The 243,793-nt window shown below is 48.1% G+C and overlaps 10 protein-coding genes, 1 non-coding gene and 1 pseudogene across 22 annotated transcripts; 4 read left to right on the forward strand and 8 right to left on the reverse strand.

The window, feature by feature from the left end:
* Window positions 1-16,941: 16,941 nt before the first annotated feature.
* On the reverse strand, window positions 16,942-38,396 carry LOC111175416 (fatty-acid amide hydrolase 1-like; annotated as a pseudogene).
* Window positions 38,397-45,224: 6,828 nt separating this feature from the next.
* On the reverse strand, window positions 45,225-61,505 carry LOC111175768 (fatty-acid amide hydrolase 1). Of its 5 annotated transcripts, XM_022575612.3 has the most exons (15): window positions 61,185-61,505; window positions 55,615-55,728; window positions 53,169-53,303; window positions 52,839-52,972; window positions 52,553-52,759; window positions 52,261-52,301; window positions 51,908-52,032; window positions 50,132-50,257; window positions 49,499-49,596; window positions 48,248-48,347; window positions 47,931-47,971; window positions 47,168-47,207; window positions 46,577-46,685; window positions 45,884-46,029; window positions 45,225-45,410 (listed from the first exon to the last, which is right to left on the reverse strand). In XM_022575612.3, exons 1-15 carry the CDS (start codon window positions 61,377-61,379, stop codon window positions 45,282-45,284), a joined length of 1,740 nt encoding a protein of 579 aa, XP_022431320.1. In that variant the 5' UTR covers window positions 61,380-61,505; the 3' UTR covers window positions 45,225-45,281. The 5 variants fall into 5 exon arrangements, 3 of the variants coding, with proteins under 3 accessions (XP_022431320.1, XP_022431318.1, XP_022431319.1); XR_002644808.3 differs by having other exon boundaries at window positions 45,884-46,124; window positions 51,908-52,301; XR_016395474.1 differs by having other exon boundaries at window positions 45,884-46,166; window positions 51,908-52,301.
* Window positions 61,506-61,718: 213 nt separating this feature from the next.
* NSUN4 (NOP2/Sun RNA methyltransferase 4) lies at window positions 61,719-106,551 on the reverse strand. Its single transcript, XM_022575608.2, has 6 exons — window positions 106,367-106,551; window positions 102,005-102,348; window positions 97,601-97,755; window positions 94,216-94,376; window positions 79,978-80,102; window positions 61,719-73,135 (listed from the first exon to the last, which is right to left on the reverse strand). Exons 1-6 carry the CDS (start codon window positions 106,457-106,459, stop codon window positions 72,859-72,861), a joined length of 1,155 nt encoding a protein of 384 aa, XP_022431316.2. The 5' UTR covers window positions 106,460-106,551; the 3' UTR covers window positions 61,719-72,858.
* On the reverse strand, window positions 102,359-105,894 carry LOC149750762 (sperm head and tail associated protein-like). The gene is given in 4 exon segments (XM_089923291.1): window positions 102,359-103,471; window positions 103,545-103,561; window positions 104,636-105,594; window positions 105,596-105,894. Coding segments are annotated over 4 exon segments (1,521 nt in total). The 5' UTR covers window positions 105,662-105,894; the 3' UTR covers window positions 102,359-102,992.
* Window positions 106,552-116,922: 10,371 nt separating the features above from the next.
* UQCRH (ubiquinol-cytochrome c reductase hinge protein) lies at window positions 116,923-124,143 on the reverse strand. 2 transcript variants are annotated; one of them, XM_022575606.2, is made up of 4 exons: window positions 123,988-124,143; window positions 120,742-120,768; window positions 119,845-120,003; window positions 116,923-117,144 (listed from the first exon to the last, which is right to left on the reverse strand). In XM_022575606.2, exons 1-4 carry the CDS (start codon window positions 124,039-124,041, stop codon window positions 117,112-117,114), a joined length of 273 nt encoding a protein of 90 aa, XP_022431314.1. In that variant the 5' UTR covers window positions 124,042-124,143; the 3' UTR covers window positions 116,923-117,111. The 2 variants fall into 2 exon arrangements, with proteins under 2 accessions (XP_022431314.1, XP_089779461.1); XM_089923335.1 differs by lacking the exons at window positions 120,742-120,768; window positions 123,988-124,143 and adding an exon at window positions 120,118-120,486.
* Window positions 124,144-124,469: 326 nt separating this feature from the next.
* Window positions 124,470-143,608, forward strand: LRRC41 (leucine rich repeat containing 41). 2 transcript variants are annotated; one of them, XM_022575601.2, is made up of 10 exons: window positions 124,473-124,686; window positions 128,286-128,372; window positions 130,127-130,197; window positions 136,352-137,495; window positions 140,670-140,930; window positions 141,478-141,642; window positions 141,735-141,833; window positions 142,376-142,498; window positions 142,723-142,798; window positions 142,914-143,608. In XM_022575601.2, exons 1-10 carry the CDS (start codon window positions 124,488-124,490, stop codon window positions 143,131-143,133), a joined length of 2,445 nt encoding a protein of 814 aa, XP_022431309.1. In that variant the 5' UTR covers window positions 124,473-124,487; the 3' UTR covers window positions 143,134-143,608. The 2 variants fall into 2 exon arrangements, with proteins under 2 accessions (XP_022431310.1, XP_022431309.1); XM_022575602.2 differs by lacking the exon at window positions 140,670-140,930 and having other exon boundaries at window positions 124,470-124,686.
* RAD54L (RAD54 like) lies at window positions 129,852-169,264 on the reverse strand. Of its 4 annotated transcripts, none has more exons than XM_089923325.1 (18): window positions 168,352-169,264; window positions 166,842-166,961; window positions 162,053-162,113; window positions 161,184-161,319; window positions 160,670-160,739; window positions 160,262-160,550; window positions 159,908-160,032; window positions 154,473-154,623; window positions 151,129-151,255; window positions 150,016-150,090; window positions 149,739-149,869; window positions 149,122-149,232; window positions 148,838-148,961; window positions 148,412-148,490; window positions 147,918-148,097; window positions 144,033-144,196; window positions 143,713-143,937; window positions 129,852-142,512 (listed from the first exon to the last, which is right to left on the reverse strand). In XM_089923325.1, exons 1-17 carry the CDS (start codon window positions 168,466-168,468, stop codon window positions 143,727-143,729), a joined length of 2,271 nt encoding a protein of 756 aa, XP_089779451.1. In that variant the 5' UTR covers window positions 168,469-169,264; the 3' UTR covers window positions 129,852-142,512; window positions 143,713-143,726. The 4 variants fall into 4 exon arrangements, with proteins under 4 accessions (XP_089779451.1, XP_089779447.1, XP_022431313.1 ...); XM_089923321.1 differs by having other exon boundaries at window positions 129,853-140,505; XM_022575605.2 differs by lacking the exon at window positions 129,852-142,512 and having other exon boundaries at window positions 143,280-143,937; window positions 168,352-168,438; window positions 168,518-169,263.
* A 21,968-nt stretch (window positions 169,265-191,232) lies between these two features.
* On the forward strand, window positions 191,233-191,339 carry LOC115801875 (U6 spliceosomal RNA). The gene has a single exon (XR_004022233.1). It is a non-coding gene; the product is annotated as a U6 spliceosomal RNA (small nuclear RNA).
* A 726-nt stretch (window positions 191,340-192,065) lies between these two features.
* LURAP1 (leucine rich adaptor protein 1) lies at window positions 192,066-207,492 on the reverse strand. Its single transcript, XM_022575600.3, has 2 exons — window positions 207,107-207,492; window positions 192,066-198,070 (listed from the first exon to the last, which is right to left on the reverse strand). The coding sequence occupies exons 1-2, from the start codon at window positions 207,302-207,304 to the stop codon at window positions 197,549-197,551; spliced, it is 720 nt and encodes a 239-aa protein (XP_022431308.2). The 5' UTR covers window positions 207,305-207,492; the 3' UTR covers window positions 192,066-197,548.
* A 3,106-nt stretch (window positions 207,493-210,598) lies between these two features.
* Window positions 210,599-219,776, forward strand: POMGNT1 (protein O-linked mannose N-acetylglucosaminyltransferase 1 (beta 1,2-)). Of its 3 annotated transcripts, XM_022575599.2 has the most exons (22): window positions 210,599-210,718; window positions 211,189-211,358; window positions 211,965-212,079; window positions 212,215-212,333; window positions 213,017-213,082; window positions 213,173-213,286; window positions 214,057-214,174; window positions 214,368-214,466; window positions 214,623-214,750; window positions 215,095-215,165; window positions 215,395-215,470; window positions 215,666-215,749; window positions 215,839-215,880; window positions 216,090-216,148; window positions 216,465-216,537; window positions 216,620-216,748; window positions 216,833-216,958; window positions 217,884-217,948; window positions 218,124-218,168; window positions 218,535-218,670; window positions 218,896-219,005; window positions 219,105-219,776. In XM_022575599.2, exons 2-22 carry the CDS (start codon window positions 211,239-211,241, stop codon window positions 219,190-219,192), a joined length of 1,983 nt encoding a protein of 660 aa, XP_022431307.1. In that variant the 5' UTR covers window positions 210,599-210,718; window positions 211,189-211,238; the 3' UTR covers window positions 219,193-219,776. The 3 variants fall into 3 exon arrangements, with proteins under 3 accessions (XP_022431307.1, XP_030615756.1, XP_089779473.1); XM_030759896.2 differs by lacking the exon at window positions 215,666-215,749; XM_089923347.1 differs by lacking the exon at window positions 214,368-214,466.
* A 2,362-nt stretch (window positions 219,777-222,138) lies between these two features.
* On the reverse strand, window positions 222,139-226,568 carry TSPAN1 (tetraspanin 1). Its single transcript, XM_089923367.1, has 6 exons — window positions 226,114-226,568; window positions 223,540-223,746; window positions 223,252-223,326; window positions 223,054-223,152; window positions 222,822-222,977; window positions 222,139-222,722 (listed from the first exon to the last, which is right to left on the reverse strand). Exons 1-6 carry the CDS (start codon window positions 226,255-226,257, stop codon window positions 222,573-222,575), a joined length of 831 nt encoding a protein of 276 aa, XP_089779493.1. The 5' UTR covers window positions 226,258-226,568; the 3' UTR covers window positions 222,139-222,572.
* A 997-nt stretch (window positions 226,569-227,565) lies between these two features.
* P3R3URF (PIK3R3 upstream open reading frame) lies at window positions 227,566-230,429 on the forward strand. The gene is given in 3 exon segments (XM_089912643.1): window positions 227,566-227,630; window positions 229,712-230,019; window positions 230,305-230,429. Coding segments are annotated over 3 exon segments (417 nt in total). The 3' UTR covers window positions 230,349-230,429.
* Window positions 230,430-243,793: the final 13,364 nt, after the last annotated feature.

Genomic DNA, 243,793 nt, shown 5'->3' on the forward strand with positions numbered 1-243,793 from the left:
CACTTTGCATTCTTTTGCATTACGCTTTTACAATAAGGTTTTTTCAAACCTTGTGTTAGTTATGTACTAATAATATTTAAGAATACTGCTTTTTTTTTAAGAGGGATGTGGAAGGAAGGGAGGGCAAGAGAGAAGAGTGCGAGGGAAGGAGGGAAGGAAGGAAGGAAGGAGGGAGCGGCGGCAGGGAGCAGACTGGCCCGGACAGGAGTAGCGGTGCCTGGGGGGGGAGGAATGGAGGGGAGCTACCATCAGGCAGGCCCAAGCACATTCCTTACCTCTGTCCCCATCACGGAAAATCTGGCGGAGGCCTGAGTAATTGAAGGCTAATTGGGTTTTAGGCCTGTTAATGCTCCTGTGAATGTTTGCACTGAGGAGAGCCAGTCTATCCGGATAAATGACTCCCTGTGGGACTCTAGGGTGGGAAGAAACGCCGAGGAGGAAGGGCCTTACGGATGCTGAGCCGGAGCGCAGAGCTTGGTAGCCCACGCTGAGGGGGGTGGGGCGTGCACGGGAAAGTAGAAGAGTCCTTGCACTTCTGTGGGGTGGGGGAAGTGGAAGGGAGAGGCTGGTTCTGGGAGGTTCTGGGCCAAGCCCTCGTGGGAGCAGGATCTGGGCAGGCAGCAGAGAGGGCACCAGGAGAGAGGCCAGGACTGGTGACCCCAGCCCAAACCCTTCAGACTGCAGGGTGGGGGTCTGGTCTCCAAAGGGAGTGAGGAGATAAGTCTGGCCACCAGGGATAGGCAATGGGGGTGCCACCAGGGCCTCGGCCCACATCCACGAGCAGGTTATTTGGCTCACAAAGGGATGGGGTCCCTTTTAGAACTATTTCCTGGGCTGGGCTGAAGTGGGCCCTTCATACCCACCGGAGCATCCTGCACCTCCAGGCCCACGTCACAGCGCTCCCTCCCAGATTCCCCACCACTGAGTCCAGCTCAGGAGCCGTCCAGCAAAGAGGCAGCTGGCTCACTGGGCTGAAGGGTCTCTGAGGCTCCCCATTCTCTAACCAGTGGGCATTGTTGGCTTCTGACTGTGGAAGCTTAGGGAGGCTCCATGACTCTGGCGTAAACGTATTGCCAGCAGGGAAGAGGCCAGAGGAAGGATGGCACCTCTAGTTCTCCCTAAAGAGACCAGCTGATGCCAGTGGAGGCACCGTGAAGGGGAGTCAGGCCCAGGCAGCTAAGGAAGAGAGAGGGAGACCCTTAGCATAGAAAGGTTTTGTTTTGCAGAATAGCTGCCTGGGGGAGCTCTGTGTGCCACAGGAACTGGAAATCCCAACTCTTGACTCCAGAGGAACCCACGGTGAGGCCCTTCCGTGGGTAATCCCCACCTCAATAATCCCTCTTCTCCAGGGGTCAGGAATACAGGATGTGCTTTTAAAGGATCAGCTGCACAGTTGTTTCCTTCTCCTCCTCCTCCTCCTCAGGCCTGACTCGGGGACTTGGGCCCCCGTGACAAGGCAGGGAAACATTTAATGAGTTTGTATCCCCGGAGAGCACGGTGACTGACAGCCGCCCCGGGGGTCACCACTCTTCTTGTCCTGGAAGAGGATGCAGCAGCTGTTGGGCTCTGTGTGTGCGTGTGTGTGCACGCCTGTGCCCCGTGTATGCACACCTGGGGCTGGGCTGGAGAGGGACTGGCCAGGAACACCCTTCCCACGAACAGAGGCCACTGGGAGGGTCTGGGAAAGGGGAAGGATGTTGGGACTGCTGTCCCTCCTGGGGGTACCTCTAGCCACACAGCCCAACCCTCCACCTGGTCTCCTCAGGTCACCCTCCACACTCAGCCCGGGCCAGCTTGGTGGGAGGGAAGCCTGAGGCTGCCCGCAGTGGGGTTTGAAGGAATTGGCGTGGTGGTGGGGGGGCATGGTCGATGTGGAAGCCTGCGTCTGCATGGGTAATGAGGCCAGGGACTGGCTTGTCAATAGCATTTAAGTACTTTTCTCCCATTTTCAAGCCAGACTGAATTATTTATTTGTTTCTGGTCAATCGCTGGTAATGTCATTAGCATTTGTCCATCAAAGGTAGGGAACAGAGGGGAGTGGTCCCCCTCAACTGACCCCCACCTCCCAAACTGACTCTCGAAGGTCAATCCGTCCAGTCCCCTAGCCCTGCTCTCAAGTTACTGGAGGACCAGAATTTCTCAGAGACCTTGCTTACATCCAGGACGATCTCTGTCCCCATGTGCCGCAGCTTCCTGCCTAATGGAACAAGGACCCATAGTGGATGTCCCTCCTATTCTTCTCACACACACCCCGTCATTAACTTAGAAACACAGTCCTCCCACGTTCAGGCATCACAGTGACTGTCTGACCCTTGGGAGAGCAAGCCAAGCCTGGCAGTGGAGGACCTGGACAGACGGTGGTGGGGTGGAGGGTCCTGGGGCAGACAGTCCGGGTAGGGTCTGCCTTTTCTCTTGGTCCAGAGCCTGGTCTGCTTCCTCACACTCAGGTCCTAAGGAGCGTCCTTTCTTGCCCCACAGACTAGGCTTCCCAAGCAGAATTCTGCTGCTCCTCTCAGACCGGGTTCATAGAAAGTGACCTGCCTCCTCCCTCAGATTAAGCTCTCAGACCAGGTGCTTTCTCCTCAATCAGCTCCCTGGACAGAATCTGGCTCCTCTTTCAGGCCAGGATCCCAGACTGGGTCTCCAGGGCAGGACCTCTCTCCCCACTCAGTCCACAGGATGCCTACAGCATTGAAACCAAAGGGGCCAAGGATTAATCCCCAGGGAAAGGACTGCCGGCCCTCACCCGGCTGGGCTGCAGGCATCTAGGTCAGGAGCTCCGGAATCTAGGCCCTTCAGTGATCAACCTAATCTTCTCTCCCTGACCTTGAGACTTAAAAAGGAAAGTGAAGGGTAAGACTTCTCACAGAGATGGGGGCTTACGGGGAGTGCTCTGGGGAGCAATGCCTCCAAAGCAGTGAGGGACAGGACTGGGCAGAGGGAGAGGTTGAACTGTGATGAAGCTGCAGCGGCGGCCTCAGCCAACCCCACAGAAAACTCTGGTGCTGGGATGGCCTTTCAGAGTCGCCGCAAATGGAGGTAAAGGGGCCAGAGCTTTGTACTCCTGCATTGACCAGTCATCCTGTGGACTGTGCCCAGGGAGAGGGCATAAACTTGGGGGAGGCAGCTGAGAGCAATACCCCGGGGAGGAACTTGACCATGAGCCCTCAACAGCCAACACTCCAGCGGCTGCAGGAATGAGTGCCTCGGCCCTCAAGGAGGATCTGGGCAGCATGGATCGATGGGGCACCAGGAGTCTCAGTGGGATGGCTCAGTTCATGGACATGTGGGTAGCTATGAAAATCGGGCACCGTGGCTAGCCAGGGCAGTTCGGGATGAGAAGGATGAGAAGGTTTGGGGTCACATGAAGGGCCAGGGCAGTGTTGGAGACAAGGCAGAGATGGTTGGGGGACCCCAGTGGACCAAAAGTTTGGAGGACGGGCGGGGGTCTTCTGTATGCTGCTCTGGCCTGGGCCCAGGCTGGGCCTGGTGGGCCGGGCAGGTCTGAGCACCCCGGGTGGATGGGAAGAAGCCCCCCTACCCTCAGAACTGCCGGCTCCTCAGTCACTAAGCAGGATTAGCCTCCTCTTCCTCAGGAGGAGGGGTTCTGCTCCTGCATCAGCCACCAGCTCTGGCCCTAATCCGCCTCGCTTTCTAATCCACCCACGACTTTCTCAGGCATTAACGTTGGGCTCTCAGCTCCCTAAGCACCACCCTGAAGATGGGAGCCAGGCTCTGGAGGGAATTAGGCCAGCCTCAGAGGACAGCTCTGCAGACAACTGGGGGGAGGCTGAGAACCCACCCCGCCTCTCCTCCTCTGCAGCCCACCCCACGTAGACAGGGCCCAGGGTCTCATAGGGGTCTCTTCCAGCTAGAGCCAGGTGAGGAGGGGTGCAGAGAGGGGCTGAAGAGGATCCCCTAGGAGAGGTGCGGAGTCTGGAGGTGGTGTGGACAAGGATATGAGGGTAATCACGACCCGGCAGCGACAGAGGGACAGGAGAGTTCAGGACCCTCTGTGTCATGTGAGAGACTGGAAGGCCAAACGGAGGCCAGATTGCGTAGGGCCTTGAATTCCACCAGCTGAGGAATTTGGGCTTTACCTTGGGAAGACTAAGGAGTCACGATGGGGAAGTGGTAGTATTCAGAGCAACTGCTCTGGTGCCTGTGAAGGACTCGGGGAGAGGGGTAGAGACTGGGGGTGAGAAGGCTCTTGCAATGCCAGTGACAGGCAATGAGACCCAAAGAGGCGCACTGCCCAAGGTCACCCAGCACCGGCTCCCACTGCGGCGGGACAGCACAGCGCCCCGTGTGGTGGCAGGGGCAGGTGCAGCCCGAGCCCGGTTCAGGGGCTCCGCGTGCACCTTTAAAGGAATAGCTGGGGGTGCCCTGGGGAGGCGAGATGGAGTGACAGCCCATCTGCTGTTGGCAGCTGCCCAACCAGGGCTCTTAACTGTCCGTTATTCCAGTTATTCGAATCAGGTAGCAGCAGCCTGACTGCAACACAGGACGGAAGGAGTGGCTGAGTGAGCAGGACCTTCACCTGCCCCAGGACACCTCCCTCTAGGGGGTGGGAGACCTGTCAAACCCACTCCAGGCTTGTGAGGGCGACCACACACAGGCTTCTTTCCTCTGAGAGGGGCCCAGGCAGGGAGCTGGGAAGGCAGGAGAGGGTGTGAGTCCAGGGGCGCCCAGGTCCTGGAAGCCAGGAGGGGCCCATGTCTGCTCATGAGCTACTTCCTGGGAAAGCCCAGTTTCCCTCTCTCCCCTTCACACCCCCTTCCCCACCCCATCCCAGGCTCAGTTGTCTGCAGATATTTCTTGGATGGTTATTAGTATTCATTAAACCAGGTACTTACTAAAATTCTCCCTACCGTATCCCTTGGGCTGGGAGGCTGTCGTTTGCCCATTTTTTACAGATGAGAAAAATGAGGCTCAAAGCGAAGTCCCTTTTCCTAGACCCACACAGCCAGTGACAGCGCAGAAACCAGGGAAGCAGAGAGGAGAGGACCGCCATCTACAATCCAGGAAAGCAAAGCGCTGCAGTGGTTACAAGTGTAACTATTGCCGTCCGACGGGTCGGGGTTCACATCCAAGCTCTGCCCGCTGATTTCGAGCTGGGTCCCAAGCTTCTCATTCGTAAATGAGTTAATAATGCCAGCTCACAGGCCCCCTTCAGCAAATAGACACACAGTGTCCCAGTGGGAGCCCCGGTGCGGGCTGGGGAGACACAATTGCTGTTGTCGCCACCCAAGGCCACTGAGTGGGCAGGCAGAGGGCAGAGGCTGGTTCTCAGCTCTGTCTGCTTCCACAGCTCTCAGATGCACCTGCCCGAAGGTGGTGGCAGGCAGCTGGGGTCCCCAGGCTCCTTGAGGGGCGTGGGCAGTAGGGCCAGTGAGTATCGAGCGGGTGGTGGGATGTTAAAAGGCTGGGAGGTTCATCACGGCAGGCCCTCTCATTGGGCCCTGCTAATGAGCTTCCACTGGATTATCCGCTCCCACCTCCGCTCAGTTTACTCTGTCAAATCGAGTTTGCATTTTAAATGGGAATTTGACAAGACGGGCAATTTGTCTGCTGACGAGGTTAATGGGTGCTAGCCCTGCGGACTGAGGAGGGAGAACCCCTGCCCCGGCACAGCCTGGCCTCTGCCCGGATCAATGACCCCGGCTGCTGCTCCTCCCTCCACTGCAGCCACTCTGGGCCTCCCACTGGCCAGAGGCTGTCCCTGTGTCTGGCTCACCACCTCCAGGCAGTCTTCCCAAAAGTACCCTGCCCTGGGCCACCGGCTACTGCTCAGGCTGGGTGACATTCCTTCCGCCTGGACTCAGGGCTCCTGAGGGCTGGGCCATGTCACCTTTCTAAGACTAATGGCCTCCCCTCTCAGGCCCAGGTTCCCAGGGCAGGACCAACTTTTCCCTCACTGTTGGGCTTCCAAGGGCTGCACGGTGTCCCCTCCCTCCCGCCTCCCTTCCACTTCCCTCTCCCATATGGGACTTGAAATGGAGCCAGGAGGGCTGGCATTGCCACATCTTAAGTTTCGGTGCTGAGATATGGCTGGAATGGTTTGAAAGCCATCACCTCCGAGCTTGGGGCCCCATCTAGACTAAGCCCCAATGTTGGGGCTCACAGGGGAGCTGGGGAACCCGTCTGAGACTTCCTGATGGGGCCTGGCTTCTTCGAGCCACCCCCTCCAAGGCTGAGCAAGAACCCAGGTTTCTGGGACCCCAGCATGAGCCCAGGAGTGGCACCAGGCCAGGGTGGACTCGGGCTATGGAAGAAGACGCTTCAGCCTCCCCTCCTCCCTGGGACCCGGCGCCCTTGCCCGCCCTGGCTAATGTGCCACAATTACCTCCTAAGTGCCCAAACAAATGTGGCTGCTGGGGAAAGTGACACGGGCTCCAGGTGATGGATTCGTGCCATCGGGGAGCCGGGCAGAGTGCGCCCCGAGCGGGGGGGCAACACTAATATTGTATCAGCGTCGGCGCCGGCGCCACGAGCCGGTGATGAATATGTGTCACTTTACACGGCGCACACTCGGGGGCCTGGCTGCGCAGGCATGGAAAATAGAGTGTCTGGGATTAATGATATTGAAAATGATAGAGAGCAGATTGGAAATGGCTTCGCCCGCCCGACCCGCGGAGATGGAAACGTACCTCACAGCTATCTGCCTGGCCGGGCCCCCCTCCCCCCTCTCCACCAGCCGCAGAGGCCCACGCACGGTAAGGACCCTGCGTCTCTTTCCCACCAGCAGCTCCTTGGGATGGCACACATGCAGGTAAACCTGTGTGCAGAGACACAGGCATCAAGGAAATCTCAGCCCCTGACTGACCTTTGACCTTGGTCCCAGATGAGCCTGACCCCAGTCACCCAGTGAACCTTGACCTTGGCCACAGACCAAGCCCTGACCCTGGTTCTAGCTGAGCCCTGTCTCTGGCCCCTGATTGAGTCTGCTGGAGCCTGAGCCTCTCACGAGACCATGAGGGCTGGGGCAGTGGAGCAGGGGGAGGTGCAGGGATGAGACAGGAGAGTGTGGATCACTCAGCATAGTGCATCCCCTGCTGGAGGGCAGCTCAGAGCCCAGTTAGTCGCTCCATGGTGCGGACTCCTGAGTCAGTAAGCAAGGGAACAGGTGTCTTGTCCATTGATGTCATTTTTAATGTTTAATTATGTTGTTTTATGACTGTGTCTGCACACATAAGTACTTGTAGTATTTGTACATGTGTGTGTATATGTGTACACCTGTCCATGAATATGCCCGTGAGGTTGTCTGGCATGTGTAGGAATATGGGTACTGGGCTTGTCCCTGTGTGTGCCTTGGTGTGTACAGGCATCTATGGGGATTCTGTGTATGCATGAGTGTGCCTTAACTTAGGCCACTCTGTGCAGGGCTCTGAGTAAGCCTGTGGTAAGAGTGTGTGTGCGTGTGTGTGCATGTGTGTGTGCGTGTGCGTGTGCCTGTGTATATATGCTTACCCACAGGTGGAGGGACTCCTGTATGTGGGCTTCAGTCAAGGAAAACTCTCTTATGAGGCCTGATCCTAATCCCAGGCTAAATTCCCAACGTCAGGGCAAGATGCCTTTCCCTGTTGGAATGAAATCTATCCCACTGGGATTCCAAATTTGCCAGATGGACAGCAACCCTGAGATCATCAGTCCAGCCTCAACATCCATTCCAACATCAGTCCCAACACACCAGGGTAAGGAGGATTCACCTACATCAACATCATTCATTCATTCATTCATTCATTCAATAAGTACTTCTTGAGGATTTGTGATACGGCAGTTGCTATCTTTGAGGAACAGGACAAACATGGTTCTGACTTCGTGGAAGGTACAATCCATCAGAAGAGATAGACACTAAACAAGCAAAGAGATAAGTCAACGAATAATGACAGAGTGTAAAAAGGGCCACAAAATAAATATTCAGAAGGCCACAATAGAGTTAACAGGGTGATCAACCCATCATTAGATGGAGTGGTCAGGATTGGCTCCTCCGTGCAGGTGACATTCGAGGTGCGGGATGAGGAGCCAGCCGGGTGGAAAGAGAACAGTGAGTGCAAAGACCCTGGGCACATTCTAGCCCCTGTCAGGAGAGAGAAGCCAGGGGAGACGCAGGAGGGGAGGATGGGGTCAGAAGAGACTAGGCCTAGGAAGCCAGGGTGAGGAGTTTAAGTTTTCTTTTCAGTGGGATGTGGAGTCATTGGAGGGGTGAACCAAGAGAGTGGTATGATAATATCTGCATTTTAAAAGAAATTGGAGGTGTTGAGAGTAAAAGCAGGAACCTTCCAGGAGGTTCTGGTATCAGCACCAGGTCCAGGAACCATGTCCTCCCGGCACCGCCAGCATCTCCCACATGCACCATCATTAATACCACCAGCTGGTGCTTCACTGAGGCCCTCCCGGCCGCATCTGAGGAACTAGGGTCCCCATACTCTCCCCGGTCCTGCCACTATACCACTGCCTGGACCCCCTCTGCTTCACTCTTCATCCTATGGGGTCTCCTGGAAATGGTCTCTCCCCCAAACCACCTGAGTCTTCCTGGCCCTTCTCTCTTCCAAAGACCAGGACTGGGAAATCTAAAAGCTGCTCTGAAGATAGCAGGAGGGGAGGAGGGGGTCTCACACTGGCAGTGAGAAGCCCAGATCTAGGAGAGCCTCCAATTCTGAAGGTCGAGGCACGACTCCCACGCAGACCACTCTGAGCTGTGGGAGCTCTGAACACCACCACCCCCATCCGCAAGTGTCCCCACAGGGTTCTAGCAGATTTGTACCACCCAGGGAACTGCCCCCAGTCTCTCTGCCCCCTAGGCTGTGAGCTGCTGGAGGGAGGAATACCAGGTGTCTGATTCCCCACTAGCACAGCGCTGGCATGTGGAGGCCCACGGGAAACCTGAGTGGAGGGGAAGGACTTGCAGCAAGTCCCAGGGGGTGGGGCGGGGAGCAGAGCTAGGTGACCTGACTCCACCTCCAGAGCCAGCACCACGCCTCCTGCCCCGGTGCCGAGATGGGCACCCCCCTCCCCGCCACAGGCTTCCTGTTGGTGGCAACTTTTTTGGGAGGGGGCATTAAAAGGGGGCTGAGGTCTCTCGTGGCTGCTTCTCTCCCCCTCTCTGCTTCAGTCTCTTGTCTTCTGCTCACTCGCTTTCTCTCTCAAGCTCTCAATCTCTCCTGGTGTCTCTCCGCTCCTTTCTCTCCCTCCTTCCCTGCCTCTCTCTCCCTGAGTCATTTGCAGAGCGGAGATGGCCTAGCCCATCTGGGAGCGAGAGCGCGGCCGGTGACGGAGGCGCAGGTAATAGCCGAGTGGAGGAGAGAGACGTGGAAATTTATGACATTGAAAATGACTGAGAGAGAGAGTGTGTGTGTGAGTGTGGGAGAAGGAGAGCGTAGGGGGGTGGGAAGGGAGAGAGAGGGAGCGCTTGCGCTCTCTCAAACACACACACACACATGCACACACGCACACTCCTGCCCTACCCCTCCCTCCAACCTTGCAGAGAGGAGAGGACATGGGGGAGAGAGCTGCCAGCCCAGAGACAGACAGACAGACAGTGGGTAGGGGTAGGACAGGGAAGGCAAAGGGAAGGAGGGGGAAGAAGAGGGAGGGAGACCAGGAGACAGCAAGGCTGAGGACCTCTTGGGGAGAGACAACCAGAGTATCTGGCTGTGGTGCCTGCTTCTCTCTGGCCTGGTCCCCACTTCAGAAGCTTGCATCTGAGGGTGTCCCCATGGCATATGGCAGCAAGGAGTCTGGAGTCCAAGCTGGAGATTATCTAGGGTTGAGGCTCAGAAAGGGCCAGAACGTGCTCCAGCAGGTCTCCCTCCTCCTAGCACGGCTGTTTCCCCCACTCGGGTGCTGGGGTGAGGGGAGCCAGGAAGTGGATGGACTAGCTCTTGTGAACACCCACAACATCTCCTCCCCGTGGACCATGGGAGGCAGGAGAACGGCCAGAATGACCTGCCCACAGGGACTTCCCCGGTCCAGTGGTTAAGACTCCACGCTCTGGGGCTTCCCTGGTGGCGCAGTGGTTGAGAGTCCGCCTGCCGATGCAGGGGACACGGGTTCGTGCCCCAGTCCAGGAAGATCCCACATGCTGCAGAGCGGCTGGGCCCGTGAGCCATGGCTGCTGAGCCTGCGCGTCCGGAGCCTGTGCTCTGCAACAGGAGAGGCCACAACAGTGAGAGGCCCACGTACCGCACGGGTTCGATACCTCCTGATCGGGGAAGTAAGAGCCTACATGCCACTCGGCCAAAAGAAAAAGAAAAAAGAAAGACCTGCCCACATCCTCTTGAAGTCAGAGGAGAATCTGTTTCCTTGGGGTGTTAAGCCCCTAATCCCCTCTGCCCTAGCCACACCTAGACCACCCAGGATGGCACTGCTGGAGACAGGAGTAATTAGACAGCCTTCATAGAACTGCACCCCCATCCCATGGCCACCCAGACCCAGCAGGCTACACTCCAGTCCCATCCTCAGCTCCATTCTGCTACCTCCTGGCTCTGATGCTGCTGAGTCCCCTCCCAGTCACCAGCCCTTAACCCTGGGCTCAGCTCTTTGCTCAGATTCCTTCCTTCTCTGGGCTGAAGTTTCCTCATCCATAAAATGCCTATGCCCATCCTCCTTGGGCCAGAGAAGCAGTGCCAAGGCTCAGGGTGGACTTTGGTCTACCTAAGTCTAGAGATTCTTCTCCATTGGAGATTGTGGGTCATCTTAGCTCTAGAGATGCTCTCAGCAGTTCTGGCTGACTTTGTGGGGGAAGGTGGAGGAGACAGGACTCCCAGGCAGCCCCCCACCACAAAAACCCAGCCATCTCCCAAGGCAGCCGACATATCAGGTACTCCAAGGGCAGAACCCTCCATGCCCAGGTATAGACAGAAGGCTGAGGTCACACAGCTGAGAAGGTCTAAGCCAAGCCCTAGTCTACTAGCCCAGGCCGTGTACCAGGCCCCTTGCCCTGCCGGATGTGGGCAGGACAGGTGCCTTAGGGCTCTGAAAGACCTTGCCCCCATTCCCAGCAGCTTGGGGCCTAACTCTGAACAGGGGTCCAGGTTTCCCCAAAGTGAGGATCACTCCCCACTCCACGGCCCTGCCCCCTTCTCCCTGCCAGCCTTACACTGAGGCCCCTTTCCCTCCCCTCTCTTCTCCTTCCTCCCCTGCTCTGTAGCCCTCTCTGCTGGAAAACTTTCTTGGATTAATCCCTCCTAGACCAGGGCATCTAAAGAGATGGTAGAGTGCAGTAGTTGAAACCATAAGCTTTAGGGCCAGAAAGTCCCCTAATCACCACTCTGCCCTCTGGCTGGGTGACCTTGGGCTCTTCCTTTAATGTCTCTGAGCCTTACTTCCTCATCTGGCAAATGGAGATATAAATGTCTGGCCCCAGGATTGTGATGACGATCACATGAAATCATGAATGTAAAGTGACTGGCACAGAGGAGGTGCTTGGCAAATACCAGCTGGCATCTGGCCCCCAGCACCGCATCTCACTGTGTCTTAGCTTTCTGCTGCACTTAGAGGGATGAGGGTGAGAGCTGAGGGTGGGGAGAGGAGGAAGAGCAGCCAGAGCTACAGTGGGAGGGAATCAGGGCAGCCCCAAGAGGGACCTCCCCATTCTAAGACCCTGGAGGAGGCCACATTTCAACAGACCCGCCTGGTCCAGTCTGTTCTGAGGCCCGTGCCCTCATCCTAGAGGCAGCTCCAAGGCAGCAGCGGTCGCTCTGTCTGGGGAGCCGTGGGGGAGGTGAAGAGTTCACTAGGCCCAAGGGCTGCAGGCCGAGGGCCTCCCACCCAGCCCCCCATGCCCTGGCCCAGCCCATTGTGGCCGCATAAAAGGTGACGGATGGTTAATGGGGGAGATAACAGGATTCATAAGGGAAATTTATCGGTCACTCTGGTGGTATAAATATGTTTATAGCGGACCAAGGGGAAATGAAGAAGGCCTAATAAATCACTGGGAAGCCACCAGCCAGTAATAGGCGAGCAGCCGCAGGAACCCCAGCGTTGGCGCTTGTGGACACCCCCTCTGGCTGCCAGCTAATGGCATGGCGGGGCTGCAGACCCATCAGGCCGGAAGCCGGCCCGTGCACACTGTGGTGGGAACAAGACCCCACAAGCCGCCTCTGCTGGACCTGAGCTATCCTGCCCAACTTGCTGTGGCCCCCTCAGTAGACCTGGGCTCAGTCAGACTGGAAGGGCTGAAGGAACAGGACAGGGGTGCACGGGCCAAGTCTGGGAGGCCCCATGGCATGGGGGTTAAGGAGGCTCTGGAGTCAGACCTGACTTCAAAACGACGCTACCACTTCCCAAACCCTGTCCTTCTTTGAATTTCCTTGTCTGCAAAGTGACTTCACAACCTCAGAAAGCTTTTGAGAAGAAGAGAAAGATAACCCACTAGTCAGAGCACTTGGCACCTGTAAGCCTCAATAGATGGTAGCTATTCTCACTTTAGGCAGGGTCTTTTCCTCTGAGGGAAAGTGCTGTGCAGATGTGAGAACACTCATTTTGCACTCAGTGTAAAAGTGATTGCACTGTCCCCATGTTATAGGTAAGGAACCTGAGGCTCAGAAGTTAAGAGGCTATCAGAGGCCACACAGCTAGAAGAAAAAGGCTCTGCTTGATTTCTAAGCTTAGACTTTTCCCTCTGCCGTTTAGACCCTGCTCCTTCCTCCTTCCTCCTTCCTGGGGGTTCCCTGGCCCCACCCACTGCGGAAGAAGAGGCCCTGAAGCACTAAAGGCAGAGCCCTGGGGGCTCTGGCAGCAATCTGCTGGTGCTGGTGAGCCAGGCCTCAGGTCTCCTGCCGCCAACCCCTCCCCTCCCTGCCACTGCTCCTGCCCTCCTCTCACTCACCCTCTGCACAGCAAGGGCTGGACTCAGTTACTGTGAACTCACCCTAGCACCAAGGTTGCTTGAAGCCTTCCATGTGATCAGAACAGAGTGCTTTACACTTGGCCTTTCCCATCCAAACTCTGGTCCTTGGTCACATCCTCAGGCCAGACCAAGGTCCCCTCTAGCCCAGCTCACTCCTTGATCCATTCATTTAGCAAATACTTACGTCTCTCCCTTCACAGGGCACAATACTAACCAAGGCCCTGCCCTTACGGTACTTACTGATCACATGGAAAAGTCACACCTGGATCATGGAACATGGGGTGTGTGCTGAGGCTAAGGCAGGCAGAGCAGCTGGGGAGGCCTGGAGTCAAAGAATGAGTAGGAGCCCAGTAGGAAAAGCATTTCCAGAGAGGGAACCACTTGGGAGAGAACCTGGGAGGCAGACAAGACTTCCTGAGTCCACTGGGGTTGGTTTCACCTCTTCTCTTTCAATGCTGAGAGGCCGCACAGACACCCGCGCATCAGGCTCTGTCCTCACTTTGTCCCTGCTCTTCACCCACTCCTCCTGGTGACCTGACAACACAGTGTCCTGCCAGGACAGGCCCCTCTGCAAACTGTGCTCCTCACCCTATCACACTCTGAGCCCCAGATCCACCCCCAGGGCCCCAGGAGTCCAGCCTCCCCCAGCACAGGAGAATTGGACCCTGGGGGAGAGGGAATGGGCCTCTGCGGTCCTGGGGCTTCACCTCTCCCGCCCCCGCTCAGGGGAAGAGGAACCAAACTGCCTTTGCCTGTCTGATTCTCCGCGCGTTTCTCTAGATCTCAGGCTTTCGGTCTCGCCCTCCCGTCCCAGTTTCTCTCTCCCTGTCTCTACGGGTCTCTGGATCTCTTTCTCCCAGCCTCTCTCCCCGTCGTCACTCTCTCCCTCCCGGTCTCGGGCCCCGTCTCTCCAGTCTCCCTCCCGAGGCCGGGCGGGGGAAATCGCTCCGTAAATAGGCGGATGGCCCCGGGCGCTCCGGGCGCAGACACTCGTTTTTAGAGCCGGTAATTGACTCCTTTCAGTTGATAATTCATGGCTTGCATATGCGCTTTAATGCGGGCGCCCGGGGAGGGCGGCGGGCGGGGCGGCCGGTGCGCGGAGCTGCGAGCGACGGAGCGGCCAGGGAGCCAGCCTGTCTCAGGGCGGGTTGCGTCCGGCCGTCTGTCCGTCAGTGTGCGGGCGGGGAGGGCCGCCTCCGCCGGGTCTGTCTGTCCGGCCTACGGGAGACCTGGCGCGGGGATATACCCGATCGCGGTGGGTGGGGCACAGAGTCCCGGACAGCCGCTGGGCAGCGAAGCGAGGCTGACCGTCAGAGCCTTGGAACTGAATGGGGAGGGGACGGACACCCCTTCCCCTTGCAGCCAAAGGGGAAACTGAGGCCCAGAAAGGAGATAGGTCTTATCTGCATACCACAGTGCAGAAACTGGACCAGAACTCAAAGGGTCCTAGTCAGGGGCCTCAGTCCCAGCCTTTGTAGAACCAACCACCCCCTCCCCCCCCCCGGGAAATTTCCTGTTACTGAGCTAAACTCCTCCCCATGAGCGAACCAACCTCAGGCTCTCAGACTGGCTTCCCCAGGAGGAGCTGGCTCTTCCCTGGGAATTCTGGACACAGACTCCTAGACCTGAACCAGCCTCTATCCCCATTGTGACTCCCAGGCTGAGGAGGGGCAGCCCATGTCCTCTTCCACCTGGCCGTCACCTTCTGTGGATGTCTCATCCTGAGGCCGTGTCATATGTAATCATTATTTCCATCTTACAGAAGAAACTGAGGCTCAGAGAAGCTGGGAGACTTGCCCAAGGCCTCGGAGGAGGCAGAGCCGGAACCTGGACATGTGGACACTCAGATGAAGCCCTCCACGATGAAGTATTGATGGAGTGGGAAGGGGAGAGGGATGCGTTGCCCTGTCCCTGGAGGTCCCATATGCACCCACGCAGCCCTCACAGAAGCCCCTATGAAGAAAGGCTCTGAGGAAGCCAATGACCTGCCCACAGTCACACAGACCAGGGAGTGATTTCAGCTGAAGATGGTGCTGGCAGGAAGTGAGAGATTAGAGGTCAGCACAGGAGATGGAGCTGGGACTGGGGAGAAAGGCAATTGTTGACCCCAAACGTAAGCTCAAGAGAAATGAGAGAAGCCCAGCCTGTAGGGAAGTCTTGCCCAGAATGAGGTTTCCCACTTTGCCCCTTGGGCTGGTATCTGCCACTCCCTTTCCCCAGGCTGATTTCAGCCAAAAATAGGATTCTGCCCCCATCTCCTAAAATCTGCAAATGCACCTGGCTTATTCCTGGTCCTCCAATCTCATCTCCACCCGCTAGTTTCCTGATCTTCGATCTGCGCAATGGAGTTAAGTCTGGGAAAGACCTGATGACGGGAGGCGGCCAGGTAATGTCTGGACTGTGTGAAGCTCAATGCTGCCCCCTGGTGCCCAGACTGGTGCAGCCAGCGGGACGCAGGGAAAGGAGGCAGGAGGCACTTGAGATAGAAAACCTCTCTGCCCCCCACATCTCTGAGCCTCTTAGACCTCCCTTTTATGGGGGAGGAAGGACAGAGTAGGAGCCAGCCCTACGAACCCTGACTGAGGGGGAACCATGAGGAACCTTCTCCAGCAGAGATCTCAGACTCTGCAGTAGAGCCTGGAGAGAGAAGGAGGCCATGGTGAGGTCAGCAATAGCCCTGTCCAGCCTACACCTGAACAACCCAAATGATTCCTTCTATTGTAAGTAGAGTCAGGGCTGCCTTTCTGGTGTGATTCCTGGGGTCTCCATCTTAGTTAAACTCAGGCCTTTTTCTGCCTAAAATCCCATCATTTGTGTTCAGAGGAGGTACTCAGCAAATGTAGGACAGATGGATGGATGGATGGATAGATGAATTCCATTCATCTGCATTAAGATATTATCTCCTGGGCTTCCCTGGTTGCGCAGTGGTTAAGAATCCGCCTGACAATGCAGGGGGACACAGGTTCGAGCCCTGGTCCGGGAAGATCCCACATGCCGCGGAGCAACTGAGTCTGTGCGCCACAACTACTGAGCCTGCGTGCCACAACTAGAAGCCACCGCAGTGAGAAGCCCGCACACCACGCAGCAACGGAGACCCAATGCAACCAAAAAATATATATATTATCTCCAGGAAATCTGGGCTATCAAACACAGGGAGGAATGAGTTCATTAGTTTGCCAGATTGATTGGAACTAGGGCTACAAAGAGGAACGGGATAGAGGAAGGGGAAGTTTTGATGGGGGAGAACCTCAAGAGAGTTCAGGTGGAGGGAAGATCATGGGGAAGTTGGAGGGCTCAAATAAGGCTTCCTGGAGGAAGTGGCATTTGAAACAGGGCTTGAAGGGCAGAGAAAACCGTGGTGATGTTTATGTAAAGAGAACAGTATGAACAGAGGCAGAAGCACCCTTTGTGCTGGCAAGAAGGCTCCCATTTGAGGGAATGGGGAGAGGCTGTGCTATGGTGGAGCCATGCCATAGGAGGCTGTGGAGGCCCTCAGGAGGTGCTGGGTGTCAGGCCAAAAAAATCAGCAGCTGGGGGACTTCCCTGGTGGTGCAGTCGCTAAGAATCTGCCTGCCGATGCAAGGGACACAGGTTCGAGCCCTCATCTGGGAAGATCCCACACGCCGCGGAGCACCTAAGCCCGTGTGCCACAACTACTGAGCCCATGTGCCACAACTACTGGAGCCCACGTGCCTAGAGCCTGTGCTCCACAGCAAGAGAAGCCACCACAATGAGAAGCCCCCGCAACACAACTAAGAGTAGCCCCTGCTCCCCGCAACTAGAGAAAGCCCATGCACAGCAACGAAGACCCAATGCAGCCAAAAAAAATAAATAAAATAAATAATTTTTTTTTTTTTTTAATTAGCAGCTGGACTGTGAGCAGGGTTTAAGTCCCAACACAGGGTCTGTTCTGACTCTGCTTCACTCCCTTGGCCTTGCTCTATGTAACTTTCTCTAGAAAGCAGTGGGAGCCATGGCAAGTTCTTGATCAAAGAAGTGCCTAGGAATCACAGCTCACTAATAGTCAAGTAGTGGCAGGTACCATGTACCTCATCAAATCTAACCCCCTCAATCTGTAGATGAGAAAACTGAGGTCCAGAGAGGGGAAGTAACTTGCCTAGCATTGCACAGCAAGCCAGTAGCAGAGCCAAGACTTGGACCCAGGTCTCCAACCCCTCAGTTTGGGGCTCCTTCCCCTCTGCTGCAATGTGGGACAGCATCTTGGGGACTGAGCTGGAGGAGAGCAGCTGGAGGCAGAAGAGAACCCGGAGGCTACAGCCCCACCTCCCCACCTAGACCAGAGATCACGAGGCTGGCCAGTCAAAACGTTTATTAAGCACTTCATCCTGCTCCCTATCTTGGGATAATCTGGGGTGTCTGTATTGAGCAGACACACAGAGGGATAACAAAGAAAAACTCTGGTGGGCTTCCAGGAGGAGGAGAAATGAGGCAGATCTGGTATTCATGAGAAGGAAGGGACATCGAGAGCAGACTTAAGTGAGGATGTAGAAAGGCCTCCAGGAGAAGGAGTGTCTTGTCACTTGGATTCCCTGTGCTTCTTGACCAAGGCCTCCACCTCCTTCATGAACTGGAGACACAGTTCCTCTTCTCGTGGCAAAGCGGTGCCCTGCACAGCCACCGAAAGCCCCACAGATCCTCTCACCACCTGCATAGAGAGAGGGTCTGTGTACTCAGAGCCTGCTTCCTGCTCACAGACCCCTTGTCCAGCCTTCCTCACCACCTTCAGGTGTGCATTAATCCAAATATCTCACCCCCAGTCTATATTAAGGTAGAGATGTCCTGGATCTTAGATTTCCAGGCTTCCTCAGCTCTCAGCAGAACCTGGGAAAACAGTTCTGCTTTGGCTACAATTCTCCAGGGTTAAGATATAAAACTTGCTCCCTATGTAGAGAGCTGACTATAAGGATGAAATATAAAATATATATAAAATATAAAATCCACCCCAGTGTTCTCAGCAAAGGAAAGAAGAATGTGCAAACCCCTGACCCAGAGTCTCATTACACTTCTGCAATGAAAGGGGTGCCTTGACCCCAAACACAGGCCCAGGAACATAGGGGCTGAGCCTGAGTCCCTGCCATGAAATCCAAGCATAGTCGCAGGCATTCAAACATGTTTTCATTGCTTTATGACAATATCATATAAGCCCTTATTTGCCTTTGTCTCTGGAGCCAGGTCACACGGCTTCAAGTCCTGGCTCCTTCACTTCAGCTGGGTGTGTGGCTTTGGTCAAGTCCCTTAACTTGTCTGTGCTTCCATTTCCTCATTTGCAAAACCTCACAGGACAGTTATGGGATTTAATGATTTAATATATATACAGCACTTTTAAACAGCTCTTGGAACAGAGTAAGAGCTCAAAACACATTAGATAGTATCATTATTGTTATCTTCTCAGAATTCAGGTCAGCAGTTCCACTGGGTAACTCTAGCACTAAAATCAATTTCCAGAAAAAATAAGTTACTTAATGTCTGACTCAGACACATGCATACTTTTCAGAGCCAGTCTCTCTCTTTCCCTCTCTCTCTTCCTCTCTCTCACCCAAGTCAGGGTTGTTATTTTAAACCATGAATTAAATAGGTCCATAGAAATATTTCCTTTGTGAAGCCCTCTCTGAATTAGTAATAGTAGCATTTATTGAACACTTCCTACATACAAGGCATTATGTTAATTGCTTCACTCTTTTTCCATTTAAACTTTAGCACAATCCCGCAAGGTAGATGTTTTAAATCCCGTTTCCCTGGGGAAGAAACTGAGGCCCAGAGAGGGTCAGTGTCCAGTTCAGTTACAGAGTAAGCTCCTAACCAGGGACCTTCGCCCTGCTCCGCCTACCCTGCCTCTGGGATCGACTTTCCCTACAGAAGTGTTAAGGAAACCACTGCTTTTGCAAAGTATTCTCCCCTGACAAGGACAGAGGTTGACTTGGAGGTCAAATAGTGTGTCAGGGATGGAGCGAAACTGCATCCGAAGTCATAAAGGTTAAACACCAGGAATGAACGGCCCCACCCCAACAGGGAGAGAGGCAGAGAGGGAAACTGACCTCTTGGAAATCTTTTTCGGAACGATCTCTGTAGTAGCCCCTGTAGAAGGCCAGTTCCTCCTCATCCTGTAGCATCACGGTGGTGACGGGCACCACACCGGCAGGGAAATTCAGGATGTTGTACAGGGCCAGGTAGGAAGATCTACCTGTAGGAAGATCCAGGTAAGCCCAAAAAATTATCTGCTCAGAAAAGACTCAGGGGGAAAGTATGTGGGTGAGCACTCCCTCAGGGTCCTTCTTGGAACTGCAGCCCTCTGCTTGTAATAGCCAGTTCAGTGCAGGGGGTCAGCCTGACCGCTATCTCCTGCTCCCCACAGTGGAGGGAAGGAGAAAATCAGAATCCACTCTGCACACATGGCCAAAACGCACATGAAAAGATGCCCAACATCACTAATTATTAGAGAAATACAAATCAAAACTACAATGAGGTAGCACCTCACACCAGTCCGAAGAGCCATCATCAAAAAATCTACAAACAGTAAATGCTGGAGAGGGTGTGGAGAAAAGGGAACCCTCTTGCACTGTTGGTGAGAATGTAAATTGATACAGCCACTGTGGAGAACAGTATGGAGGTTCCTTAAAAAACTAAAAATAGAATTACCATACGACCCAGCAATCCCACTACTGGGCATATACCCTGAGAAAACCATAATTCAAAAAGATACACGCACCCCATTGTTCATTGCAGCACTATTTACAATAGCCAGGACATGGAAGCAACCTAAGTGTCCATCAACAGGGGAATGGATAAAGAAGATGTGGTACATATATACAATGGAATATTACTCAGCCATAAAAAGAATGAAATAATGCCATTTGTAGCAACATGGATGGACCTAGAGACTTTCATACTGAGTGAGGTAAGTCAGATACAGAAAGACATCATATGATATCATTTATATGTGGAATCTTAAAAAAAAAAAGGATACAAATGAACTTATCTACAAAACAGAAGTACAGTCACAAATGTAGAAAACAAACTTATAGTCACCAGGGGATGGGGGGTCAGGGATAAACTGGGAGATCGAGATTGACATATACACACTACTATATATAAAATAGATAACTAATAAGAACCTGCTGTATAGCACAGAGAACTCTATTCAATACTCTGTAATAGCCTATATGGGAAAAGAATCTAAGAGTGGATATATATATAACTGATTGTTATTATATATAACTGATTCACTTTGCTGTACACCTGAAACTAACACAACATTGAAATCAACTGTACTCCAATAAAAATTTTTAAAAAAAGAATCCGCTCTGCAAAGCCTTACTCAAGTGCCAGGCACTGTGCTCCCCTCTCTGTTGCTGAGTCCTTGACTCCTCTCCACCCCGTGAGATGCGGATTACTATCCCGCATGTACAAATGGGAAACCGAGGTGGCAGGCAGGTACACAGGTACACAGCTAGTGGGCGGCAGAGGATTCAGCCATGCCCTCAAGTACATGGGGCTCCAAGAGGGCTGGAGTGCGCAGTGCAATCCTGAGTTGAAAAGGCAGCTCCTCCCAGCAGCCACCTGTGTGCAGGGAGTGAGCATCAAAGCAGCAGTGAGGTGGACAGAGGGCACTAGAGCAGAGCCAGATGTGGGGTGTGCCTTTGGGCAGCCACGTGGGGGAACCCAGAGGAGAGGACTCCAGGCTTGAGGTGGGTTTGCATTCTGCATGGTATCACCTCTGAGACCTGCACCTGCGCTGGGGATGGGTTGCTGCCCTGTGCTGAGGCTTGCATTTGCAGGTGGCCTGGGCTGAGGCCGCCTTTGTAAGTGAGGCAGCAGAAAGCATGTTAAGAGTGAATGGGGGGGACTTCCCTGGCAGTCCAGTGGTTAAGACTCTGCGCTTCCACTGCAAGGGGCGCGGGTTCAATCCCTGGTCAGGAAACTAAGATCCCAAATGCCATGGGGCCAAAAAATAAATAAAAACGTAACATTTGAGGATTTCCCTGGTGGTCCAGTGGGTGAGACTCTGCGTTCCCAATGCAGGGGGCCCGGGTTCGATCCCTGGTCGGGGAACTAGATCCCACATGCATGCCGCAACTAAGAAGTCTGCATGCTGCAACTAAAAGATCCCGCATGCCGCAACTAAAGATCCCGCATGCCGCAACTAAAGATCCCGCATGCCGCAAGGAAGATCCCACCCATGTGCTTCAACTAAGACCCAGCACAGCCTAAATATATAAATATTTTAAATGTAATATTTTTTTAGAAAAAGAGTGAATGGATATGCTAAGAGAAAGAAGTCAGACCCCCAAGCCTCATACCTCATGATTCCATTTATATGAAGTCCTAGAAGAGGCAAAACCGTAGTGACAGAAGGCAGACCAGTGGTTGCTGGAGGTAGGGGTGGGGTGAATTGCAACAGGACATGAGGGAAATTTGGAGGATGATGGAAATAGTCTATATTTTGATTATGGTGGTGGTTATACATGTGTATGTACATTTGTTAAAATTCATCAAGTTACTCAAAATTGGTGAATTTTATTGCATGTAAATTATACTCCAATAAAGTTCATTTAAAAAGTGAATGGAGGGAATTCCCTGGTGGTCCAGTGGTTAGGACTCCACGCTTCCACTGCAGAGGCCACGGGTTCGATCCCTGGTCTGGGAATCAAGACCCCACAAGCTGCAGGACGCGGCCAAAAGAAAACAGAAAAAAAAAAGTGAATGGAAATTGGGAGTGAGTGCTAACAGGTACAGGGTTTCTTTTCAGGACGATGAAAATGTTCTGGAACTAGATAGTGGTGGTGGTTGCATGACATTCTGAATATACTAAAACCCACTGAGTTGTACGCTTTAAATGGTGAATTTATGTAATCTGAATTTTTTCTCAACTTAAGAAAAATTTTAAAATAGTGAATAGCATCAGAGGTCAAGGCCACAGAGGCTGTGGCAGGACTCAAAGGTCCTGGACTCCTAGTCTCACCCACCCCACCCCCGCCAAGACTCAGTGCCCTCTCACTTGATGCCATGGCAGGATAGCCGATATAGTAGGCAGGGTCTCCAGAGCTGGTGCCAGCAACATGTCCAGGTCCAGGGACATCCACTTGGCTATGAACTCTTGCTGATATTCCTGCAGGGATAGTGGTGGGCAGGAGGGTAAGACTGGCAGAGGTCAGTGTTTTCAGGACAAGGTCAGGTGTTGCCAGGCCGAGTCAGCTTAAACACCAGGAAGAATTTCCAGGCTGTGAGATGCAGACTGAGATGGGGGCAGGACGGGGGGATGTCAGGGTCTTCCCAGGGGCCAAGGCGAAGGGATGGGAAGGGGAGACTGAAGCTACAGTGATTTGGGGACAATGCATCAACCTGGCCCCAGGGAGGCAGACTACATTAACCTCCTAGGTCACCATCCTAGTGCAGCTGGGCATGCCCTGCCGGCCAAGACAGAGATCTACCTCCTGTTGGGCTACTCCTGTCATCACTCAGGTGCCTGCTGCCCCTGTTCCGGCAGTCCCTCAAGGCCTCCCCAGGCATGCATCACCTCCACCGCTGTGTGCTGCTCTCACAGTTTCTTGGGTGTCCTTGGGTGTCCTTGGGGAATGGGGAAGACTGAGAAGTCCAAAGGTCAGCATGGGAGGACTCCTTTTCATACAAATGGGGACAAGACACCCAGGAGGCAGGGTCTGGCCTCAATGCCGGCTGCGTATCAGCTGGCAGCCGCTACAGGGAATCACCCTGTATCTTGTCCCCTGGCCAAGACACCTTGCCTGTCCAATGTTCCCAAGAGTACACATCCCCTGATCAGAGCCCTACCACCACCACCGGCCAAAGGGACCCACAGTCCCCCTCAAAACCACAGGTTCCCTCCCCTAAACTGCGAGGCCCCAGGTCAGCCCTCAGGCTGCTCCAGCCCCGATTCCAAACAGCACCTCAACTCCAAGCGCACCAGGCCAAGCCCAACAGCAAGGCCAAGCCCAAACCAGCCTCCTCTCCCAGCCACATCCCCACCACAGTTCCAACCTTAACCCCAACCCAAACCCAAACCTAACCTCAACTCAGGCCCAGCCTTTATCCCAGCTTAACCCAATTCTAGCACGCACTCAGAGCTCAACTCCAAATCTAACCCCAGCCCCGGTCCCAGCCACACTCAAAAGTCTAAATCTAACCCCATGTCAGGCATGACTCTAAAACCCTAATTAGATCCCAAAGTCTAAACAGCCCTGTCCCCAGCAGACAAGCCCCCCCACCAGCCACGTGACCCTCATCCAATCCCCATGGAAAACCCTTGTGAGCTGGACCTGAGGAGACTCGACTACTCACCCCACTCCACGAATCTCTTCCAAATTCTGGCCAGTCCGGGGCTCCCAGAGGTGGGGAGAGAGGGGGAGACGGACTTCAGAAACCACAGGGCAACACCAGCCTGCCCGGGACGGGGGTCCAGGAAGAGCAACTCTGCTCTGCTCGTCCCTAAGCCCCTGACCACCGCACCAAGCCCTGGGCCCCCTCTAGGTCCCACCCGCTCTAAATCCCCTTCCCTCTCACTGACACTCCCCCTCGCTGAGCCTCTCTGAAGCCCCTCCCCTCTCTGAGAGCACTCCTCTCTTTTGGCCCCATCCCCCCTCTTTCAGTTCCTCTCCTGTTGAGCCCTTCTCTGAACCACCATATTATCCGGGCCTCCTCTTCCTCTCTGACCCGACCTCATCCCCCTGGGAGCCCCTCCCCTTTCTGAGCCCCTGTCCTCTCTGGGCCCCTTCCCCCCTGAGTCCCTCCCGCTCTGGGCCCACACTCACTGTGTACTTCAGGATCCAGGCCAAGAAACACTTGAGTGGGTCTGGCAGGCAGAGCTGGCTGACCATGTCCTTCATGTTGGGGTCCACAATGTCCCCCTTACTGAGGAACCACAGACACAGAGCTGGTCAGTTACAGCCTTCAGCCACCAGCTGGCTCCCACCGCCCAGCTTCCCCTCGGTAGATAAGCCACGGAAGGAGGTCAGACCCAAAGAAACACTCTGCTCCCACCAGCACCACCCCTGGAATGTGTGCATCCTGAAGACGGGGCCTGAGTGGGTGACTCGCTGCATAAGGTCACACAATTAGCCAGAGGCATCCCACCAGCCCAGGCCCGCAGCTCCCCTCCTAGGGCTCAAGCTGCCACCAGCCCCCTCCCCATTTCCACCCTGCCGCATATCTGAGCCCCAGCAGATGTACACCTTCTCCAGAAGAGTGGCCCCTCCCTCAGCAAACGGACCCCCGCCCTACAGGTGTAAGAAGGCATACACGGCACGGCGGTAGCGAAGGGGATGGCCTGGGGAGACACAGGCCGAGTCAGGGCCTGGAGCTCGTCCTGCTCTGCCCTGTGTTCTCTCTGTATCCCTCAGGATTTAGAGAGAGGGTACCACCTCACCCCTCACCTCCATCCACCTCAGCCCCGCAGCAGGGCGTGAGAAGCCTCGTGCCATGCCCATTCCCTCAGCCCACACAGAGATGAGACAGAATTCGAGATGCCTATTTAGCTGTGACCCTGCCCCTTGCCAAGTGCTTTACTGTGAGCTCACTTAACCTGCACAGCCACCCGGTGTGGTAGAAACCTGAGGCTCACGGGGGTGAAGAGACTGGCCGGGCAATTCTCAAAGGGGAGGCAGGGCAGGGAGGAGCCACCGGGTGTGGGAGGTGGGGGAGGGGGGATTTTGAGGACACAGCGCTCCTTACAGCCATTTGATGGAGGCAACAGAAACCCCTGGCTATGGGAATCATAGGCGTGAGCCCCAGAGTCCCCACCACCGAAGGGGGATGCCTTCCTCACAGGGTGGGGCCCACCCTGCTCCCACCTCCACCCCATCAGTCTTCTGGTCCAACCTCTTCATTATACCAGTGTGGAGACTGAGGCCTAGAGAAGAGACGTGACTTGGCCAGGGTTACCTAGAGGCCTAAAGGCCCAGCTTCACTCGATACCAGGCTCTCTAAACCACACTTGCTGAGTACGCTGTGTGTGTGTTGGGTATATGATGCTGGAGTCCCTCCCTCTCTGGGGGTGATATCTTCTACGGCTCAGGGCGGCAGAGAAGCCAAAGCAGCGGGCATCCAGCAGACTGACTGAGCATGTGGGCTTCCTGCTCACTGCACCCTGGGCTGAGAAAGGAGGGCTTCACAGGGGATGGTCAGACAGAAGACCCGCCAATGAGGAATGAGGGGCGGGGGGAGGGAGCCCTCCAGGCCTGCCCCCCACCTGGCTCACCTCCTCCCTGAAGGGCAGGGGGGGCACGGTGGGGTGCAGCGGGTGCACGTCTTCAATCAGCAGCGCTCGCAGGCACAGCACCAGGCTCTTCACGTCCCGGGCCACGGGGCCAGCCGCTGTGGTCACTGCACAGAGGGGACGGAGGGAGGCAGATACACCGCATCCTTTCTGCTCTGGGGACCCCCACTGCCTGGCCTCGGAGGGTGGGACCCAGGGCCATGATCAGGGCAAAAGGAAGAGGCCCTGGGGCCAACCTGGGTCAGGGGTTGAGGACGGGTGGAGTCGGCAGACTGGCTAAAGCGACTCTAGTGCCTGAAAGGAGACCCTCATCTGGGGCAGAACATGAAGAGACTGCTAGGAGAGGTTAAAGCACCTCTCAGTGGGGCAAGAGTCACTGGACTAGGGAGCCACGCAGAACCTTCTCCCAGATTCCTTGATCACCAGTGGGGCCAGTCTGTCTGAGATACAGGACAAGTGAAATGTCCTTGGAGAAAGGCAGGCAGGTTTGTCTTTGAATGGATGTGGCCAGAGGCGGACAAGACCTCACCTGATTTCCTCCCCTCGACAGCAGAGGCAACTCCGGAGTACCTGCAAAACCCCACCCACCCAGAGCCCAGCTCAGCACCTGAAGGGAAGGACTTGGGTGCCAAAGAGGCTTGAGCACCCAGCCAGTGCACTCCCCCGGGACCCAGCACACAAGAATGGGAGCTATTTCAAACCCTCCCATGACTTTCTACTGCCCGCAGCATAAATCTGAGCTCTTTGACTGCCCTTCAAGGCTCTAAACTATCAACTCCTTCCATAACTTCCCCTTCTAGTCTTTCCACACACCCATATTGCTCCAGGCAAAATAGGCTGCTTACAGAATTACAGCCTTCTAGATGCCTCTCCAGCTCTGCATGTCCATCCTTCAAAACCAAGCTCAAGCGACTTCCCTGGTGGCTCAGTGGTTAAGAATCCGCCTGCCAATGCAGTGGACATGGGTTCAATCCCTGGTCCAGGAGGATCCCACGTGCTGCGGAGCAACTAAGCCCGTGCACCACAGCTGCTGAGCCTGTGCTCTGGACTCCATGAGCCACAGCTACTGAGCCCATGTGCCACAACTACTGAAGCCCATGCACCACAACTACTGAAGCCCATGCGCCTAGGGCCTGTGCTCCGCAACGGGAGAGGCCACTGCCATGAGGAGCCTGCGCCCAGCAACAAAGAATGGCCCACGCTCTTCGCAGCTGGGGAAAGCCCGCGTGCAGCAACGAAGACCCAATGCAGCCAAAAATAAATAAATTAATTAATTAATTTTAAAAATCCAAGCTCAAACACTGCCTCCTCCAGGAAGCCTTCCCTGCCTTTGACCTGCCTCTGAAAGTTTAAAATCTAGACTTTTAATAAATCTCTGTCGAAGAAAACGTCAGCTTCATCCTGGATTTGAGGCTCTCTCAGAGCCTCGATCAGTTGCTGACTAAGCCATCCGGACGTCTGAGAGCACAACAGGGGCTATAGGTCTGAGAGTGTCCTGGGTCCCCATTACAGGGCCCGCACAATGTAGGTACTCAGAGTGGGGTTGAAGGATAGGCGGAGGGGTGGCTAGATGTACGGATGAATGCACGATAGATGGAAAGATTAATGGAAATACGTATGGAGAGGTGGGTGGGTGGATGGATGAATGGAGGCACATATGGATTGATTGATGACCAGTTGAGTGGATGGATGGAGAGATAAATGGGTGAATGGATGAATGAATGAATGAATGAATGAATGGAAGGAAGGATGTGTGTAAGTTCTTCAAGGGCTGGGATATTTGTCCATTTTGTTCACTGATGCATCCCAAGTACCTAGTACAGTGTCTGTCTTTGCCCAATAAATTAAATGGCAGATGAATGGTGAAATTGCTTGATGGATAGAGACTGGGATGATGACTGCATGGGTGGATGAATGGATGAGGAATTGTTATAGATGGATAAATGGATGGGTTGATGTATGAGTAAGGGGAAGGGTAGGTAGATGGATGCATATACAGACGAATGAATTAATGAAGTAATGAATGAGTGGACAGTCTATTCCACTGCCACCCATATACCAAACACGGTGTGTTTAGCTGTGGCTGAGGCAGGAGTTATTTGAAGCCCTCCTACCTTGACCCACTTCCCCTAGTACTGAGCTAATGAGAGTTGATGTGCGGACCAGACCCCTAGTTCCTCCAGGCTGGGCTGGAGGAACCCACCACCGAGTACCTGAGGCAGTATCCTGTGGTTCGGAGGCAGGCACCTCTGAACAGACACCACTAAAGCTGGCTGGAGGGCAGACACTGCCACCAGTGTTGGTACCCATGCCCAGGATGGAACTCCCTCCTGCCAGGAGAGCTCCCTCACCCCCTGAGGAGCCCCCAGGTGTCTTCTTTAAGTTCAAAGTGTTGAATCTGTGCATGGATGGGGTTGCTGCAATCAAAGCTGAGGGAAGCAGAAGAAAAGGGGCTGGGAGGGGAAGGTTTAACTGGAGAAGACTGGCCCGCCCACAGAGAGGCCGGCCTCCCTCAGAGTCACCCCCAGGGCTGGTGAGCTCCACCCGGGGTGCTGGAAACCTCCTGGTGTCCCTTCAGCTGAGGTGAGGGGCTGCTGCTGCAAGAGTCACCAACCACGACTCCTCAAATAAGGATCAAGGAGCCCACAGCTCTGCTATCAGAACTGGGAACAGGTTCCAAAAACAGGTAGAAATAGATACACCAACAGCTGAGTGGGGTGCAGGGGAGGGGAGGAGAATAGAGAATAAGAACAATTAGAGAGAAGCTGGAATAGAAACAGAGATGTAACTTTCCAGAACCTTTGTACCTGAGGGCCCTTAGGGAGCATGGAGTCCACCCACACGTTGTCAGATGAGGAAGTTGAGGCTCAGAGGGCAGAGAAGACTTACCCAAGAACCTTGGTCCCAAGGTCTGCGTGACCGGCCCTCACCTCACCCTCAGCCCTGAGTCTGGGCTCTCAGCTGCTTCTTCGTCCTGGGCCCAGCCCCGGCCCCGGCCTGCCTGTTGCAGAGAACTGAGCAGTGTCTGGGGGATGTTGGTCTTAACGAAGGGAATAGCTGCCCGGGCCTTGAGCCCTTTCACAATGACCCCACCCTTGGCCACCGGCTTCTCCAGGAACTGGACCAGGCCACACGTCGAGTCATGGCCCTGCAGGGAAGTGACATGAGCTCCAGCCCCTGGGGGTCAGGGTGGAATCAGCCAGCGGACAGACTCTCATCCCCACTCCGCTCGCACTCACATGCATTCTCTTGCCCTCTGAGACTCAAGTGCTGCACGCTTAGAAGGATTCACAGGTGGTAGAAGAGCACAGCATGGTGGTTAAGAGATGGGGTTTGGGAGCCCGACCACTGGTTCGGTTTCCCAGTTGGCCACTTTCTAACTGTACAGCCTCGATTAAGTAACTTGCCCAATGTCACACACTCAGATGCTCATGTGTATACATGCACGTGTACCCCCAGGGCTCACCACGCAGTCATAGGTAGCCTTGAGGCTGGTGGGACCCCGCAGAGAAGGCCTCGCTGTCTCTTCTTTACCTTCTTCAATGCCTGCCGTTGTTCCTTACATTCCCCCAGGACATCTGTCAGGCAGTTCACCTCCTGGTGCACTTTCAGTGCCTGAGCAGCGCTGAGGGAGACCAGAGGGGGGCTCAGGGGGCGGCCAGGCACAGGGCACTGAGTCACCCCATCCCCTCTGCCCACCCTGACTCAGAGCAGAAGTGACAGATGACTGTGGCACGAGTCACCTCCCAAGCTGGCTGCAGCGCCACAGGGTCACACCTGTCCCACAACTTCTCTAAGCAGAACAACGACGGGTGACATCCCCCACTCCACCCAGAGCCCCGGGGTTGGGCCCTGACCCCGACCTCCCCCCCCCGCGCCCCCCCCGCCCCCCAAGTAGCTACAGAGGATGCTCTCCAGACTCAGCTTGTCAGCCCGCAGCTTCTGGGCCAGCTTCTCCTGGGGAAGCTCCAAGAATGGGCTTGGGGTCGAGCTCTGGCTCCCATGGAGTTGGGGGGTGGGCAGATGTCGTACTGCTCCACTCAGGGCCCCCCACACTCAACATCACGCCCACGTGCTCCAGTGGACACAGTGCGCTCACCACGTGTCCCTGTGCCCATCCTTAGCATTAAAGGCATCTCCTGGTCTGCCTCCCGGCTGTCACGAAAGCCCTACAGGGACACAGGTGTCCTCTTCTGTGCCTGCCTCCCCAGAGTCCAGCCCAGGGCCCGGCACAGAGAAGGCCTGCCTCCCTCCTCGTACCGCTATCCAGCAGAGACACCAGGGGAGTGGGAGTGACTCTACAGGCACATCTTGGGACACAGGGGTTACGGAAAGTGAGGCTCAGCTCTGTGAGGTTTGCCTTCAGGACTCAGCCTGGCATCCCTCCTTTCCTTCTTCTCCAGTCCTCCCACCCCTGCTGGTCTGACCCTGGGGAAGGGCAAGGTCCAGCGTGGGTGGCAGGAGAGCTGGGAGCCATCCTTGACCACAGCACTGTTCAGCTCCCCTCCCGTGGCCTAGGTCTCCTCAGAGAGGAAAGGACCGGAAGTCAATGAGGAGTCAGCCATGCAGGTGAGCACAGACAAGCTCCCCAGCCGCTCTAAACTCAGCCCTTCAGGGTGTGAGGGAGGGCCTGAATCAGCCCTCAGGACTCCGGTCAGGGGCAAGGGTGACGTGACAAGGACCTAGCACATAGCGGGCACTCAAGAAGGCGAAGCTGTCTCCCTTTGCCCTCCACGGTCCCAGCTGAGACCCTGCCGCTGGCAAGCTGGAGTGTTGGTTGGGTGGAGCTTTCTTGGTCCTGGAAGGGAGCAGGGGAGACAAAGGGGTTTTCTTGGGAGGTTGGGGGCTCCCAGGCTTCTTGGATTCTTCCTATCCTCACCTTACTCTCCTCTGCAGCGTCTGACTCTGAGACACCTTCCTTCTGGAAACTCTCCCTGCCCTCAACTCCCCTGACTTTCCCCTGTTCTCCAGCAATTCCCGCTCAGTCTCCTCTGGCCCTCCTCTCTCCTTACGTGTCCACCTTCCCTGGGCAACCTCAGTGGCCACATGGGCCCCACAGTGCCCAGATCTCCCCATTTCTCCAGTCCAGGCCCACCTCCCACCAGGCCTCAGACCCATTTACCCACCCACGGACCCACAGTCATCCAGGACTCATCATTCTTCTGTCAAACCTGTTCTTCATGAGATTCCCAACTGATGCTACTTGTGTCACCAATGCAGTGAACCTCAAGATCACCCTGGATCCTCAGACCCAAGTTCTTTTTTCTTTTTTTCTTTTCACACACACACACACACACTGTATTTTATTTCTACAAGACACCAAGCATTGTAAATGGATGACCACAACAAAAGCAGCAATGATTGCAGTTACCAAACACGAAACACACTCACACTATGTCATAATAGTGACAGACCCCAGTTCTGACCATGGATTGACAAATGCTAACACAATCACACGTAAGATAGATGTGTTACAACACTTCATACGTGCCAGGCCCCATTCCAAGCGTTTTACATATAATAGCTCATATTACTCCTCACAGCAACCCTAGGAGGTAGGTCATGGTATTTTCTCATTTTACAGCAGAAGACACTGAAGCACAGAGAGCTGTTTACCCAAGGACCTGGATTCACGCCGGCCTGTGCAGCCCCAGTGACCATTCTCTTATCCACACACAATGCCAATAGGTGGTCCTGCCTCCTTCAAATCTCCCACCTCGGACTCCTTCCTGCCTAGAACCTTCTCTGTCTCTCAGTTTTCTTACAGCCTCCTCACTGGCCTCCCTGCCTCAAGACTCTACCCCTCCAGCTCAGCCTCTTCACTACAGCCTGGGTGATCCTTTCCAGACCTTATAAAACCCAAATCTGACTACAGGTCCCAGTTGCCCTCAGAATAAAGTTGCAGCACCATTCTCTTCAGGATGGTTTAAAGACTTTCACCATAAACATATAACGTGTTCACACATAGATACACCAATATTCGCAATTACCCAGTACTTACCCAGCACTAGGAACACGTCAAGCACTCTGCCTGTTAAATCTTCACCAAAACCCTTAAATGGGTGCTTTTATTATCATTTCCGTTTCACCAATGAAGGCAACTGGGACACAGAGGTTAACTTTCTTGCCCCAGGTCGTAAAGGTGGGGACACTTAAGCCCAAGTCATCTGTAGCTTCACCGCTACCCTCTAATGGCTCTCGGGAGGGGAGCTTTTCTGATGAAGCACTTCCTGGGTGCCAGGCACTGCCCTAGGCCCTTTCTCTGCCTGGGTCCTGGTGGGCCCATCTCACCAGCCTCTTCTTGCCTATTCCCCTCCCGTATACTGCTGCCCAATCCTTCTACTCACTGTGCCATGTTGCCATCTCCGTGCCTCAGCTCAGAGCTCCCCAGCCTGTTTGCCACAAGTGAGACAGGCTGGGACCTGGGCCCCTTTGCTGCTGCGCTGCAGTGCTTGCACCTGGACACACCTCTCCTCCAGCAACAAAATACAAAGAAACTGTATGGGACTAAAAATGACTGCATACATGCATAGTTGGGGCAAAATTTGGACCCAAAAGATACAAAGAGACCAAAAACCCAACTGCCACTTTTGCAGAACCTGGAGCAAAAGCAGGGTGCCGGGAGCAAAAGCAGGGCACTGCGCATGCCCCCTGCACACGGCACCACCTAAGGGGTGGGCAAAACACCTAAGCCACCCCTCTGGCCTGACCCCTGGACACACCCCTACCCTCACCCCATATTAGAAAAAGCTTGCCCCCCTTCAGGGAGCGAGAAAGCAAGGGAACCTGTTGTTTGTTCTCTCTCCCCCACTGCAGCAGGGGCCCCAATAAAGCCTTGCCTGCATTTCTTGTCTGGCCTCTAGTCGATTTCTATTGACTGGGGAAGGCCAAGAACCCTAGTCAGTAACACAAGGACTTTCAGGAGGGCCCAGATATGCATCACCCTGGACAGAGCGAGCATTTGGCTAGAATGCACCTCAACAGCTGCACCCTCCGTGCCTAAAAAATATTGAAATCCTTCTGAGTCACCTAGCAAAGAGCCACTGCCCTGAGCATTGCACTGTCCCAACTGCCCTAGCCCCTCCCCTGGGATTGCATCCTCTCTTCACAGCCCAGCAAGTAAAGGGCTCCTCTAGGCACAGCCTCTGACTCCCTCAGGGGCCATGGAGGGCCAGCCTGTGCTCATCCCTTGCCTTTCTCTCCCCAGTCCTGAGGAGCCCCACCAGCCCCACCAGGGACCACCCAGCACTCGCCGGTCCACGGGCACTCCATCAAGACTGAACGCCAACCCCGATTCCCACATAGCTACCTGGGGAGGTGGCACCCCTGGTGACACCCTGAGGGCAAGTGCCCGGCGTCCATCCGGACCCCTGAGGCTAGTGTTCCCCTGCAGCTGTCCTTGCGTGGCCACTGGTGAAAATGGCAGCCTCTCCGGAAGCTGGGGAGAGGTGGGGAGAGCAGGCCAGGAGACACAAATGGGGGCCCTGCAGGCCTCTGCTGGGACTGCTCCTCTGCCAGTGCTGGGGTGGGGGGCTTTCAAGGGCCCGAGGAAGCTTTTCACCAGCCCTGATGAATGGAACAAATCTATTAGAATAAATTCACTGAAACTCACTAAAAGCCCACTCAGCAAGGACATTAGTTTTATTGCTAAAATGAGAACTATCACTTAGATAGTGCTTGCTGTATACCCACTGTAAACATTTATTAACTTACTTGTGTACTATAATTATAATCATCACCCCATTGTAGAGATGAGGAGGTTAAGGCACAGAGAAATGATTTTAAATGTAAGCATCAGAGTCAGGATTCGAACACAGGCAGCCCAGCACTCTCTTAACTACCACACTCTTAACCACCGTGTTACACAGGTTCTCCCAAGGCCTGTAAGATCAGGTTCGATGTAATTTATATGACATTCTAATAACAGTTTTATGACTTAGTTGACAACAGAGATGCGTGAATATATTAAAATCTCGGAGGGCATTAGAAGACCTAGGAATTGTGAGTGTCACTGCTACTGTTTCAGCAGAAGCTGAGCTAGACTCAGCCCGAGAATGGATGCATTGGTGTTGAGAGAAAGTCTCTACTTAATGAGACTGCAAGTCACCTAATGACTCAGTTTATTGAGAGAGCTTTGAAAGATAGGGACATCTTCAAAAGATGACAACCACATCAGACAATCCCCACAAATTTTCTAAACATCAACAAATTATTTGGAAATTATTAGAATAATCTGATGAAAGAATTGAGCCTCAACTTATATTGCTTTTAAGCCATTTTAGCATATACTGGGTGGGCCAAATTGTTCGTTCGTTTTTTTCCGTAAGATGGCTCTGGTAGCACTTAGTTGTCTTTAACTTCATTTGAAACAATTTTGTTAGATTGTATGTGACAGCTGTCATATCACCCTGCATTTAAAAAAAGATCTACCAAAATTGGTGAATTTTTATGTAGCCATTTTTTTTTTTTTGCGGTACGCGGGCCTCTCACTGTTGTGGCCTCTCCCGTTGCGGAGCACAGGCTCCGGATGCGCAGGCTCAGCGGCCATGGCTCACGGGCCTAGCCGCTCCGCGGCATGCGGGATCTTCCCAGACCGGGGCACGAACCCGCGTCCCCTGCATCGGCAGGCGGACTCTCAACCACTGCGCCACCAGGGAAGCCCTGTGTAGCCATTTTAATATTGAAGACGGAAGAAAAAAAGCAACATTTTCCACAATATTATGTTTTATTTTTTCAAGAAAGGTAAAAACGCACAAAAAGATTTGTGCAGTGTATGGAGAAGGTGCTGTGACTGATCGAACGTGTCAAAGTGGTTTGCAAAGTCTAGTACTGGAGATTCCTCGCTGGACGATGCTCCATAGTCGGGCAGACCAGTTGAAGTTGATAGTGATCAAATCAAAACAATAATTGAGAACAATCAACGTTATACCACGTGAGAGATAGCTGACATACTCAAAATATCCAAATCAAGAGTTGAAAGTCATTTGCACCAGCTTGGTTATGTTCATTGCTTTGATGTTTGGGTTGACATAAGTTAAGCGAAAAAACCTTTCTTGACCATATTTCCACATGCAAGTCTCTATTGAAACGTCATGAAAGTGTTCCGTTTTTAAAACGAATTGTGACGGGCAATGAAAAGTGTATACTGTACAATAATGTGGAACAGAAGAGATCATGGGGCAAGCAAAGTGAACCATCAACAATTACACCAAAGGCCAGTCTTCAGCCAAAGAAGGTGATGTTGTGTATATGGTGGGATTGGAAGGGTGTCCTCTATTGTGAGCTCCTTCCGGAAAACCAAACGGTTAATTCCACCAAGTACCGCTCCCAATTAGACCAACTGAAAGCAGCACTCGACGAAAAGCATCCAGAATTAGTCAACAGAAAACGCATAATCTTCCATCAGGATAACGCAAGACCGCATGTTTCTTTTTTTGTTTTTTGTTTGTTTTTTGTTTTTTTCCTTTTTTGCATTACGCGGGCCTCTCACTGTTGTGGCCTCTCCCACTGTGGAGCACAGGCTCCAGACGCGCAGGCTCAGCGGCCATGGCTCATGGGCCCAGCCGCTCCGCGGCATGTGGGATCTTCCCGGACCGGGGCACGAACCCATGTCCCCTGCATCGGCAGGCGGACTCTCAACCACTGCGCCACCAGGGAAGCCCCGCATGTTTCTTTTTTTAAAACATAAATTTATTATTTTATTTATTTATTTTTGGCTGCGTTGGGTCTTCGTTGCTGTGTGCAGACTTTCTCTAGTTGTGGTGAGTGGGGGCTCCTCTTTGTTGCGGTGCGTGGGCTTCTCACTGTGGCTTCTCTTGCTGCGGAGCACGGGCTCTAGGCACATGGGCTTCAGGAGTTGTGGCACGCAGGCTCAGTAGTTGTGGCGCTCGGGCTTAGTTGCTCCACGGCAACGTGGGATCTTCCCAGACCAGGGCTCGAACCCGTGTCCCCTGCTTTGGCCGGCGGATTCTTAACCACTGCGCCATCAGGGAAGCCCAAGACCGCATGTTTCTTTGATGACCAGGCAAAAACTGTTACAACTTGGCTGGGAAGTTCTGATTCATCCGCCATATTCACCAGACATTGCACCTTCGGATTTCCATTTATTTTGGTCTTCACAAAATTCTCTTAGTGGAAGAAATTTCAATTCCCTGGAAGACTGTAAAAGGCACCTGGAACAGTTCTTTGCTCAAAAAGATAAAAAGTTTTGGGAAGATGGAATTATGAAGTTGCCTGAAAAATGGCAGAAGGTAGTGGAACAAAAGGGTGAATACGTCGTTCAATAAAGTTCCTGGTGAAAATGAAAAATGTGGCTTTTATTTTTACTTAAAAAACTGAAGGCACTTTTTGGCCCGCCCAGTAGTGTAGAAGAGATCACCCCGTCCTGCCAAGCCCCACAGGTCCAGGGACGTCGGGCCTTCTCCACGCTCAGTTGGTCCTGCCTCCACGTGTGGTTTGAAAATCAAAGAAAATATATTTTGAAGTTTTTAGTAGATTGATTTATTATTCATATTTCCAAAGTGGTTGTTAAATATGTTTAATGTCATAAAACCCCTCAACCTGAGGTGACCAGAGCCTCCTAGGCAGCAACCTTCAGCCAGTGGACCCTACAAATATTATTTTCTAAGTATTCTATAGAAACACTGCCTTATCTCAGGCTTTTCTCTCTCTGGTACTGCCTTTCCTGTTCCTTCCTCATTTTGGAAAACTCCTACACGTCCTGCAAGGCTTAGTTCCAACACCACCTCTCTGTGAAGCCTTCCCCACCAGCCCTCTCCAGACAGAAGAAATCACCCCTCCTGCTGAACCCCACAGCTCCCTGGGCATCTGGCTTTCTCCACCCTCAGCTGAGCTGCCTCCCCTCGTGGTCTGCACAGCTCTGTTTCCATCACACCCCACCCAGACCAGGAGCCTCTTTAAGGCAAACCTGGGTCAGATGTTAGATTCATCTGTATAATGAATCTGTCCCCAGGGTCCAGCAGAGGCAAGACCCAGGGGAATCCTTTGTGAAATATTCCTAAATGGCAATGAATTGGATTTGTTTGAATCCTGTGAGGGTTTGACCTGTGTTTCAACCTCCCACCTGCCTGGGTCAGAAAGCTGGTCATCTGAGGCCTTGAGGGTAACCCTGGCAGAGGAGTGGCCTGATTGGGAAGGTGCCCAGGACAGACATGTGTAGCTATGTTGGGAAGAGAATAAGGTGCTGAGAGCCAAGAGGCCTTGAGGGAAGGCTGGAGACACCATGGGTAACCTCACCCCAAACCCTTTACACTCCTCCAGCCAATCAGACAAGCCCCTCCAGGTACCCAGCCAATAACTACCTATCCCAGACACCCACACATACGCCAACCAGATGCCCAGACACACCCAGACTCAGACTTCCTCACACATCAGACACACGACACCATGTGTACACACTCAGCCAAACATGCAGACCCAAGCCAGCCGTACATACCTAGATGAATACACGCCAATCAGTAACACGTACACACCCAGCCAGGCACATACACCAAGGCCCGTAACCAAACCCAAGCAGCGTACAGCCAGACACACACCCATCCAGCACACAGTAAAACGCCAGCAGGAGGCACACACAAGCAGACCCTGGTGTTTGCAGTAAAGGAACCTAAACTCACCAATGCACACAGATGCGACCTCCCCACGCACACAGGAATCTTCTCCATCACACGGATTCGCCGCAGCAACCCCATTAGCCCAGGTTTCCTCCTCATCAACCAGGGAGGGGCAGCTGCTCTCTGGGGGCAGATTGATTTATCCAACTAATTAGCCCCAATTAATATTAATACACATTCTCAGGAACTGCAGCAGCTCGGGCAGAGAAGCTGCCTGGGCCATCAATCACCGTCCAGGGGACAGCAGAGGACACTCAGGAACTCCAGAGCACAGGGACAGCACCTCAGGCACTACCCCAACCCCCGCTCCCCGGGCTCCCCGAGGGAGTCCGCCACTGTCACCCAAGACATCACCAGCCCACCCCTCCTGGGTCAGCTGAGGAGCCCAAGGCCCAGAAAGGGACTGTCACATCCTGCAGGCCACACGGCAAACCGCAGGCATGGTGTAGAGTTGTCTCCGTGCCTCTCCTTTCCCCACTCCCTCTGCCGCTCCGGGAAGGCTTTGCTGACTTACCCGCAGCTAAACCGCTTCACTGCGAGGCCCAGCCCAGCCACAGCGACTTGCCTCAGTGCCTTGCACTATCCCCAGCCAAGCTGTCCAAGCCCCCTTTTAAGAAACATAGCTTCCTGGGAGGACCCCATCTCCAGTGACCCCATGTGCTTTGCACCTGTCATGTGCTCAGCAAACATTTGCAGAGCCCTGTGCTGGCGGTGGGGAGGGGGAGTGAGAGGCAGAATGTGTAGAGCAGGGTCCTGTGCCAGTGGGGTCTGGGGGTGCTCAGGGGCTGAAAGGGCCCTGGCCTCCTACCTCCAATCACCTCCATAAGTTTATTTTATTTCAACAAATAGCCCACGTAAACACCCACAATGCTGGTGAGCCCTGTGCTCGGCACTGGGAGAAAGAGAAAATACACCGCCCCTGACCTCAAGGGGCTCAAAGGACACAGATGGAGGAGGAACTGACAGGGACACAAGGAGCCAGGATGGGGAGCTGAGTGGGGGGTTGCTCCCTGTCTTCTGAAGAAGATGGGGCAACAGGAGGGGCCCTGTCCTGAGGTGGGACCCACTACTGGGACTGAGTGCTGGGGACCTCAGGGGTCAATGTCCGCTCACCTGCTGCCAGAGACGTTGTGCCAGGGCTGCCATCTGCTGCAGCGCCCCCTCTCCGCGCTTCTGCGCCCTGGGATCATTGCTCAGGGCTGGAGCCTGCTGCACCACCAGCGAGTAAGACAGCCAAGCCGCCACAGGCGTCGTGTGGATGCACCATCTGCTTCCTCAGGAGTGCTGCCTACTTATTTGTCAGCTACACAGCCAGAGCACACTCCCACGCCTGTTCTCCAACGGGGCAGGAGCCACGGTCCCAGGTGTTGACAGAACCCAACCTCCTCCCAGCCAGTTCTTACTGCCATCTGGACCTATCCCCTATCTGGACAAAGTCCCCTGTTCCTCAGGCCCTGCAGAAGAAGGGGCTTTGGCAGAAACTAGCCTGAAAAGGAGCCCAAGACTGCAGGTGGGCAGGTGACCAGGCTCTGATCGCACCTCCTTCACGTCCTCCTCCCCCATCCCACCCATCAGACACCCCACCAGCACCCTAATCTGACCCGCACCAGTTCTGGATGGGGTTGCCTGTGGCTTGAGGGATAATCGCCAACGCCCTTAACATGGCTCATAGGTCACAGGGAGAAGGACTGAACAGCCCACGGCCGCCCAGAGTTAGCAGCTCACTCTGCGGGTGTCTGGGGCTCAGGCAGAGAAGAAAGGAAGGGACACCGGGGGGAGGGGGCAGGCAGAGCTCAGAAGGCATCCGTCCCAGGGGACATGATGTAAGGAAGTGAGGACTGAGGCAGGCAGGCATAGCACTCACCCCTGCCCCCACCAGCCCACCTAGACTTTCATTCCTGATTCCCAAAGCAAGGCCGCACTGCTGCCCCTGGGATTCCAGCCCCCCCAGTCTACTGGTCTCCCTTCCAGACTCATTTCTCATTTCCTCATTGGACTAGGAGCTCCCTACCAGCAGGGTATCTCGTGTGCAGAGAAGGAATCTGTGGGGTGGGGTGGGGTGAGGGGATGGAGGTAAACTCCTGGAGGAGGGGCAGGAAAGACGGGGAAGATGTGCAGCAGTAGAGCCGGAGGTACTTGATTTGGGAGCCCTTCTACTCTTGTCTGTTTGGGCCCAGTCCTCTGTATCAGAGGAGGAGAGGGGAGCAGTCTGTCACATCTCAGGCTGCCAGTCACCAATGAACAGGAGACTGGTGGCCGCACCCTCAAGACTGGGAAGTCAGAAGCAGATTTGGTGGGAAGGAGATGGGTCTGTGGTTCGTAATGTTGAGTCTGAGCACCCAGGGTCACCCAGGGCTGGATGTGGAGTCACAACCTACAGAGTAACCCCAAGGTCATCCGCCCTCTAACACTCTTCACCGTCTCCCAGGGGCCTCTGGAACTAGCCCTCCTCATCAGCAAACTCCCCGCGTCCTTCCCCCTTTTCCCCCGCCGTTCCCTTCCCCACACCGCCCCCCTCACTGAACCCTGGCTTCCCCTGCCGGCTCAGCTCCCCCAGGCCATCCGGCAGCTGCACCACCCCTGCAGCACCCGGGGCCTTGTTACATCACCCTTTCCTGATTGCACCCCTCCATTACATCACCCCATTTTATCTCCTCATCACGCTTACCATTCGCTGAAATTATCTTATTTACTTATGTCTTGCCTTCCTCCCTAAAAAAAAATAAGTTCCGTAAAAGCAAGTACCTTGTCAGCCTTTTTCAAAGTGCCTGGCACACGACAGCTGCTCAGTAACATTTCTTAAGTGGAGGAATGATAGGTAGGTCGAACCCTCCCTTCCCGCCTTTATCTTGATGTATCTCCTCTATTACCTCTATGGCTCCTTTCTAGCAGCATGTAACACGCTTAAGTCTCTCCCATCTTAAAAAAATAATTTAACCTTTTTTCCAAGATTCTCTCAGATCTACATCCTTCATAGCTACCACCCTGACATCTTTCCTCCACTCCCAGCCAACTTTCTCAAGTTATCTACACTTGCTGCCTTTACTTCCTCATCTTTCGCTCACTCCTGCACCCAATCCAGTCTGGTTTATGCCAATTCACCTCAACAACCTCCCTGAAGTTAATCCAGCAGCGTGTGAAGCCATTGCCACCACCCTTCTTGAAATACACTCACTCCTTGGCTTTTGTGACAATGCAGCTCTTGGCTTAAATGTCACTTCCTTCAGGAAGCATTCCCTCACACACACACACACACACACACACACACACCCAGGATGAACCAGGTACCACTTAGTTTACTCTGATAAAGTAGTGCTTCTGCTTTACTGCACTTCTAACAAGTGTTTTTATGTGATTGTGCACTTGGTGTCTGTTTGCTAGAAGAATGAAAGCTCCATTCAGGCAGGGACTATTTCTGATTGGTTACCCTGAAGTAATTCCTGTGGGAGGAGTTCAATACGTTTATTGGATGGATGGAGATGAAGGGGGTATAGAGGTGGGGAACTGGATGGATGAGGACTTGCAGACGAGGAGAAAGTCACAGGTTGAATATATACTGGGAGCTATTTGTCCTTATGGGCACAAATCAAGGTCAGAGCAGTAGTTAAGATAAATGTGAAAAGGGCTGAGGACAGGGGCTGACCAGGACATTCCTGTTTAGGATGAGAAGGAAGTAACAGGTGGGGCCAAAAGGGTTCACTAATAACAAATCACCCACTCCTCCATTCAACAAGCCTTCACTGGGTACCCACTGAGTACCAGGCGCCATGCTGGGTGCCGGACATGCAAGGGCAAACCCCACACGGCCCTGACCCTAGGTGACTTCATCTGCCTCAGGTGCAGAGGGCCGCCGCTCCCAATCTATGTGTAGGAAACCTGGGAGGTCTCGCCAAGGATGGCTGGGACGCTCAAGACTTGATGAGACTTAATTATGTGGCAATCTCTTACGCCCAGGTTGTCTGAGCAGGTGGTCTGGGGTGACACACCCCACGGCTCTTTCCATGGCTCTGATCTGATTGTTTATTGGTGACTTGGATGAGGTTGGAGAGGTCCAGTGCTCAGATCTGTGGATGGACAAAGCTGGGAGGCAGAGCAGAAAGAGTGGACAGCAGAGCCAGGATCCCAAAGGCTCTCAACAAGCTGGAGCTCTGGGATGACCCTAAAAGATGGTGCTTTTTAGGGACAAGTGGCAGGTCCTCTGTGTGTCCTAAACTCCAATATCACAACGCTTCTGTGAACAGACACCAGTGGAGGAGCACAGCGCCTGGACGTGGCTTCTGTCTCCAGTGTCGTGGTCACTTAGCACAGAACCTGGCACCCAGAGGGTGTTTACTGCCTGTCCGCGGGATGATTGTGCAGACAAGGAAAGTACACTAAGTCTGGAGTCGGGCATGTGGATTCAACTCGTCTCTGTTCAAGTCTTTGTCCTTGGACAAATCAGCAACGCCTTTCTAAACTTCAGTTCCCTCATCTATAAAATGGAAGTAATAATGCCTACTTTTTCCAATGAGATAATGGATTATCAACTCCACAACCTAATCAATATTGGATTCTATTATTAAGACACAGCCCCTGCTTTCAAGCATGGACAGAAGCACCAAGAAGCCCTTTCAACACAGCCTGACAGTTGTAAGAGGAGGACCACCCTTACCTTGGAATAGTGGGATGTGGGGGGCGGGGATCTTCAGGTGGAGACATGAGGAAGAGCATTCCAGGCAGAGCAAGCACAGTGAGCAAAGGGCATGGAGGTGGGAGGTGTGCAGTGCCCTGAGCACCATCTCAGGGCCCCAAGGAAGGGGAGGAATCAGAGTGGTCAGTTGCATGGCCAAGTGAAGCGTGGCCTTGTGGGTCAGAGCCAGGAGTCTGGACTGAGCACAAGGTTTTAGGCGTGATGAGATTTGTTTTTAGAAATGTCACTCATCTGCCATATGAAAGACAGTTGGAGAAGACCAGTCTGAAGAGGGAGGCCAGGCAAGAAGCTATGGCAGTGGACCGGGGAGTTGGGGAAAGGCTGAGACCAGGAAGAAGCCACGTGACTTAGAGGGTATTGAGGCGGCTGGACTGGTCAGACAGGAAGAGGCAGCGGCTGGCTTATGCCGTCACTCCTCTGTGCCTCAGCATCATGGGACACCAGGCAGAGGCTCTGACATCGAATGAATCAGATATCGATTCTAACTCCCCTGCTTCTAGCTGTGGGACCTTTCTGTAAAATGGGGACACAAACACCCACAACAGGGTGAATAGGATAAAATGACATGATCACTATAAAGTGCCCAGAAGGTAGACGGCTCATATTCAGAATGTCCTTCCCCCCTTGTCCTGATTAAAAGTCACCTTATCACTTCATTCATTAAATACGTACATCTTTACTATCACACCTGCCTGCCTCCCTGCCTCCTTTCAGTCAACGAATATCCTCCAGAATGAATGCAGCTCCGAGAGGACAAGACCCCAGTCTGCCGCATTCATCACTGCAGTCCCAGCATCCAATACAGCACCTGGTCCCTAGTAGATGCTCAGTTAATGTTCACTAAATTAACTAAGCACCTTCTAGGCACTATTCCACATGCTGAGTATCAGGCTGAGCACGACAAAGTGCAGCTCTCAGGAAGCTTGCCTGAGTGGAGACAAAAAAAAAAAAGTATGATTCCAGATAGTGATAATGCTATAAAGTACAAAGGGTGGCATGTTAGAAGGTGTCAAGGGGGACTGTTTGCCAAGTGGGTGATCAGGGAAGGTGACATTGGCGCCAAGTGTTCCAAACAGAGGGACAGCTAACACAGAAGCTCTGGAGCAGGGACCAGCTTGAGACGATCGAGAGACCAAAGGGTGTTCATGTGGCTGGAGCACGCACGATGAACGAGAGGAAGAGACATCCAGGAGGAGGCAGGGGCGTGGGCAAGGGCCACGTCACGTGGGGCCTCGCAGGACTCGAGGAGGAGACTGGATTTTATTCGCGGGTGATTGGGAAGCCATTGCAAAGTCTTAAGGAGAGAGGTGGCTCAATCTGGTATACACATTTTTTTTTTTTTTTTTTTTGCGGTACACGGGCCTCTCACTGTTGTGGCCTCTCCCGTTGCGGTGCACAGGCTCTGGACGCGCAGGCTCAGCGGCCATGGCTCACGGGCCTAGCCGCTCTGCGGCATGTGGGATCTTCCCGGACCGGGGCACGAACCCGTGTCCCCTGCATCGGCAGACGGACTCTCAACCACTGCGCCACCAGGGAAGCCCTGATATACACTTTTAAATGATCACTCTGGCTGCTGTATGGAGAATGGATTGGCGGACAGGTGAGGAAGGAAGCAGGGAGCCCAGTTTGGTTATTAGTGTCCAGGTGAGAGGCAGGTGGCTTGCACCACAGTGTAGAGGTGGAGGTGGAACGCAGGGGGTACTCGCTTCCTCGCTGACCACCTCCGCCGCCCTCAGCAGCATTTGGCCCCATCGTCTACCCTTTCCCCCCCGCCCTGATCACAAGAGAGCCAACGTGCTTGCATCCTCCACACACACAGGCCCAGGAGCGTCTCAGGGATGGGAGCCAGGCTTGGCGGAACTCCGGCACCACTAAGCACGGGGCTGGGCACGGCCCTGCTGGGGTCCAAGGGTGACATCAATAAACCAGGGAAGGAATGGAGGAGAGGTGGCCCCCCATGGCAGCCTCGTGTCTAAAAGCACGAGGCTATCATTAACCAAAGAGAGAAATGGGGCAGGAAGCTGGGGCAGATGGCACGTGGCTTTATGGAAGGATATGAGGCAAAGTGACGGAGCAGTTAAGAGAAATCAGGGCAAAGTGCAGCAGCCGCCTGGTCACCCCAGTCTAGGCATCCATGTGGGTCGGGCCTTCTAGTCAGCCCCAAGGTAGGGCCTCACGTCTGCCCTGAGACTTGCCCCACTGAGGCAGGGACGCCACTGGCAGAAAGTACAGGTGCCACCGGGCACGTGACTTGGAGGGGAAAGCACCACTGGAGAAGCAGGAAAATCTCGGTGGAGAAGGGAGCCTTGGGAAAGCAGCTTGCCCTGAAAAGAATACGAAGGAGGTCAGGTGGGAGCCAGGGGCCCACCCTGCCCGAGGGCTCAGGCCAGAAACATGTCCGACAGCAAGCGGGCGAGTTAGGGCTGGAGCCAGGGAGGAGCGAGGCAGCTGTGCTGGTGGACCCGAGAAGCCCCCCAGGCATCCAGACGAGCTAACCCTCCACCCACCAGGCAAAGCAGTCCAGTAAGAGGTGAGCTGGCAAACTGGGCAGAGCTGAGCCTGAGCTGAGACAGCTCACTTCCACCCCTCAACTGTCAAGTCCCAAATCACCCCTCTCTCTACCTGGGCCACGGCCCTAGCTCAGGCCCCAGGCCCCCTTCCCCACATTAGGATCATGGAGCAGCCTCGTTACCCTCTCCAGGCTCTGCCCCTCCAGTCTACTCTCCTCGCCACACCTGTCTGATCCTTCAAGAGTGCCCCATTGCCCTTGAGGCTGGATTCAAGTTCCTGAACTGGCCCTCCAAGTCCACCTTGATCTGACCCCCACCTACATCTCTGCTGCTCCTCCTGTGCCCATTCTGGCTGTAGTACTGTTCCTTCTCCCTGGGATGTCCTCGTCCCCTATCTCAGCCCTGGGGACCTTCTATACTCAACACAGGCACTCCTCCTTCAGGGAGCCTTCCCAGAACACTCCAGTGCTGGGCTGGCCCTGCGAGCACTCTCTGCTAGATCACCTTGTCTTGTGCTCGCCTCAGTCCTGCGGGTTCCTCTCCCCAGCAGCATCCCAGACTCCCCGCTGCCCTGTGCCCGGCCCTGTGCTGGCCACTGAGGACAAAGACGTAGAAATAGTATCCCTGCCGTCAAGGAGAGCCAGTGTGCTAAGGGCGGTGACCCACCCGCGGACGCCCTCCACACAGCGCAGACTGGGAGGAAACAGCCCACCTACTCCAGGGCTCAGAAGGAGAAAGAGGGATCTGAGCTGGGCCTCAGAGGATTTAATGGTAGGGGAGCAGAAAGGGCATTCCCAGCAGAGGCAAGGAGAAGAGAAAAGACAATGTCTAACAAAGTAGGGCTTAGTCTAAGGCGGGTGGGAGGGGTGGGTGTGAAGTGCTGGGGCCGCATCGCCTATCCTGAGAAGCTTGTGTCCATCCTGTGAGTGACAGGAACCAGAGGAGGTTTTGGAGCAGGAGACTGACGTGGCTGGAGTCAGGTTCTAGAAGGTCGGGTCTCCAACCCCCAGTGCCCTAACGATGACTTCCAGAAAGGACACAGACCAGGAACCGATTCTTTTTTTTGTTTCTTTGTTTTTTTTGTGGTATAGGAACCGATTCTTGACTGTTAGCGGGCCTTCGCCCATGTCATGCCCACCGGCTGCCACGTTGGGGGTGTCAGGGAAGGGAACAGGGGAGGGAGCGAGGTCCAGACTCAGTGGGTTTGGGCTTCTTGCAGGGGCGAGGGGGAGGGACTTGGAAGCCTCTGCCCCAGGCTGAACACTTCCTCCAGGGTGGCAGCTGTGCCCTGACTACGCTGGGCGTGGCTCCAGTGGGTCTCAGGTCCTCTAGGGCCAGGCGGCGGCAGTCAGCATGGCTGCCTCTCAGGGGTCATCAGTCGCTCCACCTCCCGCATGAACCGCAGACACAGCTCTTCCTGCCACGGCAGAGCCACGCACTGCACAGCCACAGGCAGGCCCACGCTCTTCTTCACGGCCTGCAGGGGACACAGGCGTCAGGACGGGAGGTGTCGAGGCAGGACCCCACCCTGGGCCCAGGAAGCACCCCAGCTGGAGAGGAGGGCAGCACGGCAGGGCCAGCCCGCAGTCTTTAGGGGTCTTGAGTTAAGAAAGACAGACGAGAGGACATGAGGGCGATCTGGCTGTGACACCTGTCACCCCATTGATCGCCAGGGTTGACTGGGCTGATCTGGCTGGCTAGGCGGGTGTCCCCTTCCTCCCTCACCACTCCATGTGCGTCCCTCCCAAAGCTGCGTGCTCGGTCGAAGAGGACGACCTTCCCCGATAGAGGAGGTCCGTTCTTCGGTCAAGGGTATACGAGCAGCTGTGCTCCCCTGCTAGAACCTCCAAACAAGCTCTCAAGACAGACAGACAAGGATACTCGTGTTTATACTGTCTCCTCCACTAGAGGAAGGGGAGCAGGTGTGAGTCCAGGGGAAAAGGGACTTACCTTCTGCAGCGCCTTGTCCCAGATATCCCCAAAGCAGCCCTTGTAATGCTCCAACTGGGCCTCGTCCTCGGCGGTCACCGTGGTGACAGGCACTACCCCCGCAGGGAAGTCCAGGCAGTTGTAGAGCAGAGTGTAGCTGATGGCCCCTGAGACACAGCACATGTGGCTGGAGCAGGTTGGGTGACCTTCCATGACAACTGTCCTCTCTGAGCCCCAGTCTTCCACCCTGTGAAATGGCACCCTGCATCCACAGACAGGGAGAGGTTCTCTCCTAGGGCTGAGACTTGAGTGAGGGTGACAGAGCCCGGGAATCCAGATTCAGGGCGGGCTGGAGAGCGCGCTGACGAGCTTGCCCTGTGCCTCTTCCCTGCAGCTTCCCCCCGCCTGGACTGTTGCTGCTGTCTTCCTGGTTTATCTAAATCCCACCTGGGCTTCAAACACCACCTCCCAAAACCACAGACTCTGTAACATGATCTCCAGCTTGAACAGTGCTGAGGACAGGGTCCCACATGACTCCCATCTCTCCAGCCAACCAGACTGTGAGCCTCTCAAGGGTGGAGTCCTCCCCCAGGTGGGCAACCCACCCGCAGGGTTCCTCTTCTTCTACCTCCCAGCAGCCCCACCAGGCAAAGGGCTGAACTCATAGAAGAGAAGAGACAGGTGACAGGGCTGTGACGGGGCTGCAAGCCTCACCTGTGGCCTTGCCTGGGCCATTCAAGTCTAGAGCAGGGCCCAGCATGGGGGTGAGCAGCACATCCAGCTCCACTGCTCTCCACTGGGCAATCACAGAGTGACGGTACACCTGGGGAGGATACCCGTACACCAGGGGAAGCACTCAGACACAGCCCGTTACATGGACTCTCCAACGCAGGCACTGTGGCTGGGGTGACTCTAGCCCTGGACCTGCCCCAGACGTGAACTGAACCACAGTGGGATGGAGGACCTCAGGGGTATTCAGACAGGGCTGCTCTCAGGGGGCATCACCTGCTCCACAGAACCACAGACACCACTCTTCCTACCAGGGCAGGGCCATGGAGTGCTGGCTACAGGCAGCATCAGAGTGGCAAAAGAGGTATCCAGGACAGGAGCCCCAGGCTGACCCAGGCCCCTAGGACGGGTCTCCGGGCAAGTGAGGGTCTGACAGCAGTCCTCAAGCTGTCAGGGAGTGGAAGGGAGAACGATGGGCCACTCCAGGGGACCAGTGGCCGAGAGACCCCAACGCAGGTGCCCTGTCCAACTCCACCCCCCACCCGCCCTACTCTAGTCGAGAGGCTCTGGCCTCACCTCAATCTCGTGGTGCAGTTCCCAGAGTTTTCCAGCTGACCTGGACAGAGGGAATGAGGTCACTGACCATGATGATCCCAGCCATGGGGATTAACAACATCAGACCCCTACTCTCAACACCTCCCAGATCTCATTCCTCCTTGGACCCTTCTCAATTCCAGGGCACTCTGAGAGGAAAGTAAAGCAGGGCAGAAGTTCTAATCCCTAAGTTCATGTCCCACTGAGTCCCCAGGAGGGACCTAGGCCTGACTCCTTGCTACCCTCAGGACACAGGAGAGGCCAGAGCCACCCAAGGTCCTAAATGCCTGGTGGTAACAGAAGGAGCAAGTCCACAAGATGTCAGGGCCTGAGAATGGGACAACTTATTCCCAGCTTTTCCGGCATGAGCCACTGAGGGGCAGGCAAGAGAGGGCGCGATGCAGTCTGATCGCTAAGAGTAGTACCCTCATGGGTTCCCAGCACCCCCGCTCCTGCCTCCCGCCAGCTCCTTCCCGGGCCTTTCCACCCGTGCCCAGCCAGGGCAATCTTCTCCTCTCCACCCCCTCCTATCCTGTGCTCTCCCTCAGGTCCTTGCTCTCCAGGCTTTCCTGGACCTTGCTAAGACATCTTCAAGATCCTCCTCGAAAGCCACAGAAGTTGCCACCCTGCCTGCGCCCTTTCCAGCCTCAGAAGCTACTTCTCTCATCTTTTCCTGTTGGAAAGCACTTGGACCCAGGTCAGGGGAAAAGGGGGGCAAGCATCTGGGCATGGGAAACATTCTTACCGAGACTTCATGCTGTTGAGAAAGGCTGACAACCTTGGGAGCTGCAGAAGGACAGACACAGTCAGTGACTCAGCTTTGGGCCAGGTGTGGCAATAATCTTCAGGCCAAGCTGCCTGTGCTTCCTCCCTCTGTCTCTCCCCCCATGTCCCGGGTCAGCACCCCTTTCAGCATGCATGTTAGGTGAAGATCAAAGGGCATGGGGGGAGGAGAAGAGACTAGGTGAGGGCTGAGAAGAAGAGGAGGCTAAGGGGAGGGGGGAAGAGCCCCAGAGGCTCCCGCCCGGCCCAGCCCACCCCTTCTATTCCTTATGCCCTCACCAGAGGCCTTAGCATGAAAGCCAGCAGTCCTTTAAGCCAGCTGGGCAGCCTCAGAGCTGAGATCAGGTTTCCCAAGCAGGGGTCCACGAAATCACCTTTGCTGGGAGACAAAGGGTCCAGTCCAGACACATCCACCCCAGGCATCCCTCCTGGCTCACCCCCACCTACTGCATCCCCCGGTCTCTACTCAGTGGCTCTGCCTACCTCCCTCCTCACCAGACTCTGGCAGTCACGCTCTCCAGCCCCTTCATCTCAGCCTCTCCTTCCCAACATGTGGCTTGTGTCTGCAGACCCTTTGGGATGCCTGGGCTCCACCCACACCCATGGAGCTCCCCAAGGCAGGACTCCCCGTCTCCCTCCCTGGCAAACTCAGCTTAAAGCAATAAGAACTACAGGCGGCATCTCCCTGGCCAGGGCGTGATACTGAGGGCATTCCCCCCGTGGAGGCGGATATTGGCCTGGAGGCACGAGTGGCGCAGTCTTGAGTGGGCACCGTGATCCTTGTCTCTGAGGCTGTCTCTGCTCTAGATCTCAGGGAAAGGTCTCAGGCGGCTGATCCTGGAGCCTCATTCCCAGGGCCAGAGTGAGGGGTAGCCCCTTCCGCTAAAGCCTGAACCATACTTAGCTACTGCGGGAAGTCCAGTCAGTCTGGGCATGTCCCCAGGAGGCACCTTCACAGGCCTGTCCTCTGCCCGTGTCAACCTTTAAGGACTGAAAACACCCAAGTGGAACCAGCTTCTCTAAACGTGAGCTCTGCGAAGTCCCTTAAAGCGGGTCTGGTCCAACCTACTGACTTTACAGACAAGAAAACTGAGGTCCTACTCAAAAGAGAAAGACGTGGCTCAAGTGAGAAGAGCCCGGAGTCACAGAATGACGTCTACACCCCTGCCCTCCTATTTGACCCTACCCTTGTCTCTCAATCTTTCCCAAACAGATAGGCAACTCCCTGCTTACCTCCTACCTCCCAGCCAGCTCAGCTCAGGATGAGGCCATGGATGCTCAATCCAGCCTCCCCCTGTGCTGGCACCTTTCCAAAGACTCCCTGGCAAGGTAGTGCCAGGCTCAGCCTGCAGTCAGAGGGGTGGCAAGGTCCCTACCCAGAATGCTCAGACCTTCTTCACATTCAGCTGAGGCCTGTCCTCCATCTTCCCCCAGCCTGGCCTGTCCCTGGGGTTACAGCACCCAGCTGCTCTTCCTGGGTCTCCCCATGTCCTGATCCCACCACAGACCTCCAAACCCAACATCACTCACAAGTTCTGTAGGAAGCTCTTGCCACCGTCACTGAACAGCCCACCCGTCGACAGGGTCTCCAGAGCATGGGGTATGTTGCTTGGCAGGAAGGGAACCAGCTGCAGGGACTGAGGAGTGTAAGACTCCCAGACCTAGAAACCCTTGGGTCCCACCACCCCCATGCTACCCAGGCAGCCCCGAGCATGGACTGGACCAACCCTGCCTTCACGGTACCCTCACTGGAGCCGCAACGGTGGCCTTGTTGGCCCGTGATAACTCCCTGTAAGATGCACATCAGGAGAGAAGTCTGGAGCCACACATAAGCCTGTCTCAGATGAACATCCCCAAACCTGCCATCTCAGAGCCCCAGGAACCTCTGGACAGCTGTGCACCCCTGTCTGTGGTCGACGAGGCCCTCCCAATGCAGCTCGCAGCTCACACATCCCCAGCACAGGGGTGAGCTCACCATCAATCATGTACCCCAATACTTCTGATCAGCCCCTTTTTACTGGTCCCCCAGGGACCAAATTCCCATCCCCAACCACAAAACAATCAGGGTGGAAGGATGCCAGGGATGGGTGGCAGCCATGGGTACCAGGAAGGCTTCCCTGAAAGAGGGGCGATGCCAGGACTTGTGGGCTCCCACCTCCATACCGTGTGGCCAGCAGCTTCGAGTCTCTTCTTGGTCTCCAGCAGGGCCCGTGTCATGGCCGGGGTGGGCATGGTATAGTTGTCAGTCTCATAATACCCCACACGCAGGGGCTGAGAGCTTGTGTAGACCTGGGGGCAACACACAGGAGTCAGAGTCAGGTCAGGACAGGGTGGCCCCAAGCAGGGCTCCCAGAGCTCAGAGCAGCTACTCAACCCCAGACGCAGCTTTGAGGCTGCACCCTAGATCCCCCGAAAACTGCCTGCCAGTGAGGCCAGCCCCTTCTGCATATGACCCCTTCACAAAACACCTTCACAATGACTTTGCAGGTGGGCAGAGCAAGAATGAGGATTCCCACTGGTCCTACGAGGAAACTGAAGCTTCAGGTCTAGATAGGGAGATAGGCCCAGAGTGGAGCGGGGACTCAGCCAAGGCCACTTGTCAGGGCAGAGCTACAAGACTAGGTCAGGAAGCCAGGTATCCCGCGTCCTGAGCCGAGGCTCTCCACAGCCTGTTTCCAGAATGCTAGTCCTGGCTCCTGTAATAGATCGTTCCAGACCTCAGGACAGGAGCCTCACCTCCTCCCCACCTCTCAGGAAGGGGCTCTTGAACGACTGGTTTCACTTAGAACATCTCCTCTGCTGAGGAAGGGTAGCTCACCCCATCCCCAGCCCCGATCTCCTGCCTGCCCCAGCGCCTTCAGCCCTTCCAAGGCAACCTGGGCTGGGTGAGGGCAAGAGGTCTGTAGGGAGAAATGCCAGACCGCTGAGAAATGGCGCTTACACCACACAGGCAGCTTACTGTCTACATTAACATGGCTTTACTATTCCACTGCCCACATCGATCTAACTTGACTACTCCTGAAAGTGTTGTACATAAAGTACAGATAACTTTATCAGTCATTCTTAAAAGACCCGTCAATTCTTCAATAGAAGCACCAAATGACAGCTTATCCCCTAAGACTCCTTGAACCCCTCTCCTCAGAATCCTCACCTTGCTGTATCCACCAGTCCTAACCTATTACATCATGATCTGTACCCAATCCTAACCAATGCCCCACACTGAAATATCCACCTGAAACCAACTTCAACATCCTAACTTCGCACCCCTCCCCCACACTGCTAAGGCTCTGTGGAGGCAGCACTCCCCCTCACCACAGAAAGCATTAAACTCAGCCTTATCTGATCAACAGGCTGTTTTGATGATATTTTGGGGAGCCAGCATCTGACACTGCCCACAGATCCCAGCCTTCTCTGGGAGGGAGACAGCTCCGCTTTTAACTGTCCTTAACTCACTCAGCCTACACGCCAAGCATCCCTCTGGAGGCTGGCGATAGGGACATGAATACTATAGGAAAGGCTCCTAATTACTGGGGATCAAACACAGATAAGGTACAGGAGTGCTCTCTCAAGCTGTTCTTAGCCTCGAGGCCACTCCTGTTCTGCAGTGACAGCCCCCAGGCTGGGCCGGAAGGTGGGCCTTTCCTCAGCTCTGGCTCCCAGCCCACCAATTTGAAAGCCTCAAGGTTTCCAAATGCAGGCAAGGGCGCCATCTGGTGGCTGTCTGAAGAGGCGCTGCTGCTGGCCTCAGACACACACCCACCCCGCCCCCCCCCCCCCCCCACGCTCACCCCCCTCACCCCACCCCACCCCCGGCCCTGCCGGGGTGGTTTTCAGGAGACAGGGCCTCCAAGTCCTGCTGCAATGCGGGGAGTGCTCTCTGGGCTCAGGAGCACCAGTGAAACCTGAATCCACCCCATGCCCACCCCCACCCCGGCTCACCTCCTCCCTGAAGGGCAGGGGGGGAACGGAGGGGTCCAGGTGGAACATGTCCTCACACAGCAGCGCTCGCAGGCACAGCGCCAGGCTCTCCACGTCCCGGGCCATGGGGCCGACCGAGAGCTGTACTGTGGGGCAGGGAGGGGAGGAGAGAGAGATCACCCAGCCCCAAGGAGCTCTGGGGCCAGGTCCAAGCAAGGACTGGGCCGTGGCCCGTAGTGTGAACAGGGACAAGGCGCAGGAACTCAGACCTAGAGTGGCCTGGGGGCCCAACACTGCCCCAAGGAGAGGCAGGGGCAGAGGCAGATCAGGCAGACCCCCCTCCTCCAGGGCATAGAGGGAACCACAGACCTCACCTGCTACCTGTCCATAGACACAGCCCTTCAGGCCACTCTTGCTGGATAAGAAACACAAGATGTTGGCAATGGGAAATGGCCATCCTCTCCCCAACCCCACATCCATACAGCAGCTCCCAACTCTCTCACCACTTTGGAAACTAGGAACCAAGGACTGTGGTGCTGCGACACTACCTCCCAGCAAAACCCCAGTCAGGGAATCCCTGCCTGGAGCCCAGAGAGGTGGGAAGCTAGGCCAAGGTCACACAGCGAGAGACTCAGAAGCTCCCTCCCCCGACCACCTACACCATACCTGATGCGGTTCCCTGTGGGTTTGAGGCCGCAGATGCCACAGAAGGCAGAGGGAAAGCGAATGCTTCCTCCGATGTCGGTGCCTAAGCCCAGTGGGGAGCCCCCAGCCGCAATGAGGGCCCCCTCACCCCCTGAGGAGCCACCTGGGCTCTTGGAAGACTTCCATGGGTTCACGGTCTGGCCAAAGAGGGGGTTACCACAGTCATAGCTGGAGGAAGCAGAAAGGGGTCAGCCCATGTCACGCTGGCACCGGTGCCCCTGCCCCCACCCCGCACCCGAGACACAACCTGAACATGGACTGGGGGACATTGGTGTACACGAAGGGCAAGGCCCCCTGCCGCTTCAGCACCTGCACCACCACGCTGTCGCGCTCTGCTGGCGCCCCCTCGTGCAGGCTCAAGCCCAGTGTCGAGTCCTGGCCCTAGAAGGAGGGATGGGCGAGAGGGACGTGGCTGACGAGCCGGGGGCGCCTCGGCAGCACAGGGGCTGTTCCCACCACCACCCCACAGGCCGTACCCATGGTGCCCTCTCAAGGCCTTTGGACCTGGTACTTCCTCTGAGGGCCCAGGGTGACCCAGGACGCAGAGCTGGCTGGCAGGGACTGGGGCAGGGCACACCTTGTAGCTGAAGCACTCCTTGAGGCTCACTGGGACGCCGTAGAGCAGGCCCTGCCTCGGGGCCTGGCACAGCTGAGCCTCACAGTCTGCCAGGTAGGCAGTCACACAGTTAGTCCCTTTGTTCACTTCCCAGGCCTTGGGGAGAGAGAAATGGGTACAAGAACAAAGCGAGGCTGGCTTTTCTTTTTTTGTTTCAGTTGTGTTAAAATTCCCTTACCACCCAGGGAAAGGGTAACCAGAAACATGACCCAGGGGCACAGAGGATAACCTAGGCCCAGCACTCGCCTCACTAGGGACATGTGGCTCCAGCCTCGCCCTGGCCGTCTCTGGCCTTCAACTCCAAAACGGACAGAGTGAGAGTACTCCCAGGGCCGGGACACAACCAGGGCACTCAAAGGGGCAAGATACTGACCTCAGATGCCCCCCAGAGGCCGAGCTGGGAGGAGGTTGACCCTTGGCCACCCCAACCCCTGTCCTCCTCCAAGCCACACCCTCTGCCCAGTGAGGCTGGCAGATCCCCGTGTCAGGTCACACTGGGAGTCAGTGCAGGGCAAGGCTTAGACCCAGGCTACAGCCTCCCAGCAGCGCAGGGAGCCTCCCAACTCCTCTGCCCCAGGCGGGCCCAGGTGAAGCCTCCTCTCCCCCAGGAACCCTTGAAGCTGATAATCAAGTCTGGTGGACGCATGGCTGACTGATAGCAACTGACAGGAACATGGGTGTGGCCCTGTTGCCACACTCAGGTACAGGAAATCTGTCTCCTGCCCCAGGGCAGAAAGAGAAGAGGCCAATCTGTAGCCAGAATGCTCTCTGTGGATGATTAAGGGGGGCAGGAGCTTCTTCAGGGACATGGATTCATTAGAAACAACCCCGGCTGTTGAGACTGTGTGTCCTCTCAGTGCACCCGGCCCAGGGGTGTCCAGTCCTTTCTCTACAGTCCCTCTCTGCCCCGCTCTCAGCTGCAGTCACTCACACCACCCTCATACACACCCGTCAGTCCCCCTGGCACTCATGTCCACCTGCTTAGGGGTCCCACTCACTACCACATGCTCTCTTCCAAGAAATCATATCAGATACAAGTCACACTCATAGAAGTAAGTCAGAAAAAGAAAAACAAATACCATATGCTAACACATATATACAGAATCTTAAAAAAGAAAATGGTTCTGAAGAACCTAGGGGCAGGACAGGAACAAAGACGCAGTTGAGAATGGACTTGAGGACATGGGGAGGGGGAAGGGTAAGCTGGGACGAAGTGAGAGAGTGGCATGGACATATATACACTACCAAATGTAAAACAGCTAGCTAGTGGGAAGCAGCTGCATCTCACAGGGAGATCAGCTCGGTGCTTTGTGACCACCTAGAGGGGTGGGATAGGGAGGGTGGGAGGGAGACGTAAGAGGGAGGGGATATGGGGATATATGTATACATATAGCTGATTCACTTTGTTATACAGCAGAAACTAACACAAAATTGTAAAGCAATTATACTCCAATGAAGATGTTTAAAAAAAATGCTATGGCATATATAGACAAGTCACACTCACAAAGCACATTTCCTTCTTTCATTTTGTTTCAAACACACTTCTTGAGCACTTACTATATAAAAGACATAGCGTTCAGCAATAAGGTGCAAAGACAAATAAGACTGTCCACCAAAAGCCCACATTTGCCTTGGGAAAGAGAAAGACAAGGCAAGCCCTACAATGCGATGAGAAACGTGCTGTTAGAAAGTGAACACTGAAGAGGAAACCCTAACTCAGGCTGGGAAGGGAGGAGGGTCCTGGGAGGCTTCCTGGAAGACTCCAGAGACTCCTCTCTGAGCCCTGAAAGCTCTTCCGGGGGAGCCTGTTGCACTGAGCAGGGCAAGGAGGAGAAGAGCCTCGCAGGTAAAAGGAACCCCAGTGCAGGCGCTGGGTGCCAGGGAACTGCCAGCAGCTGAGCCGCTGATGCCCCAAGCTACAGAAGGCCTTGGCCAGAGAGGACGCTGAAGAGCTGAGGGGGCACCTGGCCAGGAGGCTGGCGCTTGGTCCCAGAGGGAGATGGTGGTGGAGGACCAGGGTGGCTGAAGAGGGGGAGACAAGGGGATGGACTAGAGACAGCTATAGGAAGGGACCAGACCAGACTTGGTGACTGATGGGGTGGGGGCAGAAGGGAGAGGGAAGTCTGGGCTAAAAGCCAGGTTTCTAGCTAAGACAACATGCTCAGTATCCACCCCCCCGCCCCTCCCCCCCTCCCCAAATACACACACAGAGCCATTTTCTCTCTTCTCTCTCTCTCTCTCTCTCTCTCTCACACACACACACACACACACACACACACACACACACAGTACCTCCCTGGCACTGTGATCCCACCAGGGTCCTCAGTGGGACAAAGTCCAGGCCAGGTTTTCCCCCCAGCCTTGCAGAGAAAGTGGAGGAAGGAGCAGGGTCACTCCCAGGCTTTACCTTTCCCAAGTAGGTGAAGAGCACAGCCTCCGGAGACAGCTCCCCACTGTGCAGCTTCTGTACCAGTTGAGGCAGAGGCAGGGCCAGCAGTGCCTCTGAGTCCAGGTCAGGGTTCTGGGGAGACACCTCGGGTCAGTCCCCTACTCCCCCGCAGTATCCATGTGCCTGCAGCTGACACGAGCGGCCCATGCCCCCAAATCCCCACACCTACCAAGCACGTGCTGTCACCTGCCAACCCGTGACAGATGTGCCCACCCACAGCTCTGACACCACAAATGTGGTCCAGCCTGGGCAGGCCCTTGCCACCTGTAGAAAATACAGATCTATCTCTTCAAGAAGCTTACCTGAGAGGGGTCCAGGGAGAGGCCATGCCCAGGCTGATCATTAGACCATTACTAACAGGGACCACCAATGACTACCTACTGCGTGCCAGGCACCATGCCAATGTGCTCCATGTTTGGATGAAATCTTACTACCATTCCCATTGCACAGCTAAAGAAACTGAGGCTCAGCAAGGGGAAGTGCCTTGCCTAGGACTTACAGATAAACTATAGTTCTCTGCCCATTCAGCATGGGCTGACCACTGGCTGTCCACCTGCACCTAACTACTCAACACCTTGTCAGGGGAGGGCAGAAATAAGAAAACCCCGTCCTGCGTGGTTAGGGTTGGAGCTGGAGCCACATCCAAATGAGAGGGTTTTTTTGTTCAGTCCATAGATATTCATTAGGCACCTATTCCGTAGCAGGCACCATGCTAGGCAAGGGGATACAGCAGTGAACAAAAAAGTCACATCCAGGCTTTGGGGGAGCTTACACAAGGTGCGGAGTTGGGGATGAGCAGATAATTCATAAGTAAATAAGAATTTTAGATAGCAAGAAATAAAGAAAATAAAATGGATACAGTGAGTGGGCGGCACACAGGTAGAGGGTGGTCAGGGAAGAGCTCTCTGAAGGAGAAGGGATGTTTGATCAGACACCTACTGCCAGGCCTCGAAGGCCCCCGGAGTCTCTGGAGTCAGCCCCTGCCTGCAAACATCCGCTGGCTTCCCCCTCGAGGGTATTGGGCTAATTAGTAAATAGGGCTAGGAGGACATCTGAGTTGCAGGCACCACATCTCATCTCTACCCTCCTCTGCTCCTGCCAAAGTCACCAGGGACTTCCTTGTTGCCGAATACAACAAACATTTGACTCTGTTCATTCTGCTCCAAGTCTCATGGAGGCATTCAGAGGGCTCGCTTCAGTTTCCTCTGGGCACAGACATACCCCGCTCCCCGGGGCTCCCTCCCACCTCTCCACTCCTTCTGTCATCCGCTCATTCAGTCAACACACAGGTTCTGAGCATCTACTATGTGCTGAGGACTAGCTAGGGCTGTGAATTTAGAGATAACCAAGACAGACAAGTCTCTGCTTTCAGAGCTTACCTTCAAGAAAACAAACAAGTTAATTGGGAAAATAATTTGAAAAAGAATAAAAGAAAAAAAATATTTTTTAAAGAAAGAAAATAAGTTAACAAAGAATGGACAGATCATGGCAAGTGTGAGAAAGGATAAACGGAGCCTGTGACAGAAAGAACAGAGGAATGACTCAGATGGGCTGGGTAGGTGGTGGTGACATTTCAGATGTGATCTGAAGCATGAGAAGGAGCCAGACGCGGGGAGAGACAGAGGCTCCTGGAGGTTCCTCTGGCACCTCTTCTTCCCTCTCTGATGCTGGGAGAAGTCACTCCTTCTCATGGCTTCCACTGCAGGCCCTCTGCCTATCTCACAGCCTCCAGATCATCGTCCTTCGACTGACCCAGCTGAGCTCAGACCTACTCGCTGGGCTACTCCCTTTCCTCCCTCTGTCCCTGTGTCATTCCCCTGAGCTCTGTGCCTCCCCACCCCTCTCCACTGGCTCCTCTTCCCTCAGGGAAGGACGCTGCCCTCCGTCTTCCACTCCCCCCCCCCCACCCATATCCAATCACCAAGCCCCCTAAGTAGCTCTGGCAAATGGCCACCTCTCTGTCCCCTCTACCAAGACCCTTGCCAGTGCACATCCTTTCTCTCCTGGGTCAGACAGGGGCCACCCAACCGGCTGCCCCGCCCAAGCTTTGTGGCCAGGCCAGACAGTGCAATGTCCAAGCCCACCTTGCCTCTCCCCTTAAAGTCCCCTTCACACCACAAGCTCCAGGAGATGCTTCCAGGCCGTGGTCCTGTCAGACTCCCTTGAACCCCCTCAGTGCAACATGGCCCCCTCACACCCACCACACGCCCAGAGCTGAACGCCCACCACACACACCCACCACACAGCCTTTGAAGCCTGGCCTCAATATCAGGAACATTCCACCTCTTCCCTGAATTTGTTAAATGGATTCAACACTCACTTGGGATTTTTTTTTTTTTTTAAATAATACAGGCAGCTACAGGGAAGGAAAAAAAGAAAAATGGATCCATGATCTCCCCACCAACACACGAGACAACCCCTAGTGACGTACTTTTTTAAAGGTATACAGAATGAAAAGTGAACATTTCCCCCCACCTCTAGGGCCACCCTGCCCGGACGTCCCTCTTCTGAAAAGGAAACCATAGTTAACAGTTTCTGATGAAACCTCACAGGAAAAAAAAAAATGTCTGTGAAAAACCCACAATGTGGGGCTTCCCTGGTGGCGCAGTGGTTGAGAATCCACCTGCCAATGCAGGGGACACGGGTTTGAGCCCTGGTCTGGGAAGATCCCACATGCCACAGAGCAGCGAAGCCCGTGCGCCACAACTACTGAGCCCACATGCCGCAACTACTGAAGCCCGCGCGCCTAGAGCCTGTGCTCCACAGCAAGAGAAGCCACCGCAGTGAGAAGCCCGCGCACCGCAACAAAGAGTAGGCCCCACTCGCCGCAACTAGAGAAAGCCCGCGCACAGCAAGGAAGACCCAACGCAGCCAAAAATAAATAAATTAATTTTAAAAAAATTAGTATGGAGAATGCAGGGAAGTGTACAAATAACGTCTCACCAAGCATGTGGCCATCTGTATGCCTACTTTTTCAAGCAAAAGATACTATAGCTATCATTGAATCACTGCCCCTCCTCCATCTGTTTTTCTCCTTCTGAACCACCTACTGTCCTAATTTCAGGTATCCTCGATTGTCCTCCAAGTCTTTTTTATTTTCACTCATGGGGTTTTTTTTTTTATCGCTTTTGTCCTATTTCAAGATATCTCTTCCATTTGATCATGTAGGCTACTGATACTGATCGAAACAAAAACCATACTGTTCTTTGCGTTATTCATTGAATTGTTTTGTTTTAAAATCAGCTTCAGGTTGGTCTTGGAGACGCCAGGAGATGGAACTACAGGTCAGATCCAGTTGAAGGAAGTGGCATTTGTAATCCAGTGGAATTTTGACAAAAGGGCTTGTAAGGGATGTGTGGGAAGGGCATTCAGGATAAAACTACAGGTGCGGAGGCTCAGAGGGATAAGCAGGTGTTCTGGGATGGCTCTCCCAGCCATAATATTCTGTCAATGGTGGTCTCTCTCTTCAGTCCAGAAAGGATATTGAAACTCATTCAGGGGGCAAGGTGGAAACAAATGCAACAAATGGGCATGTTACAGGTTAAGCTTCATGCGGTCAACAGAAAATACAAGAAATACGCCTCACTCTAAAGTTGCTCTAGAGTCCAGAGAAAGATGAACCATCTTGCAATGTTCAGGAGGTGCTTAGTACTCCTCCTCCTCCAGCAACGCCTCGGGACACAGGAAGTATCTGGGTCCCAACTAGCTTTCCTGCTGTCTATCAGGCAGGAGCTGTACTATAAGCTGCTGTATTCTTCCAGGGCCCTACTAACCCTGGGCCCCTTCCCAAGGCCCTGGATGAGCTCAGCTAAACTGCCCACCTCCTACCCATTCCCAAAGCTATTGTCATGAAGACAATATCTTTGTCTTCTTTGCTGATTGCTCAACACATTGAGGCTCCTAAGATAGTTCTCCCTCTCTTCTCCCAGTCACTGGAAAACCAAAAGGTGATTTCCCTGCTTTCCCATCTGCAAGAGCCAAGTTTTGGTGTTCCGAGGCCAGGCTCTGCCCCGTGGAGGCTGTTTCAACAGCTTTTGGTATTTCAGGGCCAAAGTTTCTACCCTTGAAGAGTCAGTTCTTAAAAATAATGAAAGGCTGTTGCTCCAGAAGGAAACTGTGTAGATGCTGATGCTTGGAGTTGAAGTGAGGGAAGACCCACCCTTCTACCACCCCACACCCCTACCAGCTGGTGGGTTCCTTGCAACCAGGACGGGAGTCCTGTAGGCACAAACTGTGGACAGATTCTTACAGCTGCCTCCACACAGCCCTCGGCGCTGGCAGAACTCAGCTAGCCAGCTGCACAGGACCTGGAGCCTCGGGAGCAGCCGAGGGTCTCCAGGCTGAGCCTGGCATCACTGCAAGGATCCCTGAGCGGGGCACCAAGGAGGTCAGCCAGAGAAGGAGGATCAGACAGTGATAAACCTGTGCCCAAGTAGGGAAAGTGACCAGTTTGGATGGAATACCTAAAAACTGACTGATTGTGTACTTTTCAGCCAGCTTGATGAGTGAAGGCTGGAACCAGATACATTTTTATTTCAATAAATAAACAAATATGACATTTCCTGGTCCAGGAATGGTGTGGAGTGAATCCATACCATTACATCCAGCTAAAACCTCACGGACATCAAGGCCATACCCAGGGCCTGGCATTCAAGGCCAGGGTCTCTCTTCCTAATCTTTCTCCCCTGCTCCTCTCCAGCGGAATGAGGCTGGATGGTCCCACCAGGCATCTGGGTTCTAGTTCCAGCTCCTGCCTCGTGCTGTCCCATTATCCGGAATGCCTTCCCACCTGTCAGATCCAAATCCTATCAAACACTCGGGGCAAGTCTTCCCTCCCTCAGCACATAAGACCTGAGTTCAGCATTTTGACTTGGAACTGGGTCCAGTGTGTCACACATCTGGAGGGAAAGAAAGCCTCCCCTTCTAGGCCTCTCCCTCGCCCCCATACACACACTGAGCTGATCCAGAGGAGAAAATCTTGTTGACAGATCACCCACCTAAACCTATTCATGCAAAGGGTTATAACCCATCAGACTCGACAGCCTAGGTGGCAGGGGTCCAGCTCCGCCAGTAACTCTCTGTGGACTTGGGCAAGTCCCTCCCCAGCTCCCTCTTAGCATCCCCAAGCACATATCAATGAGTTTGAACTGTAAGCTCTCCAGATGCCCTTGGCCATCACTTTATGATTCCAAAGTCCTCAACCCGAGCATCCTATTGGTTCTCACACTTGCGTTTTAGAGTCCTAATAGTGATCTTGAGATTCTTTGGCACCAGAGCAAAGCTCCTCTTTGACCCAGTGCGCGACAGCCTTCGACAGCCTGCCCAGTTCCTTTCGTTTCCCTTCCTCCCCTAGGCCCCATCTGGCTCAGAAAGAGTACGGAATGCATTACGGCGAGAGGAGTTTCGGGGAGTTACGAACCTGCGCTGCCCGCTGCCCGCCGCTCGCCCCTCCGCGCGGCCGGGCGGCTAAAAGTGCTGCCGCCACCCCAGGCCCTCCCCCTGACCCCGATTCCAACCCCGGCCATCACCTGGAGACGGAAGCGCTGCGCCGCCTTGTCCATGGTCTCCAGGGCCGCTTGCTGCCTCTGTCGTGCCCGGGCCGCCGCGCCCCGCGCCGTCCGGTGACTGGACCAGCGCAGGGCCAAGGCCGCCGCCACCAAGCAGCAAGCCAGGGTAGCCCCGGAGGAGCCGGAGAGCGCGGCCCACAGTTCCTCCAGCACCATGGTCTCCCGCCGCCGACCGCTGCCGAGGGCAACCGAAGAGGAATCAGCACGCGCGGACTCCGCCGCAAAACCCGGCCTGGATCAACCTAGGATCCAGCGCCCGCCTCCGCTGGAGGGAGGGAGGGGCGGTGCCGCAGCCGCAGACCCGCGGGGCGGGGCGCTGTTGCCTGGCAGCCGGCCAGAGGCCGGTAAAGCGCAGCCGTCAAGGTCAAGCGCGGCAGCTCGGCTAGGACTGCTCCGCAAGTCCTCACGCATTGGGCCAGGCGGAGCGGGAGGAGCACCCGATTCCCTTGGGCGCCCTCGGAAGCTCGAGCGTAGCAGCGGTTCGCCGCCCCCGTCTGGCCCGACCTCTGCCCTGCGCACCCGAGAGCCCCAACTCCCGGAAGATGCAGTCCAGCCGGAGCCCCTGCGGGTAATAGGACGGAGAGCAGCGATAGGCTGAGCTCCCGGACCTGTTTAATCCCCGCAAACAGTTTAGCAGCATCTTCCTTGGAGAACCTTGGGTTGGGCGGTGCATCACAGGGCACCCACCTCTCCCCTGCGTGGGGCTTTGAGGTGCCAGGCAGAGATGGGCACAGGATGTTCCTCTCAGGGAGCCCACCTGGTGCCCCCTCTCCTCCCCCACCGTGGGACCCGGTGTCTCCCTCCCTGGACTCTTCTTCATGGCCAGAATACCCGTCACTTGTCCTTTTGCTCAGCCACCTCCCACAGACTGACCTTCCCAGGGTCACTCATTTCCAGTCCTGGGCCCTCCTGGATTTCACACTCAGGAAACAGAAAGAACTGCTTCTGTCTGGGGACCTGACACTCTTCATTAGTGGGGTGGATGGATTATATATACACACACATAATATTTCTCCCATCTAGGCCTTTCTCACAGGACTTTATGTGCTTTATTTCATTTGTCCTCCCAACAGACCTATGAGGAAAGCATTTTTATTATCCTCATTTACAGATAAGGTAACTGAGGACAAGAGGGGTTAAATGACTTCTGTGGGTCACAGAGGTGGCTGAGTGGGGATTCAAACTCAGGTCCGATCCTAAACCATTGCTCTTAACCATCAAGCAGTACTACCATTACTGCCCCTGGAAGTGAGGCTTTGTGGGATGGGATGTGGGAAAGTGCTCTGTGGCTGGAAAACTCTGTCTGCTGAAACACTGCTGTCCATCCAGTTCTGTCTTTACCTCTTTGAATCCATGCCTTTTCCCGTAAAAGGATGAATGCCTACCTCGCAAGATTGTTAGGAGGAGTCTGTGAGATCCTTGCTGTGAGCTGGGGAAACTGAAGGAGGTACCAGATCTTCAATCAGGCCTTATGGAGCTCAAGGTCTGGTTGAGAAGGAAAAAACATGCATAGACCAAGAAACAAAAGACATGCTTTGGTGGAAATGCAGAGATCATGTGGCATGAATCCAAAAAGCCTTGGATGCTGGGCCCTTAGGCTGAATAGCCCTTGGGAAAGCCAGATAGCACAGTGGTTTAAAGTTTGCCTCTGGAGCTGGAGTGTCTGGTAACCCATCCTTGTTGTGTGACTGTGCCCCAGTTTCCTTACCTGTAAAATGAGGATAATAGTACCCCCGCCCCCGGGCCAATTCTCTAGTACTATTGTAAGAACCAAATGAGCTAACACATGAAATGCAGCCAGAACTGGGACTAGCCTATAGAAAGCAATCCATGCATGTTAGTCAGTATATTATTGTTGTTGTTATTATTAGAGACCTACAGAGAGGGGTTTTCTGACCTGAGAAGCCCAAGCTCAGGAACCAGACTCCCTGAGTTCAAATCCTAACTTTGCCACTTACTGTGTAACCTTCAGTAAATCACTTTAACCTCTTGTGCCTCAGTTTCCTTATCTGCAAAATAGGAGATAATCATAGTGACTGCTTCATAGAACTGTGAAGATTACATGAGTTAATTCAAGGGAAGTTAATTCAAAAGAGTCAATTCAGCTAATTAAATGAGGTTAGAACAGCACCTGGTCCATTGTAAGAGCTCAATAAACATTGACTCATTATTTTAAACAGAGATGTGACACAAATGTTTTGGAAAGGCAATGTGGAGGAGGACGGGGAGAGGAAAGCTGGAGGCAGAGACCGTGGAATGGAAGAGCAGGCGGATGTGGGGTTCCAGTGGGGCTGGGGTTTCCAGGGCTCCACCTGTGTTACCAGAAAAGCATCTGTAATTCAACACCACACCATTCCTCGAGACAAAACAGCACTTGCCTGCCCTCAGGTGGTGTGTGTAAACTAGAGTTACTTGTATTTGCAGTCGCTCAAGCAGGCCCTGGTGGGTTTCCTGAGCAGTATCAGGGTTCTCCCCCACTAGCTGGTGACCTTGAGCAAGTCATCCTTATGTATCCTCAGCTGTCAAGTGGGAAGACAGGTAAATACCTTGCCAAGTTCAGTTGGAGGTGGGGGCAGGGCAGAAGGGATGAGGGGTAGAGCTTGCAGAAGGGGAGGAAGCTTCTCAGATTCCAGAGGGTTTGAACCCTGTCTTTGTTCTGGGGGTGAGAAGAGGGAGTGTGCCCCTGTTCTCAGTAACTGCCCTGCTTTGTTTTCTTTCACTTCTGTGAGCCTTTCCTCAACACAGAAGGGGAGGGCAGGAGCAGGGCACAGCCTGGCTCCAAGGAACTCACAGTTCCACAAGTGACATAGGATACCACACTCAGAAGCACTACCTGTGGGGCATTTTATAATTTCAAAGCACTGACAGGTCTTTGACCTCAGCTGACTGAGCTCCCCAACCACCTCAGAGGCCCCCTACTCTTACACTCTCCCCAGAGGGAGGGGAGAGTTTGTCTCCTATGGCAAACGATTCCAATACCACAGCTTTCTATGTCTCCGCTCTTTGCAAAGAGCTCCTCCCTTCAGAAGGGAGCTATTTCCCCACCCCCTGTAAATCTGGGCTGAACTTTGACTTACTTTAACGATCAGAATGCAGTGCACGGGATGTTGTGTTAGTTTTGAGCCTAAGCTGCAAGAGAATTGTTTTCTTTCTCTCTCCTGGAACCCTGCCACTGCCATGAGAAGAAGTCCAAGCTAGCCTTCCTGAGGATGAGGCCATGTGGAGTAGAACCTCAGCCAGTTGTCCCCGCTCAGGCCCTTACACAGGTGAGAGCCCAGCCAAGATGAGCAGAGCCACTTGAATGCAGATACATGAGTGAACCTAGCCAACCAACAGACTCAGAATAATAAATGGTTGTTTAAATCACTAATTTGGGGGTTGGTTTATTACAAAGCAATAGCTAATTGACATACCTCCCAATCCCCATGGCCCAGATGAATAACTGAGGCCCCCAGACAACCAGGGACTTGCTTAATACTCCATAGTGAGTGGGGGCCCACTGTGAGTCAGACCTGGATCTTTGAGACTCACTGCTACCTCTGTAACAGGGATACACACACCTAGACTTTAGAACTGTTATTAAAAGTTCCTGGGCTTCCCTAGTGGCGCAGTGGTTAAGAATCCGCCTGCCAATGCAGGGGACACGGGTTCGAGCCCTAGCCTGGGAAGATCCTGCATGCCGTGGAGCAACTAAGCCCGAGCGCCACAACTACTGAACCCACGTGCCACAACTAGTGAAGCCTGTGCACCTAGAGCCCGTGCTCCGCAGCAAGAGAAGCCACAACAATGAGAAGCCCGCACACCGCAACGAAGAGTAGCCCCCGCTCGCCGCAACTAGAGAAAGCCTGGGCGCAGCAAGGAAGACCCAACACAGCCAAAAATTTTTAAAAACAAATTAAAAAAAGAATTAAAAAAAAATTTCTTGTATTAAAAAAAAAGAAAGAAAAAAAAAAAAAGAAAGTTCCTAGTCGTTAGCCTGGAAACACACCAACCACATCTCACCCTTAATCTGTTTTCCTCAACCTGTTTTAACCCATGTCATCCTTTGGATATACACAAAATGTTTTATTTGAAACTGTGGGGTAAGTTTCTTCACCATTCTGCCCCTGAGTTTCCTCATCTGTTAAATGGAGGTATTGTACTACCTCACTGGTTATTGAGAATTAAATGAGTTAATTTTAGTAACGTATTTAGAACAGTGCCTGACATATAGCAAGGGCTATATAAAATAATAAAATAATGTGACTAAAAATGAGCCATAGCAATAGCAATTTTATTAGGGAAACATTTTTATTTTGATCCTGAGAGCTACATATTTTTCACTTGGCTCTGGTGACATCAATATGAGTATTGAGTCAGCTTGTATGCCATAACCTTTGTATCCCAGACGGTGAGGAAGAAAACATCTCGTGGGTGGCAAACCAGTTTTTGAAAACCAGACATGCAGAAAATCACATGCCCCCCTTCTCAAGAAGCATCAGTAGGAAATCATTATATATTTACCTCGTACTTCACAGAGGGTATATTCTTGGTAGGTTGTGTATAAATCAAATCTTAACATAAATCTATCTTATTTAAAGAACTCATCTGGGGAACCATTCTGCAAAGTGAGGATGGCTTTTGTAAAATCAGTATACCTTTGAGGGACATTCAGAATTTTGACTAGAAGTAGACAGAACTTCTTCGTGTCTAAAACAAATCTACCCTCCCAAGGTTCCCTCAGGTGACTCTGGTCCTTCTCTCTTGGGCTGCCTGCTACTGAATTCTGATACATCCCAAAGAGGCCTCTTGCCCTTGGCTCTCTAGGACTGGAATTTTTGCAATTCCTGACTCTACCAAGGTGAATCCCTTTGAAACCAGAAGGTGTGGAGCCATTGTCCTCGGTGACTCTGATGTCACTATGCTGACAGTCTAGATATTCAGCTACCAAGCTCTCTGGCTTCTGCTCAAGCTGGCGACAACCTGCTTACAACTTCCTTCACAAACAGGGGCATCTAAGAGAGACAGAGCCCACAGTTCTAGCGGATGCCCTCATGTGGTTCTGTAAGTTGGGTGAACACACGGGTAGGGTTCAAACTCAGTATCTAACGACTCTGGCAGACTGTCAGAATGAGCACATGTACAAAGCAAGGTCCTAACTAATTTCTTGGCCTTCCTCAAACACTTTAGGTCCCCGTATTATTCTGTGCCTTTGAACACACTTCCCTTGGCCTCTAATGTCCGATGTTCCTCCAAAATCTTCACCCCAACCCTGCAACACACACTGCCTGGTAAACTTCTATTGATCCTTCAAGACCCAATTCAGAGGCCTCAGGTTCCAGATGGCAGATGATGCACATGTATTTTGCAGATAAAGCATTTACCTTCTTCATTAAAATAACAGAAGAACATATTTTTAAAAGAATAACAACAACAAAAAGAATAACAGAGGCATTATTGGTAAACAAACCAACCCCCCAAAAAGTAAGATTCTTAGAAGATAGAAAGCAGGTGATATCAAATTGAAGGAAAAGGAGAAGCAGTCTAAGACACCAGAGGGAGCCAGGGTCTTCCCCAAGAAAGGCCTGGGGAAGGTCCAAGCAGGAATGGGCAGTGAGGACAGTCTTGGGAATATACAGAGTACTGTTTTGGGACTGCTGTGACTTCGGGGCTGTTCCCTGCCGCCTTCAATAAATAAAATAACAGTCCAGGTTCGAGTCTGATGAAATACTCTCTAAATGAAGTGCCCCAGTTTGGGAAGGGCAACCACTAAGGGAATCAGGGCTTGCGAGGAACAGAACAAAGAGGAACTGTATGACTCTGGTCCCCTAGAACAGACAAGGAAGGGAAAAAAGAGAAAGGGACAGCAACATTGTAGGAGTCCCAGCCTACCTGCCCACTTCTTGGTCACATTCCATCTCCTGACCAGTCAACACTCTTGAGTCAGGGGAAAAGCCTCCTGGGAGGTAAGACCAACACAACTCAAGAAGGCATACCACCAGCCACCTTTCTTGACTAATAGTTTGTTCATTCATCCATTTATCCCATCAGGTGCAGAGGGATTGAATTCATCATACCCCTCAGTTCACAGGACATTATCATCATTAATCCATCCAAGCCCCTCTCATATATTATCTGGGGTTTTTTTGTTTGTTTTTGTTTTTTTTTTTTTGCAGTGAGAGGTACGCGGGCCTCTCACTGTTGTGGCCTCTCCTGTTGCGAAGCACAGGCTCCGGACGCGCAGGCTCAGCGGCCATGGCTCACGGGCCCAGCCGCTCCGCGGTATGTGGGATCTTCCCGGACCGGGGCACGAACCCGTGTCCCCTGCATCGGCAGGCGGACTCTCAACCACTGCACCACCAGGGAAGCTCTATCTGTTTATTTTTTATCTTTGCTCCCCAATCTTATCCTCCCTCCACCCATAAGCAACTCATAATTTGTTTAATGCCTATCTTTTTGTTTGTATATGATCTTTTAAAATGTGTTGTTTTCTATGCATATATCTTATAGCTTTGAGATATAACTGGTGCACAATAAACTGCACATATTTAAAGTATACAGTACCATGAGTTTTATTACATATGTATATACATGTAAAATCATTACCACCATCAAGACATCTATCATCCCCAAAAGTTTCCTCATGGTCCTGTGTAATCTAGCCTTCCCTAGGCAACCACTGATCTGCTGTCACTATAGATTGGTTTGCATCTGATATTTTCTATTCTATTCTCTTTTGTTAAAAATATACATAAAATAGATAAGCAACAAGGATTTACTGTATAGTACAGGAAACTATATTCAATATCTTGTAATAACCTATAATGAAAAATAATCAAAAAAAGTATTATGTACATATATGTGTGTATATATATATATCTGAATCACTTTGCTGTATACGTGAAACTAACACAAGATCGTAAATCAACTATACTTTGATTTAAGAAAAAAAATAAGGAGCTGATCCATGCCCGCTGGATAGGTCAAAAGAGACCAAGGTAGGGACTTCCCTGGCGGTCCAGTAGTTAGGACTCCATGGTTTCACTGCTGAGGGCCCGGGTTCAATCCCTGGTGGGGGAACTAAGTTCCCGCAAGCCTCGCAGCCAAAAAAAAAAAAAAAGGAGAAAAGAGAGAGAGACCAAGTTATACTTCAGTAACAACACAAACTCTCAGAGGCTGAACATGGCAGTTATTTTTCACTCTCGCCCCATGTCTAATGCAGGTCCACAGGGGGTTCTGCTCAACAAAGTCACTTGGGCACTCAGGCTGATGTAAGTTCCATCTCAACATATGTTTCCATGGTCACTGTAGTGGGAATGACATGGCAAACCTGATGTTCACTCTCAATGCTTCCATCCAGGAATGTGGAAGAAAGACACCACTTCTAATATTTCATAAAGCAAGTCACATAGCCATGCCCAACTACAGAGGCAGTGGGGAAGGCAACTCTTCTGAGGAAGAGGAGTAACCTTTCCTTCAGGAAGAGAAGTAACTAACTAGCTATCTCTGAAAAATCCTAAAGCCTACCATACGCACAAAATTGATTCCATGACCACGAATGAATTATGGTTGTGAACCACAGTCCAGAAAGCACTAGTTTAAAGGTTTTCTATTGATCTGCAATCTGGCTCACTACAACTTTCTTCTACTGACCCCAGCTCTACTGACTCTGGAGACACTCAAAACACACCTGCACCCCCTGCCTCAGAACAGTCCTATTTAGATACAGGCATCTCTCATTCTCTCTCTCTCTTCTCTCTCTCTCTCTCTCTCTTTCAGCAACAGAGACATCAGCGGTTTAATGGATAGAGGGAGCTTACATGTCTGTGCAAGGTCCTGGAGCGAAACCCCTCTGCAGCGGGGCTGGACTTGGCGGGGCCAGACTTGGTGGCAGTCTTCACTCCCAGGGGTAGGTGTAGGTTACCAGTTATAGGGGGAATTGATGTTAGGTTGGCTTATTGGTTACCAGGGAAACCAGCAGAAGGGCACACCTCTCACTACCCCTATGATAAGCTATCACCGTGGCTAAAGTTAGAACAATCATTAGCTAGGGCCTGGGGCAAGCATGTAGGAAGGTCAGTCAGATGAGTAGGGTGCAGGTGAAGCAGGCACTGGTTGAGCAGGGAATGTATAGAGAGCAAGAGAACAGCTGTCTCCTGCCTTAATGCTCCCAGTTCTTCTTCCCAGGATGGAACTTTCAGTTTCCTCTCCATCCTGGGCACCCTCCCAGGTACACCTGACTTTGCCAGTGTGCCTCCTAGTGGGTCACCTCAAACTTCAGTCTGAACAGCAGGGAATTCAACAGCTCCCTTTACTCAGACAGGGGAGGGCTGAGGAAGCTTAAGTATTGGACTGACCTTCAGTAGCATTTTATGTTGAATCAGTTATTTAACTTCCTCATTCAGCAAATACTATTGATAACCATACTCCCAGCGGGAGGCCCATGGAAATCTGATCAGGTCACTTTCCAGCTTAAAACTCCTGCATTGGCTTCCAATTACTCCAAGTACTCACTCCTTCAGAGCCTGCCAGCCCTGGTGCTGTTGACTTCCGCCTGTTCTCTGACCTCATATTTCACAAGCGTCCCCTTCTCTCTGTATTGCAACATACTAGACCTCTTTCAGGTCCCGGAGTCTATCTCTCCAGCCTCAGGAGCTTCAGTCACACAGTCTGTTATCTCTGCTGGAGGACAGCCCTCACACACACACAACCTCCTCCTCTGCCTCACTAATCTACCGCCTCCTCATCCCCAGGTCTGTTTGAACGTGTCTTCCTCCAGGCTACGTTAGGTCTCCCAGGTATACGCACTGTACACTTCTCTCAGTACTTTGCTCACTTGTAATTTAGTTGTAATTCATCTGTAATTTCTTATCTTTCTTGCCCACTAGATTGTACATCCCTTGAGAACAAAGACCTTGTCCATTCTGATCACCCCTCTCTCTAGTATCTTGGATGAGGCCTAGCACATATGAGATACTCAGTCTCTACTCATGCCTTTTATGTACCAAACACATTGGTGCTGGGGGGTTAGAGATGCAAGATACTAGCTTCCTGCCCCGAATAATTCTCAGTTTGGGGATGGGGTGAGGAGAGGAAGCACACAAGGGAAGTGTTATATTCATAATATATACAGAGGGCTGGGGAAGCACAGAAAAGGGAACAACGCAGTCTGCTTTAGAAAATCAGAGAAAGCTTCCTGGAGGGGGTGGAAATCTGGGCTAGCACGAACAGAGAGAAAAGGGCATTTAGACAGAGAAGACAATGTGTCATGATACAGAGGCACCAGGGGACAGGTTATGCTTGGGATACACAAAGAACTTGTGAGAGAAGGGAGCATTGGGGGATAGCAGAGATAGAATCAACAACCAGGGGCCAGGGCAGAGTTTGGACTTGATCCTGCAGGCAATGCAGAGAGAACAAAGGATTGTAAGCAGGTAAATGACAGTCAGATTTGGGTTTTCCACACATGTCAATTATTTGTTGCTGTGTAACAAACCACCCCCAAAACTCAGCGGTTTAAAAACAACCATTTTATTTACTCATGATTCTGGGAATCAGCAAGCTAAGCTAGTCTTGACTGGAGTCACTCATGCAGTTTGGGTCATTTAACCACTTAATTGAGGTTAGAAGGTCTTAGCTTGGTGTCCATCACATGTCTCCAGCAGCTAGCCTAGGCTTCTTCACATGGCAGTAGAAAAGTTCCAAGGTGAGAGTGAAAGCTGCAAGGCCTCTTGAGGTCTAAGCTTAGAATTTACACAACATTCATTCCACCAAATTTAACTGGTCAAAGCAAATCATACAGTCAGCCCAGATTCAAGGGGTGAGGAAAGAGACACTGTGTCTTGGTGAAGGAAGTAGCAAAGCCATAATGCATTGGGACAGGATGTGAAGTTTAAAATTTATAATACCAAGTATTAGCAAGGATGTGAAGCAAAGTACTCTATCTTTGGATTGAATCTCCACGATCTGTGTGGAGAATCTTGGCTGTGGGAGAGCTCAGATCTTTTTATGCTACTCTGGCCATGTAGTCAGGCCACACACATGTATTAGTTAGGCCAGCTGTAAACCATCAGCAAAGAAAGTGACCTTGGGAGTCAGGGGAGCTTCAGAGTTAAATAGCACATTAGAAATACCAATGCCCTTACCTCGGCCAAGAGTGAAAAAACAGACATCCAGATAAAGACACAGCCTTTGCAAGCCAGCTGTAAATCAACTCTCTCTTCCATAATGTGAAATTCTAGAATAGGCAAAACTGTAGTGACAGAAAGCAGATTAGTGATTACCTGGGACCAGGAGTGGGAGAAGGGGATTAAGTGCAAAGGAGCACAAGGAAACTTTTTAGAAGATGGAATTATTTTCTATATTTTGATGGTGATGATGGCTATACTACTATAATAAATTATCAAAATTCATTTAAATGGTACATTTAAAATGATAAATTATATCGTATGTAAACAACAACAAAAAAGAATAAAGTTTTATTTTTAAAGGGCATCATGCTACATCTAATCTTTGGGACTAAACTTTTCATTTAATATATTTTTGCTAAGAATCATTCATATTGTTATGTGTTATTGTAGCTCATTTTTTGACACCTGTATAGTATTCCATTGTGTGAATATTCCATTTTATTTGTCCACTCTCATGGGCATTTGGGTTTGCTTTTGTGACCAGGGCTACTATGAACATTCTTTTTTTTTTAATTTTTTTTTTAGTTTTTTAAAATTTATTTTTGGCTGTGTTGGGTCTTTGCTGCTGCGCACGGGCTTTCTCTAGTTGCAGCAAGTGGTACCCACTCTTCATTGCAGTGCGCGGGCTTCTCATTGCGGTGGCTTCTCTTGTTGCAGAGCATGGGCTCTAGGCACGTGGGCTTCAGTAGTTGTAGCACGTGGGCTCAGTAGCCGTGGCTCACAGGCTCTAGAGCACAGGAGCCACTGGAGCCACTAGACCTCTTCCCAGCCACATTTGGGAAGCAGTGCTGTTGACAGCAGGAGGAATGGCTGGAATTATTCAGCTCAAGAGAGCTTTCTCAAAGTAAGTAAGCAGATTATTATGCACTGGCTTAACATTTTAGTTACTTGTTCCTTAAATTAGATCATGGGACATATGGAGAAACTTGGTAGGCTTGTTTAAGCCCTTTGGCTGCTCAAGACTTATCATGCAGAACTCACCTCAAGTGTGAGATGGGCTCTGTAACCAGAGGCCTGTAACCAGGCTGAGGTCTTGTGCTTTGGGTACCTGGGTACAAAAGGAACTAACACTACTTGGACTGACATGAGGCCCCCCAACTACAGTCCCAGCTCCATGTAGCTTCAACAATTTTATTGGCTAAATGCTTCTTCCCAAGTTTACAGCTTAAAGAGTGGCCCTGCTCACTGGTTCCTCCTCCTAAGCCCCTAATGGGGCAGGAAACTTTAGCACAGGCTCAGAGATGGGGAGTAGGGGTTGGAAGTGGGGTGTAATAAGTGAGTTAGAAACGTGCTGATGCTCCACAATTGGACAGCAGGACAGAAAAACTCTTACTTCCTATTGCTGAAAACTGTCTACAGAAAGACATGAATGGGATGGAGATAGGCCAGAGTGCATCTCTGCCACTGGTCTCCACAAGAGTACACCCTTTGTCTTCTTACAACAGGACTTCAGGAACAGGGTGATGCTACGTCATTCTACACATTTTGCAAAAGTACATAGGCCCAAAATTGGCCATGAGGTTTGGGATTACCAGCTCCCCAACTTGGCAGGATGGGAAGAAAGAAAATGTGTCCATGAAAAGCTTTCGGAAGTGAGTCAGGTCTTCCACATGAACCTTGATGTCGTATTGATTGGCCAGGAGCTCGATGGTGCCTTGCACCACATACTCATTCTGTAAGTGTGAGAGTGAGCAGGTGGAATAGACAACGTGGCCTCCTGGTTTGGTGGCAAGGAGTCCAGCCCTGTAACCAGAAAGAGAAAGTACCAGTGACTAGTGAGCTTCCCAGAAGTAGAAGCGCATCAGAAGAAGCTGGAAGGATAGGGGAGTGTATTGTGGGATGGGTAGCTGTGTTAGCCTCTGAAGTGCCTTCCACACTGACACCACCTGAAAGTTGTTCTCAAAGCTGAGAGCAACCCAACCTTACTCCATGGGCTCTCCTCCAAAAGTCCTTTTGAAATGGTCCCCTGATCTTTGACTGTGGTTGTAAACCAAACCCTGATGCTGCCCATGGACTGAGTCCCCACCCCAGCTCTACAGAGCCTTAACCTCAGTAATTATTTTCCAAAATTGTGCTACTCACTGACATGGGGACTAGCATAGAGGTAAAAGTCAATCTGTGCAGCCCATCCTGCTATGCATGTCCTACCACACAGTCTTTTCTTTTTTTTTTGAATTTTATTTATTTCTTTTTTATACAGAAGGTTCTTATTAGTTATCTATTTTATACATATTAGCGTATACATGTCAATCCCAGTCTCCCAATTCATCCCATCACCACCACCACCCTCCCCGTCGCTTTCCCCACTTGGTGTCCATACGTTTGTTCTCTACATCTGTGTCTCTATTTCTGCCTTGCAAACCAGTTCACCTGTGCCATTTTTCTAGATTCCACACATATGAGTTAATATACGCATATATTGTTTTTCTCTTTCTGACTTACTTCACTCTGTATGACAGTCTCTAGGTCCATCTATGTCTCTACAAATGACCCAATTTCGATCCTTTTTATGGCTAATACTCCATTGTATATATATGTATCACATCTTCTTTATCCATTCATCTGTCAGCATTTAGGTTGCTTCCATGACCTGGCTATTGTAAATAGTGCTGCAGTGAACACTGGGGTGCATGTGTCTTTTTGAATTATGGTTTTCTCTGGGTATATGCCCAGAAGTGGGATTGCTGGGGCATACGGTAATTCTATTTTTAGTTTTTTAATGAACGTCCATACTGTTCTCCATAGTGGCTGTATCAGTTTACATTCCCACCAGCAGTGCAAGAGGGTTCCCTTTTCTCCACATCCTCTCTAGCATTTGCTGTTTGTAGATTTTCTAACGATGCCCATTCTGACCGGTGTGAGGTGATACCTCACTGTAGTTTTGATTTGCATTTCTCTAATAATTAGTGATGTGGAGCAGCTTTTCATGTGTCTCTTGGCCATCTGTATGTCTTCTTTGAAGAAATTTCTATTTAGGTCTTCTGCCCATTTTTTGATTAGGTTTTTTTTTAACATTGAACTGCATGAGCTGTTTATATATTTTGGAGATTAATCCTTTGTCTCTTGATTCATTTGCAAATATTTTCTCCCATTCTGAGGGCTGTCTTTTCGTTTTGTTTATAGTTTCCTTTGCTGTGCAAAAGCTTTTAAGTTTCATTAGGTCCCATTTGTTTATTTTTGGTTTTATTTTCATTACTCTAGGAGGTGGGTCAAAAAAGATCTTGCTGTGATTTATGTCAAAGAGTGTTCTTCCTGTGTTTCCCTCTAAGAGTTTTATAGTGTCTGGCCTTACACTTAAGTCTTTAATTGATTTTGAGTTTATTTTTGTGTATGGTATTAGGGAGTGTTCCAATTTCATTTTTTTACATGTAGCTGTCCAGTTTTCCCAGCACCACTTATTGAAGACACTGTCTTTTCTCCATTATATATCCTTGCCTCCTTTGTCATAGATTAGTTGACCACAGGTGCGTGGGTTTATCTCTGGGCTTTCTATACTATTCCATTGATCTATATTTCTGCTTTTATGCCAGTACCATATTCTCTTGATTACTGTAGCTTTGTAGTATAGTCTGGAGTCAGGGAGTCTGGCTCCTCCAGCTTCGCTTTTTTCCCTCAAGAAAAAAGATTGCTTTGGGTATTCAGGGTCTTTTGTGTCTCCATACAAATTTTAAGATTTTTTTGTTCTAGTTCTGTAAAAAATGCCATTGGTAATTTGATAGGGATTGCATTGAATCTGTAGATTGCTTTCGGTAGTATAGTCATTTTCACAATATTGACTCTTCCAATCCAAGAACATGGTGTATCTCTCCCTGTGTCATCTTTGGTTTCTTTCATCAGTGTCTTATAGTTTTCTGAGTACAGGTCTTTTACCTCCTTAGGTAGGTTTATTCCTAGGTATTTTATTCTTTTTGTTGCAATGGTGAATGGGATTGTCTCCTTAATTTCTCCTTCTGATCTTTCGTTGTTAGCGTATAGGAATGCAAGAGATTTCTGTGCATTAATTTTGTATCCTGCAACTTTACCAAATTCATTGATTAGCTCTAGTAGTTTTCTGGTGACATCTTTAGGATGATCTATATATAGTATCATGTCATCTGCAAACAGTGACAGTTTTACTTCTTCTTTTCCAATTTGTATTCCTTTATTTCTTTTTCTTCTCTGATTGCTGTGGCTAGGACTTCCAAAACTATGTTGAATAATAGTGGTGAGAGTGGACATCCTTGTCTTGTTCCTGATCTTAGTGGAAAGGCTTTCAGTTTTTCACCATTGAGAATGATGTTTGCTGTGGGTTTGTGGTACATGGCCTTTATTATGTTGAAGAAGGTTCCCTCTATGCCCACTTTCTGGACAGTTTTTATCACAAATGGGTGTTGAATTTTGTCAAAAGCTTTATCTGCATCTATGGAGATGATCATATGGTTTTACTTCTTCAATTTGTTAATATGGTGTATCACATTGATCTATTTGCATATATTGAAGAATCCTTGCATCCCTGGGATAAATCCCACTTGATCATGGTGTACGATCCTTTTAATGTGTTGTTGGATTCTGTTTGCTAGTATTTTGTTGAGGATTTTTGCATCTATATTCATCAGTGATATTGGTCTGTAATTTTTTTTTGTAGTATCTTTGTCTGGTTTTGGTATCAGGGTAATTGTGGCCTTGTAGAATGAGTTTGGGAAGGTTCCTTCCTCTGCAATTTTTTGGAAGACTTTGAGAAGGATAGCTGTTAGCTCTTCTCTAAATGTTTGATAGAATTCACCTGTGAAGCCATCTGGTCCTGGACTTTTGTTTTTTGTTTTTTTTAAATTTATTTATTTTATTTTATTTATTTTTTTGGCTGCATTGGGTCTTCGTTGCTGTGCATGGGCTTTCTCTAGTTGCGGCAAGTGGGGGCTACTCTTCATTGCAGTTCACAGGCTTCTCATTATGGTGGCTTCTCTTGTTGGAGAGCACAGGCTTTAGGCGCGCAGGCTTCAGTAGTTGTGGCACACAGGCTCAGTAGCTGTGGCTTGTGGGCTCTAGAGCGCAGGCTCAGTAGTTACGGTGCATGGGCTTAGTTGCTCCACAGCATGTGGGATCTTCCCAGACCAGGGCTCAAACTCATGTCCCCTGCATTGGCAGGCAGATTCTTTTTTTTTTTTTTTTTTTTTTGGCAGGCAGATTCTTAACCACTGCACCACCAGGGAAGTCCCTGTTGGAGGATTTTTAAGCACAGTTTCAATTTCATTACTTGTGATTGGTCTGTTCATGTTTTTCTATTCCTTCCTGGTTCAGTCTTGGAAGGTTATACCTTTCTAAGGATTTGTCCATTTCTTCCAGGTTGTCCATTTTATTGGCATAGAGTTGCCTGTAGTAGTCTCTTAGGATGCTTTGTATTTCTGCAGTGTCTGTTGTAACTTCTCCTTTTTCATTTCTAATTTTATTGATTTGAGTCCTCTCCCTCTTTTTCTTGATAAGTCTGGCTAATGGTTTATCAATTTTGTTTATCTTCTCAAAAAACCAGCTTTTAGTTTTATTGATCTTTGCTATTGTTTTGCTTCTATTTCATTTATTTCTGCTCTGATCTTCATGATTTCTTTCCTTCTACTAACCTTGGGTTTTGTTTGTTCTTCTTTCTCTAGTTCCTTTAGGTGTAAGGTTAGATTGTTTATTTGAGACTTTTCTTGTTTCTTGAGGTAGGATTGTGCTGCTATAAACTTCCTTCTCAGAACTGCTTCTGCTGCATCCCACAGGTTTGGATCATCATGTTTTCATTGTCATTTGTCTCTAGGTATTTTTTGATTTCCTCTTTGATTTCTTCAGTGATCTCTTGGTTATTTAGTAACATATTGTTTAGCCTCCATGTGTTTGTGTTTTTTACGTTTTTTTTCCCTGTAATTTATTTCTAATCTCATAGCGCTGTGGTTGGAAAAGATGCTTGATTCAATTTTCTTAAATTTACCAAGGCTTGATTTGTGACCCAAGATGTCATCCATCATGGAGAATGTTCCGTGTGCACTTGAGAAGAAAGTGTAATCTGCTGTTTATGGATGGAGTGTCCTATAAATATCAATTAAATCTATCTGGTCTATTGTGTCATTTAAAGCTTGTGTTTCCTTATTAATTTTCTGTCTGGATGATCTGTCCATTGGTGTAAGTGAGGTGTTAAAGTCCCCCACTACTATTGTGTTACTGTTGATTTCATCTTTTATAGCTGTTAGCACTTGCCTTATGTATTGAGGTGCTCCTAGGTTGGGTGCATATATATTTATAATTGTTATATCATCTTCTTGGATTGATCCCTTGATCATTATGTAGTGTCATTCCTTGTATCTTATAACATTCTTTATTTTAAAGTCTATTTTATCTCATATGAGTATTGCTACTCCAGCTTTCTTTTGATTTCCATTTGCATGGAATATCTTTTTCCATCCCCTCACTTTCAATCTGTATGTGTCCCTAGGTCTGAAGTGGGTCTCTTTAGACAGCATATATGTGGGTCTTGTCTTTGTATCCATTCAGTGAGCCTGTGTCTTTTGGTTGGAGCATTTAATCCATTCACATTTAAGGTAATTATTGATATGTATGTTCCTATTACCATTTTCTTTATTATTCTGGGTTTGTTCTTGTAGGTCCTTTACTTCTCCTGTATCTCCCACTTAGAGAAGTTTCTTTAGCATTTGTTGTAGAGCTGGTTTGGTGGTGCTGAATTCTCTTAGCTTTTGCTTGTCTGTAAAGCGTTTGATTTCTCCATCGAATCTGAATGAGATCCTTGCCAGGTAGAGTAATCTTGGTTGTAGGTTCTTCCCTTTCATCACTTTAAATATATCATGCCACTCCCTTCAGGCTTGTAGAGTTTCTCCTTAGAAATTAGCTGTTAACCTTATGGGAGTTCCCTTGTATGTTATTTGTCATTTTTCCCTTGTTGCTTTCAATAATTTTTCTTTGTCTTTAATTTTTGTCAATTTGATTACTATGTATCTCGGCATGTTTCCCCTTGGGTTTATCCTGCCTGGGACTCTCTGCTCTACCTGCACTTGGGTGGCTATTTCCTTTCCCATGTTAGGGAATTTTTCAACTATAATCTCTTCAAATATTTTCTCAGGTCCTTTGTCTCTCTCTACTCCTTCTGGGACCCCTATAATGCGAACGTTGGTGCATTTAATGTTGTCCCAGAGGTCTCTTAGGCTGTCTTCATTTCTTACCATTCTTTTTTCTTTATCATGTTCTGTGGTAGTGAATTCCACCATTCTGTCTTCCAGATCACTTATCTGTTCTTCTGCCTCAGTTATTCTGCTATTGATTTCTTCTAGTGTATTTTTCATTTCAGTTATTGTATTGTTCACCTCTGTTTGTTTGTTCTTTAATTCTTCTAGGTCTTTATTAAACATTTCTTGCATCTTCTCAATCTTTGCCTCTATTCTTTTTCTGAGGTCCTGGATTATCTTCACTATCATTATTCTGAATTCTTTTTCTGGAAGGTTGTTTATCTCTACTTCATTTAGTTGTTTTTCTGGGATTTTATCTTGTTCCTTCATCTGGTACATAGTCCTCTACCTTTTCATTTTGTCTATGTTTCTGTGAATGTGGTTTTCGTTCCACAGGCTGCAGGACTGTAGTTCTTGCTTCTGCTGTCTGCCCTCTGGCAGATGAGGCTATCTAAGAGGCTTGTGCAAGCTTTCTGATGGGAAGGATTGGTGGTGGGTAGAGCTGGGTGTTGCTCTGGTGGGCAGAGCTCAGTAAAACTTTAATCGGCTTGCCTGCTGATGGGTGGGGCTGAGCTCCCTCCCTGTTTCTTGTTTGGCCTGAGGTGACCAGCACTGGAGCCTAGAGGCTCTTTGGTGGGGCTAATGGCGGGCTCCGGGAGGGCTCATGCCAAGGAGTACGTCCCAGAACCTCTGCTGCCAGTGTCCTTGTCCCTGCCGCTTCTGCAGGAGACCCTCCAACACTAGCAGGTAGGTCTGGTTCAGTCTCCTATGGGGTCACTGCTCCTTCTCCCTGGGTCCTGATATGCACAATACTTTGTGTGTGTCTTCCAAGAGTGTAGTCTGTTTCCCCCAGTCCTGTCAAAGTCCTGCAATCAAATCCCACTAGCCTTCAAAGTCTGATTCTCTGGGAATTCCTCCTCCCACTGCCAGATCCGCTGGTTGGGAAGCCTGACGTAGGGCTCAGAACCTTCACTCCAGTTTGTGAGTCACTCACCCAGCAGTTATGGGATTTGATGTTATTGTGATTGCGCCCCTCCTACCATCTCATTGTGGCTTCTCTTTTGTCTTTGGATGTGGTGTATCTCTTTTGTTGAGTTCCAGTGTCTTCCTGTTGATGACTGTTCATCAGTTAGCTGTGATTCCAGTGCTCTCACAAGAGGGAGTGAGCGCACATCCTTCTACACCATCTTGAACCAATCTCCACATAGAGTCTTTATGTCCCAGAGAAAGACCATCCAATGATGATTGTCTCCTCCAGGCAGATTCCCAGCCAGAAGACCCTTCTACGGGTAATGGTCTTGGCAAGAGCTTCTAGCCCCCAAGCCCCCCAGGTGACCAGACCCCCCCACAGCACTCTGGCCCAAAGTCCTGAGTTTCTGTAAATCCATTACTCACGCAAGAAGCTGCACCTGCAACATAGGCAACATCTGCCGCTCCTTCTTCCTTGAACGCTGAAAGATGTTGTTCTCCTCCTCATGAAGGGAGCGGCGGTCTGTTGTACAGGGCACATCCACCAGCACCTGCCCAGGAGTGTTAAAGGGTAAAGTATTAGGGCTCCTTACAGGCTCCTCTTCCTCAGGCCAGGGGTGTTTTAGGACCCTAACCTGGAGGGTTCTGCAGAGCGCTCCCCTAGCCCATCCCCCCACTGCAGAGCATCTGACAAAGCTTCTCACTTTAACCTGGTGGACAATTGTGAAACAATCAGTGGGAAAATAGTACATCTAAGTATACTCATGGCTAGGCAAAAAACCAAAACCAACATATAAAAAACTGAATTAAGTAATTGATATCAACCTAAAAAGAAGTCTTCAGTGCTTCAGGGCTCTGTCCTTGACTCTGTCCCTAGCTATTTGAATGAAAACATCCAATTTACAGATGATATAACACCCAAAGGGTAGCTAATATATTGAATAACAGGATCAGGATTCAAAATTATCTTATGCTAAAACAATGTCATATCCAATATGGAAAAGTTTTAAAGTGAGAGATGGAAAGTCATTCATTCATTGAGGAATTCCTCAGTGGTCCAGTGGTTAGGACTCCACGCTTTCACTGCTGAGGGCCTGGGTTCAATGCCTGATCAGGGAACAAAGATCCCACAAGCTGCGCAATGTGGCCAAAAATAAATAAATAAATAAAGTTATTTATTTATTTACTAAGAGCCTACTCTGCGATGGGCACTAAAGACCAAAAAACAAAAAACCTACCCATCCCCCCAAAAAAACAGTCCTGTATTTACATTTCAAAAAGTAAAATCAGGACTTCCCTAGTGGTGCAGTAGATAAGAATCCACCTGCCAGTGCAGGGGACATGCATTCCAGCCCTGGTCTGGGAAGATCCCACATGCCACAGAGCAACTAAGCCTGTGCACCACAACTACTGAGCCTGCGCTCTAGAGCCTGTGAGCCACAACTACTGAAGCCCGCATGCCTAGAGCACGTGCTCTACAACAAGAGAAGACACCGCAATAAGAAGCATGTGCATCGCAATGAAGAGTAGCCCCCGCTTGCCGCAACTAGAGAAAGCCCGCGTGCAGCAATGAAGACCCAATGCAGCTAAAAAATAAATTAAATAAAATTTATTTAAAAGAAGAAGTAAAATCATCTGTGGAAAAGATCTATAAATTTTCAGTCAAGCAGAAATTCCGAGTAAATTAGTAATGACCCAGTGTTCAATATCCTGCTGTACTCCTAGGCTGAATGAATTGATACAGTGTATACAGAGTAAGAGAAATAATGACTACCTTGCATTCTAGTCAGGTCGTATCTCAAGAAATGTGATGCGGCTAGCGTCCACAGGAAAAATAGACATTAACTAAATAGGAATGCTCAGAGAAGGGCATAGGAATGCTCAGAGAAGGGCCACTGGAATGTTTAGAAACCACACAATAGAAGAAATTAATACCTTCTGTTTCCAGGAACGTAGTAAACTAGATATCTTGAAACCCTTGTGATACAAAATATCTAAACATAAAATATATTTTTAAGGGCTTCCCTGGTGGCTCAGTGGTTGAGAGTCCGCCTGCCGATGCAGGGGACGTGGGTTCGTGACCCAGTCCGGGAAGATCCCACATGCCGCGGAGCGGCTGGGCCCGTGAGCCATGGATGCTGAGCCTGCGTGTCCGGAGCCTGTGCTCCGCAACGGGAAAGGCCACAACAGTGAGAGGCCCGCGTACCGCAAAAAAAAAAAAAAAAAAATATATATATATATATATATATATATATTTATTTATTATTTTTTTAATACTTTTAAATGCATAGCTCATAGAAAATTAGAGAAATCCTCAGAAGCCAAAGAAAAACCAGGAGCACAAATCCAGGGAGGGATTCCGAGCTGAAGTCAATGCCTTCTATTTTTTTTATCTTTATTAATTGAAGTATAGTTGACTTACAATGTTGTATTAGTTTCCAGTATACAGTGAAGTGATTCAGTAAATATATATATTTACACGTATATATTATATATATTATTTTTCAGATACTTTTCTTTGTAGTTTATTACAAGATACTGAATACAGTTCCCTGTGCTATAGGGAACTATATTCCCAGGGAACTCCCAGGACCTTGTTGTTTATCTGTTTTATATACAGTAGTTTGTACCTGCTAATCCTAAAACTCCTAATTTATCCCTGCCGCCTTCCCCTCTGGTAACCATAAGTTTGTCTTCTATGTCTGTGAGTCTGTTTCTGTTTTGTAAATAAGTTCATTCGTATATTTTTTTTAGGTTCCACATGTAAGTGATCTGTGATATTTGTCTGTCTCTGTCTGACTTACTTTATTTAGTATGATAATCTCTAGGTCCATCCATGTTGCTGCAAAAGGCATTATTTCATTCTTTTTTGTGGCTGAGTAGTATTCCACTGTATATATGTACTGCATCTTCTTTATCCATTCATCTGTCAATAGACATTTAGATTGCTTCCAAGTCTTGGCCCTTGTAAATAATACTGCTATGAACATGGAGGTGCATGTATCTCTTTGAATTATAGTTTTATCTGGACATATGTCAAGGAGTGGGATAGCTGCATCATATGGCAACTCTATTTTTAGTTTTCTGAGAAACCTCCATACCATTTTCCATAGTGGCTGCACCAATTTACATTCCCACCAACCGTGTAGGAGGGTTCTCTTTTCTCCACACCCTCTCCAGTGTTTATTATTTATAGACTTTTTGATGAATGCCATTCTGACTGATGTGAGGTGATACCACATTGTAGTATTTTTTTTTATTTTTTATTTTTGGCTGCATTGGGTCTTCACTGCTGCACGTGGGCTTTCTCTAGCTGCAGCAAGTGGGGGCTGCTCTTCATTGCAGTGCACGGGCTTCTCATTGTGGTGGCTTCTTTGTTGCGGAGCACAGGTGCTAGGCGTGCAGGCTTCAGTAGTTGTGGCACACAGGCTCAGTAGTTGTGACTCACAGGCTCTAGAGCGCAGGCTCAGTAGTTGTGGCACACAGGCTCAGTAGTTGTGACTCGCAGGCTCTAGAGCGCAGGCTCAGTAGTTGTGGCACACAGGCTTAGTTGCTCCATGGCATGTGGGATCTTCCTGGACCAGGGATTGAACCCATGTCCCCTGCATTGGCAGGCGGATTCTTTTTATTTATTTATTTATTTATCTATCTATCTTTGGCTGCGTTGGGTCTTCATTGCTGCACGCAGGCTTTCTCTAGTTGCAGTGAGTGGGGGCTACTCTTCATTGAGGTGTGTGGGCTTCTCACTGCTGTGGCTTCTCTTGTTGCAGAGCACGGGCTCTAGGCGCACAGGTTTCAGTAGTTGTGGCACACAGGCTCAGTAGTTGTGGCTCGCAGGCTCTAGAGAACAGGCTCAGTAGTTGTGGTGCACGGGCTTAGTTGCTCCACGGCATGTGGGATCTTCCTGGACCAGGGCTTGAACCCGTGTCCCCTGCATTGGCAGGTGGATTCTTAACCACTGCACCACCAGGGAAGTCCCAGCAGGCAGATTCTTAACCACTGTGCCACAAGGGAAGTCCCCACGTTGTAGTTTTCATTTGCATTTCTCCAATAATTAGCAATGTTGATCATCTTTTCATGTGCCCATTGGAGGTGCCTTCTATCTTTTATCAATCCCTAGTAACCCAAAGCCTTGGAGGGCAGAAAACTGGGCACTTGAGGTACAGAATTGGAATGGAAATCCACAGAAAAGTCAAAATCCTTAAAGGGCTACATGCTCAATCAAAGTATGAACTAGGGGGGAAAAAATCAGCCACAATGGGACTTCCCTGGCAGTCCAGTGGTTAAGACTCTGTGCGTCCAATGCAGGGGGCACAGGTTCAATCCCTGGATGGGGAACTAAGCTCCGACATGCCACGTGGCACAGCCAAAAAAAGAAAAATCAGACACAAAGGAAGACAAGAGAACTTGTCTGTTTTGGCTTTAACTCCAGGCAAAAAGAAAAAAAAGTCTCCCTGAGAATTTGTAACCACTCAGATAGGAGGTTCAAACTCATGATGCCTGCATGATCCAGAAAATCCCCTGTAGAGCAATAAATGGTCCTGGATTGAGCAATCCCCCAAACACCTAGCAAAGCAAATGCAGGTTCCTTTCTGGAGGAATGAAAATCAACGATTAAACCAGGGCTCTTTTAATTAACTAGGCAATGATCATAAGCTGACAATAAACAAAATCAGGCTTTACGCTTCTAGTAAAAGCAGAATAGCTTGTAAACCAACACTCCTGGTGGAACAATTAGAAATGCTTGACAAAATATTTAAAATATCTATCTGAAATCATTAGAGATCTACTAAAGAACCAAGAACTGAGGGGCTAAGATCCTAGAGAGGATAAAGTACAGGTAGGTAAGCCAGACACATTCAGCTCTACTGTGACAAATAAGGGGTTGAGAAGATGAACAGAACTTTCAGCAGTCTTATAGAACTGTGGGGACAAAAACTGGAGTTCAGAGTCCACACCAAGGAGTAGAGGGTCCTAGTAAAGAAACACCTCATGCCTTGAGCTAGAGCGCTGAAATTAAATACCCTACATATAAAGGTAAACTGGAAAAAGAACAGCCCTCACAAACTCCAGCTTTGAATCAGCCTAATTTCTGGCTGAATTAAGATGATCTGCTCTGATGTTAACTGTCAGCCTTAGGAAAATCAAATCCTTTCTAGAGGAAGATATCTAGAGCCTCAGATTATCCCTGCAATTTTTCACACAAAATGTCTGGCATTCTAACAAAAAAATCACTAATACCAGGAGATAAAACCAAATGACCAAAAACCAAGAGAAAAAACAGATCATAGAAGCTGCCATGAGATCCAAATACTAGAATTATCATAGTATTTGAAAAAATCATGCGTATGTTCAAGAAGTTAGATGAAAAGACATAAAATTTTATCATTTCTAATTTCTACAGAACTAGAATTTTTTTAAATAATCAGCTGGAAATTCTAAAACTGGAAAATATAATAACTGAAATCAAGAACTCAATAGATGCAGTGAGAATATAAGTTACCGCATCCACTATGGACAACAGTATGGTGGTTCCTCAAAAAATTAAAAATAGAACTATCATATCATCCAGAAATTCTACTTCTAGGTATTTACCTGAAGATAACAAAAACTTTACTTTGAAAAGATATCTGCACCCCCACGATCACTGCAGCATTATTTACAATAGCCAAGACATGGAAACAACCTAAGTGCCCATCAACAGATGAATAAATAAAGAAAATGCAGAATATGTATACAACTGAATATTACTGAGCCATAAAAGAGAAGGAAATTCTTCCATTTGAGACAATATGGATGGACCTTGAGGGCATTATGCTAAGTGAAATAAGTCAGACAGAGAAAGACAAATACTGTATGATCTCACTTATATGCAAAATGTAAAAAAAAAAAAAAAAGAAAGAAAGAGCTAGTAGATACAGAGAACAGAGTAGTGGTTACGTGGAAGGTGGGCGCAATGGGTGAAGGTGATTAAAAGGTACAAACTTCCAGTTATAAAACAAATAAGTCCTGGGGATATAATGTACAACATGATGACTATAGTTAGCAATACTGTATTATATATTTGAAAGTTGCTAAGAGAGTAGATTTTAAAAGTTCTCAGAAGTTCCCTGGTGGCCTATTGGTTAGGATTCCGGGCTTTCACGCTGTAGCCCAGGTTCAGTCCCTGGTCAGGGAACTGAGATCCCACAAGTTGTGTGGTGCAGCCAAAAAAAAAGGTTCTCATGATAAGAAAAAAATCTGTGGGACTTCCCTGGTGGTCCAGTGGTTAAGACTGCGTGCTTCCATTGCAGGGGGCACGGGTTCAATCCCTGGTCAGGGAACTAAGATCCCACAGGCCGCATGTTAACTATGTGTGGTGATAAATGTTAATTAACTAAACTTATTGTGATAATCATCTCACAATATATACATATATCAAATCATTATGTTGTACACCTAAAACTAATACAATATTAATATGTATGTCAATTATTTCTCAATTTTTAAAAAGACCTCAACAGATGTATTTAACAGCTTATTAGACACAGGTAAGAAAGGACTGGTGAATCAGGTCAAACACGACATCCAGATTGAATCATGATGGAAAAAAGGAGAGAAATATAGGAAAGAATATAAAATTTATATGGGACATGGTGAAAAAGCCTAACATACATGTAATTAAAGTCCCAAAATTATGAGAAAAAAATGAAACAAAAAATTATATGAAGAGATAATGACTGAGAATTTTCTAAAACTGATGAGAAAATCAAACCACAGATTCAGGAAGCACTATGAACCCCAGGCAGGAGATATACACACCACCTTTAAAGGAGGTTTTTTTTTTTTGGTGGGGGGCATGCCTCATGGCTTGTGGGATTTTATTTCTCTGACCAAGGACTGAACCCAGGCCCCGGCAGTGAAAGCACTGAGTTCTAACCACTGGACTGCCAGGAAATTCCCCTCAAGAAGTTTTAATAAGACTTATAGTTGACTTCTCAACAGAAACAATGAATAGCAAAATAAATAAGATCTTCAGGGACTTCCCTGGTGGTCCAGCGGCTAAGACTCCATGCTCCCAATGCAGGGGGCCCAGGTTCAGTCCCTGGTCAGGGAACTAGATCCCATATGCTGCAACTAAAGATCCCGCACACCACAACAAATATCCCACGTGCCTCAACTAAGACCCAGCGCAGCCAAATAAATAAATAAATATTTTAAAAAATAAAAAAACAAGACCTTCAAAATGTTAAAAGGAAACAATTACCAATATAGAATTCTATGTCCAGTGAAATTATCTTTCAAATATGGTTTTTAGACTCAATGTAATTCCTGGCAAAAGCCCTGAAAGTCTTGTTGTGTAAATTGACAAAATTTATGAAAATACAAAAGAACCAAGAAGAGCCAAGAGAAATTCAAAGATAAAGTTAGAGGATTTAGCATACCAGATATTAAAGACTTATTATAAAGCCACAGCAATGAAGACAGTATAGTTTCTTGAAAAGAAAGATAAATAGGCCAATAGAACAGAACAGAGTCCAGAAACAAACCCACATATATATGGATACTTGATTTATGACAAAGGTGACAAGGCAGAGCTGTGGAAAATGAATAATCTCTTCAATAATTGATACTGGGTCAACTAAATACCATTTTTAGTATCCTAACTTTGTTCACTACACATAAAAATCAGTTCCAACTGGACTGTAAATCTAAGTGACAAAGGTAAAAGAAAAATGTTTCTAGGGCTCCCTGGTGGCGCAGTGGTTGAGAGTCCGCCTGCCAATGCAGGAGACATGGGTTCGTGCCCCGGTCCGGGAAGATCCCACATGCCGTGGAGCAGCTGGGCCCGTGAGCCATGGCTGCTGAGCCTGCATATCCGGAGCCTGTGCTCCGCAACGGGAGAGGCCACAACAGTGAGAGGCCCGTGTACCGCAAAAAAAAAAAAAAAAGTTTCTAGAAGGTAATACTAGAATATCTTTATTACCTTAGGGTAGGCAAAGGTATCTTAAATAAGACCTAATGTGAAGAAAAGGGAACCCTCCTACACTGTTGGTGGGAATGTAAATTGGTGCAGCCATTACAGAAAACAGTACAGAGGTTCCTCAAAAAACTAAAAATAGAGTTGCCGTATGATCCAGCTATCCACTCCTGGGCATATATCCAGACAAAACTATAATTCAAAGAGATACATGCACCCGTATGTTCCTAGCAGCACTATTCACAATAGCCAAGACAAGGAAACAACTTAAATGTCCACTGACACATGAATGGATAAAGAAGATATGGTACACATATATAATGGTATACTGTTCAGCCACAAAAAAGAATGAAATAATGCCATTTGCAGCAACATGGATGGACCTAAAGATTATCATACTAAGTGAAGTAAGTCAGAAAGAGAAAGACAAATACCATATGATATCACTTATATGTGGAATCTAAAATATGACACAAATGAACTTATATACAAAATAGAAACAGACTCACAGACATAGAGAACAGACTTGTGGTTGCCAAAGGGGAGAGGGGTTGGGGGAGGGATGGATTGGGAGTTTGGGATTAGCAGGCGCAAACTATTATATATAGAATGTATAAACAGGGTCCTACTGTGTAACCCAGGAAACTATATTCAATATCCTGTGATAAACTATAATGGAAAAGAATGTGAAAAAGACTGTATATATATTTGTATAACTGAATCACTGTGCTGTACAGCAGAAATTAACACAACATTGTAAATCAACTATACTTCAATAAAATAAATTAAAAAAAAATAAGACCCCAAAGCATTAACCATTGTGATAAATTAGACTACATTAAGAACTTCTGTTTCATCCTAAGAGGGTGAAAAGATAAGTTACAGAGCGGAAGAAGATATTTATAATACATATATATTCAATAAAGGACTCATATCCAGAATACATAAAGGAACACTCACACATTAAAAAGAGACAAACAAGGGGACTTCCCTGGTAGTCCAGTGGTTAAGAGTCCACCTTCCAATGCAGGCAACACAGGTTCAATCCCTGGTCAGGGAACTAAGATCCCACATGCCATGGAGCAACTAAGCCCGTGCACCACAACTAGAGCCCGTGTGCTGCAACTATAGGGACCACACGCTCTGGAGCCCACACCACAACTACTGAGCCCACGAGCTCTGGAGCCCACGTGCAACAACTAGAGAGAAGCCTGCATGCCTCAACGAAGAGCCCATGTGCCACAATGAAGGATCCCGCGTGCTGCAACTGAGACCTGACGCAACCAAAAATAAATAAATAAATAAGAAGTAAATCCTTAAAGACAGACAGGGAATTCCCTGGTGGTCCGGTGGTTAGGACTCCACACTTTCACTGCTGAGGGAATGTGAGGGAATGGGTTCAAACCCTGGTCAGGGAACTAAGATCCCACAAGCCCCGTGGTATGGCCAAATAAATAAATAAAATAAAAAGTAAATAAAATTTAAAAATAAATAAATAAAAATAGACACATTAAAAAGAGACAGATAATAGGAAAAACAGGCAAAAGACGTGAATTCTCGCTTCAAAAAAAAATAGCCAATCAACACATGAAAACGTGTCCGAACTCATTAGTCATCAGTGAAACAAAAATTAACATCACAATGCAAATACCATTACACGCCCATCAAAATGGCTAAAATGAGGAAAAAATAGTGTATATATATATATATACACACACACACACACACACACATATATTTTTTTTTGGCCGCATCACACAGCATGCGGGACACAGGATATTAGTTTCCCGACCAGAGATCAAACCCGTGCCCCCTGCAGTGGAAGGACAGAGTCTTAACCACTGGACCACCAGGGAAGTCCCAAAATAGTATAAGTTGATAAGGTTGTGGAACACCAGGAATTTTCATGCACTGTAGGGAGGAATGTAAACTCGCACAATCACTTGGAAAACTCTGACAGCAGTGACTAAAACTGAACATATACATACTCTATGACTCAGAAATTCAACAGAAATGTGTACATAGTGCAACAAAACACATTTACAGGAATGATCACAGCAATGTTGTTTGTAATAGCCCCAAACTGGAAGTGACCCAAATGTCTCTTACGAATAGAATAGACTATAAATTCTGTATATACACCATAGTATATAATACAGCAACAACAATGAATAAACCACTGCCAGGGGCAACAACATGGATGAATCTCACAAACATAATGAGAGAAAAAAGTCAGACAAGAGTACATACTATATGATTACATTTATATGAAGTATCCATGGTTTTAGAAGTCAGAATAGTGATCACCTATAGGAAGACAGAAAGGGGCATAAGAGAGTTTCTGGGATGCTGGTAGTATCATACTTCTTGAAAGGGTAGTAATAATATATTTCACTATAAGATAATTCTTTAAGCAGTATATTGATGATTTGATCACTTCTGTTATACTCCAACAGAAAAATTATTAGAAAATTATGAAAGGTGATAAAAATGACCACAAAATTTAAAGGGAGGGCTTCCCTGGTGGCGCAGTGGTTGAGAGTCCGCCTGCCAATGCAGGGGACACGGGTTCGTGCCCTGGTCTGGGAAGATCCCACATGTCGCGGAGCAGCTGGGCCTGTGAGCCATGGTCGCTGAGCCTGCAAATCCGGAGCCTGTGCTCTGCAACGCAATGGGAGAGGCCACAACAGTGAGAGGCCCGCATACCGCAAAAAACAAAAAAAAAAAATTAAAGGGAAACAAGCCTCCTTAAGCAAGTGTTAGCAGAAACAACCACCAGTAGAATTAAACCCCCAAAGAGTTTTCATATTGAAATTATCTAATGTAGAATTAAAATATAAACCTTCCTGGGACTTCCCTGGTGGCACAGTGGTTAAGAATCCACCTGCCAATGCAGGGGACATGGGTTCGAACCCTAATCTGGGAAGATCCTACATGCCACGGAGCAACTAAGCCCATGTGCCACAGCTACTGAGCCTGCGCTCTAGAGCTCGTGAGCCACAACTACTGAAGCCCATGTGCCTAGAGCCCGTGCTCTGCAAAAAGAGAAGCCACCGCAATGAGAGGTCTGCGCACCGCAACCAAGGGTAGCCCCCACTCGCACCAACTAGAGAAAGCTTGTGCACAGCAACGAAGACCCAATGCAGTCAAAAATAATTAACTAAATAATTTTTTTAAAAAATATATATATATAAACCTTCCTAAATAAAGTAAAACAAACACAGTAAATAATTTGACAGAGCCAAAACCAAATATATCGTGACAATTGTTTTAAAAGAATAAAATTTACAGATTTGTTCACAAAGCAAACCCCAACTCTATGCAGTATATAAGAGACACATCTAAAAGGAAGTGATTTAACAAGGCTAAATATAAAGAGATGGGTAAAGGTATAACTGCAACACCTATAAAAAGAAAGCTGTGAGTGGGGAGGCAGGTAGGTATCTTGCCATGAAAATGCAGAGCTCTGGCACTCCAGCTGATGGCCAGGTAGAGTTGGGGGAGAGATAGAGTTACCAAGAGTGTGTGGAGCCCTGAGATAGTATTCTTCTTTGCATCTAAAGTGCTTCACCCTTGCCTAACACGTAGTATGTGTTACTATGTTATAGTGTGCAAAACTATTTGTTCAACAAATAAATTAACAAAGACATCTTCAGGACATTAAAGCTGTTTTCAAATGTCTGAAGCACTTTGATGTGAAATGGGAGGCAGCGCACTGTTCTAAAAGGCATAGCTAGAACCGATGAATGGAAATAATATAATAAGGATTGTGATGATGACAATATTATTAAATGCTTTCTGTATACCAGGAGCTATGCTAAATGCATTCTTATTTAATCTTCACCTATGTGATAGGCACTACTATTATCCTTATTTTACAGATGAAGAAACTAAAGCTTAAACTGAAAGGTTAACTTGCCCAAACTTCTCTGGCTGATAAGTGATAGAGCCAGGACTCCGATCCAAGCAGTATGACTCTAGAATCCCTGTACCCAACCATATACCATAAAATCTACACATCTTAATTCAATAAGAGGAAGAATTTTCTAACAGCAGAGGTATTCAACCACCAAACCTCAGTGAGCCCCTGTCAATGAAAGTGTGAAAGCACAGGCTGAATAACGATGATAGCTACTACCTGCCTAATCTTCACGGCCAGTTGATGTACTAAGCACTTTCCCTGGATATGCTCATTATGAATCCTCATAATAACCTTACATAGCAGTGTTTCCTGTTTTACAGATGAAGAGGCTGAAGTTCAGCGAGATCAAGCAGCCTTCCCAAAGTAGGTAAGTGGCAACCTTGTGATACAGAAACAAGTTAGGCCGACAGCAGAGGTCATGCTCTCTCCACTCTGCTGCCCCCATACCAAAAAAGCTGAATGGGGGATTTCTACACAGGTGGGAAGCAGGTCTCTCAAGATAGCCAAGATTCTATAAGCCTTGGTCTTTCAATTTCTTAGAGTGGCTGAGGCAAGATGGTAAGAACTGGACATATTGGACAAATGTGTCAGATGACAACACAGAGACAATAGCAATATGACAATATGACAATATGACAACAATAGAGACAATATTTTTTACATTTTTAGAAGTATATGTTTTAAGTAAGTGTTTTTAGAATGTGCCAATTAAAAGAAAATACAAATAACTTAAAAATATGAAATGAGGGGCTTCCGTGGTGGCGCAGTGGTTAAGAATCCACCTGCCAATGCAGGGGGCATGGGTTCGAGCCCTGATCCGGGAAGATCCCACATGCCGCAGAGCAACTAAGCCTGTGTGCTACAACTACTGAGCCTGCGCTCTACAGCTCACGAGCCACAACTACTGAAGCCCATGTGCCTATAGCCCGTGCTCCGCAATAAGAGAAACCACCGTAATGAGAGGTCCGCGCACCGCAACCAAGAGTAGCCCCCACTCGCCGCAACTAGAGAAAAAACCTGCACACAGCAACAAAGACCCAATGCAGCCAAAAATAAATAAAATAAAATAAATAAATTTTTAAAATTAAAAAAAATATATGAAATGACCTTCAACTTCATTCATAACAAAATGCAAATTAGATGCTTCAGTTTGGCAAAAAACAAAAAGTTGGACAACATCAATGGTGGCAGGATATGGGGAAACAGTACTCTTATTCATTACCAGTAGAAATGAAACTGATTTGGCCTCCATAGGGAGTGATTTAGTAACCTCTGTCAATATCCTAAGTACATATAAACTGTTATCCAGCAATTATACTCCAAAAACAAAAACAAAAGCTTGAACTTCAAGGCACATTATTAAATTTAAATAAATACAAAGTTCAGAAGAGTAAACATAATATACTACCATTCCTTTTTTTTAAAAAAAATCTTTATTGGAGTATAATTGCTTTACAATGTTGTCTTAGTTTCTGCTATATAACAAAGTGAATCAGCTATATGTATACATATATCCCCATATCCCCTCCCTCTTGTGTCTCCCTCCCACCCCTCCATGTGGTCACAAAGCACGGAGCTGATCTCCCTGTGCGATGCAACTGCTTCCCACTAGCTATCTATTTTACATTTGGTGGTGTATATATGCCAATGCTACTCTCTCACTTTGTCTCAGCTTACCCTTGCCCCTCCCCGTGTCCTCAAGTCCATTCTCTGTGTCTGCGTCTTTATTCCTGTCTTGCCCCTAGGTTCATCAGAACCATTTTTTAATTTTCAGATTTCATATATATGAGTTAGCATACGTATTTGTTTTTCTCTAGCAAAAGGTATTTGTTTTTCTCTTTCTGACTTACTTCACGCTGTAATGACAGACTCTAGGTCCATCCACCTCACTACAAATAACTCAATTTCGCTTCTTTTTATGACTGAGTAATATTCCATTGTATGTATGTGCCACATCTTCTTTATCCATTCATCTGTCAATGGACACTTAGGTTGCTTCCATGTCCTGGCTATTGTAAATAGTGCTGCAATGAACATTGTGGTACATGACTCTTTCTGAATTATGGTTTTCTCAGGGTATATGCCCAGCAGTGGGATTGCTGGGTCGTATGGTAGTTCTACTTTTAGTTTTTTAAGGAACCTGAATACTGTTCTCCATAGTGGCTGCACCAATTTACAGTCCCACCAACAGTGTGGGAGGGTTCCCTTTTCTCCACACCCTCTCCAGCATTTACTGTTTGTAGATTTAAAATATACATTTATATTTGTATATACACAAAGAAAATATTTTAAGAGGATACAGTAGAAAATATAGACAATAGTCATCTGGAGGGAGAGGAAGTAGATGGCTGTGAGACAGGAGTAAGAGGGAAACATACTTTTCCCTGGATACCATGCTGTGCCTTCTACATTTTGTACCATGTACTGTATTAATATTCAAAAATAAATAAAATGAGCTTATTCATATTAATTTAATGAGGGTTACTGTGCAACCAAGTGAGTTGCAAAATAAAATAAGCCTAATAATTTTTTTTCCAGTCAGACAGGTTCAAACTCTTTTTGCTAATTGCCTCTAATGAAGATAGTAGCCAGTTATCTAAACTGAGCTAACAATTCTACAGATGGCTGTTTTCACCAAATCACCCATGGAGAGTTGGCCAGGTCCACAGTCAGCCATACATCCTCAAATATATATGGCTAGATCTTACCCCCTCAGGGTCTAGAGCCAGGATGGGGATGCCAGATTTGGCTAGCTGAATGTCCCAGGTTAGGAATCACTCACCCGGTCATAGATGTCCCCCTCCAGTTCTCCCCACTTCCTTCCATCCCATGATGTGACTCGAACTCGATTCCTATCCCTGACATCTTGAGGCACATAGCTGTGAAGGACCTTCTGTAGTCTGCCTGCTCGTGAAGTGGAGAGATCATTGGCAGCGAGATTGCCTGTGGGAGCATAAATTTTAGGATTGTTTTTTCTACTTCTGTAAAAAATGCCATTGGAATCTTGACAGGGATTGCACTGAATCTATAGAGGTTTTGGGTAGTATGAACATCTTATGCCCGCAGGAATAAAGCAACTTCAGAGGCCACAGAAAAAGAAAACATCCCACCAGCAATGGTGCTAATGTAGAGTCAGACCAATTCTCAGGCATAGCCAATCAATGCAGACACCAGGGGCAGGGGCAGGTGGAGGGGAAACGTTTATCACATGCATAGCACAGTACTAGACACTCCAGAGTGGGGGTTGCAAAGGCAAACACTGACATAGGCCAGAAAGGTTATGTAAATAAATAAAGCAGACCAGGTTAAAACATTTATTTCTAAAGAAATACGTTCTCTCCCACTTTTCTTGAAATATGTGTCTCTCTTCATCTTTGGTAGATACTACACATTATTTACCCAAAATTTACTCTCCTCTTATTCCTTAGTAATGGAACTCCAATTTTATTTGAGGGAGGGGGAAGCAATATTCCCCAAAACACTACATTTCCCAGCCTCTTTTGACAACCAAGTAAGACTATATGACTAAGTTCTGGTCAATGAGTTGTAGGCAGAATTATTGTGTGGGACTTCTGGGAAAATGTTTAAAAGGAGCTGATACAATCAGGAGATGTGCCCCTTTTGTTCAGTCTTTTCTTCCTGCCTGGAATTTGAATGTGATGACTGAAGTTCCAGCAGTCATGAGGACCATGAGGCAATCCTGGGGATGGAAGCCAGCAATAAAATAGGTTACAAAAAGAAAGAAGTCCAAGTCCCCTAATAATTGTGGAGGCTCCATACCAGCCCTGGACTGCCTATATCCCAGCTCTCTTATGTAAGAGAGAAATAAACATTTCTTCTTTAAGCCGGTTAGTTGAGTTTTCTATTGTATATAACCAAACCTAATCCTAAATGATTCATCATCTTTCTTTCAATTTCCCTTTTGTGATAGACACGAGTTCAAGAAATATCTCACTTTGCTCTTGGCTCTACTATAAGAAATAATATTACTGCAAGCTTAATGATAAATGGCAACTGATACGTGGCCTCAGAGTCAAGGAGTGAAAGGGAGCAGTGGGCACTGTGGCACTGTGGTGAAGAACTAGAGAATACATACCTTATCCAATGGTGAACCAGCTTAGTCTTCCCACAAAGAAATATGTCCCAATTTTTGAGGGCACTCAAAGAAGTCAAAATTGGATTCTCTGCTCAAGAGGAATTTGCAGCAGGATATCAACTGAGAAAAGAAAAGCTGGGCTCCAGTTCTGGCTCTACCTCCAACTCATGTAAAAGATTCAAGTTATTGGGCTTCCCTGGTGGCGCAGTGGTTGAGAGCCCGCCTGCGCAGGGGACATGGGTTCGTGCCCCGGTTCAGGAAGATCCCACATGCCGTGAGCGGCTGGGCCCGTGAGCCATGGCCGCTGAGCCTGCGCGTCCGGAGCCTGTGCTCCGCAACAGGAGAGGCCACAACAGTGAGAGGCCCGCGTACCGCAAAAAAAAAAAGATTCAAATTATTTAATCTCTCTAGAGCTCAATTTCCCCCTCCATAAAATATGAGGGCTGGTCCCTTCTTACCCTGTAATTCCTATCTCCTTGGGATCACAGAGTCATTTGAGTGAGGAGCTGGGATAAGGGTGAGGTGTTGGTAATTCAGCATACCTTAGAAAAGCAACTCTCAGTTACTTCTCCTTGGCCCTTGTTCCTCTTCTGAGTTCCAGTCCCTCCTCATCCAAGTAACCCTACCTTATCCATTCCCCCTTCTGATGGATTCTCACAGCACTCAGTCAGATTAGCACAGCCCAGTACACAGGCTGGGCTCCCTTGAATTGGACCCATTAAACCATATCAACATTTCTTCTCCATTCTCTCTGGACTTCCAGAGCTGGTGATCAAATGTGGTACCTCTCTGAATCACCTGTAGGACCTACCTTAAGGCTGGAAGCTGACTCAAACTGTGCAAGTTGGCTAATGAGAACTGGAAAAGAAGGATCCAGGCCCAACAAAAAGGCTAGGGCATATGGCAAGTTAAGCTTGGCTGAGCTCCAGGATCAGTGTGAAAAATACAGCCCCCTTGTGGATATTTCTCAAGATAAAAATACTGCCTATTTAGGGCAGGATGCCGGCCAACGGAAGGTTGAAGTGAATACTTACAATGTACAAGGCCCAGCCTGGGCTATACGATTGAGTAAGACTTGGGCCTGTCCTCAAGGAATTTATAATCTTGAGGAGGAAGAAGATGCATACCCAGTAAAGCTCTGATGCAAGGCTAATGTGCTAACAGTTGCAAAGGTGATGCCCATGGTGTGGGAGCACAGGAGACAGAGGCAGCACTTCTCAACTGGCCAGCAGGGATCATGAGGGAAGACTTCCAGGAGGTGGTACACTTGAGCTGAGGCTGGAAAGCTTAAACGGCATTGACAGGCCAGCTGTGATAAGGTGGGGGTATTCCAGAGAGAATCCATAACATGGCAAAGTTGGAGGCTTATTCAGGCAACAGAGAATAGCAGGTTTTGGCAGAAGCACATAAAGCCTGGGGCAGAATGACACAGTAAAGCTATAACGGGGGACTTCCCTGGTGGTGCAGTGGTTAAGAATCCACCTGCCAATGCAGGGGACATGGGTTCGAGCCCTGGTCCAGGAAGATCCCACATGCCTGGAGCAACTAAGCCTGTGCATCACAACTACTGAAGCCCGCGCGCCTAGAGCCTGTGCTCCACAACAAGAGAAGCCACTGCAGTGAGAAGCCCACTCACCGCAACTAGAGAAAGCCCGTGTGCAGCAACGAAGACCCAACGCAGCCAAAAATAAACAAATTTATTAAAAAATGAAAATAAAGCTATAACAGGCTGCTGCAGCCAGATCTTATCACTTTAGCTGGCAGGCTAAGGAAATGGAACTTAATCTTAGACACAAAGTAAACAGATGCAGAGGGATGAAAGTGTCATGTGGTAGATTAATCAGGGCTCTGTTTTAATCTGCCTTCAGAGACCTTGCTCTGATCACCAGTCTTCCCTGGCCAACTAACAGAGAAAGAGAGAAAATCATTGCAAACAGAAAAAACACACCAGCTTAGCAAGCAAGCACTATTCTACCTGTGACCCAGACCAGAAAGCCCATCATATTTAGTGTGCCCTTGACTGGGTGAGGTCGGGAGCCCTCCCTGCCAAGACACCAGCCCTCTGACTTACGGCAACAGCCAGTCTGAAGCAATGCTAGTGTCTTTCCCCCAGGGGCGGCACACAGGTCAAGCACAGTGTCACCAGGCTGCAGGCCGAGGGCCAGGACAGGCAGCAAGGAGGCAGCATCCATCAGGTAGTAATCCATGACACCCAGGCTGCCAAGCCTAGAAGAGAGGAGACCACCTTAGAGTCAAATACCAAGTCAGGAGACCCACTGGAAGTCAAGGTCACAAGTCCATGCCCTCAGGGGCTACTGAGCTCTACTCAGCAAAAACTAATTTCTCAGACCCACACTCAGTTGTGTACTTACTCACTCATTCATCTACATAGCAGCCAGAGTAGCCTTTTAAAACATAGATCAACTCACTCTATTTCAGCCACACCAGCCATCTTGCTATTCCTTAATTAAGCCACGCATACTCCTGTCTCAGGCTTTTGTAGTTGTGCTTTTTGCCTACAACACTCTTCCTCCAAATATCCCTCATTTGCTTCCTCACTTCTTTCAGGTCCTCCTCAAAAGTTACCTCATCAAAGAGGCACTGGCATACCCTGACTACTCCATCTAAAAATAGCAGCCCCCTACTCCCATCTATCTATCTTGCATTCTTTTTCTTTAAAGTATTTATTATTCACTTTATATGTATAAGTTTGTGTGTATTTTACCCCTTCTCTCTCTCCCTATTAGAATGAAGGTAGGGACTTTGTCTTGCTTTGTTCATTATAACATCCCCAACACCTGAAACAGTGAATGGCATGCAGTAGGAACTCAGTTTTATTAGGTTACATATTGAGATACAAAGTGCTTTGTGGGTTCAGGAAAGAGTGCCATCCACTGTGCCTGTCAGAGTCAGAGTTACCTGAGTCAGATCTGATGAAGGAATGGGCCTTCATTCAGTTAAAAAAAAAAAGGGAAGAGGAGCATTCCAAGCAGAAGAAAAAAGAAAAAGAAAAGGCACAGATGCATGCAAACTCATAACTTCTTTCAGACACAGTGAGAAATCTGGTGTGTTAGAAATACAAGGTACATTAGATTGAAGTTGGAAAGCAGATAGAGGCCAAGGTGGTAAAAGGTCTTAAACCCTACGCTAAGGAGTTTGGACTATAACCTGTAGGCAGTTACCAAAAGTTTTTAAAGAAAATGACATGGGGGCTTCCCTGGTGGCGCAGTGGTTGAGAGTCCGCCTGCCGATGCAGGGGACACGGGTTCATGCCCCGGTCCGGGAAGATCCCACATGCCGTGGAACGGCTGGGCCCGTGAGCCATGGCCGCTGAGCCTGCGCGTCCGGAGCCTGTGCTCTGCAAGGGGAGAGGCCACAACAGTGAGAGGCCCGCGTACCACAAAAAAAAAAAAAAAAAAAAAAAAAAAGAAAATGACATGATTGGCTAGTTAGAGTTTTAGAAAGCTAGGTGGGTTACAAAGAACAAATTAGAAACAGACACACCAGGGAAAGCTGTTACAAGAGTCCAAATGAGAGCTAATAAGGCATGGAGATAGGCAGCACCCATGTGGGTAGAGAGAGAGGGACAACAGACAGGTTGTTGTCACAGAAGGCCTTCTCACTCCCAATCCACTTGTCATAAGGGCAACTGTGGTGCAGCCATTCAGCCTGAGACACGGTTCAGCACGGACAGCCTTTGGCGACAGCCTCAAGGAGGCAGAAACTTGGTCCTTGCTGACCTGACAGGAAGGCTCTGAAAGAAAGATGTGACAAGATATAAGACAGAGCACCACTGAGAATCAGCTACAAGACCTACAATCCCCAGTCTCGAGGTCATAACACCTCTGGCGTTCACAAATGGGCTCAGGCCATGATAGGATATTTTCAAAGTCAAATCACACTTTGTGCCGCAACTACTGAGCCTGCACACCACAACTACTGAAGCCTGCGCGCCTAGAGCCTGTGCTCCACGACAAGAGAAGCCACCGCAATAAGCCTGCGCACCACAAAGAAGAGTAGCCCCCGCTCGCCGCAACTAGAGAAAGCCTGCGCGCAGCAACGAAGACCCAACACAGCCAAAAATAAATAAACTTAAAAAAAAAAAAGCAGCACAACAATTTCTCAATTTCAGGAGGTTCCTGGACTCCCTAAATACATCCTTGAACTCCCAAGAGATTAAGATCCCCTTGATTTACAGGGAGCCCATCAAGACAAGAAGGAAAAAAAACTCAAACATAGAGGCTGCTTCCCCCACTACTCTCCAGATATCCTCAGGCAACTTAGGAAACCAAATGGGTCTGACTCCATTGATCTGCCTAAAGCCAGTGCCTCCAAATTGGTCTCTAATCCTGCTCCCATCTATGCCCTCCTCACAGTGACTAAAATGATCTTCCTGAAGCACAACCTTGATGGGAATAACATCGATATTGCAGGTACTATACTAGGTGTTTAATATGCATCATTTCCTTTAATCCTCACCACAACCCTGTGAGGCAGGAGAATCCAGATTCTAGAGCCTGACTGCCTGGATCTCAAATCCAGCCCAGTTGCTCATCAGTTGTGTGACCTTCTGCAAATTACTCAACTTCCCTGTGCCTCAGTTTCCTCATCTGTAATAAGAGTACCTATCAGATAGGATTAGTGTAAGAATTAAAGGAAGTAATAGAAGACAAGTACTTAGAACAGTAGCTGGCACAGTGAGCTATACTGTCAGCTATTACTACCATTACTTTCCAGATTATTTTCCTGATAAGGAAACCAAGGCTCAGTTATCCAATGCCACATGTCTAATAAGTGGTGAAGACAGGATCCAAACCTAGGTTTTCTTAACCACTGTACATTATTACCTTTCCTCTACTCAGAAACCCTCTTCAGTGGTTCTCTAGAACAGATGAACGTATTGCAATTACAGCAATATGAATTAAAAGGCACATGTCTGAAGCTGCCCAGCCCTGGTAATTCCAGCCATTTATAAGCAACCCTGGACCACCAGGAAAATCCCCTTCCCCCAACCTGCAAGCTCGTGACATTCAAGATTCCCACACATGGCCCCCATGTACTTTTCCAACCTCATCTCTTACTTCTCTTAAGCATGCAGTCTTCCCTCAAACCAGCAGCTAAGACAACTGCAAAAGCCTCCTAATTTACAACTCCATTTCTAGCCTTGCCCCTCTCCAACCTATTTTCCACACAGCAGCCAGAATGATATTTTAAAAATTCAGATCTGATCATGTTATTCCCCAGCTTAAAACCTTTCATGGCTGGGGCTTCCCTGGATGCCCAGTGATTAAGACTCTGAGCTTCCACTGCAGGGAGCACAGATTCGACCCCTGGTCAGGAAACTAAGATCCTGCATGCCACACGGTGTGGCCAAAAACAAACAAAAAACCACCACCAACAAAACAAACCAACCAACCTTTCATGGCTCCCTCTTCCTTTTAGAGAAAAAGTCCATGATCCCATAAGGCCTGTAAAACCTTCAAAATCTGGCTCTAGCCCTCTTCTGTAGCCTCACATCACTCTCCCATCCCCACTCCCACGCCACCAGCTTTAATTCCTACTCGGCTTTCAGGTCTTAGCTTAAATTTCACTTCCTCAGCATTAGATCTCCTAACTGTAAGACTTCATAGCATCTTGCACTTTTTTTCTGTAGCACTTATCACAACCATAAATAGTTTTTTAACACTTATCTCCCTCACTAGGCTGCAAGCTCCATGAGGACTTGTGCACTTAAGAGTGCCTAGCATTTGGAAGACAATAAATATTTGTTGAATGAATGAATCAGTCCTTCAAAGATCAATTCCCACATCCTACAGCTAACACTGAGCTCTCTTTTTCTCAATTTAGCATTTTATTAGAGTCTTTTTTCATTCAACTTCATATACATCTGAGCATTGGATAAGATGACTGGAAGGTCTCATTTTTTTTTACCCCAGTCTGGTCTGGTACTAACTTCGTGTCCCTAAGCAAGCCCTATTTCCTAGGCCAGTCCCACCTCTTATTTGGTATCATGAGGTTACTTGTCCTACTCACTTTGATGGGGGCAAGTGAGAAAGCAGTTGTAAATAACACACATTTTAACTGGAGAGGGTGCTCATGTAAAAAGGTTTTTTGTTTTTTTTCTTACTTAGGCGGTAGAAGTGGGGCACTTAAGCAGGTTCAAAGTGCAGGTTCTGAGGTCAGACTGCCTAGGTCTAAATACTAGCTTCACCACTTACTATCTAAGGGACCTAAAGCAAGTAAGTACCTTAACTTCTCTGCACCTCAGTTTCCTCAAATGTAAAAGAAAAACAATAATATTACCCACCTCAGAGGGCTGTTGACAGAACAAAAGGAGATAATGCTCAGCATGTATAAGTACTCAGTAAATATTAGCAATATTAAGATCCCTATTAAACAGGACAGGAGCTGTGCCTCTTCCTGTCTACTTCCAGCAGACACTCAGAACAGCCCTAGCCACAGCTCCAGATCCTACCTGGCAGGAGGGAAACGGCTGACATCCCCTCTGGCGAAAGTGAAGCATCGAAGGTTTGGACTGCAGGCCCAGGAGGCAGGGGGTGGAGCTGCAGTTTGGCCACTCTCAGGTTCTGGTTCCCCGTGGAAGATAGCTTCATTCACGAAGTCCCTTGCACTCAGCTGCTCCAGCTCCGCACTCACACGATCCCAGGCAGCAAAGTTATTGACCAGTGCACCATACTTCTGCTCTGAGAGGAGACTGACCCGGATCGATGGCCAAAGATCCCCAAATTGCACACTGTAGGTCATGTCAAAATTCTGCAGAGCCAGTCGAGTGGCAGGAAATTTGGGCTCTGTGGCAGCCTAAAAGAATGAGAACAGGCCTATTGGTCTTCCAGTCTTGCCTCTATCCCCTTACTGCCTGACCCCACCAGTACCTCAGAGCGCTGGGGCAAACGTGGATCCAGCTAGTGCCCACTCCTCTTTGCACCCTGTCTTTGCATCCTGCCTCTGCCTGCCAAAGAAGTGTGTGAGAGACAAGCAGTGGGGAACCAGCCTTTCTATCTCAGTGTTGTGAAAGTAAGCTATAGCTCTCACAATAGCATGTGGGGGTCACCAATAAAGAGGATACTCCTTTGAGGCCTTGGAGAGGACTCTTGAGAATAGTCTACAGCAGGTTGGTAGAAACTATGTAGGCCCTGGGTGAAGCATCAAGCTTAAAAATAGAAGATGTTTTCTTTCTCAACAGTCCTTCCATTTTCTAAAGCACCTTCACGTCTCCTAGTTTAGGTGAGCACCACAAGAGATAGCGCAGTGGGATACAAAAAATATCAACCTTCTACATTTGATGGAGAGATGAGGGTAACTTACCTAAGGTCATGCAGTGACTGACACCACAATGCTCAGAATCACAGGGCTGAGGGTCATTTTGGGAAAGTCCCCAGACTCCAGGAAGGTGGGATGAGGAGAGCTCACAGAAACCTTGAGGTGTGAACAAAAGTGGGGACTTAAGGATGACTGCTATGAGGGTAGCAGAGAGGGGCATGAGTCAGGCTTGAAGAGCACAGAAGTAGACTGAAAGGGAAAAAAGGCCTCAGCTGGGAGTCCACAAGTTGGTCCTGGTTGCCACAGCTGGGATGCTTGCTATGGCTGGCAGCCCTGTTACTGCCTATGAATTTTGCTTTAGCCTGGATTTTTGGATTTTGGGTCAGAACTCTTTCTCTGCTCTCATTTCTTGTTATGGTGGGGACTCTTGCTCCGACCTTGACTTTTGCTACGGTGGGGACTCTTGCTCTGGCCACGACTTTTGCCACGGCAAGGACTCTTGCTTCGGCTCCGACTTCTGTTATGGAGGGCACTCTTGATCGGGCCCTGACTTTTGCTATGTTGGGTACTTTCGCTCTGGCCCTGACTTTCAAAAAGTTGAGGACTCCCACTCTGTTCCTGACTTATGCTTTGATGGGTACTATGGCTCCCATTCAGACTTCTACTAAGATGGAAACTCTTTCTTTGACTCCAATTTGTGCTAGGGCTATGGGTACTCTCACTCTGGCTCCAACTCGTGCTTTGGAGGGTGCTCTTGCTCTGGCTGTCACTACTCTGGCATTCACTAATAACAACAGTCGAACTACAGTTGGCATTAGTGCTACAGCTGGAATTCTTGGATGAAGACAAAGGACAGCTGTAGGGGATCTGGGGAGACTCCTTGCGGCAGTCTCGAGAAACCACAGAGTAGACATGGAGGCCACAGGGCATAGTATCAAGATGGCCCCAGGCTCGGGGGGCAATCGGTAAATTTGGGGGGTCAAAGGGTGTTCTCAAAGGGATAAAAGAATAGATATGCATAGAACAAGGAGGCACCACAGGCTGGCGATGAGGTTGGGGTGGGCCCGTGGGAGTGCTATAGGTGCCACAGCGGGGCACCACGGGCTGGTTATGACACTGAAGGGGACCTGTGGATTGATTGAGGGAACCAGAGAGTAGGCAGGGATTGCGGCAGGTGGGGGAAACCACAGAATACACATGGGTACTGCAGGGGGGTCCAATGGGGGGTCCTCGGGGGCTGGTCTGAGCATAACTATTGGGTAAGACAGGATCACAAGGAAGGCGAAGGGGAAGGGAAGTGGGGATAACTGTTTTGAGGGTTCTAGGGACCACAGTAGGTGTGGTAGTCCCTTGGGGAAGTTCTTTGGGGCAGGAATTTGAGCAAGTTGTGATGAATGTCACCATACAAGAAGGACCGGAGAGACCAGAAGGGCAGGAGGGAGGTGGAGGAGAGGTGCTGGCCTTAGGCGACATGGGCCGGTCAGGAGGAGTGTGCTGGGTGACCAGGGAGTGACATCTGTGAGGAGCACATGGCTGTTTTAACTCTGAGGATTTGGGAGACTTAGCTTGGGGGCAAACTGGGATAGGGAGAGGGGGTTCCTTATAGCTTCTGCATTGGGGTGCCTGGAGTGGAGACATAAACTGGTTGCCTGGAGGTGAAGGAAAGAAGGCAGAACAAGGACAGTGGGAGGACAGAGGAAGAGGTGGTTCCTGGGGACAGGGTGGACCAGAAATTGTAGTGCCTGAGGTTATGCAGACATAAGAGCTCCCACCAGTCTCCCAAGAGTAAATGGACTCAAAGCAAGGCTTCCTGGAAACCTGGGACTGGGGCGAGCAAGGAGAGCCAGTACTCCCAGGGGGTAGGCGGATGGCACAGTAAGGGCTCCCAGCGGCAGGTATGTTGGCATCTGGGGGAAGATGGGAATAGTGATAAGAGCCCTCCTGAGGTGAGCTGGGACAAGATGTGCCTGCCTGAGAAGAAAGTGGGGAGCCACAGTAATTTTTTCCAGGAGGGGGGTCAAGCTGTGGTTTAGGTTCACAAGCGTCTGGATGCTTAACATGGTCTTGGTAAAAGCTGCCAGTGGGTGGGGAAGATATTGGGGAAAGAGGAGGATAATTATAACTCCTCCCTGAGGACCAGGAAGAGAGCAGAGTGGAGGTCATGGGCCCAGTTTCCAAAACCCTGTGAGAAAGGGGTGGGGAAATTATAGGTCTAGTTTCCATGGGCCAGTGAGCATGAGGAGGTGAAATTATGAGGCCAGTTCCCAGGGGCCTATGAGTAAGAGGAGGTGAAATCATGGGGCAAGTTCCCTGGGTCCCAGCAGTGATGGAAGGTGAAATCATGGGGCCAGTTTCCAAAGGCACATGAGTGAGGGGAGGGGAGGTCACCGGGTTGGTCACTGGGGCTGAAGGGTATCCACCACAGTAACAGCGATAAGTGTGTTGGTCAAAGTAAGGGCCTTGGGGACAGGGACATGGTGTTCTCAGGGGACTGATCCAGCTGCAATAAGGGCTCCACAGACGGGCAGGGGGTGACCCCACAAGGCGGAACCGGTCAACACAAGGACTTGGAGGGGACGAACCCGAGAGGATAGGCTCCCGGCGGTAGGGCCTTCCTAGGAGTGGAGAACAGGGTTCAAAAGAACATCTTCCTGGGCGCAGGGGAGTCTGTGGGGGTGGGGAGAGGGGAGGTGGGGGTGGGGAGAGGGGAGGTGGGGGTGGGGAGAGGGGAGGTGGGGGCGGGGAAGGAATCGCTTGGGGTAGGGCGGGGGGCTGGCCGGTTATTGGAAGAAATTCCAGGGCTACAAGTGAGGCCAGAGAAAGGATCTCTGGATAAGTGGGGAGAGCCCATGGGGTGAGAGGAGTCGCTGCACCTTTTGCCTGGGCTTGAGGGAAAGGCCGGGAGGGTGGCTACTGTAACTTCCTGGGCGCCAGAGGCGGCTCGAGGCTGAGGAAGGGGTTGAATCCTTTCCCGGAGGGCAGCGGAAGGAGAGAAGGGGAAGTCGCTATGTCACCTTCCTAGGGGTGAGAGAGGCCGGGCTGGAAGGTTTAGGAGGAAAGGAGTAGAAGAGGTCATGCGGTGGGGGCGGGGGGCGGGAGGGGAGACGGAGGAGGAGAAAGGGGGAGGGGGGAGGGAGGAGGAGAAAGGGGGAGGGGAGGGAGGAGGAGAAAGGGGGAGGGGGAGGAGGAAGGGAAGTGGAAGGGTTAGTGGGGGCCCAAGGGAAGGTAACCAAGAGCCGGGAAACAAGAGGCGAGACACAGCTGAAAGAATGAGGACAGAGGTGATGGCGTAACATAGAGGGGCGGAGTCTGGAGTCTGCAGACTTAAGAGGAAAAGCCGAAGACTTGTGACGAAATAAAAGGGCGGACAGAGGCGATGACGTTACAGATGTGAGAGGGAGGGGCCTAGTCACGCCCCCTGAGGGGCGGGGGAAAGGAGGCCCAAGGCGTTCCAGAGGCGCTGGAGTAGCGAGCCTAACTGAGGGCGCGGGAAGTGGGAGGGCTGGAAAAGTTTCCCGAGCGATGGTGGCGAGATACTGCTGTCACGGGACCTTACCCATTTCTTCTTATGTCGTTGTCTCCGCGGGACTGTCATGAAGTCCGCACGCTTCAGCATGTCCCGCACACCTCTCCCTACCAGCGCAGCCATGTCTGCGTGCGCCGCCGGGTAGTTCCGACCGGAACCGCAAAGGGAGACGCGCAGGTTCCGGAGAGTTGGTGCGCCCCACTGCGGACGAAAAGGGGAGAGAGTTAACGGATCTTTCCTGGGGCTCTGCCCACCGATACGTCGCAGATGCAAACCCAGCCCAGCGTAGGGATCTTTTGAGGGTCTGGAAAAGAAGAATTTTTCGCAGAGAGTGGTGGCTCAGTTTGGATGCTTGTACAGACTCTGTAAAGTCCCCTAACCCAGTTGGGGGATCAGGGAGGACTGGTAGCTGACAGTTGAGTACTGAAGGAGTTAGGTAGGCAAAATGGAGCGAGAAGAGCCTTTTAGGCAGAAGTACAGAGAGAGATCCTGAGGTAGAGAAAAACGAGGCTAGACTTCTAGGCAGAGGCGGTTTTATAGTGAAGCTAATTAAGCTTAAGTTTCAGGACCTGTCATTTGCACTGCCCTTTTCAAGGCTCGTACCTAATTTTTGTATTATTTTTCTTAAAGAGGGTCTCCCAAATTTTTTAAGCTTCCACAGAACTTGACTCCACCACAGGAGCCAGTGGAAAGGAGGGTCATTATCAGATAATTGTTTTTAAAAATGAACATCTGGTAGCCAGCGATCGGAGTAGGTGGGAGTAGGGCAGGGAGATCAGATGAGAGAAGACCATGGTCTGGATTAGTGTGGTGGCAGTGAAGATGGAGAGAAGAAGATGGATTCCCCTTATAGTTCAGAGAAAGAAGTACAGGACTTGTTGACTAACTGACCCTATCTACACTAGTATATACTACACCAGTCAATAGCTGTCCTCTTTCTCTGCTTTTATTCTTCTGACTTATTATCACCTGATATGTATTTATTTTCTTATAGTGTGCTAAATAATAATTTTCAAAAGGTTAAAAACATAACTTATAAAAATATAAAATGAACACATGCCAAAGATTTTATTCATCATAATAAACTGCTTATCCATTATTATCCTAAATAATGAGGGAACCAGTGAGATGGTAAGACTTTTTCAAATGAGAATTTGAGTTTCAGAGATTTAGATTATCAGCCAAAGGAATGCTGAAATGAATTTGCTAATAGTTGCAAAAACATTAATATCCTATTAAGTAATAAACTATAATGTTGGGGATTATCTTTTACCAGAGAGAATTAAATTCCATCTCTACTGGACAAAAATTCATTTGCATTTCTATGGATAGGAATTATTTGCATTGCTCTCAGACAAGGTTTGCATTGCCATCAGTTTTCTACAAGTTAACTCTACCCCTATAAAGTTGTAAGATAGCCTAGTCAATGTAAAGTCAATCAAAGTTATACCCCAGCACTACAATAAAAGATCACCCAGTAATCCTCTTCTGCCCATTTACAAGTTCTGGACAATTTTTCTGGATTTGTCTCCCCTCACTAGGATGTAATATTTAAAGAGCAAGGATTTTGTTTGATTCATTGTTGAATTATCATCACCTAGAACTGTATATGATACATTGTTGGCTTTCAATAAATATTTATTGAATGAGGGAGTGAAAAATGAGAAAGTAGGGATGTGAATGTAAATTTCTTTGAGAAGTTTGTTACAGGGACCTAGCAGTTGTAAGGTGGAGGGAGGTACATGTATAGAGAAAGGCCTTTTTTTAAAAAAAGCTCAGCGTTTCCCTGGTTGGCACAGTGGTTAAGAATCCACCTGCCAATGCAGGGGACAGGGGTTCGAGCCCTGGTCGGGGAAGATCCCACATGCCACGGAGCAACTAAGCCCATGCGCCACAACTACTGAAGCCCGCGCACCACAGCTACTCAATCCACTTGCCTAGAGCCCGTGCTCCGCAACAAGAGAAGCCACCACAATAAGAAGGCTGCGCACTGCAACAAAGAGTAGCCCCTGCTCACCGCAACTAAAGCCCGCGCACAGCAACAAAGACCCAACGCAGCCAAAAATAAATAAATGAAATAAATCTATAAAAAAAATAAAATAAAAATCTCATAGTAATAACCTATATGGGAAAAGAATCTGAAAAAGAATGGATATATGTATAACTAAATCACTTTGCCGTACACCTGAAACTAACACAACATTGTAAATCAACTCTAATATAAAATAAAAATTAAATTTAAAAAAAAGCCATTTAGGGCTTCCCTGGTGGCGCAGTGGTTGAGAGTCCGCCTGCCAATGCAGGGGACACGGATTCGTGCCCCGGTCCGGGAAGATCCCACATGCCGCGGAGCGGCTGGGCCCGTGAGCCATCGCCATTGAGCCTGCGCGTCCGGAGCCTGTGCTCCGCAACGGGAGAGGCCACAACAGTGAGAGGCCTGCGTACCGCAAAAAAAAAAAAGACATTTAAATCCAGATAAGGATCCAATGAAGAAAGATTCAATATACTAGAGAGGAGGTATCCCAGACACACCTGTTTTCAAAGGCTTACACAAAATATGGAGTGTCAGAACCACAGCCACAATCTCCCTGGGAAGGGGCCCTTCCCACTCCAAACCTCAGTTTACCCATCTAGAAATTGGAGGAACAAGGGAGAAAGGGTTGGACTACATCAGTGATTCTCAAATGTTTTGGTCCTGGGACCTCTTTAAAATCTTAAAAATTATTGAGAATTATTGAGATGTTTATTTTGTCTATCAATATTTACCAGCTTAGAAATTAAAACAGAAATTTTTAAAAATATTTATTCATTAAAAATAATAATAAGCCCATTACATGCTAACATAAATATCTTTATGAAAAATAATTATATTTTCCTAAAAGAAATTTAGTCAGAAGAGTGGCATTGTTTTACAAATCTCTTGCAAATTCATGTCTGGCTTAATAAAGCTAGATTCTCAGATATTCTTCTTCAATGTGTTGTAATATGTTGTTCTAGTTGAAGTTTATGTAGAAAATCCAGCCTCACACAGATATGTAGTTAGAAAAGAGAGGGGTATTTTTATAGCCTTTATAGGTAACTGTGAGTATTCTTTGATACTACATCAAAATTTGACAAGTGATAGTTTCCTTCAAGGTTAGTGGCAGTGTAGAATCTGAAACCATATCAAAGAACTTTTCATAGTCTGTTACATTAAGATCTGTTGGTCTATCATGCATAATTTTGTCAGATCTTACAGTGGTTATTTGGAAATTGTTGCTTCACTGAGTTATGCAGATCTTCCTTTTTTTTTTTTTTCTGGCTGCATTGCGTCTTCGTTGCTGCATGTGGGCTTTCTCTAGTTGCAGCGAGCAGGGGCTACTCTTCGTTGTGGCTTCTCATTGCGGTGGCTTCTCTTGTTGCAGAGCACCAGCTCTAGGCGAGCGGGTTTCAGTAGTTATGGTGCACAAGCTTTGTTGTTCAGCAGCAAGTGGGATCTTCCCAGACCAGGGATCGAACCCATGTCCCCTGTATTGGCGGGCTGATTCTCAATCACTGCGCCACAAGGGAAGTCCCGGATCTTCCAAATGTTTTCACATTCATTATACAATATATATTTTCTAAAAATCACATTTGTTAATATCACTACTGATCTCATCAGAAAAGTCTTTAAATGTTAGGCAGCTTTTAAACTTACAGTGGCGCATACAAGTTTTTCAAAATCCTAATATTTCACTGAAAACGCAGATTTTATCTTTGGCAACAAATACTGTCAATTGTTTTCCTCGAAGTGGCAGGCTTACTTTGTTAACTTTTCAGGAAAATGCTAGCATATTAAAATACAATTGATTTTTGTCAACAGATCTTGTATCTTGAAACCTTGTTAAATGCAATTTTGTTTTGGTAACTTTCTTTGAAACCTTTTCAGATTTTCTGTGCACAAAGTCGTGTCTTTTATGAGGTCACTTTTACTTCTTTTTTCAAATCTGTATACCTTTTTTTTCCTTTGTCTTACTCCACTGGTTACGACTTACAGTACTCTGTTGAACACAAGTAGGAGTAGTAGACAAGACATCTTACCTTGCTTCCATTCTTAGGGGGAACACATTCAGTATTTCACCATTATACATGATGTTAGCTGTAGTGGTTTCTATTTGTTTGTTTTAATATTTATTTGGCTGTGCCAGGTCTTAGCACATGCAGCAGGATGTGCAGGATACTGCAGGATCTTTTTTTTTTTTTTAATTTTTGGCTGCATTGGGTCTTTGTTTCTGCACACAGGCTTTCTCTAGTTGCGGAGAGCAAGCAGGGGCTACTCTTCGTTGCGGTGTGCAGGCTTCTCATTGCGGTGACTTCTCTTGTTGCGGAGCACGGGCTCTAGACACACAGGCTTCTGTAGTTGTGGCACTCGAGCTCAGTAGTTGTGGCTCGTGGGCTCTAGAGCACAGGCTCAGTAGTTGTGGTGCACAGGCTTAGTTGCTCCGCGACATGTGGGATCCTCCTGGACCAGGCCTCAAACACATGTCCCCTGCATTGGCAGGCAGATTCTTAACCACTGTGCCACCAGGGAAGTCCCTGTAATACATATTTTCTGTTTAAGATTTTCATCACTGGTTTTCAAAAAGTTGAAAATAAGTGACTTGTTGTGGTTTCTTTTGTGTTTATTCAGGTTGGGGTCTGTTGAGCTTCTGGGAACTGTGGGTTTATAATTTTCATCAAATTTGGAAAATTTTAATCATTACTGCTACAAATATTTGTTCTCTTCCCTCCACTAACCCCCTCCCTCTCTTTCTCTCTTTCCTGGGCTATTTGATATTGTCCCTCAGCTTACTTTTCCTTTGGTCATTTAGTTTTATTATTATTATTATTGATTGATTGATTTTTATTTTTGGCTGCGTTGGGTCTTCGTTGCTGCGTGCAGGCTTTCTCTAGTTGCAGCGAACGGGGGCTACTCTTGGTTGCAGTGCGCGGGCTTCTCATTGTGGTGGCTTCTCTTGTTGCGGAGCACGGGCTCTAGGTGCGTGGCCTTCAGTAGTTGTGGCATGTGGGCTCAGTAGTTGTGGCTCGAGGGCTCTAGAGCGCAGGCTCAGTACTTGTGGCACACGGGCTTAATTGCTCCACGACATGTGGGATCTTCCTGGACCAGGGCTCGAACCTGTGTCCCTTGCATTGGCAGGCGGATTCTTAACCACTGCACCACCAGGGAAATCCCTGTTCATTTATTTTTAATGTTTTTTTCTCCTGTTCTTCAGTTTTTATAGTTTCTGTTCTGTCTTCAAGAACATTCCAGTACACTAATTTTTTCTTCTTTATCAGTGACTAATCTTTTGTTAATCTTGTCCAATGAATTTTTTATTTCAGATACTGTATTTTTAAGCTTTAGAAATTCTATTTGATTCATTTTTATATTTTCTACTTCTCATTGTGTTGATTGCCATTAAATCCTTGAGCATATTTGTAATAGCAATTTCAATGTCCTCGTCTACTATTTTATCATCTCTGTCGTTCTGGGTCTGTTTACTTACTTTTTTTATTTTTCATTGAAGTATAATTGATTTACAATGTTGTGTTAGTTTCAGGTGTATAGCACTATGAGTCAGATATATTTATATATATATATACACACACACACACACACACACACACACACACACAAATATATATATATATTCTTTTTCAGATTCTTTTCCCTTATAGGTTATTACAAAATACTGAGTATAGTTCCCTGTGCTATACAGTAGGTCCTTGTTGGTTATCTATTTTATATAGTGGTGTGTACATGTTAATCCCAAACTCCTAATTTATCCCTCCCCCTCTTTGGTAACCGCTCCACTTTGGTAACCATAAGTTTGTTTTCTATGTTTGTGGGTCTATTTCTGTTTCGTAAATAAGTTCATTTGTATCTCTCTCTTTTTTTTTTTTAGATTTCACATATAAGCAATATCACATGATATTTGTCTTTGTCTGTCTTACTTCATTTAGTATGATAATCTCTAGGTCTATCCATGTTGCTGCAAATGGCATTATTTCATTCTTTTTTGTGGCTGAGTAATATTCTATTGTATATATATATACCACATTTTCTTTATCCATTCACTTGTCCATGGACATTTAGGTTACTTCCATGTCTTGGCTATTGTAAATATTGCTGCAGTGAACACTGAGGTGCATGTATCTTTTTGAATTATAGTTTCCGGCACTTCCCTGGTGGCACAGTGGTTAAGAATCCGCCTGCCAATGCAGGGCACACAGGTTCTAGCCCTGGTCTGGGAAGATCCCACGTGCCGCGGAGCAACTAAGCCCATGCGCCACAACTACTGAGCCCACATGCCACAACTACTGAAGCCCATGCACCTAGAGCCCGTGCTCCACAAGAGAAGCCCTGCTCACCACAACTAGAGAAAGCCTGCATGCAGCAACAAAGACCCAACGCAGCCAGAAATAAAATATAAATGAATTATAGTTTTCTCCAGCTATATGCCCAGGAGTCTGTTTATTGACTATTTTTTTCCTGGTCACATTTACCTGCTTCTTTGCATGTCAAGCAGTTTTTTTTTACTGAGTGCTTCGTATTGTGAAATTAACATTGTTAAAGGCTGGATTTTGTTGTCTTCTTTAAAATGTCTTGGAGTTTGTTCTGACAGGCAGTCAGGGTTTTGTTTGTTTGTTTGTGAATCAGCTTGATCCTTTTAAGGTTCCTTTTTTTAAGTTTAGTTATAGCCTATCTTGAGTAGCCTCTCTCTATGGCTAGTTTTAGCCCTACTGCTGAGGTGCAAGTTCAACAGGAATTCTATCTGGTCAAACTCAAACAACTCGGGGACTTCCCTGTGGCACAGTGGTTAGGAGTCTGTCTGCCAATGCAGGGGTCACAGGTTCGATCCCTGGTCTGGAAGGATCCCACATGCCGCAGAGCAACTAAGCCCACAAACCACAACTGCTGAGCCCGCCAGCCACAACTACTGAAGCCCGCGCGCCTAGAGCCCGTGGTCTGGAACAAGAGAAGCCACCACAATGAGAAGCCCGCCCACCACAACAAAGAGTAGCCCCCGCTCCCCACAACTAGAGAAAGCCCACGTGCAGCAAGGAAAACGCAACGCAGCCAAAAATAAATAGAATTACAAAAAACAAAAAAACAAAAAAAACACCTCAAACATCTCCTAACCCTCTGCTTACAGCTTTGGGAATTATTCAGTTTACAGCTACCCAGTAGTCCTTTGCCTGGCTACATGGAGTTTCATTCTATTCATTTGCAGCTTAGTATTCAGCAACAGACTTAAGCATCCTCTAAGGAGAATTCAGAGCTTTCTCTGGTAATTCCCTCCTCTTTATGATAAAACTAGCAACACTTTGCTAAATATTCGCTAAAATCTGAGTAATGGGTTTAGGGCAGTTCACTGTAAAATTTCAGCTTTGCTGTATGTTTGAAAATTTAATAGATGTTTGAAAATGATCAGATTACATACAACAAATATAATAGCACCATGTATATAGGTATTTGTGAGGATTATACATCACCGTGAAATGGGTTCTAAGTCAGAAATGGCTGGAAAATGCTGGCCATCCCTGTAGTTAGGACAATAGGTTGAAAGAGCTTCTAGGTTAAAGTGGCCCTTTGCCCCATTTTTACAAACATAATCCTTCAGATTCTCAGACGCTCCATTGTCATGTTTGCCTATGAAGCCTCAGTCTTGCAGGCTATATTGAATTATCAGTATGCTGATTACTTCTGAAGCACAAGGCACTCACTTCTGGCATGGCTCACTTTCTGTGTATGACTGTTTACATATAGGTCTTTCTCATGTGCAACCAGAGATTGCAAACCAGTGAGCCAAAGCCAGCCCATAGATGTGTTTTATTTGGCCTAATGCTTTCAAAAAGTTGGTTGTCCACATTTAAAAATTGGGAGATTTCACATAAAACAATTGATCTGGCAACAGTGGCTGTGCATTTCCACATAGCAACAGTTGACTGCAGTGAAAAGGCAATTTTCCGATGTCTGCTGGGACTGCTTCCCTCAGTTATCACTCAGGTAGTTGTTTGCAACTCCTAGTCCTCAGCTGTCTAATATGATAACCACTAGCCACACAAGACTACTGAATATAAATTAATTCAAATTTAATTATAATTAAATAAAATTTAAAACTCAGTACCTCAGTCTCATTAGCCACATTAGCATATTGGACAATACAGAATAGAACTTTGCTATCATTGCACACTGTTCTATTGGAGAGTGCTGACCTAGCCTGTCTCCCCAGTTGGAACAGGCAACATTTTTCCTATCCCCTGGGCAACATACCTTATTAGTAATACTTCGGAGCCTCATCACTATTTACTGTTTTTATGGGGAACTATGCCATGTCCTAACACTAGACATAAGCTTATGGATGGCTCACAGCACTAGCTGTTGCTTTAAGTCTGAAACTGGCCTCTGTTCTACACATTTGGAACTTATTGTGGTTTATTTCAAATAATTTCAAACTTTAACATTGATACAGCATTGACATCTTTCAGACTCCATTTAAGTTTTAACCAATTGTCTCAATAATCCCTAACAACAAAAGGATCCAGTTTAGAATCACATGTTGCATGTCTTGTCTCCTATCTGAAATGGTTCTACAGTCTTTCCTTGACTGTCACACCCTTGACACAAGTTAAGGATTATTTTGTACAGTGAACAATTTTATAGAATGTCCCTCAATTTGATTTATCTGGTTGGATTCATCTAATCTATTTCTCGCAGAAATCCCAGTGATACTGTGTTCTTCCTATATTATTTGTCCCATTATTGGTGATGCCAGCTTTCATCTAAGCTGTCTGCGTGTCTTCTACAGTGTACTTTCTTCTTTTGTAATTAATATGTATTCCCTTCTCACCAAATTTTCAGTTGATTCATTTATTAGTATGGCTCATGGATTTGTTTTATTCAGTGAGTTATAATCCAGTACTTTTATTATATATTTTGATGCTCAAATCGTCCCAGATTTGGCTATACTCTTGATATGTCCCTATCATTCTTTGAGCACTTCCTTCTTTCTGGAACAAATGTTCAGGCTCATGTTATACTTTCCCCATCCCAGCCCTGGAATCACCCATTTCTCCAACAAGCCCTGGCTCCTTTTACTGGAGAATGAAGCCCTTTGTGGGCCAAGGTAGGGAATGTATATATTCCCTACATACACAAATTGGCATCTGTATTTACTAAAATTGAAACCTGTATTTATTTAGTTCATACAAATAACACTGCAGGCTTCATTCTGGTTTTATCCTTTTCAATATCTGTAACTCCATTCTCTGCTAGCTCTCATTATCTTCAATATATTTACTTATTGGATCAATCCCCCGTGTATGTATGTAACAAATCTTCCATTGTCAGCACCGCCTAGCCAGGCGCTCTTTTCTCACCCTGCTTTGACTCAAGTACCCCTCTCCCCTCCCCCTTAAAAAAAAATTTTTTTTTAAATAAATTTATTTATTTTGGCTGCGTTCAGTCTTCATTGCTGTGCGCAGGCTTTCTCTAGTTGTGGCGAGTGGGGGCTACTCTTCGTTGCGGTGTGTGGGCTTCTCATTGCCGTGGCTTCTCTTGTTGCGGAGCACAGGCTCTAGGCACACAGGCTTCAGTAGCTGTGGCACACAAGCCCTAGAGCACAGGCTCAGTAGTTGTGGCACACGGGCTTAGTTGCTCCACGGCACGTGGGATCTTCCCGGACCAGGGCTCGAACCTGTGTCCCCTGCATTGGCAGGTGGATTCTTAACCACTGTGCTACCAGGGAAGCCCCCCAAAAAAATATTTTTAAAGAAAAGCAATCTTGGGGATTTCCCTGGTGGTCCAGTGGTTAAGACTCTGTGCTCCCAATGCAGGGGGCACAGGTTCAATCCCTGGTAGGGGACCAAAGATCCCACATGCCTCATGGTGCAGCCAAAAAATGAAATGAAATGAACCATCTACAGATTTCAAATAATAAAAAAGAAAAAGGGGAAGGGGAGGGGAGGGGAGGGGAGATGGGAGGGGTGGGGAGGGGAGGGGAGGGGAGAGGAGGGGAGGGGAGGGGAGGGGAGGGGAGGGGAGGGGAGGGGAGGGGAGGGGAGGGGAGGGGAGGGGAGGGGAGGGGAGAAAGAAGGAAGAAAAGCAATCTTGTTGGACACTGAGACCAAAAACTGTCAAAAGACACTTTTGAGATAAAAGAAACATTCATATGAACTGAGTATTTAATGATATTAAGCAATTACTGTTAATTTAAAGTGTGATGATGGCATCAAGGTTAAATTTTTGTAAGTCCTTATCATTAAGCGAGATATACTTGCTAGGTAATGGGTACATGGGGGTTAATTATTATTCTGTCTATTCTTATGCTTGAAAATTTTAAATTAAAAAAAAAGGACAGGGGGCTTCCCTGGTGGCGCAGTGGTTGAGAGTCCGCCTGCCGATGCAGGGGACATGGGTTCATGCCCCGGTCCGGGAAGATCCCACATGCCGCGGAGCGGCTGGGCCTGTGAGCCATGGCCGCTGAGCCTGCGCGTCCGGAGTCTGTGCTCCACAATGGGAGAGGCCACAACAGTGAGAGGCCCGCATAACGCAAAAAAAAAAAAAAAAAGGACAGAAGGCAAGATTGCTGATCACTGGACTTTATTAAGACGGAATCATTGATAATTACACAGAAGCTACCTGCCTAAGCCAAAATTCCTTGAGGTTCACATGAACTTAGTTACACAAATAAGAAACAAATGGCATGTTCAAAACCATAAGGAAATATCCCGAAGCCCGGGTGATGAAGGCTGGGGTGAACGAATCTGCACATTTACTTCAAGCTGTTAAAGAGTTTGTGGGCCACCTGGATGGAAAGAAAAGGATGTCATCAACTCGTATCTCTCATGTCATGAGTTAGAAGGGCCTTCATAACCTGGAACAGTACTGCCTCTCCTCCCACCACTTGCCTTCTGACACCCCCACACCCTTCGTGAGCCCTAGTGAACTCCCTTCAATTACCTGACTCCTAGCTCCCTTCTAACCAGAACTCTCTTTCTCACTTTTTCATCTTTTAATTTTCCTTCAAAATCTAAACTTACATGTTATTTCCTGCAAGCTGTCTCTTAACAAGCTCCTGTCCCTCCTGTCTTCCCCACAGAAACTTATGCCTCCCATATCACAGCGCTTATTAATTCAACAAATATTTATAAAACATCTACTATATGCCAGATACTGTTCTAGGTGCTGAGTGAGTCACAACGGTAAACAAGACAATATCTCTGTCTCCTCTGGAACTTAGAGAACAATGAGAAATATATATATACTTTGATAGTGATAAATGCTATGAGGAAAATAAAATAGGGGCGGGGGAGGGAATAGCAACTTTAAATAGAAGGGTCAGTAAAGGCCATCCTGAGGTTACACCCAAGAGATTTACCAGTTTACTAACCATTCTACTTCTGTCTCTGCTGGCTTATAACTCAGTGTAGAACGGGACTATGCTTGTCTCATTCCCAGATCTTAACCTAGTGTTGCCTCATAAAAGTATTATAATAATATAACATTTACCATTTTAGCCATTTTAAACTATCCATTTCTGTGGCATTAAGTAATTCACATTGTTCTGCAACCATCAACTTCCAGAACTTTTTCATTTTTCCCAACTGAAACTCCGTACCCATTAAATAATAATTCCCATTTCCCCCTCCCTCCAACCCCTGGCAACTACTATTCAATTTTCTGTCTCAATCTGACTACTCTAGATGCCTCATATAAATGGAATGATATTTGTTCTTTTGTGTTTGGTTTATTTCACTTAGCATGTTTTCAAGGTTCACCCATGTTATAGCATGTGTCGTTTCCTTCCATTTTAAGGCTCAATAATATTCCATTATATGTGTATGCCACATTTTGTTTATCCTTCCCACCAATGGACACTTGGGTTGCACCCACCTTTTGGCTATTGTGAATGCTATGAATATGAACATGTATGCACAAATATCTATTCAAGTCCCTGAACAGAGTCTCAATTCTTTTGGGTGTAAACCAAGAAGTGGAATTGCTAGATCATATGGTACTATGTTTAATTTTTTGAGTAAAGCACTTATTTCTTTTTATTGCCAAATAATATTCCTTTATATGGATAAATCACATTTTATATATCCATTTATCAGTTGTTTTGTTTCCAGTTGTGGCTATTACGAATAATGCTTCTATGAATATCTGTATATAAGTTTGTGTAGAGATGTTTTCATTTCTCTTGGGTATGTAACTACAAGTGGAATTGCCGGGTCATATGTTAACTCTACGTTTAACCTTCTGAAGAACTGCCAGACTTTTCCATAGGGCTGTACCAATTTACATTCCCATAAGCAGTGTATAGGAGGTTTCCAGTTTTTCCACATCACCAACACATTTTTCTTCATAATATGGAGAATCGTATATAAATGTTCCCTCTTTCCACTAAAATCATGTTGGAAAAAAAAGTTGTATGAATAATTATATATAAACCAAAGGATGGATAAAATATGAATATATATCAATGGAAAAGAATATAATGCCTCTTCATAATATTTTACATGTACATGTGTTTATTATGATTTCATTTTTGTTTAAAAATCTGATAGTATATACCAGAAAACGTGGTAATCTCTAGACAGTATGATTTCAGTTGGATTTTTGTCTTTATAAAAAAAAATTTCCAGGGAATTCCCTGGTAGTCCAGTGGTTAGGACTCCGTGCTTCCACTGCAGGGGTCACAGGTTCAATCCCTGGTTGGAGAACTAAGATTCTGCAAGCCACATGGTGCAGCCAGAAAAAAAAACAAACAAAAATAATTTTTTCCTTAACTATCACAATGTGTTTAATATGAGCCTGTGTATGAGTATGTGTACATGTACATTTGTGTGTTTGTATTGTATATTATAGAATTAAAACAAAATACCTAAATTGGGATTGCTGAAGCATAAATTATGGAAGTTGCCTGAGTGGAGATCATTAACTATTTTACTAGTTATTTAAACTATTAAACTATAACTAGTGGGGAGTTTATTGATTTATTGACCCCCTTCACCCATTTCTCCCTATCTTTTTGATTATAGCCATCCTTGAGGTATGAAGTGGTATCTCACTGTGGTTTTGATTTGCATTTCCCTAAGAGCGTTAAGCATCTTTTCATATGCTTATTAGCCACCCAATCAGTTTTACCGTAAACAATCATATTGAACTTTGCCTACCCTGTAATTTATGAAAATACCTTACTGTTATATGTAAGGGAGTCAAACACAAGTTTACTTTAAAAAGCAAAACAAAACAAACAACTTTTGTACCAACTATTATGTACAAGACACACTGGAGGATATAAATTATTTTAAAGAGTAGACTTTCGTACTTAAAAATACAAAATCCAGTTTCCCCACTGTTTAGCAGTGTAAATTAGAACATCACTTCTCTTCTCTGAGCCTCAGTTTCAGCACTGTCCTGCCTCTAGGATGAAAAGGTGGTCAGCACCAAGTCTTCCCTGGCCACTGTAAGCTTTCCCCTTCCTGACCTTAGGCTGACTTACACAGTGGTCCCTTGCATGCAAGAAGTCTAAGAGCTCCTCTGTGCAATCCTCTGTCTGTGACCTGGAGGATACACGCTCATCACAGAGCTCTAGCTGCTCCCGAGCCTTTACACATTTCTCCAGCTGCTCGCATTGCTCTCTCACTGTTGTTAGGGGATCCTGAATGAGAAACATACACACACACAGAAAACGAAAATGGGGGTTTTAGGAAACCCACAAACCATAAGCTTTGATTAATACAACCACCAAACCAAGGTGCTGCCTCTGAATTACCGTGCAGAAGGCCAGCTGGCAGAGCCACACTGCCACCAGAAATGGCAGAATGGGGTCTCCCATTCAATTCTGATGCTAAGTAGTAGGGGAGTTTCACATTCCTGCCTTCCAGGGTTGCCAGTATGCACTGAAAGCCTCAGTCCTATCTGAAAAACAAGGTGGTAAAGGAAACCTGGCCAAACTTGAAGTAGATCTATAGGAGGCCTTACTTGTTAACACAGCATTTTGGGATATGTAATGTCTGTGAATTTCAATTCCCTTCGTCTGACAACCAGGCCTATGCACCCCAGCTGCCCAGCTAGAAGGGTAATGTTACATGGAGAAGGACAATCTAAGAAAGGTTCCTTCTAGAATTTTTATTAAACCACAGATAGCATATGATTGAGTCCAGGCCTTCAAGATGCTACTCTGCTCCCTGATACCATGACTGGAGAAGCCTCAAACCCAGAGAAGACTCAGCTTCCCAGGCCCACACGCCCCCCAAACACTGTACAGGAGGTATTAAAGGATTTTTCCACTCCCATTCTCTCTAAGGTGTCAAGACTCCTTAAATTGCCCTTAAGAGTTTCATGAAACTCAAACTTTCTTTTACTGAGAAGGTTCCAAACCTGAGACAGCTCTTACCACTAATTCCTCCTCCTCCTCTTCTTCCTACAAAACGAAAACAAAATTAATGTCAGCAGCAATTTTATAATACATATATTCCCAATCATACTGATGTTGTAATCACTGAGGACAGACATTATTTATCTTTTTATATTTTCTGTATTTTCTGATGATTTGATGTTTTAGGAGACTTGCTAATCCTGGAGACAGCCCCTCCCAGGACTGGCTAATTTCTAGAGTTAGCAAACAACCTGCCTGGGGGCACGCATTTCCTACGCAAACCAACCAATCCAAAACCCTTCTCAACGACCACCTTTCTCTAACTCTCCTACACTAAACCAATTATTGCCCCTGCACTAATCACATCAGGGCTAAGTGTCAAACAAACAGGGACCAGCCCAAAGCCCAGAGCCCACCACGAAATTATCCACTCTTAAACTTGCTAGATCACACCTATCCTGCCTCACGCATTCCTTTCTCCTTCTGCTCCTGATTGATCCAAGCACTTCCCCTTGTGGCCCTGGGTGGTATGGCCTACCCGCTTCTCTTGGTAACTATAAGTAATAAACTCTTCTTTCAAAAACAGTTGTCTCATCTTAGTTATGCTTTGAAGAAGGGTGATAAATATTCTAGACAGGGCCACTTCAACTTTTTACCAATTATACAATTTAAATTATTTTTTAATAAATTATAAAGTAGTTTAAATTAAAAAAAAAAAGTTGTCTCCATGCTTGTAACCTTACCCTACCTGATTAAAACAAGTCCTGGGTATATTTCAACAAGGACACATAATTTCACATTCGTCAGCAACAAACTTAAGTGCGCACAACATTCTAACATTTATAAGCACTTTCATATCTGTAATGATTTGATTAATCACAACAGTCCCTTAAGGGGCTCCCAGTTTAGGAAAAACAAACACTAATTAAACATTTTCGGATATAGATTCAAGCTGTCATATTAAAACTGCCATATCAATTTTAATGTATAGATTTTGCAAATACTATGCTATATGTAATACCTAACTGTATCTGTAGTGTATATGTAATATATTTATGCTCATTAAATGTTTTAATTTTTTCTGGAAAAAAAAAAGATTCAGGCTGTCAGATGTTCATATGGAATCTGCATAACTTAAGTATTTTATTCTAAATTCTGGTAGGTCCCAGTATTACCAGAAATAGCTAAATTTAATCCTCACACCCCAAACCAAGTTAGGAAGAAAGCTAACATTTTTTTTCCCTAGGCTCTGAACTTGAATTGGGAACATGAAAATAGCCAAACCTAAACTCTCCTTTAGCCAGAGCTTAACTAAAGATAGTTTCGATCACTGCTGTTTGGCTTGCTGAGCTCCCAGGACACTAAGCAGATTAACAACATAAGTGCACCAAAGGTCTACACAACTCCATTCACAAGCTTGAAAACATCAGGCCCTACCTGTTACTCCTGATTCAGGTGCACAACCTTCCAAGGGGAGCAGTGTAAAAAAAATTCCCCTTGGGAGCAACAGCATAGGCCTAAATCTGTGGCTTAGCATAGTCTGATCAGTAACTCAACCTGCCAAAAGCAAGGCATTTGCCTGACTGTGCATGCATGTGTCCACATTTGGGGGAAGGGAAAGAAAAGGTATACATACACAAAAAAAGAACTAGCTCAGAGATCCTCCACTGTGTTTACAAAATTCCAATACAATCCGCCCCATTCTCTACCATGACCTTCAGTGAAGGGACCAAAGCTCATGAAAGCTGGGAGTGAGGGGTAGGGCAGGTTCAACTGTAACCCAGGCTATTTATTCTTACAATTAGCAAAGGTGTCTTCTAAACACGAAGATGTTACTTAGGAGGTAAAATTCTAGTTTTCCATTAAACAAGGTTTCTTAACCTTACTCTTTAAAAAAATTCATCCTGAATAAAGTTTTTCCAGAAAACTGAAACCACATTCTGCCTGAGTTAGAAACCGGAAATTAGCATCCTAGAAGCAAGACCTTTATATCCTTTCCCTATTAGCAATGCTACTACACTGATCATTTTATGTCTTTGATAATTTTGTGACAAAAGTATCATGGCATGCTTCGGGAAAACAAATCCAAATACAAGTCTGAATATAGACTACTTCATGTAAAACTTCATGTCAATGAGAAAAACCAAGGTCACACTACATAAAAAGATTCAATCTCCAAGAGGAACAGGTTCTTCATAACAAACTTCAGTTTTCTTATTTTAAAATTGACTACTTGTTTACTTTCTTTTCCCTTATCTACTGCTGTGGTGAGCCCTACTTAACTTTCTGGTATACTTCCAGCTGAACTTCTTGAGGCTGGCTCCACTTCTTTCTGGTCCTCTTTCTCATTATAAGACTAGAAAAAATTATGGGATAAACTAGTTTCCAACTATTCTGAACCCACAGCTGTCGGGAAGTGACCAGAAAACAAAGAAAAGAGAGGAAATATGATGGGAAACAAAAAACTAGTTGGCTTCTGTAAAACTGTGTAACACTGTGGCTAAGTCTTGGCTCTGGAACCATGCTGCTTGGGTTCAATTCCTGGCTCCAATATTTACTAGCTGTGTGTCCTCAGACAAGATATTTAACCTCTCTATGCTTGTTTCCTCATCTGTAAAATGGCAACATTAAGAGTACCTAATACTTATCTCACAGGACTATGGTGTGGCTTAAATGATTTAGTACATACAAAGCACTTGGAATCGTTAAGCAGCCAATAAATTATTATTACATTGGCATTCTCAGTCAGGGAAAGAGCTTCCTCTTTTATCACAGAATTATACCGCACATCCCCACACTGTCCCCAAAGACACCTCCCCCTCCCTCCACCCAAAGAAAAAGAAAACACGTTTTCACAGAAACTAGCGTTAAGGCCAGCTGCCCGGAACCTCCACAGAAGATATGGCAGGATTCCCGACCCGAGCTGAGGCGAGGGCTGGGTTGGTCCGCTTGCTCCCAAACCCGACAAACTAGGGCCTCTGAACACCTGACTGACTAAAAACACAGGCACTGCTTTTACAAAAGTTTAGTCCACACAGCATTTTCGTTCTCATTAAACCTTCACCACATTCATAGAATGGGGAAGCCAAGGCCCAGAGAAAACCTAGTCATCTACTTGCCCAAGGTCACTCGACGAACTCCTGGGAAGGGTTGGGGGAACCAGCTCTCCCGACCCTGCAAACCCTACGGGGGAAACGTTTTTTGGCGGGCTAGGTCCTGAGCCTCAGAGCTACGAAGAGGGTCGAGTCGCTCGCCTGGTCTTACCTCATTGGGATCTCCGGACCCGGTCAGCATCCTTTGCTCTTCCTCCAGCACCATGACCGACTGCTGTTGTGGATTCAACACGAGCAGCAACAGCGGCACCTATTCCACTTCAGGATCAAGAAGGACTTGTAAGGGTCACTCAGCGGATATCCGGCGATCTGGCCGGAAGTGCGGCAGACTAGTCGTGGTCGCGAACACACGCTCCGATTGGCATGTACTACTGCTCAGAGGCAGGGAATGGGGGGTAGCTGGTATTTGCACCAGAGGAGGATTTGCTAAGGAATTATCCCCTTAGTCATGCCAGACCAAAACATATTGACACTTGGAATTTACTTGAAATATTGGCTTCTAAGAGACTTGGAAAGTATGCAGAAGTATTCGATGTTCCTTTAGCGCAATTCCCAGTCTTCCCCACATCGCTGATGGAACCGTCCTAACTGCTGACCTTTTCAAGATGGCGGCCCGCGAATGCTACTCTCGGGCTCGCGCACCTCCCCAAGATGGCGGCGCCCGAGGCCTGGCGCGCCCGGAGTTGCTGGTTCTGTGAGGTAGCGGCGGCAACGACCATGGAGGCCACGTCCCGGGAGGCGGCGCCAGCGAAGAGCTCGGCCTCGGGCCCCAGCGCTCCCCCCGCCCTGTTCGAGCTGTGCGGGCGGGCGGTGAGCGCCCATATGGGGGTTCTGGAAAGCGGGGTGTGGGGTAAGTCGCGGGGTGAGGGGCTACCTCTGGCAACGAGCGGAGACGGCCCAGCGGCCGGGGGGCGCGGGGGGCGAGGCCGGGAGGCCTGGAGCAAGGCCCAGCCCGGGGCACTGGAAGCCAGACCTTTGGGTCGGAGCATGAATTCCGTGACTGACAGGACTGGGCACAGTAAAGGCGGAGACCAAACCGGCAGGTGGACCCGCACCGCGGCCTGACCGGGGGGCGCGGGGGGCGAGGCCAGGAGGCCCGGTCTGGGGCGAAGCGGGCCGGGCGACAGAGACAGGACTGACTAGCCGGGCTGTGGGCTCCGAAGTGACACTCGGGCTGGGCCGGGCTGATGAGTCTCGGATGTCTAACGGACGGTCAGGGATGGCCCTTCTGCTTGGGGGCGGGGGCCGAGGTTGCGAGGCCCGGACGGAGGCCAGGAGGCCCGGCCTGGGGCCACCTAACCAGACTGACGGCGCGGGGCCTCCGGCGTCTGCCTGACAGACCGCGGGGGCCGAGACTCCGGAGGCCAAGCCGCTGAGCGAGGGCAGCCAGTGGACTGGAGAGCGAGGGGATGGGGCTGCCAGAGAGGCCGAAAGGCTCGGGGCGCCGAGGCCTTTCTGACGGCCCGGGGCTGGAGGGAGCGAACAGACGGCCAGGGCCTCGGATGCCAAACTGACTGAGCGACGGGCTGACGGGCAGGGCACAGAGCGCCGGAGGCCGCTCGGATTGGCCGGAGCGGCGAGGAAGGGCCAGAGAGCGGGTGAAGGGAGGCCGGGAGAGGATCAGAAATCGACGGAGGCGCGAATGACGGACAGGCGAGAAGGGCCACGGAGGCCCCAGGCGGGGCGACGGCCCGGGGATCCCGAACTGGGAGGGGGCGCGGCGCCGCTAGGAGGCCTGGGTCCGAGTGGAGTGAAAGGAGGCCCGGGCCTGAGAGCGGCCGAGACCGCCAGGCCCGGCCTGGGTTGAGGGCGCCCAGGCTGAGAAGCATAGGCGGGCGGCCTAGGGCGCTGGGATGAGGGCCTGGGAGGGTGAGCCGACTAGCCCGGCCGGGGGGCCTGGGAGTACGGCGGCGGGGTGGGCCGAGTAACGGAGGAGGGAGGCCTGCGGGCGGATGGGCACAAGGAGGCCGGGCCGTGGGGTGGGTACCGCTGGTCGCAGTCTGGCAGCTGAGGAGGAAAGCGCGGGTGGGCGACCTGGGCACCGACGGTGAGAGTGAAAGAGAGGAAAGTGAGAGGTCTGGGGGTAGGCCTGCCCGCACGGGATGGAGGGAGGCCTTGGGCCTGACTGACTGCTGGTGTGAGGGGGTGGGGCCCGGAGGCCAGGGCTGAAGTTGGGTGAGGAGATGGCAGGCCAGGCCGAGGGCCCGGGGAGGGGGAGGGGGTGGCAGGAGAGGAGGCCCTGGGCCTTGCGGGGGGGCGGGGGTGTCTAGAGTAGGCCTCAGGAATGGTGGTGGTGGTACTTTTGCGAGGAGGAAGGCTCGTGTAAGGTCAGGAGTGGGGGCTTGATGTCCTGGGATGGGGGTTTGGGTTACACGCGTGAGGAGGCCGATGTGGAGAAAAGGCCCTGGCGTTTGGGGGGTTGGGCCTCCAGGAATGAGCCCCAAAGCTGTGGAGTGGTTAAGGAGGTCCAGGGATGGAGGAAGGCCCTTGGTGGTGGTGGTGGTGGGGACGGATCCTGAAGAGGCCCAAGTGCCTTGTCTGCTGGGGGAAGACTGTTAGAAGTCCTCAGGCCTAGTGAGGGGGAGGGGATTGTGGAGGCCCTGGACCAACAGCTAAAAGAGTAGAGTCAGGCTGACTCATGGGCAATGGGAGAAGAGTCTCAGTGGATCTGTGCAGGAGGCTCAGAAAAATCCTGGGGAATGTGGAAGAAGGTACAGTGGATCTGGCAGTGTCAGCCTGGACCTTCCAGAATGCTAAACCTGGCTACCAGGGCAGAGGACTGGGGGTGGAGGCCCAAAGTTGGGAAGGGGAAGCATTGAAGATGTGGGCTGGAAAGAAGCAAGGAAGAGCCTGGCTTAAGAATAATGGAGAAAGGTACAGAGGAGTTTGTGAATAACGGGATGAGAATCCCTGTGGCTGTGAGAGGGGATGGCTAAACAGGGGAGCATTATGGACAGAGGAGGAAGAGCTTCTATGGACCTAGCCCAGGTGGACAGTCACACAGAATCAAGCTAGGTCTCTTAGAAGGGCCAAGTAAGAGGCCTGCTAAGCAATGCTATTTTGGAGGAAGGTCTCAGTGTGGGCTAACAGCCAGGAAAGCCTTCCTGGAAGTAGTGCACTAGCTTTTCTTTGTGTAGAGAGAGAAGAGGGGAAAATGAGTAAAGGCAGCAGGAAAGGATATAATGAGGAATAAAATAGGTATGTTATACCTTGAATGCCAGGATATGGAACTTGGACTTTATTTTGAATGCAGTAGAGTGACTACATTAGTATAATAGCATAGGGAATTCATGCTTTTTTCAGCAGGTACATTGAGTACCTACTATGTAGAAAGAATTGTACTAGGCTCTTGGATATCTAGACTCAGTTATTGCATAAGTAAAGATAAAAGGAGATCCTTGAATGTAAGTTTTGAAAGAATTTTCTCAAGTATCATGATCTTAAGACTTGTTCTTGGCAGGACAGAGATGCTTTTGACAGGATAAGAATAATAATAGCTAAAATTTAGTGAGATTATGGACAGGCATAGTCTTCAAAAGATTATGAGCATGGTCTCCTTTAATTTTCACAACTATCTTAAGAGGTAGTTATTATTATCTGAATTTTAAAATTGAGGAAACTGAGGCTCAAAGACATTAATTTGTCCATGAATTCATAATTAAGTGGTACAATCAGGATTTCACCCAGTTTTGTCCAATCTAGAGACTAAACCATTTAGCCACAATACTGTAATGCCTCTCAGATCTAGGGAAGTTAGCAAGAGCAAGTTTTGTTTTTAAGATATATTGAATTAAGAGTATAGAGCCTAATTATTTCTATTCTTCATAGGAAAGTGCTAGTTCAGGGCATAGTGGGAGCCCAAAGGATGGAAGTGGCCAGTTTGGAAGAGTGGGAAGGGATTTCAGGAAAGGCTTAATAAAGGGCATGTGATACGTGAAAGATGAGTAATTGATATGCTGAAAATGGCAAGAACATTCCCAGTGGAGAGAACAGCATGACAAAGGCACAGGCAGAAAGCAGGGAGTTAGGTAACAGAAAAAAGTAGTTTATTATGGCTGAAGTGTAGGAGGCAAAGCAGGGAGCTGGAGAAGTTAGTAGGGCCCAGATTATGAAGGACTTTTTTTTTAAATCACACATATTCAAAAGGACCTTTTAAATGAGGAATGGTCCATTAGGCTTGGGTAGAAGTGAACTGCCAGCTCCTAAATGAGCCTATCAGCTTGCTTTGTGGGATTATCTCACCCTTGAAGACATGCATGCCCCTGAAATTCCAGCTGCCAACTAAGTGGCTGAAGATAAGTGGACCAGAGTTTGAATTAAACTTAGGTTAGCTTCTATAAGTTCCACTCGTCAAGTGAGAAGTCTGCCCTTCTGTTTTCCTTTCCAGTAGGATAAATAATGCTTGCAACTCTGGGAGAAAAAAGTAAATTTTATGTTTGGTTTTTGTAGCCCTCCCAGGCCCAATACTTCAAAGCATCTTACCTCTGCTCAATATATATTACTTGGAGAGGATTGAGGAAACTGCCCTCAAGAAAGGTGAGTGTTTTTCTGTCTTTTTTTCAGTCACTGATTGTAAGCAAGGCACCATGATGTTCTTCAGGTAAATATTACACCTGATACCTGCATAGAACTTCATGCTTTTCAAAAGTACCCTCACACCTATTTTCTTATCTGATTTCTCAATGTCCTGTGAAACACAAAACAAGTATGTGATCCCTATTATACTAATAAAAAAGAAACCACAGGCACACAACAATTAATAGCAAAGCCAAATAGAACCCAGATCTTTTGCAGGATCTTAGTTCCCCGACCAGGGATTGAACCCAGGCTCCGGCAGTGAAAGCACCAAATCCTAACCACTGGACAGCCAGGGAATTCCTGAACACAGATCTTTTTTTTTTTAAGTTATTTTTTTAAATTAATTTATTTATTTTTGGCTGCATTGGGTCTTCGTTGCTGCACACGGGCTTTCTCTAGTTGCGGTGTGCGGGCTTCTCATTGCAGTGGCTTCTCTTGTAGAACACGGGCTCTAGGCACATGGGCTTCAGTAGTTGTAGCTCACAGGCTCAGTAGTTGTGGCTCGTGGGCTCTAGAGCATAGACTCAGTAGTTGTGGCACACGGACTTAATTGCTCTGCACCATGTGGGATCTTCCTGGACCAGGGCTCGAACCCTGTGTCCCCTGCATTGGCAGGCGGATTTTTAACCACTGCGCCACCAGGGAAGCCCCAGATCTTTTTTTTTTAAATAAACTTCAGTTACGACAATGTATTTTTTAAAATTCATTATTTATTTATTTTTGGCTGCATTGAGTCTTGGTTGCAGCACGTGGGATCTTCATTGAGGCATGCAGAATCTTTCATTGCGGCGCCCGGGCTTCTCTCTAGTTGTGGCATGTGGGTTTTCTCTTCTCTAGTTGTGGCATGCAGGCTCCAGGGCATGTGGGCTCCAGAGTTGTGGCGTGCAGGTTCCAGAGCGCGTGGGCTCTGTAGTTTGTGGCATGAGGCCCCTCTAGTTGAGGCGTGTGAGCTCAGTAGTTGTGGCACGCGGGCTTAGTTGCCCCACAGCATGCGGGACCTTAGTTCTCTGACCAGGGATCGAACCCGCATCCATTGCATTGTAAGGAGGATTCTTTACCACTGGAGCACCAGGGAAGTCCCGAACCCAGATCTTTTGAATCTTTTTGTTGTTGTTGTTGCGGTACGCAGGCCTCTCACCGCTGCGGCCTCTCCCATTGCGGAGAGGCTCAGCGGCCATGCTTTCCGGGCCCAGCCGCTCCGCGGCACGTGGGATCTTCCCGGACCGGGGCATGAACCCGTGTCCTCCGCATCGGCAGGAGGACTCCCAACTACTGCGCCACCAGGGAAGCCCCTTTTGAATCTTTTGAATTAGTTTTTCTAATTTATCAAGCTGCCTCCCAAACCCCTCATTGGACACATCTGTTAACAGCTAACATTCATCTAACTAACCCTGTTCCAAGCACTGTCTTAGGCACTTTACCTGGGGAAACTCATTTAATATTTTCAACAACTCTGTGAAATTGCTATTAACAGCTACATTTTATAGATAAGGAAACTGAGGTACAGAAAAATTAAGTATCTTGCCCAAGGTTACACTGCTAGACTATGGTTTGCTAATGTTTGAAGCCAGGCAGTCTGTTGTTAGAGCCAGTGCTCTTTACCACTCTGCCATGTTGCTCCTGTGAACCTAGAAAAGGACATTAAAAGGCTGATGTACTTCACTCATGGGGACCAAGGAGCAGCCAAGTAAATGTGATATTTCTCTCTACAGGCCTCTCCACTCAGGCCATTTGGCGCCGACTATGGGATGAGCTGATGAAGACAAGGCCTTCCAGTTTGGAAGTAAGTTAAGGCACCAGGTAGAACTCTGGCCTGACTTTGCACAGTGAAAGCAGGAATAGCACACAAACACAAGCTGGGTACTGGTAAAGTGCAGGGGCAGGCATGGAATGAATTTGAGAAGAGGTCTCTGATGGCTTGTCACGAAGTTCTTTTCATTTGACATTTGTCACTGACTTGTTCACCATGTTTGCAGGTGACACAAAACAGGGAAAGGTAGTGATCACAATGGATGGCAGAACCTGGATTCAGATCTTGACAGGGCTGGAGCAATGGTCAAACCTAACAAGATGAAATTTAGCAGAATAAACCAACTCTCCACTTGAGTCTAAAAAATTCTAATTGCATGACCTCAGGGTAGTGGGTGGAGGGGTCTGGCTCAGCAGCAGCTAGAATAAAAAAGATTAAGGGGGTTTAGTCTACATTGTGCTAAAGCCACTCATATAATGACTGTATCCTGAGCTGTGTGAACTAATGTAACTATAATGTAGACTGAAAGACAAGGGGGATGATAGACCTGCTTGACTCTGCAGTGGTCAGGCTATCCCTGGAGTATGGAGAAAGAAGTCAAAGCCACATCATGTGAGTCACATTTGGAAGACTGGAGATGTTTTTCCTGAAAAAGAGAAGACTTGGGGAACATGAACTGTCTTGAAATATTTGAAAGAGGGATTAACAGACTTGTTCTGGGTGGAAGCTAAAGGAGGATAAATTTTTGCTAAACTGTAGAATTTTTAAACTCTGAGGTTATTGGTGATGAAACAAGCTAATTCCAGAGGTAATAAGCTTCCCATCACTAAGTGTTTAATAGAGTCTGGATAACCCCACCTGACACAAGGGTACTGTATCAATAGAAGAAGTTTGGCATTGTTGGAGATATTGGACAAGATACTTTTAGGGGTCCTCTTAGCCCTTAGAATAATAAGATTCTATTATTCATTGGTTCAAATATAACTCACTGGAGCTCTCATTTAAACAGAATTCCTTTTACTGCTCCATAATTCAGTGACAGGACAGATTGAGTTCAATAAACATTTACTCAAACTTACCACATACCACATCTTATGCTGAATATTAGAGGTACAGACACAATCCCTAATCTTGAGGAACTGTCAGTTTAGTGGGGAAATCTGCAAACAAATACGTCATGTATGGTAGGCCAAGTGGTATGATAGAGTGTAGTGAGAAGGTTGAAGGAAAAGGGAGTAAGAAAGTCTTTCCTAGGAAGTAGTATTTGAACTGGGCTTTATATAGTGAATGAGGCCAAATGACAAGAGAACAAGCTCTTATCAGAAATTGGAGATTTATTTTGTGGGGATACACTAGGTTCAGTAATAACATTCAGCTCCATATCCTTCAGCTTTTCCACTACTAGATGTAGATGCAGCCCCTGGAGTTCAGCATAATGACATTGAGGCCCAATGAAATTATCAGGCATTATGTATAGGAGTTAGGCCTTATGAGGAAGGGAAGTGGACACAAGAATGTTAAGAAATGGCAACAGCTTCCTGCAACCTTTAAAGAAACATGAGATTCACTTTGTCACAGTGTCTCCCAAGTAGTATGGTTGACTAACAGGTGATGGAGACTGTAATATCTTTCTCTTTGAGAAAGCTTTTTCCACCATTATCTCAAGCTTCCTGGGAAGGAATGTCTATTTGTTATCTGTTTCCTTGTCTCAGAGTATTTCAGAATATATAGGAAGCCCCAGGCCTGGTGGCCTAACAGTCACCTACACAGAAGTCCTGACTTGGAGCATTATATCCATTCCAGAGGGTGTCTGCTTCCACTTCCCACTTTTGCATAACAGTAACCTTCACTTCATTCATAATTCAGTTATTGAGTGACTATTCAGTTCCAGGCACTATGCTAGGTTCTAGGTATACAGTGGTGAGCAAGATAGAGTACCTGGTTGCTTATGGAGCAATAGTATTTCAGACTGTGTAGTACTAGTGTATATGTGTATTAAGAGATCTGCAGAATAAAATAGATATTCTGGAGACAAAGCAATGGGGAAATGAAGGATTATTCAATCAGTGGTTCTCTAGTAACTGGTTAACCATTTGGAAAAAATAAAGTTAGAGCCTCACTTTACAATATACTCAATTTCTATATAGATTAAAGATTACATTGTAAAAAGTAAAAGCACAAAACAGTTTTAAAAAAGAATAAAGGTGACTGGTTATCTAATCTCAGGGTGGAGAGTGCTAGTAAATAGGCAGAACCAAAAAAGAAAATATGGACACATCTGGCCACATAAAATGCCAACACTATAAATACAATTTAAAAGGCACGTAAAAGAATGTTTGCAACAATATTTGCAATATAAAAGGATACAGAAGATAAGACAGGCGAACAGTAGAATAAAATGAATACAGATTTGGACAAGTTTCAAAATATACAAAAATCTCCAATAAAGTAAAAAATGTTCAATCTCAATAATAAAAAAAATGGGAAAGTAAAATTATACCTCTTAAATTAGTGAAGTATTGTTTTAATTTGGTTTTGTTTTAAAAGATAATTCCAGGGGTGGGTAGGACTTGCATTTTAATATGCTGGTGGTGGGAGCAGAAATGTTACAACTTTCTTGGTGGGCAATCTGGTGATAATTGTCAAGAGTCTTTAAAATACTCAAATTCTTCAACTAGAAATTTTAAGAAGTATATATCTTATGGTATATAAAATTGAGATACTCATGAAGATTTATTTCCAGATGTTCATTACAGCAAAGTTTAATATAAAAAGCTAGAAACAATTTAAGTATTCAATAATATAGAAATTATTAATATAGTACATCCATATTTTCAAAATATTAATAAAGTCATTCTAAAAATATTTAAATACGTGGTGGTAAAAATGTTTAATGATGTGGTGATATGTAATGTTTAAAAAAAAAGCCCAGCATTTGAAACTGTTCAGAATTGTCTCAGTGTTATAAACACAAATACCTATAGCTCATCACATATACATATACACTCCAAAAAGTTGGTTTACACATGATTTTTGATTTGCTTCCTTATAGTTCCACAAACAATATTTCTGTTATCAGAAAAACAGTGGACGATATATAGTTTATGAGCATTTGCAGGCTCTAACAATTTAGTACAAGAAAATATTTAGCTCTCCCTAGTTTGTACACACTTCTTCCTTCCCTACCAGTACCTGAGCTGCCAGCCCGTTGTGGATGGGCCAAGGACTGATTGTGTTGGTAAGCAAATGTCATGTCACCTCTTTGGTGGTGCCTTATTTCCCCTACTCTCCCCCAAAAGAAAGTATTTAAATCACTTTGCATTGTCTGAACCATAGTGTATGAACTATAGTGTACAGGTCCACAAAATGAGTGGTTTGGACTAGATCTCTCAGGTATTTTTCAGCTTTGAAGTTTTAGCATAGAATCTTCTACAAGGTGGTGATGGAATAAAATGCATCTGCTTTTATTTGTGAATTCACAATTCAATCTGTGAATTGCTATCTGCTTATGCATTAATTCATGAGAAAGAAGCCATTGCAATAGTCGTCAACTAATTTTACATACTCGTTTAATTTTCACAACAACTCTGTCATGTAGGTATAGTTTTGTTCCTCAGTTTACAGATGATGAAACTGAGGCAGAAAGAGGAAAAGTGACTTACCTAAGGTGACAGTTCATGAATGGCTGACCGGACATTCAAGTTGAGGCAGTCTGGCTCTGGAGTGCATGCTCTTAATCACTATGTCATGCTGCTTTCACTGTGGTTATCACAGGTCTGGGGTGTTCCAATTTCAAATATTCTCTCCTATTGTCTTTGTAAACCAATAAAATGTCTGAAAAACCCTAGTATTTAGTTACCTAAAGTTCATATTCCACATGCCTTATAGTCGGAAACAGCCACAATATCTTGGTTCATGTTCACATATTTGTCCATATTTTAGGCCCAGATCTCATGGTAACCATCTATTTCACTTGTGAAGTTGAAGCCTTGCTAGGGATACCTGCAAGTATTTTTCAAGGCTGTGTGGGCCAGCAAATGTGTGAAAAAAGTGCTAGAATGAGGCAGGATTAAAGGATTCAGGAATACCCTCTTAGCTTCCACTTAAGGCTGAGTAGAGATTTGGTTGCCAGGTATTTTTTTCTGCTGCCCTCAGGCCCCCACACTGCTGCTGGACGGGCCTTTCTCACTTGTTGCTGCCATGCAGTTAGCTTAAACATGAAGTCGTTCCTAATTATTACCACAGCAGGGTCTTGGGGAATAGCTAGGGCAAAAGGAATGACACTTTTGCCTGAGAATAGGGGCCCACCTCCTGCCTGCCAAGAACCTCATATAAACTGAGGGTCAATCTGGTATGAGGGAATGCATGGAGGCAGGGTAGATACCAAAGGAAGTATCTTATTTTTAGCCTTTGGGAACCTCAGGCCCCACTACCTTCAGGTTGAATAAGCACCCTGCTTAACAGGCTCTGCCTCCATCCAGTCCATTTCACATTTCCCATGTGGGGTAATTATTATCATTAACAACAGAAGTTACATTTTGTATTTTACAGTTTACAAGGTGCTTTAAACTTGCACTGTCTCATTTGATCTTCACAACAAACCTGTGAAGCAGGTGATATTATCCACATTTTACAGATGAAGGAAGAGGTTTAAAGAGGTCCAGAGTATAGTGGCAGAGCTGGCACTTTTATCAAAGTCATCAGACTTTCTATGCACCTTAGGAGAGAATGGGGACTTAGAGAAATACTTAGAGAAATATCAATATTTGTCTTAATGTGTCCTTTGGGGGTAGGTAGCAGTAATTCCTAATCTCTGATATATACATCAGAATCATCTGGGGAAGGTTTAAAAAATAAAGATGCATGGACCTTACCTCAGATGTAACATAATCACCAAGTCTGGGTACATGGCATATGAATTTTGGGAAAAAGCTCCACAGTAAATTCTGATGTATATCAAAGCTTAAAAATCACTTGTGGAAAAAAAAAATCACTTGTGTTCAGTTCTTCTAAATGTATCAGAATAGCCTGATGAAATCTCATACCCATCAAAGCAAAGTATTGCCTTGGAGAAAACTAAGGCACTAGTTTTCTAGTTGCTGCCTCCTCTCCAGGAATTTCTAATCTGGTTGGGATGAGATGTGTATACAGGAAGAGACTCAACACCATGAGACATATGTACCAACATCTAAGACCTGAGTAGTCAGTATCAGAGTACCAACATGAGAGGTAGGGGGGAGGGGTAGAAAGTGGGGCAGACACTCAATGAGACGAACAACCTCAAAGAGCAAAATGTTGGTAGGTCTTCATGAAGTCTATTTGATCTGGCAATGGAGAGCATTTCTGGCAGAGGTAGGAGAGGAAAAAGAAGGCACGTTTGGGTCAGTGAGGTGACCAGTTTCGCCAGAGCAAAGCATTCATGAGCAAGGTGTGGCAGATAAAGCTTCTCAGGTAGGCAGAGGCTATATTGTGGACAGCTTTCCCTGCCAGCGTGAGGAACTTCAAATGTGTTGCAGCACTGATCCCCTAAGCAGTGGGGAGACATTAGGGGTTTTAAAGGAGAATAATGTAATCAGAGTTTTGTTTTTTAATACAAAGGTGAACCCAGTGGACTTGTGCAAAAGTTTGGGAAGGGGAACAAGCAGAGGAATCAGGAAGCTAATGAAGTAGCCAGGTGTCTGAACAAAGGTGGTAGTGTTAAGAATGGAAAGTTAGGATCAGGTTCTAAAAACGAGTGTGGAAGAACTTACAGGGTTGAATGTTTCACTTGGGAGGCACTATAGTAATAGTCTCTGGAACCAAATTTCCTGGGTTCCAATCCTTTTTTTTGGCTATGCCGTGTGGCTTGTGGGATCTTGGTTCCCCGACCAGGGATTGAACCTGGGCCCTCAGAAGTGAGAGCTCACAGTCCTAACCACTGGATCACCAAGGAATTCCCTCCTGGGTTCAGATCCTAATCCTGCTCCTTAACTGTGTAACCACAGGCAATAACATTTGTGCCTTGGTTTTCTTACCTGTAAAATGGATCTAATAGTAATATATACCTCAAAGATGCGAGGATTAAATGAACTTGCATACATTATTTAGAATGTTACCTGGCTCAGTAAACAGCTAGCTATTGGAAGGAAACTGGGTTCCATGGGTAGCACTTAGTATCACAGCTGTTTGGAATGTTCTCTGCTTTCAGAGCGTGACCTGTTGGCGAGCCAAGTTTATGGAGGCCTTTTTTTCCCATGTTCTACGTGGGACCATTGATGTGTCTTCTGACAGGCGTCTTTGTGACCAGCGCTTCTCACCTCTCCTGCATAGCTCCCGCCATGTCCGGCAGCTCACCATCTGCAACATGCTGCAGGGTGCGACTGAGCTGGTGGCTGAGCCCAATCGCAGGGTTCTGGAGACCCTGGCCAGTTCCCTGCACACCCTCAAGTTCCGCCACCTGCTTTTCTCTGATGTGGCTGCTCAGCAGTCACTTCGGCAGCTGTTGCATCAGCTTATTCACCATGGGGCTGTCAGCCAGGTGTCGCTGTACTCCTGGCCTGTACCTGAGTCAGCCCTTTTCATTCTTATCCTCACCATGAGTGCTGGCTTCTGGCAGCCAGGCCCCGGTGGCCCACCCTGCCGCCTCTGTGGAGAGGCCTCCCGAGGCCGGGCCCCATCCCGAGATGAAGGGTCCCTCCTGCTGGGCTCACGCCGGCCTCGCCGGGATGCTGCTGAGCGATGTGCTGCAGCCCTGATGGCCTCCCGGCGGAAGAGTGAAGCCAAGCAGACGGCCAGAGGCGCACCTGCCGCTCGGGTAACACGCCGGAGCACACAGGAGAGCCTGACAGCAGGCGGGACAGACCCTAAGAGGGAGCCGCTCCCTCCAGCCACTTCCCATGAGGCTCCTGGCACCAAACGCCCACCCTCTGCTCCAGCCACCACCTCCTCTGCCTCTGCTTCTTCTTCCACATCCTCATCTAAACGGGCTCCAGCTAGCTCAGCCCCACAGCCTAAGCCCCTAAAGCGTTTTAAGCGAGCTGCAGGGAAGAAGGGTGCTCGCACCCGTCAGGGGTCTGGTGCTGAATCTGAAGACCTATATGACTTTGTTTTCATTGTGGCGGGTGAGAAAGAGGATGGGGAAGAGATGGAGATCGGGGAAGTGGCTTGTGGAGCACTGGATGGATCAGATCCCAGTTGCCTGGGGCTTCCAGCACTGGAGGCCTCCCAAAGATTCCGCAGCATTTCCACCTTGGAGCTCTTCACGGTTCCACTCTCCACAGAGGCGGCTCTGACACTGTGCCACCTGCTGAGCTCCTGGGTGTCTCTGGAGAGCCTCACACTCTCCTATAATGGTGAGTGCCCTGAAGGGGCAGGGGTTGGGTCTCCCAGCAGCACCAGCTGTGTGCCCAACCCTGTGGAGGGGAATGGGGGTATGATCAGGAAGCTGCCTCCTCACAGGGAGGCAGAAGGCACACACATGATATAGTGGCAGACTGTCGGTGCTAGAGAAGATGAACACAAGGTCTACAGGCTTGATTTAGTTGGAAGCAGGGGTTCCTGAGGGACAATGAGAATCTGAAGAATGAGTCTACCTTAGATATGGTAGGCAAACCAAGGACAGGTGGGAGAATATAGTGTATACAGGGCCAACCAGGACTGAGGTTGGATCTCACTAGTCATACCAAAGCAGCTATATAAAAAGGTGTGGGATACCTTTTTTTTTTTTTTTTTTTTTAAATCAGACCAGCAACCTGCAAAACAGCCCTCAGTTCTTTCCCATCTGGTTGTGCCCAGCTAGCCAAATTTCAGTTCTGGCTAAATCCAGCAATCTGCCTAGGTTGCTGAACACTGCTAGAGAAAGTCACACAACTGCAGACTGGTGCTACTATATACATTCATGGTCATCATCCTCATATGAACCCTGTCTGCAACATCAGTTCCATTCCTACCCTACCACTTCAAACCCTTCTTTTCCTCTCAGCAGATGACCACCTACTTCACAGAAAATAGAAGACATCACACACGAACTCCTTCAACTTGTTAACCAACCTAGAAACTCCTACACCTGCACTCTTCCTTTCTTCCTTCATCACAGTGGGAGAAATGGCTGCCCTATCTAAGGCTAACTCTTCTGCCTGTGCTCTGGATACATACCCTTTTACCTCCTTAGGAAAGCACATTTTTCAAATGCCTCAATAAGAGCTAACTTTTATATACCGCCTACTATGCATCTGGCATATTTTAAATATTTTTTTAAATTTTATTATTTTTGGCTGCGTTGGGTCTTCATTGCTGCACGCGGCCTCTGTCTAGTTGCGGCGAGTGGGAGCTACTCTTTGTTGCGGTGTGAGGGCTTCTCATTGCAGTGGCTTCTCTTGTTGCGGAGCGTGGGCTCTAGGCGCGCAGGCTTCAGTAGTTGTGGCTCGCGGGCTCTAGAGTGCAGGCTCAGTAGTTGCAGCACACGGGCTTAGTTGCTCCGCGGCATGTGGGATCTTCCCGGACCAGGGCTTGAACCCGTGTGCCCTGCATTGGCAGGCGGATTCTTAACCACTGCGCCACCGGGGAAGCCCCTTTAAATATTCTTTAACTAATTTAATCCTTACAATTCTGAGGTCAAGTGACTTGCCCAGGATAAGTTAGTAAATTGTAGAGCTAGAATTCAAACCCAGGTAACCTGGCTCCAGAACTCATGCTTATAAACCACTTAATGCTGCCTCTCTTCTCTGAATCACGTATCCACCAAAAACTACCACCACCACCGCCGTCTATTCCATTTATTAACTACTGTCCTATTCTTCCATGCCCTTCAGAGACAACGAGTCATCTGTGCCCTTTCTCACAGCCACTCCAGCCTTGCTTACACCCTGTCTACTGCATCAAGGACCTCGAGATGACCAACGTCATCCTTGTTGCTAAGTCCAATATATACTTTTCAGTCCTCATCTTAAATTGATTCTCGGCAGCTTCTGCTATTAAGTATTGTCTTCTTCGTGAAATAGTCTCATTTCTACTACCTCAAAATTTTCTGAGTTTTTTTCTCCTCCCTTTCTGGACATTACTTCTCTCTTAATGTTCAGAGATCCTCAAAACTCTCCGAGTTTACACATGCTTCCTGGACTTCGTTTCAAAGACCAACTATGCTGAAGACACCCCCATTTTATGACATTAGCCCAGATCCTCCTCCTAAACTCCAGACCTATTTATCCATCTGACAACTAGATTATCACAGGATTCATAAACCACACTCCCCAACCTGAATGCATCTTCTTCCTTCTAAACAGACCTTCCTTCTGTTCTCAGTGACATCACAGATTCAGTTGCTCAAAAGAAGCCTGGATTCTCTTACGCCACATATATTTGGCTACCAGGTGGTACAATCTCTCAGATTCATTTATCTCCACATTCTTAATTCCGACTACCATTACCTCTCATCTGGATTCATTTCAGCAGTTCCTTCTGACTCCATACACGCCATACAACTCATTTTTTACACCGCAACCCAAGCATTTTCAAAACTGCAAATCTGTCAATCATCTAAAAATTCAATGGCTTCTTGTCACTGTATGTTTTTACTTAGAGGACCATTCATGTTCTTACCCTGCTTACCTCTAGAGTTGAATCGTCCCTCCCTCATACTTTACACACCAGCCACATTGAGTATTTCTCAGTTCTTGGAACCTGCCACTCTTTCTCCTTCAGGTCTTGATATGTGCCAAGCTCACTCTGCCAGTCACTCCTCCGCCTTTTAGCCTCTCTTTTATGTTCTTTAGGACTCAGCCAGAGAGTCTTTACTGACGAAAGCTAAATTGGGTGTTAAGTACCCATCCTTTTACTTCCACAGCACTCTACTTCCCCAGTTCCCATCATATGCTTTTGTTATCAGGCTGTATAGGCAGGAACAAGATCTGCTGCTCATGACTACCTAGCAGAAAAACATGCTTACCAGGTGCTTACCATGGGTAAGGTTTAGTTGAATGAATGAATCAAAAGGAGCCTGCTCAGTCCAAGGAGAGATAAAGGTGTGGCTTCCAAGGAATTACTTGCTCTGTGGCATTAAGCAACTGCCCTAACCTTTCTGGATCCTACTCCCTTCTGTGGGATGTGGTTATCGTTTTCGGCCCTATTCCCACCCAATGAATTTAAAAGTATTCCCTACTGGATCACTGTCACTCTCCTGCTTAGTTTTCAGATGTTCCCCATGACCTATAGGAAAAGTCCAGAGATCTCTGCTGCTGTCTGGGCCCATCATTCAGCTAGCAGCCACATGCTGTCCCACCACATCCTATCTTCTGTTTTGTGACTCTGCCCTGACTGATGTTTGAGGGCATGGCCCAGTAGAGGCGGCATCAGTAAGCTGGTTACCTGAGGAAAAAGCAAGACAACGGATGAATAGCTGAGAATGATTTAAAATAATCTGACCCAAAGCTCAGATTTGGTAGTTATCAACAGAAATATTTGGAGTTGTATCTGAGTATTACCCCTACTGATACTCCCACATGACTGACCCAATCTCTTTCCTGCCATAGGCCTGGGCTCTAATATCTTCCGCCTGCTAGATAGCCTGCGGGCCCTGTCAAGCCAGGCTGGATGCCGCCTCCGTGCCCTGCATCTCAGTGACCTGTTCTCACCACTGCCCATCCTGGAGCTGACACGTGCCATTGTGCGAGCCCTGCCCCTGTTGCGGGTCCTCTCTATTCGTGTCGACCACCCTAGCCAGAGGGACAACCCTGCAGTACCAGGGAATGCAGGGCCCCCTAGCCACATAATTGGGGATGAGGAGATACCAGGTGAAGTACTATGCGCGTGTGTCTATCTCCACAGACGTGTGCAGGTCTATTTGTGTGGGGAAGGCAAAAGATCTCTAATCCAGGCCAGTCACCACACATTCCTGGCTTTTCTGTAATTTGTTACCTTTAGAGCCTGTTCTTAAAGATAACCATGGGTTGGATAGATCCCAGACCAACACTAGCCCCGTAGGGAGTGACTATGGCAGATCTGTCTCCAGAAAGGGGTCTGAACCAAGAACAGACCTGACCGTTAGACTAGACTGGGTCCCCATGCTGTATGTCCCCTTAGTTCCTGCATGTCTCATATGCCACCATGCTGCATACTCTACTCTACTTGTGTCTGATTAGTTGTGTTCTTGGATTAAAAGCACCGTTAAGGACAAGGACTAAATCGGATATTAGCATACTGCCTCGCATATAGTAGGCACTCAAGGACAAGTAGACGAGTAAATGATTTTTCAGTGAATCCTTTAAGGACAGGATGGGACCTGCAATGGGAGAGAAGTAGCAATGGCCAGCTGTAATCTTCTCTCCCTACCATATCCAGAAAACTGCCTGGAACAGCTGGAGATGGGATTTCCACGGGGAGCCCAGCCAGCCCCACTGCTCTGCTCTGTACTGAAGGCCTCAGGTTCTCTGCAGCAGCTGTCCCTGGATAGTGCCACCTTTGCCTCTCCCCAAGATTTTGGGCTTGTGTTGCAGACACTCAAAGGTAGGACCCAGTTAGAATGGTAAAGGGAGAATAGAAGGGGACTTTGCATTGTTCTTTGAGAACACTAAGGTCCATAAACTTTCCCGATCCAGAGTACAACTTAGCTCTGAAAAGGCTGAGCTTCCACGACATGAATCTGGCTGACTGTCAGAGTGAGGTGCTGTTTTTGCTCCAGAATCTGACTCTTCAAGGTAAGTTCATCCAGAGCCTGGGGCATTCGTGGGTCCTCACTGCAGATCTGCCACGGTCTCACTGAAGGAGCAAGCCACTGTTCTTTTCTTGGCCTTAGGTCAACTATAAAATGATCACAGAACCTGCATCACCTTCCTTCTAAAGGGTCCCCTACTCAACTCTTCCTATACTAAACATGGGAAATTACTCACTTGGAGAGTGCTTCACCTAAAAGTTTTTCTTACCTTCCAGTGGCTGACAAATGATGGTGGTGGGAAGGGATAAATGTGCTGCCAGGAGCCCCCTCATAGACTTGTAGCTAATGCCCACCCCTGCATAGAAGGAAGTGGATGGAGGTCTGTGCAGAGAGCCTCCCCTGTAGGCTCAATCTCTGGTTTGAATACTGACTTAGTTGCAGCCTTGCTTGGGGTTTTGGACAAATTATTTTCTCCTTCTGGGACTCTGTAAAATGCTCATATACCCCTTGCTAAGGCCCTGGGGCCGGAGAGGCAGCACCAGTTCTCATCCTGCCATCAGAACTTATTCCACTTTCTCTTGACAGAGATTACCTTCTCCTTCTGCCGTCTGTTTGAGAAGCGCCCGGCCCAATTTCTGCCTGAGATGGTTGCTGCTATGAAGGGCAACTCCACACTGAAGGGCCTCCGGCTGCCGGGGAACCGCCTGGGTGGGGGCAGGGCCCTGAGGAGGGAGAGGGGGAAGGAGCCAGTCCTTTGACCTAGAAATTCAGTGGGTGAAGGCATACACCTCTCCACTGGGAAGACGGGGGTTGGGATATAGTTGTGCTGGGGCTTTAGGAGTCTGGGCTTCTCCCCAGCCAGAACTGGGTTGGGATATCCTTGTTCCCTGTTCTTGGGTAGAGGTGATGAGTATTTCTCCCCTTCTCCCCAGGGAATGCTGGCCTACTGGCCCTGGCAGATGTATTCTCAGAGGATTCATCCTCCTCTCTGTGTCAGCTGGATATCAGGTACATGTGGGTGTGGGGAAGGTGAAGGGAGGGCAACGACAAGGGATGGAGCTGCAGGGACACAGACCAGGGATTAGTTGACTCCTGGGTGTCTAATCCTTCTCACCCCTACCAGTTCCAACTGCATCAAGCCAGATGGGCTTCTGGAGTTTGCCAAGCGGCTGGAGCGCTGGGGCCGTGGGGCCTTTGGTCACCTGCGCCTCTTCCAGAACTGGCTGGACCAGGATGCAGTCACAGCCAGGGAAGCCATCCGACGGCTCCGCGCCACCTGCCATGTGGTTAGCGACTCGTGGGACTCATCCCAAGCCTTCGCAGATTATGTCAGCACCATGTGATGGGCCCATGCCTCACAGGCCCATACTCAGTACCATCAGCTTGCAGGGGCTGAGGCATGGGCTGCCCAGAACTCCCAACCACCAATTCTGTCTTTCTCTTTCTGTCACCTTTTTTCTCCTTCTTCCTTTTGCCCTTGCACTGAGGTCTTGGACGCCTTGATGGGGCCCAGCAAAGGCATTCCCACAACTGGGTTTAGAGCCTTTGGGCTCCTTACTCTACCCTGGGCCAGGAGGTCACAGTGGTCATTAATCACTGAGGACAGCCCCCACCCCCTTCCCTGCCCCAGGGTTCCTGCTTTCCCTCCTCAAGCAGTTACCCAGGCTTTAGTGAAGTGTAGGAGTGCCCACTACCAGGCCTCTCCTCTACTGGGCTCACCATGCTGCTCCCAGGCCTCAGTCCCTTTCATACCTTTATTCCTTTCTTTTTTTTAACCAAAAAAGTTTTTCTTATAAAATAAATTTTGGGCAAACATCATGCAGCCCTTCTTGATGATTTTTCTCTCAGAGAACAAAATTCAACAGTGCCCTATGGGGCAGGGAGCCCCCTTTCCCCAACTTCTTCCTCTAACAGCTACACACCAGACCAGCTGTTATCAGTGGAGGCCCTGCTGCTCCTCATGGGAATGCTGGTGGAAGACGAAGGTGATGGCAGTGGAAGCAGCATCCCAGGCAGCCTGGAGTACCTCATCCTTGAGCCCCCGCTTATCAGTGCTATGGTTCCACTGAGCCAGGTCTGAAGTGCAGTCAGAACCATCAGGGGGTGGCCAGACCTGGTGGTTGTTGACACAGCGGCGGCAGTGCAACCTGCGGGCAGAGGACAGAGCTGCGGTTACTGTAGATCCCATCTCCATGCTGTGTAGGGTGTTCAGAGGTAATGGCCAGCAGGGCACTCCACCCACCTGTCATGTGTGTCACTGGGGCTAGCCTCATCCAGGGTAAACAGCTCCTTCAACTCGCCTAGAGAGAAGTGCCGCTCCACATCCTGCTCCTCGTCCACCACACAGCTGCTCAGTGCCTTCTTGTGGCTCTGACGCTGAAAGATCTTCTCCTCAATGGTTCCTGCCTGGGGGTGGGGGGTAGGGGTGGAAGCCAGGGCTAAGTCACCTCCAAACATAGGGGGCAGGAAAACCCAGGGGTTGAAACTATAGCCACCCAAGAGAAGGGGAGATGAATGAGAAGAGTCTTGCAGCAATAACTCTGTTCATCTAAGCCAGCAGTCCGCAACCTTTTTGGCACTAGGGAATGGTGGTTTCGTGGAAGACAATTTTTATACAGACTGGTGATGGGTGGGTGGGGGGGGTGGGGAATGGCTCAGGTGGTTAACACGAGCAATGGGGAGCCCCAGATGAAGCTTTGCTCACTTGTTGCTCACCTCCTGCTGTGCGGCCCAGTTCCTAACAGGCCGTGGACCAGTTCTAGTCCCCGGCCCAAGGGTTGGGGACCCCTGATCTAAGCCCATTTTCCCAGTCTATCTTTTGGGAATATGACTTGTGCATGTCTGCCCACCCAGGATATTTTCTGTGCCAATGGAGGATTCCAGGGCCTCGCTAAATTTCTTCAGGGTGGGCTGAGGTTTGTCTGCAGCAGCAGATCTCCACACCAAGTCCAAATCTCACTCACTCAAGTAAATGTCATTTGAGTATCCTATGCCAGGCCCTGTGCTAATGCCAGAATACAAAGAAGAATCCAATATGATCCTTATTCTTAAACTCATAGACTACTGTGGGAGAGAGAGAGACATATAATTGGTACAATGATAGAAATCTGTATAGGATACCCAGGGACCCACAAGAGGGATGGTGGAATGGAATAATGTTGAAAAGCTTGAAAGTAAGGATTATTCTTGAGCTGAATCTTGAAAAATGAATAGATGGTTTACAAGGAAAGAGAGAAGGCATTCCACGTATAAGAACAAAATCAATAAGCCTGGCCTATTAGAGGACTGTGAGGAGTCTGGCCTGTCTAGAGGATGGTAGGAGTACAGTACGTAAGAGCTGGGACTGAGAAAGCCCCATACTGGAGAAACTTGGATGCCAGGCTAAAGAGCTTGGCCTTGTCTTGGAAGTGAAAAGCAAAGTTAGAATTTTTGGAAAGCTCATTCCAGAAGTAGTTGTGAAGAATGGGTTATGATAAGACCAAAGGTAAAGAATTAGGGAGTCAGATGACTATGATTTTAGTATGGGATGGAGAGGAAGGTTAGATTAAGGAAATTTTGAGAAGGTAAAATCAATGGTTTAATTAGAATCTGGTTAGGAAACAGAGAATGGTCCAGTAGGATGATATCCAGATTTGGGTTGGGTGGATAACAGAGCCATTAAATGACAAAATTCAGAAGGGGATACTCGTAAGACATTTAAGTAGAAATATACAGTAGGTGATGGAAATATGGGTCTAGAACTCAGGTAAGAGATCTGGGCTAAAAAGTTAATTAGAGACTTGTCAATATAATGAGTGCATATAATCACAGTGGTAGGAAAACCAGAGTGGAGTTTCCAAAGAGAAAAGAATTTTAAGATTTGTAGCCAACAGTGTCAGATATACAAAGAAGAAAAATCAAGAGTCTCTTGTTTTAGCAATTAGGAAGCCAATACATCGAAAGCAGGTTCAGTGGCATAACTGGTGAGATAAGTGAATAGGAGATGAGATTTAGTAAATCTGTAGGCTTTGGAAAAATCTGACAGTGAATGAAAAGTAACCCAAGGTAGTCACTGCAATAGGACAGAGGGTTGAGAAACTTGTTTTTAAGGTGAGAGCTACTTGACAATGTTTACAGACTTCAGGGAAATAAAGGATAAACTGATCAAGTAAGAAAGGAAAGGATAGGAAAAGGGTCTAGAGCAGAGCTGGAATGATAAGCCTCGAACAGAGAGGAAGGAAATGATTTTCCTTTGAGAATGGAAGGGAAGAGCAGGTGTAAAGACTGACAGAGAGAGGAAGTTAGGCAAGAGAATTTAAGCTTGGTAGCCTACATTTTCTCTGTGAAGTAGAAGACAAAGTCTCTCCAGAAAGAAGGAAAGACAGGGCCAGGTAGGAAGCTTGACGAAAATGGTGAAGGCTTGAAGTAGCTGGTGAAGGAAATGAGATATGGCCCCGCTCAAAACGGACAATTAATCTGTGGTAGCGCCAATCTGTAAACGCAAGCTGTATCTGGCGCAGAAGCTGAAGCTGAGAACAGCTATAAGGATCCACATGGAGTAGGTATTAGGGGAAGAGTGGCTGAAAGGATGCACGATGAGAATCAGGCTGAATAGAAAGGGAAGCCAGACTGGGAGGAGCTGGGGCGGGGGTAACTAGGGACATGAGGTTGAAACAGATATAGGAGGTATGAGAAAGCTGGAAGGACAGGAAATGAGAGTAGAATGATAGGTATTAATTAAAGTTCTGCGAAATGTATAGTTTGGGTACTGTTACAAGTTCCATACTGTGGCCTTTGGAATAATGAGAGTAAAAAAAATGAGGGGGAGGACTTCCCTGGTGGCACAGTGGTTAAGAATCCGCCTGCCAATGCAGGGGACATGGGTTTGAGCCCTGATCCGGGAAGATCCCACATGCCACGAACTAACTAAGCCCGTGCTCCACAGCTACTGAGCCTGCGCTCTAGAGCTCACGAGCCACAACTACTGAGTCCGCATGCCTAGAGCTGAGCTCTGAAACAAGAGAAGCCACCGCAATAAGCCTGTGCACCACACCAAAGAGCAGGCCCCACTCACAGCAACTACAGAAAGCCCGCAAGCAGCAATGAAGACCCAACAATGAAGACCCAATGCAGCCAAAAATAAATAATTTTTTTTTTTTAAAAAGGGACTTCCTGGTGGTGCAGTGGTTGGGAATCTGCCTGCCAATGCAGGGGACACGGGTTCGAGCCTTGGTCCGGGAAGATCCCACATGCTGCGGAGCAACTAAGCCCGTGCGCCACAATTACTGAGCCTGCGCTCTAGAGCCCGGGAGCCACTACTGAGCCCGCGTGCCACAACTACTGAAGCCCACGCGCCTAGAGCTTGTGCTCCGCAACAAGAGAAGCCACTGCAATAAGAAGCCCGCTCAACACAACGAAGAGTAGCCCACACTCGCCACAACTAGAGAAAGCCTGCACGCAGCAACAAAGATCCAAGGCAGCCAAAAATAAATAAATAAAAAATAAAGTTAAAAAAAAAAATGAGGGGGAGTTAAAGAGGTCATCAGAGATGAAGTCAAGGAAACATGAAGGCCAGAGTGCTGGAAAATTGCATGGTCCTTGAAGTCAGCCAGGATGATAGCTGGATTTGGGGAAGAAATGAAGACTGAACTGGTATCCAAAGTTGTTGATGAATTAGGTGAACAGCAGAAGGTAGATGACTGTAGCAAGGAAAAGAGGGTAGTCAAGACAACATAAGCTTCAAAAGAGGTACTATAGGATGGATGGTCTGACTGATCACTGAGAACTTGGAGAATGCCAATACCACTTCTTAGCCCCGTGGGACACTGGGTGTGAGAAGACTACAAGGCAAGTGGTACAGAAGAAATCAGGTGTAAGAGAAAGCAAGTGTCCTGTGAAAAGGATGAGGCCACAGGGGAGTTTGTTAACTACTGCACAGGCATCCATTGGGCATAGTAAGAAGGATCTGAGGAACAGGGTGGTGAGAGAGGGAGAGAAAACAAGAATAAAGAGCTCCAGGCTAAGCCCATAGCCTGGCCACTGTTACGGGCAGAGGGGCCAAAGAGAGGCAATAAGAAACAACCCAAGGTGGTCCTGAAAGTCTTATTCCACGACCCACACCTACGCTGACCATTATCACCATCCTTACAGAGAGCAGGCGATAGATATAGCAAGTCTTCTTTTGACCATCACGCCAGACCCGGGCCATGGCTTGTTCATCATTGGCTGGGTTCCAGTCAGGGTCAAACATGACCAGTCGGTTAGCCCCAATGAGATTGAGGCCACAGCCCCCAGCTTTGCTGCTCAGCATGAAGACAAAGTCAGGACTCTGGAAAGAGAAGAAGGAGAAAAAGAACCAGTTACAGCCCAAACTAAGAATCTTGCTCAGCCCAGCCAACTGTTCTCTCATGTGCAGACCAATTGTGAGGACTACCAGTTTGCCTACCTACCAGCCAGTTTACCAGCCCACAAGGTCAGTTCCCAGTACAGCCATCACCAACCAATCAGCCTAACCCTACCACACCCACCAGAAAAAAAATGTCAAGAGAGACCTAAAGCAGAGCCCCTTTGTAGATTCTCTGTCAACCCTTAGTTCTGATGTTATTACATTAGTGGTGTGGGGGACAGGAGCTGTGCACTTACGGACGGATTGTTGAAGCGCTCCACAACCTTGGCTCGCTTCTTAATGGACATTGTGCCATCCAGGCGAACATATAAGTACCTGAAGGGGAATCCAAAGATCAAATCATGAAGGAAGCAGAGCCCCCTTGGAGCCAGAGCTACTGAAGGGACTGAACTAACCATGCTTGAAGGCTGTTCATATACAGCCTGAAACCCTAAACTCCCAAAGGGAGTGGCAGGGAGCTAAGGGCTAGGACTGTCCTGTGGAGTATGTGAAGGAACTATTCTGCTTGGAGATGGAGTTATGGCCATTGCAGCAATAAAGAAACAGACATCTTCTGGAAAGTCCCTCCTGCATCCACATCTTGGTCCATATCCACCAATCAGAACACCTACTTTTCCTAGGGGTACAGTAGGAGAGGTACCCCTTTGACAGCTCTTCCCTACCTTCGGGCCCGGCAGAGTTTCTCAAAGAGGTCCAATGTCTGAGTGTAATTGGACACCAGCACTACTTTGTCACTGCTGCGACTTCTGGTCACCGCCAGAATGTAATCAAGGACCAGCATCTTACCTGGGGAGATCAACAACCATCAGCACCCAATGGGCCATCCCAATGGCCCAGGATTCTTACTCTTGATATCCTGCCGTGAGACAGAATAGATCTAGCACAAAGAGACAACCTCCCACCCCTCTTCCCAGAGGAGCCCAAAGACTGGTAGGAAAGGACTCACCTGACAGCTGAGGCTCTAGAGCCTTGGAGCTATACCCAGGGGGAAATATGTCCAAGGTACCTTCAAAGCCATCCTCTTCCTCCACACACTTGTCATAGATTAGAGCTGGATCTGAAAAAAACTCCAAAATGCCAGCTACATTGCTTTCAGAAGTTTCCACTTCAATGCTCATTAGAACACCCTCTAGAAGCCTACCCAGACCTTCATTTGCTTGTTTCCAAATCCCAGTGTGCAGTCAGTGCCACCTGGGATCATGAGTGGACAATTTTGCTCACTAGTGTGTTCTGTGTTCTCCCAACAAGAGGCGAGCTATACCAGACAGGGAAAAGTTTGTTATTTTTCCCCGTCCAATATTTTATATGCATGTGTGTGTGCACACACTCTCACGCACAGTCCTATATATTCCAAGCATCAAGCATGGGTCAGGCAAAGGATAAGCTGAATTTTCCAAAGCAAAAGGTCTGGTTTAGAGTACACAATACATGAGCTCATGCCTTGTGGAGGCATAGAATTACATGTGGCCTCTATGAGGACTATGGACAAGTTTTAGTGAAGGTGGTTGAACTACCTTCCTTGCTCACTCTCACAGAGGACCCCGGCGCACGGATCCAACTCACGATTACATAGTTTCTTTAGTGAAGTGATGGAAGAAAGAGAAGACACACTCATCTTGCCCTCACACAACTCTTCCGCTGGCTTGGCCTGTCTCAAAAACCTCTTGTATAATTCAGTCTGAAGGGGTGTCAGCCTGAAAAAGAAAAAAAAAAAGGAGCTGGGTCAGCAGGAAATGCTGGACCACACTTCTGCCCTCTAAGGACACACTGAGAGCCCAGCCATACCTCAGGGACTGAGCTTTTACCCACTCACTCCACACCCCTCAGTTGAGTTTAGTACCTACAACAAACCACCTGCTCGATCTTCACAGGCAGATATTTAGAAAGGATATCAGATGTCCTCCGTATCAGGCACCTGGGAGAACAAGATAAAAAGACAAGGGGCTGATAAAACTGCCACGCTAATACCAGAATAAAAGCTACCACCCAAAGGACCAAGGCTGATTTTCTTTTGTAGTATCAAATGTCAGAAACCCATCAGCCCTATGGCAAAGATATCTATACCAGGGTCTCAGTCACGGGAACAGAGACCCTTTCAAACAGTCTAGCTCAGACAGACAACTCTCTCTTTGCCTTCGAAAGGTCAGCTGCCTTTCAAGAGAAGGCAGAGGTCTACTAAGCCTGGTCCTCTGACAGGGGAAGTAAGCTGTAAACCGCTGAGCCCTAATGGGAGTTTCTGCTTGCATTTGCTCAAATGCCTGCTGCCACACGGCCCAAGGTTCAATGAAAGTATGCCCACCCATACTACCTGGCAGACCAGGAAGGACAGGATCAGGCACCTAAGCAGCAGCTCCTAAGAGCACACTGACTCTCCTTCCTGCCATCTTAACCTGAGAGGGAGGTGCCTGTTGGCAAAAGCAACTCTTCAGGAAGCAAATCATCAAGTACACATAACTACAACAGAGGACTCCAGAATGTACCTGCCCCTTGAGCTATGTGGCCCCCCTGGAGAGAGCCTTGTCAGCCTGGGAGCCATACCCATCCTTCAGATCTACTACCTGTCACAGAAAGCTATGGGACGTGGGAAGGGACGCCTGGTGCTTTAGGGGTGAGACTGACTGAGAGGAAACTTCTGAAGTACTAACAATGCTCCAAGGGATATTTTGCTCAGGAAGTCTAGCAACAGAAAAAAGCTTCCTCAGCAGGATGCTAAGCTGCACCAAACCAGACCACAGGGCCCAAGGTCAGGGAGAAAGCAGGGAATCAGCCTGCAAGACCCCTTCATTTATTCAGTGACTACCGTCAGGGCACAATCCCACTCTCTTAGGAGAATCCCAGACCTCAAGGCCAAGGCCACAAAGGATTGGCTTTGGATGGCTAAGGAGGCAATTCTGATGACCTAATGTGGGGGGACCCAAAGGGAGGTACTACTGTCTAGCCCACACCCCATTACCTATTCACAATGCTGATGAGCTCCCGCAGTCGCTCCTCTCCTAGATGCCTATCTTCCTCACTGGCAGCTGCATCTCGACCCTTCAAAATTGGCAATTCAAAATGCTTCTTGAACTCCTGGGCAGTTCCTAAGCAAGGAGAAAAGGCATTAAGGAATATAGAAAAGTAATGACTTTCCCACTGCTAGTAACAGCAGACTACTTTGTCACAGACCAACCTTTTATTGAGAACAAAGCTGAACAAATTATAGGCAATTTCTGTTTGAATGGATCAGAGAGCTACCAAAGCAGCAAAGACTTGAAAGGCCAAATAATAAGATAGCAAGTAGATCAAAACCCAAATATATAACTAATTACATTAAATGTAAATGGACCAAATAATCCAATTGTCAAACTGGATTTTTTTTTTTAACAGCCCACCTATATACTGCTTATAAGAGATGAAGTAGCATATACAATGAAGTACAAGACAGTCCTCAACTGGGACTTCCCTGGTGGTCCAGTGGTTAAGACTCCACACTTCCACTGCAGAGGGCACAGGTTGGGGAACTAAAATCCCACATGCCATGCAGCGCGGCCAAAACAACAAAATAAAAACAAAGAAAAAACAGTCCTCAACTTATTATGATGGTTTGACTTATGAATTTTCGACTTTATGATTGTGTGGAAGCAATATGCATTCAGTAGAAACTATACTTCAAATTTTTAATTTTGATCTTTTCCCAGGCTAGCAATACGAAATACCATACTCTCTCTTGATATTGGGCAGCAACAGTGAGCCACAGCTCCCAGTCAGCCACGTGATCATGAGGGTTAACAACCGATATACTTATAACCATTCTATGCCCATACAATTATTCTGTTTTTCACTTACAGTACAGTATTCAATAAATTACATGAGATATTCAGCACTTTATTATAAAATAGGACTTGTGTGAAATGCTTTTACCCACTGTAGGCTAATTTAAGTGTTCTGAGCACATTTCAGTTAGGCTAGGCTAAGTTATGATGTTTGACATTAAATGCTTTTTTTCCTTCAAGATGTATAATTATTTTATATGCCACATACCACTTTATATTTTATGATATTTTTTTGGTTGGGATGCCCTGCCACATGGCATGCAGGATCTTAGTTCCCCAACAAGGGATCAAACCTGCACCCCTGCAGTAGAAGCGTGGAGTCTTAACCACTGGAACACCAGGGAAGTCCCTTAAATGCATTTTTGACTTAAAATATTTTCAACTTACAATGGGTTTAGTGGCATAGAACCCCATCATAAGTTGAGGAAGATCTGTACTGATACATGCTACAATATGGATGAACCTTCAAAACATTATGCTAAGTATAAGAAGCCAAATACAAAAGGTCCCATATTATATGATTCCATTTATAGAAAATATTCACAATCGGCAAGTCCACAGAGACAGAAAGCAGACTGGTAGTTGATAGGGGTTGGGGGTAAGTGAGGATAGGGAGCAACTGTTTAATGAGTATAGGGTTTTGTTTTGGCCAGGAATTTAAAAGGTCAGGTACCTCACAAAAGAGGATCTCCAAATGGCCAATGAACATATTAAAAGGTGTTCAACTTTTTTTTTTAAACAATCTTTTTTTTTAAAAAATATTATTTATTTATTTGGCTGCGCCGGATCTTAGCTGTGGCATGCAGGATCTTCGTTGCCACGTGCAGGATCTTTAGTTGCGGCATGTGGACTCTTTGCTGCTGCACACGTGTGGGATCTAGTTCCCTGACCAGGGATCGAACCCAGGTCCCCTGCACTCACTGGGAGCACAGAGTCTTAAACACTGGACCACCAGGGAAGGCCCAAAGATGTTTGAGTTTTATTCAACATTAAATAAATGCAATGAAATATCACTAAACACCCACCCAGAATGACTAAAACTTTTTTAAAAATGTGTTCTAAAGATAAATATTGGTGATGCTATAAAACAGAGGCCAGCATACTATAGCCATGGGCCAGCCACCTGTTTCTATAAATAGTTTTATTAGAACACATCCATGCTCATTCATTTACATTTTATGGCTGCTTTCATAGTGCAATAGCAGAGCTGAGTAGCTGTGACAGAGACAGTATGGCCTACGAGCCTAAAATAACTATCTAGCCTTTTTTTTTGGCGATCTACCCTTTTAAGAAAAAATTTGCTGGCCCCTGATGTAGAGATACTGGAATTTTCATATACTGCCGGTACAATCACTCTGGAAAACTGGAGTATCTACTAGGGTTAAACACACGCATAACATATGACCCAGCAATTCCACTCTTACGACAGAGGAACGCATACTATGCTCAGGTAAAAAAAACGTACAAGGGCTTCCCTGGTGGCGCAGTGGTTGAGAGTCTGCCTGCCGATGCAGGGGACGCGGGTTCATGCCCTGGTCTGGGAAGATCCCACATGCCGCAGAGCAGCTAGGCCCGTGAGCCATGGCCCCTGAGCCTGCGCTCCGCAACGGGAGAGGCCACAACAGTGAGAGGCCCGCATACCGCAAAAAAAAAAAAAAAAAAAATGTACAAGAATGTTCACAGGATCATTATTCAAAATAATAAAAAAACTGGAAACAATTCAATTGTCTATCAACAGTAGAACTAATAAATTCTGGTATATTCATAAAATGGAATAGTACACTAAAGTGAAAAACTACTGCTATAGGCAACAACATGGGTGAATCTCATACACATAATATTGAACAAAAGAATCCAGATGCAAAGGAAAATATGCTATATGATTCTTTAAAGTTCAAAAATGGGCACTAATAAACCCTTCCACAGATATATATGTGCAAGAACTGCCCAAGCTATGGTTGCCAGAGGCCGGGGGGAGTGGGAAATGGGGAGCTGCTGCTTAATGGGTAGAGTTTCACTTTTGCAAGATGAAAAAAGTTCTGGAGATGGTTGGTGGTGATGGTTGCACAACAATGTGAACGTACTTAATGACACTAAGTTGCACACTAAAAAATGGTTAAAAACCAAACTGCCCAATACAGAGTCTGCTCTGAGGCGAAAGCTCTTGTGAGGCAGCTAGGATGTGATGAGCAAAAATGCCTGGGGATAGTAGTTCCATCCCCAGCTCATAGAGACAATGCCCTGCGTAGCCCCTGCGACCTCTGCAGTGAAAAAAAAGACCAGAGTGGGCCTTGATGAGTAGCTCAGCAGAGCCAAGGTCTCCCAATGGCTTTGCTACTCCTTGATATGAGAAGTCTTCCTAGAAGAGTGCCTAGTGACCCACATATAACTAGTGGTCTCTCCTCTCTCTCCTCAGCTAGTGTTACAATCCCAAGGCTAAGGCAAGGGTCCTCTCCAGTATAGCAGACAAGGCCAAGATTCTTACCCAGGATTCCCGAATTAACAAAATGTACCAAGCTGAAATACTCAAGGAGATCATTCTGGATGGGAGTCCCGGAGATGAGGACCCGTCGGCTGGTGTTCAAGCTGTCCAGGGCCTGGTAAGTCTGATTCTCAGAGTTTTTGAGCCTGTGTCCCTGAAAGGAAATTAATTCTCACTTAGGCATGGGCACAATGTGGCCTCCCTAATAGTAGCAAAATCTTGTATAGACAGGCAAAGAGGAATCATGAGCATTACAGGTCCTGAGGCCTTGGGAACCGGGCAGGGGGCAGCAAAAGCAAGAGTTTACCCACTCTCTTGGGGAGAAATGCCAGGCTCAAGAGACAGACCTTCAGCTTCTAGACCAATGCTATATCCATAAAGCATGGATTCTCTATTTCTTCCCCTCCTCTTCCCTGCCCCAACCTCTAGAGCCATAGCAGCCTGCCTATCCTCTTCAGAGATCATTCAGACATGTTAGAGACCTGTACTTTCAGGGAATCCTCCCCCTGCACTAGCCCAACCATCCTATAACCTCCTGAGCCAGATGCCTTCTGTATTAGTCTCCAAGCTATCAGTGCTAAGGGGACTTGGTCCAGGCTCCTCCTCTCCTCTTTCCACAGAATCCAGCCAGCTCAGATATCTAAAGAAAGAGCCTCTCTCTGCCTCTCTTTGCATCTCTTCCCCTATCCCTATATCACCCACCCCAATACACACCTGTTACTTCCCTTTTAAGCCTTTTTCAACAAAATGGTAAAGGGCCCTATCAACTTTCCTCTCTCCCAAAGAATCACACGGGCAAGGTCAGGCCTGCGCCTTTTCTACCCCCAGTCCCTTTCAGCCCCACACTGGGCAGGGCACGCAAAACACAACCACCTGTGAAAGAATGAACAAATAAGCCAGCCTTTCACAGTGCAATTAAACACAGACCCTCCACTGACTCTCCCATCTGTGGGATCAAGCCCAAGCTCGTTAGCTTAGTACTTCTCAATAAGGACTCAGCTGACTTCTGTGACACTCTCCACAGCTTGTCACAGTCCAGGAAACTATAACTCACCACTCCTAATGCTGGATTTCCTTAGGTCTCTTTGCCCATGCCATTCCTCTGCCCACAATTCTCTTCCACAGGCAAATTCCTCAAATGTCACCTCCTATGCAAAGCCTTCCTCAATGACCCCAGGCTGTTGGGGTCTCTCACCTCTGGCTCTTACGGCAATCTGTACATAACAGCTGTGCATTGAATCCTTTTAATGTGCCAGGCACTATACTAAGCACTTTACCTATATTCTCTTCTATAATCCAGATAACGATCAGATGAGAGGAAATTACAATACCCTTTTAGAGAAAATGAGGTTCAGAGAGGTGCACAGTTATCCAAAATCATGCTGGTATCAAGTAGCAGAGCTGAGATTTGAACTCAGGTATGTGAGATTCTGAAGTCCGGGCACTATACTACTCTGCCTCTCATCTACTGCTATATACACTAATCGCATTCGATTGTACTTTATCTCCTCACCAAGGCAGGAACTTTTAAAGGCAGAGACCATGTCAGATTTGCCTTTGTAACAGTGCACGGGACAGAGCCCCACACAGAACACTGCTCAGCGAATGCTTGCTGAAGAATGAATGAATAAGCAACATTGCTACTGAAGAATTAGAAAGACACCCATAGAATTTTAATTAAAAAAAAAAAAAAGACTGGATGTTGTATACCTAAAATGAAAACATTGTATGTCAATTATATCTGTTTAAAAAAAAAATTTTAAAGACATCCTAAACAAAGAAACTTAAAAGTGACTGGAGGATCCAAGCAACAGCCCTGAAACAAAAGGCTGACACTTCTGAGCTGAAGAGGGAAATAAGACCTGAAACTTGTGAAGAAATTACCCAAAAGGCCCTGGGGAAATGGGCATGCATTGGATCCCTCTAAACAATTGGATCCCTCTAAACTGAAGCTCCCTGATGGCTGGCAATCATGAGATCCCCAGGGCCTGACACAAAACAGGTACTTAATAACTCAATTAATGAACTGAACTGATGCACTACCCCTGTGGGTCTCTGTGAAAGGGAAAGCCAACCCCAGCTCCCATGGGACCTTCCTGGCTCCAGACCTGGCTCCTGCCACCATCGGCCACAGATTTAAAACCCAAATGCTGGCATCTCAGCAAATCAAATGTTTGGCCAGATGAAAAGTTTTCAGAGTTCTTATTTATAAGCTGCTGCTAAACTTCTGTTCTGGCAGAATTCTCAGCTTATCCTTTTAAAAGCAAAAAATGACACCAAGATTAAATACCACCACTTGTCTCTCTGAAACATGAGCCCCATGAGTAGATTCTTGTTTTTACTGCATTTCCCAGCATCTGACTTGCTTTGTGTTCTAGCACTTGTAAAGGAACATACATGGGTCCAGATGAGGCATACAGGGACAAGTCCTTCCATAACCAAGCCAAGCTTCTCCCTACACCAAGCTTTGGTTACAACCAAGGCATTAAGAGAGAAAGAGCCAGGACTTAAAATCTCAGACCTGGATCCAGCACTTCTCTGAGTTTCAGTCTCCTCATCTCCAAAACTGAGATGATGACAACGATGATGACGTCAATCCCTCCCCTGTTCATACACCTTACAAAATGCTTCCCTATATCCTCTTTCTTGATCTGTATCATGTCCCTTTCAGGTAGACCATGTGCTATCTACTCTATAGTCTCAGAGCAGTCTCATCTGCAGTCATGCTTACAAGTGGCAAAGCCAACGCTGATCCCAAGTGTTCTGACTTGCCCTGTCTAACTCAGATTACAATGCAGATCAAGATTCTGTACAGTTATTATGCTATTATTATGTTATTATTTCTGTGTTCCAGAGAAAAGCATCAGCTGGGAGGAAGCTGAGAACATGAAAGCCTGGGGCAGAACCTTCTCTTTCCCAGATCCAAACAGGACAAACTTCTAGAGTAGGCTGACTATCTTTCAGGACTTTGGCTTCCTCAGGTCTCTGACAATTTACACACTGCTGACAAATAAAAAGTAGAAAAAAAAGAAAAAAACCATAAATAAATAAAAGGTAGAAGAGCAGAAGGGAGGGCCAGGACCCTGCAGTGTGGCAAGAGGCAGCCTGGTCCCTCATATGCCAGTCAGCTCAGAAAACAGGAGAGAATGAGGAAGAAACGAAACACTATAGAGCAGAAGAAAATCTAGATGCCGCCCAGTCCTCAAGGGCTCAACAGCCTGCCTTCCCTTCCCTTCCCCAATGCCCTGGCTTCTAGACCAGGCTCCTGGCACCGTCCCCCTCCACGGTGATGAAGCAAATGCCAGGGTCCTGGACAGTGGCCACGTGCATACCCCATCTCAATCTGCTAAATCTCTTACTCCTACCAAGAAATGGCCCATCAGGGTATCAGAAGTTGGCAGACATGCCAGACTCTTCATAAGGACAAAAGCTCAACTGGGAAACAGCTCACTACTAGCAAGCATGGTACCCCAAAGTAAGCTTTTCTTCTCTGTCCTCTCCCCAAACCCTCAGATACAGGGTAATCTATAGTCCCCAGAGCAGTCAAGCCTGCCAATCAGCTGACAGATGGGGCCAAGTCTTTCAGCCACCTCTCCACTAAAGCCCCAGGGGTGTGCAAAGTGACCTTACTTTCCCCAAGATGTAAACAATGGCAGCAGGCTCAGGGTAGTCAAGTCCCCTAAAGACGTGGGAAATTCTTTATACTGGGAAGCTCCCAGCCACCCTCACTCCTTTCCAAGTAGTTGCATCCCTACCACCCTTCATGTACAGTGTTGGAAAAGGCCAGAGAGTAACAACTGACGTATTTTCCTTAGTCCCAGAGAGTCAACACAGACTCACAAGGTGTATGGACTATCCACACTGGACTTTCCTATCTCCGTGCTTCTGTTCACGAGTCCTCTCAGCCTAGAATAAAAACCAAAGCTGAGGGGACTGCCTTGGTGGTCCAGTGGTAAAGAATCCACCTTCCAATGCAGGGGACGTGCGTTGGATTCTTGGTCGGGGAACTAGGTTCCCAAAAGCCGCAGGGCAGATAGGCCCGCACACCACTACTACTGAGCTCATGCACCTCAACTAGAGAGCCTGCGTGCCGCAAACTACATAGCCCACGCGCTCTGGAACCTTCATGCCACAACTAGAGGAGAGAAAACCTGCAGGCCACAATTAGAGAGAAGCCCACACGCCACAACGAAAGATCCCACATGCCTCAATGAAGATCCTGCGTGCTGCAACCAAGACCCAACACAGCCAAAAAAAAATTAATTAATTAAATAAATAAGTACATAGTACATAAAAAAAATTAAGGGACTTCCCTGGTGGCACAGTGGTTAAGAATCTGCCTGCCGATGCAAGGGACACAGGTTCGAGCCCTGGTCCGGGAAGATCCCACGTGCCACGGAGCAACTAAGCCCATGAGCCACAACTACTGAGCCTGTGCTCTAGAGCCCGCGAGCCACAACTACTGAGCCCGTGTGCTGCAACTACTGAAGCCCGCACACCTAGAGCCTGTGCTCAACAAGAGAAGCCACCGCAAGTAGAAGCCTGCGCGCCGCAACAAAGAGTAGCCCCCACTCACCACAGCTAGAGAAAGCCCACGCACAGCAACGAAGATCCTACGCAGCCAATAAATGAATGAATGAATGAATGATATAAATAAATAAATAAAAGGCCCTGCATGAGATAGATAGATAGACAGACAGATAAGAAACTTCCCTGGCGGTCCAGTGGTTAAGACTCTGCGCTTCCACTACAGTGGGCATGGGTTCGATCCCTGGTCAGGGAACTAGATCCCACATGCCATGTGGCACACCCAAAAAATAAAACAGAATTTAAAATGATTATTTTTAAAGGTGAATTATTTAAAAAAACAAACAAACAGCAACAACAAAAAACAAAAAAACACCCAGAGCTGACATGTACCAAGGTCTTATGACATACCAGGCACTGCGATAAAAGCTTTCCTTCACTTAATGCTCACAATAATCCCATAAGGCAGATATTATCACCCATTTTATTGACACAGAAAAAGAGGCTTGGGTGGTTAAGTAACTTACCACTTACTCTGATAAGTGGCAGAGCCAGGATTTGAACAAAGATCTCTCTGACCCTAGAACCTATTCCCCTACACACTGTACCATGTCTCTCCACCCATCCAAATCCCTCCCACCCTTCAAAGTCCTTTGGTCTAGGAAAACTGTCTAGAGGCAACAAAACCAATCAGCCCACAGCACCTCACTCTCCTTGGCATTCCAAGCTCTGCTTAACCCCTCTTTCGGCAAATTGGTACCATGGGCTCTCCCTCCCATTTGCCTCCTCCAAGGCAGTATGTTCTGTCCTCTGCATCCCCCAGTAACTGGCACAGCCCTTGGATGGCAGTTCTCAGTGAGAAGACATCGACAGACTTTCTCTTACCACCCAGACAGCTGAGCGTCAAGTACCTCATCACATATGACCAGTCCAACACTCCCTCTCCGGAGGACTCCGACATGAAGGCGGAAAGTCTCATAGGAAATGATGAGGATGGGAGAAGGCACTCTGGCTCCACGCTGGTTCATAAATCCTTCTACAACAAAAAAGGTGTCAAGGGAACAAATCTGAGAATATCATAAAGAAAAAGCCAGTTTGATGATTCTTTAATTTAGCCTGGAAATAACTATTTCAACTCTTTCCACAGGAATTCTACTTTCTGTCACCCCTCCTCCCTGCCCTCAACCCTGGCCATCAGTGAGGATACACTTAAGACAGGAGCAGGTTGTATGGAGGAGTGCGGCCATGTTTGTTAAGGCTCCTACCCAGCTTTTGGTCTATCTCGTCCTTAGAGCCTCCGTCGATGGCTAGAGGTTGGATCCTCCCTCCAAGCCATTTCCCAACTTCATTGTACCAGTTCTTCACTAGGCTGGAGGGCGACACCACCACTGCCTTGTCAATTTCTGGCTTGCACTCTGGACTCTGGCGCAAAAGCGTCCACATCAATGTGATGCATTGCAGCGTCTTGCCCAGGCCCATCTCATCAGCCATGATGCAGCCATGGCTACCAGGGATGCGCCGACTGGTGACACACTCCCACAGGAACTTCACTCCCTGGGGAATAACAGCACTCAGCCCACTTTGGCATCCACACTGCTGCTGCCCCAGGGATGACAGCCCCTCAGGTGCAGCCCCTACCCTAGCCCAAACTCACCCCTCCACCCCCCATTTACCTCTCTCTGATGAGGCCTCAAGACCTTACTGAGAATAGGATCAACGACCACATGGACAGGGAGTTTTTCCCTGAGAAAACACAACAAAGAAAACACGGAGCTCAGCCACGGGCAAGGCCACACCCTCAGAAAGTTGTGTCCTGTTGATTCAGAGGCAGCTGCCTAAGAGAGGACCTCCTTGGCCTGGTGCAATCAAACCATAGCAAATTCCTCTCCAGGGTGAGAAAGTTAGGAGATGGAGATGGGTTCCCTATGTCATCACCTTAACCTTCCCTGTGCCCCTGAGTGAGCCCGGTAGGAATGGATGAGGAAACCCCACCAACTGGACATGTCCACATGTTCTTCCCCAGGCACTCTCCTTCCCCACCTACTCACTCTGGATGGTACAGTAGTCATGACAGCACTCTGAAAACATATGCAGGTCCCAAGGTGAAATCACACCAAAATGCTCTCTGCCCTCCAGGTTTGTGCACTTATAGGACCAGAACTGCTCAAGAAATACCAGTGCACATACTTGTCAAGCTTCAGCTGGTCGTGGGCGCTCAGCAAGGGAGGCTCGTACAGAACCAAGGCACCTTCTTCCAGAGGGTCATGGAGGGCCCGGCGGACCCCAGCCCTTTTGAGGCCCAATGCCCGAAAGCCCAGAGGACCTAGAAACCAACAATTTGTCACCTAAGCCTCTAAGTTGAGGAGCTCCAGCAGGCCCAGCTCAAATGCCTATCCTTCACATAAACTTTCCTAAGCTTCCATATGACCCCCTCTCCCAAAAACCTCTCCAAAAGCAGTTTGGGCACCTATGCCTGACCATTACCCCAGTCTGCCTCAGATCAGAGTTTTCTCCATATGACTTCTCCCATTCAACTACAAACTTCTGGAGGGCCAAGTCTCGTTCATCTTAGATCAAATCAATCCTGGAAAGGTCTGAAACCCTAAAGGGGCCTTTCAAGACTGAGAGGTCTTGAGAGTTCGCCTCCTCCCTCTCAGCCCCCAGTTTTAGCACAATTCTATGCCCTACATAAGGCAGGGGGAAACCCTATAGAACCTAGGCCTCTGACAGAGTCAACCTCATAACGGAAATGCTACTGAACTCACTTGGACTGAATATAGCCTGGGTCCATCAGCCACCCTGGCCCACCAGGAGCTTCCTGAACACTGACATATCCCCACCAAGAAGATGAGGGGCAGTTAGTCTTGGTAGCCTTTGCCGAAGCTGTCAAACACAGACTTTACGCAGGCCCCGGGAAGGTCACCCCATACATAGTCACCACTGGACTGGCATCTTTAATTCCAAGGTAAGCTGTACTTACAAAAGCAGAGGTTTTAATCTATTCAGGCATATTCACACGTGACTAATTTAAGAAATAGAAAAGTCTCCATTTTTACCTTGATAATTTGGAATGGGGATTTTGAAAGGCTTTGACAAAATGCTTCGAATAAATGCTTCCTAAAAAGAGAAGAAACAGGGATTCAGGACTGATTGGAGATGTTATGGGATAATATTTTTACAAATGCAGTCTAAAATGCCTGTTTAAGCATCATAATACATTCAGAGCATTGGATTTTGATTATGTTTCAGTCAGATGCATCTAGAACAGAAGGAGATGTGCTCCATATTAAATTAGGTTTGGTACAATGGCTTTTACCTTTGAGGCTTTGCATAAGGTTCCACAAATCCCCAGGGACAAGAGAGTGCCAAAGCAAATACCTAGCCTTGGTCAACCACAAGGCTCAGAGCCTTTAGCTCATGAAAGACCATGCCAAGTAAGGACACCTAACTATTCCCTAGGCTGCAGCGCCTTAAGAAGAAAGCACCACAAACTCACCCAATCCCAGTACTAACAGAACTCCAATGTCTGGATTCAACCACTGTCCTACAGGGTTATATCTTTCCAAGCATAGCGCACATTTCCTTTTTTGTCATATCAGTTCTGCCTACTGCATCCAATTCCCATATCAACTCTCACATCAGCCTCCTTGGGAACTAAACAGCCCTTCAAAGAGTAGTGGTAGCAGGAGTAAAAGGAGTGGTAGTACTAGTAAAATAATGTTGACAACAACAACAAAAGTGACAACAATAATGATGATTAACAATGTATGCCAGATGCGGTGCTAAGCCCTCGCATTCATGTTACCATTTAATCCTCATTAACAGTCCTATGAGGTCCATATATTACTGGCATCCCCATTTTACAGATGAGCAAATTGAGGCTGAGTGGTTTCCCAAGTCACACAGCCATGACATTTGCAGGACTTTCCTGATTCCAGGCCCTTACTTGTAACTACTGGGCAATATGGCTTCCTAATCCAACCTGTTTGAGTATAGCCATGTGGATCAGCCCAGAGTCAGCAGCTTCCTGCCATGGGAAGGCACAAGAGAGGGAAAAACATGAGAAAGAGGACATGAGAGAGAGGGGAAGCCAATCACCAAGAAAAAGCAAGGGACAAGGGTGACAGGAAGTCTCTGTGCCATCACTTCGGCCTGGAATCAGCACTGGGCTACGGGGCTGGGGCAGGAGGAGGCAGGGGAGTCCGCAGTGCCAGCTCCTGAGCTAACTGAAAACTCCCATCAAAGTTCTGATCTATATGCACCTGAGCCCTCAGGGAATTACGATAGACTGTAAACCTCAACAAAATAAGAGCTAGAACCCAAGAGAGCAAGGCGAAAACAAGAGCAGAAACCCTAAAGGTAGTCTTAGTGGAATACATTAGTGCAAAAAGAAGTAATGAAAAGTACTCCCTTCTAGCAATAAGTTATTTTAATAGGGAAAAAAGCAAACCTGTCTTGCCCTGAAATTCTTACCTTTTTAATTCTGACTCACTTCTATACAGATTATAAATTAAATTCTAGAAACTCAATGTAGTTTAAATAGGAAAAATGTAATGAATATATTTGGCAATCTACTGGAAGATAGAAGAGGAACGTGGAGAACTGAACTTCATCACCACACTAAATAACACGACAAGCCCAGGGTTGGAGAAAGGCCCAAATTCTTTATTTGCATGTTTCTTTGCAGCTGAATAAAATCTTTTGACTATGTTTAATTACCATAGCAATGATGAGAAACTCATATATAGTACATGCTAACAAAAAGCTACCTTTAAGTCAAAGGAGAGGAAAAGGAAGGAAATGGACTCTAATTTCTTTCCTAACTTGGCGTCAATTCTACTTTTAATTCTGAAACTATTATTTTCAAGACTGTCAATATAAGAGGCTAGTATTGAAGCTCTAAGTAGCCAAGAATTTATGCTCCAAATTTAAAAAGACTTTCAGTAAAACCCAGGAGCACAAGTTCTGCAGGTAGAAGTGCAGGCTTGTGCAACTACTGTGGAAGAAGGTGAGGACCCATGGCCAAAAACATCTGAGGGCAGAGCCTGCAAGACTTGCAATGGCCAGCCTCCAAGAATCTGGTCTGGTAGTACTCACTAGACTCTGACAGAGGCAGAGGAGAAAGCATGCTCTCACTTTATTTAGTTACTGAAAATTCATACCACCCTTTCCTTCTGATGATAGAAGAGGGAGAAGAACATCCCTCCTCCCCCGCAAGGTCAAAGCTTCCCTCTTCCACAGAGAGTCACTCTATCAGGTCTGCCTGATCTCTCCTGTTGTCTCAACTTCTTCTTCTCTACTAGCTCTTTCTCACCAGCATTTAAAACATGCTTAACCCCAATAAAGATGTTAAAAAAAAAAACAAAACATGCTTAACTCTCTCCTATCTCAAAAACAAAATGTCCTTTGACTTCTTATCTCCTCCCCTTCAAACTTCTAGAAAGAGTAGTCTGTCTCCCCTTCCTTATCTCTCACTCCTCCTATCTTCTGCCCCTTCCACTCTTCTGAAGTGATTCTGGCCAAGGTCACCAATGGCCTACAAGACCTTAACTCCAAGGGATATGTTTCTACCCTATCTTACCAGACAAAGCTGGCCACTCCTTCCTCTCAAAGATTCTCTGCTTTTGACTACACCACTCTCCCAGTATTTTGCCTTTCTGGGACCTCATGCTCAGTGCCCTAGTGCACTCTTCTTCCTCTGCCCAATCCCTTTAAAAGTCAGTGTTCCTCAGGGCTCAGCCCTAAGCTCTTCTAACTGTACATTCACATGGACACTCCAATACACTTTGTAGGTGTCAAACAAACTCTATGCCAATCACCCCAAATCTATTTCCAGTCCATAACTCCCTCCTAGGTACCACACCCACATCTGCAAACCCAGACATCCTACAGGACTTAAAATTGATTGTGTCTAAGGCTATAAAGTCTTCATCTTCAGAGCTGCACTGACTTTTGTGGTCCTGAAGCATTTTTGCCTTTGGGGACCCTTCCTCCACAGCTTTCAAACAGGCTGTTCCCTCTATCTAGAAAACTTCCTGTTCTCTTCACCTGGCAAACTCCTCGCATCCTTCAGAACTCAACCTAATCAGCATGTCCCTCAGATTCGGGTCTCCACCAGCCTCCAGACTGTTAGGCCCCCTGTTTGCATACACCCACCACATCCGCACTTATGTCATATAGTTCTATAGGACAACAAAATGAATCTGGAATGAAAACAGTCCCGAAGGACTACACACCACTTTTTAAAGCTCAAGAAAATGATTAAACAATGTATTACTTACTGAATTATATATATATGGTAAAACTATCACAAAAAGCAAGGGATGACGCATATAATTCAGGATAGTGGCTACCTCTGGGAATGAGAAAAGGGATTACGAATTTGATGATGTTCTAGTCCCGGATGGGGGGTTCACAGGTGTTTGTTTTATATTTTATATACATTATACATATATGTTTTTGTATTCATCAAATACTATGTAAAAATGTTTTTAAGTGTTTGCTGAATGCACAAATAACTAACCTCCACTACACATTCCCATCAACATACTCCCATTTTTCCTTCAAAATGTCCCTGTAAAGGAAAAACACGATCCTGTGTCTCCTCTACTCTCAATACTACACTTCTTCTGACACCAGATGTGTGGGTTTTCCATACATGAAGCAAATCTTCGGCTCCATGTAGGTGCCCTACAACTTAATTCCAAACCTATCTTCCAGGAGAAAGCATCAGATCCTAAAAGGGTTTAGTCCCCCGTGACTGCCTTCCCCAGTGCTTCAGATGCAAATCTCAAGTCCAGGTGGTTACCTGTGCTTCTGACCACAAGCTATAAATCAACTGTTCCCACAACCACCTCCTTGGGTTCGATTAATTCGCTAGGTGGCTCACAGAACTCAGATAGTTTACTTACTAGATTACTGATTTATCACAAAGGATATTAAAAGATATGAATGAATAGCCAGATGAAGAGACACACAGAGGGAGGTCTGGAAGGGTGGTGAGCACAGAAACTTCTGTCCCAGGGGAGTTTCGGGTGTGCCCCTTCCCGACTTCCAGCTCACCAAGTCAACAACCAGGAAGTTCTCCAAACCCTCCCATACCTTTTGGGTTTGTAAAGAGTAGGACCGATTAAACATTGGCCATTGGTGGTTTGGTTCCCCTGGCAACCAGCCCCAAAGTTAAGTGCTTTACAAAGTCATCTCATTAGCAAATTCAGGTGTGGCTGAAAGGGGTTTGTTAGGAATAACAGAAGACACTTTTATCACTCTTATCACAATCCAAGGGTTTTTGGAGATCGGTGTCACTCTGTCCCTCAGAAAGTTTGGAGGAAAAAGCTTTGGATGGAGCTAGGCAGATCTGACAACTCTGTAACTTTGAGCAAATTACTTAACTTCTCTGAGACTCAGCTTCCTCATCTTAAAAAATGAGAGTTACATGAAATAATGCACAGAACCTGCCACTTGATGATTACCTTTGATTTTACTAGAGGATACAAGTGAAAGCTGTAGGACTCTGGTACTTCTTAGAAGCCATATGCAGAGTCAGAGACAGTTCTCTGACAGGTTCCAACACCCTGCCATAGCCTTCACTCTCCTGCACCCGCTTGTCCTCAGCAACCTGAGCCACCTGAGATCTGGTGCCCAAGTAAATATAAACAAGGGGAATTCCAAGTCAGGCACACAATCTCTAAGGAAAGAGGTCAGGCCTTTTCCAGGTCCCAGAAGCTGTGGGCAGGCCCAAAGTCCCCACTAAAGCATCTGCTGGCTACTGTGTGAGGACCGAGGGAGCCTCCCTAGACAAAAGAGGGCACACAAAGACATTGGCAGGTTGCAGTTAGGGCTTACATGTTGACTGCTGTCCAGACACGGTGGTCGATTCGTTAGGTGAGTCAAAGGTTTCCGAAAAGGAGACAGAAAACACTCCTGGCTCTGGGTCTCACTGCTGGATTTCCGTTTCTTAGGAGTCTAGGAGAGAGAATTGGGGAAGGTGAAGTCTGGAAGATATAGAGTTCACCACAATGGCAACTAACATTTAAAATGCTTAAGTGCCAAGCACTGTGCTAAACTCTTCACATGTACAATATTATCGTGTATCATCTTCACAGTAATCCTAAAATACACGTTTATATCCTGATTTAACAGGTGAGGAAACTGGAGCTTAATGAGGTTAAAGAACTTGCCTAATCTGAAGGGCACTAGTAGAGGTAAATGAAGTGGGCCTGTGAAGGGCAAGTCCATCAGTAGCACAGAGTCATGCTGCCCGCACATCTTCACTCTAGAAGCCCCAAGGAATACTGAGTGACCCTTTGCTTCCCTCCCTGAGTTTACCAACGGAGGGCAAGAGTTCAGCTGCTCCCAACTCCCAGGCCGCTGAGACCACTCTCAACCAGCCACACCATAGCAGTGACAACACCAGCACTGAAAGCATTTTCTGAAGCAACCAGTAGCAGACAGCACCAAGTTCTGCCCCAAGTTCAAGTCTGAGACCCATGTAAGTGGCAAGGGGCAGCCAATGTGTCTCCCTCACAGGTAGAGGAGCCGCCTGCACACCAGCAGTACAAATACAGAGTAAGCCCCACTGAGCCATCAGGCAAGAACCCACTTGCACCAGGTTGCCAAGGTATTTGAAGCTAAGGCATACCTGAAACAGAAACACCAGGCCACTTCCGCTCTCTCTACAGGCTTTTACTCACTCACTAACCCCGCCCAAAAATGCCTTTGAGAAGTTCCTTAGCTAATCTCTTCCTCCAAAGTTCCAGTGGCCAAACACTGCTTCTTGGATTGCTCTCTGAAATACATACTACATCTTCCTACTGATTTTGGTTACACAGGTCCTGCCCACAGCCAGCCCCAGAAAGCCTCCAAGACAGAGCCCAGTCCAAAGTCGAACATAGTGCCCTTGAGTATTTGCAGGGACTGGAGGGGCATTACCCCTCCAATCTAGGCCCAAGGGAGCTCAGACTCTAAGGTAGGCCCACTACACTCTACTGTTCTGTGACATTGGGCAGGTGACAAAGAGCAAAAGAGCGGGCTGCTAGTTGCTGTTGGGGAACCCCCTTTTTTTTCCCAAGGGAGCCAAAAGCCCAACCCAATCAGCTCTCTGCTTTGGAATGCCCCTTCCTAACCAGGAAGATTGAGGCATATTAGCTTCTAATGAGCACCTTGAGAACAAAGATTTTATTTATGTGGTTCAATGCCTGACACATAGTAAGCACTCATTGAAGTTTACTGAAAGAGGCTTCTGGAGGTGACGGGGTTCACTCCATGTAACCCCAGAAACCAGGTCTAGGGTTCCTTTCTGCCTCAACAGCCTGCACCCCCACCTTCCCTATCCCCTTGAGGTCAGAGGACTCACCACTGCTTCAGGCCGCCAGTCTTCCTCATCACAGGGTCCGCCTTCCGGTTTTCTCTTGGCCAGCTGACTGGGAGCTAAGCTCCTCCTCTGTAAGGAGAGGACGGAAAGTGAGCCCATCAGACACCGCCATAGGGCTAGCCACAGCCTCCCCTAGGCCCATATTTACCATTCTGGGCCCAGGAACATAAAATGTCAAGTACCCATCAGCCAAAGGTCAAAGGCACCCAACAGCTGAGAACGCAGAACCAGCCTGGTAAAGAGCGGGCTGCTACATTACTGAGAGCATGGGCTAATTAAAGAGGGAGCATGGATGGAGGGATTACAGCCAGGGGCTGAGGTCTGGGCCCAAACTGTGAAAGTGTCGGTCTCCAGTTAGCTGAGGCAGCCGAGGCGGAAGAGAAGGCCAAAAAGGAAATACCCAAGCAGAAATGAGTAGAGGTCTGGGATGGGGCAAAGAGGCAAGGTAGACTGCCAGACTGAGCAGAGTGGAGTCGAGATAATGTTCCCAGGTGGACGTGAAGGCAGAGGGTAGCTGCGGGGTGGAAAGGGTAATCACAGGCCAGGAGAGAGGCTACAGCGGTGAAAATTCGACGCCTGGGGAGGGCGAGTCCGGAGGAGTGCGGATGCCGGACTGAGGGAGGCCGAGCAGGGGTCCAGGCAGGACAAGTAGAAGACCCGGCCTTAGGAGGGTAATCCCAGGCGAGGCTGGAAAGAGCGGCAAGGCTGCTCAATCCCAATCACTCCCCCTCAACCTTCCTCTTCCCAAAGCGCGCGTTAACAGCCGCCAGGACTCCCAGGTCCCGCCAGGCCCGGTCAATCGAACCTCCCGCGGTGCCGCCACCGCACCATCCATTGGCTGCGTTCGATGACTTCGGCGCTCGCGACCCAAGGACGGGGGCAGGCCTAGCGCTGTGGTCGCTGAGAGGCCTGGACTCTGGAGCTGGGTAGGCTAAACGGACGAGCGAGGAGGAGGGACTTAAGCGATAGGGCGGGGCCTGCAGTGGCGGGAGCCGTTGGGCGAAGTGGGAGGGGCGAGCGCGCCCGCCGGGTTTTTGCACCCGCGGGCACGACTCCGGCTCCGGTCCACTGCCGTTTGCGGGAGGCCGGAGAGCTACCCGGACGGCAGCTGAAGTGACAGTTTACCTCCGACGGGGCCGCGGAGGACCTGCCCCCGTGTGCGGAAGGCTGAGAAAGGTGGCACGTGTGTGTGTGTGTGTGTGTGTGTGTGTGTGTGTGTGTTTGTGCCGAACCTGGAGAGGAGGTCGAGGTTGGAGTCAGATGTCGCTTAGCCCGGCCCTCTCCTTCCCACCTCCACCGCTGGGGGTGGAGGGAGTTTTTCCTCCTGGACTCCCTACCACGTGGTCGGCTAAGGCAGTGAAAGCCCCCAGGGGACGTGAACTTAAGGTCTGGGGTGTCTTGGAGGAAGCTACCTTCCTTTCCTAGGGAAAACCGTGTTGGTGGTAGTGTGGTTTCGGAGTCAGGCCTAATCCTATACACTCAGTCTACCTGTAGACTCAGTCTCTCAAAACGTCAATTACTTCATACCGAAAATTTACATTATATTAGTACTTTGGCTATTCTGAGAATTAAATTAATGTGCTTAAAATTCTCAGTATAATGCCAGGCACAACCCAGGTGCTCACTAATAATAGGGTATACGCGTAGCATTTACTGCCAGGCACTTCTAAGCTTCTTAGTTATAATAATTCATTTAATGCTCACAACGGTAAGGTAGGTTTATTATTGTCCCTGTGGACTAAAAATCATTCACAACCAAAAAGTTGAGAGTTGTTTTATTTGGCAGGAATTTTTAGGACTTCAAGCCCAGGAGGCAGCATCTCAAGGAACCCTGAAAGAACTGCTCTGAGGAGGCGAGGGGGGAGCTAGGATATATAGGAGTTTTGCAACAAAGGGCAGGTAGTGTGGAACATCAAAAGATTACTAATTAAAGAAAACCAGAAATCGCATGTTAAGGAATTTAACGCTTTTCTATGTATGGGAAGATGTAAGATTCTGGGCTCAATGAAATCATTCCTTTGATATGCACCTTAGCTATCTGGGGCCAGTACCCTGTGCTTTCACATCCTGAGTTTCCTCAGGGCTCACCTTAGGGAGTGGCTGCAGTCTGAAGGCTGCTAGATGGCAGGTATTCTTTGTTTCCTTCCTGAGTTCCCTCAGGGCTCACCACCTTCAGTGCTGGCTGCACGGCTGCAATCGCTGAGACTGTGACACCCTTTGTTTTCTGATATGGCAGGCAATATTCCATTTATCATCCCTATTTTACAGATGAAGAAATGCTCAGAGATACTAATCTAAGGTCACACACCTAGTGAGAATACCCAGGATCTGAATGGTAAGGAGGGGCTGAGCCAAATTTTGTGGGGCGTGAAGCTTTTGTAAGTACTTATTGAGACCTTCTAAAATTAGGTACACATTAATATTTATTTAGAATGAGATTTTTTTAAATTACGGAATCTTGGAAATTTAGGTCCCTTTCTTCTGAAACCTCTAGGCAATTTATCAGAAAGTCTTCCTGTTGCAATCTGGCTTCTCCCCAATTAGAACACTCTGTGCAGGTCGGCCCTGAAGTTTACCTTTAGCTTTATGGTAAATCTGCCTCTGATGATAACTGTTACTATTTGCCTGGGGTGGGGCAGGGGATAATTTCTTACTGATTTTTTAACTATTTATTAAATTTTTAAGATAATTGCAGATTCACATGCAATTGTAAGAAATAATACAGAGAGCTCCCATGTACCCTTTACCCTTTATTCCATTTCCCCTAATGGTAACATTTTGCAGAACTATAGTATGACATCAAGACCAGGTTATTGACAAAAACGCAGTCAAGATACTGAACTTTCCATCACCTCCTGAGAATCCCTCATGTTGCCCTTTCATAGCCACACCCATTTCCTTCCCCCTCTCACTTCTACCCCTTCCTTAATCCCTGGTAACTAGTAATCTATTCTCCATTTCTATAGCTTTGTCATTTCAAGAATGTTATATAGGGCTTCCCTGGTCGGCTAGGCCGGTGAGCCATGGCCGCTGAGCCTGTGCATCCGGTCCGGAGCCTGTGCTCCGCAACGGGAGAGGCCACAACAGTGAGAGGCCCGCATACCGCAAAAAAAAAAAAGTTATATAAATGGAATCATATAATAGTAACTTTCTAAAACTGGCTTTTTTCACTCAGCATGATTCTCCAGAGATTCATCTAGATTGTTGAGCATATGTATATCAATATGTTTCTTACTGTTGCTAAATGGTATTCTGTGGTGTGGATGTACTTCAGTTTATTTAGCTAGTCACAGGTTGAAGGACATCTAGGTTGTTTCCAGTGTTGGCTATTATGAACTGCTACAAGCATTCATTTGCAGATTTTTGTGTAAACATAAGTCTTTATTCTCTGGGATAAATGCCCAGGAGTGCAATTGCTAGGCTATAGAGTATTTGTATGTTTAGTTTTTTTGTTTGTTTGTTTGTTTGTTTGTTTGTTATATGCTGGCCTCTCACTGTTGTGGCCTCTCCCGTTGCAGAGCGCAGGCTCCGGACGCTCAGGCTCAGCGGCCATGGCTTACGGGCCCAGCCGCTCCACAGCATGTGGGATCTTCCCGGACCGGGGCACGAACCCGTGTCTCCTGCATCAACAGGCGGACTCTCAACCACTGCGCCACCAGGGAAGCCCTGTATGTTTAGTTTTTTTAAAAAAAACTCACAAATTGTTTTCCAGAGTGGCTGTATCATTTTACATTCCCACCAGCAATGTTTGAGTGATCCAGTTTTTCCACATCCTCACAAATTTGGTGTTGTCACTATTTTTTACTTTAGCTGTTCCGATAAGTGTCAAGTGATATATTGTTGTGATTTTAACTTACATTCCTCTAGTTGCTAATGACATTGAACTTTTTTTTTTTTTTTTGGCCGCGCTGTGTCTTTTTTGCTGCACGTGGGCATTCTCTAGTTGCGGTGAGTGGGGGCTCCTTTTCGTTTTGGTATGTGGACTTTTCATTGCGGTGGCTTCTCTTGTTGCGGCACACAGGCTCTAGGGTGCACGGGCTTCAGTAGTTGTGGTGCGCAGGCTCAGTAGTTGTGGTCCACGGGCTTAGTTGCTCTGCGGCATCTTCCTGGACCAGGGATCGAACCTGTATCCCCTGTGTTGGCAGGCTGATCCTTGACCACTGTGCCACCAGGGAAGTCCCCAGTTTTTCCTTTTTATGGATCATGATTTTGGTGTCAACTCTAAGAACACTTGACCTGGGAATTCCCTGATGGTCCAGTGGTTAGGACTTCGTGCTCTCACTGCAGGGACCCGGGTTCCATGCCTGGTCAGGGAACTAAGATCCTGCAAGGTGCGTGGCGTGGCCAAAAAAAAATGGTTTAAAATAAAAAAAATAACACTTGACCTAACCCTAGATCCCAAAGATTTTCTCCTATGTTTTTTCATAAAAGTTTTAAGTTTTATGTTTTGCATTCAAATATGTGATCCATTTTGAGTTAATTTTTGTATAATGTGTTATATTTAGGTAGAGACTCATTGTTTTGCCTATCGATGTTCAATTGCTCTAGCACCATGTAAAAAAACGATTAAAGAAGATAATTTAGGTGATACAAACTTAATTTAACACTTCATGAAGCAGACAATAGCCATTCAGAAAACTGCTAAATGGAACAAAAGACAGGAAGCTTATAGGATAAAGAATAATGAACAGGAAGAGAAAAACAGAAAATATCTGATTGACTGGGGCCACATAGTCAACCCCATTTGGGGTGAGAAGGAACAGGAAATAAGTATAGAGCCCAGAGCTGGCTTGACATTTGGGGATTGACTGATGATATAGTGTGTTTCTGTTGAAGTGGAGCATCTACGGGGACCTGAAGGTTATCTAAATTTCTGTATCACCACGAGCAGGAGTGGCTCCATTTGGGCCCAGATATTTATTTCAACAACAATTTGTTGAAAAGGCTATCTCTCCTTCATTGAATTGCTCTTGTACCTCTGTCAAAAATCAATTGGGCATATTTGTGAGTACATTTCTGGGATCTCTGTCCTGTTTCATTGATCTATGTGCCTATTCCTCCACCAGTACTACACAGTCTTTTTTTTTATATAAATTTATTTTCTTTATGTATTTATTTATGGCTGTGTTGGGTCTTTCTTGCTGCATGAGGGCTTTCTCTAGTTGTGGTGAGCGGGGACTACTCTTCGTTGTGGTGCACGGGCTTCTCATTGCAGTGGCTTCTCTTGTTGTGGAGCACGGGCTCTAGGCACACGGGCTTCAGTGGTTATGGCACACGGGCTCAGTAGTTGTGGCTCACGGGCTCTAGAGCACAGGCTCAGTAGTCGTGGCACACAGGCTTAGTTGCTCCGCAGCATGTGGAATCTTCCTGGACCAGGGCTTGAACCTGTGTCCCCTGCATTGGCAGGCGGATTCTTAACCACTGCGCCACCAGGGAAGCCCCTACACAGTCTTGATAACTGTAGGTATTTGTCTTGAAATTGGGTAGACTGATCCCTCCCACTTTATTTTCTTTTTCAAATTTGTTTTAGCTATTCTAGTTCCTTTGCCTCTCTGTATAAATTTGAGAATAATCTTATCTATGTTTACAAAAAACTCTTGCTGTGATTTTGATAGGAATTTCATTAAACCTGTTTATCAATTTGGAAAGAATTGACATGTTTACTGTGTTGAATCTGCCAATCTGTGAACACAGTATGTCTCTCCATTTATTTAGATTTTGTTTTATTTCATTCACCAGCATTGGGTGGTTTTCAGTATACAAATCCTGTATAGTACATGTGGGTTTTTTTGGGTTTTTTTTTTTGCGGTACGCGGGCCTCTCACCGCCACGGCCTCTCCCGTTGCGGAGCACAGGCTCCGGACGCGCAGGCTCAGCGGCCATGGCTCACGGGCCCAGCCGCTCCGCGGCATGCGGGATCCTCCCGGACCGGGGCACGAGCCCGTGCCCCCTGCATCGGCAGGCGGACTCTCAACCACAGCGCCACCAGGGAAGCCCAAGTACATGTTTTTTCAGATTTACACCTAAGTTTTTTTTTTTGAGTGATTGTTAATGGTATTATATTTTTATTTTTGTTTTCCTCGTGTTCATTGCTAGTATATTGAAATGCAATTGGTTTTTGTATGTTTATTTTGTATTCTGTGACCTTGATGAACTCACTTATTAGTTCTAAGAGGCTTTTTGGTAAGATTCCTTGGGATTTTCTCTGTAAACAATCACGTCATCTGCATTTAGGGACACTTTTATTTATCTTTCTAGTGTGTATGTCTTTTTTTTTTTTTTTTTTTGTGCGGTATGCAGGCCTCTCACTGCTGTGGCCTCTCCCGTTGCGGAGCACAGGCTCCGGACGCGCAGGCTCAGTGGCCATGGCTCCCGGGCCTAGCCGCTCCGCGGCATGTGGGATCTTCCTGGACCGGGGCACAAACCCGTGTCCCCTGCATCGGCAGGCGGACTCTCAACCACTGCGCCACCAGGGAAGCCCCATGTATGCCTTTTATTTACTTTTCTTGCCTTGTTGCACTGGCTAGAACTTCCCGCACTATGTTGAATAAGAGTGACAAAAGAAGACATCCTGTCTTGTTCCCAATCTTAGGGGGAAAACATTGTCTTTCACCATTATGTATAGCGTTAGCAGTAGGTTTTTTGTTGATGTTCATTAACAAATTGAGGAGTTCCCCTCTATTCCTATTTTTCTGGGAAGTTTTATCATGAATAGCTGTTGAATTTTGTCAAAAGCTTTTTCTGTATCAGTTGATAAGATCATGTGACTTTGCTTCTTTAGCCTGCTAATATGGTGGATTACATTAATTGCTTTTTGAATATTGAACTGGCTTTGCATCCCTGAAATAAACCCTGGATGGTTATAGTATATGATTCTTTTTATAGATTGTAGAATTCTATCTGCTAATATTTTGTTAAGAATTTTTGAATCTAAGTTCATGAGGGATATTAATCTATAGTTTCTTTTTTTGTACTGTTTTGTCTGGTTTTGGTATCAGGGTAATACTAACTTCATAAAATGAATTAGGAAGTTTTTCCTTCTCTTCTATTTTCTAGAAGCTATTGTGTAGAATTGGTATTAATTTTTCTTTAAATGTTTGGTGGAATTCTCTAGTGAAATCATCTATGCCTGGAGATTTCTTTTATGGGATTTTTAAAAGTAGGAATTCAATTTCCTTAATAGTTATAGAACTATTCAAATTATCTATTTCATATTGGATAAGTTGTGGTAGTTTGTATTTTTTTTGAGGAATTGGTCCCTTTTGTTCCAGTTGTTAAATTTATGTGTGTAGAGCTTATAGTGTTCCCCTACTATTTTTTTTGATGTCTGAGCATCTTTAGTGATATTCCTTATTTCATCCATAATATTAGTAATTTGTGTCTTCTCTCTTTTTCCTTGGCAGTCTTACGAGAGATTTATCAGATTGATCTTTTCAAAGAATCAGCTCTTTGTTTCACTGATTTTCTCTACTGCTTTTGTTCTTACTGTGTTTTCTTAGATTTTACATTTGTCTATTTGGCACCCATTAATCACAGGGACAAACTAATGATTAAAGTTGTTTGCATCTCCCTTGCAACCTAGCTTTTGCAGGCATGTGAAAATCATATTACAGACTGTTCAACCAATCCCAAGTCTATATGCCAACCACTTCCTTTATTTAACCCTCATACTCCAAGCCAATATTTTCCCTGCCCTGAATCACCCAGGGCCAAGTACCAGATGACCAGGGACAGACCAAAGCCCACTAGAATTATTCAAATTAGCCAATCCTAAACTGTTTTCCTGCCCTGCTGTGTCTTTCCTGTGGAAACCCCAATAAAGATTGTGCCCCTCACTCCTTTCTGCCTCCTGACCAATACTGGTGCTTCCCCCATGGTCTTGCATAGTGTGCTATGCCTCCCCTTTGTAGGGGAGCTGTGAGTAGTAACATTAAACTTTTCTTTCAGTGGCATTAACTTCTCTATATCATCATTCAGTCAGTGATCAACTGAGACCTGTTAATCAGTTTTCAATTTCATTGATTTCTGCTCTTGTCTTCATTTTTTCCTTCCTTTTGCTTGCTTTGGGTTTATTTTGCTCTTCTTTTTCTAGATTCTTGAGGTAGGAGATTACATTATTGATTTGACATTTTTCTTCTTTTTTAACATATGCTACAAATTTTCCTCTCCACACTGCTGTAGCTGTGTCCCACAAATTTTGTTGTATTTTCATTTTCATCCAGTTCAATGTATTTTTTCCCTTGAAACTTCCTCTTTGACCAATGGATTATTTAGAAGTGTATTCTTTAGTTCCAAGTATTAAGAAATTTTCTTGTTATCTTTCTGTTATTGATGTGTAGTGATTCCATTGTGGCTAGAGAACACACTCTATATGATTTCAACTCTTTTTGGTTGTTGTTGAGATTTGTTTTATTATTGAGGATATGCTCTATCTTGGTATATGTTCAGTGAGCACTCAAAAAGAATGTGTATTCTGCTGTTGTTTGGTGGAGTGTTATGTAATATTCATTAGATTTGTTAGTTGATGGTGTTATTGTAGATGTCTATATTTTTGCTGATTGTGTGTCAAGTTGTTCTTTTAATTGCTGTGAGAAGGATACTGAGGTCTCCAACTATAACTGTGGCTATGTTAGGGCTTAATGCTTAAGTCTGCCATTTTGTTTTGTTTTGCTTTCTGTTTGTTCTCTGTTTTTCATTTCTCTGTTTCCTTTTGCCTGCATTACTTGCTCCCTATGGGAACATTTTTAGCATTTCATTTTGATTTATTTATAGTGCTTTTGTATAAATGTATTTATTTTTATTTTTGGCTGAGTTGGGTCTTCATTGCTGCATGCAGGCTTTGTCTAGTTGTGGCAAGTGGGGGCTACTCTTTGTTGCGGTGCACAGGCTTCTCATTGAGGTGGCTCCTCTCGTTACAGAGCACAGGCTCTAGGTGCGTGGGCTTCAGTAGTTGTGGCACGCGGGCTCTAGAGTGCAGGCTCAGTAGTTGTGGTACATGGGCTTAGTTGCTCCGCAGCATGTGGGATCTTCCCAGACCGGGGATCAAATTCGTGTCCCCCGCATTGGCAGGTGGATTCTTAACCACTGTGCCACCCGGGAAGTCCTATAGTGCTTTTGAATGTATGTGTTTGTATAGCTTTTTTTTAGTAGTTGCTCTAGGTATTACATTTTATCCATAATTTGTCCCAGTCTACTGGTGTCATCACTTTACTAGTTCAAGTATAGAATCTTTAACTGTCCTTACCTCCTTTGACTCTCCGCCATTTATTATAATTGCCTTAAATATTTCCTCTACAAACACTTAGGACAATATCAGAAAGTGTTGTAATTTTTGCTTCAATTATAATTTAGAAAACTTAAGAAGAGAATGAAATCCTATTGTGTTTACCCATATGTTTTCTTACTGTATTCTTTCTCCTTTCCTGATGTTCTAGGGTTCCTTCTTTCATATTGTTTTCTTTCTGCTTAGAGAACTTCCTTTAGTTATTTGTTTAGGTATGTCTGCTGGTGATAAATTTTCTTAGTTTTCTATTATCTGAGAATGTCTTGATGTCCCCTTCATTCCTGAATGACGTTTTTACTGGGTATAGGATTCTGGATTGACAGCACTTGAAAAATATTGTGCTACTTCCTTCTGACCTCCATGGTTCTGATGAGAAATCTGTTGTCATTCTAATTATTTTTCACCTATAGGTAAGGTGTGTTTTTTTTTGTTTTTTTGTTTTCTTTTTTTGGTCTGGCTGCTTTTAAGATGTTTTCTTTGTCATTGTCAGAAGTTTATGATGTGTCTTGATGTGGATTTCTTTGGTTTTGTCCTGTTTGGAGTTTGCTCAGTTTCTTGAATTTGTAGGTTTATGTTTCTTGACAAATTTTGGAGATTTTCAGCTATTGTTTCTCCCAGTACCTTTTCACCCCGTCCCTCTTTCTCCTGTCCTTCTTGGACTCTGTCATGAATGTCATATCTTTTGCTGTAGTCCCACCAGTCCTTGAGCCTTTTTTTTCTCTCCCTGTTCAGACTGGAGAATTTCTGTTGTTGTATCTTTGTGTTCACAGATACTTTCCTATGTCCGCTCTGTCCATTCTTCCATTGAAACCATCCATTGAGTTTTTTAAATCAAAAGTTACTGTATTTTAGTCCCAAACTTAGAATTGGTTCTTTATATCTTCTATGTCTTCACTGGACTTTCTGTTTCCATGCTGAGACTTTCCATTCTTTTGCGTTTATTTCAAGCATGTTTGTAATGGCTCACAGAATTTTTATGATGGCTGCTTTAAAATCTTTGCCAGATAATTCTAATATCTCTGTTATTGTGATATTGGCATCTGTTGGATTTCCTTTTCTCTCAAAAAATAGAAAATATGGCAAGTGTCTTTTTTGTTTTTTGTAACCTGGATATTTTCCTGGATGTTATGAGACTCTAGATCTTATTTAAACCTTCTGTTTTAGCTGGCTTTTTTTTTTTTTTGGACACTGTTCAGGCAGGAGAAGTGAGGGCAGTGCCAAGTTACTGCCAGGTATACGTAGAAGTCCAGGTTCCTTACACAGCTTCCATTGATACCTGAGGCGGGGGACTTCTCCTTACTGCTGGGCAGAAATGTGAGTGCAGCACCCTACTTGACCTTTTCTGACACCTCCCAAGTGGGGATGTTGGGGTACCCCCCAAAGCAGAAAATCTAGGCTGCACACGTGGCCTTTGCTGACATGGGTAAGGTAGGGCTACCGTTTTTTTCTGTGTTGTTTAGCTAGGCCAGAGCACTTCTTGTCTAGACGATTTTCTCCTTGCTGAGCTGCCTCTTTTCCTTGGTCCTTTGGCTAGAGAAAACAGGCTTTTATGGGGCTCTTTTGGTCTGTACTCGTTGGCATTTCTGGTTGCCAGTTTCTTCAGCTCTAAAAAAACTCAGGGAACTCACCACCATGTCATTCCTCAGGAATTCCTAGGAATCCCAAGGTTCCTAGCCAGTCTCTCCTCTCTCTGTCTTTCAGTCTTCTTATTTTTGTTTTATATATAAAGTCCAGGATTTTTAGTTGTACTTAGTGGGAGGAATAGGGAAAAATACATCTACTCCCATATTCCCAGTAGCAGAAGTTCCTATTATTATTACTTTTAAATGATGTTTGAGCTAGGTTGTAAAAAATAAATGGAGGAATAATTAATTAATACAACTGGCAGAGAGCAGAATCTCAGAGAGAAGGAGCAGTGTGTATTAGAGCACAGGTGTATGAAACTGAAAGTTGGGATGCATGGCCTTGGTGAGAGCAGGAGACTGAAAAGTAGGGAAAGGTCACACTGGGGAAAGTCTTCCTATTGAGCTAAGGGTCTCAGCCTACTTTGCCTCCTCCATATTCTATCCCCATTCTCTTACTTGTGTGGCTGACCTCCAGTAGGGACCCCAGAGGTAAAATCTGGCAATGAGACAGCCAAGTGAAATCTGGATTCTTTTTTTTTCTTAATTATTATTATTAGTAATTTATTTATTCGGTTGCGCCAGGTCTTAGTTGCTGGAGATGGGCTCCTTAGTTGCGGCAGGCGGGCTCCTTAGTTGTGGCATGCATGTGGGATCTAGTTCACAGAGCAGGGATCGAACCTGGGCCCCCTGCATTAGAAGGGCAGAATCTTAACCACTGCACCACCAGGGAAGTCCCAAAATCTGGATTCTTAAAGGGCTTCCTATCTGCCCTAGACACAGAAAGGAAGCCTGATGGAGGCTCTTGCCTCCCAGGAGCTGAGCTGGTGGACCCTGAGCTGGCAGACTAGAGCCAGCTGAGCTGAGCTGTGGACTGGAGCCAGGCCAGAACTGCTGGACCATGATTTCTCTTCCCCTCTCAAAAGCCTGGTACATCCATATACATACATGAGCCACAAGCCTGTACTTCATCATTGCATCTGTGGGCCACTGGAAACTGACCAGTGGTCAGAAGACTGCCTCTAAATTGATGTGTGACCTTGAGCACATCATTTTCTCTTTCTGGGCCTCAACTTCCTCATCTATAAGATGGAAATAATGGTAATTCCTGGGCAGCCAGCTTCACAGGACTATTGTGAGGATTAAAGCTGAACTTATGGGCTTCCCTGGTGGCGCAGTGGTTGAGAGTCCACCTGCCGGTGCACGGGACACAGGTTCGTGCCCAGGTCCGGGAAGATCCCACATGCTGCGGAGCGGCTGGGGCCGTGAGCCATAGCCGCTGAGCCTGCGTGTCCGGAGCCTGTGCTCCGCAACGGGAGAGGCCACAACAGTGAGAGGCCCGCGTACCGCAAAAAAAAAAAGCTGAATTTATGCCAAATGTCCATCAACTGATGAGTGGATAAATAAAATACAATGGAATAGTATTCAGCGGTAAAAAGAAATTAAGTACTGATGCACATTACAACATGGACGAACCTTGAAAACATTACACTAAGTGAAAGAAGCCAGACACAAAGGCACACATTTTATGATTTCCCTTTACATGAAATAATCAGAATAGGCAAATCTATAGAGACAGAAAGTAGATTAGTGGTTGCCTGGGGATAGGAGGGAGGCAGGGAAGAGTAGGACTGCTTATGAGTGCTGGGTGTCATGTGCAGGTGACGAAGATGCTCTGAGATTGATTCTGATGATGGCTGCCCAACTCTGTGAATGTACTAAAAACCATTGACTTGTACACTTTAAACAAGTGAATTGTATGGTATATGAATTATATCCCAATAAAGCCATTTTTAAAAACAAAAAGATGAACTAATAGCCACAATTACATTAAAATCATAATAATACTCGTAGCTGACTTTTAGTCAGCATTTACCATATGCCTGGCACTTTCCCAAGCACTTCCTACATATTATTTAATTCTTACAAAAACCCTGTTGGTAGGTATTGTTATCCTTATTTTGTTTATTTATTATTTTTGGCTGCATTGGATCTTCGTTGCTGCATACGGTCTTTAGTTGGGGGCTACTTTAGTCGGGGCAAGCGGGGGCTACTCTTTGTTGCGGTGCACGGGCTTCTCATTGCGGTGGCTTCTCTTGTTGCGGAGCACCAGCTCTAGGCACACAGGCTTCAGTAGTTGTGGCTCAGGGGCTCTAGAGCGCAGGCTCAGTAGTTGTGGTACACAGGCTTATTTGCTCTGTGGCATGTGGGATCTTCCCGGACCAGGGCTCGAACCCGCATCCCCAGCGTTGGCAGGCAGATTCTTAACCACTGCGCCACCAGGGAAGCCCTGTCCTTATTTTATAATTGAAGAAATTGAAGCTCAGAGAGAGACCAGTGCACCTCTTTCACTCAGTGACATGTGCCACCACAGACCAGGGGCAGCCCAGCTGCTGAGACCCCTCTGGGCAACCCCAGATACTAGAAATGATTGGGCCTGCACACACTTTAGGCCCACATATGGCTTCAGCTACCTTCAGGCCACAGGTGTGGAAGCCTGGGGATTTCCATTCATTTCACAAGCATTTATTGAATACCTACTCACTAAACAGGCATCTATGAGAAGCGGGATGGAGTAGTAGTTAAGAACTAGATTGCCTGGGGACTTCCCTGCCGATCCAGTGGTTAAGACTCTGCGCTCCCAATGCAGGGGGTGTGGATTCAATCCCTGGTCGGGGAACTAAGATCTCTCATGCCACATGCCACATGGCGTGGGCGCAAAAGAAAAAAAAAAAAAAGCTAGACTGCCTGGGTTCAAATCTCAGCTGTCCACTTACTACCTTTATAACCTTGGCATGTATTATGTTCCTTAACTTCTCTGAACCTAAATGAACACCGTAATGGAGTAATAATAGCCACCTCATACCTATAACTCATAATTACATGTTATGTATATAAAACACTTAGGACAATGCCTGATACATATAAAAGTGCCAGATGTGGTTACTACCATTATCATGTGCCAGGCACTCTGATGTGAGGCACTGGGGAAAGAGTGTTGAATAAGATATAGTCTCTATCTTCATGAATATTATAACCTACCTTATTTATGAATTTATAAACTCTAGTCCTTCAGGGAGAAAGGAGCTATATTAATTACAATTAGGTTTGGCTGCAAGTTGTAGAAAATCCAAAATAACAGTACCTTACAAAAGATAAGTTTATTTCTCCTTCGCAGAAAAGGCCAGAGACAGGCAATTCAAGGCTGGTAGTGTGGGTTTTACAAAGTTGTCAGCTTCTTTTTTCTTCCCCATCTTCAGCATGTGAATTCCACCTCACAGTCAAAATTGCCTGCTAAATTTCCAGATATTCTGCCTGCATTTAAACCAGCGGGAAAGAGGAAAGGACAAAGAATTGGACTTTCCACGCTTTAAGAAAACTTTCTGGATGTTGCCCATCAAGGTAGACACAGGGATGATGTAAGAAATGACTTGCTGTCTGTGATGGCTAATTTTATGTGTCAACTTGACTAGACCACATGGTGCCCCGATATTTGATCAAACATTCTGAGTGTAAGGGTGTTTTGAAGGTGATTAACATTTGAATCAGTTGATTGAATAAAGCAGATTGCCCTCCCTAATGTGGGAGGGCCTCATCCAATCAGTTGAAAGCCTGACTAGACCCAAAAGGCTGACCCTCCCCTGACTAAGAGAGAATTCATTCTGCCTGACTGCCTTCAGACTGGGACACCTGTTTTTTCCTGCCTTCAGACTTAAACTGAAACATCAGATCTTCCTGGATCTTGAGCCTGCCAGCCTTCAGATTGGAACTACATCATTGGCTCCCCTGGGTCTCCAGCTTGCCAATTCACCCTGCAGATCTTGGGACTTGTCAGCCTCCATATAGTGTGAGCCAATTCCTTATAATAAATCTCTCTTTCTGTCTCTCTGTCTCTCTCTCTGTCTCTCTCTCTGTCTCTCTGTCTCTCTCTGTCTGTCTCTCTCTCTCTCTATATATATATATGGTAGATAGATAGATATAGAGATAGGTACATGGATATATATAGAGAGAGATAGATATAGATATTCTATTGGTTCTGTTTCTTTGGAGAACCCTAATGCACTGCCCATCTGTAGAGAATGTGGTTATTATCAAACAGCCTCTGGCAGTTGGCTCCTTCATGCTGCACAGACCCACTTTACTTGGGGTCATACTATCCCATAGTAGCTTGCATCAGGTGACTGAGAGAGTGAGACTATAAAGGCCCAACAATTTGGGCCCAACAAGGTACACTCTGACAGGCAGTAAGTGATACAGAGCTCCCCACTGAGTTGCCTGCAGCTTCACAGTTTGACTTCTTTCTCTGCCCAGTCCTGTTCCTGCACCCTTTTTCTCATAGCTGTTCATTTGTAATGAGTATCTAGCACCCCAAATTCCTTCCCAGCTTCTGACTCCGAAGAACCCGACCTGAAAGACCTATATTACATTACCTCAGCCACATATAAATGCAGAAGCTGGGAAATATAGTCTTTATTCCAGATGGCCTTGTGCCCATTGAAAAACAGGGAGTTCCACTACTTGTGAAAAAGGGAGTGTTGTAGTAGCTCAGGGGGGCCCAGGGGTGCCCAATGTGGAGTCAAAGGTTCGTAAAGGAGAAGAGGCTCCCTGAACAGGTAAAGAAGGTTTCAGGCACTTGGAAAACGTAGATTTTTGCTTTGCCACAGCCAAGTGAAGTATTTCTGGTTCTGGTTTCCAGTGATGGCAGATAAGTTCAGTCAGACTTACCTTTCATGAATAACAATTACAAAATTTGGGGAAAAAAATTTTTTTAATTATTTGAAGGCACTGGAGAGTGACCAAAAGTAAGCAAAACTGGAGGTAAGTAACCTTGGAAAACAACCGCAACTGGTGAGATTTGTGAATCTGTGGCATTTTGCTGAGAGCATTCCCCAACCTGCAAGCAGCTCTGGTGGGGAAAAGACACAGCTTTACTGCCTTGAGGTGTTAGAGATTAGAGTTTGGGGCTGGCAGAACAGCCAGAGTTAGAGGAGAAATCCTGGAAAGCAGAGAATAGCAGGGCGGGGGATCCCCAATATTTGCATAAAATAATCCCCCCCAATCCTTGTTTGACTGCTAACCTACACATGCACAGGGTTAACACCAGGCAGCCCAGTTTAAAAAAAAAAAAAAGCGGGCTTCCCTGGTGGCGCAGTGGTTGAGAGTCTGCCTGCCGATGCAGGGAACGCAGGTTCGTGCCCCGGTCCGGGAAAATCCCACATGCCGCGGAGCGGCTGGGCCCGTGAGCCATGGCCGCTGAGCCTGTGCGTCCAGAGCCTGTGCTCCGCAACGGGAGAGGCCACAACAGTGAGAGGCCCGCGTACCACAAAAAAAAAAAAAAAAAAAAAAAAAAAGCAACAGCTAAAAGGTGAAAGAACTGGGTGAGGATATCAGCTTTTGCCTGCTGGAGAGAGGATTTGGAGTTGAAGTCTAGCCAAGCTAGCTTCCTGCAAGAACAAAAACCATTCTTCAAAGGAACATAACAGAATCTAGAATCCTGGGACATATCACTCTTAATGTCCAGTATCTAACAAAAATAGTGGGCAAGTGAAGAAACAGGAAGTGTTATAAGTCAGTCAACAAAATCCCCAAGATGACTCAGATGTTAATTTAATTCAGCTGTTATTAAGTTTCAAAGACATAAAGGAAATGTCTGCAAACGAAATACCACTACATAGCTACTAAAATAGCTAAAATTAAAAAGACAATATGTTAAGTGTTGGTGAGGATGTAGAGCAACTGGCACTTATATACATTGCTGGTTGGAGTGTAAAATGGTATAAGCATTTTCAGAAAAGTGTTGGTAGTTTCTTGTAAAATTATACTTACCACATGACCCATCCATTCCACTCCTGTATTTATCCAAGAGAGCTTTTATTTGAGAAACAAATGTTTACAAAATAGCCTGTACATGAATGTTCACAGAATCTTAATTCATAAGAGCCCCAAACTGAAAACAACACAAATGTACATCAATAAGTGAATGGATTAACAAATTGTGGTATATTCATACAGTGGAATACTACTCAGCAATTACAAGTAACAAACTTTTTTTTTAAGTTTTTTTTTTTTAATCTTTATTTATTTATTTGGCTGCGTCGGGCCTTAGTTGCGGCAGGCGGGCTCCTTAGTTGCGGCTCACAGGCTCCTTAGTTGCAGCTCGCCAGCTCCTTAGTTGTGGTATGCAAACTCTTAGTTGCGGCATGCATGTGGGATCTAGTTCCTGTACCAGGGATCGAACGTGGGCCCCCTGCATTGAGAGTGTGGGGTCTTAACCACTGTGCCACCAGGGAAGTCCCAGTAACAAACTTTTGATCCATAAAATATGTATGAACCTCAAAAACATGATGCTGAACAAAAAAAGCCACACATAAAAAAAGTACATGTTGTATTATCCTACTTACATGAAATTCTAAAACGAAATACTAATCTTCATTAATACAAAGCAGATCTATGGTTGCTTGGGGCCAGGGCAGTAGAGAGACTGGCTGCAAAGGGTCATGAGATAAATTTTTGAGGTGATGAAAATGTTCTATGTATTGATTGTAATGATGATTACATCAGTGTATACATTTTCAAAACTCATCAAACTGTAACTTAAAATGGGTTCATTTTCTTATATGCAAATTATATCTCAATAAAGTTTATTTTAATTAAAAAAAACAAAATAAAGACAATTTCAGATCAATAAAAACAGAAAATCATCACCACCAGATCTGTACTACAAGAAATGCTAAGGAAAGTTCTTCAGACTAAAGGAAAATGACACCAAATAATCCACAGGAAGGGAGATCACCAAAAATAATAAATATGTCAGTATTGTAGGCGGAATAATGACCCATTAAAGACATCCCTGACCTAAACTCCAGAATCTATGAATATGATAGGTTACAAAGGAGAATTAAGATTGAAGATGGAGTTAAGGTTGCTGATCAGCTGACCTTGAGATCGAGAGATTATCCTGGATTATGTGACCCAATGTAGTCACAGATGTCCTTATAAGTGGAGGAAGGAGGCAGAAGAGTCAGCGTCAGAGAGCAGATGGCCTCTAGAAGCTGGAAAATGCAAGGAAACAGATTCTGCCCTAGAGCCTCTAGAAAAGAATGCAACCCTTCTGGCACCTTGACGTTAGCCTAATGAGACCCATTTCAGACCTCTGACCTCCAAAACTGTAAGGTAATAAGCTTGTGCTGTTTTACACCACTAAGTTTGGTAACAAATTTGTGTTGTTTTACATCATTAAATTTGGTAATTTGTTACAGTGGCCATAGGAAACTAATACTGTTGGTTATTATAAAAGTCTGGCTTAAAAAATTTTTTTTCTTCTCTTAGTTTCTTTAACATGCATATGACATGTTAAAACAAACATTATAGGGCTTCCCTGGTGGCGCAGTGGTTAAGAATCTGCCTACCAACGCAGGGGACACAACTACCACCAAAAAAAAAAAAAAAAAGGGCTTTCCTGGTGGTGCAGTGGTTGGGAGTCTGCCTGCCAATGCAGGGGACACCGGTTTGAGCCCTGGTCTGGGAAGATCCCACATCCCACATGCCGCAGAGCAACTAAACCCATGCGCCACAACTACTGAGACTGTGCTCTAGAGCCCGCGACCCACAACTGCTGAGCCCATGTGCCACAACTGCTGAAGCCCACGTGCCTAGAGCCCGTGCTCCACATCAGGAGAAGCCACCGCAATGAGAAGCCTGTGCACTGCAATGAAGAGTGGCCCCCGCTTGCCGCAGCTAGAGAAAGCCTGCACGCAGCAACAAAGACCCAACTCAGCCATAAATAAATAAATTAATTAATTTAAAAAAAGATGTTAAAAAAACAAGAAAAGAAAAACTCAGTACTATCTCAGGCAAATAACATTCAAATCTTTTTTTAAAAAAATAAATTTATTTATTTATTATTGGCTGCATTGGGTCTTAGTTGTGGTGCACAGGCTTCTCATTGCGGCTTCTCTTGTTGTGGAGCACAGGCTCTAGGCACGTGGGCTTCAGTAGTTGTGGCACGTGGGCTCAGTAGTTATGGCTCGCGGGCTCTAGAGCACAGGCTCAGTAGTTGTGGCACACAGGCTTAGTTGCTTCGCAGCATGTGGGATCTTCCCAGACCAGGGCTCGAATCTGTGTGCCCTGCATTGGCAGGTGGATTCTTGACCACTGCGCCGCCAGGGAAGTCCCCGTTGAAATCTTTTGACCTGAATCTCTTGCCTCACCCAGCGTACTAAAAAATTGACAGTGGTCCTAGTGCCTTTCCTATCAAATCTAAAATTTGATCTTCCTTCAATCTTAAAATGTCTTTACTTTGGTGCCCCCACTTTAAGCAAGCCAGTATGCTTTTTTTTAATCCCACCATTCCTTGCTTCCAAGGCCATTTTATATATCCTATGATGTCCCTACCCTCTTGGCCAATTGTTACTAGCCAAATGCACAAATCAGGTCTCCCTGAGAAATTCTTTCCAAACTTAGTCCCCATCCCATTCAGATGATATATTTATTTGTTTTCAAATGTATGTGTATCTTGTTTTCAGCACCAAACTGTATATTCCTAAGATACGTTGGCATCTGCTCAGGGGCTCCCCCTACTGGACTCAAGAAAAAAATCAGTTATTATCTAAGCCAGGGGATTCCAATCAACTGGTCAAGTTTAAGACATGATTAGTTGAAGCTACTGATGGTCACACTCTTGAAAATACGTCTCTCTTTAATACGTTTCCTTAGTTCTTGCCCATGAGCTCTCATTTATTCCTCCTATAGAACCATTTATTTGTGATATATTAGTATAACTGTGTGCTCAAATAAGTTTGGAAAACAATACTTGCTCTATATCATGTCCTTTTAAAAATGTTGATAAATAACAATATATGTTTCATATAATAAAAAAAAAGAAAAACTCAGAAATGAGGTGACAGGTCTCAGGAAAGAATTAGAAATGAAAGAAAAAAATCATTTTAGAAATGAAGACCAAACTAGAAAGTACACAACAGCAAATAAACACAATAGATAATGCCTTAAATAAAATGGAAAAGAAAAAATTTTAAATCAAAAAGAAATGAAGAAAGGTAAAAAGGATTTGAAACACAATGACCAATACTGAAAATAGGCAAAGAAGATTAAAATATAGATAGATAGACAGTCAGATAGATAGAGAGAGAGAGAGATAGAGTCCCTGAAGAAGAAAAAAAAAAAGGGAACAGAACAAACACTAAAAACTATTGAAGAAAATTTTCCTGAAATAAAGAAAAATTTGAAGCTACACATTCAAAGATCATACTTCAAAGCTGAGAATATAGTCCCCAAATGACCAGCACCAAGACATTCTAATAAAATGACTAAACTTTAAAGAAAAAAATACTTTGGCCATCTAAAAAAATACACAACACATGACTTAGAAGGGAATATTAGATTATCATTAGACTTTTCAAATACTTTATGAATGAAGTAACATATTTAAGAGACTCAAGAAAGTAAAGTGTGAACCTAGCAAAAGACTTAATAAGTATAAAGGACACAAACTTATCAACATGTAAGATCTCAGAGAATACTGTTCCCAAGGGCTTTTCCTGGGGAATCTAGTAGAAAACTAACTTCAGATAACCAAAATGAGTAGAGTGACTTAAGGACTGGAGGTGAATATTATAAGATTACTTGTAGAACTAAAACTACATAGGAGCTAAGAAGAAAAAAGAGTATAGCATATCATGACTATATGCCCTGACAATGTAGATTCACTACAAAGTTGTTTAATGAGGTGGAGAATGGCAACTGCATTTGCAAAATACTTTTTTAATGTTTTAAGTAATCATATTGGTGGTAGTATTAATATTGTTATTCTGAGAGTGCTTTGTGTATGAGATAAAAGAAATGAGTAATTATGGAATATTCTATCATCTCCTGTGTCCTTAAAAACTAAGATTCTCAGTATGGAAGAAAGGAGCCAGAGGAGATTAAGTAAAAGTTCTTGAGTCTTTAATTTGAATTGAAAGTATCACTATGTACTCCTGAATTATTTTAGTGTGTGTATGTGTGTGTACTATATATATAGTCTATCCACTGAATCTGTAGTTCTGTCCACTGAAAAGGCCTGGCGGTGGTCTTGAAATATAATTTCTTACTTAAAAAACTGAAGGCTTCTTAGAGAAATGGTTGATTGCAGTCTGGGGCAAGAAGTATAGAAGATGACCCAGGAATATTTTGTCAAACCAAACAGAAGGAAAGCTATCAAAGATTACTAGAGTCGGGACCTCCTTGGTGGCACAGTGGTTAAGAATCTGCCTGCCAATGCAGGGGACACGGGTTCGAGCCCTGGTCTGGGAAGATCCCACATGCCGTGGAGCAACTAAGCCCGTGCACCACAACTACTGAGCCTGCGCTCTAGAGCCCACAAGCCACAACTACTGAGCCCACGCACTACAACTACTGAAGCCCGCTTGCCTGGAGCCCATGCACCGCAACAAGGAGTAGCCCCTGCTCACCGCAACTAGAGAAAGCCCAAAAGCCCACGCGCAGCAAAGAAGACCCAACGCAGCCAAAAAAAAAAAAAAAAAGATTACTAGAGTCACGTCAAAAGAACCAAGGAGCCAGTATAATGAGACTCCACTGGCCAAAGTTGGGGCACTTGGCAGTTCAATAATAACAACAATTCTAATTGATGATTGAAACCCATCAAATATATATAAATCCATAGGTTCATAATGATATATATTTTTTTCATAGTGGTATTTTTTAAAGTGGTCAACTTTGGAGGATGATAGGGATTCAATTTATTATCTTCAAAACTGGTGAAAAAAGAATCAAACATTTATTCTGCCTCTCCTATGTGAACCGTACCCTCAGAAACCAAATAGTAGGTAAGAGGATGTTTCTCTTTATGAAAGTATTTCAATGAATAAATAAAATTGTAGAATTAATGGCATCCTCAACGAATAAATGGCCACTGGCAATAAACATCAACACCTGAAAAGAATTGCAAGCATAGAGACTGTATTTATATGCTTCTTAGAGTCTTGCCGAAGTGATCAAATCTGAGTCTGATTCAGCCTCTGGATCCAGCTGCCAATTTGCAGGAAATATTGAGAACACAGGACCATTCAGAACTGCATTATGAGTACGTAATCAGCAAAATCCAGACTGTGATAAACTCTATACTTCAAATGGCCCAGGTTGTTCAACAAATAAATTGTAAGGAATTAAGAAAGGGATGAAGGGGGGACTTTAAATTAAGAGACTTAAAAAGACATCAAATGTACTAAGTGAAGTAAGTCAGACAGAGAAAGACAAATATCATATGATATCACTCATTTAGAATCTAATTTTTTAAAAAATGACACAAGTGAACTTATTTATAAAACAGAAACAGACTTACAGATATCGAAAACAAACTTATGGTTACCAAAGGGGAGACGTGTGGGGGAGGGGTACATCAGGAGCTTGGGATTAACATATACATACCATGTTGGTTGTCTAAGATAGAAAACCAACAAAGACCCACTGTATAGCACAGGGAACTCTACTCAGTATTCTGTGATCAGCTATATGAGAAGAGAATCTGAAAAAGAATAAATATATGTATATGTATAAGTGAATCACTTTGCTGTACACCTGAAACTAACACAACATTGTAAATCAACTACACTCCAATAAAATAAAATAAAAAGACATCAAATGTTTTCAAGTGGACAAGACTATGGTATCTAAGGATGTCCATTTGGATGATAAAGATATAAGATAAAATACAAAGAAGTGAATACTGTAATCAGGAAATGGTTGCTTATCAGCAGAGGAGGGGATTATAATTGGGATGGGGCACATGGACAGGACTTCTGGGTGGGTTCTAGTTCTTAATATGGCAGTGGTTATAGGAGTGTTTGCCTTAGAATAATTCATTAAGCCTTACATTTGTTTTGTGTGTTTTCTACACTTGTGCTTTATTTTACAATGAATACTTTTTAAAAGAATAGCAAGGTGCTCGCTCCGGCAGCACATATACTAAAATTGGAATGATACAGAGAAGATTAGCATGGCCCCTGCACAAGGATGACACACAAATTTGTGAAGCGTTCCATATTTTTTGAAGATCCATGTACAAAAAAAAAAAAAAAAAAGAATAGTAAGGCAGTATTATGACCAAATTCATGCCAATAAATTCAACAACTTAATTGAAACAAATTCTTTGAAAAACACAACTTACCAAAACTAACTCGAAATTAAAAGTTGGAATAGCTCTATATGTATCACAGAAATTGAATTTGTTATCAAAAACCTCCCCCACAAGGAAAACTCCAAGCCCGTATTATTTCACCAATGAATTCTATCAAATACTGAACAATGCTACCAATCTTACACAGATGCTTTCAGAAGACAAAGAAGGAGGAAACAATTCTAACTTCTTTTAAGAGGCCAGCATAATCCTGATACTAAATTTTAAAAAAATTTATCAGAAAATTGAATAGTTATATTTTATTATATTGAGGAATTACTAATTTTAGGTGCCATAATGGTAATAAAATTCCTTATCTTTTAGAGGTACAAACTAAAACATTACAAATGAACTGGAATCATATCTAGTTTTGCTTCAAAATAATCTTGGTTAGGGGGAGAGTAGCTGAGGGAATAAATAAACCAAGATTGGCCAGAGTTGATAATTACTGAGGCTGGGTGATGGATGCATGGAAATTCATTATACTATGTTCTCTACTATTGTTTACACTCAAGATTTTTTATAATATAAAACAAAAATAACTACAAATGATTAAAAGACATTAAATAAATAAAAGCTATAAGTTCACAACAATAATTTATTTATTTATTTTCCGTACGCGGTCCTCTCACTGTTGTGGCCTCTCCCGTTGTGGAGCACAGGCTCCGGACGCGCAGGCTCAGCGGCCATGGCTCACGGGCCCAGCCGCTCCGCGGCATGTGGGATCTTCCCGGACCGGGGCACGAACCCGCGTTCCCGGCATCGGCAGGCGGACTCTCAACCACTGCGCCACCAGGGAAGCCCCACAACAATAATTTAAAGAGAAAGTGAAACAAAACAAAATCATTAAACACCAAGTTGCTAGGACATCAACTTACTACTTTGAAAGGGATAAATAAGGGAAGAGATTTAAGCATTTATCTTGCCATTCTGGTCTGAACTTTATTTCAGGGTAACCAGATGGTCCTGGAGGATGTGAAAATGTTTTTCTGTACAAAATTAGAACTAATAAAAGAAAAAATAATAGCATTAGGAAATCATCATTTTGTAATTGCTAGTGAAATAACCAATTAATAAAATGGTCATTAATGGATGGTAAAGCAATTTGGTGAAAAGTTGACAGGGAACTTTATGATGCAGGATCAGGCTATCACCACCTGAAAATGGAAGAAGCCTGGGATCTGAAATGGGCAGTGAAGGAGAGCCATACAACCAAGAATACCTGTGCTCCTGTGTAAGTGAAAAATAAATCTTTATTGTGTTAAATTACTGTAATATGGGGCAATTCATTATAAAGGCTGGCTTACTATTTATATATATTAAAACACATAAGCACATAATTATTTATATTTTCAAAGATACATATATATCCAAACACATACTGAACACATTAATGTGTATGCCTGGGTCAGGGAGAGGAATGACAATAGGGATCAGGGATTAAAAAAAGATCAAACAAAAAGAGACTTAGTATCAACAGATGAGGAGAGTTCACCCCACTCTGAGGAGAATGGTTTAACTATTAAGGAATAAAAAGATAATAATTTAAAAGAGAGACAACTAATCTACCCTTTCTAGAGAGAGCCCAGGCTAGTTAGCTGGTAATTATCTTCTGCCTTGAGGGGGAGCACAGAATGGTCGCGGAGAGGAGGCAGTGTTGAAGATAGAGCCTGTTAGAACCCTCCACCATGTTCACCAGGGACGTCTCAGTCCTGAAAAGTTCCCTAAACTGAGAATTTCTCCCAAGTCTGACCTTCACTCTCAGCTCTCCTTGGTAGTGAAGATGAAGGAGGCACTTGCCATTCTCCAGACATGGGGCCTGGGCCTGGCTAGCTCCCCTTGGCACCACCTCTCACTCCAGGCCGAAGGAGGCTAGACAAAGCATAGAGGCTCCTTCTGGGTGTGGATGCATCCTCCTGCCCACCCTCCATCTCTGCTTGTGGAAGGCTGAATAGTGGTCCTTCCTCCAAAGATGTTCAAGTCCTAATCCCCAGAATCTGAGAATATTTTACCTTATATGGCCAAAAGGACTTGGAAGATATGGTTAAATTAGGGATCTTGAGATGGGGAGATGATCCTGGATTATCCCAGTGGGCCCAATGTAAGCACAAGGATATCTGATCACAAAGTAATCCTCCTAAGAGGAGACAGAATTAGAGAAAGATGTAAGAATGGAAGCAGAGGTCAGAGAGGAGAAATACTATGCTGCTAGCTTTGAAGATGGAGGAAGGGGCCATGAGCCAAGGAATGCAAATGGCCTCCAGAAGCTAGAAAAGGCAAATAAATGGATTGCCCCCTAGAGTCTCCAGAAGAGACTCCAGAAGAGGCCTGCCAACACCTTAACTTTTAACTTAACCCAATGAAATTGATTTCGGACTTGTGACCTCCAGAACTGTAAGATAACACATTTGTGTTGTTTTAAGCCGTTAAGTTTGTCACAGCAGCAATAGGAAACATGTACACTGGCCCTGCTGCTGGGCAGCATAACCTGTTCTCCTAGAAGCGTAAGGTCTGTGAGAGAGGGGAGTGGGGAATCAGAGAAGACTTCCTGGAAGCCCCTGCAGTCAGACTGACGTAGGTTCCTACCATAGTTCACTTATGATCTGTTAATAATGCATTGTTTACAGTGTTGCTAAGAATTAAATGGAATAATACTTTAAATTACCTATTAGTACCTAATTAACCACTTTTTAAATTATAAGTCACATCTCTTCATGGGTTTACATTCATTCCTCCATTCATTCAACAGGTATCACTGAACATCCAGTATGTGCCTGGCACCATGCACAGAGTGAGCCTGCATCCAATGCAAGAACCAAGCATTTCTCACCTAAGCTGCCACTGAGCTTCCAGTCAGTCCGGTGCGCAAGTTCACCACCCCATCCTAAATGCAGGCTCTTACACTTGCCCATTCACATGGTCTCATCTCCTTGGTGGACTCATCCCAGCCAGCACCACCCCTTATACTCCCAGGCACTGTTTCTGCAGCTGCCAAGAGCTCTGTCATCTCTGCCTTTACCCCGAGCCCTGACAAGTCCCCAGCTCACTTGGAGGATAGTATGCTCCCTCTGATCATATCTTCAAGCCTCCATTTTCATCCCATTCTCTTTTGTCTCTCTGCATCTTTCTCCCTTTTCACCCTTTACTTCTTTGAGCTCCTAAACAGGTCCTCCTCATAACCCGGAAAGGTCTAAACTAACAGGAGAGCTAAGCCTTAAACAGTCAGTCCAGAGGCAGGTAGGAGGGACCAAGAATGTGTGCTTGCCAGGGTTCCTGGGCCTCTCTAGTAGTGAAATGGAGTCTAAGGTATTGAGACGGGATGTCCAGGCTACCTGGAGTTCCCAGGCAGCCCCACTCACCCACCTCTGCAACCCCTCAATACCCTCAGATGCCAGTCCAACTGAGCTGTAATCCCCTGACTTTGGAGCTCCCCATCTCCACAGGACCCAACTGGATTTCTTTATCTCTCATCTCCCACCCCTATCCCCTGCTTCTCACGTCCAGGTCTGGAATGTTGAATTCTGCCCCCATGATGTCTGGGCCTACTCACCCTACCTTCCCAGAAAAATAGTTGGTCCAAGATTGATCTTCCTTATATCTGTGGTCCATATTAATGCCCCCTTTACCCAATCCTGGTCCAAGGGTCTCTTTCCTCAGAGCCTGTGGCTCTTTCTCTAAATACCGAGCTGCTTCTCTAGGGTGGGGTAAGAACCTATTAAAACAGGGAGAAAATTGCTTTCAGATCCTTTGGGCTTGGGTGGTGACAGGGTGGGGTGGGGAAACAGTCTGGCCAAGTGATGGAATTGTGGGTGGACAGGCAGGCAGCCGGGCGATCTGGGTTCTTTAACCTGAGCATTGTCACAGATTTACCATGGGTGACACTGGTAAAGTCTCTGCCTTCTGTAGGCCTGTCTCTCTAACCTGTCTGTGCAATGAGAGGGCTGGTCTTCTTTAAGGCTATATTTGAGCCTGAAGGTTTCACCCAGCTATTCCAGCAATGGTGCATAATGGTCACAAGAGGGCGGACAACCTCTTCAGCTCAGAAGTTTATAGATTAAATGAATAAGCAAGCTTTGAAAAGGAATACAATAGTTCCAAGTGGAAAGGTAGTTACCCATAAGTCACCACAAAATGGCAACACAGTCAGGGTATTGGGAAAGGGTATTTGAATTCCCAGCCTGAGGGGAGGTCAGGAGCCCCAAGACCTAGAGGGGTAAGGAGAGGGCTGGTGGGCAGCAAAGAAGAGACTTACAGATATTCTTTAGAGATTTCAATCACTTTGAGAGGAGAGGAGGAAATGTATTGCCCCAAAAGGATTGGGGTGGGGGGTTGCAGAACCAGACTTGAGGAGTTTAGGGGAACTGGAGATAATCAACTTGGCTTCTGTCCCTTCCTCAGCATAGAATGAACAGTAGAGAAATTGCAGGAGTTATTCCAGGATTTGAGGAAGACTCCTCCAACTCACGAGGGCACAGCAAATAGGCAAGACTCACCTGACATCCTTTTTTCTCCTTTTTGCCTTCCAATAATCTAGTTTCAGGACCCAGGAAAGACAGGGACCAACATAGGGGCAGTTACCTGGGGTTCAAAGGGTTAACCTCCAATAATTCATATTCTGACATCAGCCACAACCTTTGTCCCCACCCTCTCTCTGGGCCTGTCCCCTCCCTGAGCCCCAGGTTGGCAGGTTCCCTTTGGTGTAATTCACTAGGGCCCTGGGACCCAGGCCCAGAGCCAGTGCCCTGCTCCCTCAGCAGGTCCAGGGAGTCTAAAGCTTGCTCTAAGGGAGGAAGGAAAGCAGCTTTTCCCTCCTATTCTCCCCCCTCCCAGGATGTGGGCCCTAGGACCAAAGAGCCTCTGTCTTTCTCTGCCACACCCCCCATTGTAACCTAGACAAGGGGATTCCTTGTGTCCTGGCCTCAGGCTGGCATCCTAGTAACCAAATGGTGGAAGGTCTGGGGCAGGATGGGGGCAGGGGAATCACAAGATTTGAGAAGATACCTCCCCCTTTTGGAGATTCTGGTACACCCCAAGCTTCTCCTCCCTCTGGCTCCCATCAGCGTTGGAGAGAGAAGGCAGAGGGACTCATCTGCATATAAAAGGTCTGAGGCCCAAAGTGGAAACCGAGAAGGTGTGGAGACACAAAGGCTGAACCTCCTGGCGGACAGATTTGGAGCCAGAATACAAGAATGGGTGCAACCCAGGGACAGAGTAAGACAGGGGACTGTGGCAGGGCAGGCCAAGCAGACTTTTGAGAGCTGTAGGTGGAGGCTCCTGCCAGTTTCCTCCCTAAAAGCACAGATATAGGAATGCTGGCAGCAGACAGGCGTGTGGTCAGAGAGGAAGTGAGAATCCCTAGGATAAAATGAGAACTCCCTGTTTAAATACTGAGAACCTCTCTGAGAAGAAGTACAAACATCTGACTGAGAAACCTTCCTGCGAGGAGGGTGGCATGTTCCCATTCACAAGAAGTAATGGTAGGGAGAATAAATGATATGGTCTCACTTAGCAGCAGGGGCTCAGACACCCCTATACTGACCTATCATCACTAAAAGACTGGTACAGAAAGGCTAATCCATCCTGGCAGGAAATGACATCACTCACCAGACAGGAAGGGGTGGCTCTACCAACCCCAAAGGCTTCTGGGAGGGCCAATCCATGGAGGGTTGGCCTTGAATGTCCATGTCCCTCCACAATCCTTCATCTTGGCCAAGAGGGGAGCCAAGGCTCCTAGGTGTTGGGTGAGGTACTTATACCCCCATCTCTTCATCAGTGATCTCACAGGGATGCTAAACCATCAAATCCCAGTTGGGAGGAAAGGGGAAGAGATACCATCACACCTGGAGCCACAGGTCAAGCCTCTAGAGTCAATGTATCCATGAAAATAGCTCTAGGGACCCAATAATTGAAGGATAAAGGCAGAGCCTCCCCAGGGACCAGAGAGATGGTGAGGCCAGGTTTCCATGGTAACTGATTTCAATGCAGCCTCTTCCTAATCCCAGATTGAGGGAGAATACATTTGAGGGAGACCAGGGCCTAGCGATGAAAGAGCCATAGGAGTACAAAAGGTTGGAAGAGTTGTTACAGGAAGGTCACATCATCCTGGCACTGGCCCCAGTACCAGTGGGTCTCAAAGCCCAGCTTGGTACTCTCATCCTCTGGTGGCTCAGGAGGTCCACCTTGGAGCCCCTCCCCTGGGGGCTTCCACACAGCCCTCAAGCTTCCTAGCCTGGTGGCTGTCAGGTCCACCTCAGTCCTGGCCCTCTCCCCCCCGGGTATAGCCTTTGCCCAGTCCATCTCGGGACGGGGAGCCCCGGGGGGGCCCTGTTCATCCAGCTCGCTGGGGGCCACTGTGTCCAGGAAGCTGCCAATGGAGACACTGTCCAGTCGGTCAGTGGAGCTGGTGTCTGGCAGGCTGTTCCAGCTGCCTCGCCTTGAACGGCCTGGGCTCCCGCCTGTCAGGCTATATTGGCTGCTGGTGAGGCTGCTGCAGTGGCTGGTCAATGTACCCCGCTCCTCCAACAGCCAGCGCACTGCCTCAATGCCCTCGTTCAAGGTCACCAGCTGCTGTAGGATCTTCACATCGATGGCTCGCAGGTAAGCCTAGGGGAGTGGGAGAAGGAATCAGTTCCAGGTTCTGGGCCACGGGTTTCCGCAATGTTTCTAGAGGCCTCTACCTTGTGATCCAAACAACTATGCTTCACTTTCAAGAAGCATGGAAATAGAATGGTTTGGAGTGTAGGCTTTAGAAGCAGAGAGACTGCTGTTTAAAATCTCAGCCCTACAACTGATTAGCTGTATGACTGTGGGCAACTTTCTTACCTTCTTTGAGCCTGGGTTTCCTTGTTTGTGAAATAGGGTTAGGTCACTCACCTCACAGGGTGGCTGGGAGAATTTTGTGATGTTGTTTTTTAGGCACTGAGCACTGTGCCTGGTACAGAGTAAAATCTCAGTAAGTGTTAAGTATTAAAATCCAATCCTACTGAGATTTGAACTTCACAGATAGGGTTATAACGATTGAACCAGTCCAGATTCACCAGTAAGACTTAGAAGCAGTCATCCGAAGAGTAGCCTGGGGCTTCCCTGGTGGCGCAGTGGTTGACAGTCCGCTGCCGATGCAGGGGACACGGGTTCGTGCCCCGGTCCGGGAAGATCCCACATGCCGCGGAGCGGCTAGGCCCGTGAGCCATGGCTGCTGAGCCTGCGCGTCCAGAGCCTGCCTGTGCTCCGCAGCGGGAGAGGCCACACAGTGAGAGGCCCGCGTACCACAAAAAAAAAAAAAAAAAATCCCCTGTTCAAAGAGTAGCCTGATAGGCAGCCAAGTGTTAATTGGGAAGTAGACTGGGCCAAAATGAGGCAGGAGCTGGGGGGGTAAAGAAGGCACTAACCTGGTCCTCCTTCAGGATGTTGGTAGCAGCTGCTGTGGAAGGGAAGGGTTGGCTAGAGCTTCAAAGGGTCAGAATCTCACTGGCTGGGAATTCGGGGCTTCCCTTTACTATACACCAGTCTCCTTGTCTGCACTGGGAGTAAATTTGACTTACTGGGTAATCTCTAGGGTCCCTTCTAGCTCAGATGCACTGAGTTATCTTCCCCAAGCACAAGTGTGAACTTGTCGCTCCCTTGCTCAAGAACCTTTTCAGGCTGTGCACTGCTCTTAGAGAATAAAATCTAAGCACTTTAGCAGCAGGTCTTCAAAAGCCTGTCATAATACAGCTCTTGCCCATCCCTCTAACTTCACCTCTAGGATATTTCTGTGGGAACCCCAGGTCCTGCCACACACAACTTTTAAAATTTCATTTTATTTAGCTTTACTTTTTTTTTTGGCCACACTGTGCAGCATGTGGGATCCCAGCTCCCCGACCAGAGACCAAACCTGCAGCCTCTGTAGTGGAAGCATAGAGTGTCAACCACTGGACTGCCAGGGAAGTCCTAGGTTTACCTTTTTTTAAAAAAAATATTTATTTATTTGGTTGCACCAGGTCTTAGTTGCAGCAGGCAGGCTCCTTAGTTGTGGCTCGCTGGCTCTTTAGTTGCGGCTTGCCAGCTCCTTAGCTGCAGCATGCAGGCTCCTTAGTTGTGGCATGCAAACTCTTACTTGCGCCATGCATGTGGGATCTAGCTCCCTGACCAGGGATCGAACCTGGGCCCCCTGCATTAGGAGTGCAGAGTCCTATCTATTGTGCCACCAGGGAATTCCCTACCTTTACTTTTAATAAAAGTTATAGATGCACATAAAGAAGCAAACAGTTCTCAAAGATTTATTATGAAAAGTAACAGTTCCCCCATCCTAGTCCTAAATCCCACTTTCCAAAGACAGCTACTATCGCTTTTTTAGCTGTTTATTTTGGTACTTACCTTCTAGTTCCCAAATAAATACTTATTGATTTTTTTTTTTTTTTTGGTACGCGGGCCTCTCACTGTTGTGGCCTCTCCCATTGCGGAGCACAGGCTCCGGATGCACAGGCTCAGTGGCCATGGCTCACGGGCCCAGCCACTCCGCGGCATCCTCCCGGACCGGGGCACGAACCCGTGTCCCCTGCATCGGCAGGCAGACTCCCAACCACTGCGCCACCAGGGAAGCCCTCTCTGAATTTTTTTTAATAACTTCCTGTTTTTGTTCATGGCTGCAATATTATCTCATCTCTTTAAGGATATAATTAATGATTGTTTAAGTTCTTATCTCCCTGAATTATCTCCATTTTATTCAAGTCGCTTTTTTCTGTTCGTATAGGTCTACATAGTTAAAGGGCTTCATCAGATGTCTTACAATCTTTAGCTGCTGCTTATACTTCAGAGTGGTCTCTAAAAAGCTGATTGGAAACTCTCTGTGCCTGAGGCTTGCCAGCTCTGAACCTCACTAAGGGTTATTTTGCTAGGATGTTTGATTGGGTAAGGCCTGTAGGTAGTACCTTGCGTGTGTGTGTGTGTGTGTGTGTGTGTGTGTGTGTGTGTGTGTTTTTTCTTGGGTTCATCACATTCACTATATTATATGCATCTAGAGAGTATAATGTAAGCAAAGCTGCCAATGTTCTGGGAGCCAAGTAAGGGAAAGGCTGGGAGGGGTAGTACATAGCATTTAGTATATTTTAATTTAACCCCTCTTGCTCTCAAACTTTGCTTGGTGGCTCCCAACCTGGAGACCTTTGGTTCTATTATTTTTTAAATATATATTACTTGATAAATGTTTGTTGAATTATTCAGGAAATAACTGCTTTAGTCACACCTACAGTGATAAGCCAGAAATCAGACCAACTTTGTACACTGAGAAAAATATAGGCACTGGAATTAAACAGACCTGGATTCAAGTTCCAGTTTTGCCATTAATGAGTCATATGAAATTGGAATTTTTTTCCCTTTAAACCATCATTTCTTCATTGTAAAAAGAGGATACTATCTAATTTAAAGGTTTATTTTCAGAAATAGAAGGAGCATTAACAGGCATAGCATACTGCCTGACAAGTATTCACTAATCAATAAATGGTAGCTATTTGGCTTTACATATTACTATGGTTAACTTATCTACTATGGCATAAGCACAGAAAATTTTGTACCTGAAATTATTTGTGTTTTTGAAAGAACATCACAACATTTGGAAGAATATTTGTTGACTTCAATTAAACAAATGATTATTGGGTACCTGGATTTTCTAATAATTACAAAGATAATGGAGAAACTCTCCCTGCTTAACAGAAGCTTACAGTTTCAGTAAGGAGATGTGGACATAAATAACTGAAGTACCACAGACTGCACAGACTATTAATGGCACAGGATAAAAGAGATCATCTTCAATTATTTCGTGCTGGGGACAAATTTATTAACAGTGAAACCATGTAGTCCATGACCAAACTAAATGTATTAAACAAAATTTTTCATACTAAAAATGCTTCTCCTGCTTTGTTTTCTGCCCCCTTCCTTTCCTCTTTCCTCCTTCCTTCCCTCCTTCCCTCCCTCCCTCTCTTCCTTCCTGCCTTCCAGTCTTCTTCCCTTCCCCTTCCTCCCTTCCTTCTGTTCTATTCTTTCCAAAACTTACATTTCCAGTTTTCTGCGATGATAAAGGAGTTCTGGGCACTTGGTTGCCCAGTTGGGGAGGGATTCTTAGAGTATGATTCTTTTTTTTTTTAGTATTTTATTTATTTAGTTTTTGGCTGCGTCAGGTGTTAGATGTGACACGCCAGGATCTTTGATTGCGGCGCGGGCTCTTCGTTGCAGTGTGTGGGTTTCTCTCTAGCTGTGGCATGCAGGCTCCATAGCACATAGGCTCTCTAGTTGTGGTGCACGGGCTTAGTTGCCCCGCGGCATGTGGGATCTTAGTTCCCCGATCAGGGATTGAACCGGCGTCCTCTGCATTGCAAGATGGATTCTTTTTTTCTTTTTTTAAGATGTTGGGGGTAGTTTATTAATTAATTAATTTATTTTTGCTGTGTTGGGCTTTCTGTGCAAGGGCTTTCTCTAGTTTTGGCAAGCGGGGGCCACTCTTCATCGCGGTGCGCGGGCCTCTCACTATCGCAGCCTCTCTTGTTGCAGAGCACAGGCTCCAGACGCGCAGGCTCAGTAGTTGTGGCTCACGGGCCTAGTTGCTCCGCGGCATGTGGGATCCTCCCAGACCAGGGCTCGAACCCGTGTCCCCTGCATTAGCAGGCAGATTCTCAACCACTGCACCACCAGGGAAGCCCCGAGATGGATTCTTAACCACTGGAACACCAGGGAAGTCCCAAGTATGATGCTTTTTTTTAAAAAAAATAAATTTTATTTATTTATTTTTGGCTGCGTTGGGTCTTCGTTGCTGCATGCAGGTTTTCTCTAGTTGCGGCTAGTCAGGGCTACTCTTCGTTGCAGTGTGCAGGCTTCTCATTGCGGTGGCTCCTCTTGTTGCAGAGCATGGTCTCTAGGCATGTAGGCTTCAGCAGTTGTGGCTCACGGGCTCTAGAGTGCAGGTTCTGTAGCTGTGGCGCACAGCCTTAGCTGCTCTGCGGCATGTCAGATCTTCCCGGATCAGAGATCAAACCCGTGTCCCCTGCATTGACAGGTGGATTCTTAACCACTCTGCCACCAGGGAAGTCCCTTTTTTTTTTTTTTTAATATTTTCTTTTTTTTTAAGATTTTTTATTTGTTTATTTAATTTATTTTTGGCTGCATCGGGTCTTCAGTTAGAGCATGAGGGCTCTTCGTTGCGGCGTGCAAGCTTCTCTCTAGTTGTGGCACATGGGTTTTCTCTCTCTAGTTGTGGTGCGTGGGCTCCAGAGTGCGTGGGCTCTGTAGTTTGCAGCATGTGGGCTCTCTCGTTGAGGTGCGGGAGCTCAGTAGTCGTGGTGCGCGGGCTTAGTTGCCCCACGGCATGTGGGATCTTAGTTCCCTGAGCAGGGATTGAACCTACGTCCCCTGCATTGTAAGGCAGATTCTTTACCACTGGACCACCAGGGAAGTCCCCTGAGTATGATTCTTCTTTTTTTTTTCCCAATTTTATATCACTAATATAAATGAAAACCAGTATTTTTTTTTAATGTATTTATTTTTGGCTGCGTTAGGTCTTTGTTGCTGCACGTGGGCTTTCTCGGGTTGCAGTGAGTGGGGGCTACTCTTCGTTGTGGTGTGTGGGCTTCTCATTGCGGTGGCTTCTCTTGTTGCGGAGCACAGGTTCTAGGCGCATGGGCTCAGTAGCTGTGGCTCATGGGCCCTAGAGCACAGGCTCAGTAGTTGTGGCACACAGGCTTAGTTGCTCTGCAGCACGTGGGACCTTCCTGGACCAGGGCTCGAACCCATGTCCCCTGCATTGGCAGGCGGATTCCCAACCACTGCACCACCAGGGAAGCCCCCGAGTATGATTCTTAAACAGACATTCATCAACCCTTTTGTGTTCAGCTCTATTTGCACCCTCAGATCTAGAAATATCTGAGACCAACTCCTGAGACCTTTGAGGTGCAAAATGGGTTGCTTTTCAACTCTCCTCATTGCTGGCTTGGAATTCAGCTTTTTTCAAGTCTACTAAGTTAGTTACTACTCTTCCTTCTGCTTTCAGCTTCCAAAATTTTGTTCCTGTCATATTCTCTCCTGTTCTTGTCATAATGGCTTCACAGCTTTAAAAATAATCTTTCTACTGGCTTTTAGTGGAGTTTCAGGGGGGAATGGAGGTAAATGCATGTGTTTAATGTGCCATCTTGAACTGGAATTCCCACTGACTTTATTCAAGGCACAACTCAAATGCCACCTCCTCTAGGAAGTCTTCCCTACACTTCCTTAAGGTGGAATTAAGCCATTCAGTCATGGAACAATATTTATTGAGTGTTTCTTATAGGCATGGCATTGTGTAGATAAAGCAAGAAAAGACCATTTCTTGCCCTCAGAGAGTTCACAGTCTAGTGGGTTAAGATAAGACAATGACACAAGCACTTAAAATTCAGTGCAGAAAATGCCAGGGGATGCAAATGCTGCACAGAGAGCTGTGGGTACCTAGAGGACCATAACCAGAGTAGTAAGGAAATGCTTCCTAGAATAAAGGACATGAGCTGAGACTTGAAGGTCATGTGGGACTTAGCCAGACAAAGCCATGGAGAGTCATTCCAACCAGAAGAAACAGCTTGTCTTCTCCAGTTCAGTTGTGCCTTTCCAGAGCGCAAATCTGACCATGTCACTCTATAATGAAGACTCTTCCAAGAAGTCCTCCCTGAGTTCCAACAGCACCTGTGCCAGAGTGGCTAGTCTGTCTCTCTCTTCCTTAACCCAGACTATGAGCTCCCTGGAGCAGCAGGTCCTGCCCAGTTCGTTTATGGTGCTTAGCCTAGGATTGGGTAGGTCAGATTCAGTTCTATGATTCTCTTGTCTTTACTATCCTTGGTCCCTCTGCTGGTCCCAGGGTTCAGGGGGCTGGGTTTTATCATGTTGGCGGCAAATGAATCTGAGGACCAGATTCTATAGTCCTGTGACAGTGGGATTCCCTGACTGTGACAGCATCACTGCCCAGAATAGAAGAAAGCAAGGCTTTCTTGCCAGAAAAAGAAACAGTCATTTCACACCATCTCTTTGGAAACAGAAGGGGGATAAACAGCTCAGGAGAGATGCAGCCTCAGAGGCCACTCCAACCCAATTCTCTTCCCAGGGGGATTCAGTTTCCCCATTCTTCCCCTTAACATGTACACACCAAACCCTCTGACCAGCCCTAAGATCACAAGTATGGCTCACTCATGGCTCAATCTAAATGAAGCCCTGGGATAAAAGCCTACAGATCTCAGTCCTAGCTCCCTGGTTTTAGAATGAGATTCCCAGACTATTGTTACCCCTCTCTCCCCTCGCCCTCTCCCCCAGGAGGTAGAAAAACTGAGGCCAAGAGAGTCAGGGCTCTGCTCAAGATCACAAAATTATTCAGGAGCAGGGCCAGGACTTGAACCCATGCCTTCTCTCTCCTTGCCTAAAGCTTTTTCTCAAACTGCTCTGTGGGGGTGGGTTGTCATAGCAACAGTTCTCTGGGTGGGAGGATTAAGTAGGGGAAGTTGCCATTGTTTCCCCTTCCCACAAATCCCGGAGTCTGTCTGGTTCAGTCAACTTTTGGGGAGGGAGTAGTAGGGGAGGGAGAGGCCTAGAGGCAGTGATGACCTTGGCCTCAAGGGCAGGCCTGCCCCCTCCCTGCAGGAAAGCTGAGTGAGGGACAGTTGAAGGACAGTACTTAGAGGGCTTGGACTAGTTCTGCCACAAGCGGCTCCAGGGGAAACCCCCTGCCCCACCCTTGTCCCCCTGGGTGCCACCCAGTGTGTAGGGCAGAGTGCATAAAGAAACCTAAGATACCTCTGCTGAGGAGGGAGAAAGGAATGGAGTAGGAATCCATGGGGCACATAGGGAGCCTCTCCCTGTGCTGGACCCCAGAAGGCTCCCTCCCTTGAGTTCTTCGTGGGCAGCCTCGGGCCCCAAGCCAGGCTAGGTCAGGAATGCAGAGAGACCCAATCAAAATTAAAATGTACCCCTTAAAGTTTATGAACAGGTAATCTGCACCAAAGAGAGAAAAGAGAGCCAGAGCGACTAGGCACGGCTCCTCCCAGTATGAGCTCAGGCAAGCCCCTTAACACCTGCAAGCATGTTTGCTCTGTGAAATGGGAAAATAATGACTGCTTTTCTCACTCCAGTGACATGAAAGGCATTTAATGCATCTGGCACAAAGCAGGTCTCAACGGTGAAGATGTAAAGTGTAGGCAAATCACCTGGGTTCAAAGCCTGGCTCTGCTTTTTACTTTCTGTATGACTGGGCAGTTACTTAACCTCTCTGTGCCTTAGTTTCTTCATCTATAAAATATCACATACCTAATAAGTCTCTGTGAGGACTAAGAGAATATCTTGTAAAATGTTCAGCATGATACCTGGCACATACACTTGGTGAAAGTTAGTTTCCAAAGCAAGACATTCTAAGTTAGCTCTTTCTGGGCCCTGAGCTAAAGTTTGTACAGTGAGGCAAAGCCAGACCCCTCCCTTAGGTGGGCACAGTTACAGCCCTACTCTGGAGAATTTGGCAATAGCTTCCAATCTTCAAGGCCAAGTGCACATATGGCATTCAAATCCTTCCCCCAGGGAGCCTTTCCTGATTGCTTTGCCCACAAATCTCTCCTCCCAGCCTCTCAGGCTGTCAGGTAGCGCCCATGACCTCCCTCCCAAAGGCACCCCCTCCACACACACACACACACACACACACACACACACACACACCCCTCAGCCTGTAGAGCTGGGCACAGTGGGGCTCCAGGAAGACCTGTTAGCTGACACACTCACTGTGGGCTCCTGGTTCTGTGCCAGAAAGTGGCTGGCAATTCCTCAGTTCCCTAGAATTGGCCGCAAAGTGGTGGCAGGTGTAAATCACCCCCTTCAACAGAACCAGGGCCCTAGGGAGCCTGGGAGGCCCCAACTGCCCTTTTGGCTCTGAATCTAGACCAGCAGCAACAGGGAAGGGGTTGGGTGCCTGTTTTCTCCTCTTCTCCCCGAGGAAGTGCAGATGAGATGCAAATATCCAGTGTACTTGGGGGTTGGTAGGAAGGAGACTGAGTCTGCAGTGATGGGACCAACACGGCAGGTGCTGCTACTCTGTGTCTGCTAAGGTTCTAGGAACTTTCAAATATCTTAAGTGGGTGTGGGGGAACGTTGGGGAAAGAGGATGTTTTTAGTGGCTCTAGCCCAGGCAGTTTTCACCCAAATCTCTTCTGTGCTGAGTGTTGTGGTGGATACTGGAGCCTCTGAGGAACAAACCCTGGGCCCAGTTTGCAAGAGGAGAAAAAACTGGTTGCCCTATAATGGTGGCTGGGGGCAGAGGTGGCCCCAAAGTGAGGGGAGAGAGGGAAGATTTGTGCTGTGCTAGGTTCTCAGTGCTTCCCAATCCTCACCTCTCCCCTCCCAATTATTTGGCAAAAAAAAAAAAAAAAAAAAAACTGAAAAAACCCTGAGCCTCCCACCCCAAGTGCTCAGGGCCCATCAATACTCCACTCACCCTTCCTGGGGAATGCACTTAATGGACCCCAGGGCTTAAAGATTGATCTGATAGGAATCCTGAGGACTTAGGTGGTGAATTTTAACTCCCTCCTCTCCAGCCCAACTCTGGGGACGCGAGTCCATCCCTTCCGGCCCCATGCTGGAGACTCCGTGCCCCTGGCCCGTGTAGCCCACACTCACCAGCTCCATCCTCAGCGCCATGATCTTGTCCCCCAGGCTGTGGCCAGTGCTAGGCGCCCCCGGGAGCAGCAGGGCGCCAGAGGTTCCCGGCTCCCACTCGCCTCGCAGCCCGCGGAGCAGCCCTTCAGGGGTCTTCCTGCCCACCTTGCCCTCCACGTCTCGCAGGTCAGGCGTCTGGGACTCCGCAGTCCCCTCCATGCGGGCCTAAGCCTGAACAGGGTTGGGCGACCGGACGCCGGGATCCCGCTCCCAGGGGTCCTCCTTTCACAGCAGCTAGTGCAGAGCGGAACCGGTGGGTCCCCGCCCGCGCTGTGTGGGGGCGGGAGGAGGGCGCCGTAACACTCAGAAAAGCCGCGCAGAGGGTGTGTGTGTGTGTGTGTGTGTGTGTGTACATTCGAGTGCTGCGCACACACCTCTGGCTCCGGAATGGGTGAGGCTGGGCGATGCTGGATGTGCACCTGAAAGAGCTCAGCGCCTTCTCCTGACACTGGCTCCGGAATGGGTGCTGGGCGATGCTGGATATGCACCTGAAAGAGCTCAGCGCCTTCTCCTGACTCTGGCACTTAGTCCAGCCAGGCACTCAGCAGGTGCCCAATGAATGTTTGCTGAGTGACGTTAAGCATCCTCAGTTAGGGAAGTGGGATTTTAAGGAACATTGGTAACAGAACTACAGAGGGTTTTGGAAGGCTTCCTGGAGTAGAGGAGCTGGATCTAAAACAGTGCTTGGAATTTAGCTAGCCACTGATAAACACACACATCCAGTGTAGCCACTAAATTTAGACTAAAGGAGCAGCCGGTATTGAAGCCGAAGAGGGCTACATCATGCTTGATCTTGTAAACTGATGCTTCTTAAACTTGACTGTGCATACATGAATTATCTGGGAATCGTTAAAATGCAGATTACAATTCGGTAACTCTGGGGTGGGGCCTGAGATTCTGCATTTCTAACAAGCTCCCATGCTGCTGGTCCAGGGACCACACTTTGAGTAACAAGGTTATAAAAGATGGTTCTAAGGTGCTGGGATTTTATTCTATGGGCAATGATGATCCCTAAAAAGCATTTTATGTTTTGGCTTGATTTTGGTTTCTTTTTCTTTTTTTTTTGCGGTACGCGGGCCTCTCACTGTTGTGGCCTCTCCCGTTGCGGAGCACAGGCTCTGGACGCGCAGGCTCAGCGGCCATGGCTCACGGGCCCAGCCGCTCCGCAGCATGTGGGATCTTCACGGACCGGGTCACGAACCTGTGTCCCCTGCATCGGCAGGCGGACTCCCAACCACTGCGCCACCAGGGAAGCCCCTTGATTTTGGTTTTTAATCCAAGTAATTCCAGCCCATGGTTACAGAAGGATTTATAATGAAAAGATAGTTACCGCAACCTATTCTTTCCCACCTCTAGTCCCACTCCCCAAAGGCAACCACTTTCAGCTATTTTTTCCTGGTGTTTATACTCATAACTCCACAATAGACTTATACCACTATGTATTAATTTTAAACATTGTCTACTGACTTCCTATTATGATAAATAAGATCTACCTCACACTCTGTACTTCCTTCTTCCATTGGCCCTATACATTTCTATCATTATTTTTTAGCTTGTTACCTTTGTAATTTTAAGTAACATACTTTTCCTTAGTATGCCTTGAACCATGGAAGGGTTTTAAATCAGAGATTTACAAAACAGATTTGCCTTTTTGAAAAAATACTCTGGATTTTGCAAGGAGAAAGAATTAAAGGGGTAAAAATCTGGAGTCATGGAGACCAGCTAGAAGACAAGAAACTAAAATGGCCTGGACAGCGGCTGGTGGTAAGGTTGGAAAAGAATTAGACCTGAATGGAGGAGGACTCTTTAGGAGGTAAGATTGACAAGACTTGGTGACCAGTAACATTCATTTGTTTATACTGGCATTTGATAAATATTTGTCCAGAAAACGAATGATTTCAAAAAATATTATGGAGAATCTCCTATGTTCTAGCCGTTGTATGTGGTACAAAGAATACAATGGTGAGCAAACAGACCTGGACTGGTTGCTGGAGAGAGACAAGGAATCGAGGGTGACTCCCAGCTGTTTGATCTGATGCCATTCATGAAGGAAGGGAAGACAAGAAGAGGACTGGGAGTGAGAAGAGTTGATTCTAGCAGGAGCTATGTTGAATTGGAGGGACCTATGAGAATGTCCAGCTGCTGGTTGAACACAGGTCCGCCTGGAGCTCAGGAGAAAGGTTAAGTCTGCAGATATGAGTTTAGGAATCTAGATGGTCAGAGAGCTCATGAGAGTGGATAAGATCTTCTGTGGAGAGTGAGTTTGAGGAGAGAAGAGGGTCAGGGAGGAACCCTGCGGGACACCTTTCTAAAATGCCTTTTTAAAATGTGTTGGGATTTCTTCTATTCTAACACATACTTATTAGGAGAAATCACTGATTGCCTCAACTACTGAGACAAGCACTGTTAACATTTTGGGGATACCATCCCACCATTTCAGGAAGCAGATGGAATATGGAGAGCTCAAAAAAAATCTAACCTATCTTCTGGCTTCTTCTGTCTCCCTTTCATCTGTTATCCACAAAACAGTAAATGTTCTCTTAAATTGGATTATGTTGCTTCCCTGCCTAAAATTGTGCCATGGCTACCCACTCACTTCAAATAAGCATCACCATCACCTAGAAACTTTTTCGAAATGCAGTATTCTGCTCTGCCCCAGACTCCTGAATCAAAAACTCTAGAATGGGGCCCAGCAATCTGTTTTAACAAGTCCTCCAAGTGATTCTGATGCAAGCTGAAGTTTGAGAACCACTGTGTTAAGCTAAGTGCTTCGCATGTGTTAAACTCTGTAAGTGTTATTATTGTCAGTATAGTGAGGGGTTAAGAGTGGAATCTGGAGCCAGGCTGCCTGGGTTTGAATTCTAGCTTTGCCAACTTCGTGATATTGGGCCTCATTTTCTTTGTCTAAAAGATTGGGATAGTAACAGTACCTACCTCATGGAGTTGTTGTGGAATTAAATTAGTTAATATAGTAAGATGCTTACTTAGTACAGTGACTGCCATGGAGTGTCATATGAGGTCATACTCATTTCACAGAGAAGAGAACCTAGGCTGAGACGTGAAGTGACTTGCCCAAGGTCTAGGTGGGTGCTAGAACCAGGTTTTTAATTCCCCCGTAGTCTGCAGTGGCCTCGCATGCTCTAGACCTGGGTGCAGCCTTGCCCAGGCAAAGGGAGGGGTATCTGGGTCCGAGGCCTGTAGCCCCTCTGACCCTGGCGTGCCCTGCGGTCTACTCCAAGGCTCTAGGACTCCGACCCCAATCGGGTTTGCCACCACGCAGTGTTGGGAGCGGGGAAGCTGCTCTCCCCCAGCCGCCCACCCGGCCAGCCAGCTGCAGGGCGGCCGAGGCACCGAGCACTACCGCTACTCGCTGGGGGAAGACACCAGCCGCCGCCCTAAGCGCCTCCCGCCGCCCTCTCACCCCGCGGCGGCGGCGGCGGCGGAAGCGGGGAGGCGGGCCGCCCGGGCCGGGGCGGGGCCGCGAGCGGCATGGAGGAGGCGGAGGCCGCGGAGCGCCGGGCCGAACAGTGCGGGCCCGAGCGGGGCCCGAGCGGGGCCCGGGCCCCCTGAGCCGTGAGTGTCTCTGGGCGGGGGTCCTGGAGGGGTGGCATGGCCGGGGCGGGTCCCCGAGTGCTGGGGCGGCCCAAGGCGCGGGAGGAGAAGAGCAGGGCCAGATAGGAGGGGGCGAGGGCGGAAGGGGGTGGAGAATGGTGGGGGGGGGTCGCTGCCCTTCGCTCACCCTAGGACTAGGAAGGCCTGGGGCTTGGTTCTTTTAGGGATTGATGAGCCTTAAGAGCCGATTATTTGGCCTCCAGCCTTGGGACAATGGGCAGTCCTGTCAGTTTCCCCAGCCCCAGGGGAGTTTCCAGGTGATCTGACCCCTCTGAAGGTTTCCTTTCCAGAGAAGTTGAGCCACTTTTCCCAGGTCACACAGCATGGATGCTGCAAGGATGAGTTACTGGGGGGTCCTCCTTCATCTCCCCAAGAAAGCATCAGACTTTGGGAGGAAAACTTTACCCCACGTGACCCTTTGGTCTCCTCAGATTCCTGAAGGCATGGGTTGGCCAGGACAGTGGTGACCCCCCAATCCGGCATGGACGACTGGAAGCCCAGCCCCCTCATCAAGCCCTTTGGGGCTCGGAAAAAGCGGAGCTGGTATCTTACCTGGAAGTATAAACTGACCAACCAGCGGGCCCTGCGGAGATTCTGTCAGGTATAGAGGTGTCCCATACCTCCCAGGGGCTCCCTCCCAGCTTTACCCCAGCCTAGACTGTGGGTACTGGGACCTACCTTGCCTGCCCCCACCCTGGAAAGAGGGTGGGAAAACTCTTTGTCTCATGTCCCTACCAGGTAGTGGGTTGGGTCCAGAGTTCTGGAATCAGAACCCAAGTACAACCTCCTAGGCTTCTGACAAACCTGAAGTTGGATCAGGAAGGCTTTGCCCAGGACCCACACCTGTCAGGCAGTCAGGGCTAGGACCCAGGTCTTCTGATCCCCAGCGTGGTTCTCTGGGACTGGCTCCATCTCTAGGAACTAATTGTGGAGGAACCAAGGGAATCAAGGCTCAAATGGAAGAATACAGGAGTTCTGGGTAGGGAGCACCCTGATGAAGGGGGAAGGGTCAGGGGAGGGTCCCTGAAGGAGGTGGTCATGAAACTGAACCCAGGTCTGGGGGAGTAGAGCTGGTCAGACAGAGGGAAGAGAGGCAAAACCCAGGTTCTCCCTGTGTCATCACTTCAGCCAGAGCCCTCCTTTCAGCAAGACCCGCAGTGATCTTTAGGGGATGCCCCTCTTTAGTTGTCCCCACCCCTCCCCTCAGACAGGAGCTGTGCTTTTCCTACTGGTGACCGTCATTGTCAACATCAAGTTGATCCTGGACACGCGGAGAGCAATCAGCGAGGCCAATGAAGACCCGGAGCCAGAAAAAGACTATGGTAGGACCAGACTGAGGATGGGATTGGTGGTGGAGGGGGCGTCCCCTGGGATCCTGTGGCTGAAATCGTGGGCAGATCCCAAGGGGTGAGACACTGCTGGAGGGACTATCTCCATGACCTGTCACACACCCACAGATGAGGCCCTGGGCCGACTGGAGTCCCCACGGCGCAGAGGCAGTGGTCCCCGACGGGTCCTGGATGTGGAGGTATACTCAAGCCGCAGCAAAGTGTACGTAGCAGTGGACGGCACTACGGTGAGTGGGCTGGTGTCTAGTGTACGGTCACTGCATTCTACTTACGGTGTGGTCCGCTGGCTCTGGGTCCACTGCCTGAGTGGGAACTGCAGCTCTGCCAGTTTCTAGCTGTGTGACTTCGGAGGCCTCAGTTCCTCATCTGTAGACTGGGACTAATGATTTCTGCTTGTCAGGATTAAATGTTAGGTATGTGAAATGTATTATATGTAGTGGGATATTATCAAAAGTGATCAGTAGTATTAGTAGGCAGTTAATTCAGTGATTTATTTATTTCGTGGTCCCATTTATTTATTTATTTCCTGGTCCCTTCTTTGGCCTCGGCTTTGTCCTGGACACTGGGAACCTGGAGGTAGTCAGCCCTGGCCCTACTTTGAGGGGCTCCATCTGTTAGACGGTGATACCTCCAGCATGAGGCTGAGATAGTCAAGGGCTCTAAGAGTCGTGAAAGCTGGTGGAGGGTCGGGAGGTGTTGTAGAAAGATGGGACCTCTTTTGATGGGGGTGCTATGGAGGCTTCCTGGAAGAGATGGCCTTCAGGCTGGGTTGGAAGAGAACTGTGTGAACAGAAGCAGAGGAAGGAGGGGAGGTTTTGTTTCATGCAGTTGTTTTTTTTAAGTGCCCATAAGACAGAGAGACCTCAAATGCCAGAGTGGAGAGTTTGACCTTGTCTCTGCTACCCTGTAGGTGCTGGAGGATGAGGCCCGGGAGCAGGGCCGGGGCATCCATGTCATCGTCCTCAACCAGGCCACGGTGAGGTTCTAGGGGTAGGGGACCTAGAGGGCCAAAGCTGAGCCCTCCTTGCTGGTGACATTAACTCATGAGAGGTGTGTCTCCTGCCAGGGCCATGTGATGGCAAAGCGGGTGTTTGACACGTACTCGCCTCATGAGGATGAGGCCATGGTGCTGTTCCTCAACATGGTGGCACCTGGCCGAGTGCTCATCTGCACCGTCAAGGTCAGTGACTCTGCCTTGGCCCCATTCCCAACACCCCTAGCTCCAGCCCTGCTCATGGCCCTGGATTCTGTGCCCCTAATATGGCATAGTGGCAAGAGCCTCTGGAGGAAGGTGACCAGGTTCCAATCCTATCCTTGTCAAGACAGAGTCCCTACCCTTATGGAGCTTACACCAATAGGGCAAGAGCAACAAAAAGCAGCCAAATAAACCTACCTTGTCAGGAAAAGATAACTTGTGTGAAGAAGAAAATTAAGCAAGGGAGACAGGGTGATGGGGGTGCATTTTAGAAAGGGGAGGCCTCTGTAAGGACATGACCTGTGCACAGAAAGCTGGAGGAAGTGAGCAGTGAGCCATGTGAATATCTGGAGGAAGAGCATTCTAGATAGAAAGAATGGCAGGTGCAAAGGCCCTGAATTGGTAAGGTGCTTGGTGTGGAACAGCTGGGCTGCCAGTGGAGCTGGAGTAGAATAAGGGAGGGGAGGAGAAGGGTGGTGAGAAGAGGGCAAGGAGGTAGCAGGGGACAGAGGTGCAGACTGTGTGGGATCATGTTAAGGACTAATTAGCCTAGTGACCTTGGGTGATTCTCAGAATCTGTCTAAGCCTTTAATTATCTGTGAAATGATAGTAACCACAAAGGGTTGTTGTGATAGTTTAATGAGCTAATTTAAGTAAAAGGTTTTACATGGTGCTTGACATGTAGTTAGTGTTCCCTGATGCTAGGTCTGCTGGAGCTGTGCCAGTCAGGCTGACCACCTTTTCTGGTCTCCCAGGATGAGGGCTCCTTCCACCTCAAGGACACAGCCAAGGCTCTGCTGAGGAGCCTAGGCAGCCAGGCCGGCCCTGCCCTGGGCTGGAGGGACACCTGGGCCTTCGTGGGACGAAAAGGAGGTGCCAGCACCGTAGGCCATCCGCCCTGTAGTATTAAGGGGCTGAGAGGAGCAGAACTCCAGGAGATGGGGTGGGCTGGGGGGCAAATAGGAGTCGGTGGTGGTAGGCTGGATGAAAGTGGGCCGGGAGATGGGAAGAAGCTCCAGAACTGCAGCCTGGGCCCCCATTGCCCCTCATTTCTGCCCCCTGCCAGGTCCTGTCCTCGGGGAGAAACATTCTAAGTCACCTGCCCTCTCCTCCTGGGGGGATCCAGTCCTACTGAAGACAGATGTGCCGCTGAGCTCAGCTGAAGGTGGGGTTAGTGGGTGCTGGGCTCCAGGGCAGTGCCTGGGCTGGGGATAGGCATTTGGGTTCTCTTCACGGGGCTCTATTCTTGACTGGGTGCCTGGTGTTCTCCAAACCACACTGGCCTCATGCCCTCATCCTGTTGACCTCATCCCTCCCTCAGAAGCAGAGTGCCACTGGGCAGACACAGAGCTGAACCGTCGCCGCCACCGCTTCTGCGGTAAAGTCGAGGGCTATGGGAGTGTGTGCAGCTGCAAGGACCCCACACCCATCGAGTTCAGCCCTGACCCAGTGAGTGGGGCCTTGGACAGCGAGGCCCGGACTCCTTCCCAACTTGGCAAGGGGCCCCAGGAAAGGTCCAGGTTGGGCTTTCCCTACCCCAGCCTGGGAGGGAACCAGGAGCTGAGGATTTATACTGAGCCCTGAAAGACGGGGCGTCTTGGTTGCGGGGAAGGAGCAGGCCATGTGAGCAAAGGCCTAGAGTTGGAGTTGGGCTGAGTGTGTGGAGGGGCCAGGACAGGGAAGACCCTCTGCCTTTTCCCTTGAGTCTCCCTCTCCCTCAAGACTCTTCCCCAGGTGGGGATCCCAGTTTGAAGAGAGAGTGAGGCAAGAGCTGAACACTATTTCTCCCTCAGCTCCCAGACAACAAGGTCTTCAATGTGCCTGTGGCTGTCATTGCGGGGAACCGGCCCAATTACCTGTACCGGTGAGCCTGGGAGGGGGCTGTATCCAGCACTGAACAGGAGGGTGCTCAGTGGTGGGAACCCGAGGCTCATGTACCTGCAGGGGGAACTCTTGAGGTGGGCGGAATGGAAACAGATTCTAGGTGCATTCACCTTTGGTGGTGAACATGGAGAATCTGGGCCCATCTGTAAGCACAGGGGAGTCCTGATTTGGGGGGACAAAGAGGCCTAATCCAACCCTGGGCTCCCCAGGATGCTGCGCTCTCTACTCTCAGCCCAGGGGGTGTCTCCCCAGATGATAACAGTTTTCATCGACGGCTACTATGAGGTGAGTGGGGCTTGGGGGCTTTGGGTGGAGCAGAGTGCAGGGTTGCTGGTGCTGAGTAGCAGTGATCACAGAGGACTGGCAAGGGAGACAGCCCGGGCAAGGGCCATGAAATGTGCAGGGCTTGGCGTGTCAGCGCCTGCAGGGGTGGGCAGGGGGCGGGTGGCTCACATGATGACCGGCGGCCATGCCCCTTAGGAGCCGATGGATGTGGTGGCGCTGTTTGGTCTGAGGGGCATCCAGCACACTCCCATCAGCATCAAGAACGCCCGTGTGTCTCAGGTACCGCCTAGGCAAGGATGGAAGGGGTGGACACCGGGCCCCACTGTCCACCCCAAAGCTCATGTGCCCTATTCCTACTCCCCACCCAGCACTACAAGGCCAGCCTCACTGCCACTTTCAACCTGTTTCCGGTGAGTAGTAAAGACAAAACTCTTGGACCTAGAGAGGGGAAACATGGGCATAAGTCTGGTCTTATTATATAGCAAGCTCTTCCTCTCTCTGGGTCTCATCCTCCTGATGTGGAAAATGGGGGTAGTGCTGCCTGAGAAGTGGGATGGAGGTGGAAGAGACGGGATGAGAAAGTCCCCCTTGGGATCATGTTGTCCCCCACCCCCTACAGGAAGCCAAGTTTGCTGTGGTTCTGGAGGAGGACCTGGACATCGCTGTGGATTTTTTCAGGTAAGGGAAGTGTCCCTCCATGCAGCTTCAAGCTGCGTAGGGCCTCTGTGCATGACTGGGTCTCCAGGGAGGAAGGCAATGAGGGGTCTTGGAAAGCTTTCCAGAGGAAGCAATCTCCAAAGTGGGGAAAAAGCCTGAGCAAAGATAGGCTGGTGGGGGTTGGGGCTGGAGTAGAGAGTAGAAAGGATGAATGGAGACAGTGGGGCTTTGGGGGAAGGAGGCATGACTCTGGAGTCCCATCTCCAGTTCTTCCAGCATCACTGTGTGACTGGGTTTGTCCTTGCCCCTCCCTGAACCCCTGGACCCTGCCTCTCAGTTTCCTGAGCCAATCCATCCACCTGCTGGAGGAGGACGACAGCCTGTACTGTATCTCTGCCTGGAATGACCAGGTAGGCTGAGTGGCCAGGGGTCAGCTGCGGAGTTGGTAGAGGCCCCGAGCTAACACCTCCCGTCACGGCCCCCTGTCCCCAGGGGTATGAACACACAGCTGAGGACCCAGCACTGCTGTACCGCGTGGAGACCATGCCTGGGCTGGGCTGGGTGCTCAGGAAGTCCTTGTACAAGGAGGAGCTTGAGCCCAAGTGGCCCACACCGGAAAAGGTACCCTGGCAGGGTAGGGTGAGTGGGCTGAAGTCCCCTACCAGCTTGGAAGCTCGTAACTCTCAGAGTCTTCCACGCCCCCAGCTCTGGGACTGGGATATGTGGATGCGGATGCCGGAACAACGCCGAGGCCGAGAGTGCATCATCCCTGACATTTCCCGATCCTACCACTTTGGCATCGTTGGCCTCAACATGAATGGCTACTTCCATGTGAGTGGGAGGCAGGGGTGTTGGGGCATAGGGCACAGTGTGGTAAAAGGGGCAAGAACATGGACTCGAGCGACCCCAGCTCTGCCACTCACTAGCCATGTAGCCTTAGGGAAATTACTTACCTTCTTTTGCCTCAGTTTCTTTATTTGTGAAATGAGGATAAAAATACTCCTACCTCATAGGGTTGTGAGGTTATGAGGTTTAAATGAGTTAATATGTATAATATGCTTTGGACTGTAAACATTATATAAGGATTAGCTGGTATTATTTTTATCATTACTATTTTTAGCACTAGACTGTGGGTGTGGGGAGGATATTTCGGCTGCCACGCACTCGTCCAGCCCAGCAAACTCTGCCCTCTCCTGTCCTTGCAAGTGCTGAGGCCTAAGCCTCAGCCTGAAGTGAACAGAGAGGGCCCCAGGTCCCCACCCCTTCATCGCTGTGTCCAAAGGGCCACTCCGCAGTTATAGCCAGGGAGGCCTTGAGACAACCCAGTGTAAAGAATGGAGAGTTTCCAGCTTGGAGCCTCCTAGAAGCCAGAAGGGCCTTCAGAGGCTGATTACTACAAGACCCCCACTCATCTCCAAGAGGGACGGGGAGTGACCTCATGTCCTTCACCCTTAGTACCTTAGTCATAGCAGTTTTCTCCCTGCCAGTCCAGCCTGTCCCTTTGCAGGGGCCATTCCTGGCTTCTGTGGCCCTAGAACAGCAGGCCCAGGGAGAGCCACTGGGGACAAGGACTAGCTCAGGGGTCAGTAGCATGAGATGCCAGTATGAGCATGAGCTCTCTGGCAGTGGTGGAGCCAGAGGGACCTTTATAGATCTAGGACTTCATTTGTGGGCCTCGTGGATATGTGGTGGGTCAGCGGGCAGGTGTGGGCCAGACAGTGTAATGCCCTGATTTTCACCTTCACGTCCATCCCAGGAGGCCTACTTCAAGAAGCACAAGTTCAACACGGTTCCAGGTGTCCAGCTGAGGAACGTGGACAGGTGGGGGCTGGGGACAGCCAAGGGGAGGATATTTAGGGGCCTTGATAACCAGTGCCTGACAGGCCCTACTAGCCCTGCGGTCTGTGTGTTTACCCCAGCCCTGCTGCCCCCCAATCTCCATGTCATCCCTTGAGGGGCTACTCCCTCCCCTGACCCATTTCTCCCTCTCCTTTAGTCTGAAGAAAGAAGCGTATGAAGTGGAAGTTCACAGGCTGCTCAGGTATGGCCTAGGGCAGTGGGGTATATGAGGCAGGGGGTAAGGAGAAGTCAATACTGGGAGTCTTGGCCCCATAATTTGTGGGGCCCACTGCAAAATGAAAACCAAGCTCCCTTGTTCAAACATTATTAAGTGGGACTTCCCTGGCAGTCCAGTGATTAAGACTCCACACTCCCAATGCAGGGGGCACGGGTTTGATCCCTGGTTGGGGAACTAAGATCTCATGTGCCGCGGCCAAAAAACGCCAAAAAACAACAAATGTTAAGAATTCCAAGATGGCAGCAGTAGAGCATTAAAAGCACAGGGCCTGTGTGACACACTCATGAGGTAGGCCCTGTCTTGGCCTTTCTCCCCCACTCCCTGCTACAGTGAAGCTGAGGTTCTGGACCACAGCAAGAACCCTTGTGAAGACTCTTTCCTGCCAGACACGGAGGGCCACACCTATGTGGCCTTTATCCGAATGGAGAAGGATGATGACTTCACCACCTGGACCCAGCTTGCCAAGGTGCCTCAATACCACACCTACCCCAGGAATACCCCTCCCCAAGATACAAGGAGCCTTTCTGGAATCTTCCACCTCAGAGCCTCTCTTCTAAGCCCCTTTACAAATCCATATTCTTGAAGATGCTACCTCTTGCAAACTGAGGAGGCTGCTGAGGAGAGGGGGTTGGCCAAGGGCCCTCCCCACAGCTCTCCGACTCTTGCCTTTGCCCCACCCCACCCCCACCAGTGCCTCCATATCTGGGACCTGGATGTACGTGGCAACCACCGGGGCCTGTGGAGATTGTTTCGGAAGAGGAACCACTTTTTGGTGGTGGGGGTCCCAGCCTCCCCCTACTCGTGAGTGACTCTATTCTGTCCTTGGAAATGGAAGACTAGTGGGGTTAGGGGACGTAGCTAATGACCTCCTCCCTATTCGTTTTCCTGTTATCTTCCCAGAATGAAGAAGCCACCATCAATCACCCCAATTTTCTTGGAGCCACCCCCAAAGGAGGAGGGAGCCCCAGGAGCTGCAGAACAGACATGAGACCTCCTCCAGGACCCTGCAGGGCTGGGTACTGTGTACCCCCAGGCAGGCTAGCCCTTCACCCAATCCTGTAGGATTTTGTAGACACTCTCAGGGGCTGGGGCTGGTTTGTTTTTAACATGAGACTTAATTACTAACTCCCAGGGGAGGGTTCCCCTGCTCCAACATCCCTGTTCCTGAGTTGGAGGTCTATTTATTTACTTCCTTGTCGGGAAAGGGCAGGATAGTACCTGGGAATCTTTGGGATCCCTGGGCAGCTGATCCTGCCCTTTGTATACTCCCTCCTCCCAGGCCTGGCTCAGAATCTAACCTATTTATTGACTGTCCTGAGGGCCTTGGAAACCGGCGGAAGCCTGTAGGGCCTTGATTTTTTTTTTGGACTGGAGTGCTGCCCTGAGGGTGGGGCAGGCTCTTACTCAGGAAACTGCTGTGCCCAACCCATGGACAGGCCCAGCAGGGGCCCACCTGCTGATGCAGACTCACTCAGAGACCCTCAGACACTGAACCAGGCCCCTTTCAGCCTCCTCTTTGTCCAGATTTCCAAAGCTGGATGAGGTGGTCATTGATTAAAAAAGGAGAAAAGCTCTGGGGATTATCTTGTGACTCTGTGTGTGTGTGTGTGTGTGTGTGTGTGTGTGTGTGTGTGTGTGTGTATGTGTATGTGTGAGAGAGACAGACACACACAGAGACAGAGAAAGAGAGAGAGATGGGTAGGAGAGAGGATGGTCGTGATGGATGATGGGTTTTCTTTACTGTCCTCCACAGGTTTATCTTCCATTTGGGGCCATTTGGCCAGCAGGGGATGCCCAAGTCTCAAACTCCAATGTTTTTACCCTAGAATAACAGAGCCTGACCTTTGCCCCACCCTACTTGGGGCTGAGCTCAGAGCGGCCACCCTATACCCCATTCCCACTGTTTAATTAACCATCAGGCTGTTTTCTGCCTAGCTCGTGTCTGGGCCAGGGCACCTGTCCCCAAAAATGGAGCAAGAGAGAGCGAAAAGGGATACCTGGGGATGGGGGGGGGGCGGTGATAGAGAGCAGGTGAGTATAGTGGAGGTGGGAAGGAAGTGGATGAGACAGAGCTGAATGGGCATCATTCAGGAAGTGAGGACTGGGCTGCAGGTGGAGACATAGGAACAAGGATGTCTATGGTCCTTAGGGTACTTTGTATGCAGACTCCATATCTGGGCATTTTTCTGGAGAAAAGCCATCATTTTCATCAGATCACCCAACCAGTGATCCAAAGAAGTCAGGAAGATCTAAGTTAGTCACGCTAGCACCAGAAAATGGATGAGATTGTCCAGAGGAAGTGGTTGAGATAGCCCAAGGCACAGGGCATGACATTTAAGGAATCTGTGAAAGACTTAGGTTCAAGAGAGTAAGTGTAGGACACTTGGAGAAGGGGTCTGCCTGCAGAGCCCTTGCAAAGTGAGCCTCATGAGCTCCTTATATAGAGCCTTGGCCAGGGAGGCAGGAGCTGGCTGAAGCTCTGCCCTGTCACCAGCTCTCTGCCCTTGCCTCTCCAAGCGGTGCCTGGAGCCCCGCTCGGAGGTGGCACGGGTGGTGTGTGGCTTCAGTGTTTGCTGGAGGTAGAGATAGCTCTTGAGGTGCCACAACAGCCAGGTTGAGGAACAATTAGCTCATAATGAGGTGGAGGAGGCCCACCCAGGGCAGACAAATCCCTTGTAGCCTCTATATAGGTGCTTGGGGGTGGGGTAGTGTGAGAGGCATAGAAAGGTGGCAAAGGTGGGAGGGGGCTAAGTGCTCTACCTGCCTATCCTCCCAGCAGGCTGCTGATCTGGGCCTCACAGACCAGCTCTCAGGCACTGCACTGCGCTGGCTAGGTCGCAGTTCCTTTTTGGATTCACGAGGGGTGATGGATCTGGGTTGCCCTAGTAAAACCTGGGAAGAGGAATCTAGGGCTCAGAGGCAAGCAAGGAGGACTGGTTTGCCAGGCTGGGCTTTGCTTGGTAGTAGACACCATATCCTCTGGCCACAGCCTTCCACCCTAGTGCTATGTCTCCTGCAGCAGCAATCAATCAGATCTATGTCTGGGACATTCTGGCCTAAAAGTAAATCATGTTCCCATGTCAGCCAGGATCCCACCCGGCTCTGGAGTCAGATGTCCTGGACCCACATGCAGGCTCAGGTCTTCATGGGAGGTTGTGGGCCTGGAACAAGTCACTTGGCCTTTCTAGGCCCAGTTTCTGGAACATGGGGGTGGTTAAGACTCGATAAGAGATCAAATCTATAGAGCCCTGAGCAACCAAGACCGAGAATAAATGAAATTCTTTCTGAAATCCCTAAAGCAGGGACAGGTCGGGGGCTGTGCCTGCATGAGAAGGGTAGGCAGCTTGGGTCCCCTGATGGGGGCTTCTGGAGGGCTTCCCAGAGCCTAAGGAATGACCCTCTTCCATCGCCCTGGCAATATTTCTGCTCTCCCTGCCCCCACTTGGGTACAAGCTTTTTATTTTCATAGCTTTCCAGCCCAGTGCTCCTACCCAGGAGAGGGCAGTTTCAGGCCAAAGTCCTCGCACATTATAGGACTGCAGACTGGCCCAGCCCCTGCTTCCTCCCTCAGTGTCCTCTTGGCCATCCTTGCTAGGCTCCCTCCCAGGCCTGGCATCTGAATGAAGGTGAGAAATAGCCACCCACCGCCGTGCTACTTCCATTCTGCTACATTTCTAGGAGCCTTCTGAGTCAATAGCCCCACAGGAATCTGAGGCCAGTTGAGGCATGATGGGGTCCCTCTCCTGAAGGATACACAAAAAGAGTCCAAATGGAAACATTTTAATGGGTTTTTGAGTTCTGAAGTGCTTTCTACACATCTGCCTGGTGACTGCTGATCTTGCATATGCTCGTGTTATCGGTGCAGTGCCTTTAATCCCCCCTGTGGAGTACTGGGATCACCAAGAGCACCCCAGCCCCTGGCCTGAGAGGGTATCAAGGGTTTAAGAAACAGACTGGAGGAATGGGCAAGAGGATTGGCTACCTTAGAGGCTCTGAAATAGGTGGACCCCAACATCACCAATGGAAGGACAAGTCTGGCACAGGTTCAAGGGGGTGGTGCCTATTTGGCCCCAGGCCCACTCCAGCCCAAGTGACACTGTTAAATCCTGTCCCCACGCTGATCACTGCCTCTTGGCAGTGCTGGGGTGCCTCTTCTCAGTTCCTGTATGGCAGCAGCAGTGGCAGAGGCAGAAGCCGACTTATTTCAGATTGCAGTACAGATACATGGACACAATCATGGCAGCCAGCTGATGAGAAAGGAACAGGCAGAGAGGAAGAAACATGATCAGGGTCCTTAAGCTTTAGTCCCCTGGCCCCCAGACATTCGACATGAAGCTTTGTTAGAAGTCTGTCTCTTCCAGAAAGGCCTCAGACATGGGTCAAGCAGCCCTGAGCCCATGGGGATATCCTGCCCCAACCTCCTCCCCTCCTTACCTCTAAGCCCCCAATTCCAGCTGCCACACCACCCACGGTAACTGCATTGGTTCTGATGTCATACAGAAGCTGATTGAAGCAACCCTTGGAGGGGAGAGAGCATCTATAGTCAGCAGCTGACCCCACTCACATTCAGCTCTCCGAGGCCATTAAAGCAGCCCAACCTCCCAGGCCAACCTATACCTCTACTTTCTGGTTCTGGGCCTCGACCCTAGTGCAGGGTTCCACAAATGTGCCATTGTCATGGTCAAAGCAACAGTATGGGGGAAAGACGTTGTTCTCTTTTTCATAGGGAGAGTCCTCAAAATCTGTGTAGTTGTTGAAGCCACAGCACTTGAGCTGAAGATGAGAAGAGATGGTCAGTGGGGCCTTGCTTATTTCTCCTCACCCCAAAATCTCTCCCAGCCCACCTTACCCCTTCCATGGTGGAGTTCCACACTTGGGTGAAGTCTTTTTGGGAACCGTACTCTTTCTTGATGGTGGGCACGACCATCAACGTCAGGAAGTTCTCAGCCTGGGTGGGGAAAGTCAGTGTTTAGGGCCTGGTAGGGAGGGTGGCCATTCGCAGTGCTTTGCCCAGTTGTTCCCGCCTTGCCCCATCCCCGCTCCTCACCGTCGTGGTGTACACCAAGGCAACCACGGCAGCTGCAACCTCAGCAGTGAAGATGAGGAGGAGGATGAAGAAGAACTGAGTGGAGAACAGGGATCTTGAGTTTTAGGGAGAGACAGTCCCTCATGCATTCCTTGCCCTAACCCACCCCCACATGAAAACAAGTCAGGGGCCCCCACTGGCTGAGGCCCCTGGAGTCCAGAGCAGGGCTTGGGGATCCCCAGGGCCTGGTGTCAAGGGTGAGGGACCCTGGGTCTCGGTTACGGGCCTGTGGAGCTGGGTTTGACACACCATCACGAGGGCACACTTGTTCTCAGTCTGGGCACCATAGCAGCCCAGGAAACCAAGAGTGAGCAGCGCAGCGCCAGCTGCGATGAGGAAGTAGCCCACGTTGACAAACTCCATGGCACTGGATGATAGTGGCCCGAAGATCTTCATGAAGGATGGTCCATCGACTGACACCCAGATGCCCACTGCCAACAGGGCCACACCACACAGCTGGAGACAGAGAGGCAGACCTTGAAACAGTGCCATCAAACAGCTCCCTACCACACAACTGAGTTAGGGAGATGGGAGATGAGAAACTTCCCCCTTTATTGACTATGGAGTCTAAAAACTCATCCTGTAGGGAGGAAAAACATCCTTTAGAGCCAGAAAGATGGGAGCTGGAACATCCATAGCCAGCACCAGGCTGCACACCTAGGCAGATATAAATGGGATCAGGGATTCCAGAAATAGCTCAAGGGTGGGGGGAGGGGCAAGGCTTTCCCTCACTGTTGCCAGGGTCATGCCACATAGCTAGGGGTGAAAAAAGTAGGTGAACATCCCCCCCAGCAGCTTCCCCCTCCCTCCCCCCGCCCCCCTCTCCATTCCCCCCTCCAGGTGCCTGGAACAACTGTCCTCTGATAGGTGGGAACAGGGGGGTGGGAGCCTTGAGCAGTCTCCACGGTCACCATAGCAACAGAGGCGTGGCTGAGGTTTACACCTGCTCCCAACATTGGAGAGGGCGGTGGTGAGAAGGGATACCCACGCCAAGGCCCCATTTGGCTCCCCTCCAGAACCAGCCTAGACCTCTCCTTGCCACCCAAGTGGAAACTGAGGCACCAAAGAGGAAGTACAGCCAGAGCTCTTAGAGGCTCTCTGGCTCAACCCCCAGCTCAGAGGGAATCCTGAAGCCTAGACTGGGGAGGAGGGCACTGCCCAGTTCCCACAGCTTAGAGCAAAGCCTTGCTGATCCAGAGCTTCAGTGGATAAATCAGCCTGACGCTGCCTAGGTAGGTGTCCAGTCCCTACTTTCCGGCTATGGAAACTGAGGCTAGAACCAGGAATGAGGTGGCAGATTGTGGGTGGATCCCAGCATGTTTGCCCAAGGACAGAAAGCTGGGCTTTTAGCCTACAGGGTCAAATTTCAAGGAGTCTGAGGCCTGCCCTGCCCAGTCTGGCGAGGCAAGGGCAACAGAAGCAGAAACCAAACCAGATTTGCCTTTAACCCCCTCGGACCAGAGCCCCTGCTCTCCAAATCCCTGCAATCCTGTTGCCTTCTTCAGATACATGGATAAAGTCTAGTTCCCTGAAACCAGAGGAAGCCCAAGGCACAGACCACATCGGAGCCAGAGTTTACTCACCCCCAGCCCAATTCCTCCAAATTCATCTATACTTCATGTCTCCATTTCCTCCCCTTTCACTCACTCTAACCCACTCTCATGTGGCTCCAAGGTCTCTGGTGACATGGGCTTAGTCATGGGTGGATCCTCTTTGACCTCCCTGATACCTCGTTTGCTTCCTGCTGCTCTTTCTTCATTTGCTTCCTGGTGGCCATTTCCCTGTTTATCCCTTGTAAGCTGAGTTTCCTGGAGTTCACTCTCCCTGAGTGCTCTCACCCCTCCCATGGCTTCAACAATCACCTATGGGCACATGACTTTCACATATCCTGAGCTGCAACCCCACTGGGTACACAGCTGCCTGTGAGATATCCCCCAGGTTGTTCTTGCCAGAGACGTGGTCATCATCTCCAAGATGATGTCTCCCTTGCCCCTTCTTCCATCCCTTAGCCACCATCCAAGGGCTTTGTCCTTTGTCCAATTTGTCCATTTCTGCCCATCTCTAGGGTTCATGCCTCATTGCTCAGCTTCCTCAAACATGCCCTATATAATCTGTTCCTGGTTTTCTGAACAATATCTGATTTCATTGCCTTTGGGCCTTTCTGCATGCTTTACCAACCCCCTCACTCAGTGCAAATTCCTAGCCTCAGCTATTTCCTCCTAGAAGTCTTCTCTGACCAGGCAGGATTCAAGCCCCTCCTATGGACCCCTGTGCTAAGACCACGTATACTATGTCGAAACTGTCTGCCTATCTGGCCTGCTGGACCTGAGATCCCCAAGGGCAGAGAAAGGGCTTGCTTACCTGTCACCCCAGCACTCAGCACAGGGTCTTAGGCAATGTGTTTGTTGAATGAATAAGGGCTGCTTGCAGCTAACACTCTGCTCCGATGACTCTGGGCCTTCTGTGCTTTTGGTTCCCCATCGTACAGAGGCCACTGAATTTCCTTCCACACGAGGTGACCTTGGGCAAACCCCTTCCCCTCACTGGGGCCCCAGCCTGTTAGCCTACTCTGCCCTGCTGTAAGCCTGCCTGAGCTGAAGCTTCCTGGAAGGGAGAGGATGCCCCTAACCTTCTCCACCCCAACTGTGTGGCAGCCAGGCTGCTACTGGGACCAGGACTCAGCATTTGGGGAGACTTCTGCACCTCCTCAACTTGCAGGAAGAGTCTGGGCATAGCAGTCTCCTCTTCCCCAGTTCAGGCTCTGCTCAGGTTAAGACCTACTCCTATAGGGAACCCTAAAGAGCCCATAACCCCGACACTTACAAAGATGAGCATATTGAAGAGGATCATCATGGTCTTAATGAAGCTGAAGCACTGCATGGTGGCTCCTGGGAGGCAGATGTGTGTGTTAGGACCTTGCTCCCTGCCCCCACCCCCAACCTGGGCTGACATACCAGACTCCAGCATCCTGGACTCATATAATCACCAAGCTTTTCCTGCATCTGGACTCTGACACCTCAGGACTTTTCCCAATTCCCATCCTGACGCTCCTATCCCTCTGTACTGCCCAGGCCCTCTACCAACACCTGGCACTCTGAAATCCTAACATCCCAGGTTCCTCTACTGGCACCCCAAGCCTGACTCCCACACTACAGGGTCACTCCATGCCCTTCCCTGGCACCTGTGTATCCTGGGCTTTCCACTCCCCCCGAAACCAATCCTAGACTCTTCCAAGACCCTCCCCATGGCCCTTCCAGCTCCCCAAACCTGTTTCCAGATTGATTTCACTTCACGGGATAGTCTCTGTCCTATGCCATCACCTGTTCAGGGTTCTTGGTAGTGAGTTCTGAGAGAGGGATCTGCTGAGGCTCCAGAGGGAACTGCAGCTCCGGGGAACTGCCACTGAGTGGGCAGGCGGGGAGACGGAGCTGGCTCTCACACAGCACTGCTCACCTGTGGGCGGGGCAGGTGCTTTAAAGGCCTCCTTCTGCCCGCCCGCCTACCCCACACGCAGCCAGTCCGCCTCCTCCAGCGCCTGCTGCCCCCCTGCTGCCTGGCGCTCCGTCCTCACAGCCCCAGCCTCCTCGGGGCTCCTCCTGGCATCGCCAGCCATGGGCAACGCCCCTCCTGACCTGAAGGAGAGAGAGGTCTGGGGGTGGGGCAAGTGGCCCCCCAGAACTGTGTGCCCTCCACCACGGCAGCGCACAGGCGCTTCCTACCCTGCACCTGCTGATACTGTCGTACACACCCTGCATGCTCGAGGCACGCACATCTGCCCAAGCTGTATATTCAGACACACACACACACAAACACCTCCTAGCGCTCTCGAATGCACACTCACACACGCACACACACACTCTGAACTGTGTGGACTGACTCCCAGCAACAATCAACAGAGCAACATCTGAAGTACGTACTGAAACACTCTCTCTCTCTCTCTCTCTCACACACACACACACACACACACACACACTCACGCAGACATGCCCACACATGCTTTCAAGGCAACGGCCAAGGCTTGGAGTTTTCTGCCCCCTCCTCAGAGCGGAAAAAGACTCCTAATCTTCTAGTCTTTTTCTCTCCACAAAACTTCAACCCCACACCATTGTAAAGCAATTATACTCCAATAAAGATGTTTTAAAAAAAAACCTTCAACCCATCTTTCTCCTCCCTGAGTCTTTCCTCCTCACTCTTCTCCCTCCCCACCCTTTCTCTCTCCTCAGTCCTCTCAGCACTCTGCATACACCCCTTCCATTCCTGCCAGCAGGGGGCACCATGGTCCCACAAAAGCACTGCCCCCATTCCTCCCCCGACCCCTCCCCACCAAGTTCTACAGCTCGGTAATCCCCATCGTCGTCAATCCTTCCGGGGCTGCTGGTCCTGGAGGTCGAGGTGCTGGGAAAGTTCTGGCTTTTAAGTCACTCAGACCAAGTGCTCGAATCCTGGTTCTGTTGCTTATTAGCTGTGTGACCCTAGGGGCATTTCTTAGACTTGGGTTTAAGCCTCTGTTTCCTGGTCTGTATAACAGAATAGTTATGGGGTTTTCAAGTGAGATTTAAAATGAGATTTTTCTTCCCACTCTGGGACATAAGGGAATGACCACAGAGTGAAAAGTTCAGCATAAGGAGAGTCACAGCCAGAGGGAGTGTGGGATGGAAGATTTTTAAATTTGTTTTGTTTTTATAATGGGAGGAGGCAGTTGAAGAGACAGGAGAGAGAGGAAGGCTGTTAACACTAACATTTGTACACATCGTGTTTTAAATGCATAACTTATATAGTAAGTCTTTTTTCTCCTTTCACAACAATCTTATAAGACTCTCTTTTCGTCTGCTTTTTAAATATGGGGAAAGAGAGGCACAGAAGGTTAAGTGCACATTTCTGAATGAATGAATGCTCACAGAGTAGCAGGAGTTAAACGTCTGGGCTTTGGGCCTTGGCCATCCCAGATCTGAATCCCTGCCTGCCTCTAATTGTGTGAGCCTAACTGAGCCTCAGTTTCCTTGTACAGTTGATCCTCATTATTCATGGATTCCATATCTGTGAATTTACCCACTCACTAAAAATGATTTAAAACTCCAAACCAATACTCACAGCACTTTTGTGGTCATTCATGGACATGCGCAGAGCTGCAAAAAATTTGAGTTGTCTACCATGCTTGTTCTCAGCTGAGGTTGAACAGGGGGATGCTCTGCCTTCTTGTTTCAGCTCTCACAATGTAAACAAGTGTTCTTTTTGCGGCCTATTTAGTGTCTGTCATGTTTTTTGCAGTCATGTTTTTTGCATTTTTGTGCTTTTTGTTGGTGACTTTGCTATTAAAGACTCCCTCCAGCGTAGTGCTGAAGTGCTCTCTAGTGTTCCGAAGTGCAAGAAGGCTGTGATGTGCCTTATGAAGAAAATACATGTGTTAGATAAACTTCATTCAGGCAAACGTTGGCCATTTGTTGGCTGTGAGTTCAATGTTATTGACATCAATATATGTTAAATGAAGTGGCTTTAACAGAAACACAAATAAACTAGGTTATTTTTCAGTTGACAAAATGTTGTGACCAGAGGTTAGTATGAATCTAATCCTGTATTCCTCCTGGGAGCATTGGCTCAATATTTGCTAATACAGTGTTTGTGGTGACTTTATTAGGGCTAACTACCACGAATAACAAGAATCGACTGTATATGAAATAGGAATAATGACAGAATCTCCTTGTAGGTTTGTTGTGGGATTAGATGAGATTATGTTTGTAAAGGACTTGGCACTGTGTTTGGCACATAGTAAGTACTCAATAAACATTGTTAATGTGGATGAGTGAGAAAATGAGGGAGGGATTTTTTTACTCAGAGTTCCTTTTTTCCAAGGGGCCAAGCTGAGGTTTTCTGGCTCTTTGGCTGGACCCATGGAGAGAATTGTGAGGGAGCCTGACCCCTAAGGGAGGGGCTGGGGATCAGGACCTGTAATAAACAGCATTACTCTTACATAGCATACTCTTACTCTGTATGTCATAGAGGCCTCAGCTGCCCTGGCCAGTAGCACCATCAGGCACATGACAGAAGTTCCCTGCGCCCATGGGGCCTTCTCAGCTTGTCTGTGCCCCTTGGCCCCAGGGCTTGTTACATATTTATTTATTTATTATTTATTTTTGGCTGCGTTGGGTCTTCGTTGCTGCGCGTGCGCTTTCTCTAGTTGTGGCGAGCAGGGGCCACTCTCCGTTGCGGTGTGCGGGCCTCTCACTGCGGTGGCCTCTCCTGCTGCGGAGCTCGGGCTCTAGGCGCACGGGCTCCAGCAGCTGTGGCACATGGGCTCAGTAGTTGTGGCTCACAGGCTCTAGGCACGTGGGCTTCAGTAGTTGTGGCACACGGGCCCAGCTACTCTGCGGCATGTGGGATCCTCCCCGACCAGGGCTTGAATCCGTGTCCCCTCCATTGGCAGGCGGACTCTCAACCACTGCGCCACCAGGGAAGCCCGGCCCCGGGGCGTAATTTCCCCCTACCAGAGGCCAGGTATGGGCTGACCTCGGCTCCGGTTTCCCAGGATGTTTAAGTGTAGCCGCAGAAGGTACCGGCAGAAATCCCAAGGCCCAACTGCCACCACTGCAGCCACCAATCTTGCCACCATGGCCACGGATATCAACGACACCCACACTGCCACCACTGCAGCCACCAATCTTGCCACCATGGCCACGGATATCAACGGCACCCACACTGCCACCACTAGGGTGTGGATCCTTCCACTGCAAGGTTAGCCGAGGGCCCTGAGCCAGGGTGGGGGGTGAGAAAAACGGGGCCACTCAAGTTTTCCCCACATTAGCCCTGTGCAGGCACTGTAGGGGACACACCTTCTGTGAATTATCACCCCAAAGGTATGGTGGGGTCTTGATGGCAGGCATCCCTAAGGCTGAGAGCCTTAACGGAGGATGTACTGGCTGGAAGTGGAGAGCCTGGGGAAACGGGAGAATCGAGGAGCAGTGGAGCTTCCAGAGCTTCTGCCTTCCTCACACTCTTCCCTCTCCTTCCTCTCCTCAGTACTCAGACACCTTTGTCAACGTGGCAGCTTTCTGATCCTCTAGAAATGCCCAGAAACTAGTCCAGAAGCTTGGCTGGCTCCGGACCTGCATCTCCTAAGGGCCACGGGTGGTAAACAGCAGGCAAATAACAATCCTTTCTGCTCCAACTCTTTACTCCACTCCAAGGTGTTTCCAGCTGACTATGTAGGGTATGAGGGCAGGGTTGGGACAGAATGCTCCCAGGGATGGGCTTCAGCGACAGCAGCAGGCCTCAGAGTAAGACAGTGGAAGGACAGAACAAGGTCAGCAACACACACCGTCTTTGGCCTCAGCTTTTGATCTGCCCTACGAGGTGGGGGAACTTCCTGCCTTGCACTCCCATCTGCACAGGGAAAAGGATCTCCGGAAACACCTTGGAAGGTATAAGAAGCCAGATCCTTGGAGAGGGAGGTAGAGGCACAGATCAGAAAAGGATAGCATGAAAGACAGATTTCACTGCTCCAGTGTAAACCATGAGTGCCTGAGTGAGAGGGGTATGTGGCTCTGTGTGCCTCTTATGGTCGGTGTTTGTGAGACCAAGAGAATGGGGATCTAAGCAGACATGTGGCTGAACGTGCCTTTGCAAAGAATGTGCCTCTATTGCCAGCTGTGTGTGTCAAGGTGTGTTTGTGAGCATATGAGCGGGTCGGAGAGAGAGGCATCATCTCCACGAAGAGGAATGAAGGTCAGGAGGCGGGTGCGGGCGGCCGGAAGGAGGAGAGTGTCAGCTTCTGAGAGGGGTGTACCGTCTTCAGCCCCACAGCCATTCTCTGAGGTTGGTATTTTCCAGGACTAACAGCTTAGCTGGGGTGTTTGGGGGTGGGGTGAGACTGAGTTAGAGTCCAGAAAGTGGGACTCAGGCCTGGGGATTTTCCACTTGGATTTCCGCATGTGCGCCCATGTGTCATCGGGTGTAACTGAGTTTACGTGGGGTGCGTCTCCATGGAGTTGTGTCTCAGTGGCAGGAAACATTGTGAGGGACTGTGTCTCTAAGGTGTCACTTTATGCACAAGTTAGTGTGTGTCCCAATGTCCTGAGGTCTGGCTCCAGTTCCAGGGCTCCCTTCCTTGAGGGTTGGGGGTGGGAGTGAACACTGAGACCTTTGGCCTGGCCCCCTGGGAAGCCTGTGAGGAGAAAATGAATTCTGTCTGCTTTCATTCACTCCAAGGCTTGCCAGAGACTGGGACCCTGAGAGGAGGAGGGGGCAGAGACTTCACTGACACATCGTGCCCAGACAGCACTGGCGGAGGATGAGGCTTCTCAGGGTTTAGGGGGAAGGTGCTGAACCCCAGTCAGAGCTGGAAGCTAGCTAGGCTAGTGCCCAAGGCCCACAGAGGGGCCCACACATATAAAGACACATGACAGGAACACATGCAGACATGTAAATACAACTGGACTCACAGATACACAATGCAACAAATTCACACATGCATACAAGTACATGCCTATAAACAGATATGTGCACTGACACAAATGCATATAAACCTCTCCACATGACACATGTAACAACACATACACATGCCTACAAATGAGCACACACACACACACACACAAACATGCATGCTCCTAGACACAGCACACAAGCGTATAGACAGACACTTGCAATCACACTCATGCAAACCCAGGTACACACACACATACATGCAAACACACTCGCCAGACTTCCCTGCCCCTGCGGCCCTGGGACCCAGAAGAGCCTCTCTCCCCTATATGAGTGTATGTGTGTGTTTGTGTGCAAGCGCATGCATGCATGCATGCCCACACTTGTGTCTGTGTGTATCTGGGTCTGTGAGAGTGTGTGTGCATTTGTGTGTGTGTGTGTGTGAGTGAGCGGGGTGCTGAGCTGTGGGAACCCGATGACATCAGCTCTTCTGGCTATTTTTAGCTCCCTCTGCAATGATGGCTGCTTCACTGCCCCTCCCCCTCCCAGGTTCCCATCTCTCCTCCCCCTTCAGCCTCCCAGCGGCAGCCGCAGCCAGTGGGCACCCACCACCCCAGTCTAAGTGACCCCCCCGGTTGACCGCATACAGTTCATTCTCCCTCACCCCAGCCATAGCTCCCTGGAAGCTGAGAACACTGGGCTCCCAGGCCAGAGGAGGAGGCTTGGGCAGTCTGGCAGCCCAGAGAAGGGGCCTGGGTTAGGTGAGCTGACCTGGCCGGTCTCCAGCCCCTAGGGCGCCTCTCCTTCTGCTTTTCAATCTGAAACTGTGTCTTGGTCAGTAGTGCCTGCTGTGTGCCAGGGAGGATGCCAAGTTCTGGGGACAGAGCAGTGAGCATGACAGTGGGCGTTCTTCCTGGCTGGAGTTATGGCTCGGTGGGAGACAGACATGAAACAGAGCACACAGGCACCGCACTGGACCGCGGCGAGGGCTCTGAAAATTGGTAACGAGGGGATTTAGTCTGGGGTGATGGTCTCTGTCTCTCACAGAGGTGACCTGAGGGAACCAGAGGGGCACTCCCTTTACCTTGCACCTCGCACCCCAACAACCACACCTCCAGAATCCCGCATAGTACTGCTTCCTTCTCACACCCCACTCTCTGCTCCCAGCACTGCAGCAGCCCACCATCCAAGTGGTGGCCCACTGCTATTTGTGTCTCTCTTTTCTTTGGAGCTTCCCCACAATCGATCCCCAGGAAGCAGTCCAGTGTTTCCCATCTCTAGATGAGAAAACTGAGGACCAGAGAGGGGTAGTGCTGGACCACATCCCTCAATGCCCAGGAAGCAGCCCAGGCGAGATGGCAGGCAGGTGGAGGAGGAAGTGGTGGTGGCACCGGTGTAGAAGGAGCAGGGATGAGGTCAGGAGGTGGGAGAGGGGAGGACCGCAGCCTGAGGGACTCGTGCCTGGAGGAGGGCTTCCTGCTCTACCCAGCCAGGGCAACTGCTGGAAAATCGGGTTTGGCAGCTTCAGCTAAGCCGCAGGGCTGGAGTAGTGGTCCAGACCACACCTGGCAGGTGGCCTGGAGGTGGGCCCATCCTCTAGCATGGAGTCTGGCCAAATGGTCTCATTGCGGGAGCATTTTATAATACTGGGGCCCTTTGGAGTATGTGGAAAATAGCTCTGGGCTGAAGTCAGGAGCCCAGAGTTTCAGTCATTGTTTTGCCCCAGACCCCAGTGTGATCCTTAGAAAGTCCTGCCCCCTTTCTTGGCCTCAGTGGGCCCTTCCGGGAAGGAGCCCTAGAGGATCAGTTTCCCCACCCCCAACTCCTGCCCTCCGTGTTTTCCTGGGAGTCTGACTTAGGCACAGGAACACAAAGCCAGTGGGTAGGGGCTGACCAGACAGCCTCTAGGGCGCCAGGCTGGAGGTCCCTTGTCACCAATGGATCAATGGCCGGAAGCCCAGCTCCAGCCCCACAATGCAATACCGGTCACCCCACCCTTACCAGTGCCCTCGCCCCCACCCCCACTTCCGGCCTCTGTTCCTTCCTCACCTTCAGGGAAAGCTGCAGGGCTCCCTAGGGAATCTCCCATATCTCCTCCACTGGCTCCCTGCCCTGTGCTTAACCCTCCCCCTCTGCCCATTTGGCCAGGCCAGTCTCCCAGTCAACTTTCTTTTCCTGGACCCACAGGCAGTCCAGGGAGTAAAGGAAGCTGGGTGGGAGGGCTGTAAAGGAGGCTGCTATTCCTGCTACCCTCAGATACTGGAGCCTAAATAAGGGGCTTTGGGGAGGCAGGTGGACTGAATGCATGGGCGTAAGACTGGGCTGCCCTGGGCATATCCCACCCCGGGCAGCCCCAGGGGAGGTAGGAGTGCTACCCTTCACCTATCCAGCCATCTTTTTCCTCTGCCTTCAGTGAATTCATAGCAAAGAGCCTAGAGCTGAGACTTGCATTCTCTGGAGAACAAACACAGAAATCCAGGCCAAGTGAATCCTGACTGTTGTCACCATGTCAATGACAAATTCATGAAACACAAAAATCATAAAATTCTGGATGCATAGAATCCATAGTCGCAGTATCTTAGCATCACAGAATTCTAGCATGGTGCAATCTGAGTTACAGAATCTTAGAAATACAGAATTCTGGCATCACTGAGTCCCAGATGACAAGGTTAGCATAGCCTTGAGAAGGAAGTCTTGAGAAGTCAATTAGTAAAGGGTGGATGTCTAATCCAGGGGATTCCCCACTGGGGATGCGCACAGGAGTTCTCACATGAACGGGAAGGAGGAGGCAGAGCCCGGGACACATGAGCTTGGGTGAGGTAACACACCTGCAGTAAACCAGACAGAAGACAGACCTCTTTCATAAGGACACATTCCTGGTTCCTGAGGATGAGGGGAGTGGAGTGGCAGTGAAGAGAGAAGGGGAACTATATAAACAAATAAAGTGTAACCTGAAGAAAAATTCATCAAGTAGCACAATATACTGGCCCTAATGCGTCCAACTTCCACAGGATTGGGGTTAACATCAGCACAGAACATTTTCAAAGGTTAGTAGGTTAGTAAGACTCTTTATCACATTAGAATGGTGACCCATGGCTGGCTTTTTTTTTTGATCAGAAAGGTACCAAACAGAAAAAAGTCTATATACTACACTTTTCTTGGGGCTGCTGGCAGGAGCAGCCTCTCTCTGAAGGGATGCTGAATCTGGAGCAACATGGTGTACACAAAAGCCAGCTTGTGGGGTGGGGTTCAGAGCCCCCAGCAAGGCCCTGGTAGGGGGCCTTGTGGAGGGCATCTGTCTGGGGTGGTGTCTGTTGGGGGCGGGCATCTCTATGGAAGGAGCCAAGTTTGAAGCAGCACTTTGTATGGGGACTCTTGTCTGATTATGGGGTTGGTTACTCAGTAAACAACAGGGATATTTACTTAGTATTTCTGGGAAACTACTGCAAACTCAGGAACCCAGAAGGAGCAGCTCCAGAGAAAGGCAAATTCCAGGACCTGCTGCGCATGGGAAATGGGGCAATGTCAGCTGGAGATCCTCTTGCTCGGCTGCCTGTCCTTGGATTCAGCTCAAAACCTCAGCCTCGACCTCTACCCACACCCCCATTTGCCTCCTTCTCCCTGCCTGCCTTCTGTTCTACCTACCTATACCTGCTGTGTGACCTTTGGCAAATGCTGTTCCCTCTCTAGGCCCCAAACCTCCTTTGCTTTTTTTTGAAGTCTATAATTGGGTCCTAAGTGAAGCTTTTAGTACTTTATAGTCCCGCTTTTGTCTAGATCAGTTTCAACTTCAGATATCTCCATTCTCAGCTTCCAGAGAAAGTGTCTGGAAGCGTCAGGGGAGAATGCAGGGAATAGGGAATAGAAATAATGCTCACATTTGACATGCTATATGTGTCACTGCCCATGATGAGTGTTTTTATAAATCTTATACAATGCCCACAACCACCCTGTGTATATAAATCATTGCTCCCATTTTATAGATGAAGGAACTGAGGTTCAGGGAGGGTGAATAGCATGCTTCACATCATTCAGTAGGGAGCAACAGAAGCGGAATCGCAACAGGTCTGTCTTAATTCTGAGTGCTGTGGTTTCAGATTTCATGCGGCTTCAATAGGTAAAAGGAAAGCCCATGGATGGGAGTTTCAGGGAGAAGTGGTCTCTCTGGCTGGATCTGAAAGCTGATGAGTTGCACTTAGAAAAGTTTGCAGGGCTTCCCTTGTGGTGCAGTGGTTAAGAATCTGCCTGCCAAGGCAGGGGACACAGGTTTGAGCCCTGGTCCAGGAAGATCCCACATGCTGCAGAGTGGCTAAGCCCACACGCCACAACTACTGAGCCCACGCGCCTGGAGCCTGTGCTCTGCAACAAGAGAAGCCACCGCAATGAGAAGCCCATGCACCGCAACGAAGAGTATCCCCCACTCGCCACAAAAGCCTGCACGCAGCAACGAAGACCCAACACAGGCAAAAATAAATAAATAAATAAATTTATTAAAAAAAAAGAAGAAAAGTTTGCAGTAAGGACTGACAGCTCATGCTGTGAAAAAAGCTGAACTGAGGCTCCTCTTGGGAACCCCTGGGTATCCTGGGCTCAGACTGGAGATAGCTGGGCTGGGCTGAGTGTGAGGAGGTTGGCTTGGAGAGTGGGGTGGTCCTGGTCTGATCTTTAGGGTGTTGAGAGGCTGCTGTCACTGTTCCTGGAGATAGTGTGTGCATGTTGGGGAGGGTCTGTGAATGTGGGCTTCTTCGTTTTCTGGGATGGGCTAGGCTCTGCCACCTGAAGCTGGAGCTGGTTGACAGGCCTTTGGGGCCTGGGGCAGGGGACTTTCCAGCTGGGATAGCATGGTGTGTTGGCACTAGTCTCACTGCCTTGAGGGTCCCAGCACCTTTTGTATCCCTGAGACTCAGCAACCTTGCACAGCTGCCTCAGTTAACTGGCTCAAAGGAAGTGGAAGGATTTCAGGTGGACACCTAACCCCTGCCCTGTCCAAGGTTGGGTCATCACAGGGGGCTGGGAAATTAGGAAGTCACTGTCTCACAGGGTCAGGACTGGAGGCACCCCGGCGGGGGGCCGGGGGAGGGCAGTCATCTCTTCCAGATCCTTCACTGTAAGGGTGAGGAAAGAGTTTGAGGTCCAGAAAGAGAACAGGACTTGCCAAAGTTTGCTTGGTAGACACACCAAGAGAGATGTCAGGGCTAAAAGAGAGGTTCAGACTTTGTATACTGGGAGCTTAGAAAGGCAGAGGCACAGACCCCTAAAGGCTTCATCAAAAATGTATACGTGGTTTTAAAGCTGGGCTTAAAGAAAGGACAACTTTTTAGCTGATGCAAAGGGATAAAAGACTTTTCCTGGCTGAGAAACACCATGAGCAATGGCCCAGAGGGGACACTGATTGGCTATGTGGGATGAATAAATTGCCCTACAAAGCTGGCCCATGTGGTTGGAATAGAAGTCTGATGGGCAATAGTGTAAGCCAGGGTCAGGACTTGAGGTCAGGACTGTCTGTGCTCTGTGAGTAGTCACAGAGATGGAGGCCGCAGGGATCCAGGGCCCCGAGGCGGTTGGTACGGCAGTCTGAGGAAGACCAGGGCTGGGAGAGTCTTAGCAGCAGGGGTGGGGTCTGCTGGACTCTCACCACCCCAGGGCCCGGTCTGTTTCCAACAATCCTAGGCTCTGCCCTGACCTCCCTCGACAGGACCCAGGCCCAGCGTGAGGTCGGGCCCAGGTAAGGGGAGAAGATTACACCCCCGTAGCTGCCTTCCCGCCCCAGGTTTTCCGGGCCACTGCGCACACCTCCTCCCTTCAGCAGCTTCCCGATCCCGCCACTGCGGGCGGGGTGGTGGACGGGAGAGGGACGTCCTCGGCTTTAGGGCTTTGGCCGCTGTGAGCCCTCCCAGTGCTGCTGTGATGCAAATCCGCTCCGGATTTATTCCCGGACGTTCTTCCGTAAAGCGGGACGCGCCCGGCGCCAGAGCTTGGCTGGACGTGCCTCCCCCGGCCCTGACCCAAGGGCGCCAGGGCCTAGAACTGGGCGGGGCTGCCTCCCCCGCTAGCCCGGGGATAGGAGTGGTGTTGGGAGTACGGGTGCTGGGCAGCGGCGGCTCCGGCCTGGGGGCGGGGCTGTAATTAACCCGCCGGAACGCCAACGCCGGGTGTGGAGCCGGAAGCGGTGGTCTGGAAGACCAGCAAGAACCCGACTAAGAGTGTAGGGAATGGGGAGCAGCTTGGGCAGGCTGAACTCAGGTCCGGGCCTGAGGTTTCTGGTGGAGAGGTATGAAGGTTTAGGGCTGGGGAGCGTGTATAGCGCTGGAGATTGTGGGGTGGAAGACGAGGGGGAATACCCGGGCCTGTGATGGGCCGCCCCAAGCCTGGCAGGGAAGCCAAAGCTGGAGTTACACCTCGGAGGCCTGAGAGCCTGACACTACTGGGAGGAGGGTGGAGGAGAGGACTGGCGGGAGTAAGAGTGCTGGGTGCTGGGGCTCCAGCTTCAGGAAGCAGACCTGCAGGAATGGTGTGGGCACCTTATAAGGAAACGCTAGCCAAATCAGGATGTATGTATAGGCATAGGGAGATGGTATCTATTGAGTGCATACTGCATGCCACAGCAAGGATGTTCAACAAAGTGACAAAAAGAGGAGTGCGTCCTCACTATTTTCTTGTTACTTTTATAACCAGAAAAGGACACGACAGCTCTTTTTATTTAAAAAAAAAAAAAAAAAAGTAAATAGACCTAGTTTTCAGCCCTGCTAAGCCACTTACTGTTTGGCCTTGGAAAATTTGCTTTAACTTCCACAAACCTTTTCTTATCTGTAAAATAATAATAGGAGAACCTAGGCCCAGGGTTTGTGGATTTGTTTGAGGATTAAATGAGTTAGGACAGCAAAGGTGCTTAGAACAGTGTTCAGCAAGTGGTAGCAATGAAAGCTACTTAGCCTAGTTTGGAGGTGAGGGTGGGCATGGGGAGCAAAAAGTCTTCTGGAAGAGTGGAAATCGGAGCTGAGTCTTAGAATATGAGTAGCAGCTTGTCAGTGGAAGAGGGAGAAGAGAAGAATGTTAATGACAGAGGGGACAGCATGAGTAAAAACAGGCGGGGAGAAACAGGACCGTGAATTTGCGGGAAACGGGGAGGCATGAGGCAGGCAGTGGAAAGGTGAGCTGGGGCCAGACTGGGGCAAGGTGGGGCTCAAAGTTACAGAGGCCGGTTTCCCTTCTGAGAGCTGTTGAGTTTTCATCGGAGGCAGGAGGAGATAGGCTCCCACTGGGGCAGTGTGGGCACAAAGAGACCTGTGAGGAGGAGGATAATGGCACGAACTATGCGGCAGCCCTGGGGTGGAAAGAAGTGGATGGATTTGGGAGAGGTAGGAGCGACAGGACTTGGTGATAGATTGAATAAGAGGCATATCTTGATTTCTAACTTGGGTTCCCAGGGTGCTGCTATTCTCTGAGACAGGGATCAGGAAGAGTAAAACATTTGAGGGGAAGCTGAGTTCAGTGTTGGACATGCCTTTGACCACACCCCTGGACAGACCCTCAATAATTGGGGTCCTTTCGTCCCACCTGGCAATTCCTCTGTCCATAAGATGGGAGGGGTATCATTAGCACTGCTGGCTGGCTGTTCCCTGGCTGCAGCTGGCTGGAGGTCTGGGTGGGGAGGCAGGGCTGGGGGTGCTGCTACCACTGGGCCAGGTCTGGCGAGCGTTCCTTTGTGATTCTGGATTGCTAGGCAGTTTCTTTGGGCACAGTCATGTTATAGGAGCTCAAGGACTGAGTTGTCGATCGTTCCCAGAGAGAGTCCCTGGAGGGGGCCAGTGCCCTGTGCTGTGGAGATTACAGTGTCAATTTTATAGCTCAGGAAACAGGCTCAGAAATTGAGTGGCAGAACAAAGGTCACTGGAAGTGAACAAAGGCCTGTGTGATGTCTTCTCACAGTTCCAGCTGCCGCATCATCAATGGTGACATTTGTTCTAAGAGGGGCAGGGAAACCACGAGAGCCATGGCTCCTTGGGGGAGAAATGCGATCTAGAGGGGGTAAGGGGGATTGGGGGAGGAGGTAGGGAAAGCTTCCTGGAGGTGGTGCAATTTGTGAGGTCATAGAAGCGCAATCTTGTTTTCTGTCTTCCCAGCCAGCGATCATTGACAATCAGCCGTTGCCTGCCGTGAGGGAGACCTTGTCATCTGAGGGACCTCTAGGTAGAATGTGTCCACAGAGCCCAAAAAGTGGCAGGCTGGAGTTCCTGCAGGCATTTCAGGCCTGAAATGGAGGCACTTCTACCTCGTTCTCTGGCATCCGTCAACCTGAGCATCCCTTCTGCACAGGCACTTCACTGGCAGCTGGAATCCCACTGCCTATTCATTTTCATATCAGGGTTCAGCACAGGTTTCTGTTCTGTTCCCAGGTTTTGTTTTACTTAAAAAAAAAAATCATGTGATGAAGTGATGGGTTATTTCTAAGGGATGACTGACAATTACAAGAAAAACTAATCTTTCTGTGGATGATTGGGGAAAAGTTTTAAGATACAAAAAAACATTGCTAACTTTCATCTGTCACTCATTAAGTGTTTTTTTCCAGGTGTCCAAATAACTGGCATGGTAAGGGGATGGCTGCATTTTAGGAGCTGAGAAGGGGTTACTTTCCCAAACAATGTTTAAGTAATATTTGATCATTGTAGAAAATACAAGTAAAAAGAAAATAAAAAAATAAAGCATCCATTAAGAGAGAAATACTGCTAACATTTTAAAGTATTTCCTTTCTTTTCATTTCTGGTTTTCTTTTACATGGTTAATATACTGCATAGATAATTTTGTGTCTTGCTTTCTTTTATTTATTTATTTATGCCCGCGTTGGGTCTTCATTGCTGTGCGCAGGCTTCCTCTAGTTGCAGTCAGCAGGGGCTACTCTTTGTTGTGGTGCTTGGGCTTCTCATTGTGGTGGCTTCTCTTGTTCCGGAGCACAGACTCTTAAGTGTGTGGTACACGGGCTTAGTTGCTCCATGGCATGTGGGATCTTCCTAGACCAGGGCTTGAACCCATGTCCCCTGCATTGGCAGGCGGATTCTTCACAACTGTGCCACCAGGGAAATCCCGTGTCTTGCTTTCTTATTCAACAAAATTACAAGAACTATCTCATATGATTTAAAACTGTTAAAAAAATGTTTTAATGACTACATAACCTTCTAGTATATGGAGTTACCATATTTCATTTTACCACTCCCCCATCCTTAGACGTATAGACCCTTTCTTTCTTTCCCTCTTTCTTCCTTCCTTCCTTCCTTCCTTTACTTCTTTCTTTCTATTATAAAAATGCCGTGATGAAAATCTTTGTATATATATATCTTTGTCCATATTTTGGGTTATTTTCTTATAATATTTTTCTGGAAGTGGAATTACTGGGTCAGAGGGTCAAAATATTTTTAAGGGGCTTCCCTGGTGGCGCAGTGGTTGAGAGTCCGCCTGCTGATGCAGGGGACTCGGGTTCGTGCCCCGGTCCGGGAGGATCCCACATGCCGCAGAGCGGCTAGGCCCGTGAGCCATGGCCGCTGGGCCTGAGCGTCCGGAGCCTGTGCTCTGCAACGCGAGAGGCCACAACAGTGAGAGGCCCGCGTACCGAAAAAAAAAAAAAAAAAAAAAATTTAAAGGATGTTTTTATTTTTTTATTTTTTATTATTTTTTTAAAATTAATATATTTATTAATGGCTGTGTTGGGTCTTCATTGCTGCGCGCGGGCTTTCTCTAGTTGCAGCGAGTGGGGGCTACTCTTCGTTGCGGTGCACGGGCTTCTTATTGTGGTGGATTCTCTTGTTGCAGAGCACAGGCTCTAGGCATGCGGGTTCAGTAGTTGTGGCACGTGGGCTCAGTAGTTGTGGCTCGTGGGTTCTAGAGTGCAGGCTCAGTAGTTGTGGCGCACGGGCTTAGTTGCTCCGCGGCATGTGGGATCTTCCCGGACCAGGGCTCGAACCCGTGTCCCCTGCATTGGCAGGCGGGTTCATAACCACTGAGCCACCAGGGCAGTCCCTAAGGATCTTTTTAAAATTGAAGTATAGGTGATTTACAATGTTGTGCTAGTTTCTGGTGTACAGCAAAGTGATTCAGTTATATATATGTATATACGTATTCTTTTTCATGTTCTTTTCCATTATGGTTTATTACAGGATATAGTTCCCTGTGCTATACTAAGGATCTTGACATGAATTGCCAAAATGCCTTCCAGAAAGGTTGTGCCAGTTACACCCCATCACCCTGATATAAACGTACCTGTCTTATGGTATAATACTGAGTATTACCATAAAAACATTCTTCTAAGTTGATAAGTATCAAACTGGAATCTCATTTTTGTTGTTGTTGCTGAATAGTTTCTTGGAGGCCAGAGTGGCAGGGGTCTACTAGGTTAAAGATTTGGTCCAGGGCTTCCCTGGTGGCGCAGTGGTTGAGAGTCCGCCTGCCGATGCAGGGGATATGGGTTCGTGCCCCGGCCCGGGAAGATCCCACATGCTGCGGAGCGGCTGGGCCCATGAGCCATGGCTGCTGAGCCTGTGAGTCCAGAGCCTGTGCTCTGCAACGGGAGAGGCCACAACAGTGAGAGGCCTGCGTACTGCCAAAAAAAAAAAAAAAAAAAGATTTGGTCCAGTCTGACCGGTAAATTCTTCTACAGGTCAGACTGTCTCCTTCACTAAATTTGTGGGGTTTGGCCATTGTTGTGGATATCTGTTGTTTTTACCTGCCTGGAGTTCTCTCCTCCTTGTGGTTACAGTCTCCCAGTTTTCCTTTGGGAAATTTCCTCCTCCATTTTGGTCCATGTGATTCAAGTGGGCCTTCTCCACCCCCCGAATTCCAGGGATGGGCATTGAGACCCTGGCCTGGCCAGTCATCACAGTGATTGGTTTAGTAATGGACATTTCACACAAGTGGGGCAATGATGGCCTTTTGCTGGAACACCTGGGGGACAGAGGCCATCTCTCCTATTAGGGGATTGGGGGTAGAGAGAGTGAAGCTAAAGAATGCAGGCCTGCATTTCCAGATAATTTATATATTCAAACGATTCATTTCCTTCGTTCTTTCCTCCAACTCTCCTAGTGTCACTATTCCTCTTTTAGCAAAGGGAATATTATAATTTTTAACAAAGCAATTTTATAAGTTCCTGAAGCAATGGATGTATGTGTGTATACATAATCGAAACTGACCAAATACAAATATATATATATATATATATATATATATATATATATAAAAGAATGCAGGCCTGGAACTGGCTGGGCTGACTTTGCTACTCAAGGGGAGAGCCCGCCTAAGAGAGAAGCTAATACTAGATAAGTGGTGCCCAGAAATGGAGAAGATATACCTGGAGACTTTTTCTGAGCCCCTGGATTCACCTGTCTGGCATTTCATTTACGTGAGGCAACAAACACAATCTCCCCTCCCCCTTAAAGGCAGTTTGAACTAGGTTTCTGTTATATGCAATTGAAAAAGTTCTATGGTTTTTGCATGGTGTTCAGAAAAGGCAAAGGTGCCTAAATTGTTACAGAATCATAGGTTCTGAAGGTTGAAGGATCTTCACTGTGTTCTTCGTTCATGTTCTATATGCATATCTCCAAGTGTTTTAGTCATGTATTATTAGTCCAGCCTCTGCTTGCATAATTCCAAGGATGGGTTACTCACTACCTTCAAAGGTAATCTGTCCCATTGAGTCAGGAGATAGATGGTCCCCAGGCTGAGTAGCTGAAGTCTGTGCCCACCCCCCCCACCCCCCCCAACCCCCGACCCCTGCCAAGATACTCCAGGATAAGATAATGGCAGGAGCAGGGAGGAGCTGAGCCCTGCCCAGATAAAAGATAAAGGAACCATATATTTCTCATTCTCAAGGTCAAGGAAACCTTCCTGACTACACGTGTGTGCGCAGAAAGACTCCTCAGGGGCCAAAAAGGGAGGGGGCACCACTCCATAGCAGGTGATGTCAACCTTTCCATAGGCCTCTGTGCTAGAATCCATCTTGGCTAAGAGATGCACGCGCACACAGAGGAGCACCTTGAATTATACCAAATACAGACTCAGAGCCAGGTAAGCAAGATGACTGGTCAGAAGAAACCCAGAAGAA

The sequence above is a fragment of the Delphinapterus leucas genome, chromosome 1, assembly GCF_059928025.1.
Source record: "Delphinapterus leucas isolate spDelLeu-1000000601 "Yukka" chromosome 1, BTC_Dleu_Yukka2, whole genome shotgun sequence".
Classification (NCBI taxonomy): Eukaryota; Metazoa; Chordata; class Mammalia; order Artiodactyla; family Monodontidae; genus Delphinapterus; species Delphinapterus leucas.

What these genes read in the sequence shown, in the direction of transcription:
- LOC111175768 (XM_022575610.3), bottom strand. Translation starts at nt 61,379, where the DNA reads ATGGTGCTGGAGGAACTGTGGGCCGCGCTCTCCGGCTCCTCCGGGGCT. An exon ending in TCTTCACCTACTTGGGAAAG is followed by an intron (nt 53,304 to 55,614) that starts GTAAAGCCTGGG and finishes TCTCTCCCCAAG; the next exon opens with GCCTGGGAAGTGAACAAAGG. An exon ending in AGGAGTGCTTCAGCTACAAG is followed by an intron (nt 52,973 to 53,168) that starts GTGTGCCCTGCC and finishes CCCTCCTTCTAG; the next exon opens with GGCCAGGACTCGACACTGGG.
- NSUN4 (XM_022575608.2), bottom strand. Translation starts at nt 106,459, where the DNA reads ATGGCTGCGCTGGTAGGGAGAGGTGTGCGGGACATGCTGAAGCGTGCG. An exon ending in AGGGGGACATCTATGACCGG is followed by an intron (nt 80,103 to 94,215) that starts GTGAGTGATTCC and finishes ACTCCTGGGCAG; the next exon opens with GTGCTGGTGGATGTGCCCTG. An exon ending in TTGCAGGTGCAGCTTCTTGC is followed by an intron (nt 73,136 to 79,977) that starts GTGAGTAATGGA and finishes TTCTGGTTACAG; the next exon opens with GGCTGGACTCCTTGCCACCA.
- UQCRH (XM_022575606.2), bottom strand. Translation starts at nt 124,041, where the DNA reads ATGGTGCTGGAGGAAGAGCAAAGGATGCTGACCGGGTCCGGAGATCCC. An exon ending in GGTCCGGAGATCCCAATGAG is followed by an intron (nt 120,769 to 123,987) that starts GTAAGACCAGGC and finishes TTCGTTTTGTAG; the next exon opens with GAAGAAGAGGAGGAGGAGGA. An exon ending in TGCATGCAAGGGACCACTGT is followed by an intron (nt 117,145 to 119,844) that starts GTAAGTCAGCCT and finishes CTTTCCATCCAG; the next exon opens with GTGGCCCACAAACTCTTTAA.
- LRRC41 (XM_022575601.2), top strand. Translation starts at nt 124,488, where the DNA reads ATGGCGGCGCCCGAGGCCTGGCGCGCCCGGAGTTGCTGGTTCTGTGAG. An exon ending in GGAAACTGCCCTCAAGAAAG is followed by an intron (nt 128,373 to 130,126) that starts GTGAGTGTTTTT and finishes TTCTCTCTACAG; the next exon opens with GCCTCTCCACTCAGGCCATT. An exon ending in CTGTGTCAGCTGGATATCAG is followed by an intron (nt 142,799 to 142,913) that starts GTACATGTGGGT and finishes CACCCCTACCAG; the next exon opens with TTCCAACTGCATCAAGCCAG.
- RAD54L (XM_089923325.1), bottom strand. Translation starts at nt 168,468, where the DNA reads ATGGGCTCACTTTCCGTCCTCTCCTTACAGAGGAGGAGCTTAGCTCCC. An exon ending in TGAGGCCTCATCAGAGAGAG is followed by an intron (nt 160,551 to 160,669) that starts GTAAATGGGGGG and finishes GTTATTCCCCAG; the next exon opens with GGAGTGAAGTTCCTGTGGGA. An exon ending in CGAGATAGACCAAAAGCTGG is followed by an intron (nt 160,033 to 160,261) that starts GTAGGAGCCTTA and finishes TTTTTGTTGTAG; the next exon opens with AAGGATTTATGAACCAGCGT.
- LURAP1 (XM_022575600.3), bottom strand. Translation starts at nt 207,304, where the DNA reads ATGGAGGGGACTGCGGAGTCCCAGACGCCTGACCTGCGAGACGTGGAG. An exon ending in TGGCGCTGAGGATGGAGCTG is followed by an intron (nt 198,071 to 207,106) that starts GTGAGTGTGGGC and finishes CCACTCCCCTAG; the next exon opens with GCTTACCTGCGAGCCATCGA.
- POMGNT1 (XM_022575599.2), top strand. Translation starts at nt 211,239, where the DNA reads ATGGACGACTGGAAGCCCAGCCCCCTCATCAAGCCCTTTGGGGCTCGG. An exon ending in CGGCCCAATTACCTGTACCG is followed by an intron (nt 215,166 to 215,394) that starts GTGAGCCTGGGA and finishes TGGGCTCCCCAG; the next exon opens with GATGCTGCGCTCTCTACTCT. An exon ending in AGTGGCCCACACCGGAAAAG is followed by an intron (nt 216,749 to 216,832) that starts GTACCCTGGCAG and finishes CCACGCCCCCAG; the next exon opens with CTCTGGGACTGGGATATGTG.
- TSPAN1 (XM_089923367.1), bottom strand. Translation starts at nt 226,257, where the DNA reads ATGCTGGAGTCTGGTATGTCAGCCCAGGTTGGGGGTGGGGGCAGGGAG. An exon ending in GGAACTCCACCATGGAAGGG is followed by an intron (nt 222,978 to 223,053) that starts GTAAGGTGGGCT and finishes TCTCATCTTCAG; the next exon opens with CTCAAGTGCTGTGGCTTCAA. An exon ending in CCCAGAACCAGAAAGTAGAG is followed by an intron (nt 222,723 to 222,821) that starts GTATAGGTTGGC and finishes CTCCCCTCCAAG; the next exon opens with GGTTGCTTCAATCAGCTTCT.